General features: G+C 42.3%; 23 protein-coding genes and 1 long non-coding RNA gene across 36 annotated transcripts in view; 6 read left to right on the top strand and 18 right to left on the bottom strand.

The window, feature by feature from the left end:
* The window catches only part of LOC133134132 (seipin-like), an 8,876-nt gene extending 8,283 nt beyond the window's left edge, over positions 1-593 (bottom strand). Inside the window, exon 1 of one of the 3 annotated variants that reach the window (XM_061250575.1) lies at positions 269-593. The gene's annotated coding sequence lies outside the window, so the exon portion shown is untranslated. The remainder of the gene's footprint in view (positions 1-268) is intronic. The other 2 variants (XM_061250574.1, XM_061250576.1) reach the window with 2 other exon arrangements.
* Positions 594-1,686: 1,093 nt separating this feature from the next.
* LOC133132858 (guanine nucleotide-binding protein G(I)/G(S)/G(O) subunit gamma-3) lies at positions 1,687-4,793 on the top strand. The gene is made up of 3 exons (XM_061248631.1): positions 1,687-1,865; positions 3,079-3,178; positions 3,346-4,793. The coding sequence occupies exons 2-3, from the start codon at positions 3,080-3,082 to the stop codon at positions 3,472-3,474; spliced, it is 228 nt and encodes a 75-aa protein (XP_061104615.1). The 5' UTR covers positions 1,687-1,865; position 3,079; the 3' UTR covers positions 3,475-4,793.
* Positions 4,794-5,514: 721 nt separating this feature from the next.
* On the bottom strand, positions 5,515-8,154 carry LOC133132889 (barrier-to-autointegration factor A-like). Its single transcript, XM_061248685.1, has 3 exons — positions 8,025-8,154; positions 6,802-6,974; positions 5,515-6,668 (listed from the first exon to the last, which is right to left on the bottom strand). The coding sequence occupies exons 2-3, from the start codon at positions 6,925-6,927 to the stop codon at positions 6,522-6,524; spliced, it is 273 nt and encodes a 90-aa protein (XP_061104669.1). The 5' UTR covers positions 6,928-6,974; positions 8,025-8,154; the 3' UTR covers positions 5,515-6,521.
* Positions 8,155-9,212: 1,058 nt separating this feature from the next.
* On the bottom strand, positions 9,213-17,365 carry sart1 (spliceosome associated factor 1, recruiter of U4/U6.U5 tri-snRNP). Its single transcript, XM_061248330.1, has 20 exons — positions 16,720-17,365; positions 16,449-16,503; positions 16,271-16,326; positions 15,919-16,045; positions 15,693-15,798; positions 15,501-15,578; positions 15,264-15,363; positions 14,905-15,047; positions 14,549-14,755; positions 14,069-14,181; positions 13,790-13,947; positions 13,461-13,582; positions 12,630-12,800; positions 12,183-12,293; positions 11,723-11,810; positions 11,281-11,371; positions 10,652-10,787; positions 10,014-10,103; positions 9,561-9,682; positions 9,213-9,421 (listed from the first exon to the last, which is right to left on the bottom strand). Exons 1-20 carry the CDS (start codon positions 16,985-16,987, stop codon positions 9,403-9,405), a joined length of 2,361 nt encoding a protein of 786 aa, XP_061104314.1. The 5' UTR covers positions 16,988-17,365; the 3' UTR covers positions 9,213-9,402.
* A 6,206-nt stretch (positions 17,366-23,571) lies between these two features.
* Positions 23,572-25,346, bottom strand: si:dkey-175m17.6 (N-acetyllactosaminide beta-1,3-N-acetylglucosaminyltransferase 2). The gene is made up of 2 exons (XM_061250131.1): positions 25,273-25,346; positions 23,572-24,903 (listed from the first exon to the last, which is right to left on the bottom strand). The coding sequence occupies exon 2, from the start codon at positions 24,898-24,900 to the stop codon at positions 23,572-23,574; it is 1,329 nt and encodes a 442-aa protein (XP_061106115.1). The 5' UTR covers positions 24,901-24,903; positions 25,273-25,346.
* A 9,044-nt stretch (positions 25,347-34,390) lies between these two features.
* On the bottom strand, positions 34,391-39,817 carry si:dkey-175m17.7 (uncharacterized). Its single transcript, XM_061249380.1, has 3 exons — positions 37,657-39,817; positions 35,562-35,867; positions 34,391-34,656 (listed from the first exon to the last, which is right to left on the bottom strand). Exons 1-3 carry the CDS (start codon positions 39,815-39,817, stop codon positions 34,391-34,393), a joined length of 2,733 nt encoding a protein of 910 aa, XP_061105364.1.
* A 5,501-nt stretch (positions 39,818-45,318) lies between these two features.
* LOC133133276 (retinal guanylyl cyclase 2-like) lies at positions 45,319-56,731 on the bottom strand. Its single transcript, XM_061249379.1, has 17 exons — positions 55,915-56,731; positions 54,961-55,262; positions 53,997-54,376; positions 52,871-52,979; positions 52,537-52,656; positions 51,927-52,010; positions 51,442-51,618; positions 51,174-51,330; positions 50,475-50,621; positions 49,760-49,908; positions 49,187-49,350; positions 48,654-48,846; positions 48,123-48,297; positions 47,388-47,486; positions 46,257-46,351; positions 45,806-45,891; positions 45,319-45,707 (listed from the first exon to the last, which is right to left on the bottom strand). Exons 1-17 carry the CDS (start codon positions 56,729-56,731, stop codon positions 45,620-45,622), a joined length of 3,342 nt encoding a protein of 1,113 aa, XP_061105363.1. The 3' UTR covers positions 45,319-45,619.
* Positions 56,732-59,656: 2,925 nt separating this feature from the next.
* LOC133133854 (uncharacterized) lies at positions 59,657-63,208 on the bottom strand. The gene is made up of 2 exons (XR_009709218.1): positions 61,139-63,208; positions 59,657-60,573 (listed from the first exon to the last, which is right to left on the bottom strand). It is a non-coding gene; the product is annotated as an uncharacterized LOC133133854 (long non-coding RNA).
* Positions 63,209-66,003: 2,795 nt separating this feature from the next.
* Positions 66,004-67,581, bottom strand: LOC133132140 (nucleolin-like). The gene is made up of 2 exons (XM_061247343.1): positions 67,548-67,581; positions 66,004-66,976 (listed from the first exon to the last, which is right to left on the bottom strand). The coding sequence occupies exons 1-2, from the start codon at positions 67,572-67,574 to the stop codon at positions 66,311-66,313; spliced, it is 693 nt and encodes a 230-aa protein (XP_061103327.1). The 5' UTR covers positions 67,575-67,581; the 3' UTR covers positions 66,004-66,310.
* Positions 67,582-71,305: 3,724 nt separating this feature from the next.
* Positions 71,306-78,501, bottom strand: LOC133132371 (eukaryotic translation initiation factor 4E type 2-like). Its single transcript, XM_061247770.1, has 7 exons — positions 78,277-78,501; positions 77,329-77,428; positions 76,803-76,937; positions 75,051-75,155; positions 74,636-74,788; positions 72,470-72,606; positions 71,306-72,194 (listed from the first exon to the last, which is right to left on the bottom strand). Exons 1-7 carry the CDS (start codon positions 78,291-78,293, stop codon positions 72,155-72,157), a joined length of 687 nt encoding a protein of 228 aa, XP_061103754.1. The 5' UTR covers positions 78,294-78,501; the 3' UTR covers positions 71,306-72,154.
* A 21-nt stretch (positions 78,502-78,522) lies between these two features.
* LOC133132370 (very-long-chain 3-oxoacyl-CoA reductase-B-like) lies at positions 78,523-90,214 on the top strand. Of its 2 annotated transcripts, XM_061247769.1 has the most exons (12): positions 79,080-79,200; positions 80,767-80,854; positions 81,088-81,134; positions 81,660-81,735; positions 81,867-81,977; positions 82,408-82,475; positions 82,796-82,840; positions 83,668-83,702; positions 85,184-85,265; positions 87,461-87,526; positions 87,737-87,886; positions 88,134-90,214. In XM_061247769.1, the coding sequence occupies exons 2-12, from the start codon at positions 80,782-80,784 to the stop codon at positions 88,257-88,259; spliced, it is 879 nt and encodes a 292-aa protein (XP_061103753.1). In that variant the 5' UTR covers positions 79,080-79,200; positions 80,767-80,781; the 3' UTR covers positions 88,260-90,214. The 2 variants fall into 2 exon arrangements, with proteins under 2 accessions (XP_061103752.1, XP_061103753.1); XM_061247768.1 differs by lacking the exon at positions 80,767-80,854 and having other exon boundaries at positions 78,523-79,200.
* A 249-nt stretch (positions 90,215-90,463) lies between these two features.
* On the bottom strand, positions 90,464-99,460 carry LOC133132359 (solute carrier family 12 member 9-like). The gene is made up of 4 exons (XM_061247743.1): positions 99,419-99,460; positions 94,327-94,501; positions 92,624-92,770; positions 90,464-92,061 (listed from the first exon to the last, which is right to left on the bottom strand). The coding sequence occupies exons 2-4, from the start codon at positions 94,481-94,483 to the stop codon at positions 91,661-91,663; spliced, it is 705 nt and encodes a 234-aa protein (XP_061103727.1). The 5' UTR covers positions 94,484-94,501; positions 99,419-99,460; the 3' UTR covers positions 90,464-91,660.
* Positions 99,461-99,698: 238 nt separating this feature from the next.
* Positions 99,699-110,571, top strand: LOC133132357 (very-long-chain 3-oxoacyl-CoA reductase-B-like). 2 transcript variants are annotated; one of them, XM_061247741.1, is made up of 11 exons: positions 99,702-100,182; positions 101,743-101,789; positions 102,907-102,982; positions 103,118-103,228; positions 103,675-103,742; positions 104,054-104,098; positions 104,924-104,958; positions 106,344-106,425; positions 108,876-108,941; positions 109,152-109,301; positions 109,537-110,571. In XM_061247741.1, the coding sequence occupies exons 1-11, from the start codon at positions 100,011-100,013 to the stop codon at positions 109,660-109,662; spliced, it is 978 nt and encodes a 325-aa protein (XP_061103725.1). In that variant the 5' UTR covers positions 99,702-100,010; the 3' UTR covers positions 109,663-110,571. The 2 variants fall into 2 exon arrangements, with proteins under 2 accessions (XP_061103726.1, XP_061103725.1); XM_061247742.1 differs by lacking the exon at positions 108,876-108,941 and having other exon boundaries at positions 99,699-100,182.
* An 882-nt stretch (positions 110,572-111,453) lies between these two features.
* On the bottom strand, positions 111,454-125,753 carry LOC133132356 (solute carrier family 12 member 9-like). Its single transcript, XM_061247740.1, has 14 exons — positions 125,317-125,753; positions 124,161-124,367; positions 123,744-123,878; positions 123,410-123,547; positions 122,790-123,092; positions 122,424-122,531; positions 122,052-122,163; positions 121,420-121,577; positions 121,169-121,251; positions 119,474-119,598; positions 118,523-118,715; positions 115,893-116,067; positions 114,195-114,341; positions 111,454-113,540 (listed from the first exon to the last, which is right to left on the bottom strand). The coding sequence occupies exons 2-14, from the start codon at positions 124,363-124,365 to the stop codon at positions 112,663-112,665; spliced, it is 2,760 nt and encodes a 919-aa protein (XP_061103724.1). The 5' UTR covers positions 124,366-124,367; positions 125,317-125,753; the 3' UTR covers positions 111,454-112,662.
* A 2,718-nt stretch (positions 125,754-128,471) lies between these two features.
* Positions 128,472-134,352, bottom strand: LOC133133275 (putative leucine-rich repeat-containing protein DDB_G0290503). Its single transcript, XM_061249378.1, has 2 exons — positions 128,751-134,352; positions 128,472-128,497 (listed from the first exon to the last, which is right to left on the bottom strand). The coding sequence occupies exons 1-2, from the start codon at positions 134,350-134,352 to the stop codon at positions 128,472-128,474; spliced, it is 5,628 nt and encodes a 1,875-aa protein (XP_061105362.1).
* A 542-nt stretch (positions 134,353-134,894) lies between these two features.
* LOC133133088 (zinc finger protein 18) lies at positions 134,895-138,962 on the bottom strand. The gene is made up of 2 exons (XM_061249071.1): positions 137,825-138,962; positions 134,895-137,116 (listed from the first exon to the last, which is right to left on the bottom strand). Exons 1-2 carry the CDS (start codon positions 138,486-138,488, stop codon positions 136,395-136,397), a joined length of 1,386 nt encoding a protein of 461 aa, XP_061105055.1. The 5' UTR covers positions 138,489-138,962; the 3' UTR covers positions 134,895-136,394.
* A 2,926-nt stretch (positions 138,963-141,888) lies between these two features.
* On the top strand, positions 141,889-154,361 carry gnb2 (guanine nucleotide binding protein (G protein), beta polypeptide 2). 2 transcript variants are annotated; one of them, XM_061248513.1, is made up of 10 exons: positions 141,889-142,420; positions 147,548-147,657; positions 147,868-147,906; positions 148,364-148,470; positions 148,750-148,813; positions 149,504-149,666; positions 151,141-151,207; positions 151,507-151,708; positions 152,410-152,626; positions 153,010-154,361. In XM_061248513.1, the coding sequence occupies exons 2-10, from the start codon at positions 147,601-147,603 to the stop codon at positions 153,114-153,116; spliced, it is 1,023 nt and encodes a 340-aa protein (XP_061104497.1). In that variant the 5' UTR covers positions 141,889-142,420; positions 147,548-147,600; the 3' UTR covers positions 153,117-154,361. The 2 variants fall into 2 exon arrangements, with proteins under 2 accessions (XP_061104497.1, XP_061104496.1); XM_061248512.1 differs by having other exon boundaries at positions 141,889-142,716.
* Positions 154,362-161,609: 7,248 nt separating this feature from the next.
* Positions 161,610-205,241, bottom strand: mink1 (misshapen-like kinase 1). Its single transcript, XM_061247395.1, has 31 exons — positions 204,487-205,241; positions 193,301-193,366; positions 192,692-192,874; positions 189,486-189,596; positions 189,164-189,254; positions 188,802-188,932; positions 188,544-188,598; positions 187,772-187,850; positions 187,215-187,390; positions 186,766-186,835; positions 185,562-185,772; positions 184,113-184,220; positions 182,927-183,013; positions 181,997-182,188; positions 180,310-180,480; positions 179,188-179,448; positions 178,697-178,776; positions 178,265-178,368; positions 177,687-177,781; positions 175,953-176,104; positions 171,348-171,465; positions 169,437-169,553; positions 169,034-169,145; positions 168,329-168,484; positions 167,894-168,037; positions 167,114-167,248; positions 166,510-166,610; positions 166,145-166,294; positions 164,933-165,092; positions 164,487-164,626; positions 161,610-164,192 (listed from the first exon to the last, which is right to left on the bottom strand). Exons 1-31 carry the CDS (start codon positions 204,541-204,543, stop codon positions 164,109-164,111), a joined length of 3,897 nt encoding a protein of 1,298 aa, XP_061103379.1. The 5' UTR covers positions 204,544-205,241; the 3' UTR covers positions 161,610-164,108.
* An 809-nt stretch (positions 205,242-206,050) lies between these two features.
* pld2 (phospholipase D2) lies at positions 206,051-232,456 on the bottom strand. 5 transcript variants are annotated; one of them, XM_061249936.1, is made up of 24 exons: positions 232,360-232,456; positions 228,678-228,805; positions 227,573-227,700; positions 226,672-226,814; positions 226,160-226,247; positions 225,755-225,820; positions 224,527-224,585; positions 224,162-224,407; positions 223,055-223,198; positions 222,096-222,179; positions 221,839-221,917; positions 221,492-221,602; positions 219,575-219,772; positions 219,307-219,478; positions 218,057-218,175; positions 217,862-217,975; positions 217,517-217,621; positions 215,393-215,481; positions 214,805-214,918; positions 214,542-214,591; positions 214,194-214,328; positions 210,023-210,176; positions 209,290-209,407; positions 206,051-209,076 (listed from the first exon to the last, which is right to left on the bottom strand). In XM_061249936.1, the coding sequence occupies exons 1-24, from the start codon at positions 232,383-232,385 to the stop codon at positions 208,852-208,854; spliced, it is 2,895 nt and encodes a 964-aa protein (XP_061105920.1). In that variant the 5' UTR covers positions 232,386-232,456; the 3' UTR covers positions 206,051-208,851. The 5 variants fall into 5 exon arrangements, with proteins under 5 accessions (XP_061105920.1, XP_061105922.1, XP_061105921.1 ...); XM_061249938.1 differs by having other exon boundaries at positions 219,587-219,772; XM_061249937.1 differs by having other exon boundaries at positions 232,285-232,425.
* Positions 232,457-234,933: 2,477 nt separating this feature from the next.
* On the bottom strand, positions 234,934-241,542 carry LOC133133274 (TSC22 domain family protein 4-like). The gene is made up of 4 exons (XM_061249377.1): positions 240,490-241,542; positions 239,702-239,838; positions 237,362-237,413; positions 234,934-236,917 (listed from the first exon to the last, which is right to left on the bottom strand). The coding sequence occupies exons 1-4, from the start codon at positions 241,540-241,542 to the stop codon at positions 236,777-236,779; spliced, it is 1,383 nt and encodes a 460-aa protein (XP_061105361.1). The 3' UTR covers positions 234,934-236,776.
* An 8,508-nt stretch (positions 241,543-250,050) lies between these two features.
* Positions 250,051-258,069, bottom strand: chrne (cholinergic receptor, nicotinic, epsilon). Of its 3 annotated transcripts, none has more exons than XM_061250422.1 (12): positions 257,887-258,069; positions 257,408-257,541; positions 256,768-256,812; positions 256,432-256,541; positions 255,958-256,113; positions 255,256-255,353; positions 253,695-253,895; positions 253,401-253,515; positions 253,082-253,196; positions 251,934-252,135; positions 250,640-250,773; positions 250,051-250,452 (listed from the first exon to the last, which is right to left on the bottom strand). In XM_061250422.1, the coding sequence occupies exons 1-12, from the start codon at positions 257,978-257,980 to the stop codon at positions 250,279-250,281; spliced, it is 1,578 nt and encodes a 525-aa protein (XP_061106406.1). In that variant the 5' UTR covers positions 257,981-258,069; the 3' UTR covers positions 250,051-250,278. The 3 variants fall into 3 exon arrangements, with proteins under 3 accessions (XP_061106406.1, XP_061106407.1, XP_061106408.1); XM_061250423.1 differs by having other exon boundaries at positions 250,640-250,770; XM_061250424.1 differs by having other exon boundaries at positions 257,893-258,069.
* A 4,009-nt stretch (positions 258,070-262,078) lies between these two features.
* Positions 262,079-265,623, top strand: gltpd2b (glycolipid transfer protein domain containing 2b). The gene is made up of 4 exons (XM_061250425.1): positions 262,079-262,631; positions 263,821-263,879; positions 264,067-264,257; positions 264,664-265,623. The coding sequence occupies exons 1-4, from the start codon at positions 262,553-262,555 to the stop codon at positions 265,358-265,360; spliced, it is 1,026 nt and encodes a 341-aa protein (XP_061106409.1). The 5' UTR covers positions 262,079-262,552; the 3' UTR covers positions 265,361-265,623.
* Positions 265,624-267,291: 1,668 nt separating this feature from the next.
* On the bottom strand, positions 267,292-270,780 carry chchd2 (coiled-coil-helix-coiled-coil-helix domain containing 2). The gene is made up of 4 exons (XM_061249044.1): positions 270,580-270,780; positions 269,471-269,741; positions 268,769-269,003; positions 267,292-267,597 (listed from the first exon to the last, which is right to left on the bottom strand). Exons 1-4 carry the CDS (start codon positions 270,627-270,629, stop codon positions 267,587-267,589), a joined length of 567 nt encoding a protein of 188 aa, XP_061105028.1. The 5' UTR covers positions 270,630-270,780; the 3' UTR covers positions 267,292-267,586.
* Positions 270,781-274,921: 4,141 nt separating this feature from the next.
* LOC133133702 (BICD family-like cargo adapter 1) overlaps positions 274,922-282,862 on the top strand; it is a 17,582-nt gene continuing 9,641 nt past the window's right edge. Inside the window, exons 1-2 of one of the 2 annotated variants that reach the window (XM_061249857.1) lie at positions 274,922-275,344; positions 278,736-278,951. In XM_061249857.1, coding sequence (XP_061105841.1) covers positions 275,099-275,344; positions 278,736-278,951 — 462 coding nt within the window. In that variant the 5' untranslated portion in view covers positions 274,922-275,098. Of the gene's footprint in view, positions 275,345-278,735; positions 278,952-280,811; positions 281,380-282,862 lie in introns of those variants that run through there. The other variant, XM_061249858.1, reaches the window with a different exon arrangement.

Here is a 282,862-nt window from a genome sequence, read left to right as displayed (position 1 = left end):
AAATAATTGAGATAGTCTAACTCACTCAAATTAGCAAACTGCATGGATTAAAATTATACAATAGTTCTTAAACTGACTTTAATTCCGTCGTTAACATTTAGCTTGACTAAGTTAACCAGAACGTTTTTGCTCTAGCATATCAACATTAGCTAGCTAGCTCATGTTGTTTAAGTCAATTTCGTAGCATCATAATTTAGAGAATATGCCGGAACTAGGCTAGCTAGCTAACTGCTAATTAAGTGATATCCATTTATCAAGGGAAACATACCTGGCTAAAGACACTTGATATCAATGCAAAACTCACCGCACTTTCAATGATAAACTGCTGTAAAGTTAGGCGCTTGTACAGTTCATTTTACCGTAACGTTACTAAATTACATACCTAGCCTACAATCTACGCGATGCAGCGTAACTGTTGAAATAAATAATCGTAATTCAAAACGTGGCTAACGTTACACTCTGATCTTGCTAAACTTGCTTGTATGTGCAGTTCTGTCAAACATAACAGGACTCATTAGCGTCCGATAACGAGCTACCCTATTTAGCTAGCCAGGTGTTTGTGTCTAGCTAAGTAACGTGACAGACTGAAGACTCCGCTCGCCTCACAGTTACGGTTTCGTAGGCGCGTGTTTCCAAGCCCGATTACTATCAGAAATGCAGGAAAATGCATTGTATACTTTTTCCCGATAGCTGCATAAGAGAGTGAAACAACTCTAATTTGTAGAGCAGAATAGAACACACGTTTTAATCTCACTTGAGCGACATTGGGAAGTGCATATGTGCAATCATTTTTCATATAATTGCACCTAGCCACTGAATCACCGGCATGTCAACGGACATCGGTTATAATGCATAAACAAATGCTTGAGTAGTTTCAGTAATAGATAATAACATTGAAATAGCTGAAGGTCAATCTAACTGAGCTTTAATGATCTGGCAGACGTTTTAACCAGCAACGAAATATGATACAACTTTTGATATAGGCTAAAACTGTAATGCATACTGGCTTGAAAGGAACCACTTTGTGTTGAAGAAACCTTTAAACGTCAAGTAAATATATCTTAATTTACTATTAAAGTTTGTTCCCTGCTCCCCTGCTCGATTCCTTGGATTCCATGACAATGACCTTTCCTGTAAAATGGTTTATATCATCAGTATGAAAGAATTTAGTGAGTTTGAGTAAAAATAATGTGTAGTTTAATATGAAAACATAGTGTAAATGAGATGAGAGACCAGGGAAAGCAAGTATCACAGATTAGTTGGGGGAGTCCCATTATCTCCATATGTGGGAGAGACCACAGAGGCCAAGAAGATGCTACACCCAGAGTCAGCCAGACAAAGAGGGAGAGACTGCAGCAGTTCCCATGGTAACTGAGGGAAGGGGGTGGTATCTGGTGCATGGACTGTAGCATACACAGATACTAACTGCATACACATACACAATGGTTTCACACTTACTGACAAAAAAACAACAGATGCTTGGGTACACGTTGAGAGGGATGCATTAATCCCCCTCATGTTTCTTCTGGTTTCTTTTTCTTCAAAATCCATCTCCATTTACAACCTCTGCTCAAAACTAGAGATGGTATGACCCAGTTCCAGACAAGAAAATGAGTACAGTAACATACCCCTCCTCCTCCTTGGGTTATTCCACTGAAAATAGAGGGGAGTTTTGTGTGTGTACCAAGACACCGCTTTACACTGTAGCAGAGCTGGAGCGCACTGGACTGTATTGACTAGTGTAGCATCTACACTGCCTATGAGGGTGGGGTCCAGCTTTACAGAAATCTGAGACACAGAAAGCAAGAGATAGAGGGAGAGAGAGAAGAGGAGGGAGATTGCACCAGGAGAGGAAGACAACAAGGGTAAGGGGCAGGGGGAAGAGGAGAGAGAAAGGCAAAGGCAGGGCCCAGATTGACACAAATAAGCCATAACACCGCCATAGACTAGCCTTTCTCTGCCCATCTCTCTCCGAACATACCTCCATTTCTCTTTCCATCTATTCACCCAACAGCTCCTATCTGCATGCCTGGCCATCTGTCCATGTCTGTTCATCCCATCATTCACCAAGGAGCTCCACATACATACATTTCAGTTCTAGTTTGAAAGGAATATCTAAGGCATCCACCATTTTTATGTGTCATTTTTCACCCATTTTAATGTTTATCAGCTCCTTTGAGATTGAAGCTTATTATGGTGTGCTATCTTAGAGTGGTGAATGTCCGTTCCTTTGGTCTAATATGTTTGATATGTGAGTACAATCATTTTAGCAAGCTGTTTTCGAATGTAAAACCTATTTATATTTATAAGGTTTTACTATTTAAATGTTCAAGGATGATATTGAACTTACAGTAGAAACAGGCCTTTTTATGTACCATGTGGTTCTCTATGAATTTTGACATTTAAAATTGTGATTGGAGGTATTTGAATAGAAAGAAGTATGAACGCTGCATGCATCAACCTAAAGTGATCTATTTTTTTTTTTTATGTAAAAGGTGTTGGTCATCCTCACCTCAAGATGAAGTATTCATCAAATTTTTTGTGTAGCTTTTGCATTAAATCTTGAATAGGCATAAACTAATGGATACTGTTTACAGTAAATGGATCAATGCCAAAACAACAAAACAATACATACCTATCCTACTACTTACATGTGTAACGCGCACTGAGCTATAAAATCTGAAGTGTTTTTATGACAGCAGCTTTTAGTGTAAATGTAGAAAAAAACACATCATTATACATGCATACCGAGTCATGCTAGGACTCGGAACTGTACTTTCCTCTAAGGTCCTCATTGCACTTGTCCCTGGGTTTGATTTGCACTTCATTGTATGTCACCCTGGATATGAGCATCTGCTAAATGCCTGTAATGTAATGTAATGTACAATACATTTGGGTGGAATGAAGACAACACATACATGAATGTCAGCCAACTGATAGTCTATATTTAAATGCTATATATATATATTTTTAAAAACTGTTTCTTTGCTTATGACACGTTGAACATCTGAAGAGAAAATGTGGCTCAATGTTCTGATGGTGTGTGTGTGTGTGTGTGTGTGTATGTGCGTGTGACAGGATGAAAGGAGATACCCCAGTAAACAGCACAATGAGTGTCGGTCAGGCCAGGAAGCTGGTGGAGCAGCTAAAGATTGAGGCCAGTATGTGTCGGATCAAGGTGAGAGTTCACTCTTGTGCGTCATAACATGCATGTTTCTTGGTGCTCCTTGTTTTTCAGGTTACAATGTGACTTTTTATCTATCCTCTGTGTTCCCTGCCTCATTTATATTTACCATGCCATACATACCACGCCTATCTTACACTCTGATCACACTGCACCTCTAGGTGTCTAAAGCAGCAGCAGACTTGATGGCGTACTGCGATGCCCATGCGTGTGAGGATCCTCTCATCACTCCTGTGCCAACCTCTGAAAACCCTTTCAGGGAGAAGAAGTTCTTCTGCGCCCTCCTCTGAGCGAGAAGAGTGCTGAATACCGACAAAAATAACAGCAGATAACAGTTTTACATACACTCACTGAGCACTTTATTAGGTTATTTATTTTAATTTTATTTTTTACTTATTGGTCTTCTGCTGCTGTAGCCTATCCACGTAGAGGTTTGACACATTCTGTGTTCAGAGATGCTCTTCTGCATACCACTGTTGTAATGTGTGGCTATTTGCGTTACTGTCAGCTTTGACCAGTCTGGCCCTTCTCATCTGACCTCTCTCAATGCTTTTTTGCCTGCAGAACTGCTGCTCGCTGGATGTTTTTTGTTTTTCGCACAATTCTCTGTGAATTCTAGAGACTGTTGCGCGTGAAAATCCCAGGAGTTCAGCAGTTTCCTAGATACTCAAACCACCTTGCCTGGCATCAACAATCATTCCATGATCAAAATTTCTTCCCCATTTTGACATCTGAAAAAAAAAAAAAACTGCTAAACCTCTTCACCATGTCTGCATGCTTTTATGCATTTAGTTGCCGCCACATGATGATGGCTGATTAAATATTGGCATTATTACGAGCTGGTCTACAGGTCTACTTAAAGTGCTCACTGAGTGTACGTATGCTGTATAAGTCATAGCGAGACACAGTTCAGTTCAGTTTCTGTCTATACTGAAATTTCTTTTTTTAAAACAAGTTTAGTAATTATGACAGTTCTTAAGATTAAATGGACCAGCCTTGTTGTAAGGTTTGCAAACATTAGATCATACCCTGGCAGGGTTCCAGTGCTCATAATTTAATGTACTTTTCAGAATTTTGGCTAATTGTAATTGTAATTCTCACTTTACAATTAGCCAACTTCACAATTGTAATGGGAATGTGAAATTGGCTTTGTTAACTGAATAATACCACAAATTGCATGTATGGCACAAAGTGGTATCTAATGCCACTAGTTGTACTGAACAAAAACTGAATTTTGACCCAAAATGAATTAATTGATTTTTCCACAAAGACGAAATCTACAATTGACATGCTAAAGAAGAGACGAACAAAAACACATATACCTGTTGGCAGATTCATGAATGCTTATTGAAATGAATAAAGGGCAGTGGAATGGGGAGGACTGCACAAACAATCGGTCACAACACGTTTTTTAAAAAGTTCACATTTCCTCCCCAAAATGTTTTTTCCAGTCTTACTTTACTTTGTGCACTTATTTTAATGTGGTGTGTTTGGGGTAGTGAGATACAGCGAGTCAGGGATCATGGATTAACTTCACTAGGGATGAGTGAAAAAAAATAATAATGGTGAGCTTCATAAATAAACACAATCACTAAAACACAGACTCAAACATTCCAATGAAAGCACAAGTGTTTTTCCTTCAGGGAAGGGTGGGGGGTGGGGGGGGGGGGGGGGAGACTACCTCCAGGTGAAATAGCAATCGGTGTTGTGTGGTTCTCTCTTAATAGACTATGAAATACCTACAGTAAAATGGTACAGACAAAATTTCAAGTGATAAACCATGTAGTTCAAATCAAATTCACTCAATCAAGGTTAGATTTTGCTATGGTCAAGGCTCAGAAGATTTAGAGGATATAGTCTTGGGACTACCGATAAAGAATGAAAAAAAAAAAAAAAAAAGTAGTCAGCACTCAGAATTGCCATGCGAAACCTGTCACTGTGTCTAAATATCAAACACTTACTGGATAACTGAAAATGTAACAAGTAACACAAGAGGATGTCATGAGAACGGGGTGGGGAGGGGGGGGGGGGGGGGGGGGGATTGTGTGCAATAAAATCCCAAGATTTTAAAATAATAAAAAAACACTCCCATTACCAAAATCAATTTGAGTCTTTTCTCAGAATGCTGGATATAAAGATAAATATCTTTTTTTAGGCCATACTTGGGGAAATATAGATCTGGACATTACCCATCACTGATCTGATACTTTTGTATGGTAGTACCTGAAGCTTTGAATGAGCAGAATCCTATTATTTCAATACAAAGGAAATCCAAAGGCAATGTTCTTACTGGCAGTATTGTCTCAAGTTAAAACCACAGACAAAAATCACCCATTTCATTTAATTTTATTGCAAACGATTCTTTAAAAATAGAAATTACAGGACATATTCTGTGATGCAGGGCACAATTTTAAAAAAAGAAACCATTTCACAAGGTTTAGAATTTTTAGAACATTCATGACAGCAGAAAATATTCCCATCCCCATTACCATCTTTAAGAATGACAGTCCACATCCAGAATGGATTGACCATTTAAATATACAGCAAGAGGATTTTTGCAGCTGAAATTGTTAAGTGTTGCATTAAAATGATAAAACCATAATTCCAACTTGTGCAGTGTTGTAGTTTGCAGGCACAATTCACACAAAAACAAGGGCAAGGAACGAAGATGTAAAATGACAAAGATTTGACATCAAGTTAAAAAAAATCCGTTTAGCTTCAAATGTAATTAGGTGAAAACAATTTAAAAATTAAACAGACAAATGATACGCAAGATACGCTCGTCAAACTTGCTCATGTCCTTATATGACTCCCAGTAGTCACCTTATATGAAAATATACAATTTTATAAAGACATTTTCTGTAAAAGGAGTAGACTTCACTATATGAATAGATTTCACATGGCAAAATGTATACATTGCAGCAGAAAAAGAAAGTTCCCTCTTCCTTCCAAAATACATGTCATTATAGAGGTATGGAGAGAGATATACAAGCTGAACCCCAATCACATCTGACTCACCCACTAATAAAAGACCTGGCCAAGCACCACAAAAAGTGTTTTTCATTTTTAGGGACTGATACTACAACTGTTGCAAACTGCTATTGTCAATTGGCTAGCGCTTAAAGATTAGCATGCATGTCAAATTTGACTTAAGCCAGTTCACAGCGCATTAAAATGCACATTGTATAAACAGATCATGCAACATGGGTGTGAGTTGGGACACGTAAACTGTAAACAGACATGTGAATACAGGAGAGGGAGAGAGAACAGTGAGGACACTTGTTTGATTCTGTGTAACCACAGACACAGTGCTGATGCAAGATTTTGGGGCAGAGTACTACAGAAAGGAGTCACACCACTCCTGCAGGCAGCCATAGCAATCTCTCTGCTGCTTGGAGTTGGCACAACACACGTGTTTCAGCCAATCCTGGAACAGTTCCTCATCCTTCTTCAGTACTAGGAATTGCCCCAGGACCACATATGCCTGCAGAGGGAGAGAGATTGTGAAGAACAGTAAAGTCTCAAGCAGTAAAAAGGTCATAGTATTGGAAACTCAATTATTTTTAACTTTTGGCTACAACATACATACATACATTTAGACAAACTGAAACTCTTACCTTGTCAAAGCCCTTCTCTGCTAGCCTCTCACCCAACACCTCCCCAATTCCAGCCAATGCCCTCACTGACTTCTCCCCCATGGGCTCAGCGACAAAATCCCTGTGCTTTTGTGATGTTGACGACATGGTGGCTTTGTGCTTCTTGTCCGATACTAGGCTCTGCCTCTGGGACACTAGAAGGTAAAAAATCTTTTTAAAAGTTGATGCGCATTTTACTATAAGGATCTTTCTCTCGGCGGCACGGATGGTGCAGTGGGTAGCACTGCCGCCGCACAGCAAGGAGGTCCTGGGTTCGAATCCCCGTCGGCCGGGGCCTCTCTGTGCGGAGTTTGCATGTTCTCCCCATGTTTGCGTGGGTTTCCTCCGGGTACTCCGGTTTCCTCCCACAGTCCGAAGACATGCACGTTAGGCTGATTGGAGAGTCTAAATTGAGTGTGTGAGTGAATGGTGTGTGCCCTGCGATGGACTGCCAACCTGTCCAGGGTGTATTCCTGCCTTTCACCCAATGTATGCTGGGATAGGCTCCAGCCCCCCTGTGACCCTATTCAGGATAAGCAGGTTAAGATAATGGATGGATGGATGGATGGATGGATGGATCTTTCTCTATTGTTATAGCTTCTTTTAAGTGAAGTTATACTGAGAAACAACGGCAATAAACATGGTTCAGTTCATGAGCACTCCACAGTCGAATATGATGTATACTGATTATCATAATATTCTAATAGTAGCATCATTGCGTCCCACTATTTATTTGGACTGAGTGAGCTAACGTTAGTTGTCTTAATTCGTAAAATTCAACCTTTGGTGCAGTGTGGAAATTAAAATGATTTATCAAGTATTAAAAAATTATAGAACAAAACCTAAACTAAGCTCTCAAAACTAAAAGTGTAGTAAATTGGGGGCGTGGTCAGTTACGGTGTATGCAGCCTTAGTCAAATCGTTAACTTTGTAACTAATGTTCGCTAGCCAATTTTAGTTATACGGATTGAGAAATTATAAACGAACGACTAATGATGCCACTCGCTAATCGAGATTTTATCAGAAACGCCCTAGTCTAGTTATCTAGCTAAACAGGTTTAACGTCAACTTCGTTGTGAAGGCATCATTGCTAGCTACATTTGAAAGTGAACATATACGTTTTGAAGGCATCATTGCTTGCTACATTTGAAAGTGAACATATTTCACTGGTTGCTGTTTTCACCACGAACTATAGGCTTGCTTACCTGGTTTACGATTGCGAATTGCTCTGGAACAAAGAAAAATCAACCCGCTGACACAGAACAGCTAATTTCAGCCACTGCTTACCAAAAGCTCTTCCAAGAAATTCCAAGACTACTTCCTGATCCGGCAAGGGTTATTTATAGCCTGTTCCGGGCGCCAATCTGATTCAACTTCCTTTGTCGTTAACGCAAATTCTATAGATAGCAATACCGTTTAACTGTTATATTACACTTAAAGGAGCAATACCCAGGCCTGGGTAACCATCACGGAACAAAGATAAGTTACATGTTCTCAAATTCCCCTTGGTTTAAAAAGCCTATATTGCGAGCTGTGCATTATTTAGCAATAAAGGCAACTATCAGCTTTCCAGAAATAAATGGTATCACACAAGAAGTATCCAATATCAATTTCAAAGATAGTCTAAATTTCAGAATTACCATGCAGTATGTTTTTAGAATTCTGTACTTTTTATGGTCATAATATATTTTGCATTTACAACCTTGTTTTTTTTGTTTTGACAGACTTAGTATACTTGTCGGGTATTGAGTCAACAGACTCAACTGGGAACAGATGGTCACATTTTCTAATGACATGGGATCAACCATTGAACATTATTATAGTTTATCTTTTTTTGTTCATCTTTATGTGATGTGTGTGTGTGCGCACAGAGCCGTCCCTCCCACTAGGCAAATCAGGCACTGTGCTAGGGCTAGGACTGGGGGGGGGAGGCACAACTGGGAATGTTGTCGCAGGGGGCTACCTAACTAAATTGTGAGAAATTGAAATTGTGTGTGTGGGGGGCAGTTGGGAAATGCCAAAGCTTAACCCGGGCCCTGAGAATCTAGGTGGCTGCCTTGCCAAGACAGCTAGCTGCAGCCACAACAGCACTGTTTTCCTAGAAGAATCAGAATGGGGGGCCCTCCAAAACGTAGATACGAACAACTTTTTTTGCCCACAGCCCCCAAAAGTGTTGAGACGACCATGTGTGTGAGAGCAGTCTATACTACCGTTAAAAAAAACAACTGTTTTATATGATACAATATGTCCAGTGTTATACCCAGTATGTTCTGACATCAGTTTGAGGGTATCATACACTAATATTCTTAAAAAAGTAAGCATGGCCTAAACATTGAGGAAAAAAAAAAAAATTAAAATAAATAAATAAAAAAAACCACAGGAAACCAAGGGCATAAACATACTGAGCTCTTTATCTAGATTATAATGGTTTACACTGTGTACATAACACAAAAGCAACAGGAAATACCCTTCTGCACATAGAGTAGTCACTAATTTTTATTCAATTCCAAAAAGACATTAAAATTGTATTGTGTGCATGTGGTACACATCTTCTCTGGTCCCACTTCCCATCCCTTCCAATGTTTATTTAGTGATGGTGTTTCTGTAAAGGGGGGAAAGAAACACATTATGCATCATCAGATCACATCACCAGCACACAGCAAAGAGTGTAGACACAAGGAAAGATGGGGGAGATCAGAGGAGGAGTGGGAGGGGCAGAAAAGTATACATTCTGTACTCACGCATTCATGCTCTTCCCACTCCCACTGAGGACGATATATGGGGTTTTCTGTGACTTCTGCTTCTCCTGCAGAAGAGCCACGGTGCCCAGGGGGGTGTCACTGCTGCTCATCTTCTTCAGCAGCTGAAGGGCACCAACGCAAAAGACCTCGCATCACAACATCAAAACCCCAACATCCCGTTTAAACGACGTTAGTTCATTTCCCCGATGCCAAGATTCACAAACTCCTTCACATTCATCAACACGTACGGCTTTGTGAGAAATTAGTACCAAAGATGAATCTAAAAAGAAAATAAAACAAGTAATGCGCTCCATTAGAAAATGTTGCCGTGTTCCCTGCTCTATTAGGTTCCATTTGCTCTAAGCATGTAGTATGCTTGACTGTTGAAAATCATGTCACATGCTCAAAGAAAAAAAGAAAGAAAAAAAACCAGCTCAATGTGTAAGAACTTACAGCCTCTTCCTCAAGCTTTTTCATCCTCTTCTCAGTCTTCATCTTTCCAGAGCCCTTCCCGTGGAAACGGTGGGAGAGCTGCCTGAAAGCCTAGAGACAAATATCAGCAAGTCCATTAGGCCCCGTTTCATCCCCTCTGCACTCTACAGCTGATAAGAGCTGGCAGCACTCAGTGTGGACACTGCAATACATCGCAACCTGCCTCTCCACATACCGATACTTATTTTCATATCAACATAGATTTAAACAGAAATTTCCATGAAATGTGTGCAACTGCATTACCAACGAGGTGAAAATTCAAGTGCAAACGCAATCTGTAAAATAACCTCTGGGTGGCAGCACCGCTCACCTGTAAAATTCTTAACAAGCCCCTTTGCAAAATGGCTGACTAGGTTTTTTTTTTTTTTTTTGGTTTTTTTTGCATTACATTTTTTTCTATTTATACTTTTCACTTTATACTATTAAATGTATTCACAGGGACTAGTAAACCTTACAATGTTCACAGACTTGAAAGAGAAACACCAACATTAAGGCTGAATGGCGATGACACCGTGCGGCCAGGCACACCCTACACCGAGTTCAGGGGAGATTCAAAAGGACACACGGACGCAGGGGCTCAGGCGTAAAGCGCACAGTACCTCTTTTGGCGTGAGCTTGCGGCCAGATTCATCCACATATTCGATTTTGACATCAGGCTTATAGCTTTCTTTCTCCTTGAACTCCTGGGTGAAGCCTCTGTACTCCTCCCTCCTGCTGTACTTGTCATCTATCAGCCTGAAGGGTTCCAGGGAGGCACGGGGAAATGGAGGGAAGAGGGATAACAAAGGGAGAGAGGTCAAAGCCATACTGTGTGACATTACTCAAAATGTCAAGAGTTTCATTAACGTCAACTGACAGTGTGCTGCAACTCATGGGTCCAGAGCAACCAAACTATTATTTTGGTCAGCAAAATAACGACTCATGCACAAAGAACATGGGCAGACTAAGCCATCAAGCCATGTCTGCAGACATGCATTAACACACAAAGAAAAACTTTTAAATAAAAATTAAAACATTTCAGTCAAATTCTGCATCCAATCCCACTTGCGCCATTTAGGCCAACAGACTAATGCTACACTAATGATTTCCTTTGAAAATCAACTTAACAAACCACCACACTAAGCAGCTCGTGGTCTTAATTGTTTGATAGCCTCTGAGTCCATAATACAACTACAGTCACAGCCAAGGGATATTAAATGTAATAAGGGGAGTATAAGTGGACACTTACATCTTGTCTTCAATGCAGTAATTGTCATTTGGTAGGGCACCCTTGGGGGCACGAACCCTTGCAACTTTCTGCACCTGAGTGTCCAAGAGCCCTGAGAGAGGGAGTGCAAGAAAAAATGATCCAGTTTTATCATCCGCATGTTGGCTAAAGAAGGCATTTTAAAAAAGTATGGACTAACTACAAAGGGTATGGTTTCACATCCAACAGCCTGAGAGAATGCTACACTTATGGTGCAGGTAGAGAAAAAATAAATATTAATTACATTAAGCAGCTGTCCACTTTCCAGGGGTGTGTGTACTGTGCTGAGCTGATAAATTACATGCATGACTTTAAAAGCATCATACATACGATTAAATAAATGAACATATTCTGTATGTGAGGGTAGAACACAGCTCTGTGGCTGTAAAATGACATGTTGTCCATCTGTGGATAAGCTCCTCACCCTTGTTCTTGCAGAGCATAAGAGCTGCAGCCAGTCCAGAGTTAACAATGGGCTCTTCGTCCAGAATGGTGGTGGAGGCGGTGGAGAACTGTTGAAGGATAGGCAGTTGTGCAAAGGGGGTGCAAACTTTGTGTTACAATTCAGGCAATTTTATCAAACGCGCTTATCCATAGCAGATTGCACAGTTTTAGAATTAATTTATAGAGCTGGATATTTAGAGATGCAACTCTGCAAGTAACGTTCTCAAGTGTACAACAATATCACAGCAAGAAATCCAAACTTTAGACTCAGTTAGAAGCCCAGCTGCCTAAGCATTATGGTACACTGATGTCCAATGTGATGCACAAGCTATATCCCAGAAGCGTGTCATTGGTAGCGGTAAGCACAGCTTGGTAAAACGTGCTGCTTGTGCAGGAGCTAACACATTCACAAATAAAAGTGCATATCCCGGCACACTCACGTCAGGCTGTTTCTGCTCCTCATCCAGGTTCACCATGCTCCAGCCCACGTTCTCATCCAGCTCCGAGTCAGAGCCTCCAGCTCCATCTCTCTCCTCCTCCTGCTCAAAGTCCTACAGCACAGCATCCCAACACAACCTGCATTACTGCACTCACTGACTACATCTCCCACAATTCCAAGGCTGGGCTCTGAGAATTAGAAGCCTCATTGTACAATTATGGGTTTATTAAGAGCACTGCTCTGCCGGCTCTCAATATGTGTATACTACCGCAATTGTTGCCAACTGTGTATTCGATAATTAAAAAGTGTGTGTATGCATTGTAATGGTATTTTTGTATTGTTTGTAATTATGCAATACGTCATTCGCTCTTTCATTCTGTTCAGTGCAGAGTACGGGAGAAGTGCTAAACAAATGAAAGGCAGTACATGTATTCATGGTCACATTTACCATGATGTCTTCCTGGTCCTCTCGATTTCCTGAAAGACCGTATGTGGGGATGTCTCCCAAGGTCCGACAGAACTCAGAGGTGGCGTTGAAAACGATGTTGTTCTTCCTGTCCTCCTCGTCATCATCCTGCCCTGCTCTAGGAGCAGCCAGCACTTGAACTTGCTCTGCTACCTGCAAGACAGAGACAGGGCCACCGTGAGGGAAGCCTTGCTTCTGAGGGCCACCCTGAGGGAAGCCCTGCTTCTGAGGGCCACCCTGAGGGAAGCCCTGCTTCTGAGGGCCACAGCTGAGCACCACAGCCGTTGTGCAGGGAGACTGTGCTTCTCAGACAGAATGCAATCACACATGAATCACATGCAGGCACACAATCACGCACAAACATATACACATATGCATATTAACATATAAACTGTAAATATACCAAGCCAACTGATGGCCTAGCTTTGGGCTACAGTGTGCCTGATATTCTCACTGGCTGTAGTCGGCCCTTGCAGAAGGCGTCAGGACCCTGCGGGATTAGAACGAATCAGGAGTTTGTCGGGCGGCCCTTCAAGCCAATCAGCATGTAGTAGAGAAGGGTGGTAGTGTGGAAGGAGAAACAACAACACCAGTGTCTGCAGCAACTTGGATTGCTTTGAATTTTGCTGATATGCGTACCATAGTTTCCTGCCTTGGCAAATAATGCAAATAGATGCAAATGAGGAGACAACCGTCAGGGCAGTGCGAACACATGGGAGAGTTGGAACTGATCACTCCAGACCAGTGCTGACGAGACACCACAGGTGTCAGCCAACTATCAACTGTCAGCATGATGTACACACACACACACACCTTCTCCCCAGAGTCTCGGAGCATTTGCTTCTGTTTCAGCCTCCTCTGCTTCTCCAGCTGTTTCTGGAGCTCCTGCTCGGCCTCGTCCTCCTCCAGCGCGGTGGGCTCTGGAGGGGAGAACTCTGAGATGGGCAGGGCCGTGAGGGAGGCAAGAGAGGATCACAAGTGTGAGACTACTGAAATGGACTACACCGCCACACTGCTATATTTCAGCAATAACACTGTAATGTAAATTTGTGTATTCCACTTTCAAAAGTGTAGACATAATGAATTCCCGTCCACTGCCTGAGCAGTTACGCCGGTGTAATTGTTGCATTTCTCCATCTCACCATCGTCACTGATGTCCATGTCCTCCAGTCTGTTGTCATCTGACCGCTGGATGACGTCCACCGCCCCGGCACCCTCCTCCTCTTCCTCCTCCTCCCCCGCATCGCCCTCCGGCTGTGCCCCCTCTTCCTCAGCCGCATGGCGCCCCCGACCTCTGGTCCTGAGAAAGACAGCCAGGAGATTGACATTGAGCGAGGCTCGAGCGTACCGCAGACCAGAAACACACCCTCAGCGGGATGGAGGTGTGTGGGTGATGTGGGGCGCGGTATCGGAGGCAGAACCTGGAGCCGAAGTCCGTGCTACGCGTGTCGTCCTGGAGCACGTCCACCGGCTTCACCACCTTCTCCTTCTTTCTGATCTTCTTCACTCGCCGCTTTGTCTTCTTGAAGCCGACCTGCATACCACGCCGACACACAACCAACGCACGCCATCACACAAAAATCAACGCAAGAACTGCCTGTCTTTGCGGATCTCGCCAACTCCTAAGCAACTGGCTGCACTCAGTTACAACCGCAACTCTACAGCAAACCGTACAGCAGTGCCCACGGCATAGTGGGACTTTCCCCACACAGTACTACTGCACAGTTAAGACACTGAAAGCAGTAGCCTCCAGGCGGATGTTATAAGAAGCGTACAAATGGATACATCTACTACATGAACACCAGTGAATGAAAATGTTCTGATTTGAACTACACTTGAACATTTTATGAGTTCAAAATCGTAACTAGCCAAGGCATGGAAAATAAGGCAGTCCCCCTCACCATCTCCTGTGGGGTGTAGTACTCGGAGGCGATGGTGAGTGCGGGCAGGTCCAGGGTCTGGGCCTGGTTGTGGAGGGTCTCCCTGATGGCCTGCAGCTCCCGCTCCCTGTGGCCATCGGCACGACCCCCCGCAGCGAGACGGAAACTCTTCTTCTTCTCCCCGTCGATCTCCTCGTCATACTTGGACAGCACTGTGCGGGGCTTGAACTGCACAGAACAAGACACAAAATGTGCGATTCCGTACGACTGCCACACTGTTCAGTACAATTAGACTGTTGTTGGGAGGTCAGTCATGAATATAACGATATATTACATGGATACATTTTAAAACATCTTGAGGTTATGACTTCACTAACTGTCACCATGTCGTCCACACTCTCTTCCTCCTCATAGGGCTTGTATTCCGGTTTCTTCTTCTTCAGTTCCACATTCTTCTCCGCCTTCTCGTGGTCCACCAGCCCCACGTTCACCAGGACATCCTCCTTCTCCTCCAGCACACCTGCACCATTCAGCAGCGAAGGGGAGAGTCAGTGAGACAGGAGCATACATACAGGGGCGGAGACGCTGGCATAGACACCACTGCACTTGTAAGCATGCATACCAATATAACTAGCCCGTTCATAAACAAACATACATACCCAGATGACAATCATATCACTCATCACTCCTGACAGGGACAGAGAGAAGCAAAAGGACATGTATTCACAGTGCATACCCTTGTCTTCCAGTGTGAGAATGATAGTCTCTCCCTCTTTGAAGGACTCCATTTTGTGCTGAACCTTGAGCCCCTTCAGGTCACCAGAACCATAGACTTCCTGCATAAAATACAGATTTATTGTTAGGAATTTTATTGATTTATCGTTTTTATTGAGTTTTATTTTTCTTGTGGTTGTTAAAGTCATCAGGTTATTCTGGAGAGAACTTGAGAGGAACACATTTGAAGGGGCCGCACCTTTCTGCCATGCCCAAACTCCTGCTCCACCAGGTTGCTCACACCAAACTCTTCATCCATTTCTTCCAGAAGCTTAGCCTTGAGGGAGGGAAGAGAGCAAATTAAAAACAAAAACAAGAGCTGACCGAGCAGGAAAGTAAAAGAAACTGCCACACCAAGGCCATTTCTCTCCAGATTCTCCCCACGACTCACCCTCTTCTCAGCCAGCTCCTTCTCCTTGGCCATTTTGCGACTGCGCTCGACCCATGCCGCAGTGTCATCCAGCCAGGGGTCATCCTCCGCCAGGGTCTTCACCTTACTGCCGACACCAAAGGAGAGAATTAGCCGCTGACGCACAGCTTCACAAGCCGGACTTTAGCAGAGGAGAGCGCAGAAATCCTTTCCTTTCGGTGTCCTGTTCACTCTGGGGAAAACTCACCCCAGTTTCTGGTTAAGCAGGCGTTTTTCCTTGAGGGCTGCCAGCTTCTCCCGGATCTCCTTCTGCTGCTTGATATGAATAGGGTTGATGGTCTCTGCCACTAAGGGCTCCTCTTTCGTTCCGAGCTCTGCAAGCACACTTCAGGTCACAAAAGGCACCACCTCTCACACAGTCTCAGTATCTGTGACGTTATATACTTTACAAGACAATACAGGATTCCTGTCACTATGGATTTTGTTTCCCTCCAGGTGGAAAATTTAAGAGCAAGTTATCCGGAAAAGGCTTTCACACTGGCACAAGGATAGATGCACACATGACACATGACACAAACGCCAAACCCAGTCGAACTAACCTTTTTTGTTTTCATTCAACTCCAGGGGCTTCAGGCCAAGCTTGGCTCTGAGTTTACTGTTAAAGAAAGGTCATAGAGGTTACAAAGAAGAAACGCAAAGGCACGAGTGTCGTCAACCCTGTTAATACAGACAGGAACTTCACTGCACAATTATCTCCAATCTAAAAATCAGACTTACTTCGTTTCTTCGATGCTGAGCGATGCATCGCCACCACCAGACCTTGAACCACAGGCTAGAAAAATAATACAGCGAAAAGTTAAGATAACATTACAGTGCTATACCAAACGTTCATTAAGTACGATCATAGAAAAAATCCTACCATGTTACACACAAAATAAAGTTAATTAGGAATAAGGAATTGCCCTAAAATGTTTTGGTGAATACTTATGTTAGCTAGCTAGAGGATAATGCTGCAATTAAATATTTGATTGTTATTTAACCAATTTACCGTTACTGTCATCATATGTGGTATCCACTTTCTCCTTCTTGACACGAGGCTCGCCATTGCTCTTATCGCCTTTAGAGCGGCTTTCCTTCTCGGTCCCACGGCTCCCTCTCTCCTTTGATCGGGAACGTTTCCTCTTCTCTCTCTCACGGTTCCCGTCGCGTTCCTTTTCCCTCTCTCGGTCCTTATGACGGTGCTTCTTGTGCTCCCGATGCCGTTCTTCTGCGTCCCTTTCCCGACCCTTTTCTTTGTGTTTCTTTGAAGAACCCATTTTTGTTTTGCTGTGATTTACACTGCCACAAAAACCAAGCACGTAACGAAATACTCAGCTACACAGAGAACGCAGCGAGTTAGTTACACAGTTTGTTTACTTTTAGCTAGCTAGCGTTGATATGAACAACGTAGCTAGCTAGCAGGGTAGCTAAGTTAGCTACCTTGCTACGAGGTGGCTCAAAACCCCACAGCTGGTTAACCAGCTATACGAATCTAAAGCTCCAATACCGCCTATTTCTTTGCTGTAATATGTAAGATCTTAACTAGAGCAACATTTTAAGCGTTAAACAAACACAACTAGCCGCAACACCAAAAACATCAATAATCGCAGCCCTGTCGTGTTCTCGAACTTTAACCTTATCGTGACACACACTTCCTGTTGAATCAATTCCGCACCTGGTTATCACAGCACGCCCTGGTGCTTGGGGGTGTTACTGCGCTGTCTCTTGAAAGGGGTGAGTGTGGAGCGAGGCCGTTCAGACTGAAATGCATAATGGATGGAAATGTACTTCTGTTGTTTTGTTTGGAATAGGCCTGGGCCACGTTCAGACGATTGAACGTGCCCCTGGCTTTAATGTAAATGTGAACGAGGGTGGTAATAAAAACAGTGCTTCCCAACTTCGATCCTGGGGACCCCTGTATGCCTACTGGTTTTTGTTCCAAAAATAGTTGCAATCCCAGAGTTTTAACAAGCTGTTATTTGTTTCTTAATTAGGCTACATGATTTGTAAGTCGGTACTCTCTTAAGCCACATTATGTGAGAAATCCCTAAACATTCAGAAAATAATAACATTCATGTTCTGCTTATTATACTATATGACAAACAATTACATAAAATAAGTAACACATTTGCTAAACCGATAAAAATCTGAGGTGATTCAATTAATTGGCTTATTTCTGCTAAAAGTGTGGACACATGGCCACTAAAACTAATAATGTGGTATATAATGACAAATTCAAAGACAAAGTAAGTGATAACAAGCCAAACCTGCATTGTGTTAATAAGCTTAAGTAGAAAGGATTATGAATGAGCTGAAAAGCCCAAGCCTATTCATTCACTTAATTTGATTAGTTTAAACTTCTTCTAATCCTTGTATGTCACTGTTTGCAATATAGCATAATACGCACAATATGAACTTAATATTTATATTCTTCATGCAATGCAGAACTATTTCTGACATAATAATATGATTTAAAACATGAGAAGCACCTAATTAAGAAACATTAACAGCTTGTTGAAATTCTGGAATTGCAACTCTGGTTGGAACAAAAACCAGCACATACAAAAACCCCAGGACTGAGGTTTGGAACCATTGCTCAATAAAGACGTGCAGGCTTCTACTTATCAGACATGTCATAGTTCAGGGGTGGGCAATCCCAGTCTTGGAGGGCCAGTGTGTATGCAGGTTTTTGTTTCCACCAATTACTCTGGCTAAATGAGCTAATTGGCCGAATACACCAACACTAGTTCAGATTAGATCACAGTAAAACTATATCATACAGGGACACAAGAACAATCTTAGACTGGCATTAATGCCTTCATCAAGAAATGTAGGTAAAATATCAGATGGCATAAATGTTAGAGCTAATGAAGTAATTAAGGCCAGAGGTTGACGTGAAAACCAGAAACCTTATTGCCCACCTCTGTCATAGTTTCATGAATCTCAGTAATATTGTCAATAAAAATTGTATGAGTTCTCTGGGTGTGTTGAGAGTTCTGGTCCTGTTATTAACTCTTTTAGGAAGTTTTTAGCACTTGTCGTATCCTATCCTTTTTTGGGTGGATGACAAAAGGCTTTGTTGTTTTACGTTTGTTTAGTGCTTTTTTGGGGGTGGGGGCACAAGGCTTCTGTAGTGTGTTTGCCCCTCTTAGGTCAACATCTTTTGGTATATTGTAGCATACAGGGGCTGCCTGTAGTTTAGTGGCTAAGGTACATGCCTGGGTCCCAGAAGGTTAGTTGTTCAAGCCCCGCTGTAGCCATGATAAGATACAGCTGTTTGGCCCTTGAGCGAGGTCCTTAACCCTGCATTGTTCCAGGGATTGTCCCTTGCTTAGTCTAATCAACTGTAAGTCACTTTAGATAAAAGCATTAGATAAATAACGCATTATTATTATTTAATAGGCTGCTTGTTGACTATTCTAGACTGTTCCAATGGGTCAATATATGTACAGTCAGGTCCATAAATATTGGGACATCGACACAATTCTCCTCTTTTTGGCTCCATACACCACCACAATGGAATTGAAATGAAATGCTTTAACTGCAGACTTTCAGCTTTAATTTGAGGGTATTTACATCCAAATCAGGTGAACGGTGTAGGAATTACAACAGTTTCTATATGTGCCTCCCACTTTTTAAGGGACCAAAAGTAATGGGACAATTGGCTGCTCAGCTGTTCCATGGCCAGGTGTGCGTTATTCCCTCATTATCTCATTTACAAGGAGCAGATAAAAGGTCTTGAGTTCATTTCAAGTGTGCTATCTGCATTTGGAATCTGTTGCTGTCAACTCTCAATATGAGATCCAAAGAGCTTTGGCAACACCAAAAGACCCGGAAGACCATGGAAAACAACTGTGGTTGTGGTTGTGGTCTGGACAGAAGAATTCTTTCCCTGGTGAAGAAAAACCCCTTCACAACAGTTTGCCAGATCAAGAACACTCTCCAGGAGGTAGGTGTATGTGTGTCAAAGTCAACAATCAAGAGAAGACTTCACCAGAGTGAATACAGAGGGTTCACCACAAGATGTAAACCATTGGTGAGCCTCAAAAACAGGAAGACCAGAACAAACAACATCTAAAAAAGCCTTTACAGTTCTGGAACAACATCCTATGGACAGATGAGACAAAGATAAACTTGTACCAGAATGATGGGAAGAGAGGAGTATGGAGAAGGAAAGGAACTGCTCATGATCCAAAACATACCACCTCATCAGTGAAGCATGGTGGTGGTAGTGTCATGGCGTGGGCATGTATGGCTGCCAATGGAACTTGTATTTATTGATGATGTGACTGCTGACAAAAGCAGCAGGATGAATTCTGAAGTGTTTTGGGCAATATTATCTGCTCATATTCAGCCAAATGCTTCAGAACTCATTGGACGGCGCTTCACAGTGCAGATGGACAATGACCCGAAGCAAACTGCGAAAGCAACCAAAGAGTTTTTTAAGGCAAAGAAGTGGAATGTTATGCAATGGCCAAGTCAATCACCTGACCTGAATCCAATTGAACATGCATTTCACTTGCTGAAGACAAAACTGAAGGGAAAATGTCCCAAGAACAAGCAGGAACTGAAGACAGTTGCAGTAGAGGCCTGATTTGGATGTAAATACCCTCAAATTAAAGCTGAAAGTCTGCAGGTAAAGCACATCTTGTTTGTTTCATTTCAAATCCATTGTGGTGGTGTACAGAGCCAAAAAGATGAGAATTGTGTATATGTGAATATGGTAGTATTGAAAAATTACAATGGATCAAAGCTACACAAATAAAATATGTTTCTACAGCCATTAATGCAATATGTTTTCAAGTTTAGAATTATACAAAGCACACATAATAAATATCATATTTTAATCAACACAATTTTAATGAGGCAAATGTACATGCAAGTACAGAAAAAAATAGTAATTAACATAGGCAAGGGCTAGTAATCACAACCTCAGTGTTAGTTTTATTTTTCTGTGAGAGAAACATTGTGATCTTTAGACTCACCTGCTATCACCATATGTAAAAATAAAAAGGCCACTGCAGCCACAGGCAAGACATCTCAAGATAATTTTGTTCTCTTTGAAATATTATATGTGTGTTTACACATACAATGTTTAAAGTCACAACAAAGTTACCAAGACTGGCTCCGTAATGGGCAGGTTAAAGAAACCATGGGAAATAGCAGCTTTGCCATTCTGACAAGAGGACAGGGAATAGATATCGTTTGAATGCAGTTGTGGTCTTCTTGTCCACAAGAACATATATGTGTGGTCTTAGAAATCCATTTGGCCTTAGTTCTGGTCATATGCACTGTTAAATATGCATACACAGTGTTTTGAATAGCATCTCAATATTAGTCTCCATAATGGTATTTACAGTACTGGTCTTGGTTCTCAACTTCATCACTACCCTCTTAAAAATGGGCTTTAACTGCTGTTGCAGTAATACAAAAGGTTAGTACATGTGTTATAAAATCTGAAAAGGTGTAATAATAAAAAAAGATTTTTTTTACATTTCACATTGGGCTATATGTGTTCAATGACTGATTTTATCCAATGACATTGTTTTTCTGTAGAGTGCAAACATTTTTGATTTGTTTAAACAAGTATATGACTGCAGCTTGTTGCAGCTTCACACATTATGCAGGTTCATAAAGCCTCATGCTGTTCATCATGAGAGTAGAGCTCATTACTTCTGTTATTTATTTTCTGCAATATCATCTTCATCTAGACTGTATGTCCAGTTCACACAGATAAGCTTAGCTGTGCCTAAATGAGCTACACTACATGCTCATTTATTTTGACAGTGCATTCACTCCAAAGAGGAAACCCAAGGTTGGACCCAAACAGTTGCAACACAAGCAATAGTATTATGTCTCCCAACTTCTGACAGTATATTCAACGGTATTGAACCCGGAACATGCATGTTTCTGATTCTGAACCACGATAAATCTGACCCTGGATCTCTTCTGGCAAGGCCACCTGGCTTTCACTCTGACCCTCGATTGTAGTTCATGCAGCATGATGTGTGAGGCATATGCAAGTTTAGATTTTGCTAAGCATGAGGAGTATTCACTTATCTAGGTGTGGAAGCTGTCTGGAAAACTACTGCACTGTACAAACCAAACCCTGTTCTGCAGTCTGAGAACATTGGAACACTTGTTGTGTGTAGATGCAGGTTACAAATGGTGACACACAACTGGTGATTACAATTTGGAGGAAAAACTGACTGGTCTTAAAAATGATCTGATTCAGAGAACCAGAACAAGGAGAGCAAGTCAACATGCTCCTGTTCCTCTACATAATTCTGTGTACGTCTAATGGGTGTTTTGCCTTTATTGATATTAAATTATGAAATGATTAATGTTAGCTAATTGACACATAAATTGAGTTAAGTCACCCATAATTACCATTTGAGTGTACTTTAACTCAGACAAGTTCATTTGAAATTGCCTAGGGTCTTGGGTTTAATGGTTTAAATCTCAAAAGAGCATTTAACTGCACTATGCCCCACCATCTTAAATCTACCCCATACCAGCACATCCGTTGAATAGCTCATATATTATTCACGGTCACCAAATGGTTGTTAAGAGTTCATTTCATACACATACATGCTTACTCATAACAGCATATTCCGGAATAATACAAGTAGATGTTACAAAATTAATGTTGGAGACCTTTCCATTGCTTTATAATGTCTCTTGCATGAATCAGCATGGGAAAACATTTCCTTTGTTTATTTGTGGGAAAAATGTGCGAATAGAAACATTTTTATTTCTCATTCTGTAAAGTAACAAACTGCTCAGCCTGCTCACGACAGGCAGAGGACTAAAGCAGAAAGTGAGCCTGTAGAGGCCTGACCTGGGCAGAGATGAGGAGGATCTGGACCAGAAATCACTCCTACACTGATGCATACATTATCTGAATGGACAAGCCATTAAAATGTCACTAAAACGCCCAAGGCAATTAAAGGTTGTGACATACAGTACACAAACTACAATGGACATAGCGAACTCATATGAAATGGACATTCATTAAATATAAATGGGTTTTTAAATCCACAAAGGTCCACTCCATGATATGACAAATTAAAATCTAATGTTGTATTTATGAATTGATTGTTGTCCAGTCAATTGTAAATCTATTTGATGAGTGCTACCATTCTACCATTAAAAAACAGAAACTTTCTGTTATGGTATACAAAATTTCGTATGCTAAATTTCAGGGCAGTTTGCAAAAAGTTTCGAAACATTGCAATGTTGCTGCTGTTTAAGAGCATTGCATTTATTTCAAAACATCCAATAAAGACAATCATAGACCTCTTATTGGCCTAGCCAGATAAGACCGGTCATCTGTAAATTACATATGGAATTGCACTAAATACCAACATAATTCCCAGATATCGTCACCTAATGACACTTAAAAAAAAAAAAAAAAAAATCCCGCGAAAAATGTTTAAGTAAAGCCTTGGAATGTGCCATAACTAGGAAAACTGGCAAATGGACATTGAAACACCGTGAGGTAAGCATTTATGTGCATGTCTGTGTGCGCCAACATTTGGGTGTGTACTGTACGTATGTGACCGAGGCTGTAGTCCATTGCTACCTCAGTATACCTCTTTGAGAAGCATTTGTGTTTGTGTGTGTGTGTGTGTGTGTGTGTGTATACCTACATGTGGGTCTGTAGGTGGGTGTGTATGTGAATGACTGAGGCAGAATCTCAGGTCCACTGCCACCTTGATATACCTCAACTGATTGGCAGCCCATGTACCCCTTACTGCACAGGCTTTTGGTGGCTTTAGGCTCTGGTGGTACCATACATGCCTCTTCAATTCTGTCACTGTTCTTAAGTCCCAAGCTTTCACAGCCTGGGCTCTTGTTCTTAACAGGCTGGAGGTGGTGTTTTTAGCATGGACCACAGCCTGAGCATCTCTTTGGGGCTCCGCTTGTGAACCAGAATAATGTTGTGATACGAGCAAGGACTCTCCTTATCTGTTCCTGGGAGATCAAAGGTGAGAAACCCAGGGTGATGAGTGGGAGAGACTCCTAGGCGATGGAGACACATGCCCAGGTAGACGTCGTCAATGGGGAACAGGTGCACTCTATTGGAAACTTCTCCCAGACGCAACGCCAGGGCCCCAGTGTACACCACTCCCCCACCCCCCGCATAAGGCGGGTAGGCTCCCTTGTAGAAACTCTCAGGGATGTAGTATTTTGTGAAGGACTGCCGATTCGGTACAGCATTAGCAATCACTTCTCCCATCAAAAAATCCCTGACGGGTTTCTTTTGGTTCTGTCCCTCATCTTCTGTCTCTTCCTCCTGCTGGTGCAGGAAGTGAAGGAGAGCACGTGTGCGCACAAATACATCATCGTCACCCTTGAAGACGAAGCGAGCATGGGGGCAGCGCTGTGAGAACCAGCGCAAGAACAGCACATCCTTTAGGGTTAGGTTATAGAAGGTGTCCCGGAAGTCCCATTGCAGGATGTCCCTGTGTTGACTCTTCTCTATTTCTAAAAGTTTCTCCAGGTCTGCGTAGAGACCCATGGACGGGTCCTGTTTGCCAAGAAGAAAGACCGTTCGTACTAACCCGCCTCTGCCCCCGGCCTCACCCTGCATCCAACCGTTCCTCCCCCATGTCTGCCGGATGGCCTGTCTGTTTTCAAAATTCCCTGTCTCCGATTTAATGGCCAGTAGCAACATGGGAGCTTCCTCTGGCCGCAATTTCCCATCACAGACTCCTGGCTGGTCTGTTACAATGGGGTACTCGGCACAGTGCATGGACAGGATGAAATCGCGCATCTGCTCCGGAAGGGTGCTGAAATCCTTGAGGAGAGGGGCCCAGCTCTGGTCTGGGCTACAAGCAGGAGAGACCCCCTGGGGACCACCCTCCTGTGGCCGCACTCCTTCAGTACTTGCCTGCTGGCTCCTGTTTCCCCTCAGTATAGGATTGTGCTGCCGGTCCAAGCGATGCTGCAGCTGGTTCCACAGGGCTCCTTTCTGTATTCGGAGGTTCCAGAATGGGTTCCGCGGGTGTGCTGCCAGTGCACCAGAGTTGGAGGAGACCCCAGGGGCGATGAAACGAATGGGGAGCGTAGCTGGGGAGTAGGACATGGTGATGCAGATGGACACCAAAATATAGACCAGGAGGTGCCCCACCATCACACAGGGCAGGAGGCATATGCACAGGACTTTTCCATTGCATCGGGCCATTGGCTGTTGTGGAAACATAGGGGCAGGTAGGGATAAGAGAAGAGGAAGGAGAGGTTGGAGGAGGGCAAAAAGGAAAATAAAGGGAGAGAGAAGGACATGGAGGATAGAGGTCATTGTACCAATCAAAAATGGCACAATTAGAACATCTGAATAATCAAATACAGGCAGTTACAAAAAAGTAAAACAAGGCTGAACCGTGATTTAACAAATGTAGCTCTTGTTAAGTATGTTGTAGACCAAAGTGGGTGTAACTATGTGTCAGACCATAGCTCCTTAGGTGAGTTAAATAATGTGTGTTTATTTATTTTACATTGGGGACTTACTATTTTCAGTTTAGCCCTTTGGCAGACGCTATTAGCATAAGTGACTTACGAAAGGGCAATGTTTTCGTTAGATGACCGTGAGTGCGAGAGAGAAGCTTCTCCAGTCTCTGTCCTATGTGGCTCTGTAGATGCCTCCGTTTCCACAGTGATGCCCCAGGGGCACCATTATCCACACCTGTTGAGGGAGATCCACAAGCACAACTCAACCCAAGACATTTACATCATGTTTCATGTACGCAAACAGAAAACGTACATAGCACCTGGCCATCCCACTAATATTAGTGGGATAGCCAGGTCAATTTAACATTTGGTCAATTTAATATTTGTCTTTTACATAATACTTTCTGAGATTGTCCATATGACAAACTACATACATAAACCTACATTTTACAATGTAAATACGATCAGATCCAAATACCTTTCCAAAATTTGCAGTACTAATGTATAGCTCACTCAACACTCAGCTAAACTACCTAAGGAGTCAAATTCTGCTCAAAGACAGATACAATTTTGTTGTTCCACACACATCACCTGTCTGTTTTGATTAAATATCAATCCCGCATGTAATGTATTTTCTAATCAAATATCGAGAGACTGAAAACATTAGACACCAGAATAGGCTACACGCTTTATGAGCTCCCGACATACAGGCAGGAATAGCAACACCACGCATTAAATACAGAGAACGTTCTCGAAACATTTGCCAGTGTTTGTCTACGCCATTTATAGCTACTAGTATCTTAATTTCTTCAAATTTCAATATATTTACATGAAATTATGGTGAATTACATTTTTATGACTTTTGAAAAGTTGAATTATTAATGACTTACTGCTGATCACGAGAACGTGTATTGTTTTTCCCCCCAACACCTGTTAGTTACTTAGTTTTCATTCTCTCCTTTTTCCTTCCTTGTTCTGGGTAAGCGTGATATTTATCCATATAAAATGTCATCTTCATCTGAAAAATACTTGAAGCATGTGAGCCTGCTTTTTAAAATAAATGTAAACTTTAAAAGGCTATATAGATGTATATTCAAATCTATTTTCCGTTAGAGTGCTACAGTGTTTGTTGTCTCTCTATTTGCCTTGGTCTCCGTCACGTTCGTTTCCAGTAGCCTATCAAAAAAATGTATGAATCCCTTTAAATTGCAGGCTGCTGTCCGTCGATCTTCCACTGGACGAGGCGGAGTCAGTGCATCAGTTTACAAGAGTGCATCTCAGGTGCCAGGTAGCGCAAGCTTCAACCGACTATGGAGAAAAAACAAGAGACCACGCCCATACAACAAATGTGGAATATATATACAAGATCGGATGTACGGATCGGATGTACACTATCGGATGTATACAAAAAAACACCAAAAGTGATATCAGTGGCTAACATTCACCCATTTGGGACTTTTATATTATTATAAAAACCAAATACATTGCCATGAAAAAATATTTGTCATCTTCCTGATTTCCTTTATGATTGCATATTTGTCACACTGAATGGTTTCTGATCTTTAGACAAAATGTATTATTAGACAAAGGGAACCAGAGTAAACACAAAACGCATTTTAAATGCTTTTATTTCAGACTATTTAAACTGACTGTAAAGCAGCTAGAGATAGCCATAAATTATCACAGAGGGATGTATGCACTACACACACCGCCTAATGTAATGTATATTTAAAGTAATGTAAATAACCATAACACACATTTGAATTCAGAAATCTGCACTGAAAGCAATGCCAGGATTCTATGCGCGTGGTCTGGACTGCCTCGCCACCCCCACCTCCCTCCTCAACTCCTCCCAAAATGGACCATTCACAAGTAAATTGTATTGGAGGTGAGGGAGACTGGGAGAGGGATAATGTTGGTAGAGGGATTATGATCTGAAAATAGCAAAATGCATTCTCCACACAGGCCCCAGTTGGGATTTCAACTAGAACATCGCTGTTGTGAAGCAATGGTGTTATCCACTGCACCACTATGCCACCACACAGCTCATGCCAGAAATCTCACAATGAAATCCATACTCCCGGTTTTGCAACCTGTGCATTTGATTTGTCAATCTGTACCCTCAGTTTGGTAAACTGGCTTGATTTGCCAATCCCTACCCTCAGTTTTGGAAAGACAAACTGAGTACACGCACTGCAAAACTGAGTGTATGTACTGGCAGACTGCAGTTTAAAAAAACTGAGGGTGCAGGTTGGTAAACCGAGGGTGCAGAATGCAAAACGAAGAGTATGGATTTCCATGTTGAACATTTTTTTTAACAAGGGTGTCTAGGGGGGCTCCATACATCTCAGGTCTTGCCACAGCATCTCTTTTTGGTTCAAATCAGGACACTGTCTAGACCACTCCAAAATGTTTAAATTTTTGGTCGTATCATTGTCTTGCTGCATGACCCAGTTATGCTTCAGGTCACAGACAGATGACTGCACATTCTCCTTCAGATTATTTAAAGGCAGAATTCATAGTTCCTTCAATACTCACAAGATGGTCCCAAGGCAGTAAAGCATCCCCACCCATCATACTAGCACCGGCATATTTTAATGTTGTTCTTACTGTTAAATACTTTATGCCAGACATAATGTGACCTGTGGCTTGGGGATAATTCAGGTGCTTTTTAAAAAAAAGACTAGCATTGATGTTTCTTATTGATGGCAGAGGTTTCCACCTTGCTACCCTCCCATGAATCCCTTTTGTGTCCAGTTTAGTTATAGTCGTGAACACTGACCTTAGGGTAGAGAGGCCTGCAGCTCTTTCAATGCTCTTCTTGGATCTTTGTGACTTCCTGGATGAGTTGTCGCTGCACCCTTAGAGAAAATTTGACTGTCCGCCCACTCCTGGGGAGATTCAGCACAAGTTTCACTCCATTTAGATATAATAGCTCTGACTGTGGTTCAGTGTGGTCCCAGAGCTTTAACTGATATATTTCAACACATATTTTCTTATCTGTCCTGGAATTTCGTTTGATCATGGCACAGTGTGCCTGTAGAAATTTTGTGGTGACTACTTCACTCTGATGGTAAGGTTCAATAGGGAGGTAAAGCTGTCCCGCTGAATGGCATTTATAGTTTCATAGTAGCACCGGTAGTGTGAGTGTGTCCAGCTGGATTGCATGCTTCCAACGGGACACTTATTTTGCATGGTTATTTTTCCTTTGTTATTTTTGAAGGGGATCCTGGGTGGAGACCATGCAAATGATTTGCAACCGAGTACTAAATATTATCACATCCACTGAGCCTTGTTGCACTTCTCCCATTGGTTTCTTGCAAGCCAGATGCTGCCAGTGAGAAAGAAACCAATGGGCGTTTGTTTTTTACATTTTGTTTCTTTAATTTCATGAAGCAGCCATTGTTTTGACAAAGACAACCCCGCCCTCTCTATGCGGCTTAAGCTGCCATCAGGCAGCCCCGACATGATGTCCCCCCACTCGCTCCTACAGATGTGTCCGTGTCTCACATGCACCGTGGGCCCTGGACACGCTACAGACTGCTGCTACCCATCGATTCAGCCCTTGGGGAGGGAATTATATTCCACAGCCCCCACATGACCGCTTATGTAACACGAATCACAAAGGGGGGTGGGGGGTGGGGGGGTGGTGGTAAACGATCAATGGATATCTGACAAGCTCATTAACTGCGGCTGACCGTGTGTTAGTTTACCCGTGAGCCGAGTGACGTTTCTTATGCAGTGTTTTCTTGTTTTAGTGTACTAGCCTTAATTCTATTCCGTTCTTTCCTTCATTTACTTAATTCCTTATCGTGCCAATGTTGTACATATTACAGTATAAGCACAATCTTAAAAAACACCCACTACTACATGGCTTTGCAGCAGCTCACAAAAAACAGAAGTGAATAAATTTGATGTACAAAACATATTTTAATAAATTATTCTGGTAATGCAGGTTTACCAGAATTTCAACATGGAGTACAATCTAAACATGAGCAAACTTTACTTCGGTTTGTTTTTTTCCTGCATATTTTTGTTCACCACACACAGCATTATTAGATATTATTCTTTGTAATTATTATTATTGTTGCTATTATTCTCATTATTAGTAATATTTCACAGCAATACCCCCAGTCTCACACAGTATAATGTAGAGCAGGTTTCTTCGGTTCTCAGACACACAGATCCCATTTCCTTAATTATAGCCAATGAAACAAATAAAACAGAGTACACAACATAGTGTACATGGATATTACAGGCATACTAATACAGGCTGACATGTTCAGCCCCTGCCCCGCGACACAGTGTTGCAACACTGCAATCTGGTTTAAACTGGGACGATGAAGCAAAAATCTATCACACCAAATCCGAACTGAGACACAACTACATTAAATATTCTTATGAATATTTCACATTTCTTCAATGCTGTGTCCATTTCATCTCAGTGCATTCTGCACATAAGAATACAGGACTGCTTTTGATTTTGACCGAAGTACAGGAAACAACCAAATCAATTCAAAATCAGTCTTCACACAAGATTTTGGACAAATGTGCCTCCACAGCAACAACATCAGACAAGGTTGTTTACCTGGCCTGTCTTCACTAAGAGGTAGGATGAGTGCAGGAGGGGTCTTATGTTATGCACACCAGATTGCAGTGTTTTTTTTTCCTTCTTTTAAAAAACATAAGTCTTGCTGTGGCCATTGTCAATCCCTTTTCAATAGCTGTCAAACTTTGGCAGAACAAATGAGATATTTAAAGCCAAAAATTAAATGCACATGTAAATATACACATTATTGATTAATAATCAATTACAACCTATAAGAGCAAATTATACACAAATAAGTTTCTTTTTTCCTAGTACAAAATACAACTAGAAGATAGGAAAGGTTATACTGTACCCATATGGTTTCTTTTTACTTGTTTTATATTGTCAGAGACTAGAGGAAGCACATCCCAGAAGCAGGCTAATAAAATGAAGAAGAAAGACATCTACACAAATACTAATCGGGAGTTATTTTTGTTATTATCGGAGAGTTTCTATGCTCCAGCTGAGCTTACAAAGTCAGAGGTATGAAGGTCTGCTCTTACCTAAAGCTCTGTGACAGGCATCTGCATCCACTGTTAGTACAAATATATGCAAGAAAAAATATTTTTTTAAATTATTCAAGCATTGATCGGAAGTTATGCAATTGACCCTTCACTAAACCCGTCTTCCAAGTGCCAATACAGGACACAGAATGGTGCATACAGTATATCATCCAATCAATGCCTGACAACTGCTACTGGGCAGTGGACCTCCTTCAAGCCTTCTTAGTTGTAGGCTAGCGGTTAGCTTATTATGATTATGGTCAAACGGTGCACTTGGGGAACTTGCAAAAGTCATATTCCGTATCCAAAGAGTTTGGAGGAGGATGCAATTTTTTTCAGTTTCCATAACTAGAATTGAACAATGAAAATGAAGGCTGTGCATAAAAGGGGGGCTTAGCAAAGGGTCTATTCTTAGCTGCAGACAGAATGATTGTAGGCGTGTGAGTGCGTGTTAATGTGAATACACAAGACCTGATGCCACACTTTATATCAGAACAGACCATGAGAAAGTGTAATCTGTAAAAAAGGTCCACAGATACAGTTATAGATTTCCAGTCTACAGAAGAATATACAACAAAAAATGTCCATACATGTTTCCCACCATGGAATAGGTATAGGAACACAAATCAATTTAAACTTTGAGCAAATACAATTATTCAATATTTACAGTGAAGTTGACTGTAATTGGGATACAAATCCAGAGGAGAAAAGATAGGAAGAATTAAAAACTCTCGACCACAGCAGACAGGTCACAGTCAAATATGGTATGGGCACACAACAGTTTTCAGTTTTCAGTGAGGTTTGAATTGTGTTGCTGAAAAGCCCTGAGCTAAGCCAGAGTTCATTGGATTCCTGGTAAATAAACTGGATACAGCAAGACAACCAGTGATATATGCCTTTGCACACTTTCCATAAAGATATTAACATACAAACACTTACATACCTGTACACACAACACGCATACACATACAAGAAACTCAGTCACAACATATACATTTAAGCAAAAAAAAAGGTAGAAATACTTTCATTTGTGCAAAGCTATGAACACACACACACACACACACACACACACACACACAAACACAAGTTCTCCCAAATCATACAAGCAAATTCCCCTTAACAGCTGTAACAAAATAAAAAGGCAAGGAAACATGACAAACCATTAATTTACAGCTTTAGGGACAAACTATGTTCCATTAAATTTCTCTAGATGCTACCTCAGTTTGGAAGACACGGGTTATCTACCAGCTAATCAAAGGCATTCTTGGTCTTTAATTTTGTCCTTTTATACTGTAATTATTCCCTTGTCAGGAGAATTTTTCCTTTTCATTTCAATCCAACAGGGCAGCCTCAGTTCATAAAACAAAACCATAGAAGGTAAAACATGTCCTCCGAGACAGGAAAAGTATACTGTAAGATAATGCCTATTTTCTTGAGGACTTTCAGTCATTATGAGAAGTACAAAAGTTCAAGTTTTCAATGCATCTGTTGTTGTAGGTGATATTTACATTGACCTGGTAAGAATTTGGCCTGTAATAAACAATAGAACAGGTGCAATACCAGTGGTTTGTTGAGTTAAAACACAGTGACTGAATAGCACATACATCAGAGTGATGTACCAGTTCTCACAGTCATACTGTTACAACACTTCACACTTAAAATTGTTGTAAGCACAGAATATTGTCTTTTGGCTGGGAGTGAATATTTAACAGTTTCTTAAAATAAACATTTTATAATCTATAATGAGTAGATAATACATATAAAACAAATCAAACAACAAAATAAAATAAGGAAATCACTTGTGTGTGGCGGAACATTTTCTCTCCGTAAATAATATCCAAGAACAGCAGGAATCCACAGAAATATTTTAAGAACAATACTATTCAATTACTTTGATTTGTGTTATTTAAAACGAAAATACCCAGCAAGTGCCTATAGATTGTCTGTCATGCATCACTGCTTGCGTAACAGACTCCCTGGTACAGGGAACCCAGAAGACCACAAGCCAAAAGGCTTTTAAGAGCAGCAGATATAAAATGGTACAGGAGCGGTTCTGTGAAGCTGGAGTTGTGTTCACTGAGAAACGTAAGGAACCCCCCCCCCCCCCCCCCATCAGAAGCGACAGAATAAAATGGGGGAGCAGGAAGATAACCTCATGTAACAAGGGAATGGAATTGATAATAGAGGAGTGCAATTCACAGTGAACTTATAAAGCTTCCCTTCTCACAGATTAAATAAATACAATGCATAGCTTTAAGGAGATACAGACACAGAGGGAGGGTATAGGAAAAGGAAAAGGGAGGAAGAGATGCCTGATGCAAGTCAGAAGGAGCAACAGGGACAGGAAATGATTCCAGTTGTTTGCAACAAAGAATGATCAGTCTGCTTTTTTCACATTAACCTCTGCCACCATATATGGTGCCTCCTTCTCCGTTTCCTTCACCTGGACCCAATAATTGACTAACGTTACCGACAGATGTAATCATAAAAATACTTGACAGTGCTTGGGTTAGGGTATCCTGAGTTTCAGTAGAATAGCTCTTGTTCAGTCTTAAGAGGGATAGTGAACAACACAAATGTACTATATCACTTTTCCATTTTGGAAAAAAATGTAAGCAAGAGGGAAAATAATGAAATTGGTGGGAAGCATTAGATTTATAGGAAGACTAACGGGCAGGCACAGGCACACACACTGTCAGAGGTCGATAGATACAGCAGTGTAAAAACAATTCTATCAGTTTCAAAAGGTTTCTTGTGTTTGTTCCTCATCTACTTGAGAATGTTCTTTTGGTTCCCTCATTTCATTTCATTTTGCCACAAAATTAAATAAAAGAAAACCACAAATAAACAAATGTACACAAAACAAATTAATACTTTATGTATATTGAATCCAGATACACTACCATGAAAAATAAAAGCTCCCCTAAGCTGAAAAATGCAATTTTGCAATTCTTAATCGTCTCTTGTGTTTCCCACACAATAGTAGGCTATCCATACCAATGGCTTCCTGCCCACTTTAAGTGATCATCCCATGTTTAAGTTATAGAGAACATTAATCCAGAGAGGCCCTTAACAAATCCAGTGTGAGGCAAATCGGTCCCCTAAGATCCAGCATATCCAACATGCACTCCCGCCATTCTTCGCACACATATCTATTGCACACCCTTCTATAGAAAACCTGCCATTCTTCCTCCAGTGCAGTAGGGCCCCCAATCAAAGATGCGGGAGATCAAGCTGACCTGTCTCCATGCAATTTATATAATTTCATAAAAATCGAGAAATATTTTCTGCATTTTCTTCCAATTTGGACAACAGTGATTCGAACTTGACTTAATTTTAAGAAAATAAAGTGCAATGAAATAACCTTTCAGCCTGGGACACTTCAGCATAATTTCACCCAGTAAAATATTGTGCAATTCAGGGTACCAAGATACTTTACTGTTCGGCCCTTTACGCGGAGTGTCCCAACTCGCTCTGCATTTATGCATACTTTTCTCAGTACTCTTTTGACAGTATTGCATTGTGTTTATTTATACTACTGGCAATGCTAATATAATATTCTATACATTGAGAGGAGTCAGAGGCAATAGTAGGTATGAGGGTTTTTGTCATTACAAAAGTTGGCACATTTTAAAAATTAAAGAGAAGGGTCAGGCTTGCTGGTAATTCAACTGAGGTTTCACTACTGACCCCCTCCCACCAAACTCTCAAGGTTCAGTTTGGTTTAAAAATATTTCATTATATTTTGGTTGACCTGAACACACTCTCATAATACTGTAAGTGACAATAATAATGTCTTGCTGATCCTTACCCATCTCCTTCTTCCTTTCTTCTCCAACAACTTTTTTTTTAACCTCTTTAGATGGAATAATCAGTTTCGGATTAGGATATGATCACCACTGCCTCTCCTCCTTTCCTTAAATTCAATCCTCTTCTTTGTTCCGCATTCCCTCATTCTTTCCTATTCCCTCTGTCCCCTCAAAACCCAACTATCTCGTGCATTATCTATATTTCATAAGCACTAATAGATCATGTTTATCAGCTATACCCCATATCTCCACTCTGCCATGTCGTAACTCATTCTTGCCCTCCCTCCACCTCCACCTCCTCCTTCTGGAACCCTGGTCTCGCCTCCTTCAGACCTGTGTCTCTAGGCCGCAGAGCTTTGGGGTGAGGATGCGGGGCGTGATGCCAGAATTGAGGTCCCTCTCGAATTCCAGCAGCTGGCCCATGAAGTTGAGGTTGGGCGAGACCACGGGCCGTCGGCTTCGGACATACTTGTAGGCGTCCATCATGGTCATGAGGGTGTGCTTCATCAGGTAGGCGATGACGATGGTTGCGGAGCGGGACACGCCCGCCTGGCAGTGTACCAGCACGCCTCGCCCGGTCTGGTGAGCCTCCTCTGTGGGCGAGAGGGAATTGTAAGACATGTTCCCAAAATATGGTTTCCTTCATCTGTCAAGACCTCATTTCACCTCTTTCTTTGAGTGCTTATATTCTACTTTAATTCTTTCTCTCTCAGTAACCCATTGCTTCTCATTTTCCCTCTCAACCTCCCATATGGAAAAGTCCTACAAAGACCTATCAAGATTCTTATGCGTTCAATACAAATCATATACGTAACACATATGGCAGCTAACACACAAACAAAATTTATGTTAGATTATAGGAAGGTCTGACAGATATGTCATGGCAAATGTATACGGCACAGATAAGGTCTAACATACAGTATATATGGTGAGAAATCTGTGAGACCAAATTCACTGTATATGTGTTCATACAAATTTCAGCATGTAGAAGTCTTTACCCAAATAGTTATTTTAGTACTACAATGTCCATTTCTGACAGCCTAAATTGCCCTTCAACCCCAAGACTTTGGCATACGTTAAATGTTTCAAAACATTGTACTTTAGTTGTATTAAATGTATTACATATACAAAACATATTACTGTAAAAATACACTTTAAATCTGCATATGTGTAGCTTTATGAATTTAATGTATTCTTTCTAATATGAAAGTGGCCATAAACATGACATGAACAATATAAGTCATTACTTGAATAACTATAACAGATTTTTGTAGGTTTCCATATGTCTTTCCTCCGTGTCTACTCCCACAGAGCAAATCAAAGGAAGCATGTCAAGGGAATATTCTTCAAGAGCACAGTCATGGCCCAGCTAGTCAACAATATAAAAATAACTCATCAGAAATGACTATTACAGCTTTTAGAACTGAGTGAGAGAGACAAGACAGAACTAGACACAGAGCAGTGTACAGTGAAAGAGACAAGTCACTCTTCCCCTCACCGATGAACTCGAACACCTCCTCGAAGTACTGCCGAAGATTCTGCCTGCTATTATCTGTGGCGGGAAGCCTTTTGTAGCGGACCAGACCAGTGTCTAGGTGGTAGAGGGGCAGGTGAGTGGTGACATTGACCACAAAGCCAATGTTGAACTGTAGCAGCAGGTTGAGGTCTTGGGCATCCCTCTCATTGCCGAGGAAGAGGAAAGGCAATATGGGGCTGATGGTGGCATTCTCCACATCGGGGGTCATCACACTCTCGTCCGACAGGGAAGCTGGGAGCGAGGAGGAGAGCGGGAGAGAGAGGTGCACTGGGAGGAAGAGAACAATGACATAATTTTGATGAAAGACATTACGATTTTGCTTTCAATACTTTTGGGAAATGCAGTTACTGTTTATATTGACAGCAAAATGTTTTCCTGCATTGCATGGGCAAATATGCAAACCCCAAATGCCCCTCTACAAACCAGTGTGAAGCTTGCTGGACCTGTCCTGAACACCACCAAAACTGTCAACAAAAAACCCCACTAAACTTGAAATAACATTTAAAAAAACATGAATTGCTTGAAAGATCCCCATTGGCCATCTGGGCACCCGTGGCTTGCTATCTGCATACGTGTATGTTTGGGTCTCCTCCACCCTGATCGGTAGGAAAAGAAACAGCAGGATGGCACCATGAGGAAATCATTTTGGCCATATATGAGCTTCCTTGTACCTCGGTTGCTAAAAATTTTAATTACTTATCCATTTTACTAAATTAAGTTATTAATTAAATGATGTAGTAGCAATTATTTTGTCTCCATTTAAAAACAAGTTTTGGATTGATCCTGCCAGCGCTGACTGAAGCAGGAACCTCCATAGGGCAGAACACAATCGCCGTGTTCCTCACTTTTTAGCGACCCCCACTGGTCGATCAGGCACCTGCATACTCCATGTCAAAGTCACACAGGAAGCTTCTTCCTCTGACTCTGCTCTGCGCAAGCTGGGCTGTAGTCTGCAGTGACAAAAGAAGCCACTGGCGACACCATGCCTTTGGTGGAGACACTCTTCCAAATCGGCAGTGGGGTTAGTGCATGAAATGACAGATTCCACATTCCAAAACCTGGTTGGGAATAGAAAAAACGCTGGCCCACAGATTCTGTTTTAACAGCTATGGGGTTTGATTTCTTAAATTCGATCTCCTCCATCAAGAGTGGCTTGAAGCTTTGGATATTTTTTAATCCAACGTATTAATGTATCAAAGTATCAAAAAGCACTTTGTTGCCTACACTTGCAGTTATGCCAAACAAGATAAAAATACATCTTAAGGACTATGGCATTGTTGTTTACTAAAAGGGAAACGTGATGTTTTACTCTGCTGTAAGGGACATGACACCAACTATGCCAGCATTAATGAAAAAAAACCCCATAAAAGAACATTTAGAAGAGTATTCATCTTCCACAGTATGGAACTAGGTATACACAGCAGCAGAGAGAGGAAATAGGCAAAAAGCAAGAAGTACCACAGACCTGGAGTAGCAGCCAGTGTCTTTTTAATTAGACATGCTTATTCCACTGAATTAGTTGATTACCCTTATACACTTTTTGTGAATACTGAAATTGTTTTAACTAAGTCTGTGAACTGTGTGATTTACTGTGTATGGCATTTTAATTATTGTGGCTGCTGTCTTGGATGGGTCTCCCTCAAGACAAGATTTTCTTTTTTTTATCTCATGGGATTTTCTGGTCAAATAAAGCAGTATAAAAATAAGAGAGAGCAGCAGAGACTAGAGGCAAGGCAACCTGGCAGCACAAACATCAATATTTCTCCAGAGAGAGTGAGAGCAAGCAAAAAAAAAAATCAATATTTGACTACTGTGACTGTGCCACATCCTCATTAGAGATTCAAAAAACAAAACAAAAGTAAGATTATATTTTGTCTTACACATCAGGTTTATAGTTACAAATTGTATTAGCATGGCAGTAACAAAGGAGCAATGATCATGTCAATACTAGGCAAGCCACCCTCAGGGCTAAATAATAAACAAAGAGGGAACAAGAGCAGAGAGGAAGGCTCTTTGTTCAGAAAGTGGTTTCATGAAGCCGAGTTCTCCTCCTTACCTCTCTCGTTCTCCTGGTCCTGCTCCCTGTTGAGCGAGTTTAGGACCAGGTGGAGGGAGTGGGCGGAGGGGAGGGTGTGTCCGCTCTCTCTGTCCCTGGCTATGGGCTTGTTGAGAGTGGTGTGAGCCGAAGGCAGTGGGGAGTAGGAAGGAGGAGACTGGGGAGATGGGGAACGGGGAGAGGGGGAGCGGGGAAATCCGATTTCATCGTCTAGCCCATTGAAGTCCCCCATGTCTCCCCCCTTGGACCAGAGCCTCTTCAGGGAGTCATGGCCCACGTCCTGACCAGTCCCAGACCCGATAAAGTCCAGGACCGCCATTTTGCCCTGCTGGAGGCGTCGTCTACCCACGTTGTCGGTCAGCTGAGAGCGTGTGAACTCCAGGAGATTCCGGCAGTCCAGGATTACAGGACTGGTCCCGTTCATGTCACTCTGGCTGTGATGAGTGTGGACACTCCTGGGTCCCAGGCCCATACCCACACCACTGTGGCCCGGCTGGGTTTTGGACCTTGTCATCTTTTTAGCCAGCTCCTCGGGCCAGATTGTGCGAACGCTGTAATCGTCATCGTCGGGCAGGTATCCCCCTATAGCCGCATGCGTTCCAACGCCCCTGCCCATCCCAGGTGGCCTCCCCCGGCGGGGGTTGAAGGTCACCACGATGGGGTCGCTGCTGCAGTAGCTGCAGGTGGAGCTGCCCGTCTGACTCGCTTTGGGGTTGCAGCCGCCCACACAGCTTTGGAGAGCCCGCAAGGGAGAGGAAGACAGAGGGGCACAGGGCAGACACCCGCCCACAAGTTTTTTGCGGAAGGCAGAGGGGCTCTCGTAGCCTCCCACTTCCCCAGAACAGGAAGTGCAGCGGAGGGGCCTGAGGAGACCTGCGCGGCAGTCCGACACAACGCTATTGGACGAGGAGGTGTTGGGGGTGGAGGTGGTGGACAGGCACCCGCCCAGTGTTCTCAGGCCCATGGTTCCGGACGAGACCTCTCTGCCTCGGCTGCCGCCGACACCGCCTCCCCCGTGAGGGCGAGGAAGGGAGGAAGAGTGGCTCCCACTGGCCCCTTGGTGTCCCGTCGAATGACTATCTCCTCCCCCACAACGCACCAGCCTCCAGCAGCCACAGCTGAAGGGCTGCGAGAAGTCGATAGTGCAAGTGTGGTCTGGGCTGGGGAAGCCGTCTGCGCAGGAGGGGCTGGGCAGGATGGCAGAGATGGGCAGGTCGTGGAAGTGAAAGGCGGGGTGCTCGTGACTGCGAGACGGGCGGGGCTGAGTGATCTGGTGAAAAGAGGGTAGCGGTGGGGCCTGAGAGGAGAGGCGGGCACCCGTGGAGTAGCGGGTGGTGGAGGGAGTGGAACTGTGGTAACGGGGTAGACTATGGGGGTTTTGGGGGTGGTGTACGGGTCCCAGTTTGGAGTTCTCTTTGTCACCCAAGCCCAGCCCCTCCTGATGGGCTCGGGTGCAGAAAGTGTCACCCGGAAAGTTGGACTGGTGGGCCGACGGCCTGTCTCTCAAGCTCCCAAACCTGGGATACAGGCCCTGAGCTGGAACAAATCCTCGAAGCTCTCCGGTGGACACAGACGGCTGGCTTTGATGGTGGCTCCCTTGCTGCTCCCTGCTCTGGTCCTGATTCCGTGGGTGACTCAGGAGCTGCTGCGCTAGCCCACCACACTTTGCCGACGCCTCCGCACGTTTACCGTCCCCCTTTCCGAGCTCAAGGTGCAAGGACAACCTCTTCTCCCTGTTTCCTTTCACAGTACCCTCGTGGCTTACGCTGATCTTCTGTCCTTTATCCAAAATGGTCCCGCCACCACCCGCACCTCCGCCTCTCCCCAGGGAGAGCTGGATGTCTATGGTGTGTGTGCGCTTATGTTTCCCTGGCCCAAGAGTTGCCTCACTTTGCCCGTGGCTGAAGGTGTTGCTCCACCCAGAGTCGAGGCCTCTGTCCTCTTCGTACCTGAGAGGAGGCCCGCACTTGTGTTCCAAAGTTGAGGAGACAGAGGAGGAAGGGCAGGGGTGAGGGCGAGATAGATGAGGTTGTGTGGGACAACTGCGGGTAGAGGCGTTTTGGGGGTGCTGAAGGGTGGTCTGGGGGGATTCCCCATGCAGGGCTAAGCTCTTGGGGCGCTGAATGCTCACTATGCGCTCGTCAAGAGGGAGAGGAGGCATCTGCGTAGGCTGTGTTGTGTGTAGGTGGTGTTTGCGGAGTGTGTGAAAGAGAAAGTGGGGGAAGGAAAAAAGGGAGAGAAAAATAAGACAGAAAGTTTACATTATCATTTAAATCTCATGAGGCAGAGAAGATCAGGAGGCCAGAGGAATGGATTACATAGCAGAGCAACTCAAGCACACACTTGCATGCCAAACCCCTGTACAAAGCATACAATACACTCATTTCACATACACGCATCCAGGCAGACCAGTGCCAGATCCTCGTCCAATTTTTTCCTGCCTTCATGCCATGTCAGGTGGTTGTGTTGACCCAGTTTTGTCATGGCATGAGTCAACATCGCTCTGGTCACATTCACTCACTCCACAAACACCTCAGCAGCACACTTATGCACACCAAAAGGGGTATTTTTCTGATGACAGACCAGAACATGCACACACACATATACACACAAATTCAAAAGCGTGCACACACACGCAAGATGACAAACAATATTTATAACAAAGCAAATTTGTGCTGATCACTTCTCATCAACATAATCATCACCAAATGAACAATAAGTCAAAGCAAAAAAGCCAAACCAGCACGGTCAACAAGCGCTCGCTTGCTAGAGGTTATAAAATGCTAAAGCAAGGATATTGCTGGAGGGCCTTTGGTTGAATCCAGTAAATACATTAATGTTATTCTTGGTAATGACATTAGGATGGTAATGATGAGGATTATGATGATTATTTTTATGATGGTGCTCAAAAAAGTTGCAATAATGTGATTGTCTAAATAATATTTGACAAACCACTAAAATACAGTATCCTGTTCCACATGCAAAACATTCTATACTGTAAACTGGCAAGATAAAATAGTTCCCATTTTCCTCTGCCACTGCTGCTGATCAGCCAACTAGAGTCTTGTGATTACGGGTCAAATCACTGCAAGAAGTGACAATATCACCTCCTGGCCAAGGCAACACCCATTAACAGATGACTGGGAGTGAAGCATCTGATGAAGTATTGAAAATTTTGGAATTGCAAAAACACAGTAACAGAAGTATGCTTTATGCTAAGCTCTGCATTTTTAAACTTGTATCTGCAGTGGCAGAATGTGTTTCTGTGCCTTTGTAGATCAGCTTGCCCCTCAAAATAACTCTCACGTTTTTAGACAGTTAACATTGCTTCACTTAGGCCATATTTGCATGGTAAGTGGAGAAATGGCTGAGCCCAGGGTCATTTGAAGGGCTAATTATACAAGACCCAGTCGCAAGCACAAAATAAGCATAGCATGTTCTGGAATGGTATGGCAGGTTGGATGCAAAAAGTTCAACAGACACATGTTTTTGCCAGACTAGGCCACAAGACTGCTAGCATGTAAGGTGTTGAATAAGCATTTTCAGATGCGTCTAGTAGCTATATAAGATAACTGCATTTGTGTCAATGTCATTAAAGATTAAATTATGATAATTATCACCCAAATTAGTACCGGTCCAAAATAATATGTCAGCAGTGAGGCCTGCACCTGTCATAATGCATGCCCTGCAGCAAAAACCTAAAAAAAAAATCTGATTACATAGCGCGTTCATATTACATCCATTGTTGCCATATGATGGTGATTCTGACTGTGATGCTCGACCTTTGCGCATGTGGGTCAGTTGATGGTCTTGTGTAAGCTACGTCTTTTTACACACTAAAGCCGGGCCTGTTGATGGCTTGCTCAGGGGTTAAAAACAATACAGGCGAAGAAAGGGGCACTCTGCTTACACATTACACATCAGTGGCATTATCCATTTTTTTCCCGATAAATAAGGAGGCTGAGAGGAAGGGGAAGGGGTTGCAGTTGGAGGAGCATCGGAGGTATCGTTTTCCGTAGCCGGTTAAAAAATAATGCAACCCCTGTTTAACACATGCCCGCTCCATTCATGTTCAAGATCAAGTGGTTCGCTCCCGAATGGTTTCCAGGCGCACTACCACAGTGACACAACAGAGACAGATCTTTATTTCTGCAGATTTAAGGGGTACGAGACCCACTCTCGAAAATAGTTCATACAGTATGAGTGCACCTGCATGCGAGCGAGTATGTGACTGTCGCACATGCATGTGTATACATGCAAGTAAAAACATTTTATGGCGACAAAGCATAATATTAAGCGAACATACTGCTTGCAAAAAAAAACAAAAAACCTGAAAATACTTTAATATGTCATGCAACTAAAATCTTTTAATCCACTTACATTAGGATTTCCGTCGTATCGTCATGATTTCTGAATAATGCATATCCTTGCGTTTTTGCGGCGACACTCTTGCTCTGTGGCTAAATCCAGACATGTAGCTAGCTAGCAATGTCTTCATATATTTTACAGAAATGCAAGGGATAGTTCATTAATCATTAATCTGTCCTCGTGTCCAGGGTCAACCGATATCAGAATTTTCGCGCATCATCTATATTAAATCAGGGGGGGGGGCTACAGTCGCTAAAAATGAAAAAAAATCACTTTGACCCTTTTTAGTAAAAATGCAGGCACTACAACTGGATCCCCGTGTATGTGTGTATGAGTGTGCGCGGGTTTATCCATGGTGCGCGCGCGCGCGTGTGTATTCGGGCAAGGGGGGGGGGGGGTCTGCACAGAGGATGACATCACCCTGCCCCAATTGGCAGGCTCAGTTTGATGAACAGAGCTGGCAAATTCTGTATTCTATAAAACATGTGTGTGTGTGCAATTAAGGCGGCCTGCTCCATTTACGTATGATGTGTAGGCGGTGTATATATCAAATAGCGAGGGGTGACAGAGGACGATATATATTATTGCAGCCTACTCGAAATTCTAAATTATGTAAGGTGCAAAGCGTCGAAATCGAATGTGTCGGATTAGTGAGTATCAGTTTAATTATTTATCTTGTACTCTCACAAAAAGATAAACCTATACGTGTTCATCGACAAACAACAATTAATGTACACGCACAGCGGCTCATCTAACAGGAAGGCATATAGCTATTCATTGTTCTGCCTGCAACTATTGTTGAATGGGATGACGTCATGATTGACGCTCTTTATGCGGCCCCGACACCCCTTCTCGTCTTTTCCTTTCAGTTCATCTACGATTAATTTTATACATCCTGGTCATGTGGTCTGACATGACCAGGACTGCGTGTATACTTTTTTTGCGGTTCTCGTAAATGGTTTGATATAGTATTTATTTGAATGCTCATCTTGATTTGTCACAACTTCACAGTGTAAATTCACCATTATGTACACTGTACGAAAAATAGAAATGTATCCCTTATTTTTGAACACTCTCTGAGCTATATTTATGAGCATGTTCTCAGCTGATTAAATCTAATGGTATAACAATGAATTAAACAATCGACCATATCATATCTATATCATTAAATCGAGAATCTAAGTGGGTGGGAAGGGCTTTAGGCAGAATCTGAAATGCTCCCACTGAGGCAAGAAGAGAGAAAGTGAGGTTAGAGAATGAGAGTGAAGAAGGCTTCCAAGTGCATCCATCAATTCTCTCCCTGGCCAATAGGGAATATGCAGTTACCATTTATAGCAGACTATGGTCCCTTTGTGCTGCGAGAATGCCTAGGCCATATAATTCTGCCATAAGAACGGCAGCCACAAGCATTAAATGGCAGCCACTCACCCTGAAAGCGGAAAACAACAGTACATATAGCCACTGGCTATATGATTCATACAACAAAGGCTTGTAAATAATAACCTGGGGACTGCCTCATAGGGTGCTACAGTATGTAATTGGCACAGGTGAATGACAGGTATTTAGTCAGGAAGGAACTACTATTGTAAACGAGGACAGTGAATTGCTGATGAAACCCCCCCTCCATGTACCACCCTGTGGATTTATTTTATATAACACATTCCAGATTAAAAAAGAGAGCATGTGAAATGAATTTACAGTATATATAAAATCAAATCATATTAGGCTTCAGACCAAAATAAGAGATTCACATCAGTTCCACTTATTTTATCCAGGTCAGTACCAGAAAGGCAGAATAACATATCTGAAAGATTATACTCATGCAATATTCTGTATTATGAGTGGAAGGATAGAATGATGCCAGCTAGTTAAAATGCAAATCCACTTCACATTTTATCTCCACCCACCTGCACTGGCACGAACAGTACCAAGGACACACTATTTCTGCAAATGAGGCAGCTATAATTTTATACATCCACTTCTGCTTACATCTCAAAACTCTCCCCTATTGTGAGGAAGCAATGGATTCAATGTATGAGAAGATGAAAGGGCCATGAGCACCATGAGTGGAAACAAAACAGATCAATACAATCATTCCTGGCAGCTGACCTGTCAGTGTTTCCTTGATCTTTGAAATACTGACCCCTTGTGTTGAAAACTGTAATGGTAACACCAATGGTACCGTTGATTAAAATGTGTTTATTGATAATAGTTTTTATTTGGAAAGGTTACAAATATCATACATGTGGTTGAAATTGAAAGGATTACAATTGTTGTTACACCATGAATTCCATTTTTCTTTAGTTTTCCCTCCCTCCCAGTATCCCACCTTAGCCCTGCACATAAAATATTTTAAATTGATTGAGCTATTGTTTGAAAAAGTATAAGCTCTATGTTTAAACACTGGTTTCAGGACAAAACAATGACTGGTTATCAACTGGCTTGCAGTATGACTCAAAGATAATCAAATTCATAAATACTGTATGCAAAACCTGTGGTATTAATAATCATCTCTTTTACATGAAATCAAAGTCATGGCATTTATAAGAATTATTTATTTACAGAAGTACAACCAAAAAGATAAATACTGCACATTTAAAATTTTAAGCGTGTTCATTTTCCTCTTTTTGGTCACCTCTACAATATCAAATATTATGGTTTATTTATTTTTAATAAATAACACAAATACATCTAGTGGTTTCCTATTAGTGCCAAGTGCATTTTCCTGACATTGACTGTAGTCATCTTCACCACATGTCATGGCTTTTTCAGTGACAGATTTGAACCTGAGTATTTATGAGCAATTATGGAATAATGCCTGAGACACTTTCATAAACCAGGCCTGATTTAATTAAGGAATTCTGGGTAGTGGTATTCTACGTGCCATAGTGCATACAAACCATACTGGTCCCACATGGCAACCATTTAAGTGATTTCACTATGTTAATGACAGAAATAAATATATATAGTAGAAAGGGAAACACCCAATGCACTACAAGCCAGCTAATGAAAGGAGGATCCAATAGGTGCTCTACAACCAGGACAGACAGATTACACGAGACTCCTTACCCGGACAACTTCACAGGGACTAGCCAAAATAAGAGATGTGCTCCAACGTGTGTTCCACTGGGTGCTCCACTGTCTCTTATTTCAGGCTAGCCCCTGTGAGGAGTCATCATTACATATATACAGTAGTTCATGTTTCTCATGCTCTTAACAAATGTGATAATTTCATAATGGTTGGGGTGGATGCAGAAACAGGTAATAATCTAGACAGAAGTTTCAATAGACCGACTAGAGATGTTCATTTGGTGCACGCAAGCAAGCTTAGTGGAATTAATAATTAAGGAAAACAGGGTACATTTTCTCTGACCTATGGAAAATTAAGGTTCAAACTTTAAAAGTAGAGAATGTGCGGCTGAGACGTTGCTGGAAGGAGGACTAGGGGAAAAGCTACTTTCACAGTTGCCATTGGTGACTTGATGAGAGGAAAATGAATCAAAAGAAGATCAAAGAGCTTTGCTGAATAATGTCGATTTTATCCAGAAGACAGGGTAGCAGAGAAGGAAGTATTAATGGAATGAGAAACCTCTTGTTATTTTCTCATCTTTTTCTGCCGATCAATTAATTTTTGTCTTTGATCTGGTGGAATTTCATCCAGGCTGATACCGTGATTGCTTGCGCTGATCAGAAAAAGGGTTAAAATTGTTAAAATTGCACAGTACAGTTGTTAAAAGTACAGTTTAAGTAGCGCTAAATGCACAACAGACAACAGACATACCCTGGTGTAAGGTCTGGAGGTACAGGCAGTGGTTTAGTAAACCCTTCTCTCCCAACCAACCAGTAAGTCTTTTCTGCCCCTTTACCCTGGAGTGAGAGAAAGAGAGAGTGCGAGATAGAGAAATAGTGAGACTGTATGAGTGAGAGAGACTGTATGAGAATTATAGCCCTCTGTATAATGTCTGTGTAGTAACCATTTCTAGATTATCTTGAAGAATCGTATGGGACAATATTATCACCAGCACACCGAATGCCCCTCTACTGTCACATGTTCATATATCAGTTACAGGTAGTACAGAGTAATAACAAATGCAAGTTTCACATTTAAACAACCTGCATTTGACATACCAAACTTATGCTAGCATTATGCACAACATCCATCAAACTGTACAGTACATACATTTTATAATTGGTATAAGTTGGCCCACTCTTAAAGAATTGAATGTATGTACCTTCAACTCTGTCAAGCCCCTGGTGTCCAACATGTAGCCCATGTTCAAACCACGGAGGATGTCTACTGTGGTCTGATTCACATGGATTCTGTAAGCTGCAGTTGGCAAAATCACATACATCTTAGCAGGAGTGGTGTAGCTGGAGAATATTGAAAATATTGTGTCAGGGAATTTATACAGATTTAAATAATGAAGAGAAGGTCCAGTTCTTGCAGGGCACCATTAAGTCCTGAACAGGCCTTATAATTCTACTAATAGTCTTAAAAGATTACAGCTCAAACACACGCTAACACAGTATCACACTAACTTAATCTCACACAACCACACAGACACACAGATGCAGATACACAGACACACACACACTCACACAAACAAATACACATATTGTGACAATGTCTGAGACAAAATGGTGTTGATAGCGTCTGCGTTTGGAGACAATCCCCTTAATCTCTGATTGGTTTGATTCCAGCATCCCTCCCCTCCCTCCCCTGCATCCCTTCGTCTTCCTGGCTCCTCTAGTTCTCTAAATCTGGATCGTGCTCATAGAGAGCCCGCACTCCCCAGTCCAGACGCTGCGTTCTGTGCCAAGCCTGTCTGCAGGCGCCTGACTCTGACCCAAAAGAAGTTTACTGTCCTGCAGGGACACCAGGAGCCTTCCAGGAACTGCACAGGCTTAATGGGATTGTGGGGTCAGGGGAGGCAGCGGGAGAGAAGTCTAGATCAGAGCGTACAGACGGGAACCAGAGAGGATCAGTGTGAGTGAAGGTTTGGGTGGATCAGAGGGAGATGAGGGGGGAGTGGATAAAGGGAACTGTAACATATAGAGGCTAAACTTTGAAAGAGCTCTGTCTGATATACAGAAGAGTTTTGGAGAGCTTTTGTGAATCAGTCACGAATATGGATAGCATTCACAGCAGCTGAGCTTGCCATTATAAGTAGGGTTTTGGTCTGGAAGGTACACGTTTGGGAATGGATGGTGCCCAGCATTCAGTAAATGTTACGTTAATATTTTGAACTGAACTGAGTTGAACTGAGTTGAACTGAAACTGAATTGACGTTGACTCTGGGGTGTTCTGTGGTGCCGTGTGTGGCATCGGTAGTATTTCATCATCGCGTATATCTGGTACTCACGCAGTCCTGTGGATTCCATTCTGGAGGCTGTGTTGACAGTATCTCCGAATAGACAGTACCGAGGCATTGTCAGGCCCACCACTCCAGCCACTACTGGACCTGAGAGCAGGCACAGGACAGTGTGACATAGCAATGACCTACAATATCACCAAGCTCTCTTACAGAAATCAAATTTACTGCAATGTGTTTTTTTCAAAATATAATAAAAATAATGAACTCATTTCTTAATGATAGTTGAAAGCTGCAACAATTTGTATATTTGCCCATGAATTGTGGGCCCATAATTCTTGCAGTATCTTGATTAAAAAAATATTTTCGAAGTATTCAGCTTCCACAATAACAATTAGAACAATGGTCTTTAATCCAAGGTTGAATTCCAGATAAAGAATTCCTGTTAATAATACCTTCACAGATGGACTATAGTGTGAAAAGAAGCTGTGCTATTGGCATCAGCCAGAGCTGATAATCGCTGTTTCTTTTACAGAATCATGTTGCATTTACAGTCAAAATCTCCAGTATACATTTTGGTGATGCACATCAGACATTTTCTTCTATTTCAAATGTTATGTTGTTTCTATTTGTACGTATATGCAGTCAGCCCATTGCCCTTGTAAGATATATTCACAGCCAGACATACACACTGATTACCTGATTGATTAATTGATCAGTTGGTTAATTGGTTTACTTATATGACTCAGAGTGGCAGGAGAGACCTCCAGGAGTGGGGGCACATACCAGTGTGCAGACCGATGCGGATCTTGACCTTAACGTCAGGCATGTGTCGCATCTTGAAGGCCCCGATGCAGTGCAGGATGTCCAGAGACATGTTGGACACCTCAGCCGCATGGCGGCACCCATTGCGATTCGGCACCCCTGAAGACACCATGTAGGCATCTCCAATGGTCTCCACCTGAACACCCACCAAGAGAAAGTCACACACACAGATATGCATGCACACATACACAGAAATATGCCCCTACACACATGCACACACAGATATGCATGCACACACACACAGAAATATGCCCCTACACACATGCACACACAGATATGCATGCACACACACAGAAATATGCCCCTACACACACGCACACACAGATATACATCCACACATACACACACACATACATATGCCCCTACACACACGCACACATACACACACATATGCACATACACATGCACATGCTCACACGCACACACACATACTGTATATTACACATACACATGTGCACACATGCTATATACACACACACACACACACACTACCTTGTAGACATCGTGCTGTCCGATGATGGCATCGAAGAGGGTGTAGAGGTCGTTGAGCAGGTCCACCACCTCGATGGGCTCGCTCAGGGCTGAGATGGTAGTGAAGCCCACGATGTCGCTAAAGTACAGCGTCACATCGGAGAAGTGCTCTGGCTCAACAGGATTCCCTTTCTTCAGAGCCTGGGCCACTGATCTGGAAGAAAGAGAGTAGGAGCGCTCAAAAACAGAAGCAGTGGGTCATAAAAAATATATATTATTTAACTTATACATTATTTACTTGTTTTCAAAATGTTACCCATGTAAAAAAGAAATGTGATCTAAGTGACTGTGAAATGGTTGTTTGAGTATCTCAGAAATCTCCTGTGATTTTCATGCTCAACAGTCTCTAGAGTTTGCAGAGAATGGTGTGAAAAACAAAAAACATCCAGTGGTCAGAGGAGAAGGGCCAGACCGGTCAAAGCGGACAGGAAGGTGACCCTGAAATTCCTCCTTGCTGTGTTTTATTGCTCATATAATCCTGATGTGCGACTCACTTGGGCAGCATCTGCGCCACCAGCCTGTCGGTTTTCTGCCGCTCCACCTCCAGCTCCTCGGTCCGCTCCCTGATTAGAGCCTCCAGGTTAGAGGAGTACTGCTCCAGCATCCGCAGCATGGAGTCAATGAGGTTTGTCTTCTTCCCTCCGTTCATGCGTTTGAACTGCGTGTCAATGAGGGGGGGTACATGAGCACAGACGCCATGGTGCACACACAACACATGTAAGGTACACATGTATGGTTTACTGCAGTACACACTGTACTGCAATACATTGTAAACATTGGCTTTTTAAAGAAATATAATGATACCTATATTTTGCATTATAATATATGAAAGCCAAAATAATATGTATATTGTCTATTCTGTATATTGCCAAGTGATGCCATATGTTTTTATGTATTACTTCAATATTGCATATTTCACTTTTGCAAGGTGTGCAATGGTTTTTCATTTAAAAAATCCATTCAATCAAGTCGTTCATCTAGTTCTGGTGAATATGGGTGACGGTCTCCAGTTTCTTCACAATTCATTGTGCAGAAGCCATTTTGTGAGTGTATGTGTGTCTGATGACCTGTTTGAAGATTTCCTCAAAGGTGGGTCTCTTCTCTGGCTCCTCACTCCAGCACTGCTTCATGACCTGGATGCACTCAATGGGCGCCTGGTTGGTGGACACACTGGGCCGGCACAGGGGAGGAGGAGAACGCACCTTCCTGATGATCTCTGCAACACACACCACACAGGCAGATGCCCTCATCACTTCTTTTTATGAGACATGAAGAGCGCTCTGTCTGACATGTTTGTCAAAAAATTTGTTGGTAACATGCCCTTTGTCATGTTATTTGGTAATTCAATCGATAAAGAATCTCAAATTTAAACATGTTCAATGTCACATCCATGAACAAGCAATGCAAAATACAAGAAACAAAAAGCAATGCAATCCTAATCCTAATAATCTTTAAAAATCTGAACCTTAATATTTAAAATATAAGGGTCTATCATAAAGAGCTCTATACGTATAAGTTCTCAAAATATACACTAATACTGGACAGAATATTAAAATAATAATCTAGCCTGCTCTATGTATCTCTCACTCACTCACCGCTCTCTCTCTCCAACACTTCTCCACCTCTCCACCCTCTCCATTCCTCCCACCCACTCTCTCTCTATTATAGATTTATAGGTACTCTCCAAAACATTTCTTCATCCTCTCCTGGCAACTCTCACCCCCTCCCCCCCTCCCCCCCTCCCTCCCTCTCTCTCTCTCTCTCTCTCTCTCTCTCTCTCACCAGTGGCAGGCATATCCAGAGTGCAGAAAGGAGTGCTCCTGGACATCACCTCCTGCATGATGATGGCGAAGCTGAACACATCTCCTGTGAAGGAGCCCTTCCAGTCTGCGTCATTCCTCAGGTGCTCGGGGGCTGTCCATAACTGATCTGCGATGAGGCACCGAGAGGCAATGAACATCATAGGTCCGAATGCAGTGCAATGGACATCCTCTCTACAAGGATACACCTCCATTCTCTCCTTTAATGGTTCCCACTCCACTCTTTCCCTAACCTCCTGACCACTGTTTGTAATTTGAACGTGGGTTGATCTAGATCAGAGGTGGGCAATGAGGGCCGTATCTGTTTTTGGTTTTCATGCCAACAGCTGGTCTTAATTACTTAATTGGTTCTAACATTTACGTCATCTGAAATTTTAGCTACATTTCTTGATGAAGGCATTAATGGCAGTCAAAGACTGTTCTTGTGCCCCTGTATGATACGGTTTTACTGTGATCTAATCTAGTGTTGGTGTGTACAGCCAATTAGCTCATTTGGCCTGAGTAATTGGTGGAAACAAAAACACCGGCCCTCCAGGACTGGAAATGCCACCCATCGTCTAGATTCTTCTCTCACGCTCGAGTGCAGACTCTCCAACACTGTTGTTCAGAACCGCTCACCCTGGGGTTCACACCCTCTCCCCATGGGATTTGACCGTCTCACCCTCTGGTTTTTGCTCCTCCAGGTCGAGGCGCTGGCTGTCCAGGAGCTTGTTGAAGCCGTAATCCGTCACCTTGAGCACAAAGCGGCCGTCCACCACGCAGTTCCGTGATTTGAGGCGCCCGTGGAAGACGTTTCGGCTGTGAAGGAACTTCATGCCCTGGTTGGGAGGGGGAGAGGTGAGGTAGTGATGGGAGGTCTGGAGAAGGATGCCAGGGTGAACAGAAACGTGAGCGCTAAGCGTGTGGCCGTACGAGCCCATGACTCTCACCCTGATGAGGTCCATCAGCAGCGAGGACTTGAACATCCAGTCCAGTCGTACTTCCTCGTTGTTGAGCAGGTCCTCCAGACTGCCGCGGGCGCAGTACTCTGTCACCAGGGCAAAGACCCCCGAGTCAAAAAACAGGCCCAGGAACAGGTTGAGATTCTCATGCCGCACGTCCCGTAGCTGAGCGCAGGACACAGGAGGGATGGGGGGGATGAATACGGCTCAATGACATGACGCCAACAGCAGGGGAACAGCAGAACAGGAGTCATAGATGGGCAGACAAGGAGGAAAAAGAATACAAACAGGTGATGAGCAAGAAGATGTGGGGAGAAACAGTGCAGAGAGCATATACAGTGCAGTTTTGGCTCTATAGCCCAGCACATTGAACGGCACTTGCAGAACATGGGATGCAACATATTTTGTAACTTGCAACAGAAACAAGGAAAGAAGCACAAGAGTGTGAGGACTGATCTGCCAATGCCACACACTTTGGTGAAGACAGTCTGGGTGTCCTCCTTGACCTCAGTCATCGAATTTGCTTTGGGGGATCTCTTCAACCACACCCAGTCACCCTGCAAAACATGAGGCTTGTTACACACTTGGAACAGAATAGCCATTACACAACAATGAGACACTACTCCTGCCAAACTGTGGAAATTGGGATGCTTGTATAATTTATTAGTATCAGGTAATGGCCAAAACCGAAAAGAGAGGGTGTGTCCCAAAGCTCGAAAAGTCCATCCTCCTTACCTCTACTCGTCTTTGCCCCCCATACTTCCAGATAGGAGAAGAAGATGAGTGGAGGTAAGGAGGATACATTGTTTGAGCACTGGGGGAACACATTACATTACATGTCATTTGGCTGACGCTTTTTATGCAAAGCGACTTACAGTTGAGTAGACTAAGCAGGAGACAATCCTCCCCCGGGGCAATGCAGGGTTAAGGGCCTTGCTCATGGGCCCAACGGCTGTGCGGATCTTATTGTGGCTACTCCGGGGATCGAACCACTGACCTCGCGGGTCCCTGTCATGTACCTTAACCACTACGCTACAGGTCGCCCTACACAAGTCTCTGCTTCTGTGACAATCTGTTGCCCACCTCAAAGACAGCAACATTGGATGTCTCAGGGCTGCTGGCTGCATAATTGCGCCTGGAAACAGAGTGGAAAGGCGTCTTGTCATCCATAATGCTCTTTGTCATGGTGTCATCATTGAGCTTCTGTAAAATGATATGCAAATAGCAAGGGAGAGAATAAATATGTAGGCATTTTCTGAGAATGAGTCTGCAAAACCTAAATACATTAGACTGTATCTAACAATAATAAAGAGAAACATATACAGTCACAAACAGTCACACACACACACACACACACACACACACACACACACAAAAGTACACCCATGCATTCTACACAAGAGAACTAAAGACTGACCCTTCTGCTAAATTGTGTGTTGATGAAAACCAGGTCATCTAGAGTCAGCAGAACTCTACTGCTTGGTCCACCTCCCCCTCCATAACTGATTCTTTTTGCCATCCATAGTCTAGACAGACAGACAGACACACAATGACCAGTTTATGATGTAGCAAATTGGAGACTATGTGAAAGTATGGACATGAAGGCAATTTTCTGTTCTGTTGATTTACCACTCTTTGATGCACTCTTTCATGCAATCACTTTTTTATATTTAGCCTGTTTATTAAGCCACAATATTTTTTTTTCTGTTTGTTTTAAGTCTCAACTGAATAAAACAGGCTTATCGCCATAGCAACTGTTTTCTTTGGTTCATTATGTGTAACAATTTAAAATAATGAATTAATTCCACAAAGAATTTAATAAAGAAACTGACAGCTACTTACCTAATAAGGTTGGCCAGGACTACACCACCCCAAGTCAGTAAACACAGGAGGAGGAAGATTAAGAAGAGTTCTAAACCACCCAATCCTTGAGACATAAATGGAAAAAAGAAAGAGACAGAGCTCAGAGTACATCTGTCCTCATTTGTAAATCAAATTTTTTTAAAGGGGGTGGTCTCTGGTTTGAGCTTGAAGTTTGAGGTTCAAACTTGATGGTACTGATAATTTGTACCATATACTGTATTCAGATTTCTTTGAACAAGAGCATTATCACTGTCCATGGGCAATTTAAAATGATCTTTTTCAATGGTATTTGGTACTTCTAAAAATGTTACTTGCAATTTACTGTACATAGCTGGAATTATTGGTGATGTTTGATGTTTAACACAGGAAGGGCATTATGGACTGTGGGAATGTCCTGGGGTATCAGATTGTGTGGGCCTTAACCACTGCCAATGCTGAAAGGCACAATTTACATTCCACAGTTAACTGGGTTGTTCTCACTTATATGTGAAGATTTGTACAATGTGAACTTCTTAACATATCCATATATAATATTTACAAAAAATACATATACTACTTAGGGTACGGATATGTTATTCTGCCTCATACCTCATACCTAAATTTAAACACATTCTACACAAGGGATTTAACCTACAAGGTGAGAAAATACACATCTATAGAAGCCTCCTCTGACCCCTGACCTCTCACCCCCGCTGCATGCGATGTAAGGGCTGAACCAGCAGTTGGAGTCACTGCTGGGCATGGCTCCAGCAAAGTGTATCGACCGTCCCGTGTACTTCAGCCACCCAAACTCTCCGGAGGTGTGCGGGGCCTCCAGGAAGTGCGTGGTTCTCAGCGACGCCCCCGTTCCATCTGTATCCAGGACGACGTAACGCCCCTGCAGTCCCTCCCCGTCGCTCCCAGCCGACAGGGGCTGGTTGAACCCGGAGAACTGGAAACCACCCCTGCTCCGGCCCAGCACCTCTCCAGAAACCCAGCAGCCCTCCGACAGCCGGCTCTGCTCCACCGACATGGCCAGGAAGTACATCATGTTGTAGATGCTCCCAAAAAAAGGAGACACCTGTGGGCAGAGGAGCACGAAGAGGGGAGACAAGGATATGTTTACTAAAATGGCCGCAGTACAAATAGAATAGATAAAAAAGGACGTCCATAATGGCACAGACAAAATAACAATGACTAACTACTAGGAAGGTTTTCAGTGGTATAGCTGGACATAAAGACAAAGACAGACAGTCTTCTTAAGGGAAAGAATAGTATTAGACTGAAGAAAGATGGGGTACTCTCTGCAGGTCAAGATGGCTGACAGTGTAATGTAATGGTTAGAGAACCTGGCATCTAATGCAGATTCCATAGTGGGACATTGCCTTTGTACTCCTAAGCCAGGTCCTTATTAAGAACTGCTTTAATAAATATCCAGCTTGATAAATTAAATGTACGTTAAAAAAAAGGTTCTGTAAGATACTCTGGATAGGATCATTTGCCACAAACCTAAATATAAATGTAAAATGACCAGGATTAATTTAAAGATGGAGACTGGGTTAGGGGACAGCATTCCGTTTATCTTTCACAAATGACAGCCAATGAGGGTAACGTTATACAAGAGGTGACATTTTACTAGAACTGCAAGCATAGGGTTTGCCTCACCTGTTCAGGTGGGACCCTGCTGTGGATTTCATAGCTGTCTTGGGCTTCCTTAAAGGCTTCATAGAAGTTCTTTTCCCCAGAGTCCATAGTAATGGTGAGCACAGCATCGTAGGCCCGGCGGAGCTTGGTGCTGTTGGTCAGGGCAGGGTACTCTGCATTCTTATAGGGCAGGGAGTACAGAAGTGTGTCATAAGGCATGAAGACGTAGCCCCGGTCCACCATCCGCATGTCCACAGCTGTGGTCAGGAGCTTGTGCTGGGCCTCTCCACCAATCAGAACAGAGTGCATGCACATGACGATGACTGAGAAGGAGAAACAGGAAGTGCTGTTAGAGGGATAGGTTAAGATGGGATGATTAAACAGAGAGGGAAGGACACACAGACAGACAGACATGGCAATCAGGCCCTGATTTACAATCATGACATGATAATCAGATGATTGATGCCTGGTGTTGCCACCATGTCTGGTGGTGATGATATGAAACAGACATAAGGATTTCAAATAACAAAGAAAGAAACAACACAATTGGTGAAGTTCAAAATCATTGGCTTTCACAAAATAGGTGTTCGCATAAGGGCTAGGAGTTTGAGCAGCAAAAGGTCTCTTCAATGGCAGCAAGCAACAACTTGGCTCATTACCAACCAACTTCATGTGTGCTTGCCTGCATATTAACAGCTGAAACAATCCAAAAAGAGGAACCATCCTCTCTAGTCCCACTCTACTGCTCCCATTGTCACAGATCCACATTCAGATGAAACCTGCTAAATCCAGTTGCTTTCCTTTTGGTTATCCTGTATAGGCAGTTTGGTAGAATCAATAACTTTAAAAAAGCCATTCATGGTGATGTCATATTGGGCACAATGGAGTAATAAGGCTGAAGTGCCATCCAGACGTCCACCTCACCACACACAGACACAGCAACCCACGCAAAAACATGCCTCTTATAGCACGCACCTCGTACTCCGTCGGCTTCTCTGATCTTCCGCAGGGCCTCGCGTGCGCCGTTGCCTTCCGTCTCCATGGTGACCACGGTGCGGACGGGCAGGCCGAGGGCCTGCAGTGAGGAAGCCAGCTCGCGCCCGGTGGCCTCCCACAGGTCATCCTGCGCAGTGACAATGGCCACGTGCGCCCAGCGGAAGAAGCGCAGCGCGGCTAACAGCACCTGCGGAGCCGGGGGAACCGGCCTCAGGAAGGTGGGGTACGTGCCGCGGTCCATCTCCGGCTTCAGGCAAGACCAGGAAAGCACGGCCTTATTCCAGTGCTTCCCCAGGAGGGCGGCTGACGAGCAGTACCCCGGGTTGGCCGGGCCCAGGAAAGCAGAACCATACCTCTCCAGGTCGGCGAAGCGGGCCAGGGCACGTGACGTCTGGCAGTCCTCGTACACCAGGGTGTAGTCATACCAGTAGCCCTTGCTGATATACGGGTCTTTGTTAATGCGACTGACAGCCAACCGGGCCGCTTGCTCCGGAAGGGCTTTTGAGAAGAGAGGGTCACACATCCAGGGACCCACAATTGCCACCTTGTACGTGGCACCCCAGGCCTCATATGGTAGGGAGGCTACCATCAACATGGGAAGCCAGAACCAGCTCTGCCACCTACTGGAAGTGCTCAGCACTGGGCACACTGCTGCACCAGAGGAGGGGGCAGCAGTAATTGGTGGATGTGGATTTTCTGTTGCCCAGTTACTCTGAGACCCCCTCTGTCTCCCAGGTGGCCAGCAGGGATGATAGGAGACACTGAGGAAGAAGCTGGTGTTTGAACGGGCAGCCATTGCTCCACTGTGCTCCTTCTGAAGGGCTTGTTGAGGCGTGGACACAGAGAACAGAAGTTGGAGGGAATCTGAGGAAAAGAGCAGGTATGAGTAAATGACAGTGTTAACACAGGATTAGGGACAGGGAGAGAGAGAGAGAGAAAAGAAATGTCACAGCACAATTTTGATGTTTTTGTCCTGAGCTGTAACATAATTTTGGTGCAGTAAAATGTTAATTATTTAACTTACTGGGTAAGTAAGTTACCATTTTTAAACAAAAACTGTTTTAACTTTTTCAGCTGAATGGTTTCACATAAGGGTCAATGAAACACTTTCCTGGATTCACAAGGTATCTTTAAAATTAAAACAATGCCAGCAAATTTTCCAATTTTGTGGAAGTTTTTGTGGCTGGTTGTTCAGACAAAAGTTCTATTCAAGTTCATACAAATATTGTCATTGAGGCCTTCCAGAAGCATGAAAATCATTATGGTGGTATGAATACCCCCCGCTACAGCTCACTGTCAAGCACCCTGCTTTATCTCCCATTAGACTCTCACACAAGCAAAGAGACTGCTTTGTGTCCCCTGGATTAACAAATCAGTAATAATCAATAGGAGTTTGTGAAACTGGCATACTTTGTGCCACAACTCATGCTATGTGTCATCTAATATGCAACACTATGCTCTTGCATTTACAGTTAGGAATTTGGCAAACTACAATGATCAAAGAAGTGAATATTCATTGTGATGTACTATAAGTCACTTTATAGCACTCTTACAGCAAACTCTGCATTAACTAAGCATCTTGTCTACTCAGCATTTGAGCACAGATAAGACAATCATAGTTCAGCAGTAGAAGTTATTGTTATTGTTATTGTTATTGTCATTGTTAATGTCATCATCATCATTGTCATCATCATCATAAAAGTCAAACATGAAATACACTGTACATCCTCACTGTCACAAAAATACTGTATATTCTTATGGCTTGCTATAGTCTTTCAAACAAACAGTCTCTCTACCTTCAAAGTGTCATTCCTCCTCAATCAATTCTTCTGGGTTCACTGGCCCCTGTTTGTTCCTCAGGTTTCCAGACACAAGCATTTAGCAGGCTGCTTAGCCTTGTGGTGGCATTGGTGGCATGTAAGGGTCATTAGGTAAACAGCAGGGCCGGAATGCTGCCAAATAACAGGTGGCTAAGCCTGTCCTCTCTGTGCCTGTGTCCTCAGCCTCTATATGTGGGCTACAGAGTCCACAGACTCTCTCTACACTTTCCAAATATATTTGCCTTTTATTAAACTTTATCAGAAAAGCCCATATATTTGATTAGACAAGAACATGCATAACCTCCAGCTTCAGGGCCAACAAACAAGTTAATATGTGTCTTTAGGCAAGTCTGATATAAAAAAAATAATAATTATTTAAAAAATCATCAAAAAGATGACTGGAGATTGTTATTTTTAAATATTAAGTCCTTTCTGATGTGGATTGTTTGGTCTTCATTCAGCAACATTCTACGATTTCAAACTCCCCTCATCCAGTCGGTTCTCAGTTTTGAACTGAACAGGCCCACAGAGTTAGAACCATATGAGGACAGTCAGTGAACTGTGAAACAGGAATCTGATGAGAACTCACTTTTGGTTTTCACTAAAACTTCATCACTCTTTTTCCCTATTTTATCACTTTAACATCAAAAAAGAGTCATTACAGTTTCAAAGCCATTGGTCTGGAATTGTACTGCAATGCTAGCTGTACACCATCTGGTTGGGGAAATGATCCTCGGGAAAATTCTGCTACATCACTGTTATTAAAACCCAAAATCTTTTAGGAGCCTTTGTTTATTATATTTTCTTCCTTTTGGCCATATCTGTGCCATCATAGGACACAGTACCCTCCGCAAAATTTTGTTTTTCTTTTCTTTGAAAGAAGCACGTTTCATTGTTGTTATGTTCCATGAACCAATTTTGAAAAAAGTTCATTTATACTGGTTAATCCCATTGAGATAAAATCTATTTTTCATCAATTACCATAAGAACCTAATGGATTGCTAATGGATGGCTACAGTAGCATCAGGTGCTAAGAACGAAGTGAGCAATGGCAAACAGGGATGGATAGAGAGGTCCAGAAAAATCTGGACAATGATTTAGTCTGGGGCTGTGAAAAGTGGAAATTACTGGGAAATTGGCAACGGCTTGCACACACACCCACACGCAAACTGCAGACATGGCAAATTAGAAAGCAGCGTATTGTCTATCAATCTCTGTTCATCCCGGAGTAATTGTGACACATACACAAGCATCTGAATAATGTGAGAGTCACAATCAATCTTCTTATCAGTGTGAGATTCACAGCCTGGACAGCACAGGGAGCAAACAGCAAGGGAGCCACTGCTACCCCAGACACCCCTAAACAAGCTGAACAGCAAACTGTCTGGGCGGTTAGCTGGCATTGGAGTGTTAGCCTGGTTGTGTTGTAGGAAAGGGAATTGGAGGAACAGCAGAAGCTGGATAGAGTGGAAGCAGAGGGTACAATCAGGGAAGGAAAAAGGAAACAGGAAATGTTTGAGACAGGAGGAGGAAGAACAGGTGGAAGAGAGAGACAGAGGCATCTTATGTGTGAGAAGTGAAACTAAGTTGAGAAGTTAGCTGTTGTAGAAAACCCCCTAGTATACACTTAGGTCTCATTGCTATGCAGTTACAGAAACTCATATAGGCAGTGGGTCAATAAACCTGACCATTAACGGTCTTGGATGCCGATATCTGTCATTTGCATGCTTGCTGATGTCACACCATTACTGTCACTTTAAAGAGGATAATTATCAGTGTGGTGTCAGAGGGCATTCTTCAACTGATTTGTGGTACTCTCAACCTCACAGATTCAAGACCTGATTTAAATGATCTGTGGGTTTTTCTGCCATCTGCAGGACAAAGGACAAACTGTCAGCTGGTCAGGGTTTCTAAATAATATATTTTATTATCAATACACATTTCATACATAATAAAATACAAGTTTGATTATTATTTAGTCAATGGGGAAAGACTTACATGTTTAGAATTGGTTTAAATGAAATCAAAACACAGCAAATAGTAATTAACCATATTTCAAAGTGTATAAAATATACCTGTACGTAAAAGTGAGTTTTGTATTTGTTACACGAGGTGAAAAGATGAGCACTGAAATTAATGATTGTACACATATTTCACTCACAGAGCAGAGCTTACGGCAATAATTAACAAAGACCAAGAACAAATGCATATAAAATGTATTGAATTTAAAATTCATTAAACCAGTTACATAAAGTTAAATTATTGATCCTAATTGTAAATTCATGAATCAATCCAGTGAAATACGTTCAAATTAAACCGTTCAATTCAATTCTTTCAGAGTGTTGCTATTATCTACAATAGTGCATGGTAAAGGATAATCACCATAAATCTCACAGTGTTGATCTTCAACTCCGTCTTCATCTTCGTCTTCGTCTTTGTCTTCGTCTTCATCATCAAAATGAAATTCACCCACACATTCCTCCCTAAGACAGCGATAGCAGAAACCCGTATGGCACTGCTGACACACGATGTTTGGGCACCCCTCCCCTGAATGCATCAGAAGGGCTTTGCATGAGGGACATGCGCGGAAAATGGGACATCCCACTACGCAGCTGTCCGGGTCTGTGTTCACAGCATCGGAGAGAAGAGCAGCCCGTATCCCACACCAAGGAAGGCTGCAGTAGTTGTTCTCCCCCTGCCATTCCCGTTGGCACGAACAACAGAACTGGTACATACGTCGCAGGGCCTTGGAGCAGGGAGTGCACACGGCACGCTGATGCCCCACCAAGTTCACCTGCTCCTGCTGGCAGCGAGGACACTAGGTCGTGACGTGGACAGACGCATAGAGGCCAGTCCCCAAAAAACAAAACACAAAAAAAAACATAAGCATACAAGAATATTTATGCGTCAGCTTTTCAAATCAACCTTTCATACAAAGCCTGCTACTTAAACTCTCGATGCAGTTATCTTCATTCCTGGTTCAGGCCACAGCGTCTGCTGGATTTCGTTTTTTCCTTAATATCAGCAATCAATTCGGACCCAAGAAACCAGGTGAGGTGATTTGTGTAATCAAGTGCTTTAATTGCTCAGTTAAGTGGAAGGTGAAATAGAAAATAAAAAAGCAGGTCTTGCGGCCCGCCAGGATTTGGAGTGAAGATCACTGCTCTGTGCAGTAGCTTAGAGTGATAACCTGGGCCGCACAATTTTGTAAAAAATGTTTAATGTTGCACCACTTTGGGGCCACAACAAAAGTGTTGTTTTGGTCCACCAAAACCACAGGGCTGGTTCTGCTACCATATTATTTCTGCATGGGAGAAAATATTTGTTTTTTTTAAAAACCTATTTAACCTACCTACGATTTTTACTTGAAGAACTTAACTTACCTGTGTCATCATCGGAGATACACTCATGTTTGTGAACCTGGTGAGAATACAAAGATAGTATATGTAAGTATAATTACATTCCAATTACATTTACATACAAAATGAAAATATGAGTAATTCTGTGAATACACTGCCAGATTTTGCCACTTTCTATCGCCTGATGTTTAAGCACTATGTGTCACTTAATGAGGGTGTTTATAAATCCAGAATTTCACAGCTTGACTGTCCATGTGGGTGCATATCATTATTATTATTATTAATTATTATTATTATTGTTCGGGGGCAAGCAGCATGGGTGCATTGGACCTGAGACGGGTGCGTGGGGGTTGGACCCAAAATGCACGACTCAGAAACAATAGTTAAATAAAGTCCCGTTAGGGCTTTATTCGGGACGAGTCCCAGGAGCGTAGTAAACACAAGCAAAGTCCATACACGAAGATCCAGCCAAACAAATATAAAACAAACAAAAAGCACGGTGCCGAGGGAAGAGGCAATCTCGTAGTCGGTAGACGTGCAGGGAGGTCCGGTAGCAGGAGAGCTGTCAGCGGGGCAGATGAACAGGCGGACGGCAGGCAGAGGCGTAGTCGTGGGCGAAGCGGGAGTCGAAACCATGAAACAATCAGCGGGGCAAAAGTACAAAAACGGTAGGCGAGGACGTAGTCAAAAAACAAACGATGGTCACAAAACAGAAATCAATAATCAATAGTCGATGACGGGCTTGGATCGTAACGTGTAATCAAAACAGTAAATGCTCAAGAGTTGCGTGGAAAACAGAGGCAGACAATTTCGCAGTGAACAGTTGCGCGACTGGGCTATAAATGCGGGTGTAGACAGGTGTAGACAATTAGTTAGAGCGTAGCAAGGAAATGGAAAACAGGTGCGATGGATGAAAAGTTTAACAAGGAGATTAGTAATCGTTAGTAATAACCTATCCTGCCCTAGCATTAGTAAATTAGTAAATGACATGCACGAGAAACGTAAGGTAACATGAACACATGATTAGTTTGTTAGTCTCTACCCAATCCTGATCTAGCGTTAGTAGTTTTAGTAAATAGACAAATAGAAACAATTAGGAAGTGAATGACAGAAGGAGAGAGAGAGAAAAGGCGGAACGCAAGGTTTGCGGAAAAACATGTAAAAGTGTATGCATAAACCGAGACCAGTTAACGTAACAATAAACATAAATCAAAACATGACACAACGCGAAACTAAGACGATAACCACTAAACATAACCAGGAATATAATCGTACGAAAACATAACTAGACATGACAAGAAAATAAATCGTAACGAGACATAACTAAACATGACAAGAAAATAAATCGTAACGAAACATAACTAAACAACAAGACGAACCTAGACAACATAATACACGAATAAACGCATCAACCTATCACATTGCGTGGAACGACGTTACGACAATGTACACTACGCACGGTACAGCAAAGAGTGCCACAAGTGATTCCAGATTAGTTTACAAAACCATATAAAAATAGAAAATGGCTCTGGGTCGATAGGATCCCGGTAGTTGGTGCTTTGCCTCGTCATATGCGGCGCTAGTATCCCCAGAAGGACCTCAAACTGTCCCACCGACATCCGAAAATATGTCCGGAACCTAGCCGTGGTAGAGCTTCAGCTCCTCTCTGAGGCAATGGAACTCTCCTTCTCTTTCTCGACTTTGTAATAAAGGATGTACCCAAAATCTCCTCTTCTTCTGTCGAGTGAGGAGGTAGAGGACCACATCGTCATCACTGGATGAAGTTGAATCCATGTTTTTTTCGTTCTGAAACTTAGGCGAATCTTTTGTAAAAAAAAAAAAAAAGTCTCGCAAAGTCGCAAATTCGCATCGCGTCCGGTGTGTAAGGTCCTTAAGATGTAGGGGGTCCATTAACCTACCTGTTATTTCCGTAATTAAGCTCGTCGCCAATTCTTCCCGAATCTGTAGCGCGTAAAGAACTCGAGTACGTTTTCTTCCTATGCCCAACGAACAATGGTTATGCCAACAAATTCCAGGAACATCCAGTATTATTATTTTAAATCTGAGACCCAAGTCATCCCAGGTTGTGCCTTAACGCGTTTGAAAACGAAAGTTGCGAAGATTCTTTTTTTGTTTCGCTTTCTTTATGATACAGCTGTCATGCCGTAGAAAGCTAGCCGGCTATATAATGACAGGCAATAACTACATATCGCCCGGAAGTGCAACTTGCAGAGCATGTACAGTTGTGTTCAAATAAATAGCAGTGCGTTAAAAAAGTGAATAAAGTGCAAATACTTTTAAATAGATTTTAGTTCCATACTTCAAATGTAGTGGAAACATTACACATTCAATCCCAAATCAAAGCATTAACAAATTTTATCAATTCCGCGTTATTCTTTTACAGGAATCTGAGACGGGTGCGTGGGGGTTGGACCCAAAATGCACGACTCAGAAACAATAGTAATATAAAGACCCCTCAGGGCTTTATTCGGGACGAATCCCAGGAGAGTAGTCAACACAAGCAAAGTCCATACACGTAGATCCAGCCAAACAAAAAGTAAACAAACAAAAAGCACGGTGCCGAGGGAAGAGGCAAACTCGTAGTCGGTAAACGTGCAGGGAGGTCCGGTAGCAGGAGAGCTGTCAGCGGGGCAGATGAACAGGCGGACGGCAGGCAGAGGCGTAGTCGTGGGCGAAGCGGGAGTCGAAACCATGAAACAATCAGCGGGGCAAAAGTACAAAAACGGTAGGCGGGGACGTAGTCGAGAAACAAAACGAAGGTCACAAAACAGAAATCAATAGTCGATGGTCAGTAAACAGGCGTGGATCGTAACGTGTAATCAAACAGTAAATAATGCTCAAGAGTTGCGTGAAAAAACAGAGGCAGACAATTTCACAGTGAACAGTTGCGCGACTGGGCTATAAATGCAGGTGTAGACAGGTGTAGACAATTAGTTATAGCGTAGCAAGGAAATGGAAAACAGGTGCGATGGATGACAAGTTTAACAAGGAGATTAGTAATCGTTAGTAATAAACCTATCCTGCCCTAGCATTAGTAAATTAGTAAATGACATGCACGAGAAACGTAAGGTAACATGAACACATGATTAGTCTTGTTAGTTTCTACCCAATCCTGATCTAGCGTTAGTAGTTTTAGTAAATAGACAAATAGAACATTAGGGGAGTGAAGGACAGAACGAGAGAGAGAGAGAGAGAGAAAAGGCGGAACGCAAGGTTTGCGGAAAAACATGTAAAAGTGTATGCATAACAACGACCAGTTAACGTAACAATAAACATGCATCGAAACATAACACAAAGCGAAACTAAGACGATAATCACTCAACATAACCAGGTAATAAAATCGTACGATAACATAACTAGACATGACAAGAAAATAAATCGTAACGAAACATAACTAAACAACATGACGAACCTAGACAACATAATACATGATAAAACACTACGTGACTAAGACAACATGAATAAACATAAATCAACATAAAACATGGTGAGACAGACCTGAAACGTGACAGAATCAAAGAAAAGGAATATTAATCTGTTAAAAAAATGTCAGTGTCAACATTTTTCTCTTCAAACTCAAACACTTAATGTATAAACTGAAGACATTTTTCAAGATTTAACTTTCCTTTTTGATAACTGCTGTGCATCTGCATTGCATCGAGTCAACCAACTTCTGGCACCTAGAAACAGGTATTTCAGCCGAGGATGAACAAACTACACTCCACAGTGAATTTGGGGTTTTCTTTCAGAAACTGCATTTTTAATGTCACCCCACAAGTTTTCAATGGGGTTGAGGTCAGGGAATTGAGCTGGCCACTCCATTACCTCAATCCTTTTTGTCTGGAACCAAGATGTTGCTCGCTTACTCATGTGTTTGGGGTTGTTGTCTTGTTGAAACACCCATTTCAGGGGCATATCCTCTTCAGCATATGGCAACATAATCTCTTCAATATTTTGATGTATTCAAACTGATCCATGATCCCTGGTATACGATAAATAGGCCCAACACCATAGTATGAAAAACATCCGCATACCATGATTTTTGCTCCACTATGCTTCACAGTGTACAGTGGCTTGAATTCAGTACCCGGGGGTCATCTGACATAGTGTCAATGACCACGAGACCCAAAAAGAACAATTTTACTCTCATCAGTCCACAGAATGTTACACCATTTCTCTTTGGGCCAATCGATATGTTCCTTGGTAAATTTTAACCGATTCTGCACATGCTGTTTTTTCAACAATGGTGCTTTACAGGGGCTTCTTGCAGATATCTTAGCTTCGATCAAACATCTTCAGACTGTAACAGCGCTTACAGGTAATTGTAGATAATCTTTGATCTAGAGTAGAAGCAGAGGGTACAATCAGGGAAGGAAAAAGGAAACAGGAAATGTTTGAGACAGGAGGAGGAAGAACAGGTGGAAGAGAGAGACAAAGGCATGTTATGTGTGAGAATTGAAACTAAGTTGAGAAGTTAGCTGTTGTAAAAAAAACCCTTGTCTACACTTAGGTCTCATTGCTATGCAGTTACAGAAACTCATATAGGCAGTGGGTCAATAAACCTGACCATTAACGGTCTTGGATGCCGATATCTGTCATTTGCATGCTTGCTGATGTCACACCATTACTGTCACTTTAAAGAGGATAATTATCAGTGTGGTGTCAGAGGGCATTCTTCAACTGATTTGTAGTACTCTCAACCTCACAGATTCAAGACCTGATTTAAATGATCTGTGGGTTTTTCTGCCATCTGCAGGACAAAGGACAAACTGTCAGCTGGTCAGGGTTTCTAAATAATATATTTTATTATCAATACACATTTCATACATAATAAAATACAAGTTTGATCATTATTTATTCAATGGGGAAAGACGTACATGTTTAGAATTGGTTTAAATGAAATCAAAACACAGCAAATAGTAATTAACCATATTTCAAAGTGTATAAAATATACCTGTACGTAAAAGTGAGTTTTGTATTTGTTACACGAGGTGAAAAGATCAGCATGAAATTAATGATTTTACACATATTTCACTCACAGAGCAGAGCTTACAGCAATAATTAACAAAGACCAAGAACAAATGTATTGAATTAAAAATTCATTAAACCAGTTACATAAAGTTAAATTATTGAATTCATGAATCAATCCAGTAAAATACGTTCAAATTAAACCGTTCAATTCAATTCTTTCAGAGTGTTGCTATTATCTACAATAGTGCATGGTATAGGATAATCACCATAAAAATCATAGTATCGATCTTCATCTTCGTCTTCATCTTCGTCCTCATCTTCGTCTTCATCTTCGTCTTCATCTTCCTCTTCATCTTTGTCTTCATCTTTGTCGTTCTCTTCATCTTTCTCTTCATCTTTCTCTTTCGCTTTGTCTTTCTCTTCATCTTTGTCTTTCTCTTCATCTTTGTCTTCATCTTCATCTTCGTCTTCATCATCATCCATTTCAGTATCATCAATTTCATCATCAAATCCAAATTCACCATCACATTCCTCCCTAAGACAGCGAAAGCAGAAACCCGTATGGCACTGCTGACACACGATGCTTGGGCACCCCTCCCCTGAATGCGTCAGAAGGGCTTTGCATGAGGGACATGCGCGGAAAATGGGACATCCCACTACGGAGCTCTCCGGGTCGGTGTTCACAGCATCGGAGAGAAGAGCAGCCCGTATCCCACACCAAGGAAGGCTGCAGTAGTTGCTCTCCCCCTGCCATTCCCGTCGGCACGACCAACAGAACTGGTACACACGTCGCAGGGCCTTGGAGCAGAGAGTGCACAGGGCACGCTGATGCCCCACCAAGTTCGCCTGCTCCTGCTGGCAGCGAGGACACTAGGTCGTGACGTGGACAGACGCATAGAGGCCAGTCCCCAAAAAGCAAAACACAAAAAAAAACATAAGCATACAAGAATATTTATGCGTCAGCTTTTCAAATCAACCTTTCATACAAAGCCTGCTACTTAAACACTCGATGCAGTTATCTTCATTCCTGGTTCAGGCCACAGCGTCTGCTGGATTTAGTTTTTTCCTTGATATCAGCAATCAATTCGGACCCAAGAAACCAGTTGAGGTGATTTAATTGTGTAATCAAGTGCTTTAATTGCTCAGTTAAGTGGAAGGTGAAATAGAAAATAAAAAAGCAGGTCTTGCGGCCCGCCAGGATTTGGAGTGAAGATCACTGCTCTGTGCAGTAGCTTAGAGTGATAACCTGGGCCGCACAATTTTGTAAAAAATGTTTAATGTTGCACCACTTTGGGGCCACAACAAAAGTGTTGTTTTGGTCCACCAAAACCACAGGGCTGGTTCTGCTACCATATTATTTCTGCATGGGAGAAAATATTTTTTTTCTATTTTAAAACCTATTTAACCTACCTACGATTTTTACTTGAAGAACTTAACTTACCTGTGTCATCATCGGAGATGCACTCATGTTTGTGAACCTGGTGAGAATACAAAGATAGTATATGTAAGTATAATTACATTCCAATTACGTGTACATACAAAATGAAAATATGAGTAATTCTGTGAATACACTGCCAGATTTTGCCACTTTCTATCGCCTGCTGTTTAAGCACTATGTGTCACTTAAATAATGAGGGTGTTTATAAATCCAGAATTTCACAGCTTGACTGTCCATGTGGGTGTATATTATTATTATTATTATTATTATTATTATTATTATTATTAATTATTATTATTATTATTGTTTGGGGGGCAAGCAGCATGGGTGCATTGGACCCCTATTATTAGTTATACAGCCCGTTCATATGCTCAAAAAGGCATGTATTTTGGCAGGCATGTCCAGTATGGCTGCTAAGGCAGCATGTTTGACACCCATGCAACTGTAGCAGCACCTGCAAAATTGCAGCATTGAAAAAAATATTATGTCCATAACATTTTTATTGTTATTATTACATGTTTTACAAATTTTTTTCCACATGTACCTCCTCATCCTGAACAAATGTGAACATAGAAATGCATTTTATGAAAGACTTTTTCGTAGTTCTCCAACAATGTTTATCAAATTCTCACCAAATTTAAACCATGTCCCGATGTTCAATTACTAATCAAATGATGATGTCCAAAGATAACAGTTTAAATGTAACAAAAATGGCATGCTATGCAGTAGCCTATTATAGTTTTTGAAATTTAAAAGGAACCCTCAGACAGCTTCCCTAACAGTCCTGAGAAGCATGTCCACCTCAGTCCAAAATATAAGAAAAATAAATATGTACAGTACTGCGCAGTCTTAGGCACTTGTATAACATTCTGTACAGATAAGATTATTTCAATAATAATTCAATGAAAGGTCGTAAATAAATGTGCTATACATTTTCCATTACATTTTTAGTAATTTGACAGAATAGTTAAAAACTGAATCAAATCAATATTTTTTGTGACCACCCTTTGGCGTTTGAACTGATTCACAGCTTTTATTTTAAGTTTTTATGTAAAAAGTAGTCAATTGCTTACAGTAATATGGTACTTTTTTATTAAAAAACAAAAATGAAATCTTCTGGAAAATGAATATTTGGAAATCTCAAATGTGTTTTTTTAATACTAAAATACAGTTATTAATATTAATATTTACATTTTTTCCTTTTCTTAATAACTGAGGAAATTGCTACATAATTATTATAGTTGTACTCTTACACCAAAGTGGATTAGGTTCAGTCCATGACTAAATCCATGGCCCAATACACTAGCCTACGGCTCACCCTTGGTGCTTTGCTTTTTTAGTGGATGCAGAGACGTTGTTTTGTTAACCTATAGGCCAGCGAATGATGGGAATCCCCACTATAGCCAGATTCCTCCCTTCTGTTACTCTGTATAGCGTTGTTGTGACTTCTGTGAAAAGCGATACACAACATTAACTTTCATTTATACAGAGATTATCTGTATGCCTTTGCTAAATAGGAGTAAGTTATTAGATGTAGGGAGTCCATTAACCTACCTGATTTTTTCGTAATTAGGCTCGTCGCGAATTCTTCCCGAATCTGTTGCGCGTAAAGAACTCGAGTACGTTTTCTTCCTATGCCCAACGAACAATGGTTATGCCAACAAATTCCAGGAACATCCAGTATTATTATTTTAAATCTGAGACCCAGGTTGTGTCTTATCGCGTTTGAAATTGAAAGTTTCGAAGATTCTTTTTTTGTTTCGCTTTCTTTCTTTATGATACAGCTGTCATGCCGTAGAAAGCTAGCCGGCTATATAATGACAGGCAATAACTACATATCGCCCGGAAGTGCAACTTGCAGAGCATGTACAGTTGTGTTCAAATAAATAGCAGTACGATAAAAAAGTGAATAAAGTGCAAATACTTTTAAATAGATTTTAGTTCCATATTTCAAATGTAGTGGAAACATTGCACATTCAATCCCAAATCAAAGCATTAACAAATTTTATCAATTCCGCAGTATTCTTTTACAGGAATCAAAGAAAAGGAATATTAATCTGTTAAAAAAATGTCAGTGTCAACATTTTTCTCTTCAAACTCAAACACTTACTGTATAAACTGAAGACATTTTTCAAGATTTAACTTCCCTTTTTGATAACTGCTGTGCATCTGCATTGCATCGAGTCAACCAACTTCTGGCACCTAGCAACAGGTATTTCAGACGAGGATGAACAAACTACAATCCACAGTGAATTTGGGGTTTTCCTTCAGAAACTGCATTTTTAATGTCACCCCACAAGTTTTCAATGGGGTTGAGGTTAGGGAATTGAGCTGGCCACTCCATTACCTCAATCCTTTTTGTCTGGAACCAAGATGTTGCTCGCTTACTCATGTGTTTGGGATTGTTGTCTTGTTGAAACACCCATTTCAGGGGCATATCCTCTTCAGCATATAGCAACATAATCTCTTCAATATTTTGATGTATTCAAACTGATCCATGATCCCTGGTATACGATAAATAGGCCCAACACCATAGTATGAAAAACATCCGCATACCATGATTTTTGCTCCACTATCCTTCACAGTGTACAGTGGCTTGAATTCAGGACCCTGACATAGTGTCAATGACCACGAGACCCAAAAATAACAATTTTACTCTCATCAGTCCACAGAATGTTACACCATTTCTCTTTGGGCCAATCAATATGTTCCTAAATTTTAACCGATTCCGCACATGCCTTTTTTCAACGGTGCTTTACAGGGGCTTCTTGCAGATATCTTAGCTTCGATCAAACATCTTCAGACTTTAACAGCACTTACAGGTAATTGTAGATAATCTTTGATCTTTCTGGAGCTGATGAATGGCTGAATCTTTGCTGTTCTGACTATTCTACGATCCGTTTTAACAGTAGTTGCTCGTCTTCTTCCGTGTGTTTCGGGTTTTTTTTTTTTGCCATTTTAAAACATTTGAAAATTTTAGCCGAACATCCTATAATTTGCTGCGCTTTATACGTTTTCCCTTCTTCAATCAACTTTTTAATCAAATTATGTTGTTCCTCCGAACAATGTTTGGAACGGCCCATTCTACTTTGTATAACAACGTGTGAAACATTTGCTTCCCTGCTTCCTTAATAAAGGACAATTAATGATACCTGTTTTTTCACAGAATTAATTCATTCTCTAATTAAACTCCACACTGCTATTATTGTGAACACGCCCCTTTCAATGAATCAGTTACTCAGAACAAGCAGTGTGCACGTCATGAGAGTTCGGTCTGTTGTTTTTCTATTACACTACAACATCTACAAGTATTTGCCATGCAGAAATATCACTACTACTAATAACAGTGGTTCATTGGGTTACTGATGTTGTACTATTTTCTTTTTAACACAACTGTACCAGCCACACCGATTAAGTGTCAATGAGGAAGTGTGAGGCTGATCACTGCCCCATCACTCTTCATTAACAGTAAATACCAGCAGGGCGATTTTGTCTTCAGTCTTATTGTTGTAATGTAGATTACTGGCAAGAAAAATAATCTATGGGCCAAGCAATAATTCTATCCATCCTTCTAGCTGAAAGCCCAGCAGTGCCACGAGCACCCAATACAGAATTCAAAAGGGTAAACGGCTCAAAAACATAACATGGCTTCATGACAATCTGCACCATACCATGACAGAGTTAAGTAGCCTAAATCAGTTGACAAAAGTGCTTGTGTGGATACTAGGTTAAGACGCACCTGAAATCAAGACACATGACAATTTGTTTACCATTCCTTTATTCTGTTCAATTATTTGAGCGACCCCTTATTGATTATGTCATCATGGTAAGCCAAAAGAGTATGTTTCCCGTTCATACTTTTTTCACTTGAAAGGAATGGCAGATCCCAGTCAACTTGAGGTCAGTACAGGTAACACCAGAAACAATGTAGTGTGTTTGTGACAAAACATAATTTCAGTAAAAATTATGCCATTTTGTTTGCATGAACCAGTAATAAATTGATATGTGCACAGTTTCTTTCAACCTTCTATAAAAACATTATTGAGCACTTTAACGTGAAAACTCCTGTCAAAACAAGCCTAAGGTATCAGCGTGAGAAATTTCCCAGCTCACTCCTATGTCACTCCAGTTTAGACAGTCAACATCGAAGCAATTTATGCTCCTTTAAAAAAACCCTTCATTTTTCTGTACTAAACCTCTGAGAATACGTGAATGACCACCGGTTTACACTGAAGACCAGTTTAAAAAACACAAACATAAAACATGTACCAACTCTCAAAGGAACCACTAGGGACGACACGCATACATATATACACGTGCTAAGAAATGTCACAGAAATACAAATGAAAACAAAATTCAAGCAATAAGATTCCCTGCCTATTCACAGACACACAGCCTGTAAGAGGAAAAGTTTTAGGTCCCCTGAGAGCAGAACTCATACACTGACTCTGCTTGCTCAGTCACTCTCTTTCACCCTCTCGCACCCTGGCTCACGCTTACTCACACCCCATACATCTTCCACAGCGGTCTAAGACAAGGTCCATTAGTAGCAAGAGCGATATCGGGCTGTATGCTTGTCATCAGCCCCCCGTCTGTCTCCTTCAGGTCTGTCACAATGCGATCTTCGTGTTGCGAAAACTGGAATTGTCCCTGGAATTGAAAAACAAAGAAAATAAATTAGTCAGTAAAGAGAGGGGGAAACTCCACAAACAAATGAAAGAAAGTGCCTGCATGTGAACTATAACCTTTCAAAGGTCTTGCATTTTGAGCATCTGCCCTGACAGCAACACGTTGAACTCCAAGTCAAAGACATATCACTGACAAAAACCACCAAGGGGGGACAAGTTGTTGGAAGACAAGTTGATGTTATGAGAGTTATGAACCAAAGTAAGAGATGGTGTGCGTGAGGGCATGTGTAAACTTACTTGAGGCTATCATTGTGGGTTTTGTACTCCATTATGGTGTTGGGGGGCAAATTGAGGACACGGCGCAGTGTGTCTCTGATACGGGAAGTGGTCACTTGGTCATTGGCCGTCTTGTTCCAGATTGATAGGATATCCTCCTACAGGGTTACACCATAAAATTCACACACAAATGCTCAGTCAATGACCAATTTCCACTTAATCCCACAACATTGCACACACATAAATGCTATGAATGCACACCATTATGCTATGGGGCTTTGGTTATCCCTTGACACATTGTACTACTTGAACTAGCCGTTGAACATAGACCTAGATGCACCACACTCAAGGTTTGACCCTGGAAGCACACTCTGTGACCCTCACAGTCTACCAGAATCACACCACCTACCCAACCTACTACACAAAGAGTGACATAACACATTCAAAATATGTGAAAACCCAAGAGAGAAGGAAATTGCTTCCGTTTACAGCAATTGATATTACATTAACACAACACAAAGAGCTGTGCTGGGAGTGCACAAGTGTTTCATTGAAATGAACTACTGTGATAGAATAATGCTCCATTCATCCATTCGGGTCAAGTAAAATCATGGAAATTAATCATATTAATTGTAGTACTAATGTATGAAAAGTGCAATTGCACGTCAGTTGCAATACATTCAGTACAATTCAGGGCAGAACTTTAGTCAAAGTTCCTGTTTACTTCACATTTGTTTACTTAACCCAAAGACCAGATCATTCTGTCCACGTTTCAGGCTGTTAAATTGTCACCATTAGGTTGGAAACCATGAAACTGAAGACAAGCACAATGCTCAGAACAGGTCTAACCTATATTAAAGTACCAACTCATCTACAATACTGTGCAGAAGTCTTAGGCACCCTAGACTTTATTATATATATGTTTATTTTTGTGTGTGTTTGTATAAAAGAACACATTCGAGATTTCCAAATATTCATTGTCCAAAAGATTTAATTTTACAGAGACATTTTTGTATTTAATTTTAAAAACATATTACTGTAAGCAATTGACTACTTTTTACATAAAAACTTGACCAAGGCTGTCTGAGATCAGAAGCAAGGAGCCAACCAAAGTCTGCAGAAGAACTGTGGCAAGTTCTCCAACATGCTTGGAACAACCTCCCTGCGGATTGTGTTAGCCAACGCTGTCCTGCAGTTCTATATCTCAGAGAAGTGATGCAGTTTTCAGGCCGAAGGGTGGTCACAAAAAATTTTTGATTCAGTTTTTAACTATTCTGCCCAATGACTAAAATGCAATGTAAAATGTATAGTACTTTTATTTAGGGCCTTTCATTTAATTATTTTTGAAAGAATCTTATCTGTACAGAATGTTATACAGGTGCCTAAGACTTTTGCACAGAACTGTACATAACTAAGGTTTGTACTTGTCTATGCATTACATTTTTAACCCAGGTTGGTATGCTTCAAAAGCCAGGTTCTAAACCTGCAGGGGCGGCCTGTAGCGTAGTGGTTAGGGTAAAGGACTGGGACACGTAAGGTCGGTGGTTCTAATCCCGGTGTAGCCACAATAAGATCCGCACAGCCGTTGGGCCCTTGAGCAAGGCCCTTAACCCTGCATTGCTCCAGGGGAGGATTGTCTCCTGCTTAGTCTAATCAACTGTACATCGCACTGGATAAGAGCGTCTGCCAAATGCCAATGCTGTAATGTAATGTAAACAAATGGCTCTCACTAGATCTGTTGGTCACACTATACTTTCAAGCAACCTAACCCAAATGTTGCCTGTCATTTTAACTAGCCATTTAAAAGAACCGTGAAGCGGGTGGAAATGTACTGCAACGATATCAGGGAGATATCAGGGCATATTTACAGGCAAGTGGAGAAAAAGGACAAAATTGCCAGTTAAGTTCTCCACATACTACAGCAATGATCTGCGGTGGTTAATTTTGAATTAACTGAATCCACTGCAGGAGGTAAGGAACAATGAATGTACCAACAGAAAGTGAAAAGTGAACACTAAAGTTGGCTTTTCCACACAGAGGCAAAACAACGCACACTCCTAGCGAGACATTATAAACTTGGAGGTGACATGCCGCCGCCCCGCCCCTCCCCTGTACTCCCCATGGCCCTGCCTTCATAGTTTGCCCAAGAAGCACACCGATCGCTCCAATGCCCCCCGAATGTCTGACCTGGAAGCGAATAGACACCACGACACCGCAGATCTCCTCTCCCACCATGAACTGCTCCCCCAGCATGGCCAGAATGATGTTCTCCCAGAAGCGCGAGGCCAGCCCCTTCCGCAGCCGGATGATCCACTTTCCCCCGTTCTTGTTGGCTTCATCCTGAGGACGCAGGCCCATTACGGAAAACACTGACCACATCAATGCAAATGGGGGAAAGGGCTGCTACCAGTAGGCAAAGGAAGGCCACAGTGTGTACTAGACACATTTCATCAACAGTATATTCCACAGAAAATGCAAAAGGTGCACTCACACAGCCAATTTGAACGCTCTGGCTCATGTTCACTATTCTATATTCTCATACACTCACGCCCCCTCACTGTTACACTCACACTCCCTCATCATTCCTCTTGCCTCTCCTTACCTCCCACATGGGCTTGATGCCCTCCTTGAAGATGTGGAAGTCACTGTGGCCAATCAGGTCTCCCGGCCGCACCAGGTGACTGTAAAGCTTCCAGAACTGCTCCACCTAAGACAGCCAATGGAAAAGTATATTAGGAAGCAGACAAACTTACCCAAGCAAAATACAGACCGATGAGCTGCGAAAGTGCGACAGGCTCTGCATCAGTGTGGCCATCCTGCCTGCCTTTCAGTGGCTTTGCAGGATAAAGTCCCATTAGCCAGCAGTGCTTCTTAATGAGTGCCATTGTACCCATGAGTGAGATACTTCTAAATGCTAAATGCTTCAGCTTCCATCCATCTGAATCAATGCTCAGGGTTTTTCTGTCCTACACTATATCGTTTTTGCTATATACTCAAGGCATTTGGATTAGAGATTCCAAAAATGAATGACAAAACTATAATCAGCTTTTATTTCATGGCATTTACATGCACACATTTAAAATTTTACAGAAATCGCTCTCCTCATTCTCAGCTGTGCAAAACAAAGCTAATGCTGCCAGTTTTTAACTGTTGCTCCATTTAGTTAGAAGGCATACACCATCATGAGGTCCAGATAATTTAAAAAAACAGCTCAGCCGCAAACTGAGAGAACAGAAGAATTTATTAAGAAGGGCAGCACAGAAACCGGGAATATTACCTAACAGTAGTTGGGAAAGTCTCTAAAAAAAGAGATATGACTAGTGGTAATAAGCAGTGCACAGGTTAGCTATATGTTTGCCCTCAACAGCACCCTCGGGGCAGAAGGTCGAATCAAAAGGGTAATCTCGCACCTACATGTTTGCTAATCAAACATGAAAAATAATTTTACGAGCAGCCTCGTATACTGAAAAGGAAGCTCTGGTTCCCAGCAGATGTTATGCAGGGTAACAGTCTCCCACTGTTTCGCTCACTTAAAATAAATATATGCAATTAATTATATTTTTCCAAGTCAGTCCAGGGGGTTTGGGGAAAGGCAATCCTAAACTAAATATGTCCACTGGAGCAATTCTCAGTTTAGAGGGTAGAAGGAAGTTCACTTCGGTACTAACATCAAGCAAAACGCGTCTTGCCGCAGGGTGCTGTTGAGGGCAAAAAAACCACACCGAGCCACCGTACAGGCCAGGTTATAATTTGAGAGAAAGGAAGGAACAGCCAATGATCCAAAGCATACCACCTCATCTGTGAAATATGTAAGTATTGTAGCGTCATGAATTGAGCATGTATGGCTTCTTCTGGAACACACACACGTGTCTTTATTGATGATGTAAAGGAGGATGGCAGCAGTAGGATGAATTTTGTGCAGAAAGAAATCTACATCGGCGTGCACTTGGGAAAGATGGTTTTGGACTGGCCAAATCAGGCACCTGATTTAAATCCAGTCAAGTATGCATTTCACATGCTGAAGAGGACAGAAGACAGAAACGTTTGGTGATGTTAATGGGTCGTAGACTTGGTGCAATTATTGCATTTAAAATATTAGATGCACCAAAATATTAGACTATTTGCACAGCCAAAAAGGGGGAAAATTTTTACATATGCAATATGCCTGCAATTATGCATGTAAATAACCTGAAATAAAAGCTGATTGTCTGTACGTTTGTCTAACATTCTTATTTTGATCAAATCCAAATTCCGTAAGTACATAGCAAAAATAAGCAATTGCATTTCACCACTGTAGCACTGGCTTCAGTCATTGGCAGATCTCCCCCACCCGCCATTCCCAAGTGGAACTGACCGAGGCCACCGTGCCTATCTGACGGATGTTCTGCTCATAACTCTGCGTGTTGGCAGGACGGCTGGGCGTTCGGCGGAAGTACCAAAAGGTGTAGTTGTACTGGAGAGGGTGTTCCCCAGCCCCTGGGGAAATGGCCTAAGGGAGAGACAGAGCACAAGGTGTGGGTGATGCTTGTTGCATGTTGTACCACATCGTTTCCACATTACTGCATGTTGTTTTAGCCATACGACTCTGGTATTCCTGCTAATAAACCAAATTAAAATGGAAATTGAGAGAAATTAATGTCCTATGGATATAAAGTGAGCTCCATAAGTCTTTGGCCAAATTAATTTAATGTACTCCACAAATTTAGATTGGTAATCAAACAATTCACATGTGGTTAATGTCCAAATTTTTGCCTTTCATTGCTGAATATTTTATACATCTGATGTCATCATGTAGAAATACAGCAATACACATATATACAAACACACACCCTCCTAGCTACCTAGCCAAGACTAGTAAGCTAACCACAAAAAACACCAACCTTTCGTCGCACGTTGTTGTTGTGATTGTTGACACCACTGCCCTTCCCTTCTTGGCTGGCCACCAGATCTTCATTGTCTCCAGTGTCATCATCTTTCAAGCTGTAGTGGCAGATTAACAGTTCAGCAAAACATGAACCCAGGGACAATACAATGAATCATGGGCACAAAGAAAAAATGGGCAATCATGGGCAATTTTAAAAACAGAATGACCATATTCTGCCTGATCAATCCAGAAATTCTACATTCCAAAAATGTTACACCCTCTCACCAACCACCCCACCTGTTCCAACCACAACTGCAATGCCAGAATTTCAACAAAATGTTTTTTAACGGTCATTTCACGTTCTGAGGGATTATTTACCCTCTTACGGTAACTTGACAGCTTGACATCAGACAAAAATAGCTATGCTTGCCATGAAGCATAAAAGTCCCAAACATATATAACTCCTCAGCATTTGCGGCGTTCCTGCGTGCAACTGACCTAACTAACATTTACTAACCCAGCAGTCGAAAATGAGCGTTCCTGAAACAAATCTAAATCTAGATAATTGCATCTAGCTATAGTGTTATTAATTAATTTCCAAATGTCTAGCTAATTGACTACGCAACAAAACCTTTGTATCACAAGTTCACTGGAGCTTAACAATTACGCTATAAGTCGATTTCTTTAGCGAACTCAGCTAGCCAAGTAACGTTAGCTAGCTAATAAAAGCCGAGTCAACGACACCAAACGTTAGCTATGCAGTCATGGAAAGTAAAATTGGTTAGGGTTAAATACCTGTTATGAGGGACAATATAACCTTATAATAAAATATTCTGCTGAACTCTAGCTAACGATAGTCTAAGCCTACACATAGCAACCAACTGGACAAAAGAGCAATTAGGCTTGCTAGCCATTCCGTTAGCAATTAACGTCAGTTTGCTACTTAACCAACTTGTTCACTTACTGGTCAAACTGATTCATTGCTAGCTACTAAGCTAGCAAGCCACGAAACGCCAAAAAGCAGTAGTAGGGCAAATGGTTATTTCCAGTAAATCAGTTAAAAACAAGAGGACAAAATGTGAAGCTTTAATTTGTAAAATCCGTGCTGTCTTTGACGTTGTCGACCATGAATATCCGGTCCGAGCAGTCGCAGTTCAACCAAACAACGGAAAGAATGTCTGGACAAAAAGCCACATTGCGCGTTAGAAATGAAGATAGTTACGTCAGATTGTTACATTACCCTACAAGAGCTGGTTCTTTTACTTTTAGTTGCATATGGGAATTTATTTTGACCTACACTACATCTTCCTCAATCTCCCTGGAGCATATATGTTAAGTCTACTTCTCGAATAAGGGAAATATTGGTACCATACTCTGAAATACTTTCGGTTATGAAAAGCAGACATAAAGCCAATGCTTTTTCAACGTTAAAAGAGAAAATAGGCTATCCGTTTAAAAAAGGACCGGCACTGTGGTTCACTTTAAATTTGTTGATAAGACACTAGTGAAATTATAACTATGGCGACTATTGTTAGCTCATGCATATTTTGACAAACACTACGCCGTAATCTTTCAGTGATAGGGGGCGTATGGGGCGGTACTTGCACAACTTATATGAGGTGACTCTTGCACTGCAGTCGCACGGTTGAAAGCGATCAGCTAGCGGTTTGTCTACTTAAAACTTTCAGGACAATTAGCCTGTTGATCACGTACAGCATGAGCACAGACTTGAATTCTGCAGTCCTGTTTCATGGACTGAGCGTAATAGGAAGTTTCACAGTTTTGTTTTATTTTTTAAAGTTCTCCTGGAAATTATATTGGGGGGTAAGAGTATACGTGTTGTCAGAATATTGTAAAACTGATCTACGAAAATACGGACAGTGGGCGGGTAAGAATTTTTACAGAATTTTTACATTTTAACTGAAATGAGAATTTGTTGCACATAGATGAAAATAAAACGTTAATGCACAGAAAGTGCACATGCTTAGGGAGGTGCATTTCGTTGTAGCACAATTCACAGATGCACAGCAGCAAAATGCCACTAAACATGTATTTACCTTTCTAGGTTGGTTTCCTTCAAACTATTCAAAATACAATTGATTTAATAGAAGTCATGGTAGCCTATTTAGCCCTTTTGAAGATACAATTCACATTCACGATGCACTCAAGGTACCGATTTTCAAACTTCAATCGCTCTTCAACAAAACAGGCCACAGTGCTCAAAATAGCCGTGTCGTAATCAGAGGTGCTCAGAGAACGCAGCTGTTTTTAATATGACGTCAATAGCTTCGAAATTACAATTCTAACACATCCCAGGAGATGTGTGTTAGCTGATAACTGGTAAAAGGTCTTGTGGGTGGATGAGACCAAGATTGACTGCCCAAGATCCAAAGCACCCCTGTCATCTGAATTTTGGTGGGGGGGGGGGTGTTATGGATTGGGCAAGTATGGCTGCCACAGATATTTGCTCACTTGTCCTCATTGATGTAACTGCTGATTGCAGTAACAGAAGGAATTCTGAAGAGCACAGAAGCCTCTCCTCTGCTCGGGTTCAATCAAATGCCTCTGAACTAATTGGGCAGATGCAGCACTTCATCCTACAACATGGCAATGATCGCAAACATAGTGCCAAAGTAACAGGATGATGAATTACATTTCTTTTTATTTTTTTTACTTTGAAAAAAGGGAAAATTCATGACTTGCCAACCAATCTGAATTCAATGAAACGTTTCATATGTTGTGAACACACCTCTGAAACGAGCAGGAGCTGAAGATGGCAGCAGTACAGGCCTGGCAGAGAATCACCAGATAAGATACTCTGCGCAAAGGATATTAGGCCAAATGTCAGAATGAGGAAGAAATTGAAATTTGAAAGCCACTTTGTTTGCCAGACGGGGTGGATTGAGTATCTCGGAAACTGCTGATCTCCTGGGATTTTCACACACAACAGTCTCTAGAGTTTGCAGAGAATGGTGTGAAAAACAAAAAATCATCCAGTAGCAGCAGTTCTGCAGGCAGAAATGAGAGGTCAGAAGAGAAGAGCCAGACTGGTTGATGCTCACAGGAAGGGGGCAGTAATGCAGGCAAAATTCCTATCTTATTTTCTTACTTTTGCTACAAAACTTCCTGTCGTAATGCTTTTAATGCTATGATCAAAGGAGATCTTTCCCATTCCCACATTCAACTAATTAAGCCAACTGCTCTTGACTGAGATTCACAAGGCCTTACTTAAGCGTCATTATTTTTAAGCATCACTTATAAATAATTTGTGGATAAAGGTATATTCCTGTTGATAGTGCTGTCCTTTGTGAACTGCTGTTAATCATGTAACGCCAGTGAATATATTTTCCAAATATTTTGTGTGCTTCACCTGGCTGATCAAACTGAATGCAGGTCTATTTGGAGATGATGGTGATGATAATTATTTAGTTTAGATTACAATTCCATTTTTCAGCTTATCTTGGACCTGATGTTCCAGATAATGTCTCATAATGGGGTGGCCTGTAGCGTAGCGGTTAAGGTGAATGACTGGGACATGCAAGGTTGGTGGTTCTAATCCCCGTGTAGCCACAATAAGATCCGCACAGCCGTTGGGCCCTTGAGCAAGGCCCTTAACCCTGCATTGCTCCAGGAGAGGATTGTTTCTTGCTTAGTCTAATCAACTGTACGTCACTCTGGATAAGAGCGTCTGCCAAATGCCATTAATGCAATAATGGTGACCAGTGTGTGCCTGTGCTGACTGTAATCTGTGTGCATTTTTGTGTTGTTTTTATAGTTGTTACCGGAGCAACCTCAGGGATCGGTAGAGCTTATGCCAATGAGGTTGGGTTTTTCTTTTTCCTTCCTGAAATCCTTTCAGAAAAATCTTTTTCTGAATGTTTTTTTTACCAGAATGAAAGATAAATTTACACCGAAGGCAGATGTTACTTTTAGATTTTTATTTCATTGTTTCCATAATCCTTCCTGAAATCCGTCCACACCCACATGCAGTACAATGTAAATAATCCTTGTAATCAAATGTAAGATGGGTGTGCGTCAGGTGGACTTGAAATCGAAACATGTAGCCTAATGCTACTCATGGCAGTCAAGGCCGGGTTTAAAACCCCTTTTCATCAGTGTGCCTATTCAAATTCCACTGCATGATGCAGTTTATGGTATTAACAGTGATTTTATATTACTGATCTGTTTTGTGCTTGTTTTATTGTTGCGTTTGTAAAGCACTTCATCACTGTATGACGAAAAGCGCTATATAAATAAAATGTATTATTATTAATGCATATGTGAAATTAGTATTTTTCCAGTTTTACACATTGTCTGTGTCGATTTTCTGTTATGTACCCTTTGTAGTTGGCTAAAAGAGGACTGGACATTGTACTGGTCAGCCGTTCAGAAGAAAAGCTTCACATTGCTGCCATGGAGATTGGTGAGAGAGGTGATGGGAAAAGTGGGAAAAGATGGAAGGATATGGATAAGGAGAGAAAGAAAAATGATATAGTTGGAATTCCCCCCCATGCTTTTATATAAATCATTGAATGCTTTCTATTTCATCTTCAGAGAAGCTTTATGGGAGAAAGACTCGCATCATTCAGGCAGATTTCACAGTGGGCCATGCTATCTATCCTGCCATCGCAGAGGGACTACGCAACCTGGATATTGGCATATTAGGTAATGGGACTTAGAGGGGGGTAGTATTGGAGAGAACCTGAACAGGCTGTTTCAGCTATTAACGGGATACTGCACCCAAACATCAACATTACTACTGTATTCTGTATTTCCCATCCATCTAGATGGTTTTTCAAATGTGTCCCATAAGTTTCAATATGAGCTGATACAAATAAATACAGTGGAAGCCAATGGGTAGAAATCTGAAGCTCATAACTACATGTCTAAATCCCCTTGATTTTCAATGGATGGTGACGATGTGCACATAGACATTAAACGTGAAAATCTTTATTTATATGCAGTACTGTTTAAGACTACAAGATGTAGTCTGATGTGATTGCACAACGTTCATTCAAAAAGTCAAATGATTAAATATTGTACATCCATATACACTGATAATCATTGCCACCTTTGTCTTTCTCCCATATTATAGTAAACAATGTAGGCATGAACTATGTTGGAGCGTTATGTTTTTTTCTGGACGTTGCCAATGCTGAACAGGTATGACGTGCAGGACATTTCTGTTATTACATTAGTCATTTAGGTGATGCTTTTATCCAAAGCCACTTAGTTGATAGCAGTGGACAGTCCCCCTAGAGCAATGTGGGGTTGCTCAAGGGCCCAACAGCTCTGTGGATCTTATGGTGGCTACACTGGGGCTTGACCCACAAATCTTCTGGGTCCCAGTTCTGCACCTTAGCTACAAATTGAGAGGCTGCATCTTTGCAGCATTGCTGTGGGAATGTTGTCTTTTCAGAGGGACTTGTGTGATTGTTGCAGATCATGTTCATGTTTTCATTTTGAAATATCTTTCCTCCCAGAGAATCACTGAAGTCATCAACTGTAACATCCTGTCTGTGACACAGGTCTGTCTGTCTCAGAGCTGAAAACTATTCCATATTAAACAAACTTTTAGTCTCACTGAGGTAATTTCATCCCTGAATGCATATGAATAGAATTCCTTAGCTACATTTTTTATCAATCAGTCCAGTCATCATTTTAGGTCAATTGTGAAACACAAGTTGTGCACTATATCTGAATTTTTGTGAAAACGGCAATGTAGTGATAAATTGGTGATATTGAAGAGGTTAGATGCATATAAAGCTATTCGAGGTAAGCATTGGATTTTGCTTTCTATATTACATTTATTTAGCAGATGCTTTTATCCAAAGTGACAAACAATAAGTCCTTAGATCATTAGATCACAACTACAGAACAAGTCGGATAAAGGTACAATTTGCCTAAAGAATCGGTTGCCTACAGCAGTGGTTCCGAAACTCAGTCCTGGAGTACCCCTGTTTATGCTGTTTTTCATTCCAACCACAACTGCAATCCAATAATTTCGACTAGCTGTTCATTTTCCTTAATTTGGTGCTTTTCATGTTTTGAGGGATTACTTGCCCTCTTAAACCACATTGACAGATAGCTATGCATACCATAAAGAGTAAAATTGCCATGTTAATATTTTGCTAATTATGCTATATTGCAAGCAATGCGTAGACTTTGGTTGACAATGCACCATGGCTGACCAGATCTTATAGGAATGGGGAGGTTGTTCCACCAGTGCAAAGCACCTATTAAATATAGTAACCTATAATAAAATATTGTGATAGGCAGATGTCAGTTTTCAAGGGAAATGCAAATGGAAAATAAATTTTGACAATGCTGATGATATCTCTTTGTCACTCTGCAGATGACAAGATTGGTTCTCCCACACATGGTTGAAAAGTAAGTTTATGGTACAATTTTATATTATAAGAATCATCATTATGATATTATAATATATACACTCACTCAGCACCTTATTAGGAACACCTGTACACCTACTTATTCATGCGATTATCTAATCGGCCAATCGTGTGGCAGCATTGCAATGCATAAAATCATACAAACATGAGTCAGGAGCTTCAGTTAATGTTCACATCACCCATCAAATGTGATCTCTGTGATTTTGACCATGGCATGATTGTTGGTTGGTTTGAGTATTTCTGTAACTGCTTTTTTCACACACAGCAGTCTCTAGAGTTCACTCAGAATGGTGCGGAAAACAAAAAAACATCCAGTGAGCAGCAATTCTGCAGACGGAAACACCTTGTTGATGAGAGAGGTCAACAGAGAATGACCAGACTGGTCAAGGCTGATAGGAAGGTGACTGTAACACAAATAACCACACATTACAACAGTGGTATGACGAAGAGCATCTCTGAACACACAACGCATCAAACCTCTAAGTGGATAGGCTACAGCAGCAGAAGAAAATTACCTAAAAGTGTTCACTGAGTGTAGTATGTCTGAAATTGCAAGGCATCTTCCAAACGTTGCCTTTAAAAAAGAAATCATTTTGAAACTAAAAAATTTAAATCAAAAGTAATATTGATTGAAAATGTAAAGAAATGTCATGTTAAACTTTGTACCATTTAGAGGTCAGGTTTGCTTCTGTTCAAAGATATTAATTGCAAAAGGTGTTTTGATAGGGGTGCCCAATTTTTTGCATACGATTGTACCTCCACAGCAATGGGGAAAGACTAATATCAAATTATCAGAAAAGGAGGCAATTTCTTTTACACGGGTGATTTGGGTGTTCGATTAACTTTCATTAATGAAATGTATTTTGTGTTTACTCAGGTTCTCTTTATCAAATATTACATTATGTCTAAAAATCTGAAATCATTATATGTGGAAAAATACAAAGCAGTAAGGATCAGCAAGGGGGGGCCAAATACTTTTCACTACTCTGTATGTTTACACTGTGTGCCATAAGTATTGGGACAGACATATATTCTTCATGTGGCTCTGTACAAATGATTCATGTGTGGTCAAGTACAGATTTTCAGCTTTTATTAAATGGCATTTTATGCCATTGCCTCCAAACTCATTGGACAGTGATTCTCCCCACAAGAAGACAATGAACCCAAACATATCAGTGTTCTCATTCTTAATGAAACAGTTTAAAAACTGTATTATGTGTAGTGTACTGGCTTTCTTGACTTTCATTTTCTGGTCCTCATGGTGACAAGTACCAATAACAAAAAAAAGAAAAAACGATGGAAGTCAGAATACTAACCACATGTGAACTGTGACTACAAATCTAAAATTGTCAAGTACAGAGATGAATCAAGAAATCATACCGAGCTTACTGTATATTATAAATACTCGTTATGTGAAATGTCTCCTTTGTGTCTGCCTGTCTCCCTCTTTGTCTCTGTCAGGGGTACGGGCTTGATTATAAATCTGTCTTCTGAAGTTGCCTCCCAGCCACAGCCTTTGCTGACCCTATACTGTGCAACCAAGGTCAGATTTTCTGTTCTTATGTCCATAATCACTGCATTCTTTTTTATTTTTTATTTTGGAAAAGTAATAGAAAATGATAAAATTGCCGAAATGTAAATTAGTAGCCCTGGAAAAACTGTAGTGTAACGTTATAGACCAAAACCACAGGTCACATGCACATTGACTATTCCAGGATCGATTATTCACCAGCTATCCAGCGACTGCTTGACTGCGTTATGAGAGAAAGTAGTGTTTATAATAAAAGGACTGGTGGGAACTAATTCTCCAACCGTATATATATATAATTTTCGCCAAATGCGTGCAAGAACCCGGCACCTCAAATTCTGGTATTACACCTCGTCCCGCTATGCCACCTGGCAATACACCTTCTTTGCCATGTCATGTTTTATTTACATTATTTTAATATCTTGTCATGGTGCCTTAAATTATTTTGCAATCACAGTTGATTTGCCAGAAGCACCATCACATTACTGGTATAATTCTCTATTATCCCATTTTTTTTTCTCTCCCAATTTGGTAGCCAATTGTACCCCATCTAATTCAATTAGAGCTAGTGTTAGATAGACCGCCCACACCCCGTCGGCCCTACGAGAGCGACACGCCTTCTTCAAGCCGTCTTGCCACATGCTGGTAACTGTGATTCCGAGGTGCTTTATTGTGCGGCGATCTACTAACCCTGCCAAGTCCCTCCCCCTGGAGCAGCGAGCCAATTTTCCTGCTCCACGTGAGCTGGCCAAACTTGGCTTTTGGCAGGACCGAGAGTCGAACCCCGGTCCCCGGTGTGCAACTGCAGCGAGCTGCAACCGCAAGTCTGCTGCATCTTAGCCTGTTGCGCCACCGCGGCCCCTTTCTATTATCCCGCTTTCAATAAAAGCGCACCAACAAGCAAAACACACCAACACGAAAACAGCATAAGCTATGGCGGGAAAAAACAAAACAAAGAAAAGCGGTCCCACAGCTTCACAGCAAACAAAATGGAGGACGTGGCACTGAATAAAGAAACATTATTTTCCAGTTGTAGGACTATGGTGTCCAACAAAACAAAAAGAACTATGGTTAAACATCGCTCCAGCCCACAGAGAAATCATCAGTTTAAGAGGCAATTAGGCAACCTGTTCAATAAAGTGCAACGCGTCCTTCGTAATGTACAATTTGATTTTATTCTTTGCATGAAAACGGTCCCATTAATGTGGTATTTGAGTAATATTATTAGCCAACTACAACTGTAGAATTATTAGTGTACATATTGCTTAACAGATTGAGATGTAACTAAGAGCAACAGCAGATTTCAGAGGCTTGCAGTCTTAACAGTGGTGGCCACTAGCAGAGTGAGCTGACAACATCGATAAGGTATTGCTAAGAGTGGTCCAGACCAACCTTACGAAAGTACCACTTGCAGAAGGTATACTTAGCTAAGAACGTTTCGGGAAACGCGCTGAAACATTAAGGTAGCGCTTAAGGTAGAACTTAGGAACGACGTAGCGTTAAGAAGGCTTCGTGAAACGCAGCACTGGGCTGCGTTTCAAAGCTGCAGGTTCAAATCCCAGGTGAGGCCTGCCATTGTATCCTTGCACAGGTTTTACCCTTTCATGTCCTCACCAAGACAAAGGCAATGGACAAATGATGTTCTCTGCAGTCAAGCAGAACATTAAAGGCTTAACCTGAATAAATAGCTTTTGTAAATATCAAACTGCATAAATGGATTATTTGTAAACAATATAAGCGGTTTACGAGCAATCTGATAGATGCCTAAATGCATGCAATGTAAATGTTTTAAAGAAGAATGTTGAGCTTCACCTTCAAAAATAATTTTAAAATGAGAGCGGGCCATAAATGACTCCTCAAGGTCCGTTAACATCATTTGTTTGGTATGCACATGCGAAATTTCAGGAAACCCCAGTCACCTGAACTGCATGTTTGAATGCATGTGCCCCAAGCCCAATCTCCGATACAGAACTGTGTGCCTTATTGGTGGGAATGTTCACTTCTGCTATTAAGCATTCTGTTATTACACTTTTCCCCAAACATTTATTGCTCATAATATGTAAATAATTACACTATTTTTTCACTGTTTCCATATTCACATAAGACAAACGTCAACATTTTGTAACTTCTATCATTCGGCTCAATACTTCTGAAGTTCTGTAATCACTGTTATTCCTGTTTTTTAATTTTTATTTTTTTTACGTTTTTAGATTTTTGTTACCTATTTCTCCAGATGTCTGAACTCGGAATATAGTACACGGGGGGTCACAATCCAGGTACAAATAAACGTCTCCTCGCCTTCGCAGTTTCATTACAATCTCAGATCTGTAACCCCTCCTCGTTCTACCTTCACCATTGGTCTTCCTCTCCCTCACATGCTGGCTGTCCTCTGCTCCATTTCTGTCTCCATCCCACTTTATCACTTCTCCATTTCCTGCTTTCCTCTTCCCTTCTTTTGCTTTCTTTCTTTTCTGTTTGTCTCACAGTGTGTCACTCCCTTTATGGTCTCAACAAACATGACCTACAATGCAGACGTCAATGCCTTTGTGAAGAGTGCCGCAGATTATGCCCGTGAAGCCTTGAACACAGTGGGCCATTCCACCTACACCAGCGGCTGCCTCTCTCATGCCCTGCAGGTGAGCATTCGGATAGGGGTGTGTTCTTTTGTGTACTACGTCACGACTATTACAACCATCATGGTTTTAGCTATAATTTAGCTATTATACAGTTGCCCTTTCCAAACGCATTGCCTTAACGTAACTGTCAAAATGTACTTGTGTATTCAAAATGTGTAGATTGATTTGCATTCCTATTTTTGCATGCATGTTTTAAAATGCATTATACAGTAACATCTTGTCCCTTCTCCCATATTTCCTCCCTTAGCATGTCGCTCTCACAATCTTCTTTCCTGGTTGGTTGCGACTCTCTTCTTTCTGGATGAGATGGATGGACAAATTTACTTTCGAGAAAGTAAACGAAACTATGGCAACATCCAAGAAGGAGAACTGACCATCACAAAGAAATATCCATACATGGTGTAAGAAATTGATCAGAATTAAATAAATCGGTGTCTCCATTATTGTGATGGATTCTCCTAACTGCCCTCTGTTTAGATTGCATTTTGGTTGTAAAGGTGACATTGCAGAAACCATTTCACAAAAACCCATCTGGCTGAGAGTATGGTTCCCATTATCTTCTGTGATATGGTTTTTACATTTGTACATTTACACTGCATGACATTTAATTGCATATTGAAATGTTTAAAATTCACAAGTGCCAAAATGTACTAACGTATTATTACACATTGCTATTGATTAATCGGTATAACAATTGTGATGCAATACATTTACAAAAAAACTGCTACAGGACAATTTCATGTGTTTTTATTACTGTATATCACTGTGTTGTATAACTCAGGAAATGTATGCGAACCAGTCTATTGCAGTGAGCGCACAAATAGGTTAATTTATACAAAACGTTTTATTTTGTTTGAATCTATTTTGGCGGCACGGATGGTGCAGTGGGTAGCACTGCCGCCTCACAGCAAGGAGGTCCTTGGTTCGAATTCCCGTCGGCCGGGGCCTCTCTGTGTGGAGTTTGCATGTTCTCCCCGTGTCTGCGTGGGTTTCCTCCGGGTACTCCAGTTTCCTCCCACAGTCCAATGACGTGCAGGTCAGGCTGATCGGAGAGTCTAAATTGCCCGTAGGTATGAGTGTGTGAGTGAATGGTGTGTGTGCCCTGCGATGGACTGGCGATCTGTCCAGGGTGTATTCCTGCCTTTCGCCCAATGTATGCTGGGATAGGCTCCAGCCCCCCTGCGACCCTGTTCAGGATAAGCGGGTTAAGATAATGGATGGATGGATGGGATGGATGAATCTAGTTCCCTCCTGAATTTGATTTCTTTTCAAGTATTTCCATTAATGTCATTAACTCCTATGCTTATATCAGAACCTTGGGACTTTTTTATAAGGGCATATTTATCTTTTTTTTTCTCAATTCTAATTTAACCGCATTTCATACCAATTATACATTAATACTGAATTCCAATGCATTTGTAATGTCAACATTCTGCAAATAGCTTGTTCTATCCAAGTCATTATATCCATGCTGTATTGGTGTCATATTAGCAATGTAGCTCTGTGACATTGTTGCCAATGCATTTCACCAGCATTATTGATCCTTTAGACTGATGTTTTTATTCCATTAAAATGTTATTTTGTGTATTTTATGTTCAATAGGCAAATACTAGTAGTCCAAAAATAAAGTCATCCTGAGTCCGGTAAAGATGTGCAGGGACAATATCATGATATGCGTACAGGTACAACATATTTCTATGAAAATTACTTTGAACAAAGCTTTGGTGGGACACTGTCATTGTACCAGTATGTTTTGTATCCCTGCATTCTCCCATCCTGGTACTATATTGTATCCCAATTATACTTTTTGCCACAATGGTGTATTTTTTTGCAGTTTATCACATTTGTAACTTAGGACATGCATTTTGGCAAATGTATTGGGAAGAACAGGTTATCTACTGTGCTATGCACCACAAACTCTATATGCTTTCTATTAAAGTTAGTAGATGTTATAAAATTGACAGATTTGAATCCGGGTTGCCTAACTGCAAAAATAGTGCAGAAAATAAAGCTCTTCACTCCTGGATTTCATTTATTTTAAGGTAAAAACAAGTGACCTTACAATTGGATGTATTTAAGTTCTCTTTTACAGATTTTTTTTATTTTTATTATTTGACAGAAGAAGTGGCCCTAGTAACCATATTATCTAAAAGAACTAAAATGTTATTGGTTTGTGTTGCGGATTTCCAAAAGGACATTTTATTATTTCCAACTGTAAATGGGTAAGTTTTAAGTAAGTTTTACCTAACAGCCTTACATTCTTGACTCACAAAAGAGCAAGTCAATCAAACAACGAAAACAATGAATAAAAATGCATTTCTCTAACAATTGCATACTTTGGCATTAGAGTATCTTTGGTCAACACTCGCAAGGAATTTCCCTTAAATAAAGTTTTAATTGTGCTGATTCTTCTGTATGGGAAACAAAAAGCACAGAAGAGTATATCCCATAACCTATGAGAACTTATGCATCCAATAGTTTGCGCATACAAAGGTTTAGTCTTGAGGCCAAGTAATGAAACTTCACCAAAGATTCCCACACATCGGCAGTTTAATCCAGTTTAGTTACAGTCCTGCTACAACACATTCAGTGAGGTATTTTCCAGCAGTGCATTTTATTTTTGCCTGATTATCTTCAACAGTAATGTGCAAAAACAAATCCTGGCATTCTCACAAGTGGGCCACAGATTGTCTGCTGGTTTACACTTGATGAAAGTCACTTTGGATTTAAAGCCTTTAAAGTAAATATAGGATCAGGAAGCCCATTATCTAGGCACTGCAGTAAAAAGAGCACTGGTGCCCTAAATACGGATGACAAGTTACATTATCTTGAAGATAAACCGAGAAACAGAAAGACTACACAGTTTACACTGTGCTCATATCGGCAATTCCTACAAATTATAAAAAATATTTGCTCCAATCTCAACATATACAGATGAAAAAAAACTTAAGTAACCTTTTTTCCTGTAACATGATCATCTTGAAAGTTAATCTCAGTTACACATAAATATAAATGTTCGTTTTGACCTGGAGATTGTCAACTGTCATGATTTTATAGGGTGACCTTTCTTTTAAATGTATGGAAATGTATATTTATCTGAATAAGAATATTTCAGTGTGGTCCTTTCGATTTTGTTTAGTTATTAATGATATTAGACAGACTAAAGCACAGAAAAGTCTGACATTGGCAGAGAGATAAATTGGCATAGCATTCATGGCAGTACATTCAAGCTAGCTGGTTAGGCAGCAACTAACCATGTCATGTTTAAATTTTTTGGTTCTCTTTTTATTTATTTTTACTTGCTGGAAAAATAACATGACAGCTTGCCATCATATTCCTAGCTAGTTATCCATAGCCAATAATTGGCACTTGCTCCACAAAGCTAGTGTGTATACTAGATTTGTAGTTTTGCTTAACCATGTCTTTCTTTTCCATTTCTTTTACTTGATAATTCGCCGTTGAGCCTGGAAACGGTGATATATAACCCTCTTGCATATTTAGTTTTGCACCAGGGAAAACATTTCCCTCGTTCTTAATTCTGTAACATTCTTAAAGTGTACTGCAAGATGCCTGCTTGCAACCAAGCAACTATGCCATCATAAAAGTGGCTTCATAAAAGCTCACTTACCTTGTAAAAGAGAAAAACCCTGAGCATAACAATAACAATATATACAGCATACAGCAAATGGGGAATGTACCAACATAGTTAAAGCTTAACCGCTGGGTTGCATTTCTCCCTCTCTCCATCCCACTCATGCACACACGCGAGCATTTTCAGAGCTCAGTGCAAGTGACTTTTGTGAGACCATGGATCAGGAGGGTGGGGCCTAGGTCACGGGTTACAGCCTCCAGCTGAGCCAGGTACTGCTGGGATTGGCTGGAGTCTGCAGGGGGGCTCGGCAAATACAGGAAACGGACCGCAGCTTGGGCACTGTGCTCCAGGAGCAGTCCATTCACCCCCGACAAGAAGCTCTCCGGGGCATTGGAGGGAGGGTCTCCCCCATCGTGTGCGTCTCCCCCAGCGTGGAGGCCGATGGCTCCCTCCCCTCTCTGTGAAGCTTCACCACAGCGTCCCACGGCACGATCTTTATGGAGGCCCGGATTCGCAGTTTCCCCAGCAGGTCGCACAGGGTCTCCTCCTTCACCATCCAGCCTTGGTCGCCCGAGGAGGACTCCTACATGCAATGATTGAACAATACAGTGCAGTATTTGGACAGTGGTACATTTTCTGCTCTTTTGGCTGAAAACTAAGTAAGGGTATCCGTTGATTCACCTGCTGCAGTATTTAAGATGACTTGCTAGGTGTCAGTGCACAAGGTGTAGTTTTTTACGGTTTTTTTTCACATTGACCACATACATGCTGTGGGATCACAGTTCAGGAGAGATTTGAGAGTGTAAAAACATTCATAGACAAAACACTTTGATTTATGATACACTAAAATATCTGTATAAAGTTAATATTATTTCATGATTTATGAGACAATAACCCCATAGTGCTCTCCCAATTCAGAATGCACAAGCCTGTCTCATGACAGCAACGCCCAGTGAACACACCCTCCTAAACATAAACCTCTCAATCGTCACTCGTCAAAGCAGTCCCCCATTTTACAGGACTGAACTTCCAGAAAAGCCAGTGCAGAAACACTGCATAAACCACACCCTTGTTATACATAACATCACTGTGCTAATCACTGTGCCGAGGGTGCCAAGCAGTGGACGAGCCGGGTGGATCCTCACCCAGTCCTGTGATTCGCAGCAGGTGCTGGGTCCCCTGTCTGACAGAGGGAGACAGAGTGAGGTCCACAAAGGCCTTCACCCCCAGCTTGTCTACTAGACTCAGCCAGAAGGTATACTGGGGCTTGATGGGATCCGAGGGCAAGGCGTCTAAGAGAGGCAGAAAAACAATTACTGGTTATTCCTCATTCGCAGGAAGTAAGTAAGCTGTGCCAAATTTTTTCATGTAGCATTTCACATGTAACTGAACCACATGAGGTACGCAAACGTGTCTAAACAGATCATCATCATCATGTATTTTTTTTTATAAAGAGAACATGACAGCTCACTCTCCCTTCCAATTTTTGAAGGGTGGAAAGACCGGTAGAAAGCAGAGGGCAACAGATGGAGAAAGGATCGCAGCTCAGAAGGTGCTGTGGTAGGGGGTCGTACACCCACCCGCATGGGAGGGCATGCGTATGACTCGAGAGTCAGTAGCCCTGCAGGCTACGCCAAATGGCTCAGTCCACGCTACATTTTAACACAACTTCTCATTGGATTTCCGCCATCAGATTTTGTTGCCTTTATATAACCATCTGGGTCAACCGAGCTAAATCTCCGGAGCAATGACCTAGGGAACCAAACAGAGTAGGGAATCCAGGGGGTTGTTTGCCAAGCAGATGTGGGGGGCGGGGGTGGTTAAATGGCCAGCTGTGCAGAGGCAATCTCATGAGGGGAAATTAAACCAAGGACACTGGGCTTAAGAACCCTACTCTTTAGGAAGTGCCATTGGATCCTTAATGACTACAGTGAATCATGACCTTGGTTTAACTGTGTGCATTCATTTAGCGCTCAACGCAGCATGGGAACTCTTAAAAACCATCATGTCACTCTGCCCTACAGCTGAAAATAGTCCTGTGTAGTTTCTCTTCCCAATTTCATGTTCCATTTTCTAGGTTTCCCCCTTAGTTCGGTACCCAGTATTGTTCTCTGTAAGGTCTTACTCAGTAATGTCATTCCTGCTGGTACTTTTTATGCATATTGTCTTGCCTGACTGTTTGCTCTGAACCGTTTCAATCCTGCATTGCGTAACACTTTACAGAAAGGTTACATGCAGTAAAAAGACTAGCTGTTTCAGTCTGGCTCTGCCTTCTACACGATTAAAAAAATATATGTTCTGCCGTGGGTAGAGTATGCCTGTCCATCTCATTTGCATAAAGTATTCTCTAACCACTCAGGTGCCAGCAGTTTTCTGTTTCGTATTGATCCATAACAGTTGGTTTGCCGACTTTGAAAACAAGCCATTAAATTAAACTGACAAATTTGAGGGCATCAACAATTATCCAACCGGATATCTGATTGACATCTATATATGACATCACAGTACCATGACACAATCGGGTGGGGCCAGACTGCACTGCAGATTGCATTTTTTAAACATCTATTTTTCAAATGTTTAACTCATTTTAGCCTATGGTTTGTTAATGTATAAATATTAATTTGACTAATACATTAGTTAGTAGTTAAATACATTAGTTAAGTTAATGAAATTAACTTTTCATGTGTTGATGTATTTGTACATCAATTCCTTCTTGTTAACAACAACTAAATTAATTCAGGCCAATTCATGTACCTTATGAAAAGTGTGAACGTGCCCTGTATTATTATTAGTTATTAAACATCATTATCCACAGTTCTTGACTCTGTGCGCTCCTGCACATCCTCACCCAGAACTCCCAATTGCATGTGTCCCAGCACAAAGAGCCCGCTCTTCTTCAGCTGGTTGATGAAGGTGATGAGCTGGCAGGAGGACCGGGGGTTGGCCACCATCAGCAACACCTGTGGCCTCCAGAACTTTACATGCTCCTTCCGCACATCCAGCATCAGCAGGTATTTACGTACCTGCACAGACCAGCATGAGTACAGACATGCGTGAGTACAGACCAGAATGAGCATGGACATAAGTCAATATACACCAGAGCAAGTACAGGCCAGTGAGAATGAACCAGAATGAGTCCAGTGTGAGTACAGACACCCTGAAAATAGACAGGAGAACAGATACTTTCATTAAGACATTGAGTCAGAACACAGGGCTATATGCAGTACCTGCCTGAACAGGTCACTGAACATGTCAGCATGTCTGTGTGACAGAGACAGAGACACAAACAGAGACAGATACAGACCAAAGAAAACTCTGAACCACAAAATGTATTCCATATTTTTCCCTGTACTGCCCCAATTTGACACAGCTTGCCTGATCACAGCTGTAGACTGGCTACACCACGAAACATCCTCCACATATGACATAACTAACTTCTGAGATGATATAGAGTTAGGGAAGAATTGAACTATGGAGCACATAATTGCAAGTCCCTTGCAGAACAAGTCCCTCACATACAGTATATATGCCTCCCAGAAGCCCCACATCTGACTGCTGAGCTCAGCACATTCCAGAGAAAGTTCCAGTGTGTGCAGTCGATTGGTTGTTCGACCTGGTAGAAGATGAGTGCTTGGCTGATGTAACCCCAGCTGCTGGTGGTTGATCTTTGTGGAGGATGAGGAGCAGGACCAGTAGCACCACGTTGCTGGCAGAGGAGTAGACAGGGTTGATGACGAACATCATCACCAAACAGCTTATGATGCCCAGCAGACAGGCTGAACTCTAAGATATGGAACAGACGTCACCGCTTGCTTCTACTATCGAAGTTGCAGAAACCAATATGGCATCCAGTCCAGTAACTCAATTTCCCCATAGGCGATAATGCAAAAATGTATTGATTCATTGATTTAAGAAAATTACCGTTCATTTGCAATCATAAAATCATGCAGATATGGGTCAGGAGCTTCAGTTAATGTTGCCATTAACCGTCAGAATGGGGGGAAATGTGATCTAAGTGACTTTGACCATGGAATGATTGTTGGTGCTAAACAGGGTGGTTTGAGTTTCTCAGATCTGCTGATCTCCTGGGATTTTCATGCACACTAGTCTCTAGAGTTTGCAAAGAATGGTGCAAAAAACAAGTGAGCAGCAGTTCTGTGGACAGAAACGCCTTGTTAATGAGAGAGGTCAGAGGAGAAGGGCCAGACTGGTCAAAGCTGACAGTAAGGGGACAGCAGTGCAAATAACCACACATTATAAAACTGGTATGCAGAAGAGCATCACTGAACACCTAACATGTAAAACCTCTAAGTGGATAGGCTACAGCAGCAGAAGACTTAATAATAATAATAATCATCAATTTACATCATGCCATTCCTGATCCCTAACCTTAACCCTGCCTCGGTTTCCCACCAAAGATCCCAAAAGACTCAGTGGGTGCAGAACATGAAAAGGGACAAGTGGTGTCCATCAGCATTCTCTGTTCTGTGCTCCTGCTACTTTGACGGTTTAATCACACACGGCCAAATCGTACGCCTTCGGAAAACTGCTGTACCCACCCTGTTCTCTTTTCCAGCTCATCTCAAGGTAAAATCCATTGTCACATTGTAAGCAGTGGTCATGAATTAGTCATTATTATGTTTCAGTTCCAGCATGTTATGATACTTATTTTTCTTATTGTACAACTGAGGTCACTTATTTGAATTGAAGGCTGATTTGTCACGGCGGGGAGGACAGAGGAACCAGAAGCAGACACAGTGGTGTGGAAAATGGCAAGTTTACGAGCAGGTGCCAAGTCCTGCTGGAAAAGGAAATCAGCATCTCCATAAAGCTTGTCAGCAGACGGAAGCATGAAGTGCTCTAAAATCTCCTGGTAGACAGCTGCGTTGACTCTGGACTTGATAAAACCCAGTGAACCAACACCAGTAGATGACATGGCACCCCAAATCATCACTGATGGTGGAAACTTCACTCCGGACTTCAAGCTATTTGGATTCTGTCGGCAGCAGGTGTCCAGCAGAAGGTGACCTTGCTGGAGGTCAGGGCTGACAGTGGAGCAGCGACATGGCTGTAGTTATGGATGAACCTCCTGTAGAAATTGACGAACCCAAGGAAGCATTGGAGCTCCTTGCGGTTCGTAGGAGGGGGCCAATTGGCTACAGTGGAGGTATTTTCCATTTCGAGCTACCCCCTGGAGACGTCAAAGCCGAGGAACTGGATGGAGGGTTGGTGGAACTCACACTTCTCGGCTTTGACGAAGAGACGGTTCTCCAGGAGGCAACGGAGCACTTGGCGGACTTGGTTGATGTGTACCTCCAGGGTAGCAGAGAAGATGAGGATATTGTCCAGGTAAACGAGCATGAAGCAGTTGATCACGTCTCGGAGGACATCGTTGATGAGGGTCTGGAAGACGGCTGGAGCGTTGGTGAACCCAAACGGCATCACAAGGTATTCGTAGTGGCTCGGGGTGTTGAACGCCGTCTTCCACTCATCGCCCTCTCGGATGCAGACCAGGTGGTAGGTATTGTGGAGATCCAACTTAGTAAAGTATTGGCACTTGTGTAGTGATGAGAAGGCTGAAGAGATGAGTGGGATCGGGTAGTGGTTCTTTATGGTTGTCGTTCAGCCCACTGTAGTCGGCTGGAGTACGACACCAAACAAACTGCCTACCACTAGGGGGCCGCAGAGTGGTGTCTGAGATCATTCAGAGAACGTGGAGGCAGTGTACAGCAGCAGGAAGTAGCTGCTCTTGCAGCCACTAGGCAAGGCCCTGGCTTTAGCAACAGCCCAGGCTCCAGCAGGCCCAACTATAACAGGCCCAGGCTCCAGCTACTCCAGGCCCAGGCTTCAGCTACACCAGGCCCAGGCTCCAGCTAAACCTCGCCCAGGTTCAAGCTACACCAGGCCCAGCCTCCAGCGACTCCAGGCCCAGGCTCCAGCTACTCCAGGCCCAGGCTCCAGCTACACCAGGCCCAGGCTCCAATAGCGGCCTCAACAGACTGATCCCAGCCCAGCTTCCACCAGGCCCAGGCTCCAGCAGCCCAGCTTCCACCAGGCCAGGCCCAGGCTCCAGTATCACCAGCAGCCCAGCTTCCATCAGGCTAGGCCCAGGCTCCAGCAGCCCAGCTTAAACCAGAACAGGCCCAGGATACAGCAGCCCAGCTTCCACCAGGCCAGGCTCCAGCAGCCCAGCTACTTCCTGGCCAGGCCCAGGGCTAGCTACTGCTAACATTCCCAGAAACTATTTTCTCCACTAACCCTGGTTTAACGGACTGAAATCGCCTTTGGGTGAGTGCTAAACCCCCCTTCCTTCAGAAAGGTAATCCCACCTACTGGAAGGAATGTTTCTTACAGTAAGGCTGGCACTATTCCCTCTGTCTGGTCCTCCTCATATTGCCCCCGCACCCCAGCTGCTGTTAAAACTAAGCATACTGTTAACAGTAATGTTTTACAATCTGTTACCCTGACAACGACTCACCCTAGTTAAACACTGAAACTTGCTCTATTTAATGTCTGCTCCCTCAGTAACAAAGGCCCACTCCTTTCTGATTTCATCACTGACAATAACATGGACTTTCTCTGTCTGACTGAAACCTGGCAGCAGCCCCAGGATTACTACCACCTAAATCAGGCTACTCCAACTCCTTGTTGTTAAACTGCCTAGTTCTTGTCCATTAATCATTGTGTCTATCTATCGCCCACCCAAACCTTCTCCTGTATTTCTCACTGAGCTTTCTGAACTCCTGTCCACAGTCTGCACCATGTCTCCCAACGTGCTTGTCATAGGTGATTTCAACATTCCTATTAACCCCGCCCGATCCACCTTCGCCACTGATTTCCTATCTCTACTGGACTGTCTAGGCATTAAGCAACACATTACCTTCCCCACCCATAACAAAGGCAACCCACTCGACCTAGTCTGTTCCACCGGCCAAATTCCCATCAATCTCGCTGACCTACTGCTCCCCATCTCCGATCATAAAGCTGTTATGTTTGAGGTCCCTGCTCAGCTATATAGGAAAAAAACCTCAACGCACCATCACATTTAGAAATGTTAAAAACCTTAACAATGCTGATCTCATCAGTCTGATCACCTCACACCCCACCCCTGACCCACTCTCATCTACTGACAAACTGGTCACCCATTACAATGCCTGTCTCTCCTCCTCACTGGACACTTTAGCCCCTCTTAAGGCACATACTGTCTCTTTTAACCACTCTGCGCCCTGGTTTACCCCTCAACTCCGCCTTCTAAAAACTGCAGGGCACCGTCTAAAGAGACTATCCAAGAGAACTGGTTTAACCATCCACTCCCAAGCCTACTCTGACCATATTAACTTCTACAGAAATGCCCTCACAGTGGCCAAAAGCTCCTACTACTCCAATATCATCAACAGTGAGAGAGCCAATTCCAAAACCCTCTTCTCTACAGTGAAACACCTCCTTCAACCACTTGATAACTCCCCTGACAACACCTCCACTGACCTGTGCAATAAATGAGCTTCTTTCAAACTAAAATTGATGACATCCATAAACAGCTGTGCCTGTCACCCCCACCCACTGCCCTGCCCTCCTGGATGTCCACCCCCATGGACCCCCCCATATCAAACCTGTCTTTCCACCTTCACTCCAGGGAACCCTGGCGATACGGAACAATTCACTGGAGGCAGCTGGTCCAGAGATGGCCCGGTTAAAGTGTTACAGCTTCACCCCCTTCTCCACTGCCATGAAGAGGGTGAAGCTGTAACACTCGGCGGCACCAGAGTCCCAAAAGGCAGTTCCCCACTCTGCTCTGCGGGACAGAAGTGACCACGTAAGCCACCTTGGGTTCACCGTCGTAGCGCGGTGGAGGGGGCAGACAAGGTTCTGGGCAAGAGCAGACTGGACCAGGGGCAGGCACGGGAGGAGGTTGCGGGACCTGTGCCCACCAAGGTAGCTACCTGCTGGATTAGGCTGGATTCTCTTGGCTCAAGTATGGAGTAAACACAATCCGGTGAGGAGACAAACAAAATGAGGGTTTTTTTTAAATAATACAAGTAACAAGAGGAAATGGCAATCAGGTGTGGGGAAACAATCAGGAAGTGAAAACGAACTGACAGGTGACAACGGTGTGCACAGAGGGTACTAAAACACAGAAACGCGACGCACTTAGACAAAATACAACACAGTGAAAAACACGAAACCAGACAGGTACGTTCATGTAAATCAAACACAGTGGTTCACGTTTAATTTGTTGATAAAACACATGTGAAATTATAACTATGACGAGTATTGTTAGCTCATGGATATTTTGACAAACGCTACGCCACAATCTTACTTTTTATGTTTAAAGTTCTGCTTGCCAAAGTCAGCAATAAACCTGCCAGAAGAGTTATGGATCAGTGATCAGAATGTAGACCCAAGCGCCCGCTGTAAAATGATTTCAGTGATAGGCGGTGTGCGGGGCGGTGCTTGCACAATTTATATGAGATGACTCTCGCAATCGCAATCCAGCTGTCGAAGACTGCGGTTGATCTACTGATCGCGTAGAGCATGAGCACAGACTTGAATTCTGCAGTCCTGTTTCATGGACTGGGTATAATAGGGGGTTTCACAGTGTTGTTTTATTTTTTAAAGTTCTGCTGGAAATTCTATTGGGGAGTGAGAGTATACGTGTTGTCAGAATATTGTAAAACTGACCTACGAAAATACGGACAGTGGGCGGGTAAGTTCGAATTTTGACAAAACTGAAATGAGAATGTGTTGCACATAGATGAAAATAAAATGTTAATGCACCGAAAGTGCACCTGCTTAGGGAGTCCCTAAGCATGTGCACATTGCTAATAGAGAGATGCGTTTCGTTGTAGCAGAATTCACAGATGCACAGCAGCAACATGTGACTTAACGTGTATTTTACCTTTCTTTCTAGGTTAGTTTCCTTCTAAGCAAACTATTCAAAATAAAATTGATTTAATAGAAGTCATGGTATTTAGCCTTTTGAAGCCATACAATTCACATTTTCACGATGCGCTCAAGGTATCAAACTTGATTTTCGACTTAAATCGCTCTTCAACAATACGTGTAACTTTCGTAATCAGAGGTGCTCAGAGAACGCAGCTATTTTTAATATTCCTAAATATTTTCGTCTGTAGCTTCGAATTTATATTTATTCTTGTGGACAGATGAGACCGAACAGTTGACTTCGGTAAGCCTGAGGTTTGGCTATGTCGTGCCCATTTTTTCATTATTGCTCAGCCTCATAATGACTTCCTTCACTTTCATTGGCTTAGTTGGGTAATTCCAGATCAACTCAACACACCTTTGGACCCTATCATGGATTTTAATGACATATGTTTATTTAGCCTGTGTCAGAAATCAAAGTCAACTGTTTATAACATCATTAAGAAGAAGGAATGCACTGGTGAGCTCAGTAATCACACAGGGCCTGGTAGGCCGAAGAAGACCTCTGCAGTTTATGACTCAAGAATTCTCACAAAAATGACAAGAACCCCCAAAAACCTGTCTGATAGAACAGAAACACTCTTCAGGAGGCAGAGGCTGATGTGCCAGTTATTTATGTCTGCAGAAGATGCAATATGCAAACCACTGGTTGGCCACAAAAACATAGTGCCCAGGTTACAGTTGGCTAAGAAATACTTCAAAGAGCATGCTGTGGAGTACAGAGCCAAATCAAGAAAAATGCCATTGTTAAAAATAACTTTTAAAATTAATTAAGAGGATGGACTGAAAGATGGATGTGTATGTGAGGCTTTCTCTTTGTGTGCCTAAATGTGTGTGAGGTTGCTAACAAAATGCCTCCGTTATTTTCTTACTTTTGCTCCAGAAGATAACATCCTGTCTTAATGCCATGATCCTTTTAATGCCATGATCAAAGAAGATCATCTTTCCCATTCCCACATTCAACTAATTAAGCCATCTGTTCTTGACTGAGATTCAACAGGCGTCACTTAAGCATCATTATTTTTAAGCATCACTTTAAAATAATCAGTGAATAAAGGTATATTCCTGTTGTGCTGTCCTTTCCGCATTTTTTGTGAACTGGCATTAATCATGTAACACATTTTGAGTACATTTTCCAAATATTGTGTGTGCTGGCGGATCCAACTAAATGCAGGTCTATTTGGAGAAGATAATTATTTAGTGTAGATGATCATGCCATTTCTCTGTATCTTGGACCTGATGTTCCAGATAATGTCTCATAATGGTGACCAGTGTGAGCCTTTGCTGACTATAATCTGTGTGAATTTTTGTGTTGTTTTTATAGTTGTTACCGGAGCAACCTCAGGTATCGGAAGAGCTTATGCCAATGAGGTTGGTATTTAAATAAATGTGTGTCTTAATGACATTGTATTGTAGCCGCACCCATTAAATAAAAGTGCTCAAGCATTTTGACTACCAGAATGATAGACTAACTTACACCAAAGGCAGATGTAAATGGTAGGCATTTATATAGCACCTTTATCCAAAGCGCTGTACAATTGATGCTTCTCATTCACCCATTCATACACACACTCACACACCGACGGCAATTAGCTGCCATGCAAGGCACCAACCAGCATTTCGGGGTGAGGTGTCTTGCTCAGGCGGCATGGATGGCGCAGTGGGTAGCACTGCCGCCTCACAGCAAGGAGGTCCTGGGTTCGAATCTCCGTCGGCCGGGGCCTCTCTGTGTGGAGTTTGCATGTTCTCCCCGTGTCTGCGTGGGTTTCCTCCGGGTACTCCGGTTTCCTCCCACAGTCCAAAGACATGCAGGTTAGGCTGAACGGAGAGTCTAAATTGCCCGTAGGTATGAGTGTGTGTGCCCTGTGATGGACTGGCGACCTGTCCAGGGTGTATTCCTGCCTTTCGCCCAATGTATGCTGCGATACGCTCCAGCCCCCCTGCAACCCTGTTTGGGATAAGCGGGTTCAGATAATGGATGGATAGATGGATGGGTGTCTTGCTCAGGGACACTTCGACACAGCCCAGGCAGGGGATCGAACCAGCAACCCTCCGACTGCCAGACGACTGCTCCTACTGCCTGAGCCATGTCGCCTCCAGATGTTACTTTAGATTTTTTTTTAATTGTTTCCATAAACATTCCTGAAATCCTTCCATACCCACATGCAGTACAATGTAAATAATCCTTGTAATCAAATGAAAGATGGGTGTGCATCGGGTGGACAGGAAATCATTATAATCAATAAACTCAAGTTTATTGACTGCATGATACAGCTTATTGTATTTTAACAGTGATTTTATATTACTGAACTGTTTCGTGCTTGTTTTATTGTTGCCTTTGTAAAGCACGTTGAGATCATCACTGTATGATGAAAAGCACAATATAAATAAAATTATTATGATTAATGCATATGTGAAATGAGTATTTTTCCAGTTTTACATACGTTTGGATTATCTGTGTGGATTTTATGTTATGTACCCTTTGCAGTTGGCTAAAAGAGGACTGGACATTGTACTGGTCAGCCGTTCAGAAGAAAAGCTTCACATTGCTGCCACGGAGATTGGTGAGAGAGGTGATGGGAAAAGTGGGAAAAGATGGAAGGCTATGGATAAGGAGAGAAAGAAAAATGATATAGCTGGAATTCCCCCCCCCCCATGCTTTTATATAAATCATTGAATGCTTTCTATTTCACCTTCAGAGAAGCTTTATGGGAGAAAGACTCGCATCATTCAGGCAGATTTCACAGTGGGCCATGCTATCTATCCTGCCATCGCAGAGGGACTACGCAACCTGGATATTGGCATATTAGGTAATGTGACTTAGAGGAGGGTAGGATTGGAGAGAACCTGAACAAGCTGTTCAGGCTGTTTCAGCTATTAAAGGGATACTGCACCCAAACATCAACATTACTACTGTATTCTGTATTTCCCATCCATCTAGATGGTTTTTCAAATGTGTCCCATACATTTCAATATGAGCTGATACAAATAAATACAGTGGAAGCCAATGGGTAGAAATCTGAAGCTCATAACTACATGTCTAAATCCCCTTGATTTTCAATGGATGGTGACCATGTGCACATAGACATTCAAGACACAAACGTGAAAATCTTTATTTATATGCAGTACTGTTTAAGACTACCGATGTAGTCTGATGTGATTGCACAAAGTTCATTCAAAAAGTCGGATGATTAAATATTGTACATCCATATACACTGATAATCATTGCCTTCTTTGTCTTTCTTCCATATTATAGTAAACAATGTAGGCATGAACTATGTTGGAGCGTTACGTTTTTTTCTGGACGTTGCCAATGCTGAACAGGTATGACGTGCAGGACATTTCTGTTATTACATTAGTCATTTAGGTGATACTTTTATCCAAAGCCACGTAGTTGATAAGACTTAGCAGTGGACAGTCCCCCTAGAGCAATGTGGGGTTGCTCAAGGGCCCAACAGCTCTGTGGATCTTATTGTGGCTACACTGGGGCTTGAACCACAAACCTTCTGGGTCCCAGTCCTGCGAGAGGCTGCATCTTTGCAGCATTGCTGTGGGAATGTTGTCTTTTCAGAGGGACTTGTGTGATTGTTGCAGATCATGTTCATGTTTTCATTTTGAAATATCTTTCCTCCCAGAGAATCACTGAAGTCATCAACTGTAACATCCTGTCTGTGACACAGGTCTGTCTGTCTCAGAGCTGAAAACTATTCCATATTAAACAAACTTTTAGTCTCACTGAGGTAATTTCATCCCTGAATGCATATGAATAGAATTCCTTAGCTACATTTTTTATCAATCAGTCCAGTCATCATTTTAGGTCAATTGTGAAACACAAGTTGTGCACTATATCTGAATTTTTGTGAAAACGGCAATGTAGTGATAAATTGGTGATATTGAAGAGGTTAGATGCATATAAAGCTATTAGAGGTAAGCATTGGATTTTGCTTTCTATATTACATTTATTTAGCAGATGCTTTTATCCAAAGTGACAAACAATAAGTCCTTAGATCATTAGATCACAACTACAGAACAAGTCGGATAAAGGTACAATTTGCCTAAAGAATCGGTTGCCTACAGCAGTGGTTCCGAAACTCAGTCCTGGAGTACCCCTGTTTATGCTGTTTTTCATTCCAACCACAACTGCAATCCAATAATTTCGACTAGCTGTTCATTTTCCTTAATTTGGTGCTTTTCATGTTTTGAGGGATTACTTGCCCTCTTAAACCACATTGACAGATAGCTATGCATACCATAAAGAGTAAAATTGCCATGTTAATATTTTGCTAATTATGCTATATTGCAAGCAATGCGTAGACTTTGGTTGACAATGCACCATGGCTGACCAGATCTTATAGGAATGGGGAGGTTGTTCCACCAGTGCAAAGCACCTATTAAATATAGTAACCTATAATAAAATATTGTGATAGGCAGATGTCAGTTTTCAAGGGAAATGCAAATGGAAAATAAATTGACAATGCTGATGATATCTCTTTGTCACTCTGCAGATGACAAGATTGGTTCTCCCACACATGGTTGAAAAGTAAGTTTATGGTACAATTTTATATTATAAGAATCATCATTATGATATTATAATGTATACACTCACTCAGCACCTTATTAGGAACACCTGTACACCTACTTATTCATGCGATTATCTAATCGGCCAATCGTGTGGCAGCATTGCAATGCATAAAATCATACAAACACGAACTGCTTTTTTCACACACAGCAGTCTCTAGAGTTCACTCAGAATGGTGCGGAAAACAAAAAAACATCCAGTGAGCAGCAATTCTGCAGACGGAAACACCTTGTTGATGAGAGAGGTCAACAGAGAATGACCAGACTGGTCAAGGCTGATAGGAAGGTGACTGTAACACAAATAACCACACATTACAACAGTGGTATGACGAAGAGCATCTCTGAACACACAACGCATCAAACCTCTAAGTGGATAGGCTACAGCAGCAGAAGAAAATTACCTAAAAGTGTTCACTGAGTGTAGTATGTCTGAAATTGCAAGGCATCTTCCAAACGTTGCCTTTAAAAAAGAAATCATTTTGAAACTAAAAAATTTAAATCAAAAGTAATATTGATTGAAAATGTAAAGAAATGTCATGTTAAACTTTGTACCATTTAGAGGTCAGGTTTGCTTCTGTTCAAAGATATTAATTGCAAAAGGTGTTTTGATAGGGGTGCCCAATTTTTTGCATACGATTGTACCTCCACAGCAATGGGGAAAGACTAATATCAAATTATCAGAAAAGGAGGCAATTTCTTTTACACGGGTGATTTGGGTGTTCGATTAACTTTCATTAATGAAATGTATTTTGTGTTTACTCAGGTTCTCTTTATCAAATATTACATTATGTCTAAAAATCTGAAATCATTATATGTGGAAAAATACAAAGCAGTAAGGATCAGCAAGGGGGGGCCAAATACTTTTCACTACTCTGTATGTTTACACTGTGTGCCATAAGTATTGGGACAGACATATATTCTTCATGTGGCTCTGTACAAATGATTCATGTGTGGTCAAGTACAGATTTTCAGCTTTTATTAAAAGGCATTTTATGCCATTGCCTCCAAACTCATTGGACAGTGATTCTCCCCACAAGAAGACAATGAACCCAAACATATCAGTGTTCTCATTCTTAATGAAACAGTTTAAAAACTGTATTATGTGTAGTGTACTGGCTTTCTTGACTTTCATTTTCTGGTCCTCATGGTGACAAGTACCAATAACAAAAAAAAGAAAAAACGATGGAAGTCAGAATACTAACCACATGTGAACTGTGACTACAAATCTAAAATTGTCAAGTACAGAGATGAATCAAGAAATCATACCGAGCTTACTGTATATTATAAATACTCGTTATGTGAAATGTCTCCTTTGTGTCTGCCTGTCTCCCTCTTTGTCTCTGTCAGGGGTACGGGCTTGATTATAAATCTGTCTTCTGAAGTTGCCTCCCAGCCACAGCCTTTGCTGACCCTATACTGTGCAACCAAGGTCAGATTTTCTGTTCTTATGTCCATAATCACTGCATTATTTTTTATTTTTTATTTTGGAAAAGTAATAGAAAATGATAAAATTGCCGAAATGTAAATTAGTAGCCCTGGAAAAACTGTAGTGTAACGTTATAGACCAAAACCACAGGTCACATGCTCCACCTCCAGCACCACCCTCTACCTACCCAGTCTGCAGATTCAGCAGCAGTATAATATTATGGTTAGAGAACTGGGCCGCGTTTCCCGATAACGGTGTCTCTTGGCGTTTTACAAAGACTCGAAAGGTATACCTTACTAAAGTTGTTTACTTTTCTAGGCACGTTCCCCAAACTATCCCTTATGCGGTTGTTTAAGGCATGGCTTCTACCTGCGATATTACTAGGTCCATTGACTATTCCAGGATCGATTATTCACCATCTATCCAGCGACTGCTTGACTGCGTTATGAGAGAAAGTAGTGTTTATAATAAAAGGACTGGTGGGAACTAATTCACAAAATGAATTCTCCAACCGTATATATATATAATTTTCGCCAAATGCGTGCAAGAACCCGGCACCTCAAATTCTGGTATTACACCTCGTCCCGCTATGCCACCTGGCAATACACCTTCTTTGCCATGTCATGTTTTATTTACATTATTTTAATATCTTGTCATGGTGCCTTAAATTATTTTGCAATCACAGTTGATTTGCCAGAATTACTGGTATAATTCTCTATTATCCCATTTTTTTTTCTCTCCCAATTTGGTAGCCAATTGTACCCCATCTAATTCAATTAGAGCTAGTGTTAGATAGACCGCCCACACCCCGTCGGCCCTACGAGAGCGACACGCCTTCTTCAAGCCGTCTTGCCACATGCTGGTAACTGTGATTCCGAGGTGCTTTATTGTGCGGCGATCTACTAACCCTGCCAAGTCCCTCCCCCTGGAGCAGCGAGCCAATTATCCTGCTCCACGTGAGCCGGCCAAACTTGGCTTTTGGCAGGACCGAGAGTCGAACCCCGGTCCCCGGTGTGCAACTGCAGCGAGCTGCAACCGCAAGTCTGCTGCATCTTAGCCTGTTGCGCCACCGCGGCCCCTTTCTATTATCCCGCTTTCAATAAAAGCGCACCAACAAGCAAAACACACCAACACGAAAACAGCATAAGCTATGGCGGGAAAAAACAAAACAAAGAAAAGCGGTCCCACAGCTTCACAGCAAACAAAATGGAGGACGTGGCACTGAATAAAGAAACATTATTTTCCAGTTGTAGGACTATGGTGTCCAACAAAACAAAAAGAACTATGGTTAAACATCGCTCCAGCCCACAGAGAAATCATCAGTTTAAGAGGCAATTAGGCAACCTGTTCAATAAAGTGCAACGCGTCCTTCGTAATTTACAATTTGATTTTATTCTTTGCATGAAAACGGTCCCATTAATGTGGTATTTGAGTAATATTATTAGCCAACTACAACTGTAGAATTATTAGTGTACATATTGCTTAACAGATTGAGATGTAACTAAGAGCAACAGCAGATTTCAGAGGCTTGCAGTCTTAACAGTGGTGGCCACTAGCAGAGTGAGCTGACAACATCGATAAGGTATTGCTAAGAGTGGTCCTGACCAACCTTACGAAAGTACCACTTGCAGAAGGTATACTTAGCTAAGAACGTTTCGGGAAACACGCTGAAACAATAGGGTAGCGCTTAAGGTAGAACTTAGGAACGACGTAGCGTTAAGAAGGCTTCGGGAAACGCAGCACTGGGCTGCGTTTCAAAGCTGCAGGTTCAAATCCCAGGTGAGGCGCTGCCATTGTATCCTTGCACAGGTTTTACCCTTTAATGTCCTCACCAAGACAAAGGCAATGGACAAATGATGTTCTCTGCAGTCAAGCAGAACATTAAAGGCTTAACCTGAATAAATAGCTTTTGTAAATATCAAACTGCATAAATGGATTATTTGTAAACAATATAAGCGGTTTATGAGCAATCTGATAAATGCCTAAATGCATGCAATGTAAATGTTTTAAAGAAGAATGTTGAGCTTCACCTTCAAAAATAATTTTTAAATGAGAGCGGGCCATAAATGACTCCTCAAGGTCCGTTAACATCAAGTAAAATGTAAAAAAAGAGTTTGCATTTGATTGGTATGCACATGCAAAATTTCAGGAAACCCCAGTCACCTGAACTGCATGTTTGAATGCATGTGCCCCAAGCCCAATCTCCGATACAGAACTGTGTGCCTTATTGGTGGGAATGTTCACTTCTGCTATTAAGCATTCTGTTATTACACTTTTCCCCAAACAATTATTGCTCATAATATGTAAATAATTACACTATTTTTTCACAGTTTCCATATTCACATAAGACAAACGTCAACATTTTGTAACTTCTATCATTCGGCTCAATACTGATTTGCTGTCAAAGTTCTGTAATCACTGTTATTTAATTTTTATTTTTTTTACGTTTTTAGATTTTTGTTACCTATTTCTCCAGATGTCTGAACTCAGAATATAGTACGCGGGGGGTCACAATCCAGGTACAAATAAATGTCTCCTCGCCTTCGCAGTTTCATTACAATCTCAGATCTGTAACCCCTCCTCGTTCTACCTTCACCATTGGTCTTCCTCTCCCTCACATGCTGGCTGTCCTCTGCTCCATTTCTGTCTCCATCCGACTTTATCACTTCTCCATTTCCTGCTTTCCTCTTCCCTTCTTTTGCTTTCTTTCTTTTCTGTTTGTCTCACAGTGTGTCACTCCCTTTATGGTCTCAACAAACATGACCTACAATGCAGACGTCAATGCCTTTGTGAAGAGTGCCGCAGATTATGCCCGTGAAGCCTTGAACACAGTGGGCCATTCCACCTACACCAGCGGCTGCCTCTCTCATGCCCTGCAGGTGAGCATTCGGATAGGGGTGTGTTCTTTTGTGTACTACGTCACGACTATTACAACCATCATGGTTTTAGCTATAATTTAGCTATTATACAGTTGCCCTTTCCAAACGCATTGCCTTAACGTAACTGTCAAAATGTACTTGTGTATTCAAAATGTGTAGATTGATTTGCATTCCTATGTTTTAAAATGCATTATACAGTAACATCTTGTCCCTTCTCCCATATTTCCTCCCTTAGCATGTCGCTCTCACAATCTTCTTTCCTGGTTGGTTGCGACTCTCTTCTTTCTGGGTGAGATGGATGGACAAATTTACTTTGGAGAAAGTAAAGGAAACTATGGCAACATCCAAGAAGGAGAACTGACCATCACAAAGAAAAATCCATACATGGTGTAAGAAATTGATCAGAATTAAATAAATCGGTGTCTCCATTATTGTGATGGATTCTCCTAACTGCCCTCTGTTTAGATTGCATTTTGGTTGTAAAGGTGACATTGCAGAAACCATTTCACAAAAACCCATCTGGCTGAGAGTATGGTTCCCATTATCTTCTGTGATATGGTTTTTACATTTGTACATTTACACTGCATGACATTTAATTGCATATTGAAATGTTTAAAATTCACAAGTGCCAAAATGATACACATTGCTATTGATTAATCGGTATAACAATTGTGATGCAATACATTTACAAAAAAACTGCTACAGGACAATTTCATGCGTTTTATTACTGTATATCACTGTGTTGTATAACTCAGGAAATGTAGGCGAACTGGTCTATTGCAGTGAGCGCACAAATAGGTAAATTTATACAAAACGTTTTATTTTGTTTGAATCTAGTTCCCTCCTGAATTTGATTTCTTTTCAAGTATTTCCATTCATGTCATTAACTCCTATGTTTATATGAGAACCTTGGGACTTTTTTATAAGGGCATATTTATCTTTTGTTTTCTAAATTCTAATTTAACCGCATTTCATACCAATTACACATTAATACTGAATTCCAATGCATTTGTAATGTCAACATTCTGCAAATAGCTTGTTCTATCCAAGTCATTATAAATGTTATATCCATGCTGTGTTGGTGTCATATTAGCAATGTAGCTCTGTGACATTGTTGCCAATGCATTTCACCAGCATTATTGATCCTTTAGACTGATGTTTTTATCCCATTAAAATGTTATTTTGTGTATTTTATGTTCAATAGGCAAATACTGGTAGTCCAAAAATAAAGTCATCCTGAGTCCTGTAAAGATGTGCAGGGACAATATCATGATATGTGTACAGGTACAACATATTTCTATGAAAATTACTTTGAACAAAGCTTTGGTGGGGCACTGTCATTGTACCAGTATGTTTTGTATCCCTGCATTCTCCCATCCTGGTACTATATTGTATCCCAATTATACTTTTTGCCACAATGGTGTATTTTATTGCAGTTTATCACATTTGTAACTTAGGACAAGCGTTTTGGAAAATGTATCGGGAAGAACAAGTCATCTACTGTGCTATGCACCACAAACTATATATGCTTTGTATTAAAGTTAGTAGATGTTATAAAATTGACAGATTTGAATCCGGGTTGCCTGACTGCAAAAATAGTGCAGAAAATAAAGCTCTTCACTCCTGGATTTCATTTATTTTAAGGTAAAAACAAGTGACCTTACAATTGGATGTATTTAAGTTCTCTTTTACAGATAAAAAGAAATAAATTATTTGACAGAAGAAGTGGCCCTAGTAACGATACTATCTAAAAGAACTAAAATGTTATTGGTTTGCGTTGCGGATTTCCAAAAGGACATTTTATTATTTCCAACTGTAAATGGAAAAACTTATAGTCTTATAGTTTTACCTAAGAGCCTTACAGTCTTGACTCACAAAAGAGCAAGTCAATCAAACAACGAAATACTTAATTTGGAAAACAATGAATAAAAATGCATTTCTCTAACAATTGCATACTTTGGCATTAGAGTATCTTTGGTCAACACTCGCAAGGAATTTCCCTTAAATAAAGTTTTAATTGTGCTGATTCTTCTGTATGGGAAACAAAAAGCACAGAAGAGTATATCCCATAACCTATGAGAACTTATGCATCCAATAGTTTGCGCATACAAAGGTTTAGTCTTGAGGCCAAGTAATGAAATTTCACCAAAGATTCCCACACATCGGCAGTTTAATCCAGTTTAGTTACAGTCCTGCTACAACACATTCAGTGAGGTATTTTCCAGCAGTGCATTTTATTTTTGCCTGATTATCTTCAACAGTAATGTGCAAAAACAAATTCTGGCATTCTCACAAGTGGGCCACAGATTGTCAGCTGGTTTACAATTCTAACCAATCTCTAAAGCACTTGATGAAAGTCACTTTGGATTTAAAGCCTTTAAAGTAACTATAGGATCAGGAAGCCCATTATCTAGGCACTGCAGTAAAAAGAGCACTGGTCCCCTAAATACGGATGACAAGTGACATTATCTTGAAGATAAACCGAGAAACAGAAATATCACTACACAGTTTACACTATGCTCATATCAGCAATTCCTACAAATTATAAAAAATATACAGATGAAAAAAAACTTAAGTAACCTTTTTTCCTGTAACATATGATCATCTTGAAAGTTAATCTCAGTTACACATAAATATAAATGTTCGTTTTGACCTGGATTGTCAACTGTCATGATTTTATAGGGTGAATAAGAACATTTCAGTGTGGTCCTTTCGATTTGGTTTAGTTATTAACGATATTACACAGACTAAAGCACAGAAAAGTCTGACATTGGCAGAGAGATAAATTGGCATAGCATTCATGGCAGTACATTCAAGCTAGCTGGTTAGGCAGCAACTAACCATGTCATGTTTAAATTTTTTGGTTCTCTTTTTATTTATTTTTACTTGCTGGAAAAATAACATGACAGCTTGCCATCATATTCCTAGCTAGTTATCCATAGCCAATAATTGGCACTTACTCCACAAAGCTAGTGTGTATACTAGATTTGTAATTTTGCTTAACCATGTCTTTCTTTTCCATTTCTTTTACTTGATAATTCGCCGTTGAGCCTGGAAAAGGTGATATATAACCCTCTTGCAAATTTAGTTTTGCACCAGGGAAAACATTTCCCTCGTTCTTAATTCTGTAACATTCTTAAAGTGTACTGCAAGATGCCTGCTTGCAACCAAGCAACTATGCCATCATAAAAGTGGCTTCATAAAAGCTCACTTACCTTGTAAAAGAGAAAAACCCTGAGCATAACAATAACAATATATACAGCATACAGCAAATGGGGAATGTACCAACATAGTTAAAGCTTAACCGCTGGGTTGCATTTCTCCCTCTCTCCATCCCACACATGCACACACGCGAGCATTTTCAGAGCTCAGTGCAAGTGACTTTTGTGAGACCATGGATCAGGAGGGTGGGGCCTAGGTCACGGGTTACAGCTTCCAGCTGAGCCAGGTACTGCTGGGATTGGCTGGAGTCTGCAGGGGGGCTCGGCAAATACAGGAAACGGACCGCAGCTTGGGCACTGTGCTCCAGGAGCAGTCCATTCACCCCCGACAAGAAGCTCTCCGGGGCATCGGAGGGAGGGCTCGTTCGGTCGGCCGTGTGCGTCTCCCCCAGTGTGGAGGCCAACGGCTCCCTCCCCTCTCTGTGGAGCTTCACCACAGCGTCCCACGGCACGATCTTTATGGAGGCCCGGATTCGCAGTTTCCCCAGCAGGTCGCGCAGGGTCTCCTCCTTCACCATCCAGCCTTGGTCGCCCGAGGAGGACTCCACGCACAGAAAGATCCGGAGCCTGGCGCGTCGCCACCGGGGGCACATGTTGAGAATGCAGGCCATCTGAAGCAGGAAGAGGCTGCAGACGTCCACGCACCCGCCTGTCTCCGGCTGCAGCAGGTCCAGCGGCCACACGTCGACGGTCCGCCCCGCCCCGTCGCTTTTGGGCGCGGCCCACTCGCCCTCCAGCTGAAAGAAGTAGCGGCCCAGGCAGACGTTCTTGCCCATTTTAATGGCGTCCGAGACGATGCCCACGTACTCCTCCGGGGAAAGGCAGCGCGGGCACTCCGTGCCCCGGACGGGGGGGAAGTGGGCTTGCAGGGAGGCCAGGTCCACCCCAAAATCGTCGCTCCCCCTGCTGCTCGCATTTCCCCTGGATCCCGAGGAGAATGCAGGGTCCTGCAGGAAGTAATCCTCCGGGACAGAGTTGTCATAGAAACCCAACACCAGGGTATTGGGCTTCATGCCTCCTGGAGATTATGAAACAGTGGATGAGAGGAGGATGACAAAAGAATAAATCAGATGAGACTGAACTTGAAAGAAAGCCAAAACAATGTAATACATACAATGATCGAACAATACAGTGCAGTATTTGGACAGTGGTACATTTTCTGCTCTTTTGGCTGAAAACTAAGTAAGGGTATCCGTTGATTCACCTGTTGCAGTATTTAAGATGACTTGCTAGGTGTCAGTGCACAAGGTGTAGTTTTGTACAGTTTTCTTTAAGTCACATTGACCACATACATGCTGTGGGATCACAGTTCAGGAGAGATTTGAGAGTGTAAAAACATTCATAAACAAAACACTTTGATTTGTGATACACTAAAATATCTGTATAAAGTTAATATTATTTCATGATTTATGAGACAATAACCCCATAGTGCTCTCCCAATTCAGAATGCACAAGCCTGTCTCATGACAGCAACGCCCAGTGAACACACCCTCCTAAACATAAACCTCCCAATCGTCACTCGTCAAAGCAGTCCCCCATTTTACAGGACTGAACTTCCAGAAAAGCCAGTGCAGAAACACTGCATAAACCACACCCTTGTTATACATAACATCACTGTGCTAATCACTGTGCCGAGGGTGCCAAGCAGTGGACGAGCCGGGTGGATCCTCACCCAGTCCTGTGATTCGCAGCAGGTGCTGGGTCCCCTGTCTGACAGAGGGAGACAGAGTGAGGTCCACAAAGGCCTTCACCCCCAGCTTGTCTACTAGACTCAGCCAGAAGGTATACTGGGGCTTGATGGGATCCGAGGGCAAGGCGTCTAAGAGAGGCAGAAAAACAATTACTGGTTATTCCTCATTCGCAGGAAGTAAGTAAGCTGTGCCAAATTTTTTCATGTAGCATTTCACATGTAACTGAACCACATGAGGTACGCAAACGTGTCTAAACAGATCATCATCATCTTTTTTTGATGTATTTTTTTTTTTTTATAAAGAGAACATGACAGTTCACTCTCCCTTCCAATTTTTGAAGGGTGGAAAGACAGGTAGAAAGCAGAGGGCAACAGATGGAGAAAGGATCGCAGCTCAGAAGGTGCTGTGGTAGGGGGTCGTACACCCACCCGCATGGGAGGGCATGCGTATGACTCGAGAGTCAGTAGCCCTGCAGGCTACGCCAAACGGCTCAGTCCACGCTACATTTTAACACAACTTCTCATTGGATTTCCGCCATCAGATTTTGTTGCCTTTATATAACCATCTGGGTCAACCGAGCTAAATCTCCGGAGCAATGACCTAGGGAACCAAACAGAGTAGGGAATCCAGGGGGTTGTTTGCCAAGCAGATGTGGGGGGCGGGGGTGGTTAAATGGCCAGCTGTGCAGAGGCAATCTCATGAGGGGAAATTAAACCAAGGACACTGGGCTTAAGAACCCTACTCTTTAGGAAGTGCCATTGGATCCTTAATGACTACAGTGAATCATGACCTTGGTTTAACTGTGTGCATTCATTTAGCGCTCAACGCAGCATGGGAACTCTTAAAAACCATCATGTCACTCTGCCTTACAGCTGAAAATAGTCCTGTGTAGTTTCTCTTCCCAATTTCATGTTCCGTTTTCTAGGTTTCCCCCTTAGTTCGGTACCCAGTATTGTTCTCTGTAAGGTCTTACTCAGTAATGTCATTCCTGCTGGTACTTTTTATGTAGATTGTCTTGCCTGACTGTTTGCTCTAAACCGTTTCAATCCTGCATTGCGTAACACTTTACAGAAAGGTTACATGCAGTAAAAAGACTAGCTGTTTCAGTCTGGCTCTGCCTTCTACACGATTAAAAAAATATATGTTCTGCCGTGGGTAGAGTATGCCTGTCCATCTCATTTGCATAAAGTATTCTCTAACCACTCAGGTGCCAGCAGTTTTCTGTTTCGTATTGATCCATAACAGTTGGTTTGCCGACTTTGAAAACAAGCCATTAAATTAAACTGACAAATTTGAGGGCATCAACAATTATCCAACCGGATATCTGATTGACATCTATATATGACATCACAGTACCATGACACAATCGGGTGGGGCCAGACTGCACTGCAGATTGAATTTTTTAAACATCTATTTTTCTAATGTTTAACTCATTTCAGCCTATGGTTTGTTAATGTATAAATATTAATTTGACTAATACATTAGTAGTTAAATACATTAGTTAAGTTAGTGAAATTAACTTTTCATTTGTTGATGTATTTGTACATCAATTCCTTCTTGTTAACAACAACTAAATTAATTCAGGCCAATGAAAAGTGTGAACGTGCCCTATATTATTATTAGTTATTAAACATCATTATCCCCAGTTCTTGACTCTGTGCCCTCCTGCATATCCTCACCCAGAACTCCCAACTGCACGTGTCCCAGCACAAAGAGCCCGCTCTTTTTCAGCTGGTTGATGAAGGTGATGAGCTGGCAGGAGGACCGGGGGTTGGCCACCATCAGCAACACCTGTGGCCTCCAGAACTTTACATGCTCCTTCCGCACATCCAACATCAGCAGGTATTTACGTACCTGCACAGACCAGCGTGAGTACAGACATGCGTGAGTACAGACCAAAATGAGCATGGACACAAGTGAATATACAGTGCATCAGGAAAGTATTCACAGCGCTTCACTTTTTCCACATTTTGTTATGTTACAGCCTTACTCCAAAATTGATTAAATTCATTTTTTTTTCTCCAAATTCTACACACAATACCCCATAATGACAATGTGAAAAAAGGTTTTGAGATTTTTGCAAATTTATTAAAAATAAAAAACTAAGAAATCACATGTACATAAGTATTCACAGCCTTTGCCATGAAGCTCAAAATTGAGCTCAGGTGCACCCTGTTTCCACTGATCAACTTTGAGATGTTTCTACAGCTTCATTGGAGTCCACCTGTGGTAAATTCAGTTGATTGGACATGATTTGGAAAGGCACACACCTGTCTATATAAGGTCCCACAGTTGACAGTGCATGTCGGAGCACAAACCAAGCATGAAGTCAACTCTTCCTAGAGCTGGCCGCCCGTCTAAACTGAGCAATCGGGGGAGAAGGACCTGAGTCAGGGAGGTGACCAAGAAACCGATGGTCACTCTGTCAGAGCTCCAACATTCCTCTGTGGTAAATGGTAAATGGCAGGCATTTATATAGCGCCTTTATCCAAAGCGCTGTACAATTGATGCTTCTCATTCACCCATTCATACACACACTCACACACCGACGGCGATTGGCTGCCATGCAAGGCGCCGACCAGCTCGTCAGGAGCATTTGGGGGTTAGGTGTCTTGCTCAGGGACACTTCGACACAGCCCGGGCGGGGGATCGAACCGACAACCCTCCGACTGCCCGACAACTGCTCTAACTGCCTGAGCCATGTCACTCTGTGGAGAGAGGAGAACCTTCCAGAAGGACAACCATCTCTGCAGCAATCCACCAATCAGGCCTGTATAAGTAGAGTGGCCAGACAGAAGCCACTCCTTAGTAAAAGGCACATGGCAGCCCGCCTGGAGTTTGCCAAAAGGCACCTGAAGGACTCTCAGACCATGAGAAACAAAATTCTCTGGTCTGATGAGACAAAGATTGAACTCTTTGGCGTGAATGCCAGGCGTCATGTTTGGAGGAAACCAGGCACCTGGTCAATACCATCCCTACAGTGAAGCATGGTGGTGGCAGCATCATGCTGTGGGGATGTTTTTCAGCGGCAGGAACTGGGAGACTAGTCAGGATTGAGGGAAAGATGAATGCAGCAATGTACAGAGACATCCTGGATGAAAACCTGCTCCAGAGCGCTCTTGACCTCAGACTGGGGCGACGGTTCATCTTTCAGCAGGACAACGACCCTAAGCACACAGCCAAGATATGAAAGGAGTGGCTTCAGGACAACTCTGTGAATGTCCTTGAGTGGCCCAGCCAGAGCCCAGACTTAAATCCGATTGAACATCTCTGGAGAGATCTGAAAATGGCTGCGCACCGACGCTCCCCATCCAACCTGATGGAGCTTGAGAGGTGCTGCACTGCACTACGCTACGGGGCGGCCTGTTGCGTAGTGGTTAAGGTAAATGACTGGGACACGCAAGGTCGGTGGTTCTAATCCTGGTGTAGCCACAATAAGATCCGCACAGCCGTTGGGCCCTTGAGCAAGGCCCTTAACCCTGCATTGCTCCAGGGGAGAATTGTCTCCTGCTTAGTCTAATCAACTGTACGTCGCTCTGGATAAGAGCGTCTGCCAAAATGCCATTAATGTAATGAATGGGCGAAACTGCCCAAAGATAGGTGTGCCAAGCTTGTGGCATCATATTCAAAAAGACTTGAGGCTGTAATTGCTGCCGAAGGTGCATCAACAAAGTATTGAGCAAAGGCTGTGAATACTTATGTACATGTGATTTCTTAGTTTTTTGTTTTTTTAAATAAATGTGCAAACATTAAAAAAAAAAATTCTTTCATGTTGTCATTATGGGGTGTTGTGTGTAGAATTTTGAGGAAAAAAATGAATTTATTCCATTTTGGAATGAGGTTGTAACCTAACAAAATGTTGGAAAAGTGAAGCGCTGTGAATACTTTCCAGATGCACTGTACACCAGTGCAAGTACAGACCAGTGAGAATTGACCAGAATGAGTCCAGTGTGAGTACAGACACCCTGAAAACAGACAGGAGAACAGATACTTTAGTGCAGATATTGGGCCTGAACACAGGGCTATATGCAGTACACTACCTACCTGGATAGGCCACAGAACATGTCAGCATGTCCGTGTGACAGACAGAGACAGAGACAGACCATAAATAAACTGTGAACCAAAATGTATTCCGTATTTTTCCTGTACTGCCCCAATTTGAACTGCCTGATCACAGCTGTAGGCTGGCCACACCTCACAACATGCTCTACATATGACATAACCGACTTCTGAGATGATATGGAGTTAGGAAAAAATCTGAACTATGGAGCACGTCACTGTGTTGTGTGCAGTCGATCGGTTATTCGACCTGGTGGAAGATGAGTGCTTGGCTGATGTAACCCCAGCTGCTGGTGGGAGATCTGTAGTGGAGGATGAGGAGCAGGACCAGTAGCACCACAATGCTGGCAGAGGAGTAGACAGGGTTGATGACAAACATCATCACCAAACAGCTTATGATGCCCAGCAGACAGGTGTGCCAGGAGAAGAACTGGAATGTCGGCCTGGGGGTTGAGGTGATATAAGGACATAAGGTGGGGGGTGGTTGGGGCAGAAGCCAGAAAGAGGGAGGGAGAAAGGGAGAGTTGGAGTAACAGAGGCAGGGAGAAAGGGATATAAAATTAGCAATACAGATACGATAACAGGATGGGAACTGGATTACATTTTTTTAAAATAGGCATACTGTGCATATTATTATACCATGGTGATTTTTACCTTGAGAATATTATAAAACAAACATGCTCAGTTATTACTGTGATACACTGGCAACCTGTGTGAGTTCACTTCTGCCCTATACTTGCTTGGTATTTATTATTCAAAAAACTCCTCAGGCTCCCAGGCTGGGTGTGGTCTGTTATGTCTGTGCTGTGTCTATAAAGCCTGCGTCCAATACACAGAACTCATACACTCTATAATTCTCTTGCCAAGAGGAGACAATTGGCTACTACAGTGACCTGTGTGGAAAGCGACAACTAAAGCTGATGTTTTACAAATCATATCAGACCGCGGTTTCTCAGCACATTGCCATCACGGCACATGGTAGTCTGCAACAGAGAGGTGGGGTTGAGAATGGGGCGTATACGTTTGTTGGGTACAAACACAAGAGCGAGAAATTCTACACAGTCTGCCTTTAAAGAATGATGCAACAGTCTGTTTGTGGCAAGGCTCAAGTCAAGGATTAGTTTTTCCATCCATTATGTCCTGAGCACTGTTGCTGAACAGAGACTGAAATGGACACAGGCAGAAGTGCACATTTGCACACCTGAAGTTAGGAGCCGATGCCCATTCAAGTGAGAGGCAGGCCAGGTCAACCGCAGCATAGGCCAGCAAGTAGAAGACTGTGACCAGCCCAGCGATGAAGTTCAGCTGCCCAGCAAAAACCACACACTGGAATACAGGGACAGAGAGACAGAAACAACCAATTGACAAACATGCACCCCAGAGCCAGAAGCAATCAATAAGCAAAATGGAGACACAGACAGAAACAATGAGACGCCTATCACACAGGCAATATGAGGACTGTGGCAAAACCAGGGGACTGGTAATTGTGGTTGTTGCCTATGTTCTGGCTTCTTGGCTCCACTCCCTGCTGACTAGAGCCACAAGTCCCCCATGCTAGGCTACCACACCCAATGAAGTTTGGAAAAGCATGGAGGGAGCCAAAGGAGTGACGTGCTCGGTAAATCTTGAGCAGGGACAGGCAAGGCGGGCCTCAGCCTTTTCCGTACTTCAGACCAACTTCTGCTCTTAATGATTTAATTAGCCCAATCATTTACATGATCTGTCATTGTTAGCCACATTCTGTGAGGTTCTTGTCGATTAACAAGCCATCTTTATAAGAAGAAAATTTAGAAAGGAACGTGTTTTTTCACATATACGAAATAGGGCACTGATCTACAGCTTTTTGTTTGAGTGCTGTCTGTTGGAGAATCTGATTTGCACTGGAATTGTGCTGTGTTTATTCACGATTATGACCCGGTTTTATTTGTTCAAACTGGTAAGCAGCTTAGCTGTCCAGTGACAGAGAAGGCGGAACAGAAACCCTGTGAAGGATCGAAATGATAGCTAGTATTTTCTTTTCTTTGGTTTGTTTTGTTTGATGTTCAGCTGCTGGAGCCGAAAGATATCAGTGTCAAAAAAGTTGACTTTATTCACCATATTGCTATGTATTGATCATCATATCTTATTGCAAAGGGGGGATATCCTGTGCCTCACCCCTGGTCCTGCCACAGGGCACAGAGACAAAACCAGCAGTCACCAATCACACTGCAGTACTGGGACAGAAACAATCAATCAATCACCGATCACACACTGAGGCTGGGTTTGACTCCACTTTCCACACATCAACACATTCCCTTCCCTTGCAGTTCCCTCGAGACATTTCCTGAATACATTTGACATGCAACAAGCAAATGGTAAATGGTTGGCATTTATATAGCGCCTTTATCCAAAGCGCTGTACAATTGATGCTTCTCATTCACCCATTCATACACACACTCACACACCAATGGGCGACTGGCTGCCATGTAAGGCACCGACCAGCTCGTCAGGAGCATTTGGGGGTTAGGTGTCTTGCTCAGGGACACTTCGACACGGCCCGGGCGGGGGATCGAACCAGCAACCCTCCGACTGCCAGATGACTGCTCTTACTGCCTGAGCCATGTCGCCCCACAAGCAAATGTAAACGTAACTGCAATGCCACCTACCCACTGCGAAAATCCTTACAAATATTACAATAAAATACAGGAAACAGACATATTAATCAAACATGACACACTACAACTCATGCACAAGAGAAAATTGCGTGTGACATCACTGTAATATCAATAAAACAAGCCGCCTCACTGAGCCAATGACATGCTCAAATACATGTAACCAAAACAGACATTTGTGCTATTGTTCCAGTTTCCAGAACAGTCCAAATTACAGACTGACACCATTTCACCCCCTTCCTCACCTGAACCAGCGCCCAGGTGTACAGAACTGCCACCCAAGGGTTCCCTGACTTGGAGGTAATGGCCGCCGGCGCCAACGGCAATCCTGCAATGCCACAAAAACATCATATGACAACACACCATTATTATCACACAGCAGTACAGCTCAACTCTAATAGAAGCCTGAGGAATTTTACACTTTGTGTAAACTTGTGGGTGGCCATGTCCACACACAGACACACACTTCTTCCTCCCATTACCCATTTCCTCTCACCAAAGACCTGGTCCAGCGCGAGAGCATGCAAAATTCGGGACGCTCCAATCAGGGAGCACATGGCGGCTGAGAGGGAGGCACAGTATACCCCAATGATGACGAAGGGCGGCCAAACGTTGATGCGCTGGAGGAAGCCATAGTCCAGGGTCAACAGAGCCCTGTGACATGCGAGAGAAAACGGTTTGTGTGTGGTGAGCTGCAGACCTGGGAGCACGCGCTACACTCACACCTCCCACTTAAGCCACGTAAATAAAAACATCTTCCCATTTCCCTTGTCAAACTGAACACAAGAAACCAGCACAACTTGAAGTTTGAGGTGATGGTGGCAAACAGCAGGAACCAAATAAACCCAAGGAGTCACCTCGGGGGAAAAGGGAAAGCGGGAATCACTGATGACCAAAGCGGCCCCTCTTTGGGTGACTTCATTCCAGACCATGCAGAAGTGCAGAGCTAGTTGCGCTTCATGGAGTCCCAATTTAGTAATCATCTTACGTAACATTCACATTCCCTCCAGTTGAATATACTGAGTGTGAAACATCAGTGGTCACCCCCATGAACACAAAAGTCTCCCTTGCACCCAAACCCCATCTGCTCTCATTTCTATTAACATGGGAGGTACCATACTTTCATACCTGTCACACGTGGAGCTGACCAGGATGAAGAGGATAACATACACACAGAAGGTGTACAAAACCGCAATGATCGTGCCTTTTGGAATTGCCACACTGGGATTCTTCAGTTCCCCTACAGACAAGTTTTACAAAAAGAGAATAGGAAAATAGACAATAGAAAGACAGTTCATTATAGCCCAAAACAACATTCCACATACAAGCATTAACATAAGGCCAAACTTTAAAAACATCAGGCCGAAAATGACTCCGAGACCAAAATGCTGCTTCTAACCAGGCACATCCAGCTCAACAGAGAACTACTGACCCACTGACATTCAGCACTAATAAAAGACATTACAGAAACAGTAATACAATTTTAAAATGTGCCTTTACCTGACATGTTTGCCCCAGCCATGATTCCTGTGCAGCTGGTAAACATGACCGCAAACACAGTGGCAAAGGACATGACAGTGTTGGTGCTGTAATCAAGAGAATATCCCGCTGCAAATTGGGGGGAAAATAAGGGGTCAGAGAAGTAAAATAAGTAATGCAGGCATGGAAAGTCGAGCATGATCAACATAGATCGGTCAGAATGCTTGTATGAATGTAACGGTGAGATGCCGCGCCTATGTGATCATTCCATTCCATTCCATTCCTTAAGCTGTATTACAAGCCAATCCTAATGTGTCTCAAATATCTCTGGCCACAAACACCAATTCACGCACTCGCTTCCCCCCAAAACTTCACACCACGACTCACGTCCAAGGTTCCTTCTCAGGGTGGTGGAGTTGAAGCCTGTGTAAGTGGCGTTGTAGACGCAGGTCCCGTTAGTGGGGCACTGGTGGCTGATGGAGAACTCGCGAGGCCACACGACCAGGGGGCTGATCAGGACGGACAGCAGGGCGAAGGTCACCACCAGCAGGATGAGGAAGGAGGCGCGGGAGTACACGTGAGCTCCCACCAGGCAGACCAGCAGGCAGAGCTGTAGCGCGACGGCCGCGTACAGCACCGTGTACCAGTAGCCCTGAGGCAGGACCCGTATCCCCTCTGAGACCGCAGAGCCTGCAAGGGGCCCGCAGAAGGGGCCTTTTACTGAGGAGTCTGATATAATGGTGTAGAGCAGGACCTGGTGTGATTTTTCTTTTTTTTCTTTCTACTTTCTCCATTATTTTCAAGAACGTAAAACTGCACTATTACCAAGTTAACACATTATGTTCCTAGTGTAAAATCAATTACTCTATGCTCTGACCAACCAATAAATGTAAAAACATCGACCATTAAACATTATTGACAAATAGAAATGTTAATGTCAAAACATAGAAACCAACGAATAAAGAATTACTGAAATACTTGGCTAAAGCCATTGTAGAAAGGCAAACCTGGGTCCCGCCCAAAAATGTTCAGTATGGCTTCGACCAGTCCCAGAATATAGACTCCACATGCGCAAACCTTGGCCAGGTAGAACATGAGTCCAATGCTACCGCCAAACTCTGGCCCCAGGGATCGACTGATCATATCTGGCACACCAAGTTCAGGAGTTAAACAAGCTTAAACAAGAAGCAGCTAATCCCTGTATTCTGTCATTAAAGCAAGGATAGACACATTTATCTACAAAATATAAGTCCTCAATATGCAATAAGTCCTCAATATGTTATATTTATTGATAAAGTTTTTTTTGTGTGAGACAAGAGGAAGGTGTACTTTTAAGGATACAATAAGCCCCACCCCCCTCCACTGCCCCATTGGTGGAAATGGCACAAATGGACAGTATCGTCAGAGAGATGATGAAATAGGCCACAGCCAGCATGAGAAGTCCCTGGAGGAGCCCGGCATGCCCAACAACGAACCCTGGATTCCGTAAAGCAACAGAACCATAATTAAATTCACCACAGTGATTGACATGTAAATATCATACACTGGTCACAAAACATGCGAGGCACACAAGTGCGGCTGTGAACCCACTTTTTGTCAAAGATTGCCTTGGTTAGAAGCCAAATATGCCCTTGCACAGAGCAGATTACAGTAATATTCAGATGTTCACACTGTTCTCATCACTAGTTGATGTTCTTTAAAATAAGCAAATCTCACAAGTCATGATCGCCACTTCAGGTTAATCTTCGCATCACTCACCGGTTCTGAGGAACAGTACGATGCTGAACATAGAGAGCACGGTGGGTACTATCACACCGAAGAAGGTGTTGAGGCTGCGGGGGGTGGCGCTGTGACCACTTGTGTGGACAAAGCCATTTCCCTGCTGCCCTGAGCCGGAGATCTCAGATTCACTCTGTACACTGTACACTCCATGGTCAAGCAGGGCGGTGCGCTCGTTTGCCATAGCTTTAAAAGTCCAAAGAATAGAGTTACAAATAGGCCTAACTAGCCTACTTTTATTAGTAAGCTTACTTGTGTTACAGTATTACATGCTTAAGAAACTCCACTTGTTGGATTTACACCTGGAAAGTTGCCCATTGATCGTTCCCAATTTGGGAAAATCCCAACACGTGAAACTTTTTAAATTGCCGGACGAATTAATAGTGCTAGGAAAGTCATATGCATATACAACACTGTTAGAAACAACATAATGTAATGAGTTTCTGCAAACCCGTCACGGGTTTAATGCAAGTGCTTGCGTGACTCAGTGACAACATGACTCACTGGATTCCTGTTTATGTTATAATTCACTCAGTAGGCTACATTCCGGAAACTGCATTGAACGGTTGAGTTTTAAAGATTGGCCTAGCTAATGTGAAATACAACAAATTAAATCACTCGTTCAACTACAGACTTTGCAACCAACTAAGGATGGTCCGATGTGTGATCAAAAAGCATGAATTGCATCGTTAATCCTAGCATAGCTACATTGAGAAACATACCAACATTTGTCTTTCAAACTTCCATTTGAAAACTAATAACAGCGGAAGTGCCAGGTACGACAGTGGCTACTTTGGAAACCCGCACGGGTCGCGCAGGGTTCACAAATAAAATGTATGATTAGCCAGCCCAGCCTACCTATCGTACATAACACGTAACTTCTCGCTATGTGATTCGGTACGTTAACATTATCAGTAGAAACTTGCACACCATACAGCATAGGGTTCAATGAATTTGTTTAATTATGCAAGAAAACAAGCAGGCAAGCTTTTAGTCGCACGTGATTAGCCAACTTTCCGTTTTGGTTTTCGGTTCAAACCATTTACTTAAGCTATTACTTTCTATCATATGTGATGTTAGTTAACGGCAAAAAAACCAAACAAACAGAAGTAGCTAGTAAAACTATGGAGCTTACCTGTCCCTGCTCGACAAGTTGATCCACTTAGCCAGTTAGCCACAGTACTTTCGTCAAGTCGATTAAATGATCCGTCCAGGTGTTTCAGACGAACTTTTTTGGCTAAACTAGTCTTATTTCAGGAAACCAACACACTGCCACACATGGCAACCAAAATTTCTGAAGGCGAGTATCATAGCAGTAATGTTACCTATCATTCTAGTTCTAAATATGCAGCGCCATCGCCACCAAGGTATATCCTCTCATCCGGCGTTGTCAAGCAATAAACACGTCATTTTTATTCAAAATGGTGCATAGGCAACAGTTCACTTAAATGCTCGTCGCCAAACTGCGGGCCGTTGTTTTCAGCTTTTGTGTACAAGCTAAAAGACTGCGATCAAACGAACGGGGAAGATGCTGGGTTGATGGCTAGTGGTGACCGCAGTCTTGGCATTCTTTCTCGCTCATGTGACTCCCAATGAGTGGGCAGACCATCGGATTCAGCAAGTTACCATTGGTCAGCTGGTGTGTCAGCCTATTCAAAGAACAGGGGAGGATGTGTCAATCGGATCGGTCAGTTTTTTTTAAACTGTTTTACTGCTATCTTCATCATAGTAATAAAGAAGTGTGAGACAAGCTTCTCCCTTCCTGATTAACTAGAACATAGCCATGATTACAGCCAGATTATTTTCACATTTATTATTTGCCTTCTTTGATCAATATTGTTATTTATTGTCCAAATTGGCCAAATACAGTCCGCCGTGGTGTAATAAATAACAGGCAAGCTTTATAATTTATGATTTCATGAAAAGATTTTTGTTTGGCATACAGTGGGCTCCAGAATTATTGGCACCCTTCATAAAAATTAAGAAAAAAGGCTGCACAACATAGATAATAATCTATATGTTATGTACATACATGGTTAAACATACCACTTAGCACTGTAAGGGCAATAATGTAAAAAATGTAAAACATATGGAATGGTTGCAAACTTTCCAGGAAGATGCTATAAAGAACCCAAGGATCACAGTTTAAGAGATTGGTTGTATCTTGCGGTCACCAAGTCTCAGAAAGAACAATAAAATGGAACCTCCATACTAACAAACTATTTGTAAGATTAGCATGAAGACAGCTATTACTGGGCACAATAAACAAAAGAGTTTGCCAAATGTAATTATAATGATGACAGCAAGAGAGTATTATGGTCGGATGAGACCAAAATTGAAAGTCTTGGCCATGCACACCATCAACATGTTTGGTGGCTAAAAAGGAATGCATACAAAGAGAAGCACCTCATACCTACTGTTAAATATGGAAATATTTTGGAGATGTTTTGCTGTCAGTGGTCCAGGGACACTATTTAGGATCAATGGCAGAATTAAGTCAATTAAGTAGATTTCTTTTGGCAGAAAATCTGTTTTTCACTGTTAAGAACTTAGACTTTGTTATAAGTAGATTGCCCAATGTTCTTTTTAGTTTACAGTATTTTTTCTGCATATTTATTTTGTTGCCAATAACCCTGGAGGCCACTTTACATATATGAATATATATCTTTCATTTATGTAAGTATTTAGACCCTTCATTCAAGTCCCTTTGGCAGCAATTACAGCTTTAAGTTTTACATTTTTTGCAAAGATTTCTAAAAACATTTTTCACTTTGTTATTATGGGTGATTGAGTGTAGATTGATGAGTAATTGAATGGCAATTTTATCCATTCAAAATTAAATCTACAACATAATAAGGAGTGCTAAAAGTGAAGGGGTCTGACTACTTTCTGAAGCCACTGTATACACTCAGTGACTCAGTCACTTTATTATAGACCTGTACACCAGCTTGTGAATGCAAATATTTAATCAGCCAATTATGTGGCAGCAAGTAAATGCATACAAGCACATATAACACATGGCCAAAGGTTCACCTGTTTTTTGACTAAATGTCAGAATGGGGAAGAAATTATCTAATTGACTTTGACCATGGAATGATTGTTGGTGCCAGACAGGGTGGTTTGAGTATCTCAGAAACAGCTGATATCCATGAATTTTCACACATAACAATCTCTGGAGCATGCAGAGAATGGTGTGAAAGATAAAAAAAAAATCCAGTGAGCAGCAATTGTACAGCAAAAACTGCTTGTTAGTGAGAGAGGTCAGAGGAGAAGGGTCAGACTGGTCAAAGCTGACAGGAATGTGACAGTAAAGCAAATAACCACACATTACAACAGTGGTATGCAGAAGCACAATGTATAGGCAAACTACTGAAATGAATTTATCATTGTTTGCTAGTCTCAAAGAAAACACACCCGTAATGTAAATAATAAATACTACCATATATGCCCACTAGATGAAAATGTTCCATTTCAGTGAAAGCATACAAAACGATATACAAAAATTGAAATTTTTTTTATTCCACCTTGGTGGAAAGTGTTCTTCTTGTGGACATTCATAGTCTGATCAGGGCATGACTTATTCATTTCATGTGTAGGTGCAATATCCTGTGGTTTGAGGAATAAACTATTGACTTGATCTTCTGACAAGCTTCTGTCACATGCTGTGTGCTTAACAACGGTTTTTGCACCACTCCTTTGTATGGAAAAATTTATGTGACACTTTTTTGATTTAATTAATTTACTTATCACATATGCTCTAAGTTGTTTAAGCTGTAATGTATAGTATTTACACAGATACAACTATGACCAGCTCCTGACATGAACTGGATAATAATGGTAAATGGTATCGTTGGTGTGTTTTTCCATTTAATGGTAAAATAGTAAATGTCTGCCTTTTTCCAAAGTGTTCTACAACTGTTGCTTCTCATTCACCCATTCACACACACTAATGGCGATTAGGTGCCATGCAAGGCACTAACCAGCTCGTCAGGAGCAAATGGGGGTTAGGTGTATTGCTCAGGGGCACTTTGACACACCCAGGGTGGGATCAAACCGGCAACACTCTGACTGCCAGCCAAATGTCCTGAAGGCACATCTATGGTTTAATAAAAATTAATCTGAACACAAATGGAAATGCATTTACGTATATCCCCTTGCTATATGGGGAAGATACAAATTCTTGTCCATACCTAATGAGGCTGACAGGATCCCTCTGCAAGTTCTAGACAAAGGGTAAGTTCTCAGACTCTTTTAGCATTTCCTGAAGGCTATTCAGGTCTTGCTCCATGTTTAATCGTTCTTTGTCCTCAAGATTACTGCAATGGCGAGAAATGACATCAAGGGACACATTGTCCACCAGCAATTTAGACTGCATTTCAACCAGATCCTGCTTTACTTGTCTCCAGTTGTGCTCTCTGTCTGTTGCATCACCGCCCAGATGTTCCTCGAGTGCTACATATCTACAGGCTAATTCTTTATTCCTTTTCTCCAATTCCTTTACCTTCTTCTCACAGTGTGCCTGCATTCTAGCAATCCTTCCATTCTGAACTATCACTGTTTGCTCTCTACTCTCTTCCTTCATCTGGGCCTTCTTAAGCCGTTGGTGGAACACATTTTTCTCATTTTGTATGTCTTCCAGTTGTTTCTCCAAGGCCTTTTGCTGAAATATAGCCTTCTCCTTTTCGTCTTTCAGTGCTGCCATTCTTTCCTTTATTTTTTCATCTGTATTTAGTGGGAGAGAACTTTGCTCCTTCACCTGCTGATTGATGTCCTCCAAATCTTTTTTCGCCCTTGCAGTCTCTGCAACCTCATTCTGTAGTGCTGCAATCACACTTGTCTGCTGTTCAGCCATGGCCTGCAGATTGGTTATTTCAGTCTCCAGCTTCCATACAGTTTCCAGTGACTCCCCTGCCGGCTCACAGGTCTTGTCAGTGCCCACGGAGGCTGATAAGATCTGCAGCTCCCTAGAGAGTGTGCAGATCTGGTGATCTTTGTCATCACAGGAGGCCATCAGGTTACAAATATGTAGTTTGGACTGGGTGTGCATGTTCTCAGTCTCTTGCAAAATCCCTTTGAGAGTGACCATGTCCTTCTGCATGGACTGGTTTTCCTCTTGCAGATCTCTGCAGTGTTCAGCCTTCATTTTGAGTGACGCCTCACATGTTGACAGGTTTGTTTTTGTGTTAGCCAATTCCTTCTGCAATTGCCACAACATGTTCTCTCTGTCTGTCTCCTCTGGGTCCTGGATATTTGCTTTTTTAGACTTACTTTTAGACTTAGACTTGCTTTTTGAAGGTGATAAGACCTGCAGGTCTTTTGAGAGAGTGCAGATATGGTTATCTTTGTCATCACAGGAAGCCATCAGGCTACAATTATGCTGCTCCAATTGGGCACAGGTTTCTTTGCTCTCCCTCAACCTCTCTTTGAGAGTCACCATGTCCTTCTGCATGGACTGGTTTTCCTCTTCCAGATCTTTCAACTGGTTAGTGTTCAGTTTGAGTGCCACCTCACATGTTGACAGATTTGCTTGGGTGTCAGCAAGTTCATTTTGCAGTTTCCACAGTGTGTTCAGTCTTTCTGTTTCCTCACTGTCTAGATGCCCCTGAATCTCTGCGTTTTTAAGGTCCGGTGCTTTGCTTTCTGAGTCTGAGGGGGCCTGTGGCTTCTTGGACAGAGTGTGGATCTGATGATCTTCATCTTCACAGGTTATCATGTTTTGCATACCCTGCTCTAATTGGATACACTGGTCTTCTCTTTCCCACAACCTCTCTTTAAGAGTGACCATGTCCTTCTGCATGGACTGGTTTTCCTCTTGCAGATCTCTGCAGTGTTCAGCCTTCATTTTGAGTGACGCCTCACATGTTGACAGGTTTGTTTTTGTGTTAGCCAATTCCTTCTGCAATTGCCACAACATGTTCTCTCTGTCTGTCTCCTCTGGGTCCTGGATATTTGCTTTTTTAGACTTACTTTTAGACTTAGACTTGCTTTTTGAAGCTGATAAGACCTGCAGGTCTTTTGAGAGAGTGCAGATATGGTTATCTTTGTCATCACAGGAGGCCATCAGGCTACAATTATGCTGCTCCAATTGGGCACAGGTTTCTTTGCTCTCCCTCAACCTCTCTTTGAGAGTCACCATGTCCTTCTGCATGGACTGGTTTTCCTCTTCCAGATCTTTCAACTGGTTAGTGTTCAGTTTGAGCGCCACCTCACATGTTGACAGATTTGCTTGGGTGTCAGCAAGTTCATTTTGCAGTTTCCACAGTGTGTTCAGTCTTTCTGTTTCCTCACTGTCTAGATGCCCCTGAATCTCTGCGTTTTTAAGGTCCGGTGCTTTGCTTTCTGAGTCTGAGGGGGCCTGTGGCTTCTTGGACAGAGTGTGGATCTGATGATCTTCATCTTCACAGGTTATCATGTTTTGCATACCCTGCTCTAATTGGATACACTGGTCTTCTCTTTCCCACAACCTCTCTTTAAGAGTGACCATGTCCTTCTGCATGGACTGGTTTTCCTCTTGCAGATCTCTGCAGTGTTCAGCCTTGATTTTGAGTGATGCCTCACACGACACCAGATTTGTTTTTGTGTCAGCTAGTTCCTGCTGCAGTTGCCACACCATGCTCTGCCCATCTGTCTCCTCACTGTCCTGGATATTTACATTTTTACACTTCTTGCTTTTTGAGGCCAAGTCCTGTAACTGCTTGGAGAGAGCACAGATCTGGTGATACTTTTCTGCACATGATGTCTTCATGTTGTGTGTAAGCTCTTCTGATTGAGCACACTTGTCCTCACTCTCCCACAGCCTTCTCTTGAGTGTGTTTATGTTGTTCTGCATGGACTGTTTTTCCTCCTTTAGATCTCTGCAGTGGTTAGCACTAACTTTGAGCGACGCCTTGCACATTGACAGATTTATTTTTGTATCAGCCAGTTCCTGCTGAATTTGTGACACTGTTTTCTGTATGTCAGTCTCCTCACAGTCTAGAGGCTCCTGGTTCTCTGAGTTTTCAAGATCTGGCTCTTTGTTTCTTGAATTTGAGCAGGCCTGTAGCTTCTTGAACAGAGAGCAGATCTGTTGATCTTTATCTTCACAGGAGGCTGTCAGATTACAAACACGCTGCTCTGACTGGGCATACTTGTCTTCACATTCCCATAACTTCCCCTTAAGTGTATTCATGTCCTCCCGCATTGAATATTTTTCTTCATCCAGAGCTCTGCAGTGTTTAGCGTTGACTTTGAGTGATGCCTCATGTGCAGACAATTTCATTTTTGTGTCAGCAAGTTCTTCCTGAAGTTGCCGCAGAGTGGTCTGTCTGTCTTTCTCCTCACCCTCGTGGACTTTTGCCTTTTTAGATGCAAACATTTTTTTGCTTTTAGGAGCTGTTAAGACCTGGAGTTGCTTGGAGAGAGCGCAGATCTGATTATCTTTCTCATCACAGGAAGCCATCAGGTTGTGAATATGGTTCTCTGATTGGACACATACATTTTCCATCTCTCGCAAACTCTCTGTGAGAGTGATCACATCCTTCTGCATGGACTCTTTTTCTTCTTCCAGATCTCTGCAGTGGTTAGTGCTGACCTTGAGTGATGCCTGACATGCCAACAGATTTATTTTTGCATCCGCCAGTTTTTGCTGCAATTGCCACAGCATGTCCCAATTGTCTGTGTCCTCCCCATCTGGATGGTCATGAATCTCTGTCATTTCAAGGGCTGGCTCTTTGTTTCTTGAATCTGACCAGTCCAGTAGCTTTTGTGAGGCAGTGACAATCTCATTATCCTTTTTGTTAAGTTTAGCAATCAGGTTACAAATAAAGCTCTCAGATAGGGTGCAAGTGTCCTCACTGTCCTGCAGCAGTTGCTTTAGCATGCACACATCCTTTTCCATGGATATGTTTTCCACCTCAAGATCACTGCAATAGAGAGTGTGGATTTCAAGTAACCTCTCACACATTGTCAGCATTGTTTGCGTGTTGACCAGATCCTGCTGTAGTTTCCACAGGGTGCTCTGTCCATCTTTCCTCTCCTGTGCAAGAAGGTCCATGACCTTCTCCTTGTTTGTCTCTGCCATCTCCTTCTCTGCATGCATAGCTTTCAAATGTTCCTGCATGTTAGCCACTTCCTGTTCTTTAGCTTCTGCTTTCATATTGGCCACTTCCAGCTTTTGGCTTAGCAGTGCGCCCTCATTCTGCACCTTTTCTAGCCTGTCCCGCAGGGAATGCATCTCGTTCTCTGTGTGCATTGTTTTCAAATGCTCCTGCATGTCTGCCAATCCCTGCTCTTTAGCCTCTGCTTTCTTATTGGCCACCTCCAGCTTTTGGCCTAGCAATGTGCCCTCATTCTGCACCTTTTTTAGTCTCTCCTGGACTGCAAGCATCTCTGTGTGCATTGTTTTCAAATGCTCCTGCATGTCCGCCAATCCCTGCTCTCTAGCCTCTGCTTTCTTATTGGCCACTTCCAGCTTTTGGCTTAGCAATGTGCCCTCATTCTGCACCTTTTCCAGCCTGTCCCGCAGGGAACGCACCTTATCCTGTGTCTGCATTGTTTTCAAACGCTCCTGCGTAACTTCCTGCTCTTTTGCCTCTGTTCTCTCATTAGCCACTTCCAGCTGTTGCCGTAGCAGTGCACCCTCATTCTGCAGCTTTTCCAGTCTGTCCTGCAGGGAACGCATCTCATTCTCTGTGTGCATTATTTTCAAATGCTCCTGCATGTTAGCCACTTCCTTTCCTTTTGCATCTGCTTTCTCATTGGCCTCTACCAGCTGTTGGCTGAGCAGCGTTCCCTCATTCTGCACATTTTCCAGCCAATCCTGCAGAAAAAGCATCTCGCTCTCTGTCTGCATTGTCTTCAAACGTTCCTGTGTAACTTCCTGCTCTTTTACCTCGGCTTCCTTATTGGCCGCTTCCAGCTGTTGCCGTAGCAGTGTGCCCTCATTCTGCACCTTTTCCAGTCTGTCCTGCAGAAAAAGCATCTCGCTCTCTGTCTGCATTGTCTTCAAATGTTCCTGTGTAACTTCCTGCTCTTTTACCTTGGCTTCCTTATTGGCCATTTCCAGCTGTTGCCGTAGCAGTGTGCCCTCATTCTGCACCTTTTCCAGTCTGTCCTGCAGGGAATGCACCTTATCCTGTATCTGCATTGTTTTCAAACGCTCCTGCGTAACTTCCTGCTCTTTTGCCTCTGTTCTCTCATTAGCCACTTCCAGCTGTTGCCGTAGCAGTCCCTCATTCTGCACCTTTTCCAGTCTGTCCTGCAGGGAACGCATCTCATTCTCTGTGTGCATTGTTTTCAAACGCTCCTGCATGTCTGCCACTTCCTGCTCTCTAGCTTCTGCTTTCATATGGGCTACTTCCAGCTGCTGGCTTAGCAATGTGTCTTCATTTTGCACCTTTTCCAGTCTCTCCTGAAGGGCCTCCTGCTCTGCTTTGACCTTGATGGCTTTCTGCCTCTCATTCAGCAGTACAATCTGTTTCTCCTTCAATTGTCCATGGGCATATATATAGAGAAGGGTTTGCTTCAGCACCTGTCGACTGAGCTGATTAGTCAGATCTTTATTCATCAATGCAACCTTCTCAGCCTCTTTTTGCAGCACTGAAATTCTGCCGGCCTGCTCCTTTGCCACGTCCCGGAGCTTGGCATTGTCAATCTCCATCAGCTGAAGAGACATCTCTCGGGATATGATACTCTTGTCTAAGACTTCAGAAGCTGAAAAGGTCTCCTGTAGCTTCTGGGATGTGGTTAAGACATCCTGCTCCTTATTGTGCAGGGCACACTTCATGGTGTGTATGTCATGTTGTGCTTGGATATACAGATTATTTTGGTCTTGTACCATTTTCTCAAGCTTGAGCATATCCCTTTGCATGCATAGTTTCTCCTGCTCTAGAACACAGCACTGATGAGTCTTGACTTCAAGTGATGCTTCACTAACTGCCAATTTCTTTTTTATGTCATCTATCTCCATCAGCAGTTGGTACTGCATAACCTCTTGCCTGGCCTTCTCACTTTGCAGGAGCTGCCAGAACTCAGAATTCATGCTGCCCTGCTTGTTGCTAGTCCAAACCTTTAGGACACTTGCCTCTACTTGAGCTAATTTCTCTATCAGCTTTTCCTTCATCTCCTCATTCTTGGCATGTTTTTCTTCCAGCCGTTGGCACTTGGCCCGCTCGATCTGCAGAAGAAACTCCATGTTCGCTCGCATTGCCTGGCTATCCTCCGCCTCACTCCGAGCTATAGCCAGCTCTAACTCAAACCACTTTCTGCTCATCTCCTGGTCCAGCTCATGACTTCCTTGCGGTGAAGCATTTTTTTCCATCACTGACAGTGCTAATGGAAAGAAGCACTTTTTCTACCCAGTCCATTATAAACAGCACTCCTTATGACATCACAGTACTTTTACCATTTACTAGAAATAGAATGTGACTTCAGACTTCATTTCCTTAGCTAACATTCCAAAAAATCATTGTTACCATATAACACCCTTCTGTGAACATAGAAACAGATGTTTTTTTAATGGCAAGAGGGATTTCATTTTGAGAGGTTTGATTTCTTGGTATATTCCAAGCAGCAAACAGGCTAATATTTTCAATGTTTTCAGTCAAGTCTTTTCTCAATGCTAGATTAAAAGCTGTTGACTTAATCCATCATGACACACTCAAAATATTACCATGTCTACCACACTACACATTAGACATATAGACAGTTGGTTCCAGATTAATGTAGAACAGTTGATTTTGTTTAATCCCATTTAATTATTTAACAGCAGTGTCTGAAGTTCTACATGGAAATTAAGTATTACGAAAGGAACTGTTTTTCCCAGGCAGATTGTTTGTAGAGGGGGGTTACATATCCTCTGGGCAAGGCACTTAAATATTTGATGGTGCTGGAAAGTAGGCAACATGGAATGGAAACATTTCATTATAATTACTCCCTATTATTCTAGTGCCTTCAATGAATCAGGCTTTCCAGATGTGAGAGGTCTTGGTGATACATCTACTCTTTTTTTGCAGGGCTCATGCTTTGCTGAGAACGAGTGTCTTTACAGCTTGAGCCACAGCGAGGCCCCCCATAGAACATGAACGACTGTCCTTCCAGACTTCAGTTCACCATAAGGGCTGTACACTAAGCATAATCTCGAAATAATAATAATAAAACAATCCAAAAACAAGGACCTTGTTTAATTTGCACAATGAAATCAGAGTAATATTTTGTAATAATACACAAGAAATAACTGCAATTTCTGCAGGGCAGCAAAAAAAATGCAAATGACACACTGTAACATGACCATTTTGTCTCCTTCAACTTCCCTGTATCTGCAGTTGTCAGTCCATCTTTCACATCGGCAAATGTACAAACAGAATATGGGTGGGGGGGGTGGGGAGTTAGTGGCAGTTTAGGCCAGATGCTGCTGGAAAGGGTACGGGGGGTCAGGTATACCTGAGGAAATTGAAAATACGAACAGCCCCATTGAATGGCTCCGATTCAATATAATAGGAGCCAAGTACATCCGAAAGTGGCAAGTAAGAACAGGCAATTAGGCAGTTATAGTAGCACATTTTGAACGATGAGTAAATGTGTTCACCGGCATCCATGGACAGAGAAACATATTAATTAGAATCTCAGAGAGGGCAAGCACCACATTTCAACATGAATTCAGCACAACATACAGCACAAACATCCTCAAATGTGTCAAATATAAACTGAGGTTGATAGAAAAACCCTGCACTTACATTCCCATCTATCACACCAAAGAAACATCAGCTCTGCTGTATTATTGACATATGCAAAAAGCAAACCATGACGGATAGGATTTATTCAGGGTTTTTGACCAAAAAGAATAAGACCATAACTAGCAGTGCTGGGTGCCGGATCCCAGTTATCTTCCACAGAAACCAGGTTACCCCCACAGGTCCCATGGAAAAAGTCCAAGATTAATTTTGGTTGGTCATGCATCTTGAGAATCCTTGTACAGAATGACTATTCTGCCCAACCTTGATAACAAGACTAATTATAGGTTTTAATTCTATGTACCTAACACATTTACACACAATTGTCACAACTGCCATTACACTGCAGCAATATTTAAAAATACAACTGTAACCATAAACTTTATGAAAACATTACTTATTTGCTGCAACTGTTGGGCTGTCTGGGCATGTGTCTCATGCTTCAATTAGCGCTGTATGCAAATAAAAGAAGTTTGATATTTTCCGACCGATATCAGGGGTACTCTTAAGTGGAATCCAGGGACTGTGAAGCGAGATGAGACCAGGGGAAGGAGTGCGTCGTCGGGGGCAGAGAGAGCACGGGGTGGGGGGCAAGAGGGACGGGCGAGTGGGTCAGCCGGTGCTTCTTGAGCTGACCGAGTTCACGGAAGCAGCAGCTGCACTGGGTGCAGCGGTATGGCCGCTCTCCGGTGTGGATGCGCTGGTGCTTGTGCAGGCTGTCCAGGTGGCGGAATCGCTTCTCGCAGTACCTGCAGGGGTACGGCCTTTCGCCCGTGTGGATGCGCTGGTGGGTCTTCAGGCAGTAGAACCGGCGGAACCCGCGGCCGCACACATTGCAGCGGTGGACCTTGTCCGGGCTCTCCCTCTGCGTCTGCATGGCAGCCAGGTCGGGGTTTTCCATGGAAGGCACTGTGAAGCTCATACTGGCACCTCCACTTTCACCGGAGGGGGGTGACAGCTGCTGTGCCGGGACACCCAGGTCAGAGACCAGGGGCTCCAGGACGGGTTCCTCAGGGTCGTCCTCGATCTTGACGGCCCCGTCTTTGACCTCGTTCCCATCCTCCATAACCCGGATCAGGCCCAGCTCATTCACGTCGCCTGCAGGGCCCCCCATCTCAAACTCAAACTTGGTGATGTCAGGCCGTTCCTTTGGCTGTGCTCCCACACCATCCGGCTCCTGCAGGACTCTTCCGTCGTTCTCCTCGGTCCCCACAGCGCCAGTGTACTCTGAGGATAAATGACGGTTACCAATAAATGATCAGCCTAAAGTGCGTAACAAAATCCTTTTTCTTCTGATGGAAGAATGAGGCTTTGTGAAACCAAAATAACTGGAGTAACTATAATGCGCAACGAGATGCTGAATTGAACCAGTCACTGTGGACTGCTGTGGGTCTTCTTCCCTTGGGAATTGTGCTAGACCAGGAATGGGTCAGTGACTGTTTGCTCATTGTGATGGTAGGCCAATTAGAATGTATAGATAAATAGTATTTACCACAATTCAGCATGAACGCACCACATTACTGCAGTGTCCAAAAATGTATATTTTTAGAAAAACAGAAACGGTACTGTGACTTATCGCTTGCACGCTGTACCGATAATAACTTTTTATTTTTATAGTTAGATTGTAGCCTATTTACCACAATGGAGCACGACTTGAACGCACCACATAAGGCAATTGCCGTGGCAGAAAATTGCATACAGAAATGGTTCACTGACGGTCGTTAGCTAATTGTCCTGCTAAATCTGACGGTTCTAGTAAATACATATTTATTCTATTGAAAAAAAGTCGCTGGTTTCAAGGACGCGTATAAAATAGCTCCTAATCTTCCCTTATTACATTTTATAATAGGCTATTTGGTCTCTGTGTACAGCATGGTCAAAAACCCACTATATAATATTACCGCGGAAGACAAGGCATACTTAGAAAACACATACCTTTATCTGCGACGCCTTCGTCTGTAATATAGAATTGGTTTTCTGGATCCTCCGCAGTTTCCAGCAATACGTGTTGACTCTGCAAATCATTGTGTGTGGTTTGGCTATGGTTTGTCACATACAGATTTCCCGAAGTGGAGGAACGCATTCTCCTGCGGTTCGTACTACTTCTTGCCCAGTCTGGCTGTACAGTCGGTAAGCAGAGACCAACACTAGGAAATGACTTTGAAAACTGAGATCTTGCAGATAAGTTGCGAAGTGATTTGGCCGACCTGCGCGTAGCACCAACGCCGTGAGGACCAAGAGTCGGATCGGATGTCGATGGTAACGTTAGGGAAAAGATGGCATCTCCGCTGTTTGGATGTTCAGAGCTTATGGCGTGTGACCGTGGTTGACTCTGATTGAGAAGCAAACACTGTTTAATATTCTTCTCGGCAGCTGTCATATAGTAACGCACCGCCTTCAGTTCGCTCTCTGAAATGTCCAGTCTTTCTCTCAAACTTTGATTCTCCCGATGAGACTCTGCGGCCGCAGTATGAGCCGCCGACAGCTTGGTTCCTACTACCTTCGCCGTTTCCCTCAAGACGGTCTCTACGGCGTTTCTCACCGCCTGCTCGATGGTGGCGGCCAATTCATATTTTAAAAAAGAAACGTTGGTATCCATATTCCTCTACTGTAAAAGATACCGATGCCTTGTTTGCTCGAATAGGCTATAGTGTAGCTGTGTAGATATTAGCTATTCAGTAGCCTAAAGAAAACAGTCGTATAGCGGTCTGCACGGTGTTTGCGTTTCAACGAACGAGTTAAACCAAGCTGCGAAATAAACTACGCTTCAGGTGATAAAACGTCTCAGGCGCAGCAAACGTTAATTTAATTGTTTTTACCTTTTTTTCTGTTTTTACCCTGTATAGCGTGCAATGACCGTTAAAAGCAATCAATACACCCACTATCTATCAAGACTTCCACAAACCCCAGCCACCTGACTTGCCTTGTCGCTGTATTATGACGTAAAGCCTATGCTGGGCACGTCGGATAGGCTTGTAATGTGATCTAAAGGGATAGGCGCATACAGCACTGCTTTTTAATTTTATTTTATAGAACTTTACCAGCTATTGCTTACTCCGACAAAATCTGCAGACACCGTTGCCCTCCAAACCTGGAATTTGACGTACCTGATCAGAATAGGGCACAATTCAATGCTCAGCAGATAATTTGTCAAAGTCGCCACACGATTTCTGGTGGCACAAATTAACGTATTTAACTGACTTGTTGGGGGGAAAGAAGTTGCCAGGAATAAAGTTTGGTCAATCCGTTGAGAAGATACAAATTACACCATACAAGAGGATATCAATGCCCTTTCTCACTGATGTAAAGTTAAAACAGCTGAGAACGCAGTACCACAGATTTTATTGGAGCGAAAAGTTGAGAAAAATAATCAACGAGGAAAGAGGATTGTTTGGTTTGGTTGATTGTTAAGGTCACTTGAAATGTCATTTTACAGTCTATGAATTAAGCTCAATAACCAGTTTGCAGCAGCACCTGCTAAACAAGTCCACGATTTCCTTGCTGATTCAGCATTGGCCCCCTAGTGGTAGGATAGTGCAGCCGAGGATGGGCAGTTTCATTCCTGGATGGCAGTGTGCACAAGTTTTTGTTTCCACCAATTACCCTGACTTGATTAGCCAATTACCTCCATACACCAATAGTGATTAACTCAGATTAGTCCACTATGACATGTTTCATATAGGGACACAAAAACAGTCATTGTCTCATGACGTTATCAGTAATTTAGCTAAAATGTCAGAGAGTTTGCTTAGAGCAGAATATGGCGTTAGAGATGAGCATGGGACCTTCTCAAGACTTTCCATATTTGCCGAATGCTCATTATATTTTATTGTGTCTTTGAGCAGTGACAAAGTGTCCACACTATCATAAATTAGGAGCCAATGGATTCACCTTAGTATTATGTTTCACTTTATTACTTTTTATGTAATTGTTTGCATTATAGCACATAAGCACAATGTGAATATGAGACTTCATGACAGAGATATGTAGGTGTATTTTCACAGAACATAATTAGCTAATTATCAGTTCCATATACTATTCTAATGGAAATGGAAATAGATTTTGGCAAATTATTTTGGTAATCACATTATTTATATTAGTTAGGAGGAAACAAACACTGAACTTCACAGGCTCACCAAAACTGGACAGTTGAAGACAGAAAGATGTAGCCTGGTTTGTTGAATCTCGATTTATGCTCAGGCAGATGGTAGGGTCAAAATTTGGTGCCAACAGTGTGAATCCATGAACCCAACCCTGCCTTGTGTCAACAGTCCAGGCTGGTGGCGCTGGTGAAATAGTGTGGGGAATGTTTTCTTGGCATACTTCGGGCCTGTTAATACCAATCAATCATTGCTTGAATTCCACAACCTATTCAAGTATTGCTGCTGACCATATGCATCCCTTCATGGCCACAATGTACTCCTCTTCTAATGGCTACTTCCAGCATGATAATACACCATGTCTCAAACTGGTTTCATGAACATGACAATGAGTCCAATGTTCATTGGTGCCCTTCCCAGTCACTGGATCTGACTCCAATGGAACACATTTGGGATGTGGTAGAATGGGAGATTTGCAGCATGAATGTGCAGCTGACAAATCTGCAGAAATTGCGTGATACAATGTCAACATGCCAAAATGGAACAGAATCCATGTGGAATCCATGCCACAAAGTATTTGGGCTGTTTTGAGAGCAAAGGGAGGCCCTACCCAGTATCAGTATAGTGTTCCTTATAAAGTGCTCAGTGGGTGTACTGATATTTAGCTTAAACAATGGTGGAGACAGAATTTCCATGTTGAGATGAATATCTGCTAGGTAAGGTTAAGTACAGGCTTGTAAAGGTATCATATAACCACAGAAAAATACTTAGTCAAAGGGGCACACAATCACACAAAAATAAACTGCACACCTACCAAGCCCTCTGGATGCCAAAATGCTAGAATTTAGCAGTCTGCTTCTGTTGTGTCATTTATTTTTTAATTAGAATGTACATAATGTTCCAAAATTTCTGTGTTTGTGAGTTTATATCTGTTTGTGTTCCAGCAAGCTTTTACTGACCTATGCTGTGTCTAACTCTGGCCATACAGGCGACAGCCATTGCAAAGGCTGTTGCCAGGCAACCCATCCTCAGTAGCTACACTCCCTAATGAAGTCTGGTGAAGACCGTTCAGGTGGGATGTACCATTGCCTGGACTTTTGTAGGGGGATATGGTGTCAGTGAACAGCAAAGCACAGCAGTCATCAGCTGAAGCCACCTCACCCCATGCTTGAAACTGGCATACATTCCTTACCATCAAAAGTATAACAGTAGAAATTTGCCTCTGGGAAATAAAAGGAAATATTTATGGTACAATAAGCACACCATGCTTGCTTCATGACAAATGCACCAACGTAGTTGTTACAAATCATTTTCTATTCCAGGTCCTGCAAAGGGACAGAGGCCCTTTGCGAATCTGACTGCTTTTCTACATGTAAAAACATAGGGGATATAAAATACAGTACAGTAAAATAGCAGTTTATGCCTGTAACCACACCTGTAACCACAAAAAAAGGCTGAGAATTGTCATTATAATTTGAAATCATAATGTTCAATATGTGTGCACACAAAGACTTTGAACTGAGAAAAGTTATTTGTTACATGTTGCCTGCCTATAGGGGACAAAAAAGGAAGCAAAAAAGAAGAGAAAAATACTTTTAAGAGCACAAATATGCTTTTCTTTTTCTCAGCAAATGTGAAGTCTATGTTAAAACCCACAGTCTTGTCTCACATCTTAGAGGTTTAAAGGATTTTAGGGTACTGTTACGATTATGGCTACTTTTGTATTTCCCCCTTTCTGCTGTCTGAGCGCATCTCAGCGCATCAACTACGGGCCAACGTGAGTGACTTGCCGACTTCCCTCATAACCCCTCCTCTAAAGTCGTATTGACTCAAGAGGGGTGTTGAGTAATGGTACAGTCTCTTTGTAAATGGGTGTGGTTGAATCGTGCTTATGGGAGTCATCGGTAACACTGAACGAATGGTTACATATTAAACCTGACTGACCTGTATAGGCTATGTGTGTTTGTATTTATAAGTGCTGTAGAATAGTGTATGCATGCATGCATAATTACCAATAGCCTACTTTATTTAGGCCTATTGTGCAAATGGGTGCGTTCCCCGCTGCCCCCCAAGATAAGTCACTTTTGATTCGCAGTTATTTTTTTTTATTTGTGTTCAAGATCCTGAGCCAGAACCATTTCTGTGTTCGGCGATTTATTCTAGAATTTTGAGCGAGAGCGGCGACGAACGGGAGCGGGAGAGCTAGCGAGGGAGGAAGGAAGCGAAGGATCACGAAACACAAACGGAAAGAAAACGAAGGCAAAGATAGCATTTACCACAGTATGAGAACTTGAGAACTCTCTTTGTTGCTTCGATTGTTTTTGGAAGTATATTGACGTTTTTACAAGGACTACACGAAAAAAACGTTTTCTACACCCAGATAGTCATTGGGAGTTTAAATCCATATCGAAGAGGAAAGGGGATCACAACAGTAAGCTATAGGCTATATCTAATTTTCTGAAGAGGCCCAATCAAATATAGATTATCTCGCAGCATTTATATTTTTAAACCTAGTCGAATATGCATTTTTCCCATGTTGAAAAACGACAAGACTCAAGGAGAGGAATACAGAAACTGAAAGCAACGAGCAACTAGACTTCAACATTTTGCCTGTTTTAGATTTTGAGGACCAAGGAATAAGGACCAATATTTAGCCCATATTTAGAACAGTATTTTGTAAACGAAGCGATCAACCACCTCGCCCGGAAAGATTCAACTAATTAACAGGTAGCTATCATTTAAACATTTGTGCTTACATGATCTATCTTGCCATAATTGGCTGGATCCCCTGCTAATACGGCTAGCCCACACCCTGCAAATAGCCTATACAATATATGGATGCTGTTGCAAATGAAAACGTCACAATTAGTCGTTCTATAATCATAGGCCTACAAATTGTGATGTTTGAGCAAAATAAAGTTCACATTAAATATTTTTCAGCTGACCGTTTAGACACTAAAGTGGCTACAGCAGCATTACAGTGGAGGTTGCCATTTCTATTCTGATTATGAGCAGTGTCATTTCAGTATAACCTATGCTATTTTACACCACCACCACCAATTCGATTTTTGTAGCTACACCTGGTCCAACACGAATACGTAGGCCTACGTGCATGAATTTATATTAATTTAGGTGTGGTTCCATTTTTACAAAGATCTGGGAACGGCTACAGGGGGGAAATTGCCTATTTATCTGTATTAGATGTATTCTGGACTTTGGTACAGTGATGTTTCTCTGAAGAAGACTGTAGGCCTAGTTCGTTTTTTGGGTAGCTATAATGATTCGATAGTTCCTAGTTTCTTTCATTAGGGAATGGCACCGAACTGTTGCAAGGCCACTGACCGTCCATCGATGAGGTATGGGTGGTTGATGGCACAGCCTATGGATATAGCTTTATATGTACAAATTTACCAACCTGGAGCCCTGTATTACCAAAGCCACGCGCCTTTAAAGGATGTTTGGAATTTGAATTTGCATAGATTAGTGTATGATTAGGCTTCTGCACCGTCAAATTGCAAAAGCCTATGTAGAGGGCAAAATACAACGGTTTTCTATAGCCATAGGCGCAGAAGACGGTCATTTAACAAGCAAGTGTATCAAATATGTTGATGATAGTTGATAATAGTCTACGGTTAATCAATTTACATGTGCACCGCCACCGACAGGATAGCTATAGTTAAATGCAAGTATAGGCCAATAGTCGAATGAATTTAATAGCCTATATTTGCGACTTCCAGATCTCGCATCGGAAAAGAACCTGGGCTACTCTGGGCGCGTAGAGCAGTATACATCCTGTTTACAAAACAGCGTTGTAGCCAGCGATATCGCCACACATAAACAGTAGAGAATTGGAAGAATAATGAAAGCAACTATACAAGTCTTTAGGCTATGTGTAGCCTACCAGCACGAAACGCTCGCTAACCTTTCTTTATTCACCACCCTATTTGCTTACAATACAGGTTAGGCTACTGGAGCGATAACCTAAGTGAAGTTTCGCTATTATAAAAATGAAACGCATCCTTGGGCCTAGTTTTTACCCGTTCGCATTATTTCTGCCCGTTCGCATTATTTCTGCTATCGCTCCTCCTCATTTTTGCTTACAGTGTAACACTGACAACGCCAGTACCTCACACGTTACCGATAGTAGCCAGCAGGCCTACTTGCGTGACGTTCAGATCGAACGACCAAACAGCGCATATTTGCCATTCATTCTCGCTGCCACCTGCTATACACCGCCAAATGTAAAATATTACATTTCCTTATGCTTAGGAGCGAAACAGTGAGGCCTTGAAATGTTGGAGCTACATCCTGTTGCTCCGTCTAATCAGGGCATTAACCGAGAACTCGTTCTGATTATGTCTAACACAAAATGAGGAAAAATAGAGCATAAATGCATACAGCAGTTTGAATCACCCAGACTTATCAACTATACAAACACTTCAGTGGATTAGCCTTCTCCTTATATCAAGAACGTGCAACTACAGTTCATAAGTGACACAGGATCAGCCTTTTCCTTATCTCGAGCCACGCATTGCTCGACCAAGGTCATTAATGTGATTCGAGCTGAAATTCACCTGGTTTTCCCAGTGTAAACCAATAGCAACATGAGCAGTAACATAAAACTACACAGGGCAGCCATTGTAGGCGACTTGAGTTTCCCTATTCTTTGCTAGTTGTGTCCTGGCAGGGTTGCATTCAAGATGACAATGTAATTAGCACTACATTTTGTTTTTCTGCTCATTTGTATATGTAATAGTTGTCCACAACTCTTGTGCTTAATGCACTGGATCTTGGATACAAATAATGTGTACCAAAATAAACAAAGAAATCACTTAAATATACCAGTGGGAAACGGTCTTCTGTGCCCATAGCCACATCACTGTGCTTTATTGCCTAATTGAGCCATGGTGCAATGAGACTGGGATCTACTCATTTCCCCCTGTCACCTTTCATTAGTGGTGCATGATCTATGTGCTTGGAGGTTACTCTAGGGATTGGGATCCAGGTAATTGCTTCCTCCTACAGTAGGTTGGTGTGTGTGTGCTTGTGTGTGTGTGTGTGTGTGCGTGTGTGTGTATGCGTGAGAGAGAGAGTGTGAGAGAGAGAGAGAGTGTGTGTAAGAAAATTGACATAGAACAGACTTTCCAAAATCAACAGAACACGGGTGCCCAATAATGTCCCATGGAGGGCAGAGAGTATGCTGGTTTTCATTCCAACCTATCACTGCACAGGCTGATTTCACAAATGAATTCCCTTCTTGCTGGTTGAAGGTGTGTTAATCACCTGTGTAGTCATATGTTGGAATGAAAACCTGCATACTTTCAACCCTCCATGGCACATGATTGGGCACACCTGGTTTAGAGCATCATTAAGATGAAACAGGGCAGTAGCCTAATTCCAAAGGGTCTGGTAGGCCCAAGGATGACCTCTACAGCTGAATAATTGTCACCATAATTAAAGTGACTGGAAAAAATGACCATAAACTATCAGAGTGATATATCCACTACACATCCACCAAATATATATTCAAATCAATGCAAATAATTATTATAACACACATTATTCAAGTCAGACATAAATTCTGTGGCTCTGTCTCAAATTGCACACTTGTGTACCTGTGCATGTTCTTATGAGCTTAACTTACTAGTGCACCAACAAGTCAAGTACTTAGAATGCAAGAACATAAAAAAAAATCTGTTAATTTGAGGTGCACTTGTACTATAAGGTCATGACTTTTCTCACTGTAATGTGACATGCATCCGGCTAGCAGCTGACTGACATCAGAAGCGACAGTTAGCTAGCTAGCAAGATGCGAACTCCACACAGAAAGACCCCTGGTCAGGATTCATCCACTGTACCACCATGGACACTGCATAGCTCATCCTACAAATCTTTCCATAAAAGATCTCTATATATAAATCTCATGAAAGTATGGGAGGAGATATGCAATGAGACAAAAACATTTATTGACCATTAATTCATGACATCATCAAGGTACCTGACCCAATAGCTTAGAGTCTAGTGATAAATTGAAATCTACCCATTCAATTCCCATGTAGGAATAGATGGAAATGTTTACATTGACATAAGTTGATATTTCAATACATTTTTGATTACGCTTAATACATACCATAATAACGGCATTCAATGTAGTTTGAAGCCATTCACAGATTTACCTTTACAGTCACGTTAAGAAAAACTCTCAAACACCTGCAAAAGTAATAAGTGCTGCTAGCCAAAAAGATAATCTGCTGATGTTTAGTCTGCATCAGTCCGTATGGTCTTCTCTTCTTTAAAACTCCTCCATCGATCGAAATAATATGCAAATTCATCTTGTTCATTTTTGGAATGAAAGTTCAACTTTTATTCACCTTTATGGGTTTGTGCATATGAACTGCCCACAGGTTTCCGATTGGTGCACAGCTATATTTTACTTTTACATAACACTTGCATTTTGACATGCTCATACTGCATTTACAACAAGGGGTGTCCATACAGTCCCTATGGTACGTCGGTGCTGGTAAAGTGACAAGCAAGGGCAGTAACATACTATTTGTGTAATCAGTTTGTTTTTGCCCTACAGCTAGCACAAATGATTTGTTAATGATGCCTGAAACAAGTACAATTTTTGAGTAGTGGGCAGTGGGTATAAATCGTTGCAGAAGTTTTTGTTGTCAGGATAAATGAGTCTTTAATCTTGGTGGCTTTACAATAATTAACCTGCTTTAATATACAGTTTTGTATGTATGCCCACACACGGACATGGACACGCGCACACACAGTCTATATAATCCTGTTTGAGGTAATCCTAATCTTGTTTGTACTCATTAAGAGGTTCATGATTTAAATGCTTGTGAGTGATTCTCCTTCCCAGATTACTGCAGATTAGAGATTACAGGAAAAATGGTTAAGCCCTGCTAATTGTACATTCTAGAATATATAAAATGGGTACTACCACCATAAGCCACGACCATGAATACAACATTTTGGATTGGTTTGGATTCATTTGTCCTGCCCTTTAGAACAGTTGATCATTTTAAACTGGCAAAATTGGTAGACAAACCCAGGTCAGCATGGTCAGTCACGTTTTATTAAATTGATTCATGGCCGTAGCCATCATGTAAGAGCAAAATCTTGATATTTCTGATTAGGTCCACAGTATGACTGGGTGTGCTAATGCGACTAATTTAGCAAGCAAAAAGATAGGACTCTACTCTATGCTACAGGCCTCTTATGTAAGAATGCTATTTATATTTTTTTATTTATTGCCACAAACACTATTCAGCTATGACTGGCCACATGTAGGTATGATGCCTCTGAGGTAAAAGTGCTTTAAAAAGGTAATGCATTTGCTGGAAAAGAAAAAGAAACATATTCTGGAGGTAGCTGAATCATAGATATTTTGACCGAAAGCAATGAGTAACACTTGTGTATAGTATTGTGTATTGTCCTCATAGTCATGAACATGATCTGTGCCCAGTAGCAGTTTTTAAATTTTATTTATTAATTATTATTATTATTTTTATAATAACTGCTTGTCTAATGCATATTCCCTTAGATTGTAGATCGACTAAACTATAGTGGGAGTGACAGGCGACCAGCCAATCAACAATGAGTGAACTGGAGCAACTGCGCCAGGAGGCGGAGCAACTGAGGAACCAGATAAGAGTGAGAAGTTAATTCAACTGTATCAACAACAAATTCAGAAAATCATCTTTATGTTGGGGTAAAAACATGGGGGTATGGGTGGGGGGTGGCAAGAGAGATGATTTTGGAGCATTAAGTACTCCGAGGGAGGACAGTATAAAGATACATGGAGATATCTTGATCTATAAGTATTGCCATGCCATGTTATATCATATATCTGCTCTGTTTTAGGATGCAAGGAAAGCATGTGGAGACTCCACCCTAACACAGGTAAAGCATTGTCCCCTGTAAAGTTCAGCATAATATAATACATTTGTTTAAGTATTTGAAAGATTCAACAATTTGTGATGATATTGTAATAATATTTGGTCCACTTAAACTGACATTTGTCTGACCAGAATTGGATTTCCCTCCAAAATAGAGATTTTTGTTTCTTGTTAGCAATACCTTATGTAGCATATAAAGTAAATATTGTAGTACCCAGTGTCCACTTTAATCACTGTCATGGATGCTATAAATGTCTAGCTATCTAGCTGCTGCTGTTCAAATATACATTTTCTTTTACCCTTTATGTGGCACATTAGCCATACAAATGATCATTGTTAGCTTAATTTTAACACTGAATTGTATTTGTGTGTGTGTGTGTGTGTGTGTGTGTGTGTGTGTGTGTGTGTGTGTGTGTGTTGCACGTGTGTGGTTGTGCGTGTGGATTGATGTGAGGGGTTAGATTACAGCAGGTCTGGACCCAGTGGGTCGGATACAGATGCGTACGCGCCGCACCCTCCGTGGACACCTGGCTAAAATCTACGCTATGCACTGGGGCACTGACTCCAGGTGCGTACACTCCACTCCCTGCATTCTACACAGCGGCCATTAGCTTTGGGTTTGCCAATCAGCTTTGACAGTGGAAACCTAAATGCTTTGTCCCCAGCTAAGACAAAAGCCTTTTCTGCCTGTTCATAGCATTAAGGCATTTTTATGGCATTGTCCTTGTAGTAACTGTGGGCCTGTACTTGAAAGCCACGTTGCTGTACCACACAGAGTACCAATAGGTCATCATACCCAGACCTCCACCCCAGACTCATAGCTGAGTGTCTCTCCTTGTCTCTGCAGGCTGCTTGTCAGTGCTTCCCAGGATGGCAAACTGATCATCTGGGACAGTTACACCACCAACAAGGTAACAGTCCATCTGCACCGCAAGACACCGTCTACACCACTGAGCGCACTCCACTGCATACGCTGCACTGCCAATCACTTCTTTTGGGGTCAAATGTCTTATTATGGAAAAGTTAGTCTGCTTATGTACAAAAAGTTATTGCGTAGCTAACACAACCACAAACTACACAGTTTTATAAAAACATGTTGTGTCATTGAGTTATTGAATGCTGTTTGATAGGCAAAATGGCAGTTTTATCCATTTAAAATTGACACAACACAATAAAATGTGCAAAAAGTGAAGGGGTCTGAATACTTTCTGAAGCCACTGTATTGTGCAGGTATGTTTAATAAACATGCTTAGGCGCTAAATTGCAGAGGATGATTTTTGCAGGAATCCATACATAGAGCAAATTCTGGCCCTTGTTGTAGCTTCTGGACACTCCCCCCACCACCCCCAAAAAAGAATTTGGAGGCTGCACTTATGCATTCAGGATGCAGATGTGTTCCATAGCAGCGGCCTTGTCAGATGCTTTGAACAGCCATTTTTTGCTACTTAAAGCACCACGTCCTCAATCTGCCTCTTGTCCCTATCCTAGCACTAATATACTATATATATATATATATGTTGCAGGTTTATATATTTACTGCTATGAGTTGTGACACTGACATGGCACTCTTCATGCTTAAACCTTGTCTGTCTGTTTCTCAGGTACATGCAATCCCACTGCGCTCCTCTTGGGTGATGACGTGTGCATACGCCCCCTCTGGTAACTATGTAGCCTGTGGAGGCCTGGACAACATCTGCTCCATCTACAGCCTGAAGACTCGAGAAGGCAACGTGAGGGTCAGCAGAGAACTACCTGGACATACAGGTACCAGAACATCCATATGTATATGTGATGCATGCACATTAAAATGTGGCGGTGGGAAGTGGAGTTGGGCGGTCCTTTTGCTGCCACCTAGTGGTAAAATCTAAAGTGTCTGCCATTACCTGGCGGGAGAGTGAGCGTGCAGACTGAGCGTTCCTGTCAGCGTGAGAGACATCACTGTTTCTAGGGCTGCTTTGTTACAGCTTCATGATTTCCAAAGTCATCTCAAAGTTATATTCCAGAGTCTGTAATGTTGATGGGTAACTTTGCTATTAGAGTAGCAAGATTGCATCTAGCTGTAGGTATGAAGACCAAACCCTTCTCCATTGTATGTGCAGTCTGGTGTATTTATATCGTCACTCATTTACACTCTATCAGCGTAATTTGATAACTTCCTTTTGATATGAATGAGGAAACAGAGGAGTATGTTTCATGTGCACCTGCTGCAGCTAGATTACTGGGACCTGATTATCCAGTGAAGTCTGAGATGAGAGCAACCCTGCCAAGTGAAAGTGGCCAAATTATACACTGCTTTGTGGAGCTGCTGGCCACTGATCCCACTGGCCTGGTTAGGATGTGGTAGTAGGGCCCAGGACATACAGTTATGTATGCCCTCACAAGGTTCAGTAAGAAAAGGAGTTCTGTCTCAGGCTCCGACACTCCAGAGGAATACTCCTCAGAGACCATCTTCCACAGCACTAGACCGTCCTGGTTTAATTAAGAGCTAATTAATTACATTAAATATAATTAAAATCCATAGCAGAAGCCATTCCCTGTGCATTTGTATTCCACGCATGATGCATTCTGGAAACCCTCATGACAAAGTACCCATCTTTAAACACTCTATTAATATACAGCATCCCTGCCGTTTTAATCCTGAGCGGTGCAGTGAGTACGACCCTCCAGATTCTCTAGTCAAACAGCTGTACCCATACAGGTAAACTGAGCACACTGCTAGCACGCTGTTAGCATACTGTTAGCATACTGTTAGCCTTCACAGCACTGGGGGCCAGGCATTACCCCCCCGTGAGTGACTCTTGGAGATGAGAGAAATGGGATGACATAACCATCAGCATTCTTCAACTACTTCTCCCCAGGGGCCGGACTAATTTCATTGTCATTTCAAAATGCCGCACACTGGTCAAACATGCTGTTATTCTGTGTTCAGTAATCAAGGGAGTTTTTTATTTTATGAATTACTTTTTTTATCCTTCATCATGAAAGGGCAAGGATATGTTTATGGCAGGTCACACACGAATGCTAGCTGGCTGTCTGTCACTTTGTGTTGTGCGCACAAATCAGTTGATGCTCTGTCTGGATGGCTAACTGTTTAGCTATGATGAAGATACCCTGCTGAAAAAACAAGCTGGTCATAGCTGGATTTTACACCAGGATAAAGAAATGATGTTCTCTCAGCCTCAGGGTGAACTGCACTGCAGGGGCCGTGGTTTTATATGTCTGTTTGTCTGTCCACCAGGCTACCTGTCCTGCTGCCGCTTCATTGATGACAATCAAATCATCACCAGTTCAGGAGATACAACGTGGTATGTGTGTCTGCATATCACTTACAGCGAGACACAGTGCATTATTTAATGACCTACTTCGTCATTGTATAAATATCCTGTTACTTGTTATTGTGGTATTATAGTAACAAATGTGAAACTAGACAATCTAGAAACATTGTGTTATTCTGCTTTGTACAATTACCTGTCAGATTTTTTTTCTTTGCCTCTGCGTAGCTTACTTGTGCCTTTTTTGGTAATATCTGGACAATGTGTGTCACTTGTGAGTTTGAGTTAACGGGGAATACCGTTGTTCATGGTCACTATGTTTGTGTTTCCAGTGCATTGTGGGATATTGAGACAGGCCAGCAGACCACGGTGTTCTCTGGTCACAGTGGTGACGTCATGAGCCTGTCTCTGTCCCCTGACTTCCGTACGTTTGTGTCTGGGGCGTGTGACGCCTCCATAAAGCTCTGGGACATCCGGGACAGCATGTGCCGACAAACATTCACTGGCCATGAGTCGGACATCAATGCCGTTTGTGTAAGTGTGTCTGTACACACATATGTACACTCAGTGAGCAATTTATTAGGTAGACCAGTACACCAGCTTGCTAATGCAAATATTTAATCAGCCAATCATGTGGCAGCAACTAAAGCATGCAGACTTGGTCAAGAGGTTCAGCTGTTAAGCCCAAATGTCAAAATGGGGAAGAAATGTAGTGACGTTGGCCGTGGAATGGTTGTTGGTGTCAGACAGAGTGGTTTGATGATCTCAAAAACTGCTGATCTCACACCCAATAGTCTCTAGAGTTTGCAGAGAATGGTGTGAAAAACAAAAAACATCCAGTGAGCATCAAGGCATTTACCTTGGAGGTGAAGGGCCAGCCTGGTCAAAGCTGACAGGAAGGTGACAGTAACGCAAATAACCACACATTATAACAGTGGTATGCAGAAAAGCGTCTCTGAAAACACAACATGTCAAACCTCTAAGTGGATAGGCTACAGCAGCAGATGAGTCAAAAAAATACGTCTAAAATGCCTAATAAAGTGCTCACAGTGTGTTATGCCATAGGTGTGAACTTTCTGCAGTGCGTGCATCCGTCTCTCTATGCATCTCTTCTGCTCCATATTCAATTGTTATTCACTCGTCAAATGTCTTCTCAATCTCCCCCACCTCTCGCTCACCTTTCCCCCTAATGCCTGCTCCCCTTCCCGCTCCTCCTCCTCCTCCTCCGCTTGCAGTTCTTTCCCAATGGCAGTGCGTTCGCCACGGGCTCAGACGACGCCACGTGCAGGCTGTTCGACCTGCGGGCCGACCAGGAGCTCAGCCTGTACTCCCACGACAACATCATCTGCGGCATCACGTCCGTGGCCTTCTCCCGCTCGGGGCGGCTGCTGCTGGCCGGATACGACGACTTCAACTGCAACATCTGGGACGCCATGAAGGGGGACCGTGCAGGTGAGGCCACGGGGGAGCGGGGGCTCAAAATGTCACCCTGGGGTAGAGGAGGAGGGTTCAGTCCGTTAGGGGTCTGCATTTGCTCTCTCTGGCGACCCCTGCTGGCTGATCAGGCACCCCATTGACTGCGTGCGAAAGCTGATATGAAATGTCCTCCGACTGATCTGATCTTGGGCTGTGGGCTGCGGCCTGAAAAGAAACCAGATGTTTTTGAGGAGAAACGTGGATGGATTGCGTGCATAAACACGCCAATAATGGGATATTTATTCGAACTAGGATGGGAATTAGACACGCGCAGCCCCGCATTGGCCGCTAAATGAATGAAATTAAAGTGTCAGCAGATGAAGTCAGACGTGTCCTGTTTCTCTCGGCCCCTGCCACAGGAGTGCTGGCCGGCCATGACAACCGTGTGAGCTGCCTGGGAGTGACCGACGACGGCATGGCGGTGTCCACCGGGTCCTGGGACAGCTTCCTCAAGATCTGGAACTGAAGAGTTGCATCGCCACCCCCAGACACATGCACACACGCACACGCACACACACACTCACACAGGGTACATTGGGTTGTTCAGAGCTCAAACTCACATTCCGGTACATGTATTATGTACATAAGAACTACGTAAGAAAACCAGAAAAATTAAAACACGGTGAACCTCATTGTACATAATATGTACGATGTGTCACAACTCACAAGCATATAGACACAATTGTACATATGCCACACAATGTATATGCTACAGATTACACTGTATTCTGTACATGGATGGTGTTAAATTTCACACAAATACACAATTGCACTTGGACAAACCTGCAGTTTTCCTATATCTCATAGGAAATGACACGCTGCAAGGTGACCACATTTCCTTTGAAATGTGCACATCACGTGTAACCATTGACCAGTCACATGTGCACATATATCCAACAACATCATTTGGACTTACAGACACACTCTTTTTCTAAAAACAATTGGAAAAGAATATTGGACATTGTGGAATAACTCCTCTGGAACCCAAAAGGAAGAGGAGAAAGAGAGATGCTGGGACTTCATTCACTTCATTAGTTTTTTATTTCATGTCTCCTTCAAACAGGTCTCTTCAATCCTTCTCTCCAGGTAAAAGTTTTTCTTAAACAGGGTAATAAATGGGAGTGGGGGAGTATATGACGGACAAACTAGTACGTCTGATGCCAACAATGACACGCTGAAGAGACTGAGAGGGGTGGAAGGGAATGTCGTTTTAAAACAAAATGGAGGATGATTATAAAGTCAGTGAAACTGGTGGTCACTACTGACTGACAATAAATTGCTATTTTCTGTTAATGAGTTTTTATCTATATATACATTTATGTGTATATATGTAAATGTGTGTGTATGTCTGTATATACATATACAGTATATATGAGTGTGTGTATATTTACATGCATATACACACAAATCTAAAAATGTTTTGTTTTTGTTTTTTTGACAATTTTTATGCCGTTTTATTCTGTTCTCCCTGTGTGCCTCAGATATGTTTAAATGATAATGAATAATTATGTTGAACACATTGCATATAGTATTATACAAAATGATTCTCAAGGTAAAACAAAAATTTAAATGTGGGTTAATCCTTTCAAATTTCTTTTGGGAAAATAATCAAGAAGGGTGTTGATGCTGTTTGACTTTGTCAGTGTGTTACGTCTGCATTATAACGGTATACATTGTACATAACAATAAACACCAGTAGCCTTTCTTGCCAGTGTTGGCTGAGTGCGTGAGCTCATTATGACCAACACCCATAATGTAGTGTGCACAGGGTCAAAACAAAGGACATTCCATAAAATGGCCACATGCTAGAACATCCAGTAGTGGATATTCCCATCTCATGAATGAACTAGATAAAGGAATATCCAGTAGTGCATCAAGCCTGGGCCTGATAGCCTCGTTTAAGCAGGGACATCCTGTACAACCCAGGGTTTTTTTGTCCTGTACCAATTCGCCCTGTGCTCTGTATTTGCGCTCTTTTGTCAACAACCTGTAAAATTCATACTGTTGCACGGTTACACCGCATTGCAAATGCAATTCATTTCTGACATAAACACCGTTATTAAATGAAATTCTACCATCCTAGAGCTTATATTTTATTTGAAGTTCCAGTAACACTGTATAATAATGTTACATGAATTGGCATTAACCAATGTAGTTAACAGACTGAGAAGTTAATATGTACAGCTTTTAATGTATTTGTACATCATTAATTCATGCGAACAACTTACTTAATGTCAACTTGACATGCAACCTTAAGTGTGATGAAAGTTGCTGAAAAGACTCCGGGTCAGCAACAGCCTCAGACCAGATAGCTGCTGTATCTGCTGCTACTGTACTGTGCTCTGTAGCGTGATTGATGAATGCAGTTAATTACATAGCCACCTTACCTGGGGTTAGAAATGCACTGAATAAATTAACTAAATTAACTAGCAATGACAAAGGAACAATTTTTCATGTTTCTCAGCGATACTGTACAAAATTGAAAGTATCACATTGACACTAACCAAAGAAATCACTCAGTTTAAACAGAGATCAAAGTATTTATTTTTTTAAGGACTTTACAGACTCATGAGTTCATTCAGCACAATCTTGTAAGACTTGAAAATTCATTAGTCTACTCTATTAAATACAATCAATCATGAAAGGGTTTTCCCCCTCATAAAAAGGAACAAAAACATACATTAAAAAGACGACTTGTTTTTTTTTTTCCCAAAAAGGACTTTACAAAAGAAAAATAGAATAATCAACCCATCAAAGAGGATACAAACTCTGCTTTTAAAATGTCAACTAACCTCTTCTGGCTCACTACAGTACAACAAAATGAGCAAAATCATAATTCCATTCACATATTGATTTTAAATTTTACAAAAAGGTAGAGCTTAATTTTGTATGAATATATATCTATACATATCAGTTTCTGGCTTTTACTACAGCAGACTTTTAAACCAAACTTCACAGCAGCTGTCAGCAGCCCAATGGTTGTGTTCAGAAACAAATCTCAGTGTACAGCACTGTGCTAAAGTGGCCAACAGGAAAGATATCCTTCCCATAAATCTAAGAATTAATTATGAATAATTATTTTTGATTTTGAAATCACTCAAAAGGACTTGACAGGAACAAAATGGCTACTGTGAGTTATGCACAGCCACAGTTCGAATGACGTTTCTATCCATGATGGAACACTACAGTGACTAAGAATTAAAAAATAAATAATAAAAATTATCGAGAAGGAAGCAGTTGAAGCCAAATGACTTCTAAACTGGGCAGGACTGCAGCTACCCCAATGCTGGTTTCCTTCTGTCACTATGTAAAGCGTCTTTGGGAGAGTCTGCTGTGAAAAGCACTATACAAATGGAATAGAATTGAATAGTACTGTATGTATACCAAATGCATTTGGCTTAGGTCAAATACCCATTTTGACTCAATCTTTCAAAAATGGGTATCTAACTCATGTTAAGATCTATATTCTATATACTATATTCCAATAGTCCAACAATATCTCTCTATTGATATTATTATAATTATGCCATTTCCCACACTTGATTGGGTCCAGATTCAGAGACGTACAGTATGTGGAACTCTCTGGCAATACGCATGTTCACAGAAGTGACGTGATGCAAGGCACACTTTGTTTACTGTCCGTTTATTCCAATTCCTTCTCGTAACTTCCAGTCGGTCAGGAAACATTAAGTGCAAATTTTAGGTGAGAATTAATTTCAAGGCTTGTGGGCAATTCTTATTTGCATCACTGAGATTTTTTTTATGAACACAACCAATCCTTCAAATGAAGTACCTCAAAGTCATATCATTTGAAGAAAAGAAATTGGGAGGCAAAGACTCAGATACAGTATTGAAATATAACTCCAGCTGTCAGGGCACACTGATTTTCAAAATGTATTCACAAATGAAAAATATCTGGATTTGAAAAACGCACATGTTCTTTTTTAGATTGCTGTGTTAGGGAAAGTTGATATGTAAACAAATGATTTTCATTAGAGGAACATTAAGTGGCCTTTTTCATGGACTAGAGGGGCCAGTGCCCCCTGCTGAATAAGCAACAAAATTGAAGAGTTGAGGGATACAGGGCTGGGATACGGGGCTGGGTTACGGGGATGGGGACAGACATGCTGATTTACATTTATATCGGCAAAACTGCTGTTCAAATCTACAACTTCCGTTCACTGGGACTTGCAGGATGCACCACTTCTTAGCCCAAGAATATATTCACGCAAACATTTAGAAACTAGCATGATTTTGCTTTCAACCCTGTGAGACCCAGCTTGGTGAAGAGTTCTTAAAATTAAAAGTAGGTGATTAAGCATCAATGACTGCCATATTGTTGTTGGGGAACTATAAACTACCTCTTACTAATCGTGTTTTTGGCGTGGAACCTTCTGCCATCGTAACACGGAGTGTGGCTGTCTTATAAATAATGACAGATTTTCAAAAGTTAGAGATTCACTTGTGCAGCAATTCCTGTCGACTGCTTAATAGTTTGAATTCTCCCAATGCGGTGAGATTACAATTCACACTATTTAGGCAAAACCAGGCAGCATTTATGGTAAATTACTGTCCATTACATTCAGTGCAGCACAAGTGTACTCATGCTTTCTATAACAAATGTCTAGGCCAAACGAGATATTTCTATGTCAACCTAGAGAACTGGAATCCTGGAAACACTGGGTGAATTTACCTCTTAATGGGAGATGCATTTAAGGAGCTAGGTCTCAAATCTAGTCTCAGCTAACCTGTGACAACAGTAACATATTTTGTTCCTTAAATGTGCGATTTTTAAAACACGTGTATACATTTCAATGCACAGCATTGAAATAGAATTGAATAGTACTGTATGTATACCAAATGCATTTGGCTTAGGTCAAATACCCATTTTGACTCAATCTTTCAAAAATGGGTATCTAACTCATGTTAAGATCTATATTCTATATACTATATTCCAATAGTCCAACAATATCTCTCTATTGATATTATTATAATTATGCCATTTCCCACACTTGATTGGGTCCAGATTCAGAGACGTACAGTATGTGGAACTCTCTGGCAATACGCATGTTCACAGAAGTGACGTGATGCAAGGCACACTTTGTTTACTGTCCGTTTATTCCAATTCCTTCTCGTAACTTCCAGTCGGTCAGGAAACATTAAGTGCAAATTTTAGGTGAGAATTAATTTCAAGGCTTGTGGGCAATTCTTATTTGCATCACTGAGATTTTTTTTATGAACACAACCAATCCTTCAAATGAAGTACCTCAAAGTCATATCATTTGAAGAAAAGAAATTGGGAGGCAAAGACTCAGATACAGTATTGAAATATAACTCCAGCTGTCAGGGCACACTGATTTTCAAAATGTATTCACAAATGAAAAATATCTGGATTTGAAAAACGCACATGTTCTTTTTTAGATTGCTGTGTTAGGGAAAGTTGATATGTAAACAAATGATTTTCATTAGAGGAACATTAAGTGGCCTTTTTCATGGACTAGAGGGGCCAGTGCCCCCTGCTGAATAAGCAACAAAATTGAAGAGTTGAGGGATACAGGGCTGGGATACGGGGCTGGGTTACGGGGATGGGGACAGACATGCTGATTTACATTTATATCGGCAAAACTGCTGTTCAAATCTACAACTTCCGTTCACTGGGACTTGCAGGATGCACCACTTCTTAGCCCAAGAATATATTCACGCAAACATTTAGAAACTAGCATGATTTTGCTTTCAACCCTGTGAGACCCAGCTTGGTGAAGAGTTCTTAAAATTAAAAGTAGGTGATTAAGCATCAATGACTGCCATATTGTTGTTGGGGAACTATAAACTACCTCTTACTAATCGTGTTTTTGGCGTGGAACCTTCTGCCATCGTAACACGGAGTGTGGCTGTCTTATAAATAATGACAGATTTTCAAAAGTTAGAGATTCACTTGTGCAGCAATTCCTGTCGACTGCTTAATAGTTTGAATTCTCCCAATGCGGTGAGATTACAATTCACACTATTTAGGCAAAACCAGGCAGCATTTATGGTAAATTACTGTCCATTACATTCAGTGCAGCACAAGTGTACTCATGCTTTCTATAACAAATGTCTAGGCCAAACGAGATATTTCTATGTCAACCTAGAGAACTGGAATCCTGGAAACACTGGGTGAATTTACCTCTTAATGGGAGATGCATTTAAGGAGCTAGGTCTCAAATCTAGTCTCAGCTAACCTGTGACAACAGTAACATATTTTGTTCCTTAAATGTGCGATTTTTAAAACACGTGTATACATTTCAATGAGTTGTCCCAGGAGAAGTTCCAGCTGAGTTTAAACTGCCACTCATCTCTCCCCAGCAAGTCACCCTTAAAAACATTATACAGCAAACCATTCATAATTAGCAGGCCTGAAATATTTTCATACACCCAAACATAGAAGTAGAGTTATTGAGCAAAGTCAAGCATCTGCTTTCTCCAAGACCAATTTGCATGGAAATCCGAAGCAGAGCATGTGAAACACACATGCATGCACACCCCCCCTCCCCCCCACCCCACACACACACACACACACACACACACACACACACCATCATGTAACCTAAAGCTACACAATAAAACCTCAAATAAATTGCCTATACCCATATTTACTGTAATGTACCAAGCTTAATAAAAAGAAAGCTTTATGCACAAATTCTTTATAAACTTACTAAAAAACTGGTCTCACCCAAATCTCTTTGAGTTCAAATCACAAGCAACCTCCCAACAACAATGAAAAATTCTAATTTAAATCTGAAAATATTGGTCTCATCACCTCTAGCAAAACGGCGATCTCAAATTTAAATCCTTGCATGCTTTTTCATCCCGTGTCATTTATTTTCTTCGAATGTCCGCCCTATTTCACCCTTACGTGTTAGGTCTCAGAAATACTCAACATCGATCCGTGTCAAACCGTCCCTGTTTTTCACTCAAATGCACGTCAAAATCACATTATGGCTTACGCTGACTGGTTATGGCTTGCACCACCATTGCTGGGCAATATTAGCACAACATTGCTTTCTTCCACAAAATAGACCGCATCCACTATCCTGTATGCTTGTGTTGCCCTCTGCCGGCAATTTATGGGTATTACACTCAATATGACACGACAACAAGCAAGTTGGATGCTCTATATACAATATACATAATCACTACATTTTCAACAGGAACCAGCCCCTTTCTGAAGCAGATCATCCCACCAATGCTGGCTGCTGCAGGTTGTCGTGCACACAAATACACATGTATACTCCCATTGTACTGAAAGACATCTATGATTTAGAGCAGGGGTGCCCAATAATGGAGGGCCGAGAATATGTCGGTTTTCATTCCAACCTATCACTACACCCGCAGATTTTACCAAGTAACACACAGGGCTCAACAATCACTTATTTTTCTCTCCTTTTCCTCGCTCCTGATCAAGGTCCGCCATTTTTAAGGACATTAAAACCCCTTCAATGTTCCTTCTAGGAGCTAGAAGTAGAAGTCAGGAACTCCCAATCTTCCCTTTGAGCAAGAACACATCAGCGCATCCTGTGCGTTAGTATTTTTTGTTGTTGAAAGTTTGAGGTATCGATGATCAACCTGTGGATCCACCTCTCCCCATCTGCCATGTCTAACTGCCGTGCCTTCGAACTGACATTTGAGAGAGGAAGGCCAATTAATTTGCCTAATTCGTGTTCCCTGAATTTCGCCGTCTTTACTTATTTTTCTTTAAAGGTACAATAGGTAAGATTTTTGTGTTAAAACATTGTTACAAGACCATTGTAAATCCCTTCCTATCATTGAAAAGGGCTCACTGACATTTTGACTCACGCTCTGCCTGTGATGATAGTCCTTAAATTCAGGTTTCAAAATATGCAGTTGACGGGCCGGCACTCCATATAGCTGTACAATAATTCAAGCTCATTGGTTGGAAATTGGTTCTAACTGCCACAGCCAATGGCGTTTCAATGTCAGTGCATTCACAGAGAAGGGCTGGGATAAATAGTGTTGTGGTTTGAGGGCGTTTGTTGCTGCAATTCCTCTCTTGACCGTTAGAAGTCAGTTAGAAGTTAGAGGGGCAAGGAAAGGAAAAAGGGGAGGAAAAACTAGGGATTGGAATGAGCCCACATTCAACCAGAAAACAGGGAACTAATTCGTGAAATCAGCTGGAGTATTGATTGGTTGGAATGAAAGCTTGCATTAAAATCCACGGCCCTCCATGGCACATGGTTGAAATTGCAATGAATTTTGATACCCCAAAAGACCTCTTCTTGACATTACAAAACTCACACATAAATGTGAACTTCATCTGAATAAAGCTTTATAGCATGGGAGTGTTTCTATATGCTAATTATTAAACTCTGAATTCATTCTGAGCATTCTAAATGCAGGGTTGTGCCTGCCAGTTTTTATCAGATAAAGTGCACTTTATGATACTCCCATTCCAAGGCACTGCATTAACTATAAACCTGGCAGTCTGTAGAAACTCATAAACACAAATCACAATGGCAAACAAACAGAGGGTAGGGTGGACATACTGGTAAAGATCAGCATTAAACTGGTGTATATGGTAATTTCTTAACTTTACTACTGTACATTATCTGCAATATAATACATTCAGGATACTATGATAAAACTATCATACTACTCCATTATATAATTTATAACAAGAATAAATTCAGCTATATGCAACATGTAAATAAGTGTGCCCTGGATGAAAAAAAAAGTCCAAACTTTAATAATTTTCTTGTTTGTTTTGTTTTTGAAATACTGCTGTAATTACACCTCATGAAGTGCAAAAACAGTCACTAAGAATTCAGTCTGAAAACAGAAACGGAACCTTTTGGTGTTTGCTAGAATATCTATAATACTATGATGTATTTGTGCCAAGTCCTCCACGAGAAGTGGATTGTCCCATTAATACCAAGGTCACTTGCCAAAAAATCTAAACAAGAGCATTTACTTCATTTTATTGGACGTTTTTCTTTCAAAACTAAAGGTTATTAAGCAAAATAGGTAGACATAGATACACGTACGGCAACCAGACACTCATGTTAGTCCCTCTCATTCGAGTCGAGCAGCAAGCCAGCATTATGCTAAGCTTGCTGTCAGTCTCGTAACTTAAATTCCAATTTCATCTTGGCTCCAAATGGTCTCACAGTATGTTTTCCATCATGGATAGCTAGCTAGACATCAACTCCATATGCATCAAAAACTGCAGCTATACTAGCATAAATCGTAGTGAAGCAGTCTTCATTCAATTAGCACCTATGTGATGAGATGGGAGCCAGTCAGCATAGCTTAACATAGCACAACATATGCTACTTCCTGGACACTCACAAACTTTAATAAATATGGCACATATATACACCAAGCAGCGTAGCTAGCTCTAGTGTTGATGTAACTAGTGTAAAACAAGTGTTCTTTAATCATTTCAGCTTCTGCAATCACAAGTTGACATTGTATCAACGGTAGCCAGCATATGAATTTAGAACAGTTTCACTGGACCTACTTGCCACAGATGTGCAGTTATCGGTTTAGATAGAGAAGATCCTGATGATACTTCAAGCATAATATTGCTTCGGTGCCACAAAATATTTGTGCTTAACAACATAAGCACAAATGAAATACTAATGGAAAAAGTGCTAAGTATGTAATTTTACAATCCATTCTGTGCTATTTCACTTTAGGCACGTGTATGATTCAAGTGCTTCTATTTAGACAAATATATTATTTAAGATACAACAATGTCATATTTAAAAAGTCCCCCAACAAAAACAACTAAAATAAATAGAAATTAATGTATACATGAAATTTTCAACTTTGGTTTGGAAAACAATACATATAGTTTATAATAATGTGGACTTATGTATGCACGCAAATGTGAGCATAACACACACACTTTGACCATATATATATTTTTGCCATATATCCTTAGTTATTCTGAAATAAAAGTGTTTAAGTGTAAACCCCGTTAAAGCCCACTGAACTGTTGGCTCACAGCAAGCAAAGAGCATTGTCACTACGGGGAAAGACACTGTATGGCTATAGCCTCATTCGTCCATAATAAACCCATTGAGCCCCCTCCAACTCACACCCAGCAACTGACAGTAAACGCTGCACTGTAAATGCATTTTCAAAAGGGATACATTTTCTCCTACAACTACACGCTGTGCAGAGTGCAGGGCTGAGTAATTAAGTTTAATTATAATTATATATTTAACGTGAATTCCCTCCCAAGCGCTCTTCATTAAAATAATAAATCTCACTGCCACGCCCTCCTTGTCGCTCTTCTTGTCACTCTAGAACCCCAACGCTGAAGCTAACGATAAAGTAGCAGAACATAAACACCCTCTTCAAACTACATAAACTCACAACGGATAATAACAAATACAGCTATTGTGTAATATGTAATCTCAGATATTTACAGATAAAATGTAACTAGAAAAAAAGTCTCAATGAGTAAACTATTTATTACTGATATTTCTCCAACCTCTTATTCTCACAGAAACAAACAGTGGAATTAAATAAGTTAGCTGGTCCATCTCTCACCCAACGCCCCAGCCAGTGCTTCTGCATGTATTGCAGTATAGCACTCCCGCTCACATTTCCTTCTCTGTGAGCACTGATAGGTTTCATAGTGAAACTCCTTCCCTTTTCCCAACAGCTCATAATACTACCACATTCAGTACAAAAAAAAAGTATATTTGGAAAATAATAATACAAAACAAAGCACTCGACTGTTTAGTACACTCCCTTCTGGAGTTTCAGCTCCAGATGAATGTTTGTCACTTTGCTATGACACTCCAAACCAGTAGGGGGACCCACTGCCAGACACATCAAGGCCATTAGCTCTCTGCTAGGACAAGCTCACTGCCTTATCTGAAAATGCTTATAACATTGTGCCTTAAAGCACATCTCCATGTCTTCCCGTTTTGCCAACCGAAAATCCATCCATTTGAAAGATAATGTGGGTCTCAGACTAAATGAAGACAGGAATGTCCTACCATTTAAGTAACCAGGTGCCCAAACCATGGAATTAACACATCAGAGGTACAACATTACAGAAATATATACAACCGTATTTGTGCTTTGTGTAATAATTTGGCTTTCCATCGATCAAGTTGGTGGAAAATATGAACAGAGAAAGCAAATTGTTCAGTGACAAGGTGTCACGGTCGGTCAGTTGGCCTCAGCCAGCCACTGGGGGAATGGAGACAGCACGCCGAAATCAGACAAAAGAGACGAGAACTGGAATCGTGAGGGGCTTGGGAGATGATGGGTGACAGACAGGGTTAATTCTCTCTGTCTGCGGCCCCTCTACTCCACTCCACCCCCTCGCTCTCCCAATGGGAATGCGTAGGCGCAGGGAGGGGGGACCCATTTTCTCAGCCAGGTGGACAGACACACGGACGATCGCACGAACGGACACAGGGACGCGGTGGCTGCCGCTTCACCAGTTCATGATGCAGTTCCTGTTCAGAGTCATGAAGTACACCTGGCTGCTGCCCCCGGAACGCACAGAGGCAAAGAACACCTGGAAGAGGGAGAATGTTAGGAAATAACTTACAGCTGTAGACAAGAAGAAACATTACTGTCTGTGAATGGATTCTCCTGCTTGAGCTGGGAAGAACATGCTGCAGGACTGGTTGCCAGGAGGCATTTGCTCTGAGGTATGTGACCAAAACTATCGGCATAAGTGGTGCAGTTATCAGAATCTGGACATTACTGTCAGAACACAAATATCAACCTCCTATCTGTGTGTGTGTGTCTCAGTCTGTGTGAGTGTGAGTGTGTGTGTGTGTGTGTGTGTATGTGAATCCTGTCTGACCTTGTCATTTCTCTCACACAGGAACTTCAGTCTCTGGGCTCTCTTATGCATGAAGACTCCATCCAGGTGGCCTGTCTCTACAGATCGGATCTCTATGGCTTTCTCTCCCCAGCCCATGATCTGATTGGAGCAGATATGAGCTGCAGGAGAGAGGGAGAGAGGGACAGAGAGAAAGAGAGGGGAGAGATTCCACAACACACTTAGTATCAAATCTCAGAAACGTGCATGAACACACGCTCGCACACATTCGCACACAAACACGCACACATTCGCATTCACACACACACTCACACTCACACTCACACTCACACTCACACTCACACTCACACACACACACACACACACACACACACTCACACTCACACTCACACACACACACCCAACATGCATGCGCACACACACACACAGCAGAGAGACAAGTTTCTGGGTCTCCCCGGACATCTCACCGACAGAAGTTGGCATCTCTCCCCACTGCAGCACCACGTCCTTGATGATGCGCCCGTAGGTGTTGACGTAGACGCCCTCGTCCTCGTAGCACAGCAGCATCTCCATGCCGTCGGAGCTGGGCAGGAACACGATGGCGTGGGGCATGACCTGACTCTGGATCTGAGGGTCAGGGAGCAGGGGCAGGAACGTTCACGGCTGTTCCTCCGGACTGAACGTTACTTGTCACCATTAGCGTTTCATTTTTTTCCCCAAGTCATAAGAAGACACTCATAACACACAATGTCATATCCTCCTGAGACCTGGACAATAGTTTATTTATAGATAGGTATTTACATTTTTGGCATACAGTGAAGAACTTGGTACAATTTCTGTACTTCTGCCTCTGTACTGCACATTGGATTACAAAAAAGCTTGTTACAGTTAAATTATTAGAAATAATATTATTTATCCCTCGTAGTGTAGGTTTCAGCACAGTAGAAATCATGGTCCTTGAGATTAAGAACAGAGACAAGTCCCCTACAGGGGAGAAACATTAATGGCTGGGTCTTTGGAGGATATGTTACTTCCAGTTTTCTCACCCACGCAGCTGGTTGCTATTCCTCTGCGATTTTGGACATATAATCTCTAATATCTAATAGCTCCACCATCCATGATGAAGTACATCAATTCAAGTTAACTTATGAAAGTACACTCATTTCTGGCTTATTCAGAACAGAACAAGCTACTTGTGCCAGCAGCTTTAGCTCTTCAACTCTCACTTGTTCCTTATGGAAGGATTTCTATGTAATGAATTAATTTTATGTTTGTGCATTCTATTTTTACACATTTTCCCATCTGATCTTCTTGGCACCAAGTCCACTCCGGGGCAAATGGAGACATAAGCAGTTTCGCAATCTCTAATTGAGGGAGAAGAGTTGGGTTTGAGCTGCATTCAGTCAAATATTCTGCATCAGTGAGTCACGTATTAGGACAGAGATATCACAGCTGGCAAAGATTCATACTGAGTTAATTTGAGTGAATCGTGTTCTCAGATCACGGTGTACTCTATGAATAACACACAAGAACTCGGATACCATGTATGTTCCGTTTCAATGTTTTTATGACTCATGTGATAGTTGGATGTGCTGTCTGAAAGACCAGTGACGTGTCATGGTTGCATGTGTGCTTTGAATGCCTTGCACATACTCATCGCTGCTGTTTGAAAGACTCACGTGTACAGGGATGTAGATGTCATAGTTGTTTCCCGAGTCCACGTCGATGGCGTGGAAGCCTGCGCTGGACCCATAAATGACCTTTAACCTCTGACCCTCCTCCACTGTCAGGTCAACCAGCTGAGGCCTGTGTGGCAGGTCACCGAAGGACTGAGAGAGAGACAAGGCGAGAACAAGAGTGAGGAAAAAGGAGTGGGAGAGACAGTTACTGTGTACCGTTAATAACAAGTATTGTCTAACGATGAAACTGCACTGTGTTAATCATGTCCATTTTAATTAAATCGAGACAGAAAGGAGAGAAAATAGAAATATGGCAGACAAAAGGCAAGCAGATTCAGTCAGAACCTGCCAATCGGAATCCACACCTTGAAAGCCATGAACTTGTGATAAGGCTTGGGTGCCCAGGCATAGACCTCCACTGCGTTCTTCATGGCGATCACCAGGAACTTGATTCTCTCGTATTTCACTACAGACACGGCGAGAGAAGTGAGCGAGACAAGAGCAAACACAGAATAGACCTTTCACACATCTTTTATGCCATGACCACCTCAGCATTACAGTTCATTATCTATGCAGGATGGGCTAAATTAAGTGCCTGCATACTATTCTGATGAGATCACATTTCATTTGTAGATCATTTTTAAGGCTTTAGGGTCAAAGAATAATAAGGTTATTAAACCTATTATTTGCTAAACAAGACCGAAAATGTAAAAACTAGGTCAATACAAATGAAGGAAATAAAATTAAATACAAAAATACTGTCCTAAAAATGTCTTTAAAAGTAACATGAATCCAGAGAGCGCACTACTCTAGGGAGTTTCAATGAATGTGTTGCATTTTCCGAGAGCCTTGAAAATTGGACAATGGAAACTGTGTGAATCTCACATTGCGGTACTTTAGAATGGATCCACACACCCCTCCCTCACTCACCCACCCACTCTGTAGTGCACACACCCCTCCCTCACTCACCAACTTTGTAGTGCACACACCCCTCCATCTCTCCCACAGTGGTCCAGCCTTGCTTCTTCTCCACCTCGGGGTCGTTGTGGAGGATCTTGTTGCGCAGCCAGGCCAGGTAATACACACGCACCTTGTTCTTCTTACCTGGGAGGGGAACAGAGGAGGCATCTTTCACACGCTCTACACTCAGGTTGTGAAAAATTAGAGTACACTCAGCCTGCCCTCTGTGGAAGTTAGTGAGATGATGCTTGCCATTATATCTTGCATCCAAAAACAGTTATCAAGGCACAAAGGCCAGAGGCTTAGTGCTATCTGCCATTTAGGTTGTTCAAGATAATAGCTTCTCTTGCTCCGTCTCAGTGTGAGGCAGTGTTTGGATGAAAATGTGAAAAAATAAATAAATAAAATAAATAAATTAGATTCCACCAATTTTGGAACACCCAATCCTATTTATGCGTGCCCATTACTGTGACTTCCACTATCAGCTCAGATAAGCTGTCCCCCGAAATATTCAATGTCAAACACGCTGCCTCTCACACTGCGGTCCACAAATACGAACTGGAGAAGGACACTCCAGAAGCAGTTGAACGAGCAGACTGTGGGTGCTTGATCTGACCACTGGGGGCCACTGCTGAGCAATGAGACGGGGGCAATTTTTGCCAAATTAATCTTTCAAACCCTGGGCAACTGTATGGCCAATCATGCATCTCCCTGTGGGGCTGCCGGTCAGTTTGTACTGGAACAGTTCAGACATGCCAGACCAGGAGGCCAATCCACAGTGCTAATGACCTGATATGGTGATGAGCAGGTTGAGGCCCTCCAGGACGTCCATCTGCTGGAACCTGCGGGAGTTGATGAGGGGGTACACTTTCCCCTGACCACTACGGTCCAGCAGTTTCAGCCCATTTTCAGTACCCACCAGGAGATTCACCCCTAAAGCCACACAAACACAGAATCAGAACATGGCTACAAACTCTCTCACTAATTTTCACTCGCTCTCTCTCACACAAAAGGTACAAATTCACATTAATCTCCACCATTCATTTTACACTCCCCTTCAGTACATTATTGTCCATCCAAACCTAATGCTACACAACCCGTTTTCAACACTCCCGAATTCACCCTTACACTCGTCTCCTACACTCCTAACCTCACTCCTTCTCCGTTTCCTACACTCCATAACCCCACCCTCTACACTCCTCATCTCCCTCAATCCCTGCTCACCCCACAGAGCAGCACACAGGATCTCGGAGTTGAACCTCTTCTTGTATTTGCGGATCTCAGGGGTGTCGCTGTGTGGGCGGGTGTTGGTTGGGTTGACATTCACCATGGAGCCTTTCCTCACCTCCAGCTTCAGCTGCTCAAACCTGGAGCCCAAGCCTGTGGAGACCAGGCAGGGGACAAGAGAAAGAGATACAGGCTCTTAGATAGAGATGCACATCTCCTGTCTCTAGATACTCATAACTTAGGTTATCCTGCGACAGACATATACAGAACTTGCCCATCTCTGTGAAGAGGCGGCCAAAAATAGTTTTAGCAAAGGGTTTCTCAATAGTGAACACTACACTGGATGCAATGGTTAGAGTAGGTCTACTTGTTACATGTGTGGGCACGTGTGTGTGTGCACATACCTACCTGTGTACGCATACTGAGAGAGAATTATGGGTAGGCAATTTCAGCAAGAAATTTTATTTCTGAAAAGCCCTGGGTATTACTGCTAACTGGCTAACATGCTAATCATGATATCATGACTACTTTGTCATTAACCATATTGACACAAAACATCATACATTGCATCATACATTGCTTAAAAATATGAAAAATATGAAAAAACCGAATCTCAAGTGTCTGTCTGTGTGCACATTTCATACCTCATGTACAACTATATTCCATGAATACACACAATGATGCACACCAATGTTCACCCACCTGCTGCAGTGATGGGCTCTCCCTGCCCCCCTGGCGTTTGGTACATCCCAAGATCGACAAAGGTGGTGAAGGAAGATTTACCGGAAGCTTTGACCAATCCCCTAGACTGATACTGGGAAAAAGTGTGTGAAGTCAGCACTGGTCGAGCAGAGGGCGGAAAAACAGAACTTTTACCAGTCGGTCCCTATCAAGGAAACCAAGCACAACAACTAAACAACTGCAACTAAACACTGCTGACATACACGTCATGCAGAAATGCAGGTAATTCACAAAACACACATTTCCCCAGGGTTGGTTTAGGAAGGGGTCTAAGGAAGCAGTGGCGGTATAGGCACTGTAACTGTGTTTCAGTGAAAGAGGTCCGACACATGCATGGACAGACAGACTGACAGACAGGACTCACATCACAGGCGCCATCCTTCCCGGGGGAGGAGTGGGAGCTGGTTTCGGTTGGAGAGTGGGACGGCTGCACCACGTCCGGAAGGTTTGTGTAACTGTTGTGGCTACGCTTTTCTGGGGTCTACAAAAAACAACACAGTCACAACCACAACCACAACCACACACACAGCACACTGGAGCAATAGCACTCAGCATAAAAACCAAGAACACCATGCACTGGGTTCTATAAAAAACAATTAATGACTCAATCACTCACACACCCAGGATCAATGGCAGCTCTCCATATTGCATCCTCCTCAGCTGTAATATATTCTCAGCCTTAGCCTCCTCCACAGTCTCCTGGCACTGATTCAGGTTAGCGAATCCCTACGGGGTTAGCGTTGCAGCCCAGAGCACTACCCTATTCATCCACTCAAAGCACAAGTAATAGATGCAGAATGTCTCCCCAAGGGTAACCTGTGGCCTCCATCCACTTTCTTCTTACCCTTCAACACCCACTACGGATTACTGCATAATCACTGTATATACTACAGTAGTGTGCATTAAATTTGGGCACCCCTGCTCAAAAAGCCTTTTACAATTAATATCTAAGTGAACAGAAGCAAACCTGACCTCTAAATGGTACAACATTAAACATTTCTTCAAATTTTAAAGCAAGATTACTTTTTATTTGAATCTTTTACAGTATCAAAATAATAAAATTTCAATTAGTACTTTGTAACTCCTCCTCAGGCAACTATAACAGCTTGTAAACACTTCCTGCAGCTAAGATTCTTTCAATTCTCGCTTATGGAATATTTCCCCATTCTTCCCGGAAGAACACCTCTAGCTCAGAAATATTCTTCAGCCTCCTTGCATTTGGTGGCTTCATCCATCTTTCCTGGAGGTACTTCATGGTTGATTACGAGGTATGCTTTGGATCACTGTCATGCTGGAATACCCACCCTCTGTTCAACTTCAATGGACATTAGCCTCTAGAATTATTTATTGATATTAGGTAGAATCATATCTTCCTTCCACTCGCGCAATATTTCCTCTGAATTCAGCTGTCACACAACTACTTTGCAGTGATGTGTGGGTTCTCCGGAGCATTTCTCACCATTCTATCTGAAATCGTTCTTCCACACCGTGCCTTAATTTCAACTGTTCCATTTATCTTCTATTTTCTAATAATGTTTCTGACAGTGGAAATAGGTTGTTTGAAACATTGACAGTTTTTGTAGCCTTCTCCCTTCTTGGTTAAAATGAACCATCTTCATTCTGAAATCCTTGGACAACTGTTTAGAGGAACCCATGGTTGTTAACACCAGACAGAACAGCCACTGCAGTTGGATACTTTAGAAGGCATGGAGTTACTTCATAATAAAACTTCAAAAACTTTTGCACAGGGCCCTTTTCGTTTCTTTAATCATTTATAAACAGTAAAAAATGAAAATAAAAAGCAATCTTGCCGAAAGGTCTCATGTTTAACTCCATTTAGAGTTCAGGTTTGCTATCAATCACATACAGGATTCATTGTAACAGACATTTAAACCAGAGGAGCCCACTGTATATACTACAGAGTCTGCTTGTGAGCTTAGCCGATAAAATTGATGAAATGAAAAATAAATCATAAACAAGAGGTTCAGATTACAATGATCAGGTTACTTTTAGAAGATGACATTTTCACTTAATCCACAGCATCAGCAGCTCATTAAATGTGTTGATCTTGGATGCGCCTACACTGTGTCATTATGTCCGCCCTAATCTTCTAGGCTAATATAAGTTTGTTCTAAGCCGATATTGATACAACCCTTATATTATTGCGCACAATGCAACAAGCTTTGGTAAGCAGCCTTCATAAGGAAACCTTCACAAAGGCCATTGTGGTTTTAAAACTCCCCCCTCCCACGCACTGGTACAGTCCATAACTCACCCTCTGCACCAGCATGGTTTGGTCCCCATAGCCTCCAGCCTCCTGCTCCTCTCCGCCCTCGCCCTCCTCCTCGTGAACCACCATGGTGTTCACCGAGTCTGTGTCTGCTTCCCGAGGACTGGGTGGGGAAGAGAGGAAGGGGGAGGGAGAGTGGTAAAAATAGTGAAGGTGAGCATCACATGCACCCAAATGACCTTCTTCACGCACCCAAAAACTACACACTCCTTCCCTCTTCCATCTCTTTCATACCTACCTTACTCATGCTCCACACTCCTCTCCTTTTGCAAAAATGCTTGAATTTTGCATAATTTTCACCAGAGGGCATCTGGTACCCCAACAACCTCTCTCTCACTGGTCAGAAAGCTGTTACCCCTGACACTCTCTCTCACCGATCAGAGGGGTTCTGTTACCCGGACCATCTCTCTCATCGGTCAGAAAGCCGTTACCCTTGACACACTCTCTCATTGGTCAGAGGGTTTATGTTACCCCTAACCCTTTCTAAATGGCAGGCATTTATATAGCGCCTTTATCCAACTGCCAGACGACTGCCCTTACTGCCTGAGCCATGTTGCCTTTCACACATCAGTCAGAGGGGTTCTGTTGCCCCCTGACCTTTTCTCTCATCGATCGCAGGGGCTCTGTTACCCCTGACCCACTCTCTCACCGTTGTGACGGGCTCTGTTACCCCTGGGCCTCTCTCTCACTGGTCTGACAGGGTTCTGTTACCCCTGAGCCTCTCTCTCACCGGTCTGACGGGCTCTGTTACCCCTGAGCCTCTCTCTCACCGGTCTGACAGGGTTCTATTACCCCTGAGCCTCTCTCTCACCGGTCTGACGGGCTGTTACCCCTGACCCTCTCTCTCACCGGTCTGACGGGCTCTGTTACCCCTGACCCTCTCTCTCACCGGTCTGACGGGCTCTGTTACCCCTGAGCCTCTCTCTCACCGGTCTGACAGGGCTCTGTTACCTCTGAGCCTCTCTCTCACCGGTCTGACAGGGTTCTGTTACCCCTGACCCTCTCTCTCACCGGTCTGACGGGCTGTTACCCCTGAGCCTCTCTCTCACCGGTCTGACGGGCTCCGTTACCCCTGAGCCTCTCTCTCACCGGTCTGACGGGCTCCGTTACCCCTGAGCCTCTCTCTCACCAGTCTGACGGGCTGTTACCCCTGAGCCTCTCTCTCACCGGTCTGATGGGCTGTTACCCCTGAGCCTCTCTCTCACCGGTCTGACAGGGTTCTGTTACCCCTGACCGTCTCTCTCACCGGTCTGACGGGCTGTTACCCCTGAGCCTCTCTCTCACCAGTCTGACAGGGTTCTGTTACCCCTGAGCCTCTCTCTCACCGGTCTGACGGGCTCTGTTACCCCTGACCCTCTCTCTCACTGGTCTGACGGGCTCCGTTACCCCTGAGCCTCTCTCTCACCGGTCTGACGGGCTCTGTTACCCCTGACCCTCTCTCTCACCGGTCTGACGGGCTCTGTTACCCCTGAGCCTCTCTCTCACCGGTCTGACAGGGCTCTGTTACCCCTGAGCCTCTCTCTCACCGGTCTGACAGGGTTCTGTTACCCCTGACCCTCTCTCTCACCGGTCTGACGGGCTGTTACCCCTGAGCCTCTCTCTCACCGGTCTGACAGGCTCCGTTACCCCTGAGCCTCTCTCTCACCGGTCTGACGGGCTCCGTTACCCCTGAGCCTCTCTCTCACCAGTCTGACGGGCTGTTACCCCTGAGCCTCTCTCTCACCGGTCTGATGGGCTGTTACCCCTGAGCCTCTCTCTCACCGGTCTGACAGGGTTCTGTTACCCCTGACCCTCTCTCTCACCGGTCTGACGGGCTGTTACCCCTGAGCCTCTCTCTCACCGGTCTGACGGGCTCCGTTACCCCTGAGCCTCTCTCTCACCGGTCTGACGGGCTCTGTTACCCCTGACCCTCTCTCTCACCGGTCTGACGGGCTCTGTTACCCCTGACCCTCTCTCTCACCGGTCTGACGGGCTCTGTTACCCCTGAGCCTCTCTCTCACCGGTCTGACAGGGCTCTGTTACCCCTGAGCCTCTCTCTCACCGGTCTGACGGGGTTCTGTTACCCCTGACCCTCTCTCTCACCGGTCTGATGGGCTCCGTTACCCCTGAGCCTCTCTCTCACCGGTCTGACGGGGTTCTGTTACCCCTGACCCTCTCTCTCACCGGTCTGACAGGGTTCTGTTACCCCTGAGGCTCTCTCTCACCGGTCTGACAGGGTTCTGTTACCCCTGAGCCTCTCTCTCACCGGTCTGACGGGCTCCGTTACCCCTGCGCCTCTCTCTCACCGGTCTGACGGGGTTCTGTTACCCCTGACCCTCTCTCTCACCGGTCTGACAGGGTTCTGTTACCCCTGAGCCTCTCTCTCACCGGTCTGACAGGGTTCTGTTACCCCTGAGCCTCTCTCTCACCGGTCTGACAGGGTTCTGTTACCCCTGACCCTCTCTCACCGGTCTGACGGGCTCTGTTACCCCTGAGCCTCTCTCTCACCGGTCTGACAGGGTTCTGTTACCCCTGAGCCTCTCTCTCACCGGTCTGACAGGGTTCTGTTACCCCTGAGCCTCTCTCTCACCGGTCTGACGGGCTCTGTTACCCCTGAGCCTCTCTCTCACCGGTCTGACGGGCTCCGTTACCCCTGACCCTCTCTCTCACCGGTCTGACGGGCTCCGTTACCCCTGACCCTCTCTCTCACCGGTCTGACGGGCTCTGTTACCCCTGAGCCTCTCTCTCACCGGTCTGACAGGGCTCTGTTACCCCTGGCCCTCTCTCTCACCGGTCTGACAGGGTTCTGTTACCCCTGAGCCTCTCTCTCACCGGTCTGACAGGGTTCTGTTACCCCTGAGCCTCTCTCTCACCGGTCTGACAGGGTTCTGTTACCCCTGACCCTCTCTCTCACCGGTCTGACAGGGTTCTGTTACCCCTGAGCCTCTCTCTCACCGGTCTGACAGGGCTCTGTTACCCCTGAGCCTCTCTCTCACCGGTCTGACGGGCTCTGTTACCCCTGAGCCTCTCTCTCACCGGTCTGACGGGCTCCGTTACCCCTGAGCCTCTCTCTCACCGGTCTGACAGGGTTCTGTTACCCCTGAGCCTCTCTCTCACCGGTCTGACGGGCTCGGTTACCCCTGAGCCTCTCTCTCACCGATCTGACGGGCTCCGTTACCCCTGAGCCTCTCTCTCACCGGTCTGACGGGGTTCTGTTACCCCTGACCCTCTCTCTCACCGGTCTGATGGGCTCCGTTACCCCTGAGCCTCTCTCTCACCGGTCTGACGGGGTTCTGTTACCCCTGACCCTCTCTCTCACCGGTCTGACAGGGTTCTGTTACCCCTGAGGCTCTCTCTCACCGGTCTGACAGGGTTCTGTTACCCCTGAGCCTCTCTCTCACCGGTCTGACGGGCTCCGTTACCCCTGCGCCTCTCTCTCACCGGTCTGACGGGGTTCTGTTACCCCTGACCCTCTCTCTCACCGGTCTGACAGGGTTCTGTTACCCCTGAGCCTCTCTCTCACCGGTCTGACAGGGTTCTGTTACCCCTGAGCCTCTCTCTCACCGGTCTGACAGGGTTCTGTTACCCCTGACCCTCTCTCACCGGTCTGACGGGCTCTGTTACCCCTGAGCCTCTCTCTCACCGGTCTGACAGGGTTCTGTTACCCCTGAGCCTCTCTCTCACCGGTCTGACAGGGTTCTGTTACCCCTGAGCCTCTCTCTCACCGGTCTGACGGGCTCTGTTACCCCTGAGCCTCTCTCTCACCGGTCTGACGGGCTCCGTTACCCCTGACCCTCTCTCTCACCGGTCTGACGGGCTCCGTTACCCCTGACCCTCTCTCTCACCGGTCTGACGGGCTCCGTTACCCCTGAGCCTCTCTCTCACCGGTCTGACAGGGCTCTGTTACCCCTGGCCCTCTCTCTCACCGGTCTGACAGGGTTCTGTTACCCCTGAGCCTCTCTCTCACCGGTCTGACAGGGTTCTGTTACCCCTGAGCCTCTCTCTCACCGGTCTGACAGGGTTCTGTTACCCCTGACCCTCTCTCTCACCGGTCTGACAGGGTTCTGTTACCCCTGAGCCTCTCTCTCACCGGTCTGACAGGGCTCTGTTACCCCTGAGCCTCTCTCTCACCGGTCTGACGGGCTCTGTTACCCCTGAGCCTCTCTCTCACCGGTCTGACGGGCTCCGTTACCCCTGAGCCTCTCTCTCACCGGTCTGACAGGGCTCTGTTACCCCTGAGCCTCTCTCTCACCGGTCTGACGGGCTCTGTTACCCCTGAGCCTCTCTCTCACCGGTCTGACAGGGTTCTGTTACCCCTGAGCCTCTCTCTCACCGGTCTGACGGGCTGTTACCCCTGAGCCTCTCTCTCACCGGTCTGACGGGCTGTTACCCCTGACCCTCTCTCTCACCGGTCTGACGGGCTCTGTTACCCCTGAGCCCCTCTCTCTCAACGGTCTGACGGGCTCTGTTACCCCTGAGCCTCTCTCTCACCGGTCTGACAGGGCTGTTACCCCTGAGCCTCTCTCTCACCGGTCTGACAGGGTTCTGTTACCCCTGAGCCTCTCTCTCAGCGGTCTGACGGGCTCTGTTACCCCTGAGCCTCTCTCTCACCGGTCTGACGGGCTCTGGTCCTCCTCTGCTCCCTCTCCACTCTCGCTCTCCTCACTGCTCTCGCTGCTGTCGGAGGAGGAGGAGTAGTCGTTGGCCTTGGCCGGGGGTCTCGGGGGCTCCTCCGGGCGCTCCTTAGCGTAAAGACCATGATCCTACAGAGAGAGAGAGAGAGATTAGAAAAAGCAAAGGCTGACGTTGTATGCCTACACAGTGGAACAGAGACAGGCATGCAGGTTTAGAGCTTTAGCTGAGAACCCAAAGAAATAAATGAGCACAACCCTTCAGAGAATCATGTTCATGTTAACTTCATGGTTGATATGAAGACAAAGACAAACTTGTGTTTGCGACACAAGGGCTCAGCTCAGACTCGGCACCTTCACAGGCCGCACCTTTACATAGGCATCCAGCACGTACAGGCACACGTACGTGCACACGCACACACGTGTACACAGCCATGCATGCAATCACACGCACGCACACAGTAATACTGACCTCTCCTATAGCTCTCTTATAACTCTGCACCAGGGGTGAAACGGAGGAGCAGGAGAGGTGACATACCCAGGGCAGTGATAGAGGGATGAAAGAGAAGGAGAGGGCACACAGGGCAGTGATGGAGGGATGAAAGAGAAGGAGAGGCCTCACACAGGCGTGGAATAGAAGGATGGAGGAGAGGGCACACAGGGCAGTGATGGAGTGATGAAAGGGAAGGAGAGGGCTCACACAGGCGTGGTATAGAAGGATGGAGGAGAGGGCACAGGGCAGTGATGGAGGGATGAAAGAGAAGGAGAGGGCACAGGGCAGTGATGGAGGGATGAAAGAGAAGGAGAGGGCTCACACAGGGCAGTGATAGAGGGATGAAAGCAGGGGAGGGAGGGCAGGCATGCACAGGACAGTGATGGAGGGATGGAGGAGAAGGCATTTGCAGGCAGTGACAGAGGGATGAAAGGAGCATGAGAGGGGATATACAGGGCAGTGATGGAGGGATTGTGGAAAAAGAGGTGGGCAGTGAGAGGGTAAAAGGTGAACAGGGGTTGAAGAGGAGAAAGATAACAAAGACAGGAAGAAAGAAGAGAAGAAAGATTAAGTTAAGTCAGTATTTCAGTAGAGGTGAGAGTTTAACTGGTGGACAGTCAGCAAAGAGGTACTCAATTTTTTAAATAAAAATGGCTCTATTTCTGATATCACAAAAACCACCCTGAACCTGGAAAAAGATTCTATGTAGCAATAACCTTGTGCGTGGAGGACGAGGAGCATAAAAACCACAGCCAGAGAGAGCAAGACTGGCCCCTTTAATACCGTGAAATCTAAAACAGGGATCAGCAACACATAGTCCCAGAGGACCGAGAACTGCTGGTTTACCACCCTCCCTTTACCAGGGAGTCAGGTGTGAAGACAATCCTGGGAGAAAAGAAAACCAGGGATGATCCTTGATCTAAAAGGTGGGAGCTGTGGGCTGCTTTGCAAAAAGGCACAAAGGCATAGACCATACTCTATAATAACAGGGGCTTGTATATGTATTAATTGTATATGTATTAAGGTGCGTCTCCCATAAAAGGAGATTAACCTCTTCAAATTGGTCATTACTGCTGTCACTCAATGTTGTTTGTTCTCCATTGCCTGTCTGTGTACAGTGATTATTAGGCAGTATTGCTATGCCTACAGTTGCACACAGGCCCCATAGAGCTCGGTAACAGGAAGGCGGGCACCGGGGTGTTAAAAACGGCAAATGCTCACCGCGGGGCGGCTGGGTCGGCTGGAGGTGCGGGAGTCCCCTGGTTTGTGGCGTCCTTCATGGTGAAGGATGGGAGGGGAATCCATTTTAGAGGAGCCTGCAACACACACACACTACTGTTACTGCCATGTCACGCACACAAACGCAAACACGTTTACTATATTCTCACACACACATTACTGTTAGTGCCATGTCACGCACACAAACGCAAACATGTTTACTATATTCTCACATACACATTACTTTGCCATTCATGTAAATGAAATGACTACCACTATATAAACTGTATGAAGAAATATGATAAATTATAATAACCAGTTAAATCTGGACGACCCAATAATTATTGTCCCTCAGGCGATGGCATGCCATCACCTACAAGTCCTCAGTCTCCCTACCGTTACCTAGCTCTCAGAAATGTCTACACACAGAGCTATGCCTTCACTCATCTCGTACACACACAGAAGGCGGGAGGGAGGGAGAGGAGGAGGAACGGAGGTACAGACGGACAGAGGGGGGAGGTATAGAGGGAGAGACAGACAGAGAGGGGGAGGTATAGAGGGAGAGACAGACAGACACTCACTGAGTATTCGGTGCCTCTCCAGGGAGCCGGTCTGAGGCAGGTTGGCCACCACGCTCAGACTGTCCCCTCTCTCCCAGCGGTCATTGCGGCTGAGGTCAGGGTTACTGACACAGAAACAGACAAAAGGCCGTTAATTCACTGGACAAACACCCCACGGTGACCAGAACTCAAGTGAAGCACAACATTTTCATTTGTATCAGAACAGCAGAACCCCAATTACAGCCCAAGTGTGAACTCACAATCATTCAGTGCTGTAAACACTCCTCAAACATGGAAACATACAAATTAGCCTCAAGAGGTAGCGGCAGTATTCTACATAAAAGGCATTTATACACTCAAGGGCATGATGGCAGGGCTGCACTTTATGAGGACACAAGTTCCCTGAAAGCCCCCGACTGTTCACCCACACCCCAGATCCACCAGCACACCCACCTGGCTCTCACTGGGTGCCGGATGCCAGAGGACAGGTTGGTGTTGAGCGCTGTAGCGATGGAGGTGGTCCTCTGCGGTACCTGAGCTCAACAAAGAGGACAGTGCTTCACTCGCACACGTGGCAGATAAACCCGGTTAAGACACGCACATGAGCAAGAGGAAAAATAATAATGATAACTGTCCGCTTACTGAACTTTTAGCTTCCATATATTTAATTGGTTTTGCCAGATGAAGACCCTGCTGAAATGTTGCATTATTGAATATATGGGAGCTAAAAGTTGAGAATGCAGACAATTTTTCTTTCCCTCTCACTGCTAGTTTTGTTTTGCACCTGTACCCAACTGGGGTTGCATGTGCTCAAAAACGACTTTTCTAAACTACGCACATGAGAAAGATCCGCTTAACAACAGGACAGGGTGCTGTGCATTAACATGACATAAAAAATACGTTATGTAGGAGCGGGGCGGAGAGTATGACACACAGTATCTCACCTTGGGTGGCTGGTCCAGCTCCTGCAGGCGGATCCAAGGCCCACGGTCTTCTTTGATTGGCCAGGGCTGGGGGGCGGGGCTTTCGGAGGTGGGGTCAGAGTTCTGGCGGACGAGTTCCCTAGAGGGGATGGAGCGGGGGGTGGGGGTGGGGTCCTGGGTGGGGAATGCAGACATGTTCTTAGTGGGCTGGTCGCACAGGGACTGGGAGCGGGGCACAGGGGCGGCATAGGGCTTTAGAGGGACCAGATGGGCCATCTGGAACTGTAGCGGGGGGGGCAGCCACAGGCGTAAGCAAGGGAGGGGAACCAAGTGTGGAGGAGAGTACGTAGATCGGGGGGGGGGGGGGGGGGGGGGGACAGGGATATCGTCCGTGGTTGCAAGGGGAGAGCAGGAATATTGGCCATGTTAATGTCAAGTGAGTGAGTTTCCCAGGTTACAAGCAGGGATCAGGAGGAAAGTTATGGATGAATATTAGGATGAAAGGAGGATGGAAGGAGAAAAAAAGGAAAGGGAAGTAAATAAAGGTGTGCTTTCTTCTGGGTGGCGCGAGGAGTTCACAGCAGGAGGAACATGGGCAGGCCCACAATGCAACACGCAGGGATGCATACTGTCCCACTAATAACAAAGCATAGGGTAAGCACACGCATTCACAGAGACAGACACGGATACATATAGGCAAAGACATACATGAACGCATCATTGCCTAAGTTTGACCGTAAGCTTAAAACATCCCTAAAAACTCATATCGCAAATGTAATATACAGGGTTGATATAACTTTATACATGTGGGTATTTCGTGAAGTAGGTCTGTTAAGTACAACAGCAGCACATCTTTTCAGTTCATTTTCACCATCCCCAGACAAATATTCCTCCTCAACTTCAACATGAAAATAGTTAAAAATTCATCTCTATATTACAGCCAGGACATGATGTTGTTAGCTGAATCACAGAAGAGAAATTGTGGGCTCTCTTACAAAAGATTAGCCAAAACACTAGCCTAGAGATTCAAAATGAAGATTTTTAAAATGATGACAAATCTTTTCATAATGAAATTTTTAGTTTGTTATTCTGACAGAGTATGTGATATATTTAACTCATTTACTCTTCGTAAGCCACACCCACCTTGCCCTGCCCACCCTGTGGTTCGACAGGCCTCTGCATGGGTGGGGTCTGGGCGGCTTGCCCAATGCCTGATTGGCAGATAGAATCAGAGCGTGATTGGATGGCAGTGTCTGAAACGGTGGTGCAAATCTTGGGGGAACCCTGTCTGTTGAGTTTAGTGCGTTCCTCCACCTGCCAGAGATGGAGAAAGAGAGGAAAACAGGTGTCATCGGTCTCAAAGTTTCACAATTTCTAGGGATGGGTTAATCTATTTTAAAGGACAACAGTATATCTGCGTAGGGTGTGTATCTGTATCTGTTCGACCAACAAATTAATTTGTATCGGCATTTGCAAAAGAAAGTATAAGTGGGTGTGGCTTAACCAGAAGTTGTGTTTATGAGCGAAAATGTCCGTTTGCTTGCCTGATGTACATTGGCATTGCAATTTTTATGTTTTCAGAGCACCACTGTCATACTTTAATGCTGACATATAATCAGTCAGAAAGTATAATAACAGATTATAAAATACAGCTTACAATGTAATTAACAACTCTTACCTAGTGTTGTAAAAAAACAATTTACAACATCAAGGTAACTACAATTTATGGACTTTTTCCCAAATGAACATTCAGTTCAAGTTACAAATTTTCAATGTAGAGAAGGAAACTTGGCTGTATCAAAACTGCAATAAACCCTGCAGCCATCTTCCAATGCAAAAAGAAGATGCCAACATCTTGGATTCAAGAATTCATGATGGAGTCTCCCCATGCCCAGCCCTTAGCACTCATTCTTATGTACATTTAATGCTTCATACTTTTAATACTCTAGAATTGTTACACTGGCATACCTCATGGTTTTAGCCAGCTATATGGATACTAGCTATATGACACCATAAAACAGTGCAATAATGCTTAAAACAAATTATTAGCACTCCATTTAGTATCATTTATGGCTCCAAGCTGGCATAGGTTACCTTAAATACACTATTTTGATAGTGTTGTAGCTCATCTGGGAATTTTGCACATGGCATTATGTAGATGCACTTATGTTCTCTTGTATTGTCGCCAATTCACTCTGGGTGAAGTTGTCTGCTAGCTAACTGGATGTAATGTAATATGTCAAATACAATCTGTGCCATGGTTTAATAAACAGTTTTTAATAAGCTTGATGAATGTGCAACATCTAGCTTGCTAGCTCTCGCTATTATAATGCAAGCGGAGTTAGCTGGCTAGTTAATTGGTTGATAGCAATAGCAGAACTAGTGTTAGTTAGCTTGCAAAGTCAGTTTAGAAGAATGACAAAATTGCTGCTTGTTAGTCAGCCATCTTGAGCATCCAGGTAAATTCATGGAGAGAAAGTCAGTATACGATGCTATATCTGTCAAATAGGGTATTTCACATACCCCAGTAATATCTACCTCCATCAGTTTACAATTATATAATGTACCAGTGCATGAAAAGTTTGTGAAATTGATTTCTTTGTAAGGTCAACTAACAGAATTCTCAAAGTCTTAGTCTAATATGTTGGGGCAAGACTGCAGGCGTAAACGATCTGCATCCAAACGATCAGTAGCCGAGCAGCAGCCTTCTGCACATGCCTCCCGAAATCTGCACTTCCGGAATACAGCAAGCGTCTCGGTCAGTTCTCCCAGTTTGTGCAGAAAGAAAGTAACGCGGAGGCCCCAGCCCACGCCCGCGGTGCTCCCGTACCTCCCTGGCCCAGGCGGGCTTGTTGTTGGGCTCCAGGTTCTTGCCGTAGTGGTAGAGCTGCGGCTTCTTGTCCTGCTGCTGCTGCTGCTGCTGCTGCTGCTGCAGGGAGACCAGGTACGCGTGCTCCTGCTGCAGCTGCCTCTGCAGCCGCTCCGACTGCCTCTGCTCCTCCAGCTGCTTGCGCTTGTACTCCTGAGGGAGGCGCGGGAGAGGAGCACGCTCATATCCGCATTCAGAGCACTGTTCAGATATCCAGCTTCACAGCTGGCACAACCTAGCACAGCAAAACTGAAATGCAGGTCAGGTCAAAATGACACCCTAAAAATACTATGAATGTACAATATCAAAATTCTATCAAATGGCCCTGTAAGCAACACCTTTATGATCAATTCTTTTAGTAAAAAATGTCAGAACTATGGTCTCGGATTGTCAGTAAGAGAATGGCAGCACGTACGCACGCACGCACGCAAAACCATTTCAAAGGTGTCAGGAACTTGAAGGACAGCACACTGCGCTCTGCTCTAAATGCTCTGAAAGGCAGTGATAAAGACACAGATAGTGTTTGCGTAAAAAGCCTTTTTGGGAGCATTTAAATGTGGGTCTCTTTGTCCTTATCATCCCCACCTTTATAACGGGAGGACTAAGCATGCGTCCCCCACCGACAATGCTCAAAGCCACTGAAAGGACTGACAGAACTCCAGTCAAAGTCCAGGATGCACGGCAAATGACTGCAGATGTGCCAATGGATGTGTCACCAAAAGGAGGTGGAGGCCCATCGTGGGTAAGAGGGAAGGGAGAAGGATCAAGATCATTTTTCCCCTGTCTGACACAGCTGTCCCTGCAGGCAGCTCCTCACACAGGGTGATATTTGGGAATGTGGCATGGGGCACTATGGAGGGGGTTAGGGGTGCATAGAGGATCTTGTGTTACCATGAGCAGGGCCTGTTCCTGAAGCAGCTGCTGCTGGAGAATCTCTAACTGCCGCTGCTCTTCCTCTAACTTATGTCTTATGAACTCCTACAGAGAGAGAGGGGGAAGGAGAGAGAGAGGGGGAGGGAGAGAGGGAGAGGGGGAGGGAGAGAGGGAGAGGGAGAGAGAGAGGGAGAGGGAGAGAGAGAGGGGGAGGGAGAGAGAGGGAGAGGGTGAGAGAGGGGGAGGAAGGGAGAGGGGGAGGGAGGGAGAGAGGTGAGGGAGGGGGGAGAGAGAGAGAGAGGGAGAGAGATGGGGGTGAGAGAGAGGGAGAGGGTGAGAGAGGGGGAGGAAGGGAGAGAAGGAGGGAGGGAGGGAGAGAGAGAGGCGAGGGAGGGGGGGAGATAGGGAGAGGGAGAGAGAGAGAGATAGGGAAAGAGAGGTGGGCAAGAGAGAGAAAAAGAGAGAGGGAGGAAGAGATAGGGGGATAGGGGGGGGAAGGAGAGAGAGGAGAAGTCAGGACAAAAAAAAAAAATAGATCAATCCAGGACTGGCTACAGGAGATCCATCACCATGAAATATAATTTTTTAAAGTTTTTTTTTTCCACAATCTGTATATGTGGCCATTTGCAAATGGTTTAAACCATTTGAAACGTTTGAGTGTTTCAAACACAGTGGTACTTATTTTAGGATTGTTGTAGCGTGCTTTCCCTTTTTTTTATGGGTGTTTGCTGCATGATTTATTATTATTATTATTATTATTATATTATTATTATGTACTATTTGTATTTGCATTATGCTTCTAAACTGTCACACAAATTTCCACAGTAAAAGTTCAGTACTGTTAATTTGCTTTCTGTGTTGTACCAGACAAAATATGTGCATTTACACAAGCAAAACATACTGCACTACACACACACATTACTGTCTTTGTGGTGCGTTTGACACCATGGTACAAAAACAAGAGGAAAAAAGGTAAAAGAAAAAAAATCAAGAAAAAAAATCGAACCAATCTTCACAAACCACAGCCATGCTGCCACTCTGCTGCTATGGCAACAGCTCCAAAGGAAAAGGAAAAAACCTGTATTCCTCACTGGGCTCGTGATTAGATTAGTGACATCGCAGAACCTCCAATCAGCTCGCAGAGCATACCACACCTCCCCTCTATTTGGCTGGCTGTGGCCTGGAGCGGTTTGTGATTGGCTACCTGCTCCCTCTCAGCCATCCTCCGGTCCTCCTCCCTCCGGAGATCATCCAGTCTGCGGTGGGGGCCTTTCTCCTGCTGCCTCACCATCTCCCGCTCCTTCCTCTGTTGCTGAGAGAGTGAATGAGTATGTGAGGGGGATGCGAGGGAAATCAGAGGCTGCTACAAATCTAACCTTCTTCCTGACCCCAGCATCGCGCATACTCTCGGATACTGAATGTCTGAGAGGAAAGATGTGCTGAGAATCACTATGCTACAATCTGTCATGGTCTGAACTCTTGTTTGACGAGGGTCCTCCGCAATTCAGTGAGCTGCAGTCATACTGCACAGAAAATGTACATGCCCAAATGTTTTATACGGATCAACTGCCACGCGCAATCACTGCACCCAAAACAAGCAGAAATCTCGAGTCATTCTCCAGATTTCGCTGTGTGGGGACATTACATAAAATGCACAATTCACAGCTGCAGTTGACAGCATTCATTGATCCGGATTGTGGTATAAATAAAAAAGGCACTTTCATCACCGTGCTCATTAGTTACTGAAGGCTTGCTATTTTTATGTTCAGGCTTCTTGTGAATTGTTCAAAGAAAGATAATTGTCATTGACAAATAAATAGTTGCTTTTCAATAACAGGAAGACATAAATTTAGTGTTTACTTGATAAGGATGCGAGACATCTCTGTGCAGCACTGCAGAGCTCTGCACTGAAAAATACTGCACTGCTGTATCTTCTGTGTAAACTGTGGCTTGGCTGTTTTTACAGACACTGGCACCCATAAATGTAATACAACAGCTGAATTAAATATTTGGATTGTCCTCAGGGGCACGGTAGTCCCCAAACGGAAAAGAAAATGTCTCTAAAAAAGTAAAAAAATAAAATAAAATAAAAAGAAAGGTATAACACTGACAGTTTATTATTATCTTGTTTTCCTTTCTTATTAATTATCGTGCTTTCTGATTATAAATCCCCAACAGCGCCTCTTGATTCAGAACACATTATGGAAGTGTCTGCACTCCCCCAATCTGCTCACACACAAATCCGTCACCACCATTTACCACACTACAGGCCACACAGTACAACAGGAGAGCTAGCCCTGAACTTGCCACTGATCATATTTGCTTGAGGCCAATTGGCATGCTGCTGCCGTTTTTGGAGAATATTTAATTAATTGTGCCACTGGAATTTGCATGGAAGGGCTTAGCTACTGCACATTGAAAAATACTACTGTGTGAAAACCCAGGGAAGCACATCATAATGTGTGGTGTCCATATGTGGCTCCAGAACAAAATGCGGTAAATAACGTTGAGTAGAATAACATTAATAACAAGGCGTGTCTCAGCAGTGCTTCCTCTGTAGCGCAGTGGCAGCACTGCACAGTGTACCACGGTAAACCGCAGTGAACTGCGCCGGGCGCAGCGGCAGCGGCAGGGACGCGCGGCATTGTGATACCTCCTCCAGGCGGCGCCTCTGCTCCTTCTGCTCCTCGATGCGTTTCTGCCGGTCGTGCAGCAGCTGCCTCTTGTGCTCCTCCGGGTCGCGGCGCTGAGCGGCCAGCTGGGCCTGCTGCCTCCGCAGGGCCTCCGAGCGCTCCTTGTTCTCCTGCTGCAGGCGCAGGAAGTCCCTCCTCAGGGTCGACTCGCCCGGCACGTTCAGGATGGAGCTACGCAGAGGAAGAGAGGGGAGGGAGAGAAAAACAGAGGGAGGTCATTTGTCAAATTAAAACCAGGGTCACATAATACGGCAGAAAAACATATGAAGACTAATAGCAGTTAACGGTCATTAAAAATGGTTTTATTAATGTATTTAACAAATAATGATTAGGGGACAAGCTCCAATAGCCACCTATTGTCAGTTTCTGGCAGCCCATAGAACCACTTGGTGTTTTTTTGTGAAATTTGGCAAGGTGATAGAGGAAGATATCCAGTCACCAAATCTGGGGTCAGTCCATCCACCCCTCTAGTGCCACCAACTGGTCAAATTAAGATTTTTGCTTGTAACTTTTGAACCGTTTGGGCTAGAGTTGTGATAATTATCTATGATCTGTACTAATCAATTAAACGCACCCATCCTTGTCAATTTCAGCCATTTTGAAATCTTTTGGGAACACACTGGCAATTTTGTTTTTCGGCCATCTTGGATTTTGACAAAACTCATTAAGACATCGCCCAATCTAACTGAAATTTTGGTCATTATGTCGTTGGACAATCGTTGTTAAGAATTGTTAAAAGACATTTGCTTGGTCGAACAAAATGGCAGCAAGTTAATTACAAAGGAAGAGTGGGCATACAGTACATCTGCAACCTTTCTGTGTATTGACTTTCACATAAACACACGTTTGCCTAGTTTAGTGAAATTTGGCCACAAAAAAAAAAGAAAAAAGGAGTAAATGGTAATTACACCAAAATGAAAGCAGAAATTTTAACCAAATTTTGGGGGGAACATAATGGGACTGAATTGGGAAACTAACACAATTGGTTGCATGGAGGCGCTGTAGGGATTGGCCCCTTCATTGCTGCTTGCAGCTATATTTACATATTGTATTGCTTTGGCAAGAATGGTTAATTTCCATTCATTCCATTTGAAGTTGAACTTGTGATAGGAGAGGAACCAGTGTCAGAATGTGTCATTTTCACCCTTTCCCCACAGTGGTTACCTTGACTCTCTCTCATCCCCTCTGTTCTCATCCTCCTCCTCACTGCCACTGTACTCATACTCAGTCTCCTCTAGAGAGAGAAAGGGAGAGCGTGTTAATACCAACAAGGTACTAAAATAATTGCATTGGCCAAAACATGCAGATTGTGAACATGGAAACACATATGCAACACACATATTACTTAATCTCCTGTCTTAGCCTTGGTGATGGCACCTCTCACATAAAAGCATGCTTGCAAGCAGGTAAATTATCACTTACTTATAAGCCTCAAAGAAAGGTTTGAGGAGCAGGCTAATGCCAGTGCATGACTACAAACATGCATGGTCTCCCGCTCACACACACAGACACAGACACAGACACAGACACAGACACACACACACACACACACACACACACACACACACACACACACACACACGAGTGTGCATGGCGAGTGTGCATGGCCTCACCCTTCTCCCCTCTCTTCTTGCGGGTGCGGTCGATGTGGTCCTTGAGCTGGATGCGGACCTGCCTCTCGGTGGGCTGGTCCCGGATGAAGGAGTGTTTCAGCAGCTGCTCTGTGGAGGGCCGGCTGGGGTAGGTCTTCACCAGGCATCCCTCTATGAAGTCTATGAACTTCTTAGACCTGGAGGGGGGATATCAGTCAGCAGGGAAAAGGACAGAAGGACAAAGGGAGAGGAATAGATGATGATGACAAAATGTAAAACCTACAGAGGAATGAAAACAGAGGGAGGAAGAACATATGGTTCTGCGTGAAGGAGGTGAAGTAGGGGGCACAGTAAACACAAAAGGGAAGAGAGACAGCGAGGGATTTGGGAATCTTGAAAAGCTGAGCAGCTGCTTGGCTGCTCCAGAGAGGAGGAGATGGAGAACGACAGGAAGAGGAAGCAGAGGAGAAGAAAAACAAATGCTGGACAGAGAAGCAGATGGAAAGAGAATAAAGCTCAGTCACAGAAGAAAAGACACTGGGGTACAGACAAAATAAACAAAAAAAACATTTGAGTACCATTTCTTGGATTTGAGTTTAGGAGGCGGGTTCCGTGGGATGAGGAAGAGAGCTCTCATTGGGTGCATGTCGCACAGCGCTGGGAGAAAGGGAAAGAGAGAAAGAGAAAGAGAGAAAGAGAGAGAGAGAAAAAGAGAGAGAGCACACTCAATCAGGAGTGTATACTGAAACACTATTCATTAACACATGCAATTATCCTGCCTATTTTGTCTCATTTGTAGTACATGGGAAGAGGTTAGATTAGATTCATTAAGGACCCACAAACATCTCTGTATGTGTGTGCATGTCTATCAACAAATAGAATAATTTCACCGAACAAATGTAGCACTGAAATTAATACTTTGTTAGCTGCAAGTGTTTTTTTAATAATCCTGCTCAAATGAACAAACAGATTAAACTAATGCACTAGAGTTCACCCAACTCTCCTGAGGTCTGACAAATTATTTTTATTTCAGTAGTTTCACAGTCCATCAGTTGAAGAGTCTTCTTTGAAAGTTGAATGGTAATACTCACCACACCACTAGTGATAAAAAAAAAAAGTCTACATTTAATTTCTTCTTCACTTCAAGTCCGACTTTGTGCTCAATTAACTGTATTTATTATCTCCCCTGAAAGCTTCATGATTTGAATTCGTTTTCAATCAATAGATTTCAATCAATGCTTCTTTTACATAAAATGGCCAATAAAAAGATTATCACAATGAGAGAAAGAGCTCCATCCATTGTATTCTTCTAGAGGTGTGCATGTGTGCGTGTTTGTGTGTGCTACTCACGTGGAGCTCCCTCTGCCATCTCTATTGCTGTGATCCCCAGAGACCAGATATCGCTCTACAGGGAGACAGAAATAGTTCTTCAGTCGGACAACTCTCTCACACTCATAGTCTCTCTCTCTCTACCTCCCTCACTCACTCACACACACACAAACACCCACATGCACACGCACGCACGCACGCACGCACGCACGCACGCACGCACGCACGCACACACGCACACACACACCCATGCACGCAAGCATGAGTATAGAGCGTTACCCTGAAGTCGTAGGTGGAGTCCGGGTTCTCATCGCAGGCAATGACCTCGGGAGCCATCCAGTACGGTGTGCCGATGAAGGTGTTCCGACGCCCCACAGTCCTGTCCAACTGTGCACTCACCCCAAAGTCCACTGAGGAAGACAAGTGACAACAGTGACAACACTGCCACGGAACACAGGGCCTGCCCAGCAAAGAACTGCAGCATCTTTCTGTGTTCATTTAATATACTTGCTGTCATTGCATTGCTTGCACGCGGTTTGTGACCACGTTTCGGGCTGTATGGTTCAACAAACATAGTTTAGCTTTTCTCAAGTTAAAACATTTTTATGCAATCACCAAAAAACACATCCTCACACACTTACCCAACTTGACCTCTGCATTTTCAGTAAGCAGCACGTTCTGACCCTTAATATCTCGGTGGATGACCTTGTGGGCGTGGAGGTGAGAGAGGCCCTGTACAGAGAGAGGGAGAGAGAAAGAGAGGAAGAGAGATGAAGGGAGAGAGAGAGAGAAAAGGAGTGGGAGTGGGGGGGGGGCGGGGGGGGGGGGCACAAGGAGATTGCTTTTATTATAACTGTAATTGCAAGAGGGAGGCAGTCTGGCATTTGCATTTCCGTTAATTCCAAATATGGAGTCAATGCCACACAAGTGACAGAAGGGCATGATTTGTGTGGGCCCCCTCACCCTCAGAATCTCCCTGCAGATGTAGGCGATCCAGTCCTCCTTCAGAGAGTTCCCCTTGGTGTTCTTCACCAGGTCTGTGACAGAGCCAGCCCCACAGAACTCCATCACCAGCTAGGAGGGAGAGACCAGAGCTAAACACCACTGACTCACACATACACACCCACACTCTCAAGCACCATTACAGAAAAAGGGTTACGAGAAGCACATTGAAGCGGCTACTTCTGATCCACTGAAAACAGACAGCGTCTTTGCATCATTAGTTCATGCACAAGACAGTCAACAGAAGGCCTCGAGTTGAATCCAGGTATGGAATTCGCCTGTGGAGTCTGTTGCGGTTGTCTCTCAACAGGAGGCCCAAATAAGTGCCAATGCCAGGAGAAAAAGGCCACCATGAAGCTGGAAAATCACAATGAATTGATCAGACACATAGCCAAAACATTGAGTGTCTCAAAATCGACTGTTTGATACATCGTCAGAAAGCAAGAACATACTGGTGAGGTCAGCAATAGCAAACGACCTGGTATGGTGCAGAAGATTACTCTAGTGGATGACTGAAGAAAAACCCATTTTCAGCTGTCGAACAGATCAAGAACACTCTCCAGGATGTAGGCATAGACGTGTCAAATACTACAATAAAGAGATACATGCTCAACCAGGGGTTCAAAAAGATGTGAACCCCTGGAAATTCTCAACAGAAAGCCAGGTTAGAGTCTGCAAAGCAAAAAGTACATGAGAACTGTTCTGGAACAAAGTCTAATGGACAGATGAGACAAGCATTAACCTGTACAAAACTGATAGAGAAAGCAAACTATGAAGAAACTGCTCATGAACCAAAGGACCCCCCACCTCATCTGTGAAACATGGTGGTGGCAGTGTCATGGCCTGGGCATTTATTGTTACCACTTGTTCTTTATTGATGATGTGACAGCTGACAGCTGGAAGAATTCTCAAGTGAGCAGAGCCTCTTATCTGCTCAGATCGAACCAAATTTCTTAAAACTCATTGGAAAGCGCTTCACCTTGCTGCAGGACAATGACCCCAAACATGCCGTGTTTTTCAGAGCCAAGAAGGATAATGTTATTGACTGAAGGAATAATAACATTATTCATTAATCATGGCCCAGAAACAGATGGGAACTGAAGACTGCTACAGTACAGGTCTTGACAACAACATTAGGGAAGATACCCAGCATCTAGCGATGACTATGGGTTACAGACTTCAGGCGATCATCAAGTACTAATTACTTCATTTCAGATTATGTTAGTGTCCAATTACTTTTGCTCCCCTAAAATGGGGGGTTTTCCTCCAACAACACTCTATGTGAGCTTAGCTGAGGTCTGGGACATGAAAGGCAGGCATCACCATGCATTCTGGAGAACCGTGGAGGTCCCAGTGCTCCTGAATTTGCTGAATGGCATTCGCATGGAACGCAGCTGTGGTTGCAGACAGTTGGACATTCCAGACTGGGGCGGGAATTCGATGCATCCTGCCCCGTCTGAAATTTAACCGCATATTCATAGTTTTATTTCAACTCCTGTGCGCTGGAGCGCAGAGCCAAAACAAAAATTGTTTCAATACTTTTGCATATAAACACTCACACTTATTAGGTTTTTATCTAGTACTGGGTAGGACACCCTTTTGCCTCCAGAGAAGCCAGAATTCTTAACAGCATGGATTCAATGCTGGACACATTCCTAAGGGATTATGGTCCATGCTGACTTGATAGCAGATTTTTCTTCCATAAAGTGCTGTACTGGATTCAGATCAGAGGGCCGTGCAGGCCACTGGAGGAACCAGAAGTCAGGGTCATGTTCAACCAGCTTGGAACCAGCTTGAGATGACATAGGCTTTGTGACATGGTGCATATGGTCAGCAACAATGCTTAGGTATGCTGTGGCACTGAAATGATGCTCGATTGGTATTTGGGGCCTAATGCGTGCCGAGAAAGCATTCCCCACACCATCATACCAACACCACCAGCCTACAACGACGGCAGACCCATGGAATCGTGCAGTTATGCTAAATTCTGACCAGTAAATCTGCATGTTGCAGCAGAAATGAAGATTTGTCAGACCAGGCAACGGTTTCCAAATCTTCAATCACTCGGTGGTGGTGATCACGTGCCCACTGTAGACTCATCTTCCTGTTCTTATTTGAGAGGCGTGGAGCCCAACATGGAGATCTGCTGCTGTAGCCCAACTGCTACAAGGTTCAAAGTGTTGTGCACTCCCAGATGCCGTTGTGCACACCACTGTTATTTTACCCTTTGTGGCCTTTCTTTCACCTTGAACAAGCCTGCCCATTCCCCTCTATCATTAAAAAGGTGTTTTCACATACAGAACTGCTACTTGCTGGATTTTGTTTGTCCCCTCTCTAAAGGAGAGCAGACGGCAGGCTTTTAAACATTCAGAAGTGCTTCACTGTCCCGGAGACTGTGCTATGCATTTTATGCATCTGTGCCCCAGACTCAGATACCAGAGCCTCAGTGACCTGACTCTGGCCTGCTGTTCCAAGATCTTGGGAGTTCTAGCACCAAAATCCATAAATCCATGGAATGAAGAGCTCTGAGGACCAGGCTTGATCCATGTTCCAAGACATGGATCCACACCAAGTACAAGTCTTAAGAGTGCAGCCACCGGGAGCAACAAGTCAAGACCATCCAGAATCTGCACAGGGGGACAGGTGATCTCAAAAACTTCTAAAATAATATACATTATAGCCCTTCAAACAAAAAAAAAATGTATCTGCCCATTTGGATGAAACTGGAGTATATTGTAAACAACATATTTTCTTATGTAGTTATGAACTACACCGTAAATTAAAAATATGTGATAAACGTGGGCTGGGATTGTGTTGATCTTAAATATTTGGGGATGGAAAGTTAGTGAAATGGGAGACATTAAGAAGGCAACACAATGTTTCACACATTTTCTATTACTACTATTTTGTATGAATTTTAACCGTTGCGGTCAATTTCACTCCAAATATAAAAGGTGTCATAAAAATCTCAACCGAATAGGAGGGATAACCAGCCAAAAGTGTTTGGACTTTCATTCCACCTTTCTCGCCTGAATGATTTCTCCCTTACACTCGCAATCACTCCCATTCACTCAGACTGTCATTCACATTTGCATACTCATGCAAAGTACAATCTCCATGAGATGGAGTAGAGCATGCACAAACTCGGTGCAGACAGACAGACGGACCCAGAGCTGGTCATCGTGTCCGGGTGGGCTCTTCTTGACGAAGGCCCCGTAGTAGGTGGCGATGTTGCGGTGGTGGCTGTACTTCTTCAGCATGTTGATCTCTGCCTTGATCTCCTCCTCTTCCTCCTCAGTCACATCCATCACCTTGATGGCGGCAAGCTGTCCGGTCTTAACATGACGACCCTGGGCAGAAGAGGGGGAGACAAGGACGTTGCTGACCAGCTTTTTGCTAAACTACTAAACTACGAAACTAATTCCAGTCTCTGAAAAAGTAACCCTGCAAATGTGAATTTTTTTACCCAGAGAAAGAACAAATAAGGCCTTCATTACAAATCAAGTATTTTGGCGGTGAATGCTATTCAACATGGATAAAAGCTATAGTCAGCTTCTCAACACTCATTTCCAGTCCCTTATTGCAATGCTTTGCCTCCACTCATCTAATCACCTGTCAATTAAGCCTTCATTCTCCCTGCTTCTCAGAGACCTATCAAGTGGGGAGAGCAGTTAAGCTGAACTAAGCAGACAATATTTGTAAGAATCAGACACACTAATTAGACTTATTACAAAGGAGACCTGGAGATTATTGGATTCAGTTTCATCTTCTCTCACCTTGTACACCTGTCCATAAGTTCCATTGCCCACAACTTCAACCAGCTCGAAGATCCCAGCTGGGTCCTGTGAGAGAGAGAAAGCTTATCAGAGAAACGGATAGATCAATGACGCTCGATATGTCTCACGACACTTGAAGCGGAGAAGAATGCCGCCTACGTTCAGATGCCGTCTCGGTCATCACGCCGGCACAGACAATTGAACAAGAAAAGAAAGCTGAAACAATGAAATGCTACCTAACCAATTACCAGGATTGTGCAAGATTGTGCTTAGTTTCTCATCGATACTTTATGAAATAAGTTCCTAATCTTATTTTTAGAACATAATTTCACTGAAATTAGAAACTGACAGAACTAGATCCATTTGTAAGGTTTTCAAAAGACTGTAACAATAGCAGTCTGTGTTGACGGATAAACTCAAGGTTACAGCATTACACACTGAATTCCAATAAAGGAAAACAAGTGGCATTTCCCTTACCAGCCATAGAGAGGTTGAGGACTTTTAAATTTATTTTGAATTGCCAATAACCAAATACACACATATGCACATGCGCACAAAGACTATTCCCAATAATCAATTAATTTTTGCACAATCTTTTCATATTTTGGTGCATGTAGACATCTTAGTCTGTTTTTCTGAGGCTTTTTGAAACTGCACGTATGAGGCGGAAGTTGGCGATCCTAGATAAAACAGTCATGGGTGCATGTACACCATATCTTTGAGCAGACACTGATTATGTAAAGAATCATGTAAACATGACCATTGTAGCATTACTTACATGCAGGCCTACACAATAATCAAAATATTGGCATGAACTGATTACTGCCATGTAAATGTAGCAGAAATGACAAAGCCCCAGCTTAGAGCAACATGTCCAACCACATTTCAAACAAGCAGTGAAAGATTCAATGCCAATTTCTCTATATTTCTTCTGAAAGCTACTGGAGTACTGGGCTACTTTTTGTGTGCACATAAATCAATGGGACAAGGATCAACATAATTTACAATGAGTGTACAACAGTCTTCATCAAGATCCAAAGGGAAAAGTTCACCAATACCATGTATACGTTCACTAAATTAGGGTGAAACCATATGGTATTTGTAAACCAACACACCAAAATCACTGAATTTTCCAACCCAAAATAATACATGGCCATTTCCTGAATAAGAATGATACAATCCTTAATGAGCAATAGGGAAAGAAAACCCCACTGAGACTGAAACCCGACCACAGATAGAACAATGGTTTTACTACACTGCCCTCAATGACTATCGATAAAAAAAGCTATTCCTCTCCTATTCCTAGCAGGCATAGAACTAAGCTCTGGTTGAAATGAAAAGTAAAATCCAATGAGTAAAACGTGAGTGCTTAAAAGGAAGCACACACAGGGAGTAACAACCGGATGTTTTAGAATAAAAGAAATAAGTATACATAAAAATATATCAAGCAAAAATTACCCAATTTTATGAAGGAGAAAGAGGTTGACCCCAAAAATTGAAAGGATGTTGCCTATTACAAGGTTTCTCCTTGACCAATTCCCCAAATTCTATTGTCCAAAATGAGCAGTGCCTCTCTCGCTCTCCGCATCTCTCACAAAATGTTAAGTCAGAAAAACAGACTTTCGATGAGCTGACGACTTCAATAAAACACATAGCTAGTTTTATTTTTAACTTCGCTGTAAATGTAGAACACTCATGTTGTTCCTTTTCTACAGTAATTATCGAGAGTTCTTCATTGCATAACTGAAAAAAAACAAACTAATCTGAAATCCTTTCATGTTTCTAGCATCAGGCTAATCTAATCCTCATTAAAATCTAAACAAATATAGCAGCACCTCGCCCGCGGATTTAAGCAAATCACGTTGCGAATCTGCATGTACCGTATGTGGTTCGTACATGCCAGTGTACCAGCAATATGTTAACCACCAGAAAAGAAGCAAGCAGCTTCATAGAGCACTCTGGGGAAAGGAGACAGGCAGGAAATGAGATGGCATACATTTGGCTTCAGCAAATATTTCTGGAAAATATAAACATTTCACTCAAGAAATGTTTTAGATCTTTCATCACACCCAACTGTACAAGCTTTAGAAAACTGGTGGCAGTTTATTCAGGTCCAAGCTTTTCCATAACATCACTCCTGTTGCCAATGCATGTCAATAAATATTATATAAAACAACAAATCAAGGTAATATGATCCTTCTTCAAGTACATAAAAAATGGAGGGTTCCATCATTTCAATGCTCACAAAAGTCTTAGTTCATTTCAGTTCTTTTATGTATACAAAAATGTCTTATGCCTTACATGCATTACTTATATGCAGGCCTACAGAATATTCAATAAGGGAAATAATCCTTGCATTCAACAAACATTAATTCTGTCACTAAAACCAGCTTTTTTTCAATTCCGAGCCATAGCCAAAGCAAAGCCCTTCCTTTAATTTCACAACTTGGAAATAGTTATTCATGCATTTATATCATCTCGCCTTGATTACAGTAATTCCCTTAGCCAGATTGGTCTTAGCCAAACATCCCTCTGCCGCCTGCAGCTAGTACAAAATGTTGCTACAAGGCTGGTACAAAAAAAACATGAACACATTACACCAATTTTTGCATCTCTGCATTGGCTCCCGGTTAGTTTTAGGATTGTTTTTAAAATCTTGTTGTTAGTTATTAAAGCACTCCATGGTTTAGCTCCCCCCTACATCTCTGATCTCCTTCACCCATATTCCACGCCCAGGTCACTGAGGTTTTCCACCAAACTGCTCTTCTCTGTTCCTCTTTCTCGGCTAAAGCAAAAGGTCTTTTGCTGTGGCTGCACAAAGACTGTGGAACAAACTGCCTCCCTCTATCAGGTCTGCACCATTCATATACACCTTCAAATGCCAGCTCAAATCCCACTTCTTTTCCCTTGCTTTTAATTCCACATGAGAACTTGGCTGTTGTTTTTGTTGTATCTTTATGTATTATTATTGCAGTACTGTGAATTCATTTTTTTCCATTGTTTTTATTTTTTGCATATATTGTAACTACAAACTGTACAGCACTTTGGTTGAGGGTAGTCATTTTAAATGTGCTTTAAAATAAATGTGACTAGACAAAGTCTTTATATGTATATGAGATAATGGTGGCTGTTTTAGTCAAAGGTCATAAAAAGCTTAACCTACCCCCCTACTCAGCAACCTCCACTGGCTGCCTGTTATGGCTCGCATCAAATTTAAAACTTTGGTGCTCGCGTATCAGGCAGTTAAGGGATCAGCCCCTGTATATATTCAATCACTCATCAAGACCTATACACCAGCAAGACCCCTCTGTTCTGCCAGTTTGTGCCGTCTGGCGCCTCCCCCTCGCCACACCTGCACTTCTCACTCACGACTGCCGTCTGTCCTGGTCCCATGGTGGTGGAATGACCTCCGAACGGCAGAGTCTCTGACCTCTTTCAAGCGCAGACTGAAGACTCATCTCTTCAGGCTACACCTTTCCCTCCCTAACTCACCACCATGATTAGCCTTATATATGCCATAGACTGTAATGGCACTTATATAGTTGTATAGATATTGTTGTTTTTTTGTATTAGTTATTGTATTGTTGGACTCAGTGTATTCTAGCTGCCAACTGTGGTATGCTAGTTTGGAAGTTGATGTATTCTTCAAGGGTTCCGATTATATCTGTATGGTTACACTAGGACTCGGAACTGTACTGTCCTCTCAGGTCCTCTTCACACTTGTACTTGTGTTTGATCTGCACTTCGTTGTACGTCGCTCTGGATAAGAGCGTCTGCTAAATGCCATGTAATGTAATGTAATGTAACACATTATCTGACTATTCAATAAATACAAAATTATCTTCAAAATGAACTATCAAAACATGTAACAGTTAAAAGTAATACAATATTCAGAGCAATAAATGCTTTAAATTTATAATATAATGGGATGAGGGACAACCCTTCATCACATACAACTGCTACTTTAGGTTTTTGTACATAGTAGCTGCAACCAACCATACACCCATGCCCGCAAACTGATCGTCCATCCAAGTAGTCAAAGTTGTTTCTAAGTTTTTTTTTGTTGCTCAGTTGAACTAATGACATTCATTTCATGAATACATTCTGAAAATGTATTCTGCAGCCAACTCAGCCTCAAATGGCCATAATAATTGGGTAGCAGTAAGTACAGTTAGGAAGCTAACATGAAAGGTTGATTCCCAGGTAGGGCACTGTTATACCCTTGAGCAAGGTACTCAACCTGAATAGCTTCAATAAACATCCAGCAGTGGAAAAGGGTTGCTTGTAAAGAATATAAGCTGTTCTACACAATAGCATCTCCAGGATGGATAACATTTAATATAAAACGGAACTGGATGTCATGAGCCAAAATGTCTGTTGAGGGAGCAGGCTCAGTGTCTTCAGAATAGGATCAGCTGCAGCTGCAGCTAAAGGTTCCTTCAAATGAAATAACAAACTGAATTATGAATGGATAATAGAATAATTCAAAATGTATTAAAAGGTAAAAAGAGGACTGAAATCAGCAGGATTCTGAAAAAATATTTTTTATTTCTAGAATGTCTGCAGTAGCTCACAGTAATTATTTATTAGATGAGAAACAATTCAGACAGAGCTACAACAGGAGGGGACAATTAACTGCTTATCTTGTTCCCTTATTAAACAAAGAATATTTTGTGGGCTCTACAAAAACTAGTTGCACATATTCTTATATTATGCAGACATTTCTGCATTATTGGCAGTATTAGATTGCATTACCACTGAAAAATGCGTAATAATTTCTTAAGAAGCAGCCCTGCAAAGGTACAGGTAGGTGAGTGTGTATGTGCGTTTGTGTGCGGCAGGGAGTGGGTGTTAGATGGGACAGCTATCAAACAATGAGCTGAAATGAATCATCACTCAAAAGCTTTCTCCCTCCCTCCCGCTCCTTCTTCCCTTCCTCGCACCGAGCATTGAATAGGCCTCACAGTGTTGCCTGGAGAGGTCTGGCCGAACTCGCTGTGCCAAATCAGAGGGAAAGAGAGCGCGCGCGAGAGAGGAATAATATCTCACATTCTCACATCCAGCACACTGGTTACATCATTATTACTGTTTTCCTGCCTGACAGCACGCACACATACACGAACAGATCGTCCTTTTCGTCTCCAGAGCTGGCTTGCCAGCGGCCACCTCCTCATAGTTTAGTTAGTGACAGGTAACCTTTTCAGTCATCAATCGGTAACATTGATTACATACTCAATTGATTACAGACTCAAGAAGCAATTTCACCACCGACAATCGTACACAACACTCAGGGGAACAATGCCACCAGTGTCATTTGTCTTTCCATCCGGCCAAGTGCATTCATACAGTACCATGCCCAAATTGAGATCTGGCATAATTAGCAAAAAAAACAAAAAAAACACATAAATCCTCAGAAAGCTGAAAGAATCAGTTCAAACCCCTGGATTCCAAATCCCTCAAACCCCACAAAAAAGGTGAACTGAACTGTTTCAGAGTTGTGAATTTCAGATTAATTTATATCATAAGCGACACCAGATTGAATATTCACCCAACCACCCAATCCCGGAACAGTATGGATCTCCAATATGCTGCTGGCAGATGTGAATCCATTGACACCAAATCATACCAACATACATGGATACGACATAGTACACCCTTTTGGAAACATGATTAGAGCATGTTAGATAAATAAGATATGCATCTATTCATACCACTGTAATGGTATGAATAGATACATATTAAAATTAATTTAAGATGTAATATTTAATTAGTATATTTAATTAAATGCCTGCATCTTGGGAATCTGACAGAGCAACAGTAGTGAATAATAATACTACAAATAGCAAATGGCAAATGCAAAACAGCAGAATATAATCAACTACAAGAAAAAACAAACATTGGCCAAGATTATTCACAGAATTACCTAGAAATGATACCTGGTCTCCCAGAAATCCTACCCGTTCCACTACCCCATGCTCTATTGACTACCCCAATGCGACATTGGCTCAGTCGGTAAGAGCAGTTGTCTGGCAGTCGTAGGGATGCCGTTTCAATCACGCCTTGGGTGTGTCAAAGAGTCTCTGAGCCAGACACCTAACACCCAATGCTCCTGATGAGCTGGTTGGTGCCTTGCATGGCAGCCAATCATTGAGAGTATGAGTATGAATAGGTGAATGAGAAGTATCAATTGTACAGCGCTTTGGATAAAGGCACTATATAAATTCCAAACCATGTATCCCCTGATCGCTGCCCATTAAAAGCAATACTAACTGACATTCATCCTTTGATTATTTTATGTGTTGCCTTAAAGAAATCCATTAAAACAGAGATTTCTCTTATTTAGACTTCTCTTATGTGCAGTAGATTCAACACTGTGGCATGCTTTCAGGGTCATTCAGAGGTGTTTGTGCTCCTCACTCCTCTCATCTCACAGGCTCCCAGGGTTTCACTCAAGAACCTGGGCTGCACTTTGGTCACAAATGTTCGCCTTTGAACTGAAAGGAAAATTCTCTCCCAAAACAGCATTAATCCCCATTTAACAGATCAAAACATACATGATCAAGCCTCACTTAGAGGCTGGGCAATCTGTGCCATCTCCTCTCAGAAATGGCAGCATTGAATAGGTAGGCCATACATCATAATGACTTGCACCTCTGCCATTTCGCCTTAATTTTATTTTTTTACTGCAATGGACAGGTAATTTCAAGTTGGAGACACCTCTTTCTGACCTCCAATATTAGGTGAAAGGGGTGTTGACCAAGCTAATCCAAATGGCCGAATGGGCCTGCTGCACACATGCAGTAGGAGTATATTTCACATTCCCAGCCATTGTTTTCCCTCAACCTCATCTTGCTGTAGCTGATAAAAATGAATTCCTTCCTTCACCAATGTTAAACCCCAGTAATACGTCACACAACAGAGAAGCAGCATTTTCCTTTTTGTAGAACTTAAACACGGAAGCAAACCGCACCGAATACCATAAACCTAGATGTTCTTCCTTAAGTGTTTAGCTTGCTATCAATTAATGCTAGCCTCTCTGGTAGAATTGCTTCCAGGCCAAGTAGTAATGCCCAGATGCCCTGTTAATATTCAGTAAGAGTGGCACCAGGGGTGGAGCTAAGGGCGGGACAGGCGGTTCGATCGCACCGGGTCCCAGGGTGGTGGAGTTTGTGCATCATGTGACAAAAAGACTGCTGAATTGTATTGATGAACCCGGAGAAAATATTTGCTCATGCTAAAAATACCTTTGATTTGCATACCATATCTCCTCATGGTTACAAAGCAATAATTTTTTCCTATTTTTTAGTTTGGCAATAGAGGAAATGACTGACACGTTAATGTTGTAAAAGGTGGACAAAGTAAAGAAAGAAAAAAAAGAAGAAGATTCTTCAATTATCGGCATATGTTTGTAATTGTGGGAGATTTGTGGGAAACAATTTGCACTGGATGTCCTGTTAGTTGAGTAAGCAGCATTTCTGCTTTTTACTGTTAAGTCATTATTAGTCAGAAAGAGGTGTGTAATATTGGGATGCGGTCTCCTATCTGTTATTAACATTACTGCTATCTGTTCGGACGACAGGCTAGCGCTTATCCCTGTACTTTGTCTACTGTCTGGCTGGTACATACGCGCTGCGAGTTAATGTTATTGAAGGGGAAGGGGGTCCGGATGGGTCTTAGTTACACCACTGAGTGGCACCCTGTGACTGGATATGTCTGACACCCGCCCATGGACTGCAAGTGCCTGCTCTGCTGTAGCCCACCATCGTAAAGCAGGAGACTGGCACACACGCAGGCGTATGGGGCTACATCTCAACACTCACTGCATGCAGGGAGCTGGCCGGGGGGAGGTCATTATAATCAGGAGGACAGCTACTCGTCTACAAAGAAAAGAAAGACCCTGGGTGGCATTTCCCTTTAAGTCAAGTCTGTCATGGACAACCCATAGCTGAAATTCCGTCCTCTTCAAATCACGCCTTCCCACTGCCAGCAGTGACAAGTGGCGTTATCGTGTTATCCTACTCCTACGAAACTGTCTGCCCACTCTAATCTCAGTAAAAGCTTCTAATCAATTGACTAGTTCAAATTAGATAAAAAAATAAAAGTCATTTCGGCATAGGTATGCATTTCTGTATACAATGGGAAAGCCCAATTATTTTTGGCTGAACGGGGTATTACCAAAATGGTGTAATTTGGTTATTACCTACAGATTCATACAAATAGTTTCTGCTGGCTGTTGTTAAGGTATTTATTATCTTAAAAATGTTATTGCATTCAATGATATTCTAGTGAGGTAGAAGGGGATTTAAAGAATTGGCTTGAAGTATTCATTTTTAATCAGTTATTCAGCTAATTCTACTGGGTCCCCGGAGCGTTACTTTCTCCAATGGTAAAATCCAGCACCAAATAAATATTTACATGTTACAGTACATTCATATCACTTGAAGACCCCCATTATTTCTACCTGAACTCACTTCTGAATGTCTGTGCCTGATGTTCAGGTGTACATAAAACAGCAAAAAGTATGGATTCTGTTTGCGGTTTACATTTTTCATGGTATACAGCAATAGCCAATATTTCTAAATTTGCTTCTTTTTTTTTTATTATTTGGTTCACATAGGTCTTTTTTTATTATTTTTTTTAAAGAACGTTAAGTGCAATTTCAATACATTTTTACAACACAACATCCTTTCTGAACATAAATGTACCACAAAATAAGACATTAATGCATACAGCTTAGACAAGGATTCAAAACAAAGTTGCTGCTTACCTAAAACATAAATCATAAGAAATGTGTACATTTGTACCATAGGCATGATCAATAAGTACAACAAATTAATTAAAAAATAGTAAATAAATAAAAAAAGTACAATGGTATGATGGTATACCCTACACCACAGATGGGAAATGGGCACCAAGCAGATTAGCCGGTCAGGGACTTCAATTGCGAGAGGTTTCAAAGATTCATTGTCCTTTGAATGGCAATGTTGACCTGAAGGGGATGGCCGGATTAATTAATAATTGATCTAATCTCACAGAGCGTTTTATTACACAGGGATATTACAGCCCAGACGGTTTCCATGCAGACCTTTTCGAGTTGATATTGACAATTTTCTGGAGCTCATGTTTGCTGTTGACATTCAGGTAATGATGATGATGCAAGTAAATGTTAAAAAGGGATTACAAACATGAGAAAGTAACTGTTTTTCAATGTGAAAGTAGATAATTCCACATGGTCCTCCATTAAAGCAACAATTGCGATAAATTAGTTAATAACTAGGCCCCAGCATGTATTGCATGCCCTCAGCTCAATCCCAAGGCACTGTAAGGGTTTACCCATGACAGCCATCCTTGCACACATCAATGGAAACAGGGTTAGTGTTATCAATCTCCCAAAATAACTGGAAATGTGATCAGCGATACGTCTGCCTCATCAAGAGCGCACACCATATCCGTGTAAGTGTAATGAATAGAAATGTGACATATGTTCTAATGAATGATTAATTAAGTCAGTAGTTCCATTAGGTTAACATGTTAATGGCATGCCAACTAGTTATTCATCCAGATCTCATTACTTTAGCCATTTTCTACTCAAACACAAAGGCACCTTGTCATAGTTTCAAAGATAGCCATACAGTATCACAGACATGCCATGTTATTGTCCATATGCTACTACAGGGTTTTTTTTAAATGGTATTTTTCATCGTCATAAAAAGTCTATGTTATGAGGTATGCAAAATTTGCGTAGTGATCACAACAAAAACACTGAAATACAATTAAGACTAGCGCTAATATTAATCTCTTTAAACCAATTGGAAAATACATTCATGACCATATTCGCCACATCACAGCCATTTCCATTAAACAAGGAATATGTATGAGAACAAACACATCACAGGGGATTAATGCATTATAAATATAGCACAATCTTTATTTCTGCTCTGTAGCGAGGAGTCTTACCGCAAAGGCAAATATTACTACAACGTTCAGAAACATTATTCTGTTAACATTTGCAATAGTTTCAAATGTTTGCTAATGTTGAACTATTAATCAAAGTAATACTCAAAGGAGGCTTTATAATTACAGACCAGATGTTTACATGAATATCATCCAACGTATCATAATGCAGACAATATCAATCAGTCATGATGAACACACGTTATGGTAATCATTGTAGCCGGCAAAGCTAGACAGTCCGCAACCTCTCTACGCGCAAGATATGTCTGAGTGAACATCTGCCTTTCAAAATGGAGAATATCATAATTAGGTAAGTTACACTACACCAGCTAATGTTGTTCGCCCCTTCTTTCGATCAATTCTTATTGACTTGAAAACGCCTCTAACCATGAAATAAGATGATCTTATAATTAGTACTTATACTGTGCTTTATGGCAAACAAAAAAAACAAAAAAACAATAGCAACACACATACAGGCCCAATATTGCTCGTGAACCCCCAGCATATCGAATTTAGCGTATGGAAAATAACCCAAAGTTAGGTGTGCTTTAATTTACATCAGAGACTTGGACAGAGTCCAAGGACACTACCTAAGGCAAGTAACGTTAGCTGGCCAACTGTTACACATTGGTACCCACCCATTACTCGCAACCCCCAATTTGGTAGCCAGCTAATCGTCAACACAAAAATACTTTAATGGGATTAGCTTGACAGCCTCAAGCAGTTAACACACACCTGGCTTGCCAACATTTGTCATGTTAGTACATTGTTCGTGGTCTGGTTAGCTACCTTGCTTTAATGTAACTTAACCTTCGCAAGTAACGTTATTACAACCATCTACCAAAAGCTAATACACAATGATTGGCTCGCTCTGCACTACGCAGTATAGCTAACGTTCTTTGCTACCAAAATGGCAGGTGTAGCTCGCCAGCAGGCGGGTTAGCCACCTAGATAGTTTTAATTAGCTTTATTTAAATGGCACAATTGCTACCAAGCTTGTTTGGGGTTTGTTAACGTTAGTGCATGTGCCTTATGCACAGACAATCACATGATAAATTTCGTTTAATTTAAATTCTGGCGCAGTGGAGTAATTCATTTCACATTCACTGGCTTGACGTTGCATGTTTAAGTTAGATGTTCGCAAGGAAGCACATGGACATACATAAATAATACTGGAATTCTATTCTGTTAACGTTTCAGCTAAATGACTAGCGTTAGCTAACGTTACTTACCCGCAAAGCTGCGAGGTCTATGTCATCCAAGCTTCGCGTAGGGGCGTTTTCAGACATTTTCGACCAAACTTCAGCAGCTAAAGGTGGTTAGTAAGAGCTAGCCAAACAAAACGGATTTCGGAAAGTATTAATCCAGTTTGCTTGAAAACAGTGGCTAATACTAAAACAGCTTGATGCGCTTTAATCAAATAACCGACAAGTTAGTGGTAGCAGGCTTGGTATTTGGCCAACGAGCAACTAACTGCGAAAACGGGCAGGCTAACAAGATAGATTCAAATCAGACCGAAAGAAAAACATTTTAATAATGCCAATTTATGCATGACCCAAATTAATTTAGCTAGCCAACTATGCAATTTTCTTTACATCTGTCTCCACTTTCAGTGCGTAACGGTGGGAAAGGGAGATTATGTGCGTTGGCTACCAAGCTGGCAAATTAATCAGGGAGAAATACACAATTGGCAAACGTTCGGTATTTTACAACCAAATTAATCTAGCAGCAGCAAAACAACGAAAATTAAATATTGTTCTGAATGTTGCATTCCAATTTCCCCTTCATTTCGGCAACACTGTGCGTTTTCCCAACTGTACACTATACGCCTATTTAGCATAGCTAAAATACAAGTATAAATAGTTAGATTTACAGCTCCTGGATTGTTTAAAATGAGCTAAAATACATGGAAAAAAACAACAAGCCTGTCTAGCAAGGACGCAAGCAAGCTATCGGCTGTGTCCGCATCAAATGTGACTAGCTAGCTACCCACGCACGCCTAGAAACTGCAACCATACCTTGCTAACGTCAGCTAGTAACGTTAACGTTATTAAATAAAAATTCTCGTGAGCCAACTTGGAATATGCCTGCCTTAAATTCCTCCTAAGCCTTACTCCTAAAATCGTTATGGGCTATGCATGGGCTATGGCCCGAATTCGTCATCAAGGTGCTGGAATGTTTACATTGAATTCACTCTTCTTTCAAGCTAAAAAAACTTTCATTCCCAGCGCGCAGAACGCATCGATGGTCTAAAGCTATGCGCCGCCTCCACTTCTTGTCCTGGAAAATAAAAACAGTGAGATCCCCGACGCTGGAATTTAGATTTTTCTACCTAGAGCTAACGTTAGTTGACTGGACGTCTTCTTGCTTCTGGGTAAATATCACAACTGCAGTTTTGCCCATCTACATTTGTTTTGCTGGTTTGTTACTTTTTTAAGATGCCAATCAAGATCGACCAATGCAGTTTCCCCTGCTTGGGTCATTTGTTTTGTTTAATGCTATTACTGTCTCTATGGGGTAGTGTCATGACGTTCTTCAGCCGCAAGCACACATGAAAGGACTGTTTTCCTTTCCCTTTAACGTTTTCCTGACAAGAAAATGGCTACGGTACTACACTATGGACAAACTACCTAACTTTGGTAGTTAGCTATTTCATATTATATGTGATACATCGTTTTATATTTTATCGTGCATCTTTTAATGAATTTGCAAACTAGATCTGTCTCACAGGTCAAATGGGATTTCACTGCGTAAAAAGCGATCTTGTATCACAAAAGCAAAATTTCGCCGACCCAATTTTATTCATGTATGCTTTATTTTCTTTGAAAAATAAAGTAATAAAAAAAAATGCTGGAATTTCTTAAGTATCACTATACATTTGCATTATCTGTGTTACCTTTACATCAAACAGTGTCAGATTCCCACCCCTGAAAGCTTTGAAACCTTTCAAACTGAGGAGTTTAACTATTAAACATTACGTTATTTTCTAATGTACAACCATGCATTTAGGTGAACAACTCATTATGATTGCTAAGCACATATCAGAGGCCAAGCGTACAAGAATGGCAATGCAGCTTATATAAATGGCACAGTAGGCTACGCTACAATATGTCATTATACATCAAAATCACAAGGAAATTGGCATACTACGTAATACACTTTCCATGCTTCACAATACAATTACAATTACAATTAATTATCTACACACAATCTATACGTAGGCCTATACAAAAAGCATATGTAGAAATATTTTTAATTTAATATACCATGTAACTTAGGATGTTATAATAGGATAGGCCTACGTAAATATTTAAGTGGTATCGTATGGTAAATGTACACCCCCCAGTTATGCAGTAGCACAGTAGATCCGTGGTTCATTGACCTATGAAAAGAATGCTGAAGCTACTGTGAAGCTCATTTGTACCTGCCTAAATACAAGAACAGATGTATCCAGAGGGTCCATCTTCAATAATGTATAAGTGAAGTACAATCTACATAGTCAAGGATATTGAGTAATTCTTCTTTATTGTCTTTGGGCTGTATATGACTTGCTTTAAAAATTATATTGGACGTTGTGGTGTGGTGTTTGCTTCTTTCTATACTCCTAGCCTGAAAGCAACAGGTAGTTGCAACAGGTAGTTGGAAAAAAATGGAAACACAAAAGTTCTAGAACTCTGGTCAGTCTGTAATGAGGCGGAGTGCATTTTCTGGGCATGATTTGGGAGATCTCATAACTTTTGAAGGCAAGGTCAATGTTGTTACTTAATGGTACTGGAGTGATTGCATTCCCACATTGTTAAGGCATTTCTGTCCTGCTCCAAGGGGTGTCTTTTAACATGACAATGTCTCCAACCACAAATCTCAAGATTGTTGTTCAGTGGATTGAGCAACACCTATAATTTAATCTATTTTGTGGTCACCCATTCTAGCATGTATGCTATATTCTATAACAAAGCAAAAAAAAAAACTATCACCTCCAAAAAAAGTGTCAGTTTGACTCCCTTGTTGGAAGAGTGGTGTCATAACAGGGAGTCTCAATCCGTAATGCACTAACATCCTATTTAGTGACATCCATGTTTCTTTTTTTGTTGTTGTTCATTGCCTATCCATCAAATGTATTAGCCATTTTCTCTGTCTCTGTTCCTGCCTATAATACACCCCCCAAACCTCTCCTCATACAAACTGGTTCACCACAACAATCTCTTTCCTTGATTGAAAATAGATTTTCATATACCCCTCTCCCACTCCCTGGTCTTATGAACATAGAATGGAAAGTTCTGGACCAGTGACAACAGTATTACATAATAATAATTCACTTGGTTGCCACGGTGATGGTAGAAAAATACGCAAGGATCAGTGCACAGCAACACCCCCTCATTCTCTCTCCTACCTTATTCACCCTCTTTACCTCCCAGCCCAGTATTTCCCTTTATTTCACAGCCTGCACCCTCTACATTTTTCCATCTTCTCCTTTCCTAGTGTTCACTCCAACCCTCATCGTTCAGTCCATCCTTCTTCACTCTTTCTCTGCCCATCTTTCTTGCTCACACTTTCTCTCTCCCTCTATTCCACTCTCCGCCACAATGTAGTCAGCTCTTTATATCCGTCACCATAACAACCACAAATGTTCTGACAGTTTTGCTGGCACTGCATTGAGAGGGACTGAGAGGGAGAGAGAGAAAGAGAGAGAGAAAGAGAGAGACAGAGAGAGAGAGAAAGCGAGAGGAGGCAAGCTAGCCACCCACATACTTGCAGCCGTAATGGTACGTTATGTTCCTCTCTTTTCTGAAGCACTTGACTTCTGATCCCTCCTTCCCTTCCACTCTCTCACAGCTCCCAGTTAAGTGTATACTGTAATGACTGACATGATGTGCCAAAGGCAGGGCTAACACTGGCAAAAATTAGTGTCAACTACATGCTGAGTAAGACCACAGCATTAAGTGTAATAAATGGTAAATTAATCAGCTGTAGTTAATGCTGTCATATAAAAGAATAAGATGATTGAAAATGTGCTAAGTGCAGTCCGCTGACTTTTTTTCCCCACAGATGCTACCACATACTGTACAATAAGTGTTCATTTGCTGTAGAAAAAATGGAGATTCACTCTATTGCTTAGTGATGTCTCATGCCTTTCTGATTCTGAACAGACAGAGGACATAAAAACAGTGGTCTGACCTCTCCTCATTATATCAGTCCTGTCATCTGGCCAGGGGTACTCACAAAGATCATTTGGAATATTGTATATACGCTACTTCCTAAAATGAATATATATGGTTACAACAAAATATTCTATGCCAATACTATGGTTGTTATTACTATTATTTTTTAAGTGTATTATTCTTCAACTATAAAAACCTTGTTAAATCTGTGGAAATATTTTCCAAGATGGTAGCACGTATCAGTGGTTTTACACCCTAAATGCCCTCTTGACCTTAATGGCAGGTTAGCTGGGTCTTAATCTCTTATTCTCAATGGTGGGAGATGTGAGCAGCTAGTGTTAGATGTCTCACGTAAATGAAGACATTGAAGTTATTAAGAAAACAGAACCCATTATAGCTCATAACGAGCACTATGCTATACCAGCTTGCCGTTTCCACTTAGGTCCAGACTTCCATAGGAACTATTCTCTCTTTGCTGCTGATTGGGGGCAGGAGATACTCTTCGGACAGGAAGTCGAGGGGAAAGTACACCAGCAGCCCTCTGATAGCTTCCAGCTCCTTCCTGGCTTGCTCTGGGTCGGTCTGATATAGGTGCTTGACGGTGGAGAGCTCCCTCAAGGCACGCAGATTGCGGATTGAGTTGGAAGGCAGACAGCGGAAAACCTGAGGAACAGGTGGGGGGGAAGAAAGGCAGATGTGAGAAACACGAGGAGGGGGAAAGGGAATGGACAATGGAAGGAGTTTGAGGAAAAGGGTAAAGAAGAAGGAAGAAGATTTTGGAGGTCGGAGAAAGCAGACAAACAAGTGCCAGGTGTATAGTTACCACCAGTGCATTTTTGCAACTGGTTGTATTTTCTTTTTCTTTCCAACTCTTACCATGTCATAAATGTTGCCATTTGATTGCGCAGTCTTGTTCCAAACTGTCTGAAAAAACTCATCACTGATGGGATCCTGAATGTCAATGCTGGAATCTGCTTCTACGCCCAAGAGAACTCTGGGGGGGGGGGGGGGATAAAAAAAAATAAAAATCTATGAAACGCTTAGCTTACGTACGTGCAGAACTGATATTGTGAGATGGTTCCCTTGGAAACAGACACATGTACTTGCACAGCTGCCAATACATACTCCAAAACCCTTATAATTTGCAATCACAAAAATAGATCACAGGAACCATATCAACTGTATGATATCTGTATTGTGAGTGCGCTCTTATACAGCACACATCTCAGCAGTTTCATTCCATTTACCCCGTTTTTCGCACAGATTTAATATCCGGAAGGCTTTATGATGCTACTTGTTGAAAAGATGGAGGCATCTGTCAAGGAATCTCTCGTATCATATGAATATTCTTGGTCAAACAGAACACTTGTCAGAATGTTAAAAACCCACAGTGACTGAGTGTGGGTGTAATTCCTTATACTACAAATATTTTGAGGATCAGTTGCCTATGGTAATGTCACATAACATGAACAATATGTGACTTAGTAAAAAGTGTGAGGTCAATAGGGGGTCCAACATGGGCAGTCATGTATAGGTTTTGTATGTTTCGACTGTTCATACATGCGTGCAAATGGCTTTTGTGGGTGTGCATCACTCTGTGACTCCTGACCTGAAACACTCCATGCGCAGGGCCAGGGTGAGGGGCCCAGCCTGGTACTCCACTCCACCCATGCGGGATGGGACCCTTTCCTCGTCCTCCACAAACACTGCCAGCTCACTGTCCCGACTGCCTAACATGCTGCGGTCATTTATATTGGCAGAACCTGGGGGGGGGGAGGGATTAATGAGAAAGATTTGTGGAATGCAGGATTGTAGCCACAGAAGGACAAGATGAGGTGAAGATTGGAGGTGATAGTGGGCAGTAGAAAATCAAGATCAGGGTTGGGAACAGTTCCATTTCACATTCCACATTCAATCTCAAGAAATTAATGACAATTCAATGAATCAATTACAAAATACCACTGAATATTATCTTTTATTTGACAAGGTCAATACACAATATTTTTGTAGATGTGCTAGTTAACCAGGGAGGGAAATTTTAATCTATAGACCTACAGTCATGTGAAAGAATGAGGAAATAAATCTTCAGTTATTCATTAAGAAATGATCACATCTTGATGTCTAATATTGTTTTTATTTATCTCTGGAAAAAAAAGTGATCTAATTGCAGGTAAACAACAAAAATTAACCTTGTTTTACTCATTAAACAAAAAACATCAACCTAAATGCATATTCTAACTGAGGAAAAAGTTAGGACACCCTACCCCCTAATACCTAGTGTTACCCCCTTTGGCTGAAATAACTTCAGTGAGACGCTTCTTGTAACCATCTACCAGTCTCTGACATCGGTCTGAGGAAATTTTGCCCCACTCCTCAACGCAGAATTCTTTAACCTGTGAGATTTTTGAGGGGTTTCTTGCATGTAGAGCCCATTTCAAGTCACCCCACAGCATCTCAATGGGATTAAGATCTGGGCTTTGACTGGGCCATTCCAGGACTCTCCACTTCTTAGTTTTCAGCCAGTCGTTGGTGGATTTACTGGTATGTTTTGGGTCATTGTCATGTTGCAGGGTCCAGTTCCGCTTCAGCTTAAATTTCTTTACAGATGGTCTCGCATGTTCCTCAAGCACCCCCTGGTACACTGTAGAATTCATGATAGATTCTATGATGGTGAGCTGGCCAGGTCCTGCTGCAGCAAAGCATCCCCAAACCATGACACTTCCACCTCCATGCTTCACAGTTGGTATGAGGTTCTTTTCCTGGAACGCTGTATTTGGTGTGCACCAAACATGTCCTCTGTTCTGGTGTCCAAATAATTCAATTTTAGACTCAAAATCTGTCCAAAGAACATTATTCCAGAAGTCCTGGTCTTTGTCCATGTTCTCTCTGGCAAACTTCAGTCTGGCCTTAATGTTTCTCTTGGAGAGTAAAGGTTTCCTCCTTGCACACCTCCCATGAAAGTTAAACTTGTGCAGTCTCTTTCTGATTGTAGAGGCATGCACTTTCACATCAACAGTCGCCAGAGCCTGCTGTAGGTCCCGTGATGACATTTTAGGGGTTTTTGAGACTTCTTTTAGCATCTTGCTAAGCTAACAATAAGCTGCTACAATCTTCTTTCTGAAGGCCTCAGACAGGTCTTTCGATCTCACCATGGGGTTCACTCTCATGTCAACAGTCAGGAGCACACCAAACTAAATGTCTGAGGTTTAAATAGGGCAAGCCTCCTTCAAAATGCTGAGTAACAATGTTCTAATCATGTGCACGTGATGTGATACACCTGTGTGTGATTTCAGCCATTTTAGGTGGGAAAAAATGTGGGGGTGTCCTAATTTATTCCTCACCAGAAATTGCATTTTTATTTTATTACATTTTACAGAATGTTTTAAAAAGGATTTTCTTCAGTTTTACTTGTTTAGTTATATTTCTTGAATCTCTCAGTTTTGTTAAAACTGATATTAAATATCCATATGTCTAAAAATGTTTTTAAAAAAACACAATTTTCCATAGGGTGTCCAAATTTTTTCACATGACTGTACGTGTCCTTCAATTGTGGGAGGAAACCAGAGTACCAGAAGGAAACCCACGTGAACATGGGAAGAACATGCAAACTCCATGCAGAGAATACCCTGGTCAACTGGGACTCAAACTTGGAACCCCTTTCTTGTGAGGCATCACTGCCAATTCAACACAATTTCTTGAACTGACTGAATTGACACTGAATTGACCTCAACCTCATAGAATATAATAATTATAAAGTTTTTAAAGTAATCTCATCATTATAAGATGGAGCAGAGCTAAAAAAAATTTAGATTAGTGTAAGTGATGAGAGTTGTTCAATGTTCTTAAGGTGTCAAAAAGGGTAAGGGGTTCCTCAGTGTTCTAGAAGAATTGCCCAAACCTGGCTCTCAACCTGTCCTCCAATTTAATTTGCTCAATAATTTTCTAACACCAAAACTAATGTGTAGTGAGTGTTCTTGCACAAAATGGCTGCTGTGCATCAGCAAGGTAGATACTGCTGGTAGCTGATGTGTGTTTCCCCCTATTCACTGTGATTAGAAGTGCTATACAGTTATTAATCCATTATTAATCTATTGCTTTACATTTGAATCAAATCAAACTGACCAGCAAATTTTAATGTCTGGTTTAAATGTCTGTTACAATTAATCTGTATGTGATCGAAAGCAAACCTGAACTCTAAATGGTACAGAGTTAAACATGAGACCTTTCTCATGTTCTCTAATTTTGAAGCTAGATTGCCTTTTATTTTCATTTTTTACTGTTTACTTGTTTACTGGATTATGTGTTACTTTTTAAAAAGATTATTACTAAGGCCCAGACCCAGGTGATTTACTTGTGAGGGCTTCAAAGAGTCAGGTGAGTAGAATTTCAGGGCTGAACTTTTTATTCGGAAGTAACTCCATGCCTTCTCAAGTATCCAAATGCAGTGGCTGTTCTGTCTGGTGTCAACAACCATGGGTTTCTCTAAACAGTTGTCCAAAGATTTCAGAATGAAGATGGTTAATTTCTCTAAAAACTGTCAATGTTTCAAACTTCCTATTTTCACTGTCAGAAAAATTATTAGAAAATGGAAGATAAATGGAACAGTTGAAGTCAAGGCAAGGTCTGGAAGACCAAAAAAGATTTCAGATATAATGGCCCAATGCCTGGCAAAAAATGCTCAGAAGAACCCACACATCACTGCAAAGGAGCTGCAAAAAAGGAGTAGCAAACACAGGTCTAGCTGTTCAGAGGACAACAATACAACATAGTTGAAACAACAAAGACCTACATGGCAGAGTTGCCAGAAAGAACAACCTCAACACAAAATTAAGTGTCTGAAGTATGAAAAAGAAAACATTGAAAAGCCTGAAGCCTTTTGGAACAATATGCTTTGGACTGATGAAACCAAAATTGAACTTTTTGGCCACCACCAAAGAAGAAGAAAAAGGGTAAAGCCTTTATAGAGAATAACAACAGTGAAGCATGGAGGTGGATCCATCATGCTTTGGGGTTGTGTGGCAGCTGGGGGCACAGGAAATATTGTGTGAGTGGAAGGAAGAATGGATTCCACTAAATATCAAGAATTTCTAGAGGCTAATGTTCGAAGGTTGAAGAGAGGTTGGGTATTCCAGCATGACAATGATCCAAAGCATACCTCAAAATCAACCATGAAGTACCCCCAGGAAAGGTGTTAGAATGGCCACCACAGTCCCCAGACTTATTGAAAATCTGTGGACATGGCATACATGCAAGGAGGCCGAAGAATATTTCTGAGCTAGTGGTGTTCTGCCAGGAAGAATGGGTAAAAAGTAAAAAAGCAAGAGTTGAAAGACTCTTAGCTGACTACAGGAAGCGTTTAGAAGCTGTTATAGTTGCCTGAGGAGGAGTTACAAAGTTCTAACTGACAGGGTTCCCAAACTTTTGCATTGGGCCTTTTTCCTTTTTTTATTATTTTGAAAGTGTAAAAACATTAACTACTGTATGGTACAACCGATGCTTATGTCTGTGCAAGAATTTTTGAAGGTTGTTACAGTACTGACACCAATTGTGAATGACAGTAATTGTGACTTACATTTCATGGATGCCTGTAATTATGATTTATACACTGCACGCATGACTGTAACCGACTGTTATGAAGCATGAAGGCTTATGCCGTATGTGTGGCTATATTTCTGAACGCTGACTACATGGATGACAGTTTATTGGGACTGCTGATCCGTTTGGACATGACAGTGACTGACTGTCACACTGCACGGTTGATGGAGATTGAGACACCTCACCTATGATGTAGCAGCGGTCATCTGCGATGAGAGCCTTGCTGTGTACGTAGATGAGCTCGGTGACAGGGCACTGGGAGAGCTGAGAGTGAGTGCGAAGCCCGCAGAATGAGATGTACTGGGTCCACTGGTCTTGCACTGGGATAGAGAGGGACGCACCCTAACCATTACCAAGATATCACAGCACTTCACAATATATGGGTAAACAATCACATCGTTGCTGCTTTCGGATATTGCAAATATTTCTGTGAAATATATTTGTCAAAAGAAGTCCATGTTTATGTATATATAGCAGTCCAACATGAGTGGGGGATGTACAGGAGGCCTGCATGGGAAGGAGAGGAGACTAACTCTGTTCCTTCAGTCTTGCCAGGATGGAGAAATCCCCTCGACACATCGTCCTAAAACAACAAAGACACAAAGGCACACAAGTTCTACTGCCATGTTTCAAATGTGTACTGTATATGCCTGTGCATGGGTGTGCTTGTCTTGTCTGTGTGTATGCATATGCGTGTGTGCGCGTGTACACGAGTGCACGCATGAATGTGTGCGCTCATGCATGCGTGTGTGTGTGTGACTGCCTCAGTGTGTGTGTGTGTGTGTAGCCCCCTGACCTGTAGGTGAAATGCAGTATGGCCTGAATCGCATTTCCGCCACCTGTGCTGATGTCACCCTCAAACCCTGGCAGCAAGGGAACAATCACATACACTCGGTATGTCTGCTGCTCGCTGAGGAAGAGAGAGCACAGAGGGAAAGTGAGAATGGCAGAGAGAGTGGGACAGGGGCCAAGAGAAATAGAGAGAGGGGGATTATTTGAGATAAGAAGGGAGAAATAGGCAGAGATATCGCCGGCACAGTGGGATACGTATTAACCTTCGATCCAACCTTCCACATATATTTCAGAACAGGTGACAGAGTAATATGAGAATGCCACACCTGGATATAAAGCAAGTGGCACCTACAGATAATACATGGCCTATAAAAGAGAATTGTAGTTCTTACTATAGATTTTATCTCATTTCACTCGGTTTTTATTATTACTCTCATATTTTATCTCATCGCAAGTGTTAACTGCGCTTTATTACTGAATGTGTAATCTCTTGTTCCTCAAAATTGTTACTATATCTGTTAATTACACTGATCTCCAATTATTTGGATGAACTGTGACATAATAATGAATCAAGAAAGGCAGACAAACAGACCTGTGAGCCCTTAGGATCCTTTTCACGATGGCATCCCCAATTCCGTTGTGCACGCTCTTGTTGTCTGCACAGCTGATGAAGAACTGATTCTGCACACAGACACAGACACAGAGTTAACATCTGACCGGTGCCAAACTGCACAAAATGCACACTGTGCAGATAAACTGCATTCACTTTGGTGTATGGGACATGGGAAATAAGTTCTGTGGGTTCATAGCACACCACCCTGGCCCACTCTGGAGTAATAAAGTAGTGAAGTGTAAAGTAGTCCAGTAGATCACCCCCTCCTTATATGAGGTTTATCTAGATCCAAGGATGGGACATCAGCATATCACATCAGCAAAAATATGAATTTTTACTAACAAATGTTAATAGAGGGCGGCACGGGTAGTGCAGTGGATAGCACTGCCGCCTCACAGCAAGGAGGTCCTGGGTTTGAATCCCTGTCAGCCGGGGCCTCTCTGTGCGGAGTTTGCATGTTCTCCCCGTGTTTGTGTGGGTTTCCTCCGGGTACTCCAGTTTCCTCCCACAGTCCAAAGACATGCAGGTTAGGCTGATTGGAGAGTCTAAATTGCCTGTGAGTATGAGTGTGTGAGTGAATGGTGTGTGTGCCCTGCGATGACCTGCCTTTCGCCCAATGTATGCTGGGATAGGCTCCAGCCCCCTCTGCGACCCTGTTCAGGATACGGGTTAGGATAATGAATGAATGAATGAATGAATGAATGAATGAATGTTAGTACAGATTATATTATATTTTATCAAAGGCAAATAAGTAATCTTGGGTCATTTTTTTCCCAAAAGGTTACCAAAGACCACATTTGGCTTCTTTAGTGCTATTACAGTTTGAGTAAAATGTGCTGGGGGTGATGGGAAAAGTAATCTCTCAGTAATACAACAGTTTCAGCAACACAACTGTGCCAGCATTACTGGGAGAGTGCTATGTCTTCAGAAAAGTGCGTCCGCTTCAGATTTTTGTCACGGACAACGTATCCTGTTGCTGACAGACTATCAGAAAGGTTGCTCATAATCCTTTCCTTCACTTTGATGATCTCCCTGGACACTTTCAGATTCAGAGACTCCAAAGAGAATGGCCCTGACGGTGCTCTCTGTTTTAGAACACGCCCTCCAACCATTTTCTTTCTTTTTTGAAGATTTTGTTCAGCCTCTCTTCAAATAATCCAGGATTTGATTCATGTTAGGGTGACGTGTATACTTTTAAAGTTCGCTGTACACTGAGTAAAACACAGTTAATGCTGAAACAAACTTTGAATACATTCTATTCCAGGGTACCCACCCACATATTTCACACATCAGAAAATACAATAATTGACCCCAGTGATCCACAAAGGTAAAGCAGGAACAGCAAATCTACCAGTGATCAGTGTAACAAAAATCATCTTAAATATGAACAGCCACATTTATATTTACATACAAATGTGATGAAAATAATTAAAGAAATTTAAACTTGTGTAATCGATTTTAATCTAAAATGCTGAGTCAAGAATTCTCTCTTTTATAGCATGAGAAAGACCTTATTTGTACAAAATAAATACTGCAGAGTCATTAGCTTGTATGCTACATGTATGCCAATTATTTTAACATGCATCAGTGACATTAAGACTTCAGAGTTAAAAGTGTTTGAAGCTCATTTTGTGTATTCAATGTAAGAATCGCCCACCTTAACTTGAAATGTAAAGAGATGTTTTTTCTTTGCTAGTGCTCATTTTCACCAAGGTTAACGTATGTGAGCCCCTGCACTGAAACAGTCCGCAGTGCCACGCTGTTATCAAATGGTAAATGGTTGGCATTTATATAGCGCCTTTATCCAAAGCGCTGTACAATTGATGCTTCTCATTCACCCATTCATACACACACTCACGCACCGACGGCGATTGGCTGCCATGCAAGGCGCCGACCAGCTCATCAGGAGCATTTGGGGGTTAGGTGTCTTGCTCAGGGACACTTCGACACAGCCCAGGCAGGGGATCGAACCGGCAACCCTCCAACTGCCAGACGACTGTTCTTACTGCCTGAGCGATGTCGCCCCATCAGGATGAGGGTAATCGCTGGTGAAGTGGCGCTGGAGTAGGTTTTGGGTTTGGGACAGACAGTGTTCACCCTCACCTCGATGTAGATGTAGTGCTGGCTGTTTTCGATGGTATGGATGTAGGCATTATGGATGGAGCTCTCGCACGTCCCAGCTGACCAACGGTCCACAGAGCGCAGAACCTGAGTGGGAGAGGGAAAGAGAGAAACAGAAGAGGTATCCCAAAAGGAGGGGTAGGGGTGAGCAAGCGTGAAAAGAAAGTGAGATTGGGAGAAGAGAGAATTTGTGTCAGTGCAGTATGTTGCTATCAGCTCTGTAATGAGGAGATAATGAGAACTGAACATTGCAAAAGTACGTGCGTGTATGTGTCTGCTTGTGCACATGCGTGTGCACGCATGTGTGTGTATGCGTGTGCAGTATACCTGCACAGAGGCCTTACTGGTCCCTGGTACAGTGAAAGGCAGTGAGTCTGCGGTAGAATGAGATTTTGGCAGCAAGTAGGGGAAGAAGTTGTCTTTGTACTTGTTCTTGAAAATCTATAAAAAGACACAACACAGAATGTAATGCCAGCACCATTTATTCAAAGTTAGTGTCCAGCAACTTCTAAATCCCATTACCTTGGTGAAGTTCCAGCGCTGTATGAAATGACGGGCCATGTCCCTAGCTGCTTTCCCATGAAGCACTGCAGCCAGGTCACGCCAGGGCATGCGAGGCACCTGGGAGCGGTCAATGTTGTCTGAGAGCGTGAACGACAATAAAAACATTTAGAACAAGTTTTGGGGTTACTTTTTTTGTTACACCACATAAGGGCAACTTCAAGTAAAGACAAGCTGAGGTCAAAATGTACTTTTTCCTTCAATTGTGCTAGTATGTTTTTATAAAGCATGCCCAAAATGTCCAAAAAGCTCTCCAAAAAGGATTACCCTCCCTCATGCTTTCTAACCAACCTGCATCTAATTTAAAATGGAACTTTTAACCAGAGCCCATTAGCCAGTAAAATAACAGGTTTATCTATAGCAAGACCAAATCCTGTAATTGTCTGTTACCACCTCATACGACATAGACATGGGCTTAGGAGGCAAACGAGCATAAAACTATTGACAATAGTACAATATCAGAATATGCACAGACTGAAAGCAATATGATGTTGGCTGTACCACCAAACTTCAACCCACACATGCTCTAAAAGAAACTGTCCTCTGATATTGAAGTATCCTACAGGCATGTATGCATAGCAGCCCAATAAATATCCACAGGATAAGCTAAAAACATAGTTTTACAGCAATACAGCCCATCCCTGTGGTGAAAGCTTAGTGTATTCTGCAGATTTATGTCGGACAAAGATTTGCTTGCAACCCAAACGCTCATTGCATGTTTTACGCATGTCTGTGTATTCATTCTGCTATGCAAACGCAGCAATATTCCCAAACTCTCCATTACCTGAATACTAAACACTATATCTTGTTGTAAAGGGTAGGAAACCCCAAACAATTAGTTTGGTACTGAAATGACCAAGCAATTCACAAATTACGTAACAATAACAATAGTTCAAGACAACATTTGCTTTGGTATAATCCTGGCAAATAGATCGTTTTCTCAAAAATAGCTGAATGGATTATAAAATACTTAACTTAAAAAGTCAGAAAACAGTCTAGCTTCATAACCTGGTATTTTTGGTTCCATACATATGTCTGTATTGAATAATTTGCAAAACAATCTTATATTTCTACAAAATATGTCGGCCAGACGTGCAATAAAAGTAAGCCAAGAAAAAAAAGGGTCTGTTCATGTAACTTCTCAATTGAAAAATAACCAGTTTAGACTAAAGCCAACATGAGAACCTCATGAATACAAACAAACCCACAACCTTCAAAGGGGTGATCAAGCTGGACCCAGTCCTTGTTGATGAAGTTGCTGTAGTCTTTCCCCAACCACAAGAGACTGTTAGCTGTCAAGTCTTCTGCGTCCACAGGCTCTGGCTTTGCAGTCGGGGGCCGGCATGCTGACCCATTAGCGCCTTCATCAACTTTGTCACCAGCCTGCAATGGACAGAGAGGTAAGGTCAGAGGATTCAAACCCTTCCACACAAGGGCACTGTAATGAGCAACTATATGGCACAATTTTATGGCCTGCACCTCTGGCCCCACCTCTGGATTGTGATTGGGTAATTCTGAGTCTCCCATATCAGTCAGTCTGTAGAGGCAGTCATCCCACCTCCCAAAGGCCAGGTCAATCCCGCCTATAAATACCACCGATTGGTCGATGGCCACCATCTTCTCATGGTGTGCCCAGAGGAAGACAATGGAGGAGACGTGGTCAGGATGTCTCATCACCTGGGAGATGAAGAACAGAGGGACAGAAGGTACAGATGTGACAGATAGAGAGAGAGAGTGAGAAAGAGGGAGAGACTAAATGATCAACAGATTGTTCAGCTTAAATATATGTTTTCTACCCCATTTTAGTGATATTCAATGATACTTACATATTACATAACATTTACACATTGTAGGGTGCTGGGTTGCCAAGTGTGTCACACCTGATGGTTTTTGTGAGTATGCAAATCTACCTTAATATTTCGTGCCACAGAAAGTATCAACAACAAATTGCTTTGGGCACTGAAATAATCTTTTCACATGTGCTTACTTAGCCTACACCCCCTTATCCAGGAATACATACAATATATATACATAATAATAATAATATAATAAGCTTTATTTATATTGCACCTTTCATACATAAAATGTAGCTGAAAGTGCTTCACATTCAGGCAATTAAAAATAATTATAAAGACAATTTTGAGATTGTGAATAAAAGAATACAGAAATAAAGTAAACACGGTAATTGTTGAAATATATCCACACAACAAACAAGACACTTTGGGGCCTTTCCCCTGTGCCTCCCTCGAGTGGGACGACACTGATTGCGGGAACCGATTGTGTTGTAACAGAACACTGTATACAAAATAAAAACAGGGAGAAAAGAATAACAGTGCTGAAAACAGTACTGCTAGACATAGCTCAAAGTGAAAAGCAAGAAAATAAGCTGCTAGATATAACTCACAGTCAAAAGCAAGATATGGAAAATAAGAAAAACCAGACATCCAACGACCTCCAAACTTATAGAATGTTCTTACTGTAGGCTTACAAAAACAAGCTCTATGTCAGGCACCAGCTTTTTGTTCTTATCTAGACACATGTTGGTTGTTTGGGGGGGGGGGGGGGGAGGATTGGATTAGTTAGACCGAAAACACCACAGGCAATAAAAAGAGATGTTTTTAGGTGTCGTTTAAAAATGTCAACAGAGGCTACCTCTCTAACATGTTTAGGTAGGGTATTCCATAATTTGGGGGCATAATTGCTCCCCAATTTTCTTTTGAGTGTGGTTGTGAGTATTAAGAAGACCTGCACTAGAGGATCTAAGGGCTCATGGCGGAACATAAAATGGAGGCCTGTCCTAAACCGCTGAGAACTTTATATACAAGCAGAATCTCCAATAGATACAGATACAAATGTATAGTTAGTTTTCTGCACCTCAAAAGCACAGATGGATTTTAAAAAGCTCACGATATACATATACTTGCCCAGTCAACCTAGCCTTGCAAGTACAAAGAACCATCTGTATTTGACACGCTTGGAAAAAAAAGACCATGACTCAGGTGCATGTGAGCCATATGCTGGCAAAACCCGCTGACTGGAGTTAATTCTGGAAAAGTTTTATTTTAGAATCATGAGTGATCTCTCCATATGCCATTACCACACAGGCCAATACATCTGGCACAAATATACGTAAATGCACAAATGATGAAAAAAGACCAAAAGAATACAAGTATTGTACCACATACAGTCTTCATGGTGTTAATAGTGTAATTCAGATAGACTGTAAAAAGTTATTGGGAATTGTGTTATTTTTGTGAAGGGAATACAGTATAGTCAGATATGGAGGGCGACTGAATAAATTAAAATGGAATAAAACTGCACACACTGACCCTCAAAGGAAGGAGCTTCTGTGTGTAAATCCTCTGAAATAAAATAAGTGCATTGTGGGATTTGTACCTTGATATTGGGGTGCATGTTCATCAGGGTCCTCTTGCTGTAGTCGCTGTTGATGCCCAGCGCCACCTCCACTTCCTTGTACAGAAGCACGCACACCTTCACGCCTTGCTCCTGTAGGGGGGCGTCAGCAGGACGGGGCAGGGAGCAGTGCAGGGGCAGGGGGAAAGGGAGGGAAGAGACGTCTTTAACACATCGAGAGGGAAAAGGAAGAGGGAGAAGCACGGGAGAGAGAGAGAGAGCGAAATGAAGGAAAGGCGGAGGAATGATTTAAAAATCAAAGTGGAGGATGTGAAAAGTAACAGATTGAAAGGTGAGAGATATGAGAGAAGAAGGTGAGCAGGCCTAACTGCTTTGCGTTTCAGGATCTGGTCCAGGCGCCAGTATGTGCTCTTGGCCGGCCGCTTCAAGTGAACCTCAGGGCTGAGCCTGAAGGAATACAGAGCAGATCATAGTGCAAACGAGAAATAGAAGGAAAGAAAGACAGACAGACAGACAGACAGACATGGGGAGAAAAAGAGGGAGGGAGATGTGTTATCTGGATCCCAGTGTACTCTGTGAATAATAAACACCCCTTTACACTGAAAACAGCCGGGCTACCACTCACCACCAGTCTGTGATGAAGATTTCCTCCTTTGCCTGGTCTAAAGCCACAGCCAGGTCTGCGAAGTAGCCACTGCCATTCACGTACCTGTCCACCATTACACACATACACACACCTCTCAGTCATAACACTCAAGCCTGGCAGTCACTGCAGATATTCAAAACGCATACAATACTGTGCAGAAGTATTAGGCACCCAAGACTTTATTTTATATATATATATATATATATATATATATATATATATATATATATATATATATGTTTATTTTTGTGTGTGTGTTAGTATATAAGAACACATTTGAGATTTCCAAATATTCATTTTCCAAAAGATTTAATTTTACAGAGACATTTTTGTACATTTTTTAAAGTTACATATTACTGTAAGGAATTTACTACTTTTTACATAAGAACTTGATCAAGGCTGTCTGAGATCAGAAGCAAGGTGCCAATCAAAGTCTGTAGAAGAACTGTGGCAAGTTCTCCAACATGCTTGGAACAACCTCCCTGCTGATTGTCTTAGCCAACGCTGTCCTGCAGTTCTATATCTCAGAGAAGTGATGCAGTTTTAACGCCGAAGGGTGGTCACAAAAAATATTGATTTGATTGAGTTTTGAACTATTCTGCCAAATTACTAAAATGTAATGTAAAATGTATCGTATGTTTATTTATTTTTGTCATCCAGATGCATGTCAATCGTTACAAAACATCCATGGTAATATAGCAGTCAATTAGCACACAAATCCATATTGATCACTATTTTAAATGCACTCTTATTTGTCACAAAACACAGACTAATATAGCGGACACTGGACACTCATTCTGGTGAAAGCACATACACCTGCATATGCACACATACAAACACATGCAACACCACACATACATACACACTCACACACACTCACACACACTCAAACACACACACTCTTCTCTCTGGAGATGTTCATGTGCCCGGCTTCTCACCACTTGGTGAGCGTGTCCTCGCGGGGCGGGGCGTATCCTTGGAAACGGTGTGTCTGGAAGAAGTCACTTGGCTCTGCCAGGCTGCGGATCTCATGACTCCACCACTGGGCCTGTTTGTAGCTGCTGCACTTAATCACCAGAGTCCTGCCACACACACACACACACACACAAAAATGTGAATGTAGAACTGCATATGCATTCATACAAAACATATAGGGTTGTGCATTACGTCACTTATAAACTCACTTTAATCCTATCACTTTATATGGTCAGTGTTTTATTGTGTCAGCATCAACACCCAAAAACCTTGACAGCTTTAGTGTTATCAGCCCGACTGTGCATGTTTGAATTTATGTATGTCTACAGCTGTACATACAATGTCCAACAGTACCACTTGGTATTGCTAGGAGTATCAGGGCTAGAGTCAGGTACATACCCCGGTTCTGCACTTTTGTTAAATTTTGTGTCCTTATTTTGGCACAGGCTGTGGTGCGTAAATGCAGCAGGGCACTTTTATAGCCGTCATTGCAATAACTTGAGTAGTTGGCATAGGAACATACCTGCCAAGTTTTATAGCATTACGTTTTAAGTTTTTTGCTGCCTATTCAGTTTCTGGGAAAGTAATTAAAAAAACTAAATAAATCAGAACAAAAACAATAGGGTTCTAGCAGCTTTGCTTATAGGAACCCTAATAAAGTAGAGCAGGGGTACACAACTCCAGTCCTGGAGGGTTGGTCTGCGAGCTGGTTTTTGATCCAACAAATTACCTAAATTTATTCTTCTGACAGGTCTAGAAATTATGCCAGTTCACTTCTGTACTTTCGCAGAGTAAAATATTTAGGTTACACGTGCAGTCTGCAGCTGGTGCATATACAAATATTTGATCAAGACATTATTTCGCAAATTAAATAATTAAGAGCAGAAGTTGGCACAAAATCCTGAAGCGGAATGGCCCTTGCTGCGCACCCCTGAACTAGAGCCAAAGGCTGACCCCTTCACGCAAATCACGGAATCTGAGAATGCATAAAAAGCATGTTTTGTTATATGCTGTACCTCCACGTACGGAGGCGCTAATAAGCATCCACATGCGGCGGTTGCATTGCTCACCTAGCAAAGTTCTGGATGCAGACTCCATGCTTGGTGTCAGTGTAGCATCGGCCCACCTGGACTTTGAGCTCGGGGTCAAAGAGGAGGACAAACGAAATGACCCCCGCCTCCCTGTTCATGTAGAGGAGGAACGAGTCCTTCACAATCAGCCAGCGCCGTGACCAGCGGAAACAGAACTGGTGATGACCGAAGCAGTTCAGGCCCTGGACACGATGACCTCCTGACCGTTTCAAAATGAATCCCTCCCTGGTACACAGACACATGCACACACAATGACATTATGGTACTGCTGCAGAAATATAAAAATGACAACAAATATAAATCAGTCAATTGCTGCTGCAATGAACACAGGCAGGCTAACTTACAGGCCTTTGGGCCCAAGATCCTTTATGAAGGAGAGAGGACTAATATCCAGGAATTCCAGCTGAAATCAGAACAAGAGCAACACAGATAGCTTATGCCACAACCTGCAATATGAGAGCGATTGTTGCAAGATCACACAATTACCCACAGCATGAAGCAGCTGAATCAGGCTGATAGTTCCATAATATCCTGCTTTCATCTATCGTGTATGGTCTCTGGTCAGGTATGCAGTGCCCTCCAAAAGTGTGTTAACCGTAGAGTGAAATTTATGTTTGCTTTATACATAAGGCATTTGGATTTGGAGATGAGTGTACAGACAATCAGCCTTTATTTCATACCATGTACTGTACATGGCACATTCAGAATGTTTTACGATTTTACAGAAACGGCTGTTTTTGTGCTCACTCGTGTTTATTGATGATGTAACTGAGGATGGCAGCAGCAGGGTGAATTCGGAAGTGAACAGACACATTTTGTCTGCATATGTAAATTCCTCCAACGTCAACAGGCGTCCTGCGGCAAGACAATGACCGCAATCACACTGCCTACACAACCAAAGCATTCATCAATGGGAAAAAAGTGGAAAGTTTTGGCCTGGCCAAGTCTGTCACCTGATTTAAATCCAACTGAGCAGGCATTTGACTTGCTGAAGAAGAGACTGAAGATAGAAAAGTGGCTGCATTGAATGCCCAGAAAGGCATTTCCAAATAGGGCCATACAACCAAGCATTAGACTTTAGTGACTGTTTGTTTGTACTTACTAAGTTTGTCCGTTAACTTCATTTCGCACTGCTGATAATGGGGGAGACAAAAACTGCCGTACTTGTGTCTCATATGTGTCTCATAGCGCACTTATCCCTGGTTATGAGTATGCACTTTGTAGAACGTTGCTCTGGATAAGAGCGTCTGCCAAATGGCATTAATGTAATGTAATGTCGTATTTATATGTTGATCTCAAATCCAAATGTCTGAAGTATAACAAAAATAATAAATTGTCACTCTGCCAATAACATATTTTTGGAGGGCACTGTAAGTTATCGGCAAGATGGTTTATGCATGAGAGTGTTTGAGTGTGTGTGTGTGTGCGTATGTGTGAGCAACATGTATGTGTAATTGTGTGTCGGCATGTACCGTATGTTCACGTGTGTGAGTGTGTGTATGCATTTGTGTGTAATTGAAAGAGAATGTGGACACACGTAACAGAAGTGGACAGTGCACATATTTCCCTCACCATGCCATGGTAGTTTTTAGAGAAGGAGTTCTCCAGCAGACCATTCAGGTACTCCTCCAGGTATTTCTGCACAGCACAGGTGGAAAGAGCAGGATTCCCACAGTCAGCATCAGTCATACTGATCAGGGCCCAGACCCACAGCATCTGCTGCTGTTTGCCTTTGCCCAAGTTCAGGCCCAAGAAACCAGGTGAGGGCGTTAACTGTAACCATCTGCTATAACTGATGAATGAAGTGGTGCCTACCAATGGAAATCAGGTGACACTTACATTATTAGGCACTCATAATATAGCGGACAGATAAAAACCGGGGGGTAACTTTGGGATCAACAGAATATACAAGGGTGTTGGTGTGAAAGTACACTTGTGACGCCACAGTATTTCAGTGTCAATTTGTGAATGCGATACCGGCTTGCTGGAAGTTCTCCTGACTCCCCCGTGCAGAGACGGCATCTCCTCCGTCATTGCGGCCAGCTGCTGTCTCTGTGTGGCAAACCTGAGAGAAACAGATTGAGGCGTTGGGGGGGTTGAGCAGAAATGGAAGGATGACATGCAGGGGAAAGAGTGAGTGAGCGGAGGGGAGAGCAGAGAGCAGAGGAAAGAGTGAGTGAGCGGAGGGGAGAGCAGAGATGGCAGAGTCCGCAGAATAAAGCCAGCGTTCTTCCTCACATCCGTGACGGCAGTGATTATGAAAACCTCATCAAACATATTAAGAGCTGACAGGCATTACATGCTACACAACTACACAAGAACTGTCCAGTACAAGAGTCTGTCACAGTAGTAGACATCAGTTAAAAAACAGCAGTAGCAGCACTGATAAAATCAAAACAGTGGTGAGCATTTGGAAATGCAATTAGCATCTGGAAACAGCATCACATGCTTCTCCAATGTAAAGTCTCCATATAAATGATATAGCTGACCTCCCCAGAGGCAGAAAATGAAGCATCATTCTGTGCTTGTACAGGTCCCGGTGCAGCTCCTGGAAGTGTTTATACTTCCTCTTCAGGGTCCAGCTGAACTGGCCGTGTGTGAGCCGGATTGTATACAGAGTGCACGCACGCACCTGGAAGAGGCAAAGCCAGACACACAGAAGGGCTTACTTGCGTTCTGACCTGAGTCCAACAGGGCCTGAAGGTGTAATTTGATATTGTCGGGTATCGGGCCTATTTATTTAACTCGGGTCGGGTCAGATTGGGCACCAGCCTATAAAACTTCTGCATGTATGAGTTGCCAACCTGGAAGTTTACAGTAGCATAGCAACACTTCCACCAGTTGTTAACAAAGACTGACAACAATGCGGCAAAGCTTCCTGTTTTTGTAGTGTAGCGCTATCCTCTACAAGCAAATTATGTCACATTTAACGGAAGGAAAAATAATCCTAAAGACGGCTGGCTAGCCTGTTCTAATCAAATATAAAATGTATGCAAACACATACTGAAAGAACGATAATGTCGCTCCTGTGCTGTTTGTTGCGGAGAGGTGCAAGTGACCTTATTAACGTCACATTTAACCAAAAGAAAAAGGTGTTTATAAAAAGCGTGAAAGCTCAAATATGACTCTTTAATTCGCTAGATGAACATTGGCACACTGCAAAAAAACTAGGAGCTTTGCTGTGGGCCAGTGTTGTCAATCATTGTAAACGGCTGGCAGAAGTTAATGGTGTTGTTGGCTTTATTATTTCAGCTATTGCTCTATGGGGTTTGGGCTTTAAATTTGGTTAGAGCCAGTCAGGTTGGTTGGGGTCAGGCCATAAAGTGCCAGGCATAGGCGTCTTCAGAAATGAATGATTTAATAGACACCTGCACAAGCCCTCATACTGACCTTGGAGCGTGTGGCGTATCTCTCAGTGCTCTCCACCCGACAGCTCACTGCCGCCCCCTGCAGGAACAGTGGCATGCCCCACTCCTTTGCAGCATGTAAGCGGTGGACCAACAGGAAGGGACGCTCTTCTGGAGGGGGGGACAGGGACCATACCACATCCATTTAACCATTTAACCATAAATGTCCCCACAGCCAGACAGAGGTACGCCATGACAAGGTCCTATCTCCTAGCGCCACCCAAAAGGACAGACATTTTGGTGAAACTACATCAATGCCAGCGGTGTTTAAAGGTACAATATGTTGAATTTTTGTGTTAAAACATTGTTACAAGACCATTGTAAATCCCTTCCTATCATTGAGAGGCTCACTGACATGTTGACTCACTCTCTACCTGTGTTCATAGTCCTCAAAATAGGCAGTTGATGGGGCGGCACTCTCAGCTATCGTATAGCTGTACAATAATTCAATTTCACCGGTTGAAAATGGGTTCTAATTGCCAAAGCCAATGGCATTTCAACATCAACGTATTCACAGAGAAGGGGCGGGATAAACAGTGTTGTGGTTTGAGTGTGTTTGTTGCCGCAATTCCTCTTTTCACCGTTAGAAGGCCGAAATTACCTATTGTACCTTTAATATTTGAGCCATTGATCAACATCATTCAGTGTGAGAAATACTAACCGGAACTTTGAGTGCGTTCAGATAATTGCCTCTCCTTTACTACCCATTCCCATATATACACCCATCAGCCACAACATTAAAATCACCTGCTTAAACCAGCACACTTAATTGTTAATTATGTAATATGCATACTTATATACGCAGATAATGATAATAATATATCATATAATCTGCTTATATAAGTACACATATCATATAATAAAAAGTGTTTGTAGACAAGCTTATACTAGTTTAAAGCATTTTTAATCATGAAAAAACTGGTTTAAGAAGGTGGTATTGATGTTGTGGCTGATGTTGTGGTATAACATTCCAAAATTATATACGTTAAATGGATACTGTCAATCACATTTGGCAGAAAGACAGCAGGTCAAGATGATTTCAGTACTTTTAGGTAAAAAAGGGAAGAGTCAGAGCCACCAGAACTGACCAGTGTTTTTCGTGAGCCCGTCCATCTCATCCTGTGACAAGGGGCAGTGGCCACGAGAAAAACGCCGCCTCATCAGCCCAGGATCATGCGTCGCCTCGAAAATCTCTTCCTCTACATTGGCCATGGTACTGCAGGAGAAGACTAGACATTACCACGGTAATCCCATGAGTGTCAACATGTGATTCATTCTTTCAAAGTACTATATAATACCACAGTCACTCTGTGAGGGTCAATGTGTGACTCTTTTTTTTTACTTGACATGTACATGCACATTATTAGGTACACTGTACACTACCTGTACATTGGCATATCTAATCAGCCAATCATGTGGCAGCAACTTAACTTTTTGCATAAAAACATGCAGACATGGTGATGAGGTTCAGCTATTGTTCAGACCAAACGTCAGAATGGGGAAGAAATGTCAAGTGACTCTGACTGTGGAATGATTGTTGGTGCCAGATGGGGTGGTTTGAGGATCTCAGAAACTTCACACACAGCAAGAGTTTTAGAGTTTATAGAGAATGGTGCAAAAAACTAAAAACATACAGTGAGCAGCAGTTCTGTGGGTGAAAATGCCTTGTTAATGAGAGAGGTCATAGGGGAAATCGCCAGACTGGTTCAAGCTGACAGGAAGGCGACAGTAGCATCTCTGAACACACAACATGTTGAACCTTGAAGTGGATGGGCTACAGCAGCAGAATACCAATAACTAAAAAAAAATAAGGCTAATAAATACATAATAAAGTGCACACTGAGTGTATAGTTCTGCGTGTTTTACAAGTGGATATTTGTTCAGTCATTGTCTTATTGTGTGCACGCTTGTGTGTAACTGAGATATCATTGACTTTGTAAACCAATGAGTGTATAAAGGCATATATTAAACTTCTGGCTTTTGTGTGGTTTCATTAAAATGTTTCCAGTATTATGTTTTTTATTGCTTCCTCTGTGGCTATTACACTAATGCTGATGTCAGGGTAAGAGTTATTGTTGCCCTGAAGGGGACTGTTAGCATTAGGCTGTTCATGAATGACACAGGCTTTCTCAGTGTTGGAGTTTAGTGAAGAGATAAAGACCCCCTCCCATTGTCAATGTGCACATTTCAGCACCAGACATCACATGTGCTGCACCCACTAAACATACACAGACACCCTCAAACAGAAACACACACACACACACACAGCATTGTACTGAAACAAACACACAAGAGTTGCAGTGACACGTCCTTGTACTCCTAGACACCCTCCTACACACAAATACAGGAACCTTCAAAGTTAAAAGTTGAAACAATTCTTTAAATATACTTCCCAACAATGATTATCCCCAAATTATCATAACCAACATGCAATCAATGTTCTTGTGGCATTAGCTATGTGAAATGGCAAAAACCGTCTTAAATGGCTAGATTGTAAACTCATGCAACAATGTAAGAAGAACAACACATGAAAAGGATACAGAGGTAAATAAAAAGAGAGATGAGGAGAAAACTGAAAACACAATGTAGAGATGATTAAGGCTCTGAAGTCTAAATATAACCCTGGTTGCAGTGTTATCCTATCAAGAGCCCTGCACTGTGCAGAGCAATTAAGTATCAGCTCAACAGAACTGGAGACAATGGAGGGGGAAGGATCTTAAAAAACAGTATCAACAGCTTGCAAGAATTGCTGGTGCTGGAAAACAAATGTACTGTAGGCCTACCATCCTGTGAGCTATAGATGCCAGAATATTTAAATAAATATCAACCAAGAATAATAATGCAATCAAGCACCCCAACATCAGAATATACAGCAGCAATAAAAGAAGAAATTATGCTATTGACCAGTAAAAAGACTTGGCTGTATGAAGAATGCATGAATGAATATACTTTGCTGTTGAATAAGTGTGTGGGAAGCGGTTGGTTCATTGATGCCGAGGTAACCAGGTTGCAGATGGAGCAATCTCTTGACTGGAGGGCTGCACTTCGATCTGATCAACGTGTAAGTTTGAGTAACTGCTTCACCGAGTAGCATAAATCGGGGTGTCATTATAGGCCTATGCTATGGGTATAGCACTCTTATGTTTACAATATTCACAACATTGCTTGATAGTTTGCTTGGCAGATTACGTTCAATATGAACGAACGTTTTTTCAAGTGTAAAAACTTTGTGGTTGAAGTGTGGTCATTTGTGCTTTGAAGTTGTTAAAGAAAGAAAACAAATATTTTGAAAACGCTGTTCAATATTGCCCGCCACTTTGCTCAGGTCTTAAACCGTAGCAGCACTATGTTCCTAAACTTTAAAACGCCAATAAAGACAGTTTGACAGCAGGAAGGAAAATCGGGAAACATATTTCTCACTCAATAGCCTACTTCGTATAGGCCTATGGATTTCCAAACAACTATGGAAATTCTGGAAAAAAGATTCTTAGCCTAAAATAATCGTACAGACACCGATTAATTCAATGAATAGTTACAGTAGTTATTGTTTTAGCAACTGCAGGTAGGCAAGCTACGTTATTCCCCAGGTTTCAAAAATCTAAATACTAACATAGGTCCGTTGTTTTTATCACAACATTATCTCAAAATAGCCGAGGCTATATAAAACGTCCGTGAAAAGCAAAAAGTTAGACTGACAGTCCCGACATCTGGACATTCTTGCCTCGAAGAATGAAGCGCTTGTGAAACATTCAGTCCTAAAGTGTTTAACATTCTGATCTCCTCTCTTCTCCCCATCTCTTTATCACTCCACCCATTTCCCCATCTGTTTATCACCCCACCCCTTTAAATGCAAAGTTCCACAGGGACTAGTGGTAGAAGGGTGTTTAAATACCGAAATAAAAGAGATTAGCAACATGTTATGTTGCTGCAAAAAATAGATAAAATAAGCTACAGTTATGTAAGCTACTTTATCAAACATATGCAATTAATTTGCTATGTTATGTCGTTATCTCATAGTCTAACGTAACACACTTTGATAAAGCAAGGGACAAAGTGAATAAAAAGTAAGCACAGAAAGAATATACGTTTTACTTACGGTGCCGAGTGAGCGCGGATACTTTAAAAGTGAACTTAGACAAATATAGCCTGTCAGCTTGAACTTGAACTCCGACAAGTTTCTTCCAGTACAAAGCTCCTTAATATAAGGCTACACCCATCGTTTCTTTCCCGTTACCCATCCTCCAAAAAGAAAATCTCGAGCAACTCACGTTGGGGGGGGACAAACTGGCTTACCGTATATCTCCGAAAAAACGCGTCACACATGATTTCTATCAGTTGCTGATTTCTATCCTTTATTTAGCATGTTAGTGGTATGCACCATCATACGAATTGCTCTTTGTATAAATGGTCCCAGTAGCGCGCATTCGTGACATTAACTCTCGACTTTTAGCAAGTTAAATGCAAACCATGCACCCTTGTCGCCTCTTGCACTTTTCCATATCGAACCACAAAAGTGGAGTCATACCTCCCGTGGCCACATCATCACCATGGGTTTACATTAGAAACACAGAAGTAGAGTGCTCTACGTGACGCATTTAACTATCCCACTTGTCCTTTCGCCCTTTCTTCACTTCTACGGACAAATTTAGCCTTCAACTAATTTGCATAACATTTCTGTGTATTGCAAATATTCACCATTTCATTTTACACATCTGAATTTCGCTCTCTTCATGAAGCCAGACCGCATGCGTGATTATAGCGTATGCTTACTGTCGCCCGATTCTCCTGTTCTTCATATTATTGACATGTATTCCCAGACTTTTTCTTCAATTTGACTCGAGACGCTTGTTCTTGGTTGTGTGGTTTGCACTGGAAACTGATAGATCTTGGGAGGCAAGGGTAGAGGAACGGAAGGGGGGAGAATGATGTCACTTGATGTGTTGAAAGCAGCTATCATTAAGAGGGTCAACACTTCAGTTGTGACAAGCAATGCATGCAGAATAAACCCTTCCGTCAAGTTACAAGTTTCTCTCGGCATAATGACAAAAGAACCACATGCAACGCGGGAAAAAGACAGACAGTCTCGGGCACATTCACTGCAGTTAGGTTCATGGAATTTTACACCAGCAGGTGGCAGCACTACCCCGTGACACCGGGTCCAAATCACGTGCTCAAAAATGAGAACTCAACCGCTGATTGATAAACAATCCTGTAGCCTCACTTGTCGATGTCACAATTCAAATGTTCTTTCATATAAAATGAATCTGAACTACCCATACATCAATGGCCAGCAGCAACTTATTGTGCCAAAACATCCTCGTCTGTAACCGTGGCCCCAAGTGGCAATTCAGTCAATGTGAACAATAATAAAATTAGTGGTGCTAGGTGCGCTGAAAATTGTTGGGGCGGAAAACTTTCCCTGAAGTTGACGTTTGGTCTCAATCTGTTTTCATCATTTTCCTTGATTATCAATACAATGATGAATTCACAAAATACTTAAATGAATACCATCAGATATAGCCAGTTAGCCGAGTAATACATTTATATTAGCAATGCAAAATTGTGCAATTTATCTACTTTAAAACTGTGGATACACGTTGGCTACACTTCATTCTCCGCATTCACACTAGGAGAATATTCATGCCAAAGATATGCAATGTGTAAAGTGATTTTGTATTGAAGCACAGGTTTTGTTAAATAGCTATTAGCTGAAATAATGGTCTATGTTTTTTTGTCGGCCTACGTAGTCATTAAATCAATTTTCTAAATTCAATTTATTGTTTAAATATGGCCCCTATCATGATGGGAAGAAGCTGTGTATTAATATCATTGTCACACTTGTTAATCAAGGAAAATGAATGAAAACTGGTTGAGACCAAAAATCCGTTTAAAGGGAAGTTTTCCACCCCACCAATTCAGCTCACCAACCGCAACTGAATTCAACAATTCACTTTCATATAACATGTTTGTGATGCTGAATTCATATTCATCTTTTTTTTTATTATTATTATTATTTTTAGGAAGTATGCTGCTATCACTACCACAAGCACATTGATTTGTTGAAATAAAATTAAAATCTGGATCAAATAAGGGCACCCGATATTGAAATGGTGTAACTTTACTGCCACCAAGTGTTAAGTGACCGTATTACAACTTGTGTGTGTGCACATTCACTGTAAGTATTGGGACTGCAAAAAAACCCCAACTTAATTTAAAATTATGCAACATGCATATATTTCTGAGACTGATAAAGCACTGTGGCTGACAGTTTGTTTCTCATTATATGTCCAAAATAATGAAAATGCAGGGCAACATTGGCTCAGGCGGTAAGAGCAGTAGTCTGGCAGTCAGAGGGTTGGCAGTTAGATCCTGCCCTGGGTGTGTCGATGTGTCTCTGAGCAAGGCACCTAACTCCTATATTCTCCTGACAAGCTGGTTGGTGCCTTGCAAGGCAGCCAGTGTGTTTGTAACTAGGTGAATGAGAAGCATCAATTGTAAAGCGCTATATAAATGCCAACCATTTACTATATAAAGTCAGTTATATATTTCCAGTGAGCACTTTATTAGGTATTTATTAGACTTATTTCTCAAGACTTATGAAGTCTTCCTCTACTTAGAGGTTTGACACATTGTGTGTTCAGAGATGCTCTTTTGCAAACCACTGTTGTAATGGCATGGTTATTTGTGTTGCTGTAACCTTCCTGTCGGCTTTGACCAGTCTGGCCATTCTCCCCTGACCTCTCTAATTAAAAGGTGTTTTTGCCCACAAAACTGCGGCTCATTTGATGTTTTTTGTTTTTCGTACTATTCTCTATAAACTCTACAGTGATCTGCATGAAAATCCCAGGAGATTAGCAGTTTTTGAGATGCTCGAACCATCCTATCTGGCACCAGCAATCATTCCACCATAAAACTCATTTAGATCACATTTCTTACCCATTCTGATGGTTGATGTGAACATTAACTGAAGCTCCTGACCGTCATCTGCATGATTTAATGCATTGCAGTGCTGCCACACAATTGGCTGATTAGATAATCGCATGAATAAGTAAGTGTAATGTGAGTGCTCAGTGAATGTATACTGACATTTACAGTATATTGCACATAATAATCATAGAAATGTATGACGTTCAGGTGAGTGGAGGCACAGCAGGAGAATGGACAGAAGAGTAACTGTGAAATAAACAGCTGTCCCTTCATTTACTTCAAACTCCAATTCCCATCAGCCCTATGAATAATTCTGACCCTTTACAGCAATAGTGGAGGAGTAGCAATTTCTGTATCTGTTCAACTAATCAAAACAATTTGTATCTTTATTTGGACAAAAACTGGAAGGGTGCATAGAACAACAGAAAGGGTCAGTTTTCTTGGGAAATACACATTTCATTCTGGGTTTCTATCTAAATACAGGTACAGGTAGTTTTACTGGTTTACACCCATAGTGGGGAACTCCCCCTAGTCGGGACGGGTGTGTATGCAGGATTGTTTCCAGCAATTACACTTGCTCATTAGCTATTTAGCTGTACACGATGATGTTTATTCACTCACAGATGATCCCAGTAAATTGTTTCGTATCGGTATGCAAGAACAGACTTCTGCTCATCAAGAGATGTAGCTAAAATACCAGATTACATAAACGGTTAGTGTCATTATATAACAGGAGAAGTTGGCATGAAATCCAAAACAGATACAGCCCTACTTCCCCACATCTGCTTCACAGCTGCAGAAAGATCAGCTATTGCAGTCCCCATTAATTCTCGTAGTGTCCATAGAATAGTTCTTTCTCAGTCCGCTCTCCGGGACTGCACAACAGTGTTTCTGTCCCCTCCGTTCTCTCTTACATTATGCTCATTTACATTATGGCTTTTGTGGAAAATGTGTTGTGTATTACTACTGAGAAAAGACAGGGAATTCTGCTGGAAAGTAGATAACTGACACAGTGCTCCATTTTTTCTGCGTCAGCTAGCAATCTGGTGGTGAGGCATGCCATTTGAATCGCATTCTGCTAATTTCTTGGAAGATTACATTTCTTATAGGCAGGAACATGGACATTTTTCTTTACAGACAATCTGTGGACATAGGTGTGTACTTGGTTGTTGTTGTTGTTGTTTTTTCACAAAAGTATACATGTAGACTTGGAGGGTCAATCAAATATATCTCTCCCCTTCTTCTCTCCTGGTCTGTATGATGTAGGTATACAGGGTCTGTAACATCTGTTCAATCCATCTATCATAATGGTAGGATGCAATTTCCCTTTCTCTTAGGATGTGTGTGAATGTGTTCTCCTTTACTATTTCTCTCATGGTGCAAAGGATGTAGTTCTCCCTCTCTCCCTTTCTCAGTCAGGATGTAGTTCTCTCTCTCTTCCTCTCTCAGTCTCTTTCTCTCATGGTGTGCAGGATGTAGTTCTCTCTCTCTCCCTCTCTCAGTCAGGATGTAGTTCTCTCTTCCTCTCTCAGTCTCTTTCTCTCATGGTGCGCAGGATGTAGTTGTCTCTCTCTTCCTCTCTCAGTCTCTTTCCCTCATGGTGTGCAGGATGTAGTTTTCTCTCTCTCCCTCTCTGTCTCTTTCTCTCATGGTGCGCAGGATGTAATTGTCTCTCTCTTCCCCTCTCAGTCTCTTTCTCTCATGGTGTGCAGGATGTAGTTCTCTCTCTCTCCCTCTCTGTCTCTTTCTCTCATGGTGCGCAGGATGTATTTGTCTCTCTCTTCTTCTCTCAGTCTCTTTCTCTCATGGTGCGCAGGATGTAGTTCTCTCTCTCTCTCCCTCTCTGTCTCTTTCTCTCATGGTGCGCAGGATGTATTTGTCTCTCTCTTCTTCTCTCAGTCTCTTTCTCTCATGGTGCGCAGGATGTAATTCTCTCTCTCTCTCCCTCTCTGTCTCTTTCTCTCATGGTGCGCAGGATGTAATTGTCTCTCTTCTTCTCTCAGTCTCTTTCTCTCATGGTGCGCAGGATGTAGTTGTCTCTCTCTTCCTCTCTCAGTCTCTTTCTCTCATGGTGCGCAGGATGTAGTTGTCTCTCTCTTCCTCTCTCAGTCTCTTTCTCTCATGGTGCGCAGGATGTAGTTGTCTCTCTTCCTCTCTCAGTCTCTTTCTCTCATGGTGCGCAGGATGTAGTTGTCTCTCTCTTCCTCTCTCAGTCTCTTTCTCTCATGGTGCGCAGGATGTAGTTGTCTCTCTTCCTCTCTCAGTCTCTTTCTCTCATGGTGCGCAGGATGTAGTTCTCTCTCTCCAGTTGTGTGTTCCTCTCTGTAAGTTCCGCAATCTGCTCCCGTAGCAGCTCCACTTCCTCTCGCACTGCAAGCATCAGATGGGTCTTCACCAGGTCCTGTAGCACAGTGCATATTGCATGCACAACACAGTGAAATAGACAATCAACAATGTTGCATTAAACAGCTACAATATAATCACCATTGCAATGATCAAATTACCATAAAATTGGACTATTTCCCATGAAATTTGGATCAACTTTTTTGTTTTATTGACTACCCATTCATTTTCAAGGACACCATTATTTCCAGAATGAAAATCTTTTCACAAAGATCATGACACACATTCTGTTTAATAATGTCACTACAGTGCGTATAAAAGTAGCAAAATAGGCCTGGGGGTGACCCACATCACACACACACACACACACACACACACACACACACACACACACAAATGCTCATGCAATAGAGCAATGGCTCAGGTCACAAAAGACAACAGTACATATGATAGAGTTTGGGACGGACACAAAGAATTAAAAAGAGGCACGGGACAGCCTTACCATGGCCTGCTCGATTTTACTGTCGATTGCCATCATGCTTTTACTAGAGCCACTGCAACAAACACAAAACACACAGGAAACCTGCATGGCTTAAACAGGCATGCCCATCACACACAGTGGTCATGCACGCACTGTTATGTCAATGCATCACTGACAAATGCTAAGCGGTTATTTTATTCCTTCAGCCAAAAATAAATAATAGTTTTAGCAAAATGTTTAATTTCCTTACCTACATATATATTTAGCAAAATACTGAAACACCATCATATAATTAAATAAATGCCAGTGGGGTAGCTGAAAAATTGGGGCACGTGTAGATTGAGCTATAGTAAAATAAAACACATGTCAAATGTCCCTTCCAACTGAAATGATTTCATGGCTGCAGTTTTCACCATCACTCCTTGATAAGAGTATATATATATTATCATATATATTAGCATAATTAAAACCCTGTATCATGCTGTAGCATAGTCCTGTGAGATGGGGTGCACTATATATGGTAGTACTGCAGTTCATCATCTCATTGCACAACCACAAGGAAACAAGGAACATCAGTTACTATATCACCGCTGACACCACCCACACACCGATCCCTTGGTTTCAGCCAAAGGTCTACTGATAACCGTTCAACAGTTGTAAAAATAGTTTTTTGTACCCTTACAAGAATTAGGCAACTTTGGCAAGCTATTATATCTCGCAAGCTATTGTTAGCTGGAGATTTTACAGAATGCAAGAGAGCAGCACTCTTATCGTATCTCATGCTAATATCTCTATCTGAAAACATAATAATAATTTACCTCAGGTTTCACCACAAAAGAATATGATTTTAATTCTTGAAGCAATGGTTTGATATTTGGCAATATCATAATTTTTGCTGTAATATAATCCAAAATGATCCAATATAGTAAGAAACAATCAATATACTGTATATAATCCAGCTAAATCGATCCTGTTACAACATACAATCAGTGATCCCTTTATTAGGTATTTACTAGGCTTATTACGTCTTCATGGTAACTTTGTTTGCCATGTGGTCTGGTTACAGCCCTGGTTCAATCTTTTTGTCATTATTTGCTCATATGTTCTTAATTAAATTGTAAACACAAGAATACCATGGTGCTTTCCGCTAACATAAACAGGAGCATGTATCAATAACCTCACTAATACAACTCAGCAAAATGTTTGAACTTCACAAAAGGGATAATAATCTTACATATTGTTTCACTTTATTATTTGCACTTTAAACCATATCAGAGATGCATTATACATTACAACTTCTACCAATAATTCTACCAAAGCTCATGCTCCCATACTGCCATTAAATCAAGTGATTTTTACATTATTTTGTACCTGCATTGTATACACTACATATCTATGTGTGTGTTGGCCAGATTCGTTGTTTTTAAATTTTTCAAGATAATATAGGCTATATACCAAATTATTTTGTGAATCTTTGTTTATCATACATGGTCAGCAACACTCCATGTTTTCAGTAAAAGCACAGAAATTGTATTGATAACTCTTCACGTGAAACAGGGGATTCTCCCCCTTGCTGTCTGGGAGCCATGATCGTGTTTGCGCTCCACAGGGGGAACATTCCATTGTTGTGATATTTGTTCCCTATCTGTGACTATGCACACTGATGTGAACTTCAGACATCTCACACCTCCAGGGGAGACAAAAATACAATCCACCAGCAGGAGGGGGCCACCGCCCACCCCTATGGCTCTGGGGAAGGGGGGGCTGCCCAACTCAATATTGTATTTTTAAATGTTGAATCTCTACAATGAAAACATTTTTACAGCGGGTGTGCTAGGATGTTTCAGTTTGTATTGTGTCTATCATCCCTCTATTGTTTTATGTTAAAACAGTCTCTTACAGCCTGCCCATTTCAAGAAATTAAACATCCTTTCCTGGAAGAGGAACTGCAGCCACTCTGGTTACATAGAAGGGTGATGATTCATCACATAAATGTGAATCAAAACCCACATTTCCTGCATTACTGTGCAATAAATATCAAGGCTCCCAATATGTCCACACAAACCAGTCTTCTGCTGGAAGGTTTCACTTAGAAGAGATTAGTAATAAGCCTGAACCTGTTTGGTCTGGGTTAACTTCACACAGCTCTGTTTGCTAAGGGTCTAGTTTTGACACTGTGCTGCTAATGTAGCAAACCCTTTGGACAACACACAGGGCTGGCACCACACATGATAGCTGGAATGCACGGATGAAAGGATTAATTCTAACCGCTGCAAATTGTTCCAGGTAGACAGTTAGACACCCAACACATATACACAGAACCAGTGTGTAATTAGAAAACTATTAAGTCCACACCCCTACCTTTCACTGTCCAGGTCAAATGCACCCCCAGCTCCAAACATGGACTGGGCCAGGCTGAAAGCAGACGAAGCATGAATGGGGCCAACATCATGGTAGAAGCCTCCAACTTGCTTCTGGGTGGTGGCCAATGAGTCAGGCTGTGTGTGAAATAGAGTGTAGTGATGAGAGGACTGACTAAATGTGGTAAATATTAGCATGTTACGAGAAGTCTACATGGTCTTCACACGGCGAATGACCACTAAGCATGTTGCCAGTCATTCTCTAATGAAGCAATCTTTGGCCATCTGTACTGGTATGAATGGGTACTGTACCCCTCCATGGGCAAATCCTTGTCTTATATCAACTGACCTGCCTTTCCCCCCAGTTCAGCCCTCCAAGTAAATAATGGATTTACTTTGCAATGGCCAACAAACATATTTGTCCAGTGCTATGTGCAACTTTACATTGCACACCTTTCCACAGTTGGACATACACAGAAGTACAATATTCATTGTAATTAATTGTTTAATTGTACATCAGCAATGCCTCACTGTGGATCTGAGACTGGTGACATTCAGGCTGCATGTTCTGCTGTCAAAGCACGACATCATGCTGCTGTACAGAGGCAAGAATGAAACGGATCTAAAAATATGAATGTTTATAAGCAGAACATTCAGCAAATGAGCAGAACATTAGTGTGATGCGAGAGAACACATCGAAGAGACAAATACATCTGATGGCGTTGCGCGCTCCCTGAGAGGGAGGACATCAATCAGAACAGACCTCAGACGGGACCGATGCACACACACCTTGAGGTTCTGGTCCAGGTGCAGCGCAGGCGGGTTTCGGCCAGGCCACTGGGTTAAGGGGAGGAGGCCGGAGGCTGACAGTAAAGGAAAGTGATCCTGCTGGTTTTGGAGGGAGACACCGGAGATGAGGGAGATGAAGGGAGCGGACGACCCATCTTCAAGTTGAATTCTAAACTGCTCCGCAGGCTCAAGGGAGGGAGAATTGATTGAGGCGTTCAAAGCAAGGTGTCCTGCCAGAGAATCTGCTTCGGGCATTCCAGCTGAGCCTGCACTGGATTTGACATCGGTTGGAAAAATGCCCACAGTTCCTGGCAAGCCGACCATGTGCCTTGCGTTGAGAGCGTTGACATGCACCAGAGGCCTAAACACTGCTCTCTTGCAGCCAGACGCACCCAAGCCCGCCACCTCCAGTGAGTCCAGAGAGTGGGCGTGCCGCATGCTCTCTGTTACCCCCAGAAGTCCCTCTTTGTCCCACCCATCACGGTCCAGGAAGTCCGTGCAGGTCCAGCGTCCACGGCAGTAAGGCTCGCCCAGGCCCTGTCCCAGCCGGACCACTCTGAACCGTGACGGGGAATGAGGGGAAGAGATGGGCAGCCAGCAGCTTGCCCCGCCTGGCTCCAGGTACACCTGCTTCCTAACAGACAGGGGGCTGCAGGGCTGGCTGGAGCTGAGGTGGTACAGACTAGCTCTGGGCACATCCAAAAAACCAGGCCCACTACAGCACCCCTCACCTGCCCCCACCAAGCCGGCTACTGTGTTTTCAGCACCAGAGGGTGGTGAAGATGGTGATGGTGGCAAGGACCCCACAGACTCTTCAACATAATTGCTACACACAGTCCCTAGACAGGCACCAGTGGGCAGCTCAGGGTTGAGAGAAGTGGCGTGTGCGCTACCCTGTCCCCCAGTGGCCAGTGAATTCCCTGCAGGCTGCTGGGGAGGCTCATCGGCACAGTCAGAGAAGGCGGCCCGGTAGGAGGACTCCAGAGACGCCCGGTCAAAGTCCAAAGTCACGCTGGTTATCTGGAAACTACCTCTCTTTTTATCTATATTCATTTTATTCCACAAATTAAATCCCTTTGTTCTTTTTTTTACAGGTTCATGCCCTCATCCTTTGTTAGCAGACTGCAACCGGTTGCTATGCTAAAACTAAACAGCAGCAGCTTATCTTTTTTTTCTCATTAAAAAAAGAAAAACTATGCAAAAATAAGGGAATCGTGGAAATCGGTTCTTTGTGCTTACTCAGTGTTATGGAGTAAAGAGAAATAATCTAAAGATCCACTTACAGAGAACTTCCTAAAATGTTACAGTATCACTCCAGAGCTTTAACAGCTGTACTGACAGCTAGTGGAAACAAAGGTTCACCTGCATGCTGTCATTGAAAATAAACATGCACTCGTATGCTTCTTCAATAGTCAGCTTCCTATAACAGGGTTGTAAACAGCTTTCAAAGTGAGTATATAACAAAAGGTCTGAACATAGAACCTAGTCAACCATTAATAGATGGTGATATAGACACGGATTTTGTCCACAGTCCCTTTTTAGTTTCCCACTCAGTGCACTTTTAAAATAGCTGGTAAAAGACTTAGAACCTGTTGTGCAATGGTTTTCTTTATGCGCTAAGGGCTATTTGGCTGTCTCAGCTCAAATTATTTATGAATAGCTTATCTCAAAATAACACTAGCCACTTCTCTGGCTATTTTAGTTCTTGTTAAAGTACCTACTAATTTCAAAGAGCTTTGTTTTTTTTAAACAAACAAATGAAACTATTCATAAACACAGGTGACAAAATGTTTTATCTACTTAATATCATGCAACTCAACTTGAATTAGATAAGGAAATAGCTGTAACGGTCTTTTGCCGATTAAAGTAAAAATATTGTAACAGGTTAAATTGTCGTTGCCCGATTCCTTAAATTCACTTTAAATCTTTTCATTTAATTTTCAGTCGACTTTCTGATTTTTTGTCGTATGCTATTTTTGTGGAAGATTGGACGAATTACATTAACACGGCATGAAACTAATGTCAATAACTGGAAAGATCAACTCAGCAAAATGTAACACATTCAAGATGCATTCTGACAAGCTCGGCAAGTCCACATATTAATAAAAAAAATACTTTACCCAGTAAAACGAAATGGTGTCTATAAAATGTGAATATCCAGTCACTGTGAAAAAGAAAAAAGAATGCTAAAGGCTAATTTGTCTGCATGGAACTTTGCCGAGAGAAACTACAAATTAACGTTGTTGCCCCTTCCATATGATGTGTCTCTGAAGACACTGGCACTACCCAACCTGAAAACCAGTCGGTCATGCAGGATAACTGGTAAGACCAGTCGTTTGCCAGGCAGCCCCCTATGATAAACTTTAAAAAAAAAACATGAAAAAAAACTGTACGTACCTCAACTCTCAAAATTGTCTAACTAGTTAGCACGCTAGGTGTCGTTTCACCGTCTCGCGTAGCTACTTGTCCCTTTCCTATCCACAGTTAGAGGCATGAATGTATTTCACCAGTTGACTAGTTAGCGACAACTTCTCTCAACACGGAAGTTCCGCCCCATTCGTTTTATTGACTTGCTACCCTAGAAACGCTCTAAAGTACCGCTAGTTGTTACTTAGCTGGTAAAAATAAAAGTCTATAAAATGACTCATATGCAGTCATGAGGTTAAAAGTAAAAATATGTGATATAGCCAACATGAGGGAAATCATGTTAATCTTTAGGCTAATATTTTGGAATTAAAGTTTAGTCAGTTGAGATATCGCCTATTAAAAAGGTAACACAAATAACAACAACAACAATAATAATAAATAATAATGTTATTATTATTATTATTATTATTATTATTATTATTATTATTATTATTTCTCAGCAAATTTAATTACTCGTTATAACGTAATGTAACATACAGTCGACAGCGGTAACTCTAACATCAGTTCAGGTAGTGAACAGCAGTGCTGCTGGTCCATCTCCATCTGGTGGTCAAAATGTTCTATTCGTCTCGAGCTACACAATCACACCCGCCTCATTGGGAACGCAGGACCCAAAAAAAAGGAAAAAAAGAACGGAACGGGGCAGAATGAGGCATTATCCTACAAAAATACTTGCATAACTACAAATGTTAAATCTCAGTGGACAACAGTGGGCCATTGGACCTATTTCTGTAGTCAAGGAGGCATGCAGTACCTCTCTCTGGAGTTAACTGGGTCTTGCTTTGCATTGGTTTACATCATCAGTTTTTGTGTTGCAGCTGAATTCAGCCTGTGTGCACTGTGTAAAATGAAAACATTTAAATGTGCAGGCAGCTGTACCGTGACACGCCAGTGTGCCAACCCCACCCCACTGTCTGCAAGCACTGAATAAAACAAAGAGTTTGTTCATATATAGAAGCCTGTTGGCAGCTGTCCATGTGCCTCAAATAAGTGGTGTCACCATCTACTTGACAGTGTCATTAACACAGGCTACAGGGAGAAAGTGCTCTCAAACACTAGAACAGGAACAGCTATTTGTGTCATGCTTTAGTGAACTACAAATGAGAGTACAATTTCATATACAATACATAATGTGATACAGGGCTGAGGTTGTCCAACATCACATGAAACCAACAAGAGATAATTAGAGAATGCTTCCTATTTTATTATTAATAACAATAATAAAACTAGATATGTGCATTTCTTAAAGAAAACGCAAAGTGTGATTTCCTGAAACCAATGGACTGTTGCTACTACTGCCAATGCTAAGGTGAACTGGGTGGTTGCTTAGGTGTTACAAGGCAGTTGCTAGGGTGTTGCTAGGTGGTTGATAAAGTGTTACTCTGCGGTTGCTAGGGTGTTATTAGGATGTTCCTAGGGTTTTGCTGGGTGGTTGCTAAGGTGTTACTAGGTGGTTGCTAGTGTGTACCAAGTTGTAGGTAGGGTTTTACTAGGTGGCTGCTAAGGTGTGTTAGGCAGTTGCTAGGGTGTTGCTAGGGTGTTACTAGGTGGCTGCTAGAGCATTGCTAGGTGGTACTACATGGTTGCTAGGGTGTTACTAGGTAACAGCCAGTCAGAGAGGTTGGATGTGTGGCTATTTGTATAATGCAAGGCAATTGATGCCATGTAAGTATTTGGAAGTGCTAGAGAGCCTTGTGACATCGTTAGCTGGGAAGGCAGCAGTATGTATCTATGATTACTGATAGTGCTGTGGCAATTTTTCCTGAACAGGGTCGCAGGGGGGCTGGAGCCTATCCCAGTGTACATTAGACAAAAGGCAGGAATACACCCTGGACAGGTCGCCAGTCCATTGCAGGGCACACACACCATTCACTCACACACTCATACCCATGGGCAATTTAGACTCTCCAATCAGCCTAACCTACATGTCTTTGGACTGTGGGAGGAAAGCGGAGTACCCGGAGGAAACCCAGGGGAAACACGGGGGCCCCAGCCAACCGGGATTTGAACCCAGGACCTCCGTGCCACCCTGAATTCATAATTTTTTGAAAAATATTTTTCATAATCATGCAGTTTTTAGAAAAATAGCTAATAAGATTATGCACCTTTTCAAAAGCATCTTGGACTGATTATAAAGGTTCCTGATGCATTCAATTCCCATCCAATTTCAGTTGATTCAGTTGCAAGACAGCTTGGCAGTATGCCCACTTGGGGGCAGCACTAGACACTTTATCTGGCCTTTATTAGTCTGCAAGGCAAAGGACACATTTTAGGACAGGATTATTAAAATTTAGGGTACGTTTTATTATTTTATGGCTGTTTCCCTCCCGAACAGTTTCACTTCCTTGAACTTTAAAGGTATATTAACATAACTCACAGACTTACAATAATATACAGTGCATCCGGAAAGTATTCACAGCGCTTCACTTTTCCCACATTTTGTTATGTTAGCCTTATTCCAAAATGGAATAAATTCATTTGAAGTTTTTGCTAATTTATTAAAAATAAAAATATAAGAAATCACATGTACATAAGTATTCACAGCCTTTGCTCAATACTTTGTTGATGCACCTTTGGCAGCAATTACAGCCACAAGTCTTTTTGAATATGATGCCACAAGCTTGGCACACCTATCTTCGGGCAGTTTCGCCCATTCCTCTTTGCAGCACCTCTCAAGCTCCATCAGGTTGGATGGGGAGCGTCGGATGCTGTAGCATTTTCAGATCTCTCCAGAGATGTTCAATCGGATTTAAGTCTGGGCTCTGGCTGGGCCACTCAAGGACATTCACAGAGTTGTCCTGAAGCCACTCCTTTGATATCTTGTCTGTGTGCTTAGGGTCGTTGTCCTGCTGAAAGATGAACCGTCGCCCCAGTCTGAGGTCAAGAGTGCTCTGGAGCAGGTTTTCATCCAGGATGTCTCTTTACATTGCTGCATTCATCTTTCCGTCAATCCTGACTAGTCTCCCAGTTCCTGCCGCTGAAAAACATCCCCACAGCATGATGCTGCCACCACCATGCTTCACTTCAGGTGCCTTTTGGCAAACTCCAGGCGGGCTGCCATGTGCCTTTTACTAAGGAGTGGATTCCGTCTGGCCACTCCACCATACAGGCCTGATTGGTGGATTGCTGCAGAGATGGTTGTCCTTCTGGAAGGTTCTCCTCTCTCCACAGAGGAACACTGGTGCTCTGACAGAGTGACCATCGGGTTCTTGGTCACCTCCCTGACTAAGGCCCTTCTCCTCTGATTGCTCAGTTTAGACAGGCGGCCAGCTCTAGGAAGAGTCCTGGTGGTTCCGAACTTCTTCCATTTACGGATGATGGAGGCCACTGTGCTCATTGGGACCTTCAAAGCAGCAGAAATATTTCTGTAGCCTTCCCCAGATTTGTGCCTCGAGACAATCCTGTCTCGGCGGTCTACAGACAATTCCTTTGACTTCATGCTTGGTTTGTGCTCCGACATGCACTGTCAACTGTGGGACCTTATATAGACAGGTGTGTGCCTTTCCAAATCATGTCCAATCAACTGAATTTACCACAGGTGGACTCCAATTAAGCTGTAGAAACATCTCAAGGTTGATCAGTGGAAACAGGATGCACCTGAGCTCAATTTTGAGCTTCATGGCAAAGACTGTGAATACTTATGTACATGTGATTTCTTAGTTTTTTATTTTAAATAAATTTGCAAAAAAAAAAAAAAAAAAAAGTTGTCATTATGGGGTGTTGTGTGTAGAATTTTGAGGAAAAAAATGAATTTATTCCATTTTGGAATAAGGCTGTAACATAACAAAATGTGAGAAAAGTGAAGCGCTGTGAATACTTTCCGGATGCACTGTACACTCACCGAGCACTTTATTAGGTATTTATTAGACTTATTTCTTAAACTTCTACTGCTGTAGCCTATCCACTTAAGAGTTATGATGCGTTGTGTGTTCAGAGATGATTTTCTGCATACCAATGTTGTAATGTGTGGTTATTTACGTTACTAGTAGGGCATTTCACATAAGTTTCTGCAGACCGCCAAAAGGAAACAGACTGTGACCATGTTGACACAGGGTCAGCAAGGCTTGATGAAAAGACAGTGCTCGTTAATACAGGACTATTGCTCCCATCATTGTGCTGCCTCTGCGCAATTCTGCTAGATAGCTAATGTCGTGGGAAATAGTTGGGTGTCATTGGTGGTGTAGTATTAATTTGAAACTGCATCCTCTTGACTCACACCATTGCACACTTAGCAGTTTAAAGTCCTAACAGACATAGACAACCTAGGATACCTGCATCCAATAGTCACTTGCCTATACACTAGTGCCATCACAAGATACATAAGTGTATCATTGTAGGCTATACAGGCCACAGGCACGATCGCGTCTACACCGTTAGATAGCGATCGTATAGAGCCACACTACTGGCCACACTATTGGCGGACATTTGCAGTTTCTTTTTGTTGGAAGTGTTAGAACGCGTTTCCTTCACTTCTCAAATACTTCCGCTTTTTGGTGTATTTGGGGGGTTCCTACACTGTCACTGTCTGGTCAGCTTTCACCAGTCTGACCCTTCTCCACTGACCTTTCTCATTATCAGCATGTTTTTGCCTGCAGAACTGCTGCTCGCTGGATGTTTTTTGTACCATTCTTTGCAAACTCTAGAGAATAGTATGTTAGGAGATCAGCAGTTTCTGAGATACTCCAACCACCCTGTCTGGCACCAACAATCAATGCATATCATATCACTGCTTCAAATGAGTACTCTGTTTAACATTCTATTTCAAATGAGCATAACATTTGCAACAGTAAATATTGCCACAAAAAAACAAGTCAAAAACAGTAAAGAAGTGATACAAAAATTGTTTAATTGAATTTGAGCATTGGAATTATTTATGTTGCAGGTAGCCTTAGTGTAAGTAGTTATAACAAAAATCTTCTGGTCTGTGCAGCTGCAAATGAACCACTTAAGGGTTGTTAGCAACCCACAGGCTTCACTTCAGGACCTCATCACAAAAACATGGCAATGTTTATTTTCATGTTTATTTTAACTGCACAGCACATCCTGTTTTATTTCTTATGGATTATATTTCTGTTTGCTACCAACATACCTATTTCTAAAGAGAAATACATGGCATCCCCATGTATCTCATGTAAGACACAGATTTAACCTCAACCTCATGCTCACACTGTCATCCATAATATCATACTTTTACTTCAATATAATTGTGGCTCATTCGTTTCTATATGGCTGTAACTCTTCTGATGAAAAAGTACCTTATTTGAAACAATCATTATGAATATTGCACACATACTGGTATGAATGAAATGTGTGAACAGGTTGCTGTTGAATGACTATTATAATGTTTTCAGTAAAACAGCAGGATCTCAAATGGCACGAAATTGACTGAAATTTGGTAGTACCCAAGAAAATTAGAATCCAGGTGAAAACACAAAAACGATAGGCTATATTACGTCTAAAATTACCTGTATGTAATTACAGATGTCCTCTGAAAAAGTAGTTGCGTGGGAAAGTCGAAACATATTGCTAAATGTAGCAAGATATGTTCCAAACACGCCTACTCAGTAAGAAACACAAAAATATGGTATATAAATGTGTTTTTGTATGCCCAGGCTTGCTGTATGTGTGTGTGTGTGTGTGTGTGTGTGTGTGTGTGTGTGTGTGTGTGTGTGTGTGTGTGTGTGTACTCTAGGTATTACACATACTGTAAGATTTACTAAATGTGAAAATGCAAAAAATATATCTGTTGCTTTGTCTGATTTTAAAATTGAATGTATCAGAAATACAATTTAATTTAATTCAGATTAAAGAATTTGTCAGTGTATTTTTGCACTCAAGTGTGTGTATGTCTGTGTGTGTGCATAAATGACAAAAATGAAATAATATGTAACCCAATTAGGTAATGGACCCAGAACATCCAAAAATTGGCTGAAATTCATGAGCCCCATTAGCCCCAGGTAATGTTAACCTGAGATTTACTTTCCCAACATAATACATGTATATTTAGGTAATACTAATCCCAAGGGAGCCAGGCTTGAGTGGCCCTGGGGAGGAAACAGGCTGAGAGTGCAGGCATCATTACTAACCACATGATCACATGTCTGCCCATAGCTTACCCCCAGTACATGTCTCTAAGTGTAAGAAAAGTGAGTGATCAAAGAAGAATTAAGCAACACAAACTCTTACAACGGATGGTACATCCCCGCACTCTTGTCCAAAGTTAGGAACATTCTAGGAAGGAGGGGGAGAAGGGGTGTGAACGGTTAAACGATTAACCGGTTAACCGAAACAGATTTGTAAAAGGTTACAAAATATGTATAACCTATTTTTGGTTTTTTTCCTGAAGGTGAAATGGTAAACTCAGTTTAAAATAAATGCACGTTCATCACTAGGCGTATTATTGCGGTTCTGAACTATTATCAATCTACAAGCTTCAGTAGTTTGAGCAAGCAATCTGCGGCCATTACAGAGGGTTAAGAATGCAAACACCGCATGGAATTGACTGCTACAGTACTGTAGTTGTCAAACAATTTCTGTGTGTTTTAAATATGTAGCTGTTAGTTCACTTATGGCTTATTCTATGGCGTTTCTTCATCCGTATTTATTCGTTGACACGCGAACTTCGCTTTCCACTATGCGGTATCTACATAAATATACATAAAGCAATACATTATACATTTATCCATCGGATATTGAAAGAGAAAATTCCATACTTTCAGCGAAAAATGGACACGTTAATCTCACCACCACGATTGTCCCGCGCCATGAAAATGCATTTGCATATAAAATGCAAGTTTAGCTTTACATAAAGACCTGTATTGGCATGAAAGTACAATTATTAGACCAGTCACCTACGGTAAAATAGACCCAGTGTTATATTCTATCAGCCAAATATTGCGTGACCACGGAATTTTGAGTGCGCAACCCCGTCTGTAACAGTTAAAATTAACAGCAGTATACATACAGATTACATGCCAATCAAGTCTATCAGGCAGAAGCCATAGAGAAGAGAGATGAAAACATGAAGAATTATCATTCTAACCGATGCATTTAAAAAAATGACACACGATCGACCAGCATGCTTGGACGTAAACTACAGGGATTTCTTCAACTGTGAGATTACACAGCACAATGTCAATGTAAATGTAAATATTTAATTTGGCACTTAGGCTGACTTCCTATTATCTGACTTACAATGTTGACATTTAACTACTGAGATGGCACAAAATAAAGTTTGAAAATGCTATTCAATTTCTCAGTAATCCAGTAAAAAAAGACAAAAGGAACGACCCCTAGCGTCCATAAGCAGTATCGGTTAACCGGTTAACCGTTTAAAAAATGGTTGCAAAAACTGATGATTCGTCACTTCCCTGGAGGAGGGAAAGGGAAGTTCTCTCCAGGGAAAGGGACGTCAGGGGCCTGGTTAAAATGTCCCGTGAGGAAGATTGCCACTGTCCCAATGGAGAAGAGGAGAAGGGCAGCCCAGAAACACACCTTGTCAATCATTTTCCCAATCAACACCCAGTTCTCGATTTCCTGGGAGGGAAAGAGTGTGAGAAAGCCAGAGATTGATATAGGGACACACAGAAAGATAAATATGGTGCAAGGCAGAACACATTTGTGTGAGAGAGCCAACATACATCTGATATCCTATATGTGAACAGACACACACAAACATGCATGCATACAAACACATAGGGACACACACACAGGCGGAACTCACAGATCCAAAATCGTTTTGCTGCTTGGCACTCTCAGCGATGAAGTTGCAAGCATCCACACATTCCTTTATCTCTGGGGCTGCTTGAGCAAGGCTTTTATACAGACTGGCTGTGGTACTGACATCAATGCCATCTGCTGAGGGGTTGAACAGACAGAAAATTACACTGTTGTAGCCTCTGTAACTGTGCTGCCAAAAGAGGACAGTAGTGAGCCGCTGTTTGATAACTGGCTACATATAAAATAATTTGCTGGACAGCCAGCTACCTTGCAGGATTCCCAAAATGACTATAAAATGAATTGAATAAAAAAAGGTGTGTACAAATTTTATTGCAACTTCAATTTAAAAACCAGGAATGCAAACTACATATTTGGCTTATTTAGTGATTAGCCAAATGAATAGCTGAACTATGCTTGTTTAAAATATCCATGCATCCCATAATAAGCATGAGGGAGTGGCACAATATCCTGTTGTAGAACTGGTTACCATATTGAATGGTGAGTTTGATCTCATCTAATGTATGGAATCTGAAAGGCAGGTCATTACAGAGCAAATATGAAAAAACAACTACATATACAGGTCGTTCAAAATGTAGATTTGTCAGCCATATGAAGTCTGAGTGTGAAATGGCTGTAAGGCTTTACTGGACAACCCCATGTGGATCATCAGAAATATGCAGCATAATATCTATACCATGAGCTATTAAGACCAAGCTCATTACTGAGACATGCCTGCCTTGTCTCTTCTTCCCTCTGACTGAATACAACCGTGTCTCTACCTCTTATCGATTGTTTGAATGATACTGTGCCTCTATCTGTAACTGAACATTTGAGTGAGACTGTGTCTCTGTCTCTAACTGAATGTTTGAGTGAGACTGTGTCACAGTCTTTAACTGAATGTTTGAGTGAGACTGTGTCTCAGTCTTTAACTGAATGTTTGAGTGAGACTGTGTCTCTAACACTTACCAAATGTTTGTCTGACGCTGTTTGAGTGAGGCTGTGCCTCTGTCTCTAAATGAATGTTTGACTGAGAGTGTGTATCTATCTCTAACCAAACGTTCGCGTGAGACTGTGTATCTCTAACTGAATGTTTGAGTGAGACTGTGTCTTTATCTCTAACTGAATGTTTGAGTGAGACTATGTGTCTCTCTCGAACTGAATGTTTGATTGAGTCTGTCACAGTCTTTAACTGAATGTTTGAGTGAGACTGTGTCACAGTCTTTAACTGAATGTTTGAGTGAGACTGTGTCTCAGTCTTTAACTGAATGTTTGAGTGAGACTGTGTCTCTAACACTTACCAAATGTTTGTCTGACGCTGTGTCTCTCTTTCAGTCTGTCGAACATCATCTCGCTGCGAGGCTGTGTCAGGATGTACTCATCCTCTCTCTGCATCATATTGAATGTGCTCCCCCTGTGCTCTCTCACTCCTTCTGCATTCTCGCCCCCGTTGTCCCCCAAATATGACACCCTTAGGAAACGTGGAACAACCTCCAGGAAGACCTGGGAGGGATTCACAGAGCCATACAGCAAACGAAAATGAGAATGAGACAAGGAGGTCTGGAGGTCATATTTGGATGTGACAGACTTGGTCCTGCCTTTCTTTATGCTCTCAGAAACATAAGAAGAAGGGACAAAGCTGGTATCCTCCAAAAAGTTTAAATTTTTGGAGATTAACATAGATGAACTTAATGTTTTCATGATGAAGTCTAGAGCAATATATATTTTAAGTGATCATTTTCCAGAATGAAAAGGTCTTGACTCACTGTGGCCCTTAAACATCAATTAAAAAAAAATATATATATATATTAACCAAAGTCTTATCATATCAACCTAGCCACCTTATCAATTCCACAATAGCTGACTCCACAATAGGCTACTTGATTCCTTCCATTTCCTATCCTCCTTATTTATTTATTAATGTGCTACAGAGAGTATACACAAAACAAATTATTATAATTATTATTAGCTAGGGCCACCAGTTTGTCTCCGCTTGTTTCCTTGCATGGTACATGGTACATGGTACTTCAGTCCTCCACAAGCTAGAGGTCGCAATAACCTCTTTAATCTTTGATCACTAATCATCATGGTCTTCAATCAAGACCTTAAGTAGAATCAGATGTCTTAGTGCTGGGCTAAAATGAAACTGGCCCTATTCGGATAAGACTGGACACCCCTGGACAACTGAGCTATGCTACTCAAATGCTGAGTAACCAGGAAAGGTAAACCTTCCATTCATGTTCACTTCCCTTCCTGACCCTTGTCATATTAGATCAACTAATTGTTTATAAATGGCCACTTAACTGTGCTTATGGGGACCCCTTGTATAACTATTGAAATACAAGTTTAATCGATGGTGGAGGCAAACTGGTGGCCCTGCTATTAGAACACAGAATGAGCCCACTGTCACTGCCACTGCCCTGGGATGCATGCGTGTTTTTTGACATACGTGTTTGATGGATCGGGACATGTTGTGGGTACTGGGACTGCGGAGGGAGTAGTTGAGGACGATGATACAGTTGGTGACGATGAGAGTGGTGACAGACATGACAAAGATCACGTACCTGAGAGAGGAAAAGGGCATGAAAGAGGGAGAAGAGAAAGAAAGGAAAACAAATGTAGACTAAAAGGCAAATGAGTGGACACTAAGAAAAATCTGAACCAATCAAAACTACACTGAGAATATAACTGAGTCTGAAATTCAGATATCATAAAACGGATAACCAGATGTGTTAACACACACATACAGGACACAAACATAGACTCACTTGCCAATAAGAGGGACTGAGAGAGAAGTCTCCGGAACCTTCTGAGCCACAAGGATAAGAAAGACAGTCTGAGCCAGCAGGACAGAGATGGACACAGTCAGCTTTTGTCCCCCAGCTGTGACAGAGATAGAGAGAAAGTCAGCAAAGGGGTAAGCCAATTCTAAGACTGCAAGGGACAAAATGAATGAGGCAGACAGATAGAAAAGGTAACTGTGGTCACACTTAGACACAGGGAAAGAGGACAGTCATACAACAATCAGCACCCTCCCCCCCGCATAGCCCCAATTCACTGACCTTGTGCAGGCAGGAAATAGGCCAGTACTACCAAGGAGGAAATGAGGGAGCACGGCAGAATGATGTTGATGATGTAGAACAGGGGCTTCCTCTGAATTATCAGGCCAAAATGCACCTCCTGGAACTCGAGGTCATCAGGGGAGTAGCGTTCGTTAATTATCTTCCTGGCCGGGCGGTGCCTGATAGCCCATTCTCCATTCTCTGAGTGAGTAAACACACCAAAGAAAGTGGGTAAATAATCCTGTTCAGCCAATGAGGTGTCTCAGCATATGAAAAGGGATCTCCTAGTATTCTGGATCAGCAAATCAAGGCCATAATTGTACTGATAATAGTAGCAATGACTCTTTTTATTATTTTGTTACTGTATTAATGTGTAGTTGGGTATAGCATATTGTGAGGTGGTTAGCTAAGCTAAGCAACAAATGTAACTAATTATTGTTCACAGCAAGTTATGCCACATGTTATCTTCTTTCATCTTTTGGCAGAGCAGTTACAGCAGCTATAGCTGTGTGATTTTGTGTCTGGTTCACCCTCGGTGGATGCCACTGATGCAGCACTACAGCCAGCCTGTATAAAAGCCTCCCTCAAGCTGCACAAGAGATAAACAATGTTCAGTAAATGTGTGTGTGTATATATGTGAGTGTGTGTGTGTGTGTGTGTGTGTGTGTCTGTGTGAGGGATGGCTGCCTTCGGAATAGCTCACTCATTCACTCCCTCCCTATACACTACATTGGGAAATCTACATAGCGCACTGGATAGGGATTCAGTGGTGAAAAGAGGAGATGATGGATTCTGAGCAGGTTACTTGGCAACGTGCAATGCTTGCGTTAGCTATCAGTGGCTTGGTGAGCAAGCAAGAAACAGTAATTCTTTGGGTTTTGAACAAGGGTTTTCCTGGCTCGTTGTGTACTTGTACTAATTATTTATCCTTGATTAATATTGAATAAACAACAAAACAAAAAGCAAAAACAAAAAATTTCTAGACCAGCGCAGCAGGCTCAACCATAGCCATTTTGACAGAAATCTCTCTGGTGGGGTGTCTCAGTGGTGCAGCATGTTGAGCATCATGCACATACTTATTGCAAGCCGAGATGTCGGCGGTTCGAAACCGGCCATCCGACATTTCTCACGTGTCTTCCCCTCTCTCACTCCCATTCTTCCTGTCTCTCTACACTGGTCTATCCAATGAAGCTGAAAAAGCACTAAAAAAGCACTCTCTGGTGATTAAGTAGTGTACATTGTTTATACCCTACATTTTGCGGTGCATTGTGAGGAATATTGAGTGAACCATTTAGATCCCCTAAATAAGTGATTATATTACAGTGCATAGGGAGCCATTCCAAACACTCCAAGTGTGTGTCGATGCTCACATGCTTGAGTTTTTATATACAGTATATCTGATATATTTTCCTTTCAAAGAACTACCCTTCAAGTGCTCTCCCTTATGCCTACATTCTGCATTCTGCACAGCAGGCTAAACTTGGTCTTATCTGCTCTCTCTCTCTCTCTCTCTCTCTCTCTCTCTCTCTCTCTCTGTATGGGCATGCATGTGTTATGTTACCAGTAAAGGCCTGTGGGTCTATCTCCACCCACTCAATGGTCACACCATCCTCCACGGCCAGCAGCAAATCCACCTCATTGGCACTGTATGTCTGAGACCTGGACAGGAAATTTTTTATTACATCACTCATTAAATGCATTTATCAATACAGCCATATGCACACTGAAATGACATTTTGGCACTGTACGACTACTCTCAGTCTGAAATCCTTCTCACCAAAACGCGTGATAGACAATGTCTAACCACTCTGTGGCGAAAATGGCCTTGGGACCTGAGAAGGAGGGCTTAATCGGTGGGAGACTCGGTCTTAAAGTTGGGTCATGTCAAATCAACCAAAAGGCCACTGCCACCCAACTCCACTCCCAAACACACCAGCCCCTTATCCCATCCTGCCATGACCCTGTTCTTACAGTGCTCCCTTCCATTAGTTCATGCAGGCATCTGGTTACTTTGTACATATTGTGGCAATATTGAAGTTATTTATATTATTAGTTAGTTATATATATTATATTATTACTCGACATGACATAAAAAAAAAGAACAAAGAATATGTATCTCCAAAAATGTGAGCACTTTTATGGAATATTCTAACCTCCTACCCTTCCAACCCATACCACCACCACCCCCCATGCCTCTACCCCCCATAAACCCATCCCCACCACCCTCCCCCACCCCTCCCCGGGACCTCCCAACACTGCTGACCTGAAGACCAGTGTACAGTTCTGCCAGTCGAAAGGGAAGTAGGTGATCTCTATAGAACAGGTGCTGCGGTAGATGGCAGGTGGGAGCCAGTACATGTGACCACTACTGAAGATCAGCACGTTAGCATAGTACGCCACATCAAATTGGCCATCAATACTGAGGAGCGGACAGAGGGCGAAGTGAAATCGAAAGAGGGGAAGTGATAGAAGGGGAGAAGGAAAGATGATGGAGTGAACACAAGAGGAGTTGGAAGTATAGGAAGGAAAAAATAATTAATTAGATGGGAGGAGGAGAGGATGAGATAGTCCCAAGGGTATTAATAAAACATAGAGCAACAGTGTGGAGGAAATACCGCAGAAAAAATGAACAAATCTGGTCAATAAAAGCAGGCAGCAGAGGGAATTTAACACAACTGCAGCTCCACACTTCTTTTCAATCATCCCTTCTTCCCTCCCCTCGTCCCAATGGTCTCACTTGTTCTCAAGGACGATGTCTGGCAGCCACACTTTACTGTATGGGACACGAACCACAGAAATGCCATAGTACATTGATTCATTCCAGGCCAGGCGGTAGTCCTGCCACTGCTGTGAGGTAAAAAAGGGTGAGACAGAAGAAACATTGAACGATAAACCAGGAGAGAAAAAAGACAGAAATAACTACTGATTCGACAAAGTTTGTGAGCATGAGATGAATTCAAACAAAGGGAACGGATAATGATTAAAAATGTCAGTGTGGGAAACGAGAAGTTAGCAAAGAGAATACAAGGACAGTAGTTTTACCGTCAAGAGGAGAGGAATGTAGACTACTCACAATCAGAATCCAAACATTGGTGGTGAGGGTCTCTTCTTTCTCATTCTAAAACAGAGTGAAGATAAATGATGACACATGCACAGAAGCACTTAACTATTATATTCCAATTCAAAACAAGCATTGTCATTTATGAGAAGGATGTTTCTTTTACCGCAAAACTGATACCACATACAGCTAGAGTTTTGTTTGATTAGAGTGTAAGAAAATGCTTTATATCTAATCTTACAGAGAATCAACCAGAACAGAAACACAAGGTACAAGGCGAACAAACAAATTCCAATATTTTAAAACACACACTACATATTTTTGCAACACACACTACACACTACACTACAGTGGATCCACTGTAAATGCCAAAGCAGACACAACACACCGAGTTGAGCAGCTGAGCAACATGGCTGCATAACTGTGCGCAGTTGCATGATCTGGCAACTCTCTGGCACAGTTCTACTGCACATTCTGTACTTTTCCTTGGCTTAGGCATAGGTGTGGTAGTGCAGAGCAGCAGAGGTGGAATGAAAGGATTTGGCTGATGCAGCGTTGTGCAGTGCGTGGAGTGTGCAGCAGTGGTGTGGCACTGCAGCGGTGCAGTGTGACATGTGGCAGTGGTGGGAAGGGGGTGCAGCAGACAGCGTCTCACCAGGGAGATGAGGTTAGTCAGGGTGAGCTTCAACTCCACCTGAACCTTGTCCCCCGGATACTCAGATGGACGGATATTCTTGTTGTAGCCCTTCATTATGTCATCAATGAGCTCAGACTCCTCGTTGCCACTGACTATGGGAAGTACAGAGAGATAAAGCACTTTCTCAACACAGGTGAGGTAGCCATGAGTGTTTTTGCTTGCTCATTAATAAGCACATTAATACAAAAAAATTTTTTAAAGATGAATAATTATTTCTTGTGGTGTGGAAAACATTAACAAGAGCAAGGGAAGGGATAGGATTGCTGACAAGATTATTTTAGTGTAGAGACGATTCCAAAACATGTCGCATTAATAAACAATCACTTGAATGAACGAGAGAGAGAGAGAGAGAGAGAGAGAGAGAGAGAGAGAGAGAGAGAGAGAGAGAGCCCGACTGTCACCCACCACAAAAAGGTAAAGCGTAAATGTAAACATACAGTTACCTTGCACCACAAGTAGCAGAAGTGCCATTGCAGCCAAAGTTGACCAAAAGGTCCGGCCAGCCATTGCTGTGTTCGACGTGTTTACCATCCGTTCCTAAATGTCTGAGAAAGAGCTTGAGAGAAAGAGAAAGCGATAAGTTATTTGCGAACCGCTCCTCTACCCTTCCCGCTATCCCTCGCCTAGCTCCTCCAGCTGTCGCTCACTGCGGGTCGGGTTACACAGCCGGCAGTGCTAAACTCGGTTTTAAAGTCACACTCGGGTCGCCATAATCATCATCATTGGATACTGATAGTGATGACAATGCCACCGATTAAGATGGCAATCCTTCAACTTAATACATCAACGAATTATAAACTTATAATTGCCATAAATACCACAGGGCGATATGTAGACTATATTGTATGAGTTTTTTTGTGAGGAATAACGCTTTACATAGCAAGCGCCAGATAGCCCTACAAAGTGTAATCACGTTGTCTGTAGGCTATACGTCACTGTGAAATCTCCAAAACTGAGTATAAGTAGTACTGCAATTATCGTTAATATTCCCCTTGGGGGTTGTTCAGCACGTCACTCCGCACAGACAGTGAGCAAGGTGAACAGGTGGGCCAGGGGCCCAGGCGGGAAGCTGCTGCACTGCCCGCTCCCTTGGCCTTGAATATAAATAAATACCGCAGTATTTCAGCATAGCCGAGCGCCTTACAACTCGTAACTCTGAAAACATCACACGCGTGTCACTGGCAATAGACCCTTATAGTTTTACTTTGGCAATGCAAAACCATCATAGAGGTAAAATGTGGAATAATTACTAATATCCCCGACATTACTCGAAAATCCCCATCCACAATTCAAAATCTTTTTTCCCTTTAAACTCGAATAACAAATCTGAATAATCTTCTAAAGTCATTTTTGCAGTATCATGTGTGATTTAAAGATTTCAAGGGACATCCTGGAAACTGAACAAATGTACCTATGTCCTGCATGGGAAAGTTTACCGTTGCTTGCCAAATGGAAAAAGCTTGACTCTAGGCCAACAGGTGGCTGGACAGTCACATTTATGTCATCGCCAGACAATTGTGTAAATGCGCTAAATTATTTTAAGATATGTAATTCCAATGACATAATGTTTGGTCAAAAACAAGTAAACGTTTGATGTAAAGCTCACCTTACATTTTCTATTCAGTAATGGGCCTCTGTCACTCTCTTTTCCTCAATTATTTATTCTGTTTTCTCCCCATCTGAATACTCTAACAACCGCTGCAATCAGTCTTAAATGTCTGGATCACAACACAACGACAAATACATAATCTCTATTACCGCAACAATATCAAGGACTATATTACATGATGTATTTCAAAGATAAATGTCATAAACTGATCTCATCTTATCACATCTCCCATCTAAATTTTCTTTGGAAAATGCACTTGTCTCAGACAGATACTCAGACTGATTCTGTAATTTTGCTGTTCTTAATATAACCACTGCCACTGTTGCGTCATCTGCTTGTTATTTGATTTCATAGCAAATGGGCCAAGCTTATGTATGTCCCTTGTGAATTCCTGGGTCTTCAATGCTCTATTAATACTTAATGAAATTGAGACGTGTTCCTTGGGGGGTAATCAGAAACAGCATATCCTTGCTGTACCTTATGGTGTTTGGTATACAGTGACCTGAGCCAGACATAGGACATGTGATGACATTGAAAAACTATCTTTGATCTTTGTCCAATATATAGAGAAAGAACTCAGAAATTCCAAAAGAACCGTGACATAAGTACATACATAGCACTAGAGTTTGAATGGGAACAAGATAATCCAGTAATCTCCACCTCCACCTCCACCCCCACCACCACCACCAAACATGTTTTTCAACCCACTAGCTTGGCTAATTGTCAGTTAGACTTTTGGCCACAATCCATCTAACTGTGTAATACTATCATATTGATGGTTAGGAAACAGTTAAGCTGTCACCAGCTTTGTGCTATGGTAAGCTCTGCTAGTATTACAGGAAAGAGTTAGCATTGCACAGATAAGCACCACAGAAATAAAACTATGCTCCTGCAATAGCAGGCTTGATGTCCATGAAATCAGCCCTGAAGTATTCTTTGGAAGTATTGTCTTAAAATAACCTTGACTGTCCTATTCCCTGATCATTTCAGTTTTGATAAATCACAGGATTTCACAGGTTCTGGCATTTTGAATGCTAATTTGCCACTCTCAAGCATTCATAATGTGTATATCTGTATTTTGTCTTGTTTGTCTATATTTTGTTGTTGGCTTTACTGTCCAAAAAGACAATAAATACAACATTGCTTGTAATAAAGCAGTCTCTTGTAGTGTCGGTCAGCTTCTTTCTGTAATTACTCTCTCAGAGTTGCAGCTAAGAGTATCCGCCAGCCAGCCAACAACCAAGGTAATCGGTAACATTCCACTGACATAGCTGTGACACTATGGCAACATGATATCATTGTAACCACATTACAGAAATATTCTCAAGGTATCATGGGAAGCTGTCAAGGATTTTTGTGTCATGCCCCTAAAAGGCATGCTGACCGTAACAGGATTCTGAACAACAAGAAACACCTGTCAGTCACATGTTCCAATATTGGGAGGTCTGATACAAAAACTGATATGTTCTAAGTTGTTTACAAATCTAGATAAAAATACCAGGAAATAAAAGCTGAAATTTGGATCTGTCATCTCATGTACAACTTTTGACCGCAAACTGTATTGCAAAAACAAAGGAATTATTATCCTGATAACATAACACATACTGTAAAAATCTATTATTTCACAGATGAGAGGTCTGTGTAATTTGATTGTGAGAGATGTAGTATAATTTGACTGATCATCTGATGTCAAATTATATCCAGGAAAGTTAATTATATATGAATGGAAAGAACCAAATACCTAAATAATACTGATTTACAAAGACATTGAACATATACAAAACCTTTTAGCGCATGCAAAACTAATAGCAGAAACACCATGACCAATCATTGGTCATGTTATTGGTTTGACGTGTTAAAAGGTTTGCACATACCAAAGGTCATAACAAATCAGACCCATAGTGTACTTTATTAGCCATTGATGTAACAGATTTTTACTTTTCTCTTCCTTCAGTTGGTGCTCCTCCTGCCCCAGATGGATGTAATCTATGTCATCTAAAGTGAATGCATGTGGCGTCTACACCTAGAACTGGACCTGTTCACAGATGTCTTTTATACATTACATTACATTACATTATTGGCATTTGGCAGACGCTCTTATCCAGAGTGACGTACAGTTAATTAGACTAAGCAGGAGACAATCCTCCCCTGGAGCAATGCAGGGTTAAGGGCCTTGCTCAAGGGCCCAACGGCTGTGCAGATCTTATTGTGGCTACACCGGGATTAGAACCACTGACCTTGCATGTCCCAGTCCTTTACCTTAACCACTGCGCTACAGGCCGCCCTGTATACGGTCATTAAGGCTGCATCTCATTTAGTAGAGACTGCATATGTCAAAAAGTTACTTACAACTACTGTGGTCAAATAATGCAGGCAAGTCAATCAACCCAAGACACAGTTTTCCTGTGATTATTTACCTTCTGTTGACTCTCTGGCCTGCCATAAGCAAATCAGAGCGCAACAAAATACAGAGGCTTGGTGAGTTATACCACAGACTTCAAAACAACATACAGTAGATTTAGACCAGTAAGCCAAGGAACTGTATCAATGATGATGGCCAAAGTATGTGAGACGTGGCACACTGCCAGTGTTACTGTTGACCACGGTTGCAAATCTGTTGAATAGTCGATGGAATTCAAATTAAAATTGGCTTTGCTGACATCCTAACACTTGGTTACAACATTTTAGGAGTGCTTTTCATCTGAAAGAAAATCCCACTAAGTGTGATTCAAGCACAGTATAAATTTGCAATATAATGCAGAAAAAAGCAACACCCAAAATGCACTTTTCCCCCTCAGTATTTGTTTAGATAGTGCCTCCGAGTGCTCACACAGTCACTGTGTCCTTCTCACAGTGACTATGACTGCAGTTTGAATTACTGCCAGAATAACACAACCCTTCTCCTCTCTCTGGATAAACATCTTTTTCAGTATCAGGCAGAGCTAAGAATTCAAGATTGAACCGTCATATTTTGGGAAATACAATATCCCTTATGTGTAGTTTTTGTGCTGCAAAGATAAACATAATGGTGCATTTAACCTGTGGGTTACTACAGGGCAGACTGCCTTATCAGAGACACAATGACTGACCTCAGCTAATCTCTGGACTCTTCAGTTGAGCAAGAAATACGGAAACTATTGACAGGTGGGCAAAATAAGAGTGGTAGAAGCCAGAGTGGTTTAGGAAAGAAAGACCAGGGAGAAGTGTGAGAAGGCAAGAGACACAAAGAAGGGGCAAGGAGAATCAGGTGAGAGGGAACTTGAAATATAAGAAGCAAGTAAAGAAAGAATAAAAGTTGCATGATGTGTTTACAGTCCTGCTGAAGTGTAACCAGGAAGTAAAAGAGAGAGCACAGTTTGCTGTCAGAGACAGAGTGAGAGTAAGAAAAAGAAAGTAAGAGCAAGAAAGAGCAGCATAATGAATAAATAGAGGGAGAAAAGAGAACATCAAGCAAGGAGAAGAGAAGGGAGTGGACCCAGAGGACACACACAACAATGACCACCATGGGAATAAAAACCAAGGCAGCTGTGGCCATCGTGATTCTACTGCTGTTCCTTGGCTCAATGTGGCTCCGTGAGTACCCTCTTTTTTTCATCAAACACATTTTTGTGTGTTCTCTGCTACTGTCCACTAACAAAGACATACTCAATGGTATGTACGGAGAAGACAGTGTGAATAAATACAAATTAAAAGAAGAAACCCAAGAAAAAGTGAAAGAAAGATACATTTGCGTACGTGACTCTCCATGTGCATCGGTCTGCATTCGTGAAGCTGTGCCATTACGTCATTGTATATTAGAGTTCATGTTTGTGACTGCCTCTGCCTCTGAATGCTTACATTTTACCCTGAGATTCATGTGCAGCAAAAATAATTTCAACATTTGAGTCAGCAGCTGTTTCGGGTATCATCTCATTTTATGTATTTCATTATTTCAGTGGGATTGTCAGAAGGTTTAGTCACTACATTACTGATCACTGTATCAGCTGTAGTAAAAGCACAAATACTGTACATAGCCTTTAGTTTCTTGCGCCTGTCAATGAGTAGTTTATGTGCTGTGTGGTGCCCTACACACTATGTGGAGCAGTAAAAGTGCTACTAACTTTGCCAGGCCAAAACATTTTATTAAGAACACCTTTACACCTATGTATTCATGTGATTATCTAATCAGCCAATCGAGTGGGAGTAGTGCAATGCATACAATCATGCAGCTATGGGTCAGGAACTTCAGTTAATGTTCACTTCAACCATCAGTATGGGGGGAAAATGTGATCTTTGACCATGGAAGGATTGTGGGCGCCAGACTGGGTGGTTTAAGTATCTCAGAAACTGCAGATCTCCTGGGATATTCACGCACAACAATCTTTGCTGAGAATGGTGCGGGAAAAAAAAAAATACATCCAGTGAGTTGGCAGAAATGGCTTGTTCATAAGAGAGGTCAGAGAAAGGCCAGACTGGTCAAAGCTGACAGGAAGGTGATAGTAACGCAAATAACCACACATTACAACAGTGGTACGCAGAAGAGCATCTCCGAACACACATCGTGTCAAACCTATAAGTGGATAGGCTACAGCAGCAGAAGACTTAAGTGCTCACTGAGTATATATTGCAGTAATGTTACTCTTAGACTAGACAAGTGGGCTAAGGCAGCAATAAAGCACAGACAAAATATTGGATATTTATTGCCATCAAAAGTGATGGCATGGCAGTTCCAGTCATATAACCTGAGGATGCATGCACACAATAACATTTTCTCTTCCCACAGAGGGAGGCTTGGAGAATCAGTGGCGTGCCTGTGTGAAAGGTTTTCCTCAGGAACAGAAGGTAAGAAACAATAGAAACATCTAATAGGACTGCTTACTTTACTGTAGGATTCCACAAAACATACAGGACTTTCAATTGCCCTGTGGGAATAGGCTGCCACTCATACGCTTTGTAAGTCACTTTAGAGATAAAGTTTTAAATCGAGTGATTCATATCTACAATATCTCTCTCTTCCTCTTCCCGCCAGCCTGTCATTATCACTATACTCAATGACACAGACACAGACAGCAGGGGAGGCACTGACATCGTCCCATTGGGTGAGTGCCCTGGTCAAGATTTCCAGGTGTCACGGCTGCTGGCCCAACTACTGGCTGCCAAAGCACCCCCCTCTGATGTCCTTCTACAACCTTACCTCTCCAGCTGGGATGAACTCATCAAGTAAGGCCAGAAAACAGTCAGAAATACAGAAAATAAACATGATAAACATGCAAGCACATCTCATGAAGGATGAGACAAAAATGATTTTTCAAGGGTTTTTTCCTTGTTCAGACCACATCCTAATATGTACATGAGCACATCAAATGAGAATGTCTCATAAAATTGGTCACTTGGCTATTTTAAAAACTTGACAAAACTCTTTGTCTTTGTCTAACAAGTACTGTTATTAAACGAATGAAGACGTTATTCTGTCACATCAGGGTAGATATGAATATGTAAGAAGAGGTTCCCCCATGGTCTGAATGTGGTAGAGGGTTAATAACCATAATCCTTCAGGCAAAATTAGGCTGTGGAGACTTAGACTGATGCTAGGGATATCTCTCTCCCAATACTTCTGTACCTCCAGGTTCATGGAGGCTCTGGGCCCAATGGTGGGCCTCATCTCTAAGGAGATTGAGGGAAAAACCTCCATCATCCGTCAGCTGGCCAGAGAGGATGCTGACAGACAGATGGAAAGAGTACAGGAAGAGGAAGTGAGAGAGGGAAAGGACCACATCCACGGTAACACAGACGGAAGGGGAGATGGGAAGGTCGAGGAGAGGCTGGGACCACAGACCACCATTCCTGTGAAGGCAGAGGGCAAAGAGGTTGCCAGAGAGGAGCTGGGCTTTGGCGAATCTTACCTCTCTGTTCGCTCTATGATACGGGTGGAGCTGAGCCAAGGCACGGTGAACTTTGTGAAGCAGACGGACTCCGGCTGCCGCACACTTTTGAGGCTGCACCGTGCCCTGCTGTGGCTCCAGCTCTTCCTGAAGAGGCTGGCGGAGAAACCTCTGCCCGGGGTGAGGCTTCAGAGCCCCTCTGAGCTGTGCAGTGAGGCCTACAAGCAGACCCTGGCACACCACCACCCCTGGGTGGTCCGCCAGGCTGCCGAGTTTGCCTTCCTTGCCATGCCTAAGCGAGGGTTCTTCTTCAGGCTGGTGTGCGCGCAGAATCAGGAAGAGGCAGCATCTGTGCTAAACAGGGTGGTCAGGGCCATTGGGGAGGTATACCAGAGGACCCAGCATGCACTGGAAGAGCAAGGCATGTTGGACTTGCCTTAGAGAAGGAAGTTGGGCAATTGTGGATACAATTTTAACAAAGGGCCAAAACAACTACTAACGTAGTACAAGTGGGAAAGTAATTGTATACAGTACCTGTACTGCAAGTTGCTATGAAATTGGCTACAGCAGATTCCTCCACCAGGGGGAGCGCTGTTCAACAGCAGTCAATGAGTATTTTTTCTAGTCTATGGATGAAATACAGTAAGCATGGGCCAGGGGTTATATTGATTTAAAAAAAACTAAAAAACACGCAAGCTGAATATTGTGTAGGCATAGTTTTTCAAGTCTTGTGCTATTAGTATCATGTTAGAAGTTATACCACTGACAAAAACTGAGGCCAAATCCAAGACACAAAATCCAATCTGATTTAATAAAGAAATAGCCATTCAAATGATAATTTAGAGTTTTTGTACTAAATTCGATGCTGGATTGTGTCTATGCATGCTTAAAAGTGCGTATGTGTGTATTACTTTGGTCAAATTAGTCATATGTGTTTATTATGTGCATACCGTTTATGTGTGTGTGTGGGTGTGGAATGTCCCTGTCCACAACATCTCGACCAGAAAAAAACTGAATCCAAGATATGCATGTATTGTGTGTGTGTCTGTGTTTCTGTGTGCTTACAGAAGCAAAGCGTGACTGGCAAAAAACTTTCTGAACAAGAAAATCTGAAACGAGTGACATAATACAATGTATTAACTACATTTTGGTGCATGGAAACATGAAACCGCATCACTAATGACTGGCGTTACCAAATGAGTTCATTCATTAGGGTCAGTACTTTCCAAAGAAGGGATATATTTCAATAGGTTAATGTTCAATGTCCATATTCATGTTAATCTTTTACTGGGTGAAATGATCTCCACTTGTTACGGCCAAAGAGCAAAGTAGTTGCACTTCCAAGCCAAACACCTGGCACAAGGATTTGGACTCTTAGCGGTCTTCAGCAGGACAGCAAAGAGCAAGGCCTCAGATAAAGCAAAGAGTGTTATCAGTCACATGAAGACAAATCACATGATGTGGATGTTACAAAAACAAATAAAGAGCATATATATATATATATATATATATATATATATATATATATATATATATATATGCAGAATGTCATCACTTTGTTGGTTTTATTTACGCATTTAATCATGATTTTAGTTGAATTATAGATTAATTGTGCCAACTCACAGACACCAAAGGACTAAGTATGCTCCCTGTTATAGCCAGAGCTCATGCAGCCTTTGACTTGGCAAACTCCCTATGGCACAGTGAGGTAATCTTTCCAGTTCAGCATGCCTCCACCCACAGCTTTCGAAACAGAGACTGCCGGCTTACGGCTAGACAAAGGTGGTACCAAACATGTTTTAAAGGATGATAATATGTTGTATTCAAAGAATAAACACCACTTATTCTCTTATTCAGGGGTAGGTTTTAAGACAGCTTAAGAAGCTTGTGATGGCGGTCACAAAATTACAAATCCCTAATATTCAAAGCATACCTGCTTTAGGAACTGGTATGAGAACAAATACTGTAATTGTATTCCACAGTTCTAACAATAATCTCAAAATGCTGATTAGTAGTGCTGGTAGGATTGCATTTATGCATTGATACAAACAAATATAATGGGACTATGAGCACAGGCACATGCAAACTGCTGCACTGCTCCAAATGATCCTGATGTATCTTGAAATTCATGGAGCAATGTCCCATGAATTTGTTTTTGGCACCGTCATGAATTTCAGTGTGAGAGAATAAAAATAAAAAAACTCCAGAGAGCACTAAACCAGTGTGTAGCCATCCTGTAATATCTTTATCAAATTACACTTTCTACCTGCCATCTCAAAATGGATATTCATATGTTCTCATTTTACAACAAAATCACAGCATGCATGGCCTACAGGGCAGGAGTCATAAAAACAAGAACCAATGAGGACAAATTATTTCAGATGACTATGCCAAACCTTTATTTCACAGCACAATCAAGGGCATTATAGCAAAATATATAAATATTTAATTAACGACAGAAATTAACAAAAAGAAACATGTTCCTGCAATTCTCAGTGTGCAGCAATTGCTGTAAAAGTAAAGTGAGAAATTGTATTATTTTGCGTTCCATCACCTTTATTTCGTGCCCCAATAAAGCCAGTCTCCACCGCTGCTGTAAAACTACATTGCAGGAAAGATTGATTTCTATAATGTGCGTGGATCGATGGCCATTTTCTTGTTTTATCTTCATGACAAACCTAAGGAGAAAAAACAAAGTTAAAATACTTACACAATACATTTTGATCATCTCTTCCTATAGCAGCCCGTCTTGACATTTATATATTTTTTATATCCATTTCTTATTACTATCAAATCCATTTTAAGCTCATAGACTGCCCACCCTGAACTACTTTACCAAAGCCCTTGCTCCATTAGTGGTTCATAACCATAACCATAAAAACTTTTCAGGTAGTGGTTGATGATTGGTTTGATCAGATCCAGCTCCACGAGGACCCCGATTTAAAAAATAATACTTGAGGGGGGAAAGAACAGATATTTGCATCACATAACACTTCAACAGTTCTCCCTGTGTGAGCACTGAGGGCCCAAAGGAACGTAAGCGTTTAGTATGCACTCCCAGCGACGCTGAGCAAACAAACCAGAGATGCGCGCTCTCACTTGAAATACACAGGTACTTAACTCCAAAATGGATGTTCAATGCTGTGTTACACTGAGTAACAAATTCGCTCTTCCCAAACCACACTCACAGATGAAAATCTGAACTTTTAAAAAAAAAATTATTTCACAGAAACCCGATACTCAGTACTACAAGGCCAAAACTTGGGTGACTTTACTTATTAAATAGTTAGCAGTATAGAGATTTAAATTGTAATACTATATACCTGTAAGAAACATAGCAGGCACACAGGTAAAATATATCTTACATTCAAATATATCTTATAACTTTCGGCATTTAAAATAAAGTGTTCACTGGAAATAGAAGTCATGGAAAGTGTTTCCAACTCAAGTTTGTGCTGCTAATCATACAAGTGACGGGCAAAGTCAAAAAGTGGTGCAATTGTAATGATTACATTGCTTTTACTCCATTCGTTTTGAAAGTTGTTCTTGTGACTTAAAACAACGAGAATGGCACTGGATGAGGAAAAAACATTATTTGCCAATATCCGTGCTAACGGTAATTGGACAATGTTGTCGTTTGGGGCCGGCTTACACAAGGGTGGTCATACCCCATCACAACCACCACCAAAAAATAAATAAATCTGGGAATAGACTGATTAGAACCTACAAATATTTTACTAATAGAAGCATACAATGCTTACAATTCATTTGTAACGGAGAACCAAATGTAGGTGACATTCAAATGTGGCGACTAAGAGTTCTTTGTATACCACTTAGGCTCACACTCACCATTGCCCAACTTGCACTGCTTGAGAACCTCGCTGAAGCCTTCACATAGCTTGAAGTCGCTCTGCGTCTGCGCACACTCGATGAATTGCTTCAACTCAAAGGCGCAGGGGCTTTCTGTCGGCTCGGGCTGTTGGTACATCGGCTCGGGCTGTTGGTACATCGACTGGGGCTGGTACTGAGGCTGGTACTGAGGTGGCGGCTGCTGGTACATAGGCTGGGCTTGAGCGTAAGGTTCCTGCAAAGCAAGGTGCAGCACACTGGGTAAAAACTGCAGCCATGGGCTAGCACCAAAGGAAAAGTGGCATCGGGGGAAGGTTACAGGCTCAATTTGGAAATGTAGCACTGCTGTTATAGCCTTATGCAATGTACTTACCACTTTGCCACCACTAAAATTACTGGCACCCCGAATATTGCATATAGAATTTACAAAAGTTGCTTGATATACAACTACTGGTTCTCACCTATTAGCCAATGCAGCTGCATTTTTGAGTAACAAATAAAGCAAGGAACTTCTGGAATTTATACCCATTCAGAGTTCAGTGTTCAAACCTCAACAACGTATGCAGCCTCTTCCAGTAAATTAAGCATCCTTGTCATTGCTAAAAACCAATTGCATAAGCAGTCCATGACTGCAAGATCACCATGAAAGCCACATCAACTGCTCCATCACCATGAATGTGTACAGGTTTCCTCAGGGATTACCTGATAGGTAACATCAGGCCTGGCTTGCTCAGAGCTTGCTCCTCCTCCACCACCACCACCTCCCATCATCATGTGTCCAACCGTGTGCCCCACTGCCGACCCCACCGCCACCCCTGCTGCCGTGGTTGCCATGCGGGCAAACATTCCAGGTTCCTTGGCGGCCGGGGGAGCCATGGCAGATGGAGGTGCATGGGCAGGCATTGATGAAGGAGGTGCGGCTCTTGCCATTGGCGGGGGAGGAGGGGGAGCTCTTGCCATGGGCGGTGGCCGGCTGTGGAGAGATGGAGGCCAGAACTGCATAAGCCCAACAGATAGCACACAGATGTCTTAAAAGACCATCAATCAAAGTCAATCATAGCACTTTCCTTTCAAAATAAATAAATAAAATAAAATAAAAATACATTCATTCAATGATAGAAAGACTACATTACACCAAAACAGAAACCCATTACACCCATTGTTATTTTACATTATATATTAAGATATATTATTACTCATCTCTACAATACCTGTGATTATAACATGATTCTGTATGAAACTATAAGAATGCTTTGCCCTTTTCACATAAAGGAGCAAGGCGAACTACTAAAGTTTTACATTTTACTCATTAAGGAGCTAAGCTAGTTAGACTTCAAGCCAACATCATTAAATTAGCTTATAGTGCGATCTCGCACCTTGTTAGCACTGTGTAGCGAAATAAACCACCATAGAGTAACATACCAACTACATAAAGTTTATCTTACTATTGCTGGCTAGACATACAGGCTAAAACATGCATAGATGGACACACAATGATTACAATTATGCTGTTAAAATCTTACGCTAGCCAGTTACGAGCCATCTTGCGTGGGACATTAAGGTTTAACTTGGGCCTTTAACACTTAACGTTAGCTAAGGTGACCTTTGATATGAAACTTAGCAATTATCTTCGATCATATGATATCTATCTGCTAAGAATAGAATGTGTAGTACTAACAAGTTCACAAAGGTGGCCTATGCTAGCTATCATGCGGGCTTGTTAAGTAACATTTGCAAGTTTGATAATGAAGTAATGTAGCCAGCTACGTTAGCTCGCTAGCTAGGTAGTTAGCTGTTGCTAGCTAACTTACCTGGCTGGGGGAGCCATCCTTGATGTTCGACTTCTGCTCCCTCTAGGCATCTTTTATAGGAAGATCGTATAACCACTGAAGTTAAACTTGTAAAACGCAAAATACAACCCAATTACGTCTTCAACTTAGACAGACTTACGACCGTGAACTACACACATACGTCATTAATTTTCTTCCGGGCTAAAAAGTGTCTTCCGGGCTAAAAAGTGACACAATGCTTTGCAGTTAACTTCACGGGAGTTGTAGTCCAAGAGACATTCGTAATGTAGCAATGTAAAGATTAAAGAATATTGGAAAAACAGATCGAGGCTGCGTTTCCCGAAGCATTCTTAACGCTACGTCGTTCGTAAGTTATACCTTAAGCTCTACCTTAACGTTTCAGCGTGTTTCCCGAAACGTTCTTAGTTCTAAGTATACCTTCTGCAAGTGGTACCTTATCGATGTTGCCAGCTCACTCCGCTAGTGGCCAGCACTGTTACGACCGCAAGCCTCTGAAATCAGCTGTCGCTCTGAAGTTACATCTCAAACTGTGAAGCAATATATGCACTAATAATTTTACAGTTGCAGTTGGCTAGTAATATTACTAAAATACCACATTAATGGGACTGTTTTCATGCAAAGAATAAAATTGTACATTACGAAGGATGCATGTTGCCTAATTGCCTTTTAAATGATATTTATAGACTGACGATTTCCCACTCTGTGGGCTGGAGCGATGTTTACCCATAGTTCTTTCTTTGTTTTATTGTACACCGTAGTCCTAAAACGTGAAAATAACGTTTCTTTATTCAGCGCCACGTCCTCTAACAATATCTCAATTTCGTTTGCTGTGAAACTGTGGCACCGCTTTGTTCTTTGTTTTTTAGTTTACAGTTTACAAAACCCGAAACACCGGTAAAAATCCAGTATCTCAGAATATTATAATATTACATAAGACCGACCAAAAAAGGATTTATAATGCAGAAATGTCGACCTTCTGAAAAGTATGTTCATTTATGCACTCAATACTTGGGCGGACAATCATGGGGAAGACTGCTGACTTGACAGTTGTCCAGAAGACACTCATTGATACCCTCCACAAGGAAGGTAAGCCACAGAAGGCCATTGCTGAAAGGGCTGGCTGTTCGCAGAGTGCTGTATCAAAGCGTATTCATGGAAAGTCGACTGGAAGGGAAAAGTGTGGTAGGAAAAGGTGCACAAGCAACAGGGATGACCGCAGCCTTGAGAGGATTGTCAAGCAAAGCTGATTCAAGAACTTGGGGGAGCTTCACAAAGAGTGGACTGAGGCTGGAGTCAGTGCATCAAGAGCCACCTTGCACAGACGTGTCCAGGAAATGGGCTACAAGTGTTGCATTCCCAGTGTCAAGTTACTCCTGAACCAGAGACAACACCAGAAGCGTCTTACCTGGGCTAAGGAGAAAAATAACTGGATCATTGCTCAGAGGTTCAAAGTCCTCTTTTCAGATAAAAGTAAATTTTGCATTTGGAAAGGTCCCAGAGTCTGGAGGAAGAGAGAGGCACAGAATCCAAGTGTGAAGTTTCCACCATCTGCTGGTGTTGGTCCACTGTGTTTTATCCAGAGTCCAGAGTCAATGCAGCTTCCAGGAGATTTTGGAGCACTTCATGCTTCCGTCTGCTGACAAGCTTTATGGAGATGCTGATTTCCTTTTCCAGCAGGACTTGGCACCTGCCCACAGTATCAAAACTACTAGTAACTGGTTTGCTGACCATGGTATTACTGTGCTTGATTGGCCAGCCAACTCACCTGACCTGAACCCCATAGAGACTCCAGACCCAACAATACAGATGAGCTGAAGGCCGCTATCAAAGCAACCTGTGTTTCCATAACACCTCAGCAGTGCCACAGGCTGATTGTCTCCATGCCACGCCGCATTGATGCAGTAATTTGTGCAAAAGGAGCCCCGAAGTATTGCGTGCATAAATTAACATACTTTTCAGATGGTCGATATTTCTGTATTATAAATCCTTTTTTTGATCGGTCTTACAGTAGTGTGTAGTGATGATTATACAGCACCACATTTGTCGAAAAGTGGTCCTAATATATTACTTCTTTAACAATTTTTGGTGAAAATGTATTGAACAATACTGTTGCAGGCAATGAGAACAAAAAAAAAAATTCCCACAATTACATTGGGATAAAAGTATGGCTAATAAACAGAAACACTGAAAACATAGCATTAATGCATGTGTGAAGGCTCATTCCATGATTGTTGATGCTAAACAATTCATTTATACTGGTTTGAAGCAGCATTATTCTGCAAAATTACTTACATTATTCTGCAAAAGGTACAGTTTTTAACACAATTGCACGATGGAAGGAGCTCTCTGACATTGTTCGTAGCCGCATTGTAGCCTTACATGACGCCGGTTGGTCACTTGATGAAAATAATCATCTGGTGACATAAAAGTTATGACTTAGCCCGCTCAAAGTCCAGACCTTAATCCAATTGAGCAAATCTGGGATTTGCTGGATACCAAGATAAATAAATCTGTTGTAACATCAAAATAATCTCTTTGGAATGAATCTCAAACCATATGGAATGGTTTAACGAGGGAAGAAATAAAAAAATATGTGAACGATCAAATGCAAAGCAAAGGGTGGTGCCACAATAGATATTGACTTTTTTCTCCAAAAGAGACTATTATTTTTGTTTTCACAATATATTATTATCTGTTTACTTATTTTAATCTACATGAACCAATATTGCATTTAATAAATACTTGAATAGTACTTGGTTTCTGACTTATCTTCATTGTGTTAAGTATACTCATCACTGCACACTACTGTATGTAATATTAAAATATTTTGAGATACTGGATTTTTTCTGTTAGCCGTAATCTTCAAGATCCCTCCCTCCATTTCCCACTTTTCTGATTTAATTTGTGAGGGAGTAATATGTATCTTAGAGATGGCTATAATAGTTCTTGTCACAGTTGTAAAAAGAGGTAAAACGTTAAAAATGTTGTTCAGCCCTTTCCTAATTTCACTGAAGTGGCGCATTTGGAAAAACCTTGTTGTAGGCCATGTGCTTCTTAAAACTCCTGAGCGCCCCCTTGTGGGGGCTGAAAGGCATTCCCCCAATATCCACCCATCCATACATCCATTATCTTAACCTGCTTATCCTGAACAGGGTCGCAGGGGGGCTGGAGCCTATCCCAGCATACATTGGGCGAAAGGCAGGAATACACCCTGGACAGGTCGCCAGTCCATCACAGGGCACACACGCCATTCACTCACACACTCATACCCATGGGCAATTTAGACTCTCCAATCAGCCAAACCTGCATGTCTTTGGACTGTGGGAGGAAACTGGTGTACCCGGAGGAAACCCGCGCGAACATGGGGAGAACATGCAAACTCCACACAGTTTCCTTTAACATAACCCAGGACCGCTGTGAGGTACATAGTGGTACCTTTCCAAGCCACAGCAATTACATTGGGCTCACTGTTAAGCCATAATTGTAAAACATGTTTTGTTTTTGTCAACCATCGACAGATGACACAAGTTGATTGATGTCCTATGCTTTCGCTCAGGCCTTAGTCTAATGAAACTGCTTTATGAGACCATGAGCCCTGGTCTTATGCCAATAATTAGATGTTCCTATACTGAAATGATACACAGCATTCACGCATGAACACACTATCCCAGTTTGTGTGGTGTGTTGTTTTGCAAATTACGAAAAAAACTAAATATCTAAACTACAATACAAAAATCTATCAACAATGAGGTAGGCTAAATCAAAAAGACGAGACAGTCCAATTTGAATAATCCAAATGCCGATTTCCTTTAACATAATTTGGCATGGCTTCTTTACTTGTCAACGACATACACTAAAATGTTCTGTGTTATATTAAAGAGTAGCCTATCCTGTTGAAAAAAAAACAGCTCAAGCGAGGTTGGTGAAAACCTCGAAACACAAATTTGGTACGTAATATCAATATGTATAAGTGAATTTATTATAGTAGCCCATTTCTGCACTTACATTAATGACCAAATTCAGTTAAAGCAGTTTTATCACTCCGCTCACTGCATTGTAATGAATATGTAACACCTGCCGCTTGCCCGTCGAAACACAAAACTAATTTATCTTATCAAACCACTTGATGAGCGTGGGGTTCATTTATTCGGGCAACTGATTACTTTTGTACGGAACCCCTAGGGGAACGTAAAGATAAAAGAAATAGTATCACCATCTGTTGCTCGGGGACGCGACAATGGGTTAAGACTCAGGTTTTATGTCAGCTTCTAGCATCACAGCCACCTGAAAGTGACGGGACCAGCCCACTTTTGTTCCGCTCGCACACAGAATCCAACTGACATTGCAAACAGCAGCTCGCTTACAACACCGATAGGTAGGTTAGCGTTTACCTCTGAATTAGACTTTTTATAGCCTAATTGCTATGTAACTTTTGCAGTGTACGTCAATTTATGACAAATAAATGAAGAAATAGTAGTTGGAATAGCCTAATCTACATTTTCTCTTTTTACGATAAAACATGAGTCGAGTCAAGGAGTGGCTGTTTAAGTCGCATGGAATGGAACTGGAAGAAGACTTCTATTCTTTTGATTACGCAGAAGAATTATCTGGTTACCAAGACCCCAATGAACTTCTGGCAGCATTGAAACAAAAAGAAGAGGAAGTCATATTAGCTGCCGAGTTGGGAAATGCTCTTCTCCTGGAAAACCGTCAGCTTAAAGAAGAAAATGACAAACTCCATGAACAATACAGCGACAAGTTAGAGGTGAGTCAAAATGAACCCTTTAACAGAAGTTGCGGTCGTCTAGTATCTCTCGTGTGTGTTGGTCATAGTCTTTACCAAATATACACAAAATTGATACATCACACAAATAACTGGAAGCTGAATGAGTTTCAAATCTCATCCAATACATCTATACATTAAAAATGAAAAATCACATGTACACATGTTGTCTCCATGGATTGATTGTACGCACTGTACAGTACAAATCAGTAGTCCTCTTTTAGTATTTAGTATTTGCCAACAATGACTCATTGCATCCACATTTAAGTGTGTAGCAAATTTATCATTCAATAACGAGGGCGTGTGTGTCGTATACCTGCTTTACTAACGCCAGGAAGGTTTTGTTTTTGCTTGGAAGCCTAAAACAAAAAACACGAGGTTTACAAAACAGCATTTGTTTGCATAAGAACAGCAACCGCATACACATTAACCGTTGTAGAGTATCACCATCATCGGCATCTTTCTCTTCTTCATTTAAAATTAACATTTATGTTAAAATCAGAATCTACCAAACTTTCAGTGTTCCACTTTTGCGAAAGAAAAAGAAGAGGATAATAGATGAAGATATTTTAGATAATGGAGTGAAAAAAGACACTTATTGAATGATCATTTCCAGTACTTTCCGATTTTGGCGGATTTTTGATCACTTGGCATTACATTGGGCGCTGGTGCAATTCAGCATTGTGTGTGTGTTTTCATTTAAACACGCAAATAGTGCTTGACTGCACTCGATTGACTGAATTGATCTAGAATGAATCAGTTGCTTCTGAACTTTTTCTTGCTTCTGTTAATGAAAATGCATTTTACTTTCTCATTGCAACACTCCCATGCTGCAATGAGAATGATTGAACTGATTTTTCACTTTGTTGTCATGACATGAATGCGCCTGAGGAGGTCATGTCAATCTTTTATGTACTGTCTCTAGAGATCTGCTCCTTCTGCACTAACTGAGATGGGCTTTTGCCTCAACAGAGAAGGGCAGTCAGAGGATAGCCCTGGTAAAGTTACTGGTTGTTGTAGCAACAGTGGTACGATACTCATCTGTTTGTGTTCAGGTGGACCTGGAGTCAGCTGTCCTCATATGTTGCAGCAGTGTGCAGTCAAGTCCTCATTATTTCCTGCTATTTCTTAACACTGTTTGTTGAGTAAACGCTGTCATGATGCCAAGTTTCTATATAACACCCTCCACCTTTAAACATAACACGAACAGGTGTAACAGAGCTCAGAGACAGAATGTCTATTAAAGAATGTGACATCATCCCCTGAGAATTAATACGATTAGTTCCTTGAACTGGGGAGTATTGGCCTTTTTGTTTAATCGTTTGTTTTATTGTGTGGTGTGACTGTGGTCTGGAACCCAGGACCCAACCCCAGCACATGCCAGTATTCTGCCCTTGCTGGAGCTGTAGGCCCCATAGACAACAAAAGTAATATACACAACAAAAGTACCTGTATTAATTCAACTTGGTGAGGTTGCAAAGGTAAGGTTAACTCTGTCACAGTTATAGCAATGCTGGGCTGGCAATTTAGCCCTGCTGAAAAAAACAGCTCAAGCTAGGTTTTTTCACCATTCACTAAACTCTAGAGGCTGTTGTGCATGAAAATCCCAGGAGATCAGCAGTTTCTGAGATACTCAAACTACCCTGTCTGGCACTAACAACCATTTCATGGTTAAAGTGACTTAGATCACATTTCTTCCCCATTCTGACATTTGGTCTCAAAAGCAGCTGAACGTCTTGACCACATCTGCATGATTTTCCACATTTAGTTGCTGCCATATGATTGTCTGATTAAATATTTGCATTAACAAGCTGGTGTACAGGTCTACCTAATAAGTTTAAGTGTAAGTTTCATTGTATTATGGACTATATTGTGGGTATGTCAATCATGGGCATGTTTATGCAATTCCAGGAATGTGTAGGAACATATAGCCTACAAAAACATTGAGATGTTGCAATACTTGCACACAATTATGCTGTGAAGCAAAAATAATTTTGTATTTGCATCAGTTTATGTCAAATATTAAAAGGTAGGAAAAATGTTGTATTTTACTTGCTTTATTTTGAAATGTATGTCACGTTTTTCCTATGGGGGGAGGCGGCCTTAGTATTTATTTCTTATGTTACGGCCAAATTAGAGCCCCTGGGAAGTCTTTCTGGTAGAACGGCTTCAAGGATGGATGGATGGATGCAGCACACCTGCCACCGATTGTGGGGCATGTACAGCCACCAATCCATCGTAAATCTGCCTACTTGTAGAAGGACCCTTCAAGCATTGGCACGGCCACATAGACATACTGTATGCCGAAGCACCGCAGTAGAGTTATGGAGTCACTAGAGATTGCGATGGCTCAAATTTATGGTTTAATCTAAAAGTAATGGTTTCATGTAAGTGCGAGAGCCCCTGGTTTTATTGGCCGATGGCTGCATAGGGAGCTCAGAATCCAGTTTTCAGAAAGCTTTATTTGATCTCTCCATTCTGACCGTGGATACCTTGCACCTGTGAGGCTGGTGTACCAACAAGTGACACATTTTTGAGATTGATAACTCTAAAAGAAACAAGGGTGTATGGATGAACTATCCCCGAGAGAATGGCCTTCATATTTCATTGATGTATTCTCATGAAATGTAATCTACTCTAGACAGGCAGCTTTGCTCTGTTGTACTGTATGAGTGACCAATAGACACATTCAGGGTAGTGCAGCGTTGAATTGTGGGATGGATACAGTCAGCTGGGAATTTATGACAGTGTGCTGTGGTTGTGTTTGAGTCAACACTACATTCTAATAAGATTCACTTGAGCCCATCTGTTACATCTGACTGCTATTTTTCCGGAGGAACTGGAAGACAACTTTGGTCCACTCAGATTAGTGTAGGGCTCATAGCAGTGAAGACAAGTGATAGAGAGGGCAGACCATCTGTAGTTTGGCTGGTGTGTGGTTTAGCTCTTTTTGGTTGGCAGTGTGGCTGTGTAGAGTGTGGCTGGTGTGTGACTATTGTAGAAGTAGATAAACTAATAAAAGATAAACTAGTGGTTACAATAGTGTATTATAGGTTGCTCATGGAGTTGGTTCAAGTACGGTCATTGTGACTGGTGTGTGGGCTAGCTGTTACAGTGCATCAGTGTTCCATTGACTACTTCTTATAGTAGGCATGAGGCTTGGTTGTGGTTTAACTGCTACTACATTCCATTGTAGTTTGGTGGGCTTGGTTTTTGTAGGGCTTTGTGGCAGGTACTGAATGTGGATTAACTGCTATTGCAGGCCAGTTTGACAACGTTTGGATGTGGCTTCATTGTAGGGGAGTGTGGCTGGTGTGTGGACTAGTTGTTGTAGAGGCTGATGTGCGGTCACTGTCACATTTTAACCATGCAGGAGCTGGAGCAGAGCAGGCACGAGTTACGAGTGAAGCTGGACAGCTGCGAGACGGCATGGGAGAATCAGGTGGTGGAGCTGGAGAGGGATGTACAAGAGCTGACCATCCAGACGCAGAGGCTCAACCAGGCCTTGACCGAAGCAGAGCGTTGCAAGAAACAGACCCAGCGAGAGCACGCCGACGAGACCAACCGACTGAAAGAACAGCTCAACAAGGTCAGCCCTTTTGAAGCCCTTAAAACTTGTATTGTAGCCTGGTTAGCACCATCCTCTTAGCCATTTCTAGCTAGCTATGTATATATGCCACATGGTCTGACATGCAAAGCTACAGGTATCCAGGTATGACAACAAAAAAATAATAACAGTCCAAGCAGAAAAAAATGGCATGGGTTATTTATTTATGATTCTAGGATGTGTCTCCATTTTCATTGCTTTGTTATGGAAACTAGTTTTGTCACTTGAATGTACTGCTTTGGTGTAAAGGTCAGAGATTATACAGGAGTGAGAAATCTTATAATTGCATTTTGTAGCTCCATTTTAGTTTCAGTAAGGAGTGAACTGTACTGGCTGCCAGTCGGGGAATTAACTTCCCGCAATGGTCAGGACAGCAGAATCCCAGGCCATCTTCCAAGGCAGACTGAAGATATTTTTTCCCATCCATCCCCACCCCCTAGCACTCCCACTTTTGGTACTTATTCAGGTTATGGCCTTTTAATGGTATTATCATTTTTATGGCTTCATGATTCTCTTCTTAGGGCTGGTTATAGGTGTATTCTTTATGCAATCAGAATTACTTCTGGACGTCTTGCAGCTGAGAGGCCGATGTACCCACACATTTTTTACACATTTGACAGTGACACATTTTTAGAATGAATACCTCTAAAAGAAACAAGGGGGTATGGATGAATTATCCCAGAGAGAGATGTAATCTACTCTGGAATGGCAGACATGCAGTCTTGCTCTGTTGTACCCACAAACACCTTCAGGACTGTGCAGCATTGAATTATGGGATGGACAAAGCCAGCTGGGAATTTATGACATTGCACTGTGGTTGTGTTTGAGTCAATACTGCATTATAATAAGATGCACATTAAGTCATCTGACTAAGTTTTTTTCCATAAGGAACAGGAAGACGACTTTTCAGAATTAGTATTTTGGTTCCTGGTTAGCATCATTACATACTGTAATGTAGTGTTCCAGTATATATCTAAAAGTATCTGGGAATGTTTTCACCAGGTCTGGCACCATTGCTCATACTAATCACTGCTCATACTAATCACGTGAATGTGTTTATGTTTCTTCTACATTGTAAGTCCTTCGAGATAAGAATGATTGCCTTGTAGTATAAGGAAGTGACATGACACTTTTATCATCAAGCTGAACAAACACCAAAGTTCCAACAGATTGGCTTCCCACCTGTAGTATGTTTGAGCAGAAATTTGGAGAGCATTGCTCAATCCCTATTGTAAAACTCAGTATAGTCACAGAAACAATGAAAGAGATTAAAACAGAAGAAAACAGTCAAAATGAACAAAGATACTAGGTGTTTTGTCTGATTTATAACCAGGAGCACAACTCATGAAATACATTTAAAATATGTGTAAGTGTGCAATGGTTTTGTTTGGCTTATTCAGTCAAGAAATAAAGAGACCTTTTGGGTTGGACACCTTAGTTTCTAAATCAGGAAACATTTTCAGCAACAATATTTTCAAATCTTAAAATGAAGGTAAAAAATCCCCAGGTTATAGGAGCTGAGGATGTGGTATACAACAGGAAGCTTGTATTTTGAGAATATTTTGTCTAAATTGAATTAGTGTATGTGAGTCTTTTTAGGGCATAGCTTTGTTTTTCATTTTGTTGTTTTTACAACAGAAACTTGGAAGCCAAGTCACGGCCCAGTGACTCCTTTGTTTAAATCTCTTTTTATCTCATATCTCTATTTTCCTGAATCAGTTCCAGGAATTTGTTGATCACGCTGTAATGCTTTAAGACTGACGTACAGTAGTTTGCGATGAAGACGTCAAACACAGTGATCTGTTCCCATGGTAATGTACAGCCTGCTTGTTATCATTTTATGTGATAAATTGTCCAGGTAACAGGCTTTATGTGCACCATGAAGCATAATTAGTTCACCAGGTTGGCTTGACTGAGGTTAAAGTTCTTCCAAGATGTACTGACAAAAACAGGTTTGTGATTTGCATGGCTGAAAGCCAGACATTTGTGCCTCTGTTTCCTGGTAACGGCCTGAGTGGTAAAGATAGCTAATTTGTGCGTACTGTAATAGTCTCGGTGGAGAGGGAGTAGCCCTCTCTCCTGTGAGACATTAACCATTCCACTCTGGAAGCCAGAAGTCAGTGTCAGCCTATTGCTGACCTCCTTCACAACTCAAAGGCAGGAAAACGTGTTTGCGAGCATTCTTGTTCCATCTGCCTTCCTCATTCCTGGTTGTTTGTCTGGCTGGGAGGCCATGGGTGACACTGTGCCTTCAGCCAGTGTTATGAAGCCAGAGCTGAAGGGGACTGTGGAAGGCTCTGGCCTATTGAAAAGTGAAGTCAGTGGCTCCCTCTGCCCCTTCATGGATAACGCTTTACCAGACCTGGTGAACAGCAGTGCCTCTCTCTCCAGGTGCGTGCTACCTGGGAAGGTGAGTTGGAGTGGGCTTTCTCTGTTCTAGTGTCGGTGTCTGCCAGTTATTTTCCCTTGTTCAGTAGTGCCTGGAATACTCAGTGTCATGAGTGTTTGAGTAAGTCTGTATCCGAGTGTTTGTGTATCCGTACAAGCATGTTTGTCTTCTGTGTAGTCCTTTTATTTGTTTTTTGAGAGCTTGAGTATGTCTATGTCTATGTGTGTTTAGTGTTTCACTGCCTCTGTGTACATTTCAGAGGAAAGATGCAATCTATTCTTTTGAAATATGTTTATGTTGCCGGACCTCTCGTTGGCTGCCAGGCCAACGATATTCCCTGTGTGTGAATCTCAACTCTGAACTGATTTGCCAGGCTAGTCCACAGCGTTGCTGTGCCCTTATGTATTATTATAATCATAACCTAGTTGTTGGGGATCTGTGTACGCATGATATCAATGACAATCCTTTTCAGTCTCATGATTTGCATTCCAACTAAGGTTCACTCAGGTCTGACACTGTAGTGATACTGAGATTCAGTATTTATGTTGTAAACATTTGAATGTGTAATGGTGATTTATTTAATGTGCAACCCTTGTCATTGATCATCACTCAGGGAAATGAATGATTCTTTATCTGGAGAGAACTTGTACCCTACTCATGCTGGGTTTTTCCTGTCATTGTTTTAATGTGTTACGCCAAGGGGTTATTACTTCAATCTGAACAAATGAATATGTAAATGGGTTGAGTGTGTCTCACTGATAATGCTTCAAACGAGGAACCAGATTGTGCTCATCCCTCAGAATGGATGTAAAGCAGTTATTCATTTTCTCCCCAAGGAGCTTGCCATATTTTCCTTGTCAAAATATCACCCTTCAAACATTTTTATTTAACTTCTGTCAGGCAGAAACTAAGATCACTGGGCTGTTAAACCATAAAAATATTGACTGAGAAACGTAAAACAATCTGTAAAATAAAAAAAGTAGAGGTATCATGAGAAAACATGATTTAAGTTTGTTTCAATGGTCTAGATTAATGCAGTAGATTGGTAACCTGTCCAGGGTGGATTCCTGCCTCTTGCCCAATGCATTACATTACATTATTGGCATTTGGCAGACACTCTTATCCGGAGCGACGTACAGTTGATTAGACTAAGCAGGAGACAATCCTCCCCTGGAGCAATGCAAGGTTAAGGGCCTTGCTCAAGGGCCCAACGGCTGTGCTGATTTTATTGTAGCTACACCGGGATTAGAACCACTGACCTTCTGTGTCACAGTCATTTACCTTAACCACTACGCTACAGGCCGCCCTGCATGTTGGGATAGGCAGCAGCTCCCCGCTCTCCCCACGACCCAGACCAAGAATAAGCAGGTTAGATAATGAATGGATTGATGGTCTAGCAAAGTAGTTAAATCTACAATAATATACCTTTATGGAAAATTAACACAAATGTTCAGAAGAGGTGGTATCCGTTGATTTCCTTTTTTTTTTTTTTTGCCAAGCAACC

This window comes from Conger conger, chromosome 7 (assembly GCF_963514075.1).
Source record: "Conger conger chromosome 7, fConCon1.1, whole genome shotgun sequence".
NCBI classification, from domain to species: domain Eukaryota; kingdom Metazoa; phylum Chordata; class Actinopteri; order Anguilliformes; family Congridae; genus Conger; species Conger conger.
This window is presented reverse-complemented; position numbering and strand designations above follow the sequence as displayed.

What these genes read in the sequence shown, in the direction of transcription:
- sart1 (XM_061248330.1), bottom strand. Translation starts at nt 16,987, where the DNA reads ATGGGTTCTTCAAAGAAACACAAAGAAAAGGGTCGGGAAAGGGACGCA. An exon ending in CTGCTTAACCAGAAACTGGG is followed by an intron (nt 15,799 to 15,918) that starts GTGAGTTTTCCC and finishes TGGTGTCGGCAG; the next exon opens with TAAGGTGAAGACCCTGGCGG. An exon ending in CATGGACATCAGTGACGATG is followed by an intron (nt 13,583 to 13,789) that starts GTGAGATGGAGA and finishes TGCCCATCTCAG; the next exon opens with AGTTCTCCCCTCCAGAGCCC.
- pld2 (XM_061249936.1), bottom strand. Translation starts at nt 232,385, where the DNA reads ATGAAGAACAGGAGAATCGGGCGACA. An exon ending in GGAGAACTTCCAGCAAGCCG is followed by an intron (nt 225,821 to 226,159) that starts GTATCGCATTCA and finishes TGTGCTGTGCAG; the next exon opens with AAATACCTGGAGGAGTACCT. An exon ending in GATCTTGGGCCCAAAGGCCT is followed by an intron (nt 224,408 to 224,526) that starts GTAAGTTAGCCT and finishes TCTGTGTACCAG; the next exon opens with GGAGGGATTCATTTTGAAAC.
- LOC133132357 (XM_061247741.1), top strand. Translation starts at nt 100,011, where the DNA reads ATGAGCACAGACTTGAATTCTGCAGTCCTGTTTCATGGACTGGGTATA. An exon ending in CCTGGATATTGGCATATTAG is followed by an intron (nt 103,229 to 103,674) that starts GTAATGTGACTT and finishes TCCATATTATAG; the next exon opens with TAAACAATGTAGGCATGAAC. An exon ending in CGCGGGGGGTCACAATCCAG is followed by an intron (nt 108,942 to 109,151) that starts GTACAAATAAAT and finishes TTTGTCTCACAG; the next exon opens with TGTGTCACTCCCTTTATGGT.
- LOC133132356 (XM_061247740.1), bottom strand. Translation starts at nt 124,365, where the DNA reads ATGGCAAACGAGCGCACCGCCCTGCTTGACCATGGAGTGTACAGTGTA. An exon ending in CATTTTTGGGCGGGACCCAG is followed by an intron (nt 123,093 to 123,409) that starts GTTTGCCTTTCT and finishes GGCCCCTTGCAG; the next exon opens with GCTCTGCGGTCTCAGAGGGG. An exon ending in GGCTGGGGCAAACATGTCAG is followed by an intron (nt 122,164 to 122,423) that starts GTAAAGGCACAT and finishes ACTTGTCTGTAG; the next exon opens with GGGAACTGAAGAATCCCAGT.
- LOC133132140 (XM_061247343.1), bottom strand. Translation starts at nt 67,574, where the DNA reads ATGAGTGCATCTCCGATGATGACACAG. An exon ending in CATCTCCGATGATGACACAG is followed by an intron (nt 66,977 to 67,547) that starts GTAAGTTAAGTT and finishes GTCACGACCTAG; the next exon opens with TGTCCTCGCTGCCAGCAGGA.
- LOC133133275 (XM_061249378.1), bottom strand. Translation starts at nt 134,352, where the DNA reads ATGGAGTTTCTTCTGCAGATCGAGCGGGCCAAGTGCCAACGGCTGGAA. An exon ending in GGCCCAGATGAAGGAAGAGA is followed by an intron (nt 128,498 to 128,750) that starts GTAGAGAGCAAA and finishes TCGCCATTGCAG; the next exon opens with TAATCTTGAGGACAAAGAAC.
- LOC133132371 (XM_061247770.1), bottom strand. An exon ending in ACAACAACGTGCGACGAAAG is followed by an intron (nt 76,938 to 77,328) that starts GTTGGTGTTTTT and finishes TCTCTCCCTTAG; the next exon opens with GCCATTTCCCCAGGGGCTGG. An exon ending in ACCCACAATGATAGCCTCAA is followed by an intron (nt 72,195 to 72,469) that starts GTAAGTTTACAC and finishes TTTCAATTCCAG; the next exon opens with GGACAATTCCAGTTTTCGCA.
- LOC133132889 (XM_061248685.1), bottom strand. Translation starts at nt 6,927, where the DNA reads ATGTCGTCAACATCACAAAAGCACAGGGATTTTGTCGCTGAGCCCATG. An exon ending in CAGAGAAGGGCTTTGACAAG is followed by an intron (nt 6,669 to 6,801) that starts GTAAGAGTTTCA and finishes CTCCCTCTGCAG; the next exon opens with GCATATGTGGTCCTGGGGCA.
- LOC133133088 (XM_061249071.1), bottom strand. Translation starts at nt 138,488, where the DNA reads ATGGATACCAACGTTTCTTTTTTAAAATATGAATTGGCCGCCACCATC. An exon ending in CGAAGGCGTCGCAGATAAAG is followed by an intron (nt 137,117 to 137,824) that starts GTATGTGTTTTC and finishes ATTTATCCTCAG; the next exon opens with AGTACACTGGCGCTGTGGGG.
- chrne (XM_061250422.1), bottom strand. Translation starts at nt 257,980, where the DNA reads ATGGTAAACACGTCGAACACAGCAATGGCTGGCCGGACCTTTTGGTCA. An exon ending in ACTTGTGGTGCAAGGTAACT is followed by an intron (nt 257,542 to 257,886) that starts GTATGTTTACAT and finishes TACTTCCCATAG; the next exon opens with TCAGTGGCAACGAGGAGTCT. An exon ending in AACTGTACACTGGTCTTCAG is followed by an intron (nt 255,354 to 255,957) that starts GTCAGCAGTGTT and finishes TTTCCTGTCCAG; the next exon opens with GTCTCAGACATACAGTGCCA.
- gnb2 (XM_061248513.1), top strand. Translation starts at nt 147,601, where the DNA reads ATGAGTGAACTGGAGCAACTGCGCCAGGAGGCGGAGCAACTGAGGAAC. An exon ending in AACTGAGGAACCAGATAAGA is followed by an intron (nt 147,658 to 147,867) that starts GTGAGAAGTTAA and finishes GCTCTGTTTTAG; the next exon opens with GATGCAAGGAAAGCATGTGG. An exon ending in CGGACATCAATGCCGTTTGT is followed by an intron (nt 151,709 to 152,409) that starts GTAAGTGTGTCT and finishes CTCCGCTTGCAG; the next exon opens with TTCTTTCCCAATGGCAGTGC.
- si:dkey-175m17.6 (XM_061250131.1), bottom strand. Translation starts at nt 24,900, where the DNA reads ATGGCCCGATGCAATGGAAAAGTCCTGTGCATATGCCTCCTGCCCTGT.
- LOC133132370 (XM_061247768.1), top strand. Translation starts at nt 79,029, where the DNA reads ATGAGCACAGACTTGAATTCTGCAGTCCTGTTTCATGGACTGAGCGTA. An exon ending in ACATCCTGTCTGTGACACAG is followed by an intron (nt 82,841 to 83,667) that starts GTCTGTCTGTCT and finishes GTCACTCTGCAG; the next exon opens with ATGACAAGATTGGTTCTCCC. An exon ending in CACGGGGGGTCACAATCCAG is followed by an intron (nt 87,527 to 87,736) that starts GTACAAATAAAC and finishes TTTGTCTCACAG; the next exon opens with TGTGTCACTCCCTTTATGGT.
- LOC133133274 (XM_061249377.1), bottom strand. Translation starts at nt 241,542, where the DNA reads ATGAATATAGATAAAAAGAGAGGTAGTTTCCAGATAACCAGCGTGACT. An exon ending in ACCTGGACCAGAACCTCAAG is followed by an intron (nt 239,839 to 240,489) that starts GTGTGTGTGCAT and finishes TTTCACACACAG; the next exon opens with CCTGACTCATTGGCCACCAC. An exon ending in GTAAAATCGAGCAGGCCATG is followed by an intron (nt 236,918 to 237,361) that starts GTAAGGCTGTCC and finishes ACTGTGCTACAG; the next exon opens with GACCTGGTGAAGACCCATCT.
- LOC133132359 (XM_061247743.1), bottom strand. Translation starts at nt 94,483, where the DNA reads ATGCTGGATGTGCGGAAGGAGCATGTAAAGTTCTGGAGGCCACAGGTG. An exon ending in CATGCAATTGGGAGTTCTGG is followed by an intron (nt 92,771 to 94,326) that starts GTGAGGATGTGC and finishes TGCCTCTCTTAG; the next exon opens with ACGCCTTGCCCTCGGATCCC. An exon ending in GCTGCGAATCACAGGACTGG is followed by an intron (nt 92,062 to 92,623) that starts GTGAGGATCCAC and finishes CATTGCATGTAG; the next exon opens with GAGTCCTCCTCGGGCGACCA.
- chchd2 (XM_061249044.1), bottom strand. Translation starts at nt 270,629, where the DNA reads ATGCCTAGAGGGAGCAGAAGTCGAACATCAAGGATGGCTCCCCCAGCC. An exon ending in AGGATGGCTCCCCCAGCCAG is followed by an intron (nt 269,742 to 270,579) that starts GTAAGTTAGCTA and finishes ATCTCTCCACAG; the next exon opens with CCGGCCACCGCCCATGGCAA. An exon ending in GGCCTGATGTTACCTATCAG is followed by an intron (nt 269,004 to 269,470) that starts GTAATCCCTGAG and finishes CTTGCTTTGCAG; the next exon opens with GAACCTTACGCTCAAGCCCA.
- mink1 (XM_061247395.1), bottom strand. Translation starts at nt 204,543, where the DNA reads ATGTCTGAAAACGCCCCTACGCGAAGCTTGGATGACATAGACCTCGCA. An exon ending in GATGGCAGAGGGAGCTCCAC is followed by an intron (nt 187,851 to 188,543) that starts GTGAGTAGCACA and finishes CCTTTCTCCCAG; the next exon opens with CGCTGTGCGACATGCACCCA. An exon ending in AGCCCGCCTGGGCCAGGGAG is followed by an intron (nt 180,481 to 181,996) that starts GTACGGGAGCAC and finishes CATCTCTGGCAG; the next exon opens with GTGGAGGAACGCACTAAACT.
- si:dkey-175m17.7 (XM_061249380.1), bottom strand. Translation starts at nt 39,817, where the DNA reads ATGCCTCCTCTCCCTCTTGACGAGCGCATAGTGAGCATTCAGCGCCCC. An exon ending in GGACCAGGAGAACGAGAGAG is followed by an intron (nt 35,868 to 37,656) that starts GTAAGGAGGAGA and finishes TCTTCCTCCCAG; the next exon opens with TGCACCTCTCTCTCCCGCTC. An exon ending in GGAGGTGTTCGAGTTCATCG is followed by an intron (nt 34,657 to 35,561) that starts GTGAGGGGAAGA and finishes TCTCGCCCACAG; the next exon opens with AGGAGGCTCACCAGACCGGG.
- gltpd2b (XM_061250425.1), top strand. Translation starts at nt 262,553, where the DNA reads ATGACCACCATGGGAATAAAAACCAAGGCAGCTGTGGCCATCGTGATT. An exon ending in CCTTGGCTCAATGTGGCTCC is followed by an intron (nt 262,632 to 263,820) that starts GTGAGTACCCTC and finishes CTCTTCCCACAG; the next exon opens with AGGGAGGCTTGGAGAATCAG. An exon ending in GTTTTCCTCAGGAACAGAAG is followed by an intron (nt 263,880 to 264,066) that starts GTAAGAAACAAT and finishes TCTTCCCGCCAG; the next exon opens with CCTGTCATTATCACTATACT.
- LOC133132858 (XM_061248631.1), top strand. Translation starts at nt 3,080, where the DNA reads ATGAAAGGAGATACCCCAGTAAACAGCACAATGAGTGTCGGTCAGGCC. An exon ending in CCAGTATGTGTCGGATCAAG is followed by an intron (nt 3,179 to 3,345) that starts GTGAGAGTTCAC and finishes CTGCACCTCTAG; the next exon opens with GTGTCTAAAGCAGCAGCAGA.
- LOC133133276 (XM_061249379.1), bottom strand. Translation starts at nt 56,731, where the DNA reads ATGGCTGCCCGTTCAAACACCAGCTTCTTCCTCAGTGTCTCCTATCAT. An exon ending in TCTGGATATGCCTGCCACTG is followed by an intron (nt 49,909 to 50,474) that starts GTGAGAGAGAGA and finishes TGTGTGTTGCAG; the next exon opens with AGATCATCAGGAAGGTGCGT. An exon ending in GGGGCTTGACAGAGTTGAAG is followed by an intron (nt 45,892 to 46,256) that starts GTACATACATTC and finishes CTCTCACTCCAG; the next exon opens with GGTAAAGGGGCAGAAAAGAC.